This window comes from Oryzias latipes, chromosome 5 (assembly GCF_002234675.1).
Source record: "Oryzias latipes chromosome 5, ASM223467v1".
Taxonomy (NCBI): Eukaryota; Metazoa; Chordata; class Actinopteri; order Beloniformes; family Adrianichthyidae; genus Oryzias; species Oryzias latipes.
In genome coordinates, this window is record NC_019863.2 from 16443104 (window position 1) to 16652066 (window position 208963).

A 208963-nucleotide genomic window follows, 5' to 3' on the forward strand; every position below is an offset into this window, starting at 1 on the left:
CCCGGACAATGCCTGGGCGGCACGGCTGATGTACGGGACGGGGCTGTGGCTGGACAGGCCCCGCGTTGTGTCATTCCTGGAGCCGACCTGTTGTGTAAAACCTTCTTGAGCTAGAGGAAGTCCTAATAAATCTGAGCAAGCATACAGGAAGGAAACATCAAGACTATCCTGCATAGAACACACATGTAAGTATTTATACACATTGGTCTCATTTTGTAAGGTAAATAAAGACCTGGCCTAGTTAAGCCTTTGGGGGCTGGTCTAGCCTGTAGTCACATGGAAGTGACAGCAGTATGACACAGTTTGTCGTAGGAGAACATGAATACGGACATAAACCAAACCGTTCCGTGGGAACAAGGCAGTGAGCATGCTCCGTGACCTCTTTCAACCAGTTTCTCCTGAAGGGGACTTTACCAGAGAAGACCCCAGAGAACGTCTCTCTGCTTCTGCCTGCTGTGAAGGATAAAAAAATAGAAAATCTCCTTTCACACAGAGTTTCTTCTTGAGGAGACATGTTCATGTCTCGGGTTGGGACTTAGGAGTGGAACTCTCTGTCCAGATTCTTCATTGTGTAATGTTTTTAGTTCTCCAGCACTGTGCGTTAAAGTGTGTTTATATAAATAAAAATGGCGCTGAGAGGCCTCAGATTCTCATGCTGTACAGAGTAATTCCAAACTTGTTTTGTTTCCCCCTCCTCTGATGTCACAGGCCTGGAGAGGCTTTCCAGGCTTTGAGAGCTGTGACGTCTGTTGAATGCAGGACATTTTCGAGTGTTTGGGTTTCTGCTGCTGGCAGAGTCCCAAACTAATCTGTTTTACATCAGTTTGATGCATTCACACAAGGGTGAAACCTCAACATTCTGTTGCGCCCATCGGCTGTGTGAAATTTTAATAACTGCTCTTTGACTTAAATGGTGGATCAGGGTTAAAAGTCAAATTATTCACTAATTATGTTTCTGAAATGAAGTTTTGTACAGTGAATACTCAGAGCTCAGCCTTTACCTGACCTCAGTTTGGCAGCGATACTGTCTCACCCTCGGGTCATCAGGGTTATCGCATCCCTCTATCCCAGCCTATTTGGCCTTGAGTGTTTGAATGTCCTCACCAGACAGACAGCAGTGAGAAACTGCTCTTCCATGCTGAATCAGCACCACGGTTTTGTCAAAGACACATGGAGAAGATGAAGTCACCCTCTGGCACCAACAGACCGCCGCGTTTTAATGTTTCGCGAGCGTCCAAAAGACTTTTCTCTTTTATGACCTTTGATCTTAACGCTGCATTACTAGGAAGAGGGGGCTTTTTGTACACGAGTGAGTTCCCTGTCAGACTGATGAGTGCCATGGAAGGGGGAGGTCAAACATCCATGCAGGACGGTACACTTGTAAAGGGGTTTACGGGGATGATCGTTTAAGCTCTGTCGTTTTTGCTGAGTTGGGTCTTTGAAGTTTCAAATGTCAGCATTTGCAGGAAAGTCTGGATGGAAGAAATGGTTAGTTTATAGTTCAAGAACCCCTTTTCAGCTTGCCAAGCACTGTTGCAAAGAACCTAATCTTTTATGGCTTTTTTAAGCCTTGGAAATTGGGTAGAAATTGTTCACAAAATGTATTATTTTTGTTATATATGTTATATTTATTCCATATTAAACGTCTAAACGTCAAATTAAAGAAACTAAATGCAGTCTTTTTAAAACAAAAGTGTCGTTTTACTTTCTTAGCATTTTTTTGTTTCTGACTCAATATATTGTTACTTATTGCTGAAGTTCTCAACTATCAGCCTATAAGAGGTTTGGGCCGAATCCAGATTCTTCCCCAGCCTTTACAGCTTCTCCATTCCCCTACATTTAGCCCCCCAAACTGAGAGTTATGCAAGAATAGTGTCTTCAAATTCAGACGTTACTCCCACTCGATGATGTCATCAATAGTCCCCGGTCAGCAACGTTAGCGCCGAGCTGTTAGCGCTCGGAAATGCATGACAACATCGGTTTTATAACTTTAAAAAGGTCATGCTAAAACAAAAAAGTCATTACTTACATTTAAATGTAAACTTCTGTGCATCAGAGCGAACCCACGTGAAGAAAAGTGCTTCTCCTCCACGGCACAGTGCAAGGTGGAACGTGGTCAAACAGGGTTGAGGGTTAGCCCTCAAAAAAACTATTTTGGAGAACCCTACCCGCCAAATGCCCCCACAATGGGGGGGTAGGGAGAAGCCGTTGGGGAAGAATTCAGATTACGCCTTGCTTTTTTCATGAACTTTGCCTTCTTATTATTTACCCTAAGGTGGTCGTTCTTGCGCTCTCTAGTGGTTTGGCGGAATTATTGATGTCCTATTCCAAGCCAAATAACCTCAGCATCTGCAGTGGTCGATGAACCACAGTAAAGCTGCAGTGTTGGAAATGGCTACATCTGAATATATTTTGATTTGATTTTGATATACAGAGTGTCAGGCAGGTGGAAGGCAGTGAAATGAGCAGCTGGCAGAAGGAGGAAATGTCAACAAGACTTCCAGACCAGTGGGTGGTGCAGGGAACATTACACACTGGAGACACTGTAGAGTCAGAAGAAACAGAAAAGAAAAAAGTTTAAATTTCACTAACCTTTTGTGTTGCAGGAGCTGTCTGTGGTTTGTTGGACTGCAAAAAGGAGGAGTATTGATGAGTTTTTTTTGACAGGAGTTTGACTATTTTTGGTTGACAGATTTGGTTGGGACTGATACCACTAAAAAAAATATTACTACGCTCCCAACCTTAACACAAATAAAAAGCACAGTCCAACCCTGCTACATGTTAGCTGCATTTGTGTATTTAGAATAACACCTTAAAAACACAATTTGACAAAGCCCATGTACTTGGCTTCAAAAGGGCTTCAACATCAGTAAACACAACCAGAATTAATCCACAAGGATCGAGCTCCAGATTATGAGCCACACTTCAGTTTTATGAAAAAAATTAAAGCTTTTAAGTGCGGCTTATATACGGAAAATAGGGTGTGTTTTTAACCCCAATGCAGTAAAAACTGGAGCTTGACAGCACTACTGAATCAGGGAGTATAATGGGTGACTTTTCCTAATCCCTTTGCCTTCAGCAAACTAGACCGATGGAGAACAACAGAGGGTGGAAGGAGAAGAGGGGGAGAAAGACACTAATGATACTTGCATCTTCCTGCTTTACTTCCAACTACTAGAAGGGAGATTGTTTTCACAAATGTGCATTCTCTGAATGTTCAAACTATCAGAACGGGTCTGGGAACATATTCTGTGGATGGGGTGAGTGGGAGGTTATGTGTGCATTCACGGTGTGTTTGTGCAGAGTGTGTGCATGCAAAGAGTTGTGAAGCACTGAAAGATGGAAGGCAGAAACACAGAGGGAAGCTGGACGTGATGAGAGTGAGAATTTGCTCCAGTGATGCACAAACATTTTTCTCCATTATTTCCCAGCACTTTCTCCTCTGTGCTCCTATAGTTTGTGTTGTGTTTACCATGTTTCAATATTTGCTTATTGCATGTTCAAAGTCAGCCGTTGTGTTAGTGTAGTTGAGCTATTCATCCCAGAAAATGCGCCACATTGTAAGTTGAGACCTTCTCCTGCTTATGCTGGTACTGTTGGTGGTCCAGATCAAACAATTTTCCTATTTGAGAATCTGAAACGTTTGAATCTGAAACAATAAATGTGTCTGATTCTTTGATGACAGCTCATTGTTTCGACGCCATCAACTTCCCCACCATCCAGTGCGCTGTTTTAGGAGTTAGGATCATTCCACATACTATCTGAGGGGGGTCAGGTTGCCAAGAGGCTTTTGCAGATGTTGAAGGATTATTTATCAAATGATACACACATAACTGCTGGAAATTTGTATTATACACCACAGAAAAACTGACTGCAATGTAACCACAGCAGCTTTTTTACTGAAGATTTTGCAGACCTGCATGCATTCTCAAGGTTAGAAAAAGCTTGTGGTCATCAACCGTCACTCAGTAAATTAAGGTGTTTTACTATGTTTGTTTTGCTTTTTGTTTTTATATTTTTTAGTTCTCTTTTATTGGTTTGATGCTGCTAATCCAAGGTTTGTCCTTCTGCTCAGGGAAAAGGTTTAGTTTCTCTTCATTGACCTTCGAAAAAACAAGAAAGATTTGTGTCGGCAGCATCAAGCCACGAACCTCTGTGTGACTGTCAAAGCCTTTCTGTACAATTGACAGATTTTTCATTCATATTCTGGGACTCATGTACTGCATACGAGAACTGGACTGAGTAAGTGTGATTTCATCCAAAGAATATGACTTACTTCCAGCTTTTTTCTCAGTAGAGGTCTATAGGATTTTGACTTCTTGGAGCCAGCAAGTACTTCCTATTTGGAAGATGTTCCTTCACCAGCTAACCAGCTCTACTTTATACATCTCTGACATGTTAGTGCCATGTGAACCACCTCGTACTCTGAGGACCTCAGGGACCGGCCTCCTGTTGATTCCCAGAGTCAGAACTAAACAAGGGGAATCAGCGTTTAAATATTCTGCAGCTAAAATCTGGAACAGCCTCCCTGGAGTTGTAAGACAGGCCTCTTCTGTGTTCATGTTCAAATCTAGACTTAAAACATTTCTGTTTAGCCGTGTATGTGACTGAAAGGTCCTATCTGCACTTTTCTTTCCTTTCGTTCCTTTCTTTTTTAAATCAATTTTCAAATTTTTTCTTTTCTTTTAAAGTAAATTTTACGTTGATTATTTCTATGATGTATTGTGATTTTAATGCTTTTTTCTGTTTTGGAAGCACATTGAAATACGAATTGTGCTATACAAATAAACTTGCCTTGCCTTGCCTTGCCTTACCTCCAACTTCTTGCCATTCTCTTGACAAAAGTTTGAATTGTCTTTCCCAGAAATATTATTGTATAACAAGAAAGAAGGATGTACATTGCCTCTGTTGAACCCAGCCAACCTGGTTGAACTTCTTCCTCCGTTTCTGTTGTTCCGATTCTTGGCACCACAGATGTCAGCTCAGATGCTAAAACTGTTAATCCCCAATCTACCATTAGAGGCCAGCTCTCTGGTTTCTCATCATCTAGTCTGCCTGACTTCCTTATCAGCCTACAGAGCTTTTCATCTGCCTCTCCAGTCCTCTGCCACACCACCAGGTTCTCGTTTGGCCTCCCACTCTTGGAGACAATCTGTTTGGAGAAATGATCTTTCATCTTTGTGGGTGGACATTTGCGTCTACGAAAACTGTGTGGCAGTGCAGTTTACATCGACGAGTCATTTACTCATGTGTTTACTGTAAAAGAAAAAAAGTTTCAAGCTTTTGATTCCGTTTCTGAATTCGGTCTACCAAACAACTCAATAGAAATTTCCAAAATATGTAATGTATTTTTTTAGGGTGCTGACGTTTTTTTTCTGTGTTGTGCCCACTTCAAAGGTTTCAAACATTTTAGCTGAGGCAAATCCATGTTTAGTATAGAAACTATAAAAAGGTTCTACTGAAGGCTTTGGCCCACAGACAAAGCTTTGATTGTGGTGGGAAAACATGACAGAGATCTTTTGGTGGACACACAAGGGACCCAGTTTTTCCACACATCTGCCAGCAGCTGGAGGACCCTGCAGGCACCAGTTCTTCTTCCTGTCAACTCCTGCTCATTACATCGCTCCCTTCACTGTTGGAATATTCACAAGGTCGGAAAAACACGGAACTGCTTTTGGAATATTGAGCACAATGTATCCCCATCCCCAGGTCAGGAATGGTAACAGTGTCGCCACAAAGTTTACTTATGGACTTCCACCTCTACTTTAGCAAAAAGTACTCCCTGATAGTTTTGTCTTCCTGGAATATCCATGTTTGACAGGTCAGTCAGCTCTTCTTCAGGGCAGATGTCTTAAAACCTGACAAGGAACAGAATTATTTAGCACAAGACTGCTGTGTTTGCACATTCATGGCAATTTCTTGCTGCAGATGCAAACTGTGGCGTAAGCATGGAGGTCATTTTTGTGGTTTTTGTTCCCCGCTGTGCCTGCAAGCCTGAGTCGTGGGAATGAGTCACAACGTCAGATTTGACCCTGATTCTCTCCACGATCCTTTTCTCACTCCTGTTCCGACACTCCCCAGGAGGAGCAGCTGTTCTGTGAGCTCATCAACGCTGGAGCAGATTGTAAATAAATACTTTTTCTTTTCCCCTCCACTCTTCTCAGGCCTCTATCTGTCCTTTCTCTACTGCTATCTGCCCAGCTTTTCTTTTAAGGAGCTCATCTTTCTCCACACTGGAACCTTTTTTCTGACAAGAGGTCAGCAGAAGAACAAAGTTTCAGGTACTTTGAAACAGACTTTCTGCTAAATAAACACAATAATGTGATAGAGGGACAAAAAAGTGTCTTAAAAGCATAGAAAACATGCAAAAAGTAACACTGTTAACCCAAAACAGACTAAGCAGGCATGATGGATGGAGACTTTCATCTTTCTAGTTCAAACCCATCAACTGATTTACTTTGAGTGATATCTAAGGACAACATTTTTCAGCTGTGGAACCTTTGCACAGCGGTTTTCACAGCTTCAAATCCATTTTCCTCAAAAGACAAAATTGGTTTTGCAATAGAATGAAGTTAGTCTGCAGTTGCACTTTTTCCCCCAAAAAATCCACAAACCTTGAAAGTCATGGCATCTGGACTTATTGTCTTTTGACCAATCATTCAAGTAACTTCATCACACAAGTATTTATTTGCAGATGCAATATCTTTTTACATGTGGACACCATTTCAACCAAAAACCTTTGTGAAAGGAATGTTACTGTGTAAATTAAGGGCTTTCTTTTTACATTTTTATAGATATCTTTGACTTAACTGTGATACTTCAATTTGTGATCAGTGCCTCACCCTTAGATTGAGAGGTGGAAAACAGATTCAGCGGAAAAATGCAGCAACACAATGCTGCAGCTCTGGCCGTGGTAAGGAAGGAAAGATTGGTAACACATCCTCCAACATAACAACTCTGACCCAGTTCATCACATCGTTCATTCAGTCAAACTTTAGTTATTTCCAGGCTGAAGCGCTATGAACACACTGAGCATGTGACGTGCATTCAAGAACGCGCTAAAGAACACGCTTAAAAAGGGTTCTTGAATGCACATTTACCCCATGGTGTTCACACTGGGCAAGCAGGAGGGGGCTACTTCTTAATTTTCTTTCCGTTTATTTGCTCATGTCCATCCCCTTCAGTTTGGAGAGGCTTGGTGCAAAATGTCAAAGGGGTACAAATCACGTGAATCTTGCTCCAGGCTTTTTCTTTCACAGCTCTATTCTGAAAGACTTGGTGTCATATAATTGCTGCTGGGCACAAACCGCTATTAATAATTTCTCTTTCATGGTCAATTTTCAAATGGTTGGCACTTCTGCGTATGAAGGGGCGCCATCCGTATTTCACAACCACATCCGAACCCCCGGTTGGTCAAAGGTCGAACTGGTTGAACATACAACGCATGTTCAATGGCTACATGTTTTGCTGCTAAAGCTCAGAAACGGTTGTGAAAATGTATGTAGCTACTCATGACCGCAAGAGTTTTGAACATGGAACGCCTGTTGCCAGTGTGAACATAGCTTCAGTGTTTCCTACTCTTAAGATCAGTTAAATTATATTATTACATCGTGTCTATGACATGCTGTCATTGTGCAGAATCCTTTCATCTTACAGACTACAATCCACTTGGTGTTGCAGATGGATGAAATCTATTGTTGGTTTGTGGTTGACCAGTTACAGCTCTGCTGGCCCTGCTTTAAACACAACATCTCCCCTGTGCTTTGAGAGAGACAGAAATGTGGTCAGTCCTCCCTCAACAAGAAACCATAAGTCTGGTTAGAATCTAACAATTACAAAACCAAGAAAACATGAGCTTTTGAATTCAGTACAAGGTCTTTTATTGGTTCCATGGTGGTACGTGTTGGTGCTATTCTGTCTCCTCGAAAAAATGTTGCTGTGTTGTGGTGATGCTTTGAAATCTTTCTATTTCTTTGATTACTGAAACAAGTTTTACTATTTGAAACTGTGAAGGAATTTGTTTTATTATTATCATTGCCTAAATGTATTTGGTTCAATGTATGTTAACTCAGATTGACCTTTTTACCTCTTCTGAAAACAGTTGTGTGTTTGTTCATCTGCTTCTCATCCCAGAAAGGAAGAGAGACACACTGTCCTGAGCTGATAAGGGATACTGTTTGAACTTAGAATCCAACCAAAAGGGTCATTTGACGACACCCCCTGATGAACTTTTTGTCTTTGTCTTGAATTGTTACCTCCCACTTGTGTTCTTAATAAAAGGTGCACAGGGAGAGGCAGACCTTTGAGAAGAGCAGCGTGTTGGTTGTCTTCTGTCACACTGGCTTCTTCTCCCTCGTGCATGAGAAACTTGATTCTTGTTGTGGTTTGTTGTTTATAATTGTGTTTTTCTTTAATGTCTAGATGCATTTATCTGACATTCTTTGGTCCTTCGAGCCGGATGACAACATATCTGCGTCCTTGGGGGAGGACCATGCCGATTGAAGTCTGTGCACAGCCCGTGAGACTAGGTCTCCGGAGGAAAGTCCGTCGTAGTGAATTCTACGCCGGCCAATCGACTGGTCTGATCCCTGGGTCCGGATTGACGTTATTCGTTAACCAGTCAGACCACAACGACAAGGCAAGTAAAGCGCTTTTTCAGGGGTTCAAGTCCCCGAAGTGGCCCAGAATTCTGAGGGACAGGTTCAAGTCCTGTTGCCTAAAACACGTGTGGGTTTGGAGTCCCGGAAAAGTCCAGAATTCTAAATAAAGGTGTAGGTTCGAGTCCTGCAGCCTAAAACGCGTAAGAGGGTTCAAGTCCCTAAAAGGCCTAGAATAACAACAAAAATAAAATAAAAAAGTTTTTTTTGGTGTGAATGTGTGTGCATGTGTGAAAGGAGTGAACTTGTTCGGAGCAGTGAGCAGCTGGAAACCTTGCGGTGTTAACACAAGGCTGCTTGCTGAAGTAGAACAAGATTTCATCTCATTAGGCTTTAGGTGAAAAGAACTCAGAGTCTAAAACGTGTTTTGCTCCTGGGAGGACCCTAAACGTGTGACCGGATCAGACAATAGGTCTGACCTAGAAGCTTGTTGCACGGGGAGTGAAATTCGGTCCTGAGAGAAATTCTCTGTTGGTTCTGATCACACTGTGTGACCAACGTAAATAGAAAAAAATAGGAAAAATTAAAGAATGGGGGAATTCAAATAAAAAAGTTGAATTAACATGAGATTAAAAATATATGGAAAGAGGTTCATCCAGGTTCAACTACATTCTTGATAAAATGGGATAAAACTACGATTTTAAGGGGAATGTACTGAATTAGTTCAAAGGTTACAAATTAAAAACAAAATAAAAAATACAAAAGAAACAAAAAAATAGTGACAAATTAATTTGTGCAAAACTGTGCTTAAATGAAGCAACGAAAAATAAAGAATGGCATTCAGAAAAGTAAAACTAGAGAAGCATGTCTGATTGCTAAAAAAAGGAGGATAAATCAGTTGTGAGACTCAGACCCCTGCAACAGCAGGCTGCAGCAGGCTGCAGACCGAGCAGGGGCAGGATGAAAGGGGGGGAGAGCAGAAACCAGCTGATTTCTCACCTCCTCCCTACCAGGGGACAAATGCTCCTCTGTTGACGGGTTTTTACCCACCAGTGACTGATTTAAATACACCACAAAAAGAAAAAATAATGTTAGGAGGAAAAGGGAAAAAACTTGAATGGAGAAAAAACTATGGGGGTTGGTTTGGAAGAAGCTGGGAGTCATCTAAAGTTGCAGAGACATTTCCGATCATTGAAGTGCCCAATCCTAGAGCTGGAGAAAGGTGGCCAGAGGCCTACACTTCTTTTGTTTAGCACCTGGACATTAGAGGATGTTAGGAAGGCAGTGAGGGGAGTTATCTCTCACAGGGAAAATCCACAGGATTTTCACGGGCAAATGATGGAAGTTCAGAGAGCTTATCATCTGAATGGCATTAAATGTCAGCAAGCATGTATGACTGCTATGAAGACTGGGCAAAAGTAAAGGAATCCTATGAATGATGACGATCCACCCAGACCTCTTCCACATAACAGTTTAAGAGTTAATTCAAAGTCTTACACTTTTAGGACAAAGAATTAGAGAAGCCTTTCCAATGAGACCTGATTATGGAAAGATTGGTCAAACTAAACAAAAAGATGGAGAGTTAGTGTCTGATTTTAGAGTCAGATTTGAAGAAGTTTTAAAGCTAACAGTGGACTCAGAGATGATGATAATGATGATGGTGCCTATAGGCAGCAGCTGAAACAAGCTTTACTGCAAGCTATGAGACCAGAGATTGCAGACTAGATAAGGAAACTTTACGTTGATCTACCAACAGGAGCACTACAACAGTTTAGGAATTTTGCTGTTCATGCAGAAAAAGTGATGGTGAATAGAAAGAAATTTAGGAATCAAAGAGAACATACATTTTGGCAGGAGGAAAGTAGTGATGTGTTTTTTGGAAGGAATGTGAAGAGAGGAAGAAATCGTGGTCATGGAAAAGGAAATTTTTGAAGAAGGTCTAGAGGAAGTAGCAAGAGAGGGTCAGAGCAGGTTGATGAGGGATGTTGGATTTGTGGACAGAGAGATCATTGGGAGAGAGAGATTGTCCTGAAAGGAAGAAATCAGATTGACTAGATGGTAAAAGTAATGACAAGATAAAAGATGAATCTGAACCAGAAATTCAACCAATTAGTGATGAATTTTTAGATCTCACTGAAAGAGAAATAGTTTTTGTTGATGGGTCAGCAAAGAAAGATGAGACAGGCAGAAACAAAGTGGGTTTTGCTGTTGTAACTCAAGATAAGGTTTTGAAGGCAGGACCCCTGTGTGGAAATTCCTCAGCACAATCAGCAGAGTTGACAGCTTTAATTGAAGCATGCAAACTGTTTAAAGATAAGCCAGTTACGATCTATACTGATAGCCAATATGCGTTTGCTACAGTGCATTTTGTTTTGTCAACAGTGGAAGAACAGAGGGTTTAAACGTCAACAGGAAAACCAATAATGCATGTAGACTTACTGAAAGAATTATTGACTGCTGTAATGTTACCATCTAAAGTGGCAATATGTAAATGCAAGGCACACACACGAAAAACAGAACATATTTCTAAAGGGAATGCCTTTGCAGATGCAACAGAAAAGCAAGCTGCAACAAAAGATGTAGAAATATGCACAAATGAGGATGTGACTGCAGATGCACCCGCTGATGTTTTAAAAGAAATGCAACACAGTGCACCGAAACAAGAAAAAAATTTTGGTTGAAAAAGGAGCAAAGTTGAACAAAGTCTTTATATCAGCACAGAAGGTAAACCTATTTTACCAAAATCCATGTACAAATGGGCAGCAATTTTGAGTCATGGGCCTTGCCATGATTCAACAGGGAGGATGATGAACTTATTAGAGAAATATTATACAACTTATGGATTTATTCTCTATTCAAAAAAAAAAAAAAAAAAACTTTTTGTAAACAATGTGTTACATGTATGCGTCATAATCCCCAAGGCAATGTTAGACCTAAGAGAGGAAAATTTCCTGAACCACCTTTTCCTTTCCATACAATCCATATGGATTTTATTGAATTGAATAAAAGCAAGGGATTGAAATATTGTTTAGTGATTATTGATGCATTTTCCAAATGGGTTGAAATTTTTCCATGTGCAACACAAGATGCTATTATAGTAGCTAAAGCTATTTGTAAAATAATAATCCCAACTTTTGGCATACCACAAGTGATAAGGAGTGATAATGGTACACATTTTGTGAATCAAGTGATAGACAAAATGGCTCAACATCTTTGTATTGATTTAAAGAGACATTGTAGTTATCACCCACAAAGTGCAGGATTAGTTGAGAGAACTAATGGCACTATCAAATCAAAATTAAAGAAATGCATGGAAGAGATAAACAGACAGTGGCCTGACTGCATAGACTTAGTTCAACTAAGCATGCGTATCACACGCACAGCAGGTCAACCTTTATCGCCTTTTGAAATGTTGTATGGACGTTCTTATAGGTTACCAGACCTTGATCCTACACAGCAACATTCTCCAGATGATGATGCAAATTTAGTGGATTATTTGAGAAAAATGTTTACCACTAAAGATGTGCAAAGGACAAATCAAGTGCCAGATTCCTTCTTATCTCCACAGGACACTTCACCAGTGCAGGTTGGTGACTGGGTGTTTGTGGAGGCCATAAAAAGGAAGTGTTGGTCCAGCCCACGGGGGGAAGGGACATTCCAAGTCCTGCTGACTACACCAACAGCTGTAAAGATTGCTGAAAGGACGTTTTGGATCCACCTGTCACACTGCAAGAAAAAGCATCTGGGTGAGGCTAATTCCAACTGCTAGGTGGGGAAGTCTGACTACAAAGGGAGGCAGCTGTATAGAAGCTGCTTGTCTCAACGTCAGCGAAGCCGAGACATCCACCTAGTCTTAGGGAAGAAAGCACACCAGATCTCTTTTGCACTACACGGATCCTACACTGTTAGAGGACTTGAGGAGGTGATGTGCTAGTAACCTCTCCCTCCCGAAGATAGGTACATATCCACCATGGCGTGTCCAACTGGGCTAAGAGACAGTTTATTTTGTTTACTGTTCCTGCTATTCCTGACAGGAGCAACCACATGGATTTGGTTCTTTTGGAATCATTATCCACCTGCAAGAAGAACCACCAACGAGGAAAGAAACATTTCTCGACGATGGCTGAGTATTGATGAACATGATGTTTTGAATAGTCCAAAAATGAACATAACTCACCTGTATATGACAAATTCTTGGTATAGGTATGTTATGTTACTGGCTAAGGAAAAGAATAGATCGGATTGCTATGTTTGTTCTGTAATTGAAGCTTCATCCCTACATCCTAATTTGCAGGCAAAGCAATTTTCTGAGTGGAAAAGCGACTGTGTTATTGAATATAGTACCAGAGGGTATATTAGTACTGGAGCCGTCACCACTTCAAATGGTACTCTTGTAAGACCGAGTTGCAAGAGTTTGTATCAGTTTAAAAAACTGAAATTGACAAAATCATTAGCTCCATATGCTTGTGTAGAACCAGGAACTGTTTCCACATTGCGTAACTAACAATGGCACAGAGTTTTTAGGAACTTTGCCGACGAAGATGTGTCATGAACTTCTTGTTCCCTTCACAGTCCAGATAATCAATGACAGAGTTTCCCATGGTTATGCTGTTCCCTGCCCCAGAGGATGTTGTGTTGAATCTAATCCAGATTTAATTCCAGGTAACAATGGTACTTATGTGGTTGATCAAATGTTTTGGTTATGTGGGCAGGCCCTCTACCTCAGTCTGCCTAGAGACTGGAGTGGGATTTGTGTTTCTGTAAAGGTCACAGGTCACACTTTCATAGTTTCTGCAGTCCATGAGCCTCACCTGCGCCAAAGACGTAACCTTATTGATGTCAAGCCACATGATTCCATTTGGGGATCAGATGTTCCTGAAGATCATATAATCCTGGAATACTGGGGAAAAGGTAACTATGGCATTGTTGCTAAAAACGCTCTCAGAATTGAGACCATTGATTATAGATTAGGTTTATTTTTGAACGCTACAATTAAAGCATTTAAAGGCTAAAATGAAGAAATGTAAAGCATGAGACTTATGGTTCTACAGAACAGATTGGTTTTGGACTTATTGGTTGCTCAGGAGGGAGGTGTTTGTATAATGTTAAATTATACCTGTTGTACATTTATTCCTGACAACATCGATGAAGGTCACAGCATCACCGAAGCATTACATCAACTTGAAAAGGTTCAGCAGGCAATTCAGGATGACAGGAAACCCCAATCTTGGGATTTCTTCTCCTGGTTTGCTTTTGGTTCCTGGTAGCAACTTTGTTAAAAATAGTGACACCTATTCTTATGGTACTGATCATATGTTGTGTATTCACTATGTGCATTTTTCCTTGTATTCAATCTATGATTTCCAGAGCAGTGAATGGTTGAGTACAAAGTGTTCTTATGAGTCAAGAATACAACTTGTTATTAAAGGGAGAACAAGATGACTGTAATGATTTTGAAATTGAAATTACTTGAAAAAAAAAAAAAAGAACTTCTCATCTGAGTGTAAATTGAAAGTTTTATAAAAATGAAGATGTCACAGAAAACTGAAAAGAGATGTGATATTGGATGTGAGATTTTGACATTTATCAATGATAAAAAGGAGGGAGTATGTGAAGGAATTTGTTTTATTATTATCATTGCCTAAATGTATTTGGTTCAATGTATGTTAACTCAGATTGACCTTTTTACCTCTTCTGAAAACAGTTGTGTGTTTGTTCATCTGCTTCTCATCCCAGAAAGGAAGAGAGGGGGGTTTACGACACACTGTCCTGAGCTGATAAGGGATACTGTTTGAACTTAGAATCCAACCAAAAGGGTCATTTGACGACACCCCCTGATGAACTTTTTGTCTTTGTCTTGAATTGTTACCTCCCACTTGTGTTCTTAATAAAAGGTGCACAGGGAGAGGCAGACCTTTGAGAAGAGCAGCGTGTTGGTTGTCTTCTGTCACACTGGCTTCTTCTCCCTCGTGCATGAGAAACTTGATTCTTGTTGTGGTTTGTTGTTTATAATTGTGTTTTTCTTTAATGTCTAGATGCATTTATCTGACAGAAACACAACTGATTGAGCGAGTAATAAATAACAAAACAAAAAGAATGTACATAAAAAGAAAAAACTATTCACTGGGATCCTAGCAGCCACTTGAAGTAATATTTGGAGTCGACCATAAAGAAAGACACCAGGCTGCACTATCTTAGTTCTGTGGGGCATTGCTATAAGTTGCGTCTTTTTACACACTAACATTTATGATCCATGCTCTAAAGTGAGTTACAACTGTTGTGACTGAAATGGGTCTTTTCAAACAATCTGTTTTTTTCTTAGTTAAGCCCCCAACACCAAGAAGGTTAAATATTCAGTTCCACTCTCCCAGAACCATTATCTTCTGTGTCTGTAGCCATATCCACACCTCTATAAACAAAAGTTCCTAATTCAATACTTAGTCAATTTGTAGATGTGATCAGAGGTCCTGCAGTGCGTTTTTTGTGTTGGGTGTCGTGCAGTTCTGTAGTTACAGCACGTTTTAGGTGGTGTAGCAAAGTCCAAAACCATCATGGAGGAGAAACTGATCGTTGCCGTTTTTGCCCCTCTAAAACTTTGTTTATCTTATTTGTATTGAGGAAATAACAAAAATAAAGGTCTTCTAATTTTTTTTCCCCCTCCTTGGATGTGGGACAGAAGGTCGTCCAACTAGGTCGCAGAGATGAAAGTACCGCTGAAAGCGGCCGTCAGTCAGACCCACACCTTCTGTAGTTAGTGAACCCCAAAGTACTAAGAGTCTCTGAATGATGTCAGCAACCCAGATCTGGAGACATGATTACAAAACCTTTTTTGTAATCACAAAAGCTTTTCAAAATATATAACCCTGATTTCTCAACATCTTTCATGATGTAGCGAAGAGGCTTTTGACGGGAGCTCCTCCCATACATGGCGGGAGCAGCAGGTTTATGAACACACTTTAGGACAATTGTTGAACAGTAACAGAGACTAACGATGCAAATATGCTGCTAAAATCATGTTTGGTGTGAATGTAGCATAAAAAACCTGTTAACCCTAACCCTGGGTTTCCACTGGTCCATCTGCATTGTCAGAAAAAAATAGAACATTCAATAAATCTCAATCTCAGTCTGGCATCCGTCGCTCTGCACCGCCATGCAAGCTTTACGCAGAAATTCTATTTCCAGTCCATTGATGCATCAATGTTGCAGTAAAAACCAGAAACAGGTCTGGGTTTAAAAATAAAAACTTTGTATTTTCAAAAAAACAAAACAAACTATAAACTTGGCTTTGCTTCTCTCGAGCAACATTTCAACTTTTTTCTCAAAACTTTATTTCGACTTTGATCTCGCCGTTTGAACTTTAATCTTGACATTTTGATTTTTTTCCCCTATAAGTGAGGGGGGAAAAAATTGTCCTCCAGAACTTTTTTCTCATCGTGGCCCTAAAACTCTGATGTATGTATTCGTTGTTTTTTTTATGTGTTTTTATTTATTTATTTTTTACCATATATGCTATTATAATTATTTTTTTAATCTACTATCATCTATTTTATTATGGAAAGCACTTTGAGATGCCTTGTAGCAAGAACAGTGCTATGCAAATTATGCTGAATTTGAATATATGGCCTTAAGTTTGTGCCTTAACATTACAAGGAGCTATGAGCCGGCCCTTCCATGTCACCTTTGAGCTTCCAACCTCTAGCTTCATCGAACTAACCAGTCACTTTATCACGGGATGCTTTTATGCTGCATCTCTTTGCATCGCAAACAAACATATTCCCTGCTTTATTATCTGCTGTGCTGCATTTATTTTTGTGTTTGCCTTCAATAGCTGTGGCTAAGAAATTCAGCACGTAATAGTTCTTCCATGTAAATGTCCCCTGTGACACAACAGGCACAATAAATACGCTGAAGCTAGACCCTCACCTGTCTTTGTATTCAAATTGTGGGGATTTGCAAAATCTTCATACTTTGTCCCCTGACAAAAATGTAATTTGGTCTGTTTCCATCTCCCAGATACTATTTGTTTCTCTGTATTTACCGATCTTAACTACTGTAGCGTTTTAATACCTTTTTAGAAGTCTCAAAGCGCTTTACAGTCACCCATGCACACAGACATTCACACGCTCTGCTGCCTAACACTGGCACCAACCGATAACCACCAGGAGCAATGTGGGGTACAGTGTCTTGCCCAAGGACAATTTGACTCATGGGTAGGTAGACACTGAACCTGTGATCATCTAATCAGAGATCGATCACTCTACCTCTGCACCACAGCTGCCATGTTTTATGTATTATATATTTTAAATATGTTAAACATACACTGTCATGGGGTTTGGATGCATTCTTTACTTATGAACATGTAGCATTGAGTACCGAAACATAATGTGAAATTTACCATTCTGGGTCTTCCCTGGGGTGTTCAGAGAAGCATTTAAACCAGGTGGAAAAAAACTAAGGCTGGGTTTATTAATCAATCTGAATCAATCAAGCCTGATAGACCAATAATCTATGCATAAAAGCAGAGATCGATCTTTGATGCCTTTTTTTCCGGTGACCTAATAAATAATAGCATTAAAGCCAAAGTCTGCTAGCTTGATGCTAACGTATCATTACCCACCTAACAGTTAATGCTAATGCTCGTTCGACCTAAACATACATTGCTGACCAAATGAACAGCTTTTTATAACCAACAGGCATAAAATTTTTCTAAACTCTTTTCAGGATTTTTTTTCAAAGTAACCACTTGTGGTCTTAAAAGCACAGTTTTTAATCAAATCTTCTGAAATAAAGTGTACCGGTAATGCCGTAGCTCAAGATCTACCTAGTGGCCAAACTGAAATGCTTTCCAGGAGAGGCAGTACATGATGATCTGCACATTTTTGTTGAAGCTTCTCCTTTAAAGAAATCAAGTGAGACTGTATGGAGTTAACAAAATCATTGGTTTATTATTTCAGTAATACATTATACAGTATGTGAACTGGAACAGATTAATGTGAACATCTTCAAAATATACAGTATAAATACTATTAATGTATTTCTATACAAATACGTCTAAATGTGTGAATCTAAAGAATCAAAACTCATCAAAATTGAATCAATCCAGGCTCTGGTGAATTTAATCAAATTGATTCTGGAAATTATTGGTGATACCCAGCCCTAAAAAACACAGTTGGTCCCTGATCAATTATCAAATGGTACATTTAGCAGATAAGTATAAATAGCTCAGCTGACAGTGAAGCTGATAAATCACTTGGTGTGTTAGGACAATTAAAAGCTTTGAATTTAATAAATGAATTCATTAAATAGTGAATAAGGACGGTCCTCAATCGTCTATGGATAATTTGCATGCAATGTACTGTGAATCTTAAACAAACCGTTTTAGATTTAGAGTTAAAACCTTCATTTGTTTTTTAAAATTACTATCAGATAATGTAGAGCAGTTATGACTGTCATCAAGCTTCCCTGCCCTTTCACCCTGGTGCTGGTGTCATTCATAGTGTCAGCTCAGCATACTTGTTCACATTTATTTTCCAGATGCAATATCGAATACTGAAAATAATCCTGGTTTTGAGCTCTGGAAGATTGTGTAAATGAGCAAATGAATGAATTAAAAATTATACTGTTTGGCTAAGCATCTAAAGGGCAATGAGGCCATTGAGCAGTCTAATCATATGACAGAGGAACAGAGTATCAAACACAGCTAGACGGTTTGGTCTGTACTATAACTTCTCAAGGACTTAATGATAACTCTATGCACTTTACCCAAAAGAAAAAAAGACAGCAACACTTCAAACACAACGTTTAGAAGCAGAGTGATGTTTTGCCCTAACTTTATATTTTGTTATAGGAACGACAGCAAAAACTGCATGAATTTTACTTTGTTTTGTAACGACCCCAAACACTGCCACTTATCGCATAAGCGTTAGCATTGCTTTATGAGGAACAAAAAGAAAGATGAAACCAGGGTTCGACTCCGGGCTGCTCCCTGTTCCCTTCTCTACTTCTGTGCCGGTCCCAAGCCCGGTTGCTTTGAGAGGGTTGCGTCAGGAAGGGCATCCGGCGTAAAACATTGCCAAGTTTACCATGCGACTCGTTCGCTGTGGCGACCCCTGATGGGAAAAGCCGAAAGGGAAACAACAAAAAGAAAGATGAGTGCATTTATTTGGAGATTTACCCCTGATATCTTGCACTGAATTTCTTAATGCATTTAACAGTTGCCATGGCAATTGCTCCTCCTAGATTATAAACAACAAAAAATGATTTGTTCAAGCACTTAAAAGCTATCCAAGTAACAGTTAACGAGACATAAACTTGTCATTAAACTTGACTTCGTGACTTCCTGCTACACCAGGCTAAGAATTTATGCAGGCAATGTTAATTGACGTAACCAGTTTATTGTTATAAAAAGAACCAAAGGTCCTTTCACAAACATCTGTAACAAAATAGCATTTTTTTTGTACTCACACAGCCCCTAATGTTTCTTTGGGAGCTGTAAATCCTCACATTCTATAGTATTTTATTTTTGTTTTTGCGACACACCATATGGCACAGCTCATCCCCACTTATGAGCTCATCCCAGGTCTTTTTACAACTTTCCTAGAAAAAGGCCTAACATGTACAGCACAAAGACACACTAGACCCTTGAGAACAACAACACAGGAAATGGCACTGTTGGTGCAGAGCATGGCAGGTTTGTTTGAACTGTAAAGCCGGTCATTTTAGTACAAATCTTTGATTTTTATGTTTGTTACTGAAGTTGTTGACATCTTAGAGAACTTTCATAAAACATGCAAAAATTTGACATTAAGGACTAATGAAAAGAACAATTCTTTCACTTCTTTCAGTGATAAAATTCTATAAAAAAATTGTTTGCTTTGCTTGTGTCTAAAGTTGCCCCTCTCCTTCAAAAGAAAGTGATGCTTCATCTCTGACGTTCTGCTCATTAATAAAGGACAGTTAGCCTAGCCCGAGGGCTTTTGTTTGTGTGGCACATCTGGATTTCCTCAGATGAAACATCCCAACGTGACCTGAGATGGAAACGGCTTGTTCACGTGCAGCGTCATCACTCCTCACAGATATGTGAGGTGAAAGTGATACAGTTGGTGAACATTCTAATGCTAGCGCTCTTCTGGCATTTCATTTTGGTTGTAACTTGATTGTTTGAAGATGCAATCTCCTTTTCAACTTCCATTCAGTGAGCAGGATGGGAGGGTGCCGGCTCTGCTCCCCAGGGCTGCTGCATCCAGCCCGGATCAGAGACCAGGAGACTCTTCTATAAACACTGACTGAACACTGAACATCTCAGTCCTAAAAAAAAGAGATTTTAATGATTGTTCTGGGGCTGCATGTTCTGAAAGGTTTGTCTGTTCATCTGCCTCTTTTTCAAATTCTTTAAATTTGCAGAAAGGAAAACATGCCATGTGCTGTCACCTTTATTAAAGCATTCAAAGCCTGACCACAGCAGAGAGCACTAAAAGTTATAATTGTTCTGTTACAGATAGATGGGAAAAAATAAAATTTCAGCATCTGCAGCCCCTCGTGGAAACGTTAGATGTACAGTAAATGTAACAATAAAGAAGCATGCTTGTCCTGCGTGCTTTTTGAGTTCTTTTTGATTTTTTTACTTAAAGTTGCTACATTTCAGAAAACAATCCACAAACTTTTTTACGTGTAGGTGTTTATAGTCTGGCAGTACAACTTACTCCTGCTGCCTTCGTTTTATTCAGCATTTAGTTGATCTTTATATATGAAATTATAAGATTTTCTTAATTTTTGTTGGATAAATAACCACGAACAGGCTTTTTATACTCTATGTAAAGTCAGTTTATCTGTGTTTTTCTCCTTATTGCAGGATAACAGGACTAGAAGATTATAAAAGATTAAAACGTTAAGCCTGGCTTTTCTTTTAAAAACGAGGGAAATTCTGTCTGCATAACTGCAAAAGCACCAACACCTCATGCAGATACCTTTTATTAAAAATTTGAGAAACTGTGAAGCTACGTCAGGCATGTGACGCATAAGCAGGAACGCTCTACTGTAAATGCGGGCTCTTGACTGGTATATATGAGTTAAAAGGGTCGTTATCCATAAATCACTTTCTAGTGTCCCTGATTGGTCGAAGTTTAACCAGCTTTCACTTTCAACACACGTTCAATGGTTGTGCGTTAGAGCCTAAACCAGTGAATGTGAGAGTATTAATGTGTGTTCGTGCATGTTTACATAGACTTTTCAGAGGAAGTGTCTGCTTAAATACGTTTTGCTGAAAGTGGGGGTTGACGTTGCTTGAAAGAAGTAAACAATCCCTCAAAAAATGCAGAAACACAATTTTCATGATGTACAAATACAGCATTTTCTAACTGGCATGACCACACTGTGACAGAAGCTGTTTTATAGAATGTCTACTGGTGTGTTTAAGAAAACGGGTCATCTAAGAGAGAGATGTGGAGGAGGAGCTGTTTACTTTGCACGATTCATGGCTTCCTTATTAGATTTTTTTTCGTCATCGTCATCGTCATCTAACTATATGGAAATAAAGTAATTATGTTAATCAGTTGTTATTTTCATGGACCAGCTGTCATGCAACCACATACTCAGTGAGGATCTTTAGGTGGAGTTTCCAAACATTTCTAGAAGTATTAAAGAGTAAACTGCAGTGCTGTACTTTGTGAAACTCTGTTTTGAATTTCAACCAATTAAAAAAAAGATTGGGATCTTAATCTGCAATAGTCTAAAAAGGAATTAAGCTTGTCAAAAACTGCTGGTCTCTCTGAGTATTTGATTTGTGCAAAATAGGCAAAAAAAAAAACGTGCAGCCTTTTAAAATGTCGTAAAAAATGACTGTTAAAGCTATTTAAAACCAGAAAATTGAATTAAACTATTATTTATTACGTCAACAAATAATCTATTTTTATTGCTAATCTAAAAAAAACGTGTTTATAAAAGCCGGAAAAAGAGGCGTTTAAGTTTCAAGTGATTTTCTTTTCCAAATTCCCCCAAATTCCTGTAGGTAACTCAGCTGGAGATGATCATCAAAAGCGGCCTGTGTGTGAGTAACTCCATGACTGTCCTCTCCCAAGCAACAGATCATCCAGAGGCCTTCAATGCCGGAACACTTGGCACTGAAGAGGAGTTTTCTTTGTTCTTGAAACTATGATGACAGATTTAAAAGTTTTTCGTGTTGATTTTCCGGATTTTTTTTGTGCAGCTTTTTTGGATGGAAAAATTAATTTTCCAAAAATATGTAGGACATACATGCGAAATAATGAAGTAATTTTGGCAGTTGGCAGATGAGGATGCAACGTTTTGATTCACAAAACTGAGTTTTTTTTTCTTCTTTTGAATCATTTCTGTATGCAGAACACTCATAAAACTTCACAAAAAAACTTTTCCCTACATTTGATGACGGGAAAGTCGCAGAACATGTTCTGCTGAAAAGGATTTCCTTTCTTCTCCTTGTCATCTTTAACCTCTTTTCCTTCCGCTTTTAATCTGTCCTGTTCTTATCACTTCCCCTGATGGCATCCAGTTTGTACAGATTAGAAACACACTCACCAGCTATTGCCTAACATCAGAATTCGGACGGACAAGACTGTGATGGGAAAATTCCAGGAAGCAAACAGTAATCGCATTTCCTCATCATATGGAAAGGAAAATAAAAATGTGCATCTGGTTTATATAGAAAGAAAAGCATGAAAGAGGTAAAAAGAAAAAAGGGGAAAGTGCAATGTTAGAGGTGCCCTTGTTTCCTACAGCTTATAAAAAATAAACCTAAATTAAAGGCGAAAGGAGTTTCCCAAACATCAAACACTGATGCTAATGACCATGAGTGAAACTGATAAAAAAGACTTAATGGGTTGAAGTAATTCTGTCCACAGCAGGGCGTCAAAATGAATGAATTCTTAGTTGAGAGCAGTGCAATATAAAGTATGAATCCACTTTATTTGCGCCTGTCCTCGGGCCACGAATAGCGAGGAGCAGATGCAGATGGCTTGTTTCAGGAAACCGCAAGCCCAAAAGGGATCCCTCTCTGCTGTGCACTTAGAATCCAAACTACAAAGGCAGGCTGTGGTAAGCACACCCTTGTGAAAGAGGCAAAAATAGTGTCAGCAGGATGTCTCCCAGACTATAAGCAAGTGAAAGAGAGAACAGAGTGGAGAAATCTGAGGGGTGGCAAATTCAGGAAAGATTTGAAACACAAATAAACGGAAAGCTTATAGTTTATGATGTAAATATGTTAACTTCTCTGGAAAACAGGAACACAGTTGGTGCATTTCCTCCCTCGTGTTAGGTTTCGATGGTGGAGCAGAGTGGTGTTTCTCACACCGGTTCTAAATCTCCCACAAGAGGTCAAGTGAGATCTGGTGAGTGTGAGAGCCAATGCTTGTATTTCACAACATCTTCATACTTTTCTGGACTTTATGTTGTTATGGTGATTCAATCAAATTTCTTAAACTTTTCAAAAAATTCTTTGGGCCTTCTACACAATTTAAGTTCTTCTTGAATGCTGCGTGAAATCCAGCTAAATAGACATTTCTTCATGTGTGCTGAAGCTTCTCCTCTGGTTTGTTTATTCTATAAATACACAATTAGATGCAACATTTGAAAAACAAAAACAAAAGAAAATAAAATGTATTAAAAAATATATGTGGTCTGGTGGAAGAGTGTCCCCTCTGAGACTGGAAGGTTGCGTGTTCAGATCCATGGTAAGTCCTGCCAGTGACTAAACTGCTTGACAGTAAGCATTAAGGTGTTGGATTGGGGAGGTTAAATCACCAAATGATTCCCAAATGCTGCAGCTCACCACTCCCCTAACAGAAGGGTCAAATGCATGGAACAAACTCACATACTGTGTGACAGCTGGTGGGATTTTGACTTGAAAGTTGTTTGAACATTTAGCTGAAATCACTGTAAAGCCTTAGACATCAAAACTGCCTTTACGGGTGAAAAGGGGCTGTCTGCAGGTGAAATATGGGTAAACCTGTACAGGGCATCAGGGGGCTCACACGAAATACTGTATTAAGGTCGTAGACCACTCGGTGAGCCCATAGAACAAAACTGTTTATGCACATATGTTTTAAACGGGCATGCTGCAGGTGACAGGTCACAGCAAACATTTAAACAACTCATAAGGGTAAGTAAGGTCCATTGTACAGAACTCTCCTTTTTTCAATCCCCCCAAACCCTGCACAGGGAGCCTATTTGTGCTATTCAAGTGATAAGTGTGTGCTTCTTGCATGCAGTCTGACTGTTAGAAATGAGGAAATTAAACAATCAGAGCAAAGTTTGTGTAGGCGTCCTACTGGCCCTTATGCATCTCCTGCACACATAATCATTTTTAAAGACATGCTGACTGCTGGAGGTTAACGTAAACCAGTGACTGATCTGTGCGACAATGCAAAGGGAATTTTGGGGATAGAATGGCATTAGCTTTGATCTATTAAAGTAATTTGATCTTTAGAGTGTATAGCCTGCGTTCACTCAGTTTGCAGATGTTGGAACCTTATTGGTCTGAAATAATTCAATCTTCAAGTGGTTTCACAATAACTTGAGTGTAAATTCATTTATGTCAACAGAGTTGCTTTTAAATTCTGTATCAAAGTATGTGGACTCCGATTTCATAATCTCTTTTTTTCTAAAAGGACACAGTGTGCTGTTTTTCCCATGGAAATGTGGTGAAAACCCCAATGTTTAAGTACCATCTCCCCATCTTGCCCTGATCACAGTCCAGCCCACGTTTGATGACCATTGGCTTGGTAAAATACGTCTTTCTATTGTGGTTTAAACTGTTCTCATCTTCTTATGCATTTCAGTTTTGTGGAACATTCACCATAATGAGTGCTTTTGCAATAATCTGAAAAATGGAGATGCCCCATCCCCTGTAGTGGAGACTCCAGTCTGTTCCAAATCCACACAAACACATGATGATTGTAAGCCAATAGTTTACATTTGTGTCACATTAACCTTTCTTCATCTTTCTTTATTGGATAGAGATGATAGAAAATGTGGGACACAACTATGTTTTCAAATGATAAAACCCTCAAACCTTTAAAATACGACATTTTTAATTTAAAAAAAAAAGTATTTTTGTCTTTATATAATTGCACTGTGAGACACTGCTGATCCTGCCTGAAAACTGCGGTTGTTTCAAAGCTGTAAATCGAGTTTAAGTATCATATCAATATCTGAACATGGCAGGTGACAATCTCCAAGGAGACTGGGGTGCATTAAAAACATTGTACAAGAAAGCCTGTAAACATGTGATGTCAGGTATGTAATACTTCAAAAGCTCAAGTGGGACAAAATGCCAAAAATGAAAAAACAAAACAAAACAAAAAAAAGGGTAAAGAATCCAAAGCCAGAAATGCAAATGGATCTGTTCTTGACTGTTTGGGGCAGATTAAACATAGTGATGAGGGAGAGGATGAGGAAGAATAATCCTACCTTCAGCATTACAGTATAGATGTATTTTAATTACACACAACAGTGCAAAATCAATTATCTTTTAGGGTTTAATGACTTTTCTTCCATTTTTAAAACTAATTTTACCTTGAATAAACATAATCAACTGGAAAATGTAAAATGTTGAAATAGTTTTAAGATAATGTACGGCTAAAAAATGATTTTAATTAACACAAGGAATGTTTTTATTCTTCTTTCTGTGATGAAGATGAGGCAGACAAGCTTTGATTTATGCTGAGGTTAAGAATTAGCCAAGCCTGAAGGTTCTGTGAGACAGAGTCACTTTCCCACTCAAGCTATTAAAAAACTCATAATGCGTGAGCATGTTCTTGTGAATTTAATAACATAAAGCAAAAGAATATGAACATTCCTTTAGGCATCTGCCCTATATTTAAAAGAGAAAATTGTTTTTGTCTATTTTCTTAAGCATTTATTTGGGTTTTCTAATTACAGTTTATGCACCATTATAGGCCATTTTGTATTGTTCTGGGGTTTAGTGGTTCTAGCTTTCATGCAGTTCATCTGCTTCTAAGTTTCTTGATTTAGGATCAACACATTAGCTCAACAATTTTTTTGTGTTTCTCTGTTTACTTTTGTACACTAATGCTGCAGTTCATTGGCTTGTGAGGAACAAGTCATGCAAGCTAAATGAATGCTCAGTCTGTACACGGTATATTCCATTACATTTTTATGTTACACTGTAAATTTTAGGGTAAAGCAACTGCTAAACAGACATTCAGTACATGTGTTTTTATTCATTGGGTTGTTTTTGGTGTTTATGAATGTTCAAGTCAGTTTTTTAGAATTACAAATCAGTTTTTTAATGTTCCTAAGTATTTGTTAAATTTTGATTTTTGTGCCATTTTTAAACCTATTACAGAAACATTAAGTTGAATTATTATGGGATGCAGAAGCAACAGTGACAAAAACGTGTAATTCTTAGTAATAAATAATTTATAAGTCATTAATATACTTTAAACTGCCTTGTGTATGAATTGCGGTATCCAAAGATCTGAGTAGGGGTGGGATTATATAAGTCTGCAATTTTTCAGGAAATAAATCAAACTCCGCTTGATTTAAGTTGAAAATCATATTTAAATAATCTAATGTGACCTGTGTGCATACTTTATGCATTATTGCTAAAATCTCTCTTTATGATTATGAATAATTGCAATTGGGATGTCCATTTTTTTTGCAAAAAGGGCCAAATTTAGTGAAATGTAAATGTGAGGGCCAACCATTCGGCCTGTATTCTTTGAACGCTTATTATAGCATTAAATGCTATTAAACTATGTAATTAAAATGTTATTGCAATAGGATACTATATTATTCTTCACATAATACAGAAGTTACATGATTTAGTAAAAAACTTTCTTTGTTTGAAGGCCAGAAATAAAATAATATAATAATAATTATAATAATAGTAACACCTTTTGTCAGCATTAAAACTAGGTTTAATTGAAATGTCACATATTATTCACTATTATTGCTTCCTTTTTAAATCATGAGAAGAGGAAAATAAAACAAATTTAATCTTATTCAGAAGTACAAAACACTGGTCACAGAAACAAATAAATCTGTTCTTCCCATTTGCCCACCTCTTGAGACCCGAGCTCTTGTTTGATATGCGTGTTTCAAATTCGAAGTCACAGGGCCCCAGGTAATCAGAATTAACTACAGTGAAAATAAAACCCACAATGTGATGTCCTTGTATGTGGACGCCAGGTCTCAAGAAGTTAACACTCTGAAGGTCAAGCAGCCACAGGTTATTGCCACAGGTTTACAATGGCTTATAACATAATTTAGCCCATCACTATCAAGAAATCGTAGTTCTTTGAAGGTGCTGTGGGGAGCTTATTATTGATTTTATGACAGGATCCTGCAGGCCAGACGAAATTTGAACATTGGCCACATTTGGCCCATTAGCCGGACTTTGGATATGCCTGAATGTCACTTTTAGGAAGATGGCATCATCTTCTCACAATTTAGCTAATTTTTATTTATCTTTTTTTACCAATGCATTAATTTATTTCTGAAATGAGTTTGAAATTTCTGTATAATTTCTTGTTTTATTGTCTACAATTAATGCTTGAAATAAATCTAATCAAATTATTTGGCCTTGAATGTATTTTATTAATTTTAACTTCATGCTCTTATAAAAGATTTATTGAAAACTGGATAGGGAAAGATTTCATTCTGAGTGGGTTTAAAATAATCAAATATAAAAATGTTGTATATATTTTTTTACTTTTATCCTATTCTATTAGCTGTACTAGTATTTCCATCTGAGTCTTGAAAAGAGAGATTAGATCTTTTTTCCATTTTGCATCTATTTTTTGTTTGTTTTGTTTAGCAGCACTTCTAAGTCAGAATACTGTTAGGATGTCCAGCAGAAAACATCTCTGTAAACTAGTGAGCTTGCTGGTTCCTATTGGTCCCAGATGACCCACTTACACAGTCGCACTGCCAGCAGGGTCTGTAAGGCCTGACAGTCACAAAAGAACACCAGAACACCAAGACAGGAGAGCAGCTGAGACTGAGTAAAACCTGTCTCAGTGTGGAGTAAAGTGAAGAAAAAATTCCTCTTATTACATTCAACTCAAGACTTTCCCATTTTGCTGGAATAGGTTACAGAGGCAAATATTTTGTGTCAAAGTCTGTATTTTATGCCAAGAATTGATTTTTTCATCGTTGCATGATTTCGAAGAACCTGCAGGATGCTCACACGTATGTTTCAATTTTCCTGTCTAAAAGTAAAGAAAAAAAACCTTAAACAAAGTCACATGTGCTTTGAATTAGCATGTGGGTCGATGAGTGTGTAAACCTATACGACCCCTTATTAAACATGTCTGTTTGGTTCTGCGTGAAACAGATGGTGAAAGAGAGCCAGAGGATCGTGCTTGTCGTACTCCATCAGGAATTTTGCACAACTTGATTTTCCGCAGTGGAAACTGAAAATCAGCCCACACCATTTCTCCATTTTCGGCCCCTCTTCCTGCGGACATGCAACCTAATGAACAACAGGTCGACCAAACTGCTGCAACACAATGATCTTCTCACAGCGAGACACAATAGGAGAGGGCTTAAAGTTTTAGCATCGTAACTATAGTGGCCCAGGAGCCCCTATGACTCCTGCTGCAACTATCAAAGTTGTCCTTCGCTCACCATATGGAGACAAATAGTTTCCATCAAGGGCTTAACTAAGGGAGGATGATTCACTTAGTCCAATCCACTGTAAACAAAAGGGTTTGTGGAAGTAATAAGTGCTTGGTGGGACACACAATATGGTTCTCTTTGTGTTTGCCTTGAGAAAGCTGTGCAGCTGTGCAGTCAGTTGTTGCTATTCCATAGAGAGCCAACAAACCTGGAAAGAAAAAGACCTGCTGACTGCTGCTGCATCACTTGGGCAGAGTCCACACCTCTGTTTAAAAGGCCAACTTGCTTTTCAAAGCATTAATTTTGCTAAATTTTATTTTAAAATACTTGTCAAAAAGTTAATTTAGTGTTTCCGCTCCATCATTGTCCCTTCTGGTAAAATCCTCGGTTTGTGCGTTTGCATTAAAAGAGTGAAAACATGTGACATCGACTTATTTTTGTGTTTGGATTCTGTGTCTGTGTTTATATTTCTCCAGATGACTGCTAACAGGAAAAATCAAGAACTGAACTTTGTGGGCTGCTCTGTCTTTGAGAAGACAGTAGGTGAGTCGGAAACACTCAAGATGGTTCCTGTTTAAGCTGAATCTCTCTGTGGTAAACAAGCATCAGCCATGATGAGAGCGACTTAAAGACAGAAGCTTCAGGTGGTGCTACAGGTGTTTCTTAGTACAAAGAAATTACAAAGCATCTGTTATGTAGGAAATAATACAGTATCCCTTGTTACAGTAAGTAAGGACTTTTCAAAATGCTTAGTAATTATTATTATTTATTTATTTATTTATTTATTTATTTCTGTATCCTCCTGGAAGACATTTTTAGAGAGAGGAAAGAAAGTCTCCAATTCTTGAATTCTAATTCCCCCAACCAGAACTCAGAGAAAATATTTAAAGGATAGATAATATTAATTTGATTAAAAAAAAGATTAGCCAAGAAATCAAAACTACATTTAAGGCATTGCCTCAGAACAACATCATGAGGCTAGTGAGGAGCATATGGAGAGAAATTAGACTCAGTCGGATTTGTGCGTGCGTAATACTTGATTTGTGCGTAAATTGGGATTTGTGTTGGCATATTCTTGCTTTCTGCGTTTGTAAATTAGGATTTGTGCATAAATTTGGATTTGTGCGTGATTTGTTACTCACATTATACGTTTTGTGTATAAGTTAAAAAAACATAAAATGAAAAAAATACAAAATGCAATTTACGTATGCACAAATTAAGATTAAAACAGTTTGAAACTACTTACACACACACATCTTTGAAAAACACGCACGAATCCCTTGTTACGCACACACGAAGCCAAAGCTATGCACGGATCTACCGTGAGACTGTTTTCACGTCTCACAAATTCGTCTGTAAGTGCTGCGTTTAAACACCAGTGGAATGCTCGGTCATTAGAATTTTCCTATCAGCCCTCCATTCCAAACGTATTTCCTTCAGTGGGTGTAGAAGGGCTTATAAAAACTTTAAAGGAAAATAAAAATTATTATCTGAGAATGTGACGTTCACTTTTAAACGCTAATATATATATTAAAAGTATATTATTCTTCGAGACACCGAATTGATACAAAATGCGTGATAGGACCGACCAGTAGGGGGCACTGTTTTTTTTCTTCCGGAAAAATCAAAGGCAGTCAGACTGAGAGAGTCACGGGAAGAATGGCGGCCCATCTCGGTGGTCAGCGCCCCGAAGTAAGTAGCCTCTATGTTCAACACTAACATCTACTGTCTTCATGTATTGAGTCATTGAGTTGAATCATTGTCTGGATACGTTTAGAAGGGAAGGCTGATAGGAAAATTCTAATGACCGAGCATTCCACTGGTATTTAAACGCAGCACTTACAGACGAATTTGTGAGACGGTAGATCCGTGCGTAACTTTGGCTTCGTGTGTGCGTAACAAAGGATTCGTGCGTGTTTTTTAAAGATGTGTGTGTGTAAGTAGTTTCAAACTGTTGTAATCTTAATTTGTGCATACGTAAATTGCATTTTATATTTTTTTCATTTTATATTTTTTTAACTTATACACAAAACGTATTATGTGAGTAACAAATCACGCACAAATCCAAATTTATGCACAAATCCTAATTTACACCTAAAGTAAGGATATTTTTATTTAATTAAATGAGTGCTTTTCCTATTCTATCTGTATTTTAATGAAATGTGTAAAAGAGGAAACACCATTTTCATTTGTTAGATATTTATTACCCCTAAAATTAAGATAATAATAAAGATAATCCCAAATACCAAAAAAGGACCATGTCAGCAGTAGGAATTTTCACCATTTAAGGAAATTAAAATTGACGCCCCCCGTTAAATTTGCGCCCCGGACAATTGCCCGTATTGCCTTTGCCTAAGGCCGCCACTACTGCGCCTCCCCCCCCGCATCGCATCGCCCCACTATTTGAGAAGCACTGAGTTAATTAATGACAAATGTGGCAATCAACAGAACCAGGAGAAAACATGAGACGATAGGTGGAGCTGTAAATACAAAATGAGAAGTCTGCAAAAACACCTAGTCTGACAAATCAGACTAGGAAAATCAGACCAAGACAGTCTGAGAAGATTCAAAATCTAACCTCCAAAAACTCTGACGACGAAATATTAATGGATCAGATCTTCTATATGTGATAAAGATAAATCAGTTTTTTTTAGTGTTGCTCACCTTCAAGACTGAGGTTAAAGATTTAGGATGGCTACAGCAGTACCTATGAGTACTTGATATCTAATTTGAAGACGTAAGGTATCATGGTCGACCTCATACACTGAGAATTGGGTCCTGTGCATCTGTTCAGCATCTAATCAGACAAACCTTTTATCTGTACATCCAACTATCGTCGGTTGGACAGCTCAACCAATGCAGCATTATCTCCACGTACACTACTCACCTAGAGTAAGGATATTGTTTTTTAATTAGAGTGCTTTTCCTATTCTATCTGCTCCTCTATGGTTGAGTACACCAACATCTGCTGTAGTCTTGTTGAAGTCAAGCTAACCCAAGTCAAGTCACACCAAGCTAAGCTAAACTATCAATCTATCAATCTAAACTATCTTAAAATAACTGGACCATTAATTAGTCATTACGCCAAAAAAAGTATTTGGGAGGTTTTAAAGCCTACAGTTTTCTTTGATGGCACATAATGTGCTATCTCATTTGTAATAGCATCATCTATAATAACACCATGACATTGCATTTATGTTAATATTCCATGATTTCAAATGTATCTGTGTTAATATTTTGCTCTAAATATCTCGCAGTTTCTTTGAGACATCCTTAGTCTGGGAAGTAAACTGAAAAGTCAATCAAGTTGCTTTAAAGAGAAAAAGAAATTTTTCTTTTCTGCAATTTTACCTACCTTTATACATAAAAACTTTTTATTACTTCATGCAAAAAAGGTTTTTATATTTTGCACTGCTCAATAAAATTACATTTATGGATGCATCACATGATTGAATAATTAAACATTCATCAACTTAAGTCATTTGTCCTATTGGTTAATTACATAAACAACCAGCGGGTCGTTAAAGATATGTCTCTCTCAGTTTGTCATTTTTAGCTGAACATTTACTAAGCTTTTATGTTCTTTTATTTGTTGGCCGTGAGTGCAGCTTCTTGAAAATACCACTTTGTAACAGTGCTGGAAACAGTATTATCTGTAGTTAGCGGAGTGTTTCCATGTGTTGAGAAACAGCAGAGCCACCTTGATGTGCTTGCTCTTTGTGAGGCTGGAATCCTACTTCAAAATGGGCTACTTTTCTCACCTGCAAATAACAAATCCTGGCAGGTTGAATGCAGCACACCTGAAATTATGTGTTCAAAAATAGGGGGAAAATGGCATCATATTTGTAAGTTATTGGAATGCAGTGAGTAAGGCTTTCTAAGACTTAAGATTTGACAGAACATTTTTAAGTACATTTAGAACTGCTGTAAAGATGTTTTTTTTTTACAACATCATGTTCCAAGATTGAGCTCAACAAAATAAAGGAATAACAAATTATAAGAATAATTATATTTCCCCTCAGCAATTTAGATTATACGGAGAATTAGTTTACCTTCAGCGGGGTGAACCAGGAACAGACATCTAGTAGCCCCAAGTGATATAAATTTGATTTTCCACTTGAAGGGCCTGTGTCATGCATTTCTTACGCCTTTCAGAGTAAACTATGATAATTATCTTTGACACACTAAAAAACACATTGTTTAGTAATTTTTTGCTGTTTATTTTGTTACCTGGAAGTAAGACGACTCGATCTCTGAGGCGGCGCCTTTCGCTCCTTGTGGGTACCGCCCATTTCATGACGTCAACCTAGAGCAGGGCTCGGCAGTGTGTCTGCATTTCACCAACAAAAACAAACAAAATCTGAACTTTTGCAAAGACGGATGTGCATATTGTGCATAAAGGAAAGTGTTTTGCTGACCTCTGCTAGCTCCACAGAGAAAGTGGGTGTGTGTTAGCCTGGGGGAGATGCTGGTAGCGAAGACTCTTGCTGAAAAGGGGCTGTTCCTCAGTTAACTATGTCACAATGTGAGGACACACTCGTTTTTGTGGATTGGGAGGGGCTGGTGCTCAGAGCCCAGGTTTTTAGAGGAATACTGAGAAATGCGTGAATGGATCAAAATATGGATTTTGGGGTTGTTTTTTGTGAGGAATGAACGTTATGATACCTTTAAAAGCGCAAAAAGTAAATGTTTCATTATATAAGCCCTTAAAAGCATCTTTTTAAATCATAGCCTGAACACATCAAATCTTTACCTAGCTAAATACAACACAATGCAAAACAATGACTGCATCCAGTTTTTGTATAAATGTCGTCTAAAGAAGACAAGATCACCAGGCTGTGAGAGTGGAGGCCAGGGGTGAGACATGGTAAACAAACAGAGTTTAAATCTTTGACATCTTAGCCTCTTCATTCAAGCTTTCTGCTAACTATCAGTCTTTTCCATCGGAAGGGGAAGTGAAGTTTACATTGCTGATAGAGGCTCTGAATGACACCGCCTGTGCAAACTCAGGAAAGGTGAGGCCGATGACCTCAGCGAGAAGTGTCCAATGAAAAGTCAGCGTCGCACAAATGCATGCATATAACTGTGGCTTTTCCTCCTCTGAGAAGTGTGGACATGTCACTGCTTGAATAAACGAGTTAATACAGTTTTCACTAAAGCACAAAGCTTAACAGCAAGCAGGAAAGTGTCGACTTTTTATCTTTGGAAAAGAAAAATATCTAGATAAATCTTGTAGAATTTCAGACCTGAGCTGCTCCTAGAGCTTCATGGGGAAAAAAGAAAATAAGCTTTAGAAGTCCTATAAGTGCTTTAAATCGGGATTCAAAAGAAAAAAAAAGACAGCACATTCTTTTAGGACAAAGTAAAAAGTGAACAAAGCTAAAGAGAAGGTGCTTTTCCAAGTGTTCTACTTAAAGATGTAGTTGTTCCATGTAAAACATTGCCAAAGCACATTTCTTCTAAACTATTTCTACTCACCTGTGACCCTTTTGCTGTAAAAAAAGAAAAAAAAGAGTAATTGTTTGGTAAAAAGTTGTTTTTAAAAGTGGATTACAATGTTGTTCTAATGTTTGTGTTTGGTTTAATCCCCGAGGAGATTTAAACACACTAAAAAAGAAAAAAATAATCAAGGTCAACATGAGACTGAGAAGAATGGTCCAACATTTCAGTGACCCCTAAGATCATACTTAATTAGTTTAATTATGCTGGAAAATAAGCAGTTACTGCTGCAAATAAAGCCCACAGCTGTTGAGTGCACAATGTTGGTTTTGAGAAAGTCTACGGCTGTAATTACAAAAGCTGGTGTGAAACTTTTGAATTTATGTTGTCGCCATCATTATGACTATTTAAAATGCCATAAGCCTGCAACAGTATAATTATAGAAACAGCAGATCTTTTCTGGCTTGATTTTATTTTCTCTCAAGCAAGACTCTGCAAAGAGACATCACTCTCTTTCTGTGTGACTCTGTGCCTCAGGCCTTTCCTAGAGGGGCCTGATCTAAGCTGTGCACACGAAAATCATGTAATCGCCTTGATGTTCACAGTACAATGGAAACTCAGGCCCCAACTGTTGGCATTTATCAGCACATAAAATGTAGAGAAAAATTAAAAAGGAGCAAGAACATGGAGAGCTCCTGAGGACATAGCAGGACATGAACTATGTAAAGTATATAAATACTGGGGGCCAAGATGTGAGAACCCACCTGTTTTCCCTTGTCCTAATCATCTACCACTGCCTGCAACACCTAAGAAAACACGCTCTTTAGACGTAAATCAGCTGGTTCTGATGCAGAGAATGGCGACTTTTCATATCGACTTTGCACTGATATACAACACATTAAAATAAAAAGTGGTGAACTAAACCTGCACAATAAATCGCAAATGTATTGTTATTGCATTATCAAACTAGGCAATATGCATATCGCAGAAGTCACCGGAAATTGCGATAAATGGTAACCTTAAATGTGCTAAAATAATCTTATGGCAGCTTGAAGTATTTAATAAATAAAAAAAAATCCCTTTATGCATTTGAACAATCAGATGGAACCCTTTTATTTTATATGTTCACCCACCGTGTAGATGAGGGCCGTTTGGAGTGTCATTTAAATTACGTCGACTCTATTTAAAAAATTGCGAGTTTTCCTCATATCGTACAGCCCTATGTTGCACAATGGTATAAAATTGCTTTTCTCCGCAACAGAACCAGCTGATTTACCTTGATTATGTAAGCACTTCACTACTATACAGTGTTGCATGTTAGAACAAAGCTACTTTTCTCCACTGGAATGACGTTATTTGCATCAGTGGTTGAAGAGTTACGGTAGTCGAAAAAATGCCAACACTGAAGCTAAAGCTCTGGTGGTAAAGGGTAAATCCTCTTCTGTTGGGTCTGCAGCGTCTTCACTAAGCACGCTAAAATGTTCCCCAAAGTCCAGTGGCTTCTTGCTTGAACTTTTCATTTCTGCATATCAAGAGTTTGTTTTTTGTAGTTGTATTTTTAAGGTGGAGGGTAATCCTCCATTGCTTCTGCCCTTGTTTGCATCTTTCCTGAAAGAGGCTGCACTGAATGATGGGTAATGTTAGTTCTGCACAAAACTACACAACAACATTCCTGCTTCAGGTAGCTCGGGAAAAGTCGGCAAACAATGTACCAGAAAAACTATAACTTTTCAGAAGACAACTTTGAGAGACAAAAAAGAGGAGGCTTAACAGAGACCTACCAGCTGAGTCTGAAGGATTTAACAAATCACTTTCCCGGGCAGAATTCCTGAGCAGTGCTCTTTTGTATCAGCTAAACCATCTTGTGTGTACTGTGTATGTGTGTTAACCTGAACAAACAGCTGTGTTTTCACCAGATATGTCTTGATATGTTTGATCATTAGATACACTTGTTGGTCTGTTGATAAGTGAATGAAGGCAGAGTGGTGAGCTGAATAATTGGACACTATTTGATGAATGGGGTCTGCTCTGACAGACAGTTGTGTGCTGATGAAGCAGCAGCAGCCTCATCACTCCTCTGCTGCAACAAGTTGTCACTTCATCTATAGTCTCATTCACACCTCATTATTCATACTCCTTAATTTGAAAGCTTTGAACTCTTTCTGTTGGTCCAAAGCACTGTGCAGTGAGGGAAAGTTTTCAAAGATAAGGACTAAAATGAAAACACACAATTTTCAGTAACGCAAGCAGTCTGTCTGGTAAATATTTGGTTAAGGGTTCAAATCCCAGGTCAATCAGTCACTGAGTCTTTGGGCAAGATGCCCAAACCCACACTGCTCCCAACTAAGAAGAAATAAACATCTAAGCACTGTCCTGTCATCCAAACTTTGCTTTAACTTCTGCTCTCAGTGGACACGTCTAGTGAAGTTCAGAGGCCATAACTCAAATTTTAGTCAGTTTCAGTGGAGTGCCACTGTACCATTCACAATTTGAAGTTTACCTGTTATATTTATTTAAGTAAAAGCACTGAGGCCTTCAGCTGGTCAAACATTTTAATAATTTGTTTTTAAATGAAAAACTTGATCCTTTTTTACCTTGTTGAGAAGTCAGACATAAGGTTGACCCAACAGTCTGCGTCTGCTGAAATCAACTGATTTGATTATAGATTTTGTTCTTTATGCAGCTCTTACTTATAAAAAGGCAGTTTACTACCTTTTTAGAAGGCCTTGAGCACTGTACAGTCACAGTCCCGTTGCAGAACATTGGTGCCAACCTATAACCACCAGGAGCAATGTAGGCTTCATCCTCACACTTCGACCCATAGGCATGGGCATTATATGAACCTGCGATATTCCAATCAGATGTCGACCACTCTACCTATGCATCATGCCTGTCCAAAATATATAAAAATATTCATATCTGGGCTTTCTACAGCACATTTGGTTTAGCTCTATCTGCTGACAAAGCACAAGTATAGATGTCATTATCTTTTCTCATAGTTAAAGATATTTTATGGAGAGCTAAAGTTCAGCTTGTAGCACAAAATATGACCCTTATGCTTCTATACTTGTGGTAATTTTAGTTTTGCAAAATTCCCCTGTTTCCTCCAAAGATGGAATGCCATGTTACTTTATTTGAAATTAAGGAGAAAATCAAAGATCTCCGTCCCTCTATTGACCTGCAGAATGTTTTACAGTGGGTTAGGCAATGGCTTTTTTATTGCTCTGTACCCTTTAAGGGTCATGTGAGTGCAAATCTCCAGTGACTTTTTGGATGAGGACATTGTCTCACTGGTGTCAATCTGCACCTTTACAGAGCAATTTGTCTGTGGAATCTTTTACTGATATCTTAACATATTTCTTCAGATTTTCCCATGATTCTTAGCTGGGATGCCTTTGTGTTTACATGTATGCTGGAGGCGGGTCAATTTTTGAGTGTAAAAAACGTTAAATATTTAAAACACCAATTATGACATGATGGCTGCATGCAATAAAACCGAAACAATCTTACCTCACACAGCAGATGGGGATTATTACTTTAGTGTATTTATCAAGGTGTGAGCTTAAAGGCAGGCCTCATTTAGCCTTGACTTTGGGCTGATTGTGAATATACAACACGCAGTCTGGATCCCTCATTTATAAATTTAATGTATTACTGTGACAGATAGTCCAAGGGAGAAAACCCAGGAGCAGGAAGAACGATCCAGATCCAATAGTTCACTTGAAAGACTGTAATGCCAAAAACCACAACACCAAAACAGGAGCATAGAAACGAAGACGCTCCAGCACAGAAACAAGAACAGACACCATGTAAATAGACACAAACATAATCAACATAATTTAGAACACCTGTGACTCGCAGGAGGCCTCAGGAAGGGGAGGGCCTCCGGGAGATCACAGTTGAGGTAAAGTCAGGGTTACGTCCGGCTACCAGACGGACTACGCCGAGGTTTATCAGGATGGTCACGATTGAAACGCGATCCGGCGGACCGTAACCCTCCCAGTCGACCAGGTATTGTAAACATCTTGGCACCCTTGTGGAAGCGAGGAGAGCCTTGACGGAGTACACAGGACCATCCACGATATGAGGGGGCTGGTGGGGATGCTGGGGTTGGTTGAAGAGGAGAGTCTCTAGCAGGTCTTAGCTTGCTGACGTGGAACACGGGGTGGATTCGCAGAGAGCGAGGTAGTTCTAATCTCACGGCCACAGGGTTGATTATTTTGGAGATGGAATATGGACCGATGTAGCAGGGAACCAGCTTTTTGGACCCTCCTTTTAAGGGGACATCTGCGGAGGACAGCCATACTTTGTCTCCCACCTTATACCGCGGAGCAGTGGACCTCCCACAATTGGCCACAACTGAGAGTCGTTCTTGGTTCCACAGCAGCTTGAGCCTGTACCTGCTCCAAGTTCGACGACACCATCTCACAAACGCAGCAGAGCTAGAAGAGGAAGCCAATTGTTCCTGGCGGGGAAACAGAGGTGGCTGATAACCATAGGCTGCCTGGAAGGGTGAGTACCCTGAGGAGTTGATAAGTGATTTGTGTAAGTACCCAGCCCGTGGAAGCTCAGATGACCAAGTCGTGGGGTTTTTGCTGCACATAGCTCTTAGTGTCGTCTCCAAGTCTTGGTTGTACCTCTCTACCTGGCCGTTAGTCTGAGGATGGAAACCAGAACTCAGACTAACCTTGATTCCAAGGAGGTTGCAAAACTCCTTCCAGAAGGCTGCAAAACTCCTTCCAGAAGGCAGCAATGAATTGTGGTGATATTTTGAGGAAGTCTGTCATGGCGCCTCTGTCAGCCCCGCCCCTCTGCTCTGCTCCTTAATCCACCAGCTGTGACCAATTCATCCTCATTAACTCTGCCCTTCTTAAGGAGACCCAGCTCCACAACTCATCACCAGATCGTTACCCCTCATGGTGACTAACCTGGTCTCAGTCTTGCTCATGTTTATGCATCCTATGCTGATCTCGCAACTAACGTTATTATTCCTGTCTCAGGATTCCTGCTCTCGAGTGTCACCTGTGTGGAAGTCAGTTCGAACCCCCCCTGCTGTTCTGGAAAGACCACGCTCCACTAGCCGCGCTACTACCTCCAGCCACGCCTCAAGCTTCGCTGCTCTCTGGATCACATTCATGCTATCACCATCTTCCTGGAAGGAAAGAATAAAAATCCTTACTTACCTCTCACCTACCCGTGTCCTCATTCTAGGTTCCAGCATCTGGGTCTGCCGCTCCTCCGAATCATGACAAAGTCCATGCACACGGAACAGATGCAAAGAAACTAACACAGATAGTTCCTTGGCTGAGGGGAGTTTCTGCAGAGGTATAGCATGCACCAGTTTGGAGAAACGGTCAATAATGTGGAGTATGAACGTCTTACCTCTCGAGTTGGGTAGTCCAGTTATGAAATCCTTAGCAACAAGGGAACAAAGTCTAGATGGCACAGGTAGAGGGTGAAGCAGACCAGCAGGTGGGGTCCTGGGGGTCTTAACGCTGGCACACACTGGGCAAGCAGCTACAAAAGCCTTAATGTCGGAGTACATAGAGGGCCACCAAAAACGCTGAGGAATGAGGAAACGGGTCCTAGTTACACCAGGATTACGGGCCAGTCTGGAGGAATGTCCCCACTTCAACACCAAGGAGCGCAAGGAGGAAGGCACAAACAGACACCCATCTGGACAGCTGGCAGGTATAGTGGCCGGATCAGGAACAGAAGCCTTTACCTTGCGCTCCAGAGACCAGCGAGTGCTTCCCAACACCAGGTGAGGAGGAATAATAGGGGAGGCTTCAGCAGGCGTTTCAGACTCCTCCTCCAGCTGGAACTCACGTGAGAGGGCGTCGGGCTTGATGTTCTTGCTCCCCGGACAATAGGAGAAAGAGAAGTTGAACCTATCAAAGAAGAGAGCCCACCTCGCTTAGCGAGGGTTTAGACGCTTGGCAGTCCTGATGTACTTTAGGTTCTTATGTTCTGTCCAAACCAAGAACGGCTGCTCAGCCCCCTCCAACCAGTGACGCCATTCCTCCAAGGCCAATTTGACAGCCAGCAGTTCTCTGTTCCCTATGTCTTCGTTTCTCTCTGCAGGAGTGAGCTTGCAGGAGAAATATGCACAGGGATGGACTTTATTATCAGACGCTCTCTGCGACAAAACAGCCCCCAGCCCAGACTCAGACGCATCCACCTCCACAATGAATTGTTTGGAGGGATCAGGCTAAATCAGAATAGGAGCTGTAGAGAAACGTCTCTCCAGCTCGGTAAACGCCTTGTCAGCCCCCTCATCCCAAACAAAATGTACCTTGGCCGAAGTGAGTGCATGAAGGGGTGCAGCAACGCCACTGAAGCCTCTGATGAAGCACTTATAAAAGTTGGCAAACCCGAGGAAGCGCTGGAGTTGTTTACATCCAGAAGGAACAGGCCACTCTAGAACGGCTTTGACCTTGGTGCCATCCATTTGAATGTTTTCAGGAGAAACCACATGCCCAAGGAACCGAGTTTGCGTGGTGTGGAACCCGCATTTTTTGGCTTTACAGTAGAGCTGGTTCTCGAGTAGGCGCTGGAGTATGGCTCTGACATGCTGCACATGAGTATCAAGATCTGGAGAAAAGATCAAGATGTCATCCAGATAAACAAAAACAAATTTGTTTATCCTGTCATTCAGGACATCATTAATCAGACATTAGAAGACAGCTGGGGCATTGGTGAGGCCAAAAGGCATTACCAGATACTCGAAATTCCCGCTAGGCGTATTGAAAGCAGTCTTCCACTCATCCCCCTCTCTTACACGAACCAGATGGTATGCATTCCTGAGGTCCAGTTTAGAAAAGACTTGGGCCCCGCTTAAAAGGTCAAAAGCGGTTTGCAGCAGAGGAAGGGGATACGTGTTACGAACTGTAATGCTGTTCAGACCCCTGTAGTCTATGCAGGGCCGCAGTCCTCCATCTCGCTTCCCCATAAAAAAGAAACCTGCTCCGGCAGGTGGCAAATGGCGTAAACTTATATAGCGCTTTTCTACCTACAAGGCCCAAAGCGCTTTACAGTCACAGACCCATTCACCCAGTCACACACACATTCACACAATGGTAGCGGCTCCGCTGCCAAACACTGACACCAACCTACCACCAGAGGCAAGGTGTTGTTCAGTGTCTTGCCCAAGGACACATTGACTCATGGGCGTGGGTGGGAATCGAACCTGCAATATAATGATCATGGGGGCGACCGCCCTGCCGCTGCACCACGGCCTCCCAAGATTTGGTGAGGAGGAAGGAAGAAGGATCCCAGCCTGTAGACTCTCCTGCAGGTAATCGTCCATAGCCTTCCATTCAGGTGGTGACTGGGGATAAATGTGACCCTTGGGTGGTTGAGGTCCTGGCAAGAGGTCTATAGCACAGTGGACAAGGGCGAGGAAGTGACTTAGCTCGGACCTTCCAAAATACAGAACATAAATCATGATAAACAGAAGGAACATTGGTGAGGTTAGGAGGATCTGGAGACTGCTGAATACTAACTGTGTTACGAACTGAAGCAGAAGAGTGAGTAGTAGTAAATAAAATGAACTCCATGACAATACCCGGGCCGTAGACCAGTCATTGTTAGGGGTATGCCTGCTAAACCAAGGGAAACCCAAAGTAACCTGTGGACTAAGAGACTCAACAACAAAAAATCTCATAACCTCAGTGTGGTTACCAAATACTGACATTGTAATTTTAACTGTGCAGGAGGACACACTGTGGAGGAGGGTTCCATTAATAGCACGGATAACTAAAACAGGAGACAAGGGTTCCACGGGGATTCTAAGTCTGTCTACCACTTCCTGGGAGATCAGATCACCATCAGAACCAGAATCAATCAGAGTCTCAATCTCCTCTTGTGCTCCTGCATGGGCTACTAAAACCTTGGTTGAAGGACGTGAGGGTGAAGAAAAAGATGATTTGCGGCTCACCAGTCCCCTCATGCCAGATGAACCCTGGTGTTTACCTGGGCAGTTGCGCACAGTGTCCAGACTGTCCACAGTATAAACAAAGTCCAGCTCCCATACGGCGCTGTCGTTCAGCAGGGGAGAGACAACCAGTCCCCAGCTACAAGGACTCCGGGGGAGAAGGGTAATCCCGTCGCGGGGTGCCAAGAAGGAGTGGGGAAACCCCCGGTGGGCGGAGACCTGTGTTGTTGTGCTGTTCACGGCTGCGCTCCCTCATCCTCCGGTCAATTCGCACTGAGAGATTGATCAGCTCTCCGGAATTTCCCTCACTGCTAGCTCGTCCTTGAGAACATTGGAGAGACCTTGAAGAGACACATCCACCAAGACCTCGTTCGACCAGCGGGTACTGGCAGCCAAAGTCTGGAAATCTATGGCAAAATCTGAGATGCTTCACGTCCTTTGCTTGAGACAGAGGAGCTCAGAAGCTGCAGCTCGATGGGTGTGGAGGGTTTAAATACAGTGAGGAATTGGGCGGAAAAACTCGGAAGGACTGGCAGAACTCTGCTACGCGCTCCAACTCAGCCAACCCCCATCACTTAGCTCGCCCAGTCAGGAAGCTCAGAGCAAACGCCACCTTGCTCTGTTCAGAGGGAAACTCCCTGGGATTGAAGTCGAAGTGAGCTGTTCCATCGAATGACTCGGGATGACCAAGTCGAGTTTGTCGGGTCAGAGATGAAGGAACATGCTCCAGCCTGGAGAGACGATCGTGGAGCTGCGGCATTCCGGACATGAAACCACACATCTCCTGAGCCAGGACCGACAGCTCTTCACCGGCGGCTGAAACTCCTTCGGCGAATGATCCCGTTAAGTCCCTAAACTGCAAACTTCCTACTGGGTTGGTCATGGTCGGAGTGTAATGTGACGGATATTCCAAGGGAGAAAACAGGAAGAACGACCCAGATCCAATAGTTCACTCGAAAGGCTTTAATACCAAAAACCACAACACCAAAACAGGAGCATAGAAACGAAGACGCTCCAGCACAGAAACAAGAACAGACACGGTATAAATAGACACAAACATAATCAACATAATTTAGAACACCTGTGACTCGCAGGAGGCCTCAGGAAGGGGAGGGCCTCCAGGAGATCACAGTTGAGGCAAAGTCAGGGTTCTTCATGACAATTACTTGATGTGGATCTGGAATACAGATCTAACACATCTGATGTGGGAAATAATTCCAGTCTGTCTTGGTTTATTTTCAATTGACAGTATTATGACTGACTCAGAGCATTGAAATGTAAACTTTTTGCTTAAAGCAAACAATTGATATAGGAGTGAATGAACATCATTTTGAGCTTACAGTGTGGTTCAAGTTGTTACTGTTATAGATTACAGGTTAGATTTAGGTTTTAAGTTTGAAGATAACCTCTGAAGGGACAATGCAAGTCAAAATACAGTATTTCATATTTACTGTTTGAGTCGTTCGTGATAGTGTAATAAATGACTAGTACAATTGTTTATTTTTAGTAAGCTGAACGAGCTCAAAGCACAATTAAAAAAGAGAATCCTTCCATTTAAGTAATTTTAGTCTATAAAAATGAAAATATAGGCCATTTTCCTTTGAAATAAAGGAAAATAGGGACATAACCTGAGACCTGCTTGCTTCAGAAATACTGAAAGGAAAATTATGCAAAGCAGGTTCAAATAATTGCACCTAGCTGGCAAGACTAACAGCTCTGTTAAAAACACACTTATAAGGAACAAAAATACTCAACTATAAGGTTGTTTCAAATTCCTTCACTACTAACTACTTAGTCCACTATGTAAAGTGGATTTTGGATTCAGACAGTTCTACAAAATGGCGAAAGCACTATATAGTGCACTAAGTAGTGAATAATGAGGGAATTTTGACATAATGTTTAATTCCAAAATCAAGTGCCCTGGGAATTTCCCAGAAACTAGTGTGCATCAATGCTCACCAGATAGGTAAATATAGACCATAATGCATTGCAATTTTTTTCTCTTGTGAAAAACCATCCAATTTTTCATTATCAGAATGCAGTAAACTCATAAATAGTCTTATTATATTCATATTTATAAGCTTTTTACATCTGGAAATCCGTGACGTCATATATTTGGCATTTAGAAAAAAAAGCTATAAGCCTAAAGCCTCAGGCACATTCATTTATTTGAAATTTAGTTCAGTAGCTGAAGTCTATGAAAACAAGCTGATTGATTGGGCTTTACATCTCTTGCAATACAAAAGTTCTTGGACATGTAATGAGTAAAATATGCCTCACAATTTACTGTTCATGTCTTTCACTACTTTGTTACAGCAAAACATAAAGTAGTAGCATACTGTAATACATTACTTTACATTTATTTTACATTATTAATGTGAGGTAACTCTAACCTAAATAACAGATGTGCCAAATTTGAAAATGTTTGCTGATGTTCTCTGATTGTATTTGTTAATAATATTTCTTCTTCTTCTTTTTCTTTTTGCATGGGTGGCATGAATGAGATATGGGCAGACGGCACAGACAACTCTTTGATCCTCTGCACCACAAGATCACAAAGACTTCCATGCATTGTTCCCTTGGGGACTCAGCCCTTAAAGCCATTATTCTCAGTATCATCACACGGCTCTTCGGCGGGGTTCACCTAAGACCTCACATCACTACTGTATGTGGCGTTATGGCATGCCACATTGAATTTTGCCACCCTGTGATCCCATAAACTTCTAAGCACACAGCCATGCCCACATTTATCTCTGTGGCCCCAGGGCAGGCATTTCCTATATGGGCCCCACCTCACTTCCATGGTCCCTGATCTACTTTACTGTACTTCCAACCACCCCAAGACAACTTCAAGTTGCAAAATCACATTATATGAGCAATCAGGGTGTGAGATTGCGCGTGCGCAGTCACTTTTGCGCTTCATTTTTTTATGTACTTTTTTCTGCCAGGACACCACCTTTGTCACTGTGGTGCGTAACGGAAGTGGGGTTTCTGCAGCAGAGTACCTTACATAGATGATCCCGCCCCTTGCAGGGGAGAGTTCACGGGTTAGCGGAGCTCGCAGTTGAATGCTGCAGCAGCCTGTCCACTCTGTGCACAATGCATGTTTGTCAGGGAATCCGCGAAGCGCTCACGTCCCGGCAGCGTAGCTCACCGGCCAGAGACCATCTACTCAGGAGTCGAGGATAATCCGATTGGATGTGGCAGGCGGGACCGGAGGCGGAAAGCCCTGAGTGACCGCAGGAACACAGCATTACTACAGGAGCACAGGCTGCCTCTCTCCTCCGAACGTGGACAATCATGCATGTGCTCTACTTGGGCTTGGGGTTCCTACTTTTCCCGGATTTATTGAATGTAGTTGCCTTTACAGGGAGACTGTTTTTGAGTTCAAGCACAGGTAAAGCATGTCTTTCTGTCAACTTCTGCGCTTTTTTCACCCCCCTCCCTTTTTAAAGGTTATTTTCTTGCCCTGGAGGCAAAGAATGAATGAGTTGCCAATTCTTCCAAGCACATGACTCGCAGTCTCTCAGTCAGTACACTCTTTTTTTCCCCTTAACTTAAGTAAAGGAGATTTGGAATTAAGATGAAGACATCTAACACTTGACACAGATCTGGGCTTTCTTTTTTTCCTCTTTTCTTTTCCTTTTCTAAACAGTTTGTCATTCTTGTGACTGTTCTGCAGCAAAAGAGGAGCTGGGCGCGTACGAGATTGTGACCCCGGTGCGCCTAAATGAAGCTGGTGACAAGTTTCCAACCATCGTGCACTTCAAAAGGAAAAGACGGAGCTTGGACGAGGGGAGCGCCAATGCCACGGACCACTGGGCCTCGTCAAATGTCCACTACAGGATAACAGCTTTCGGACAAAACTATCACCTCAACCTCACGGTGGATGCGGGATTTATTGCACCTCTATACACTGTGACAATACTTGGAGTTGCCAAAGGGGATAATGCTACAGGTTTTGGAGTGGATACGGGAGCAGAGGAGGTGGTGGAGGAGGAGGACACGGAGTTGAGGCACTGTTTCTATAAAGGGCACGTAAATGCTCATTTACAACACGCCGCAGTCATCAGTTTGTGCTCCGGACTGGTAAGTTTTTACGCGCGGGCCAAACTCGCCTTGCGTAATTTAATTTAATGTGTTTATGGGTACATTTTGCTTCTCAATGGCCTAAACTAATGCAGCAATATTTGCTTTATTTTTTTTGATCCAGACTTTCAGCGCAAACTGCATCCATAATGTGACTGTCATGCGTAATCTTAATGTTTCCCTGTTTATTACACAGAGAATGTGATTAAAAAGAAAAGAAAATAGTAAAGTTTTGATTTTTTTATATTATTGAAATATACTACCAAGAAAAAAAAACATAAAAAGATATCTATCATGAGTTGTCATCACTGAACGAAAAGTCTCCCCCGCACTCCGATTTTTCTCCCGGTTACCGGGTGCACGGTGACGTATTTACGCACGCCAGTACAGCTGCGCGACGAGGGGCACTGACGTCATCACGGAGCTATCCAACCAAGTCCCGGTGGAGCAGCAGTTTTGCAGAGAGCTCAGAGGAGCGCTGAGAAGTTTATTCATAAAACGTCCTGCGCGCTGATTCACACGTCTGAAGAAAAGCTCTGCTTTGCTTCAGATCTTTTCAACATACTTTTATACCAGCCTTAATAAATATCTTAACTTATGATAGATCACCTGCAAAGCTGCAATGCTCATTAGTCATCTTACTTTACTGTGGATTATGTGAAAAATTAATCTTGGCCTGGGCAGCCTTCAAGCTGCTGTCCAAAATGAATGTGCTTTAAATGAAGTGTGCGTGGCTTGGCACGTACCTTATCTGCAATTTACCAGACCTCCACAGTAATGCTCAAATGTTCCTTGTGTAACATACACTTTGGTGTTTTCCTGATAGGCATCTTTGTTCTCCTTTGATTTCCTTTCCTCCTCTTTCTGGGTTACACACAGTCACATCCATTTAGGACACTTTGTCATTGCATTGCATTATCAGCCACAGATTTTTGATAAACTTTCAGTTTCAATGTAAAAAATGCTTTAAGTCAGAGGGGCCTAATCTGATGGAGTACATAACTGCTGTGGATGTGCTCTACTTTCCAGCTTGGCACTTTCAGATCTCCAGATGGGGAGTTTTTTGTGGAGCCCTTACACAGCTATCAAGGGGAACACTATGAAGAGGAACACACAAAACCTCATATCGTATACAAGAAACGTGCGTCCAAGAAACAAACATCTGGGAATACCTCAGCCTGCGATACTTCAGGTTAGTCTCTTTCCTGGATGAGTAAGCATGCCATGCATTTTAAAATATAAATGTTCATTCGGTCAGACAAAAATGGATCTTTAATGTCTTTATGAAAATGCTTGCATAAACGTTTTTTTCAATTAGAGGGGTTTTTGCATTCGCTCAGCTGACCTACATATGACTGCTCCAGTCACCCCTCTGCAGCCTCAGAGCACGGACCTCCCAGTGTGTAGCAGTGTGTGTCTGGATGTGCATGGAAGCATTTTCATGGCATATGTTGGCTTTCAGAGCAGATAGCTTGCCATGTGTCTGTAAGCACATGCAGCCTTTCCCTTAGTTCCCACGGACGTAATCTGGCGTAATCACTGAACCGCTCATACAGTCTCTCCTATCAGTTTGAGCTGATTATGTAACAGCGGCCAAGCTTATCGAGCTGCTACAGTAATGGTCTTCATTAATGGAAAATTAACCTTTTGGTTACATCCGTTTTTTCTTTTTTTTTGCATCGCCTTTTATCAAAGAACACAATACTGTTCCTTGCTAATGTGTAAAATAATAAAATGCTGACTTGGTCTAAAGATTAACCATAGATGGGGCTGCAATCCATTGTCTGAATTACAATAAAAGTGTGGTGCAAACAGTTGAGATCATGTCAGAGTGTGTGCAGCACGTGCAACACAGTAGTGACGAAGCCGTGTGACTCTCACACAGGAAAAATCATTTAGAAGTTCACCCTTGTCTCATCCCATCTTCTTTTACTGACTGAACTTCCTGTTGACTCTTGTACTTCCTCTTGATAAAAGAGTTGGACCAACTGCTATGACCATGTAGAGTAAACTGTGTAATAGCAAAGTTATGCCAACGTAAAGCTTTAGTAGCAAGAAAATAAACGTGGAAATGTTTTCTCTTTTGTCTGTCTGGGATTCCTCTGCAGATGTTTACTCTTGTTAGTGTATGGAGATGTTTGTGTGTTCTCCTTTGATTTTAAAATGAAGCATGTGTGAGGATAAGTGTAAACATCGCTTTGAACAAACATTAATTTAAATGGATTAGAGTGATTCCCTGTTGTGTAAAATTCCATTCTTGCAAATTTAGAAGCATCAAAACATCAAAATAAAAATGTTCTCTTGATATGATACATAAAAAGTTTTATTTTTGTTGTGTAAAAATGTGAGCTTTGGTTTTCATTTGATGAAAAGATTGCAAATCTAAGCTCAAGATTTTTTAAAATAATTTTTTTGGCAACATTTGCATTAAATTGTCTGTAAAACTTATATAAACATTCTAGTGAACAAAAAGTATTTTTGTTCCAGTTGACATTAATTGTTATGAAAAAAAGGGGGGAAAAAAATCTATATTTGCTGCTATACTTGTGGATTCTCAGGCATATCCTGCAGTTTCCTGTTTCTTTTTTAAAACTTCATATTGTGTGCTCTGCGTGCTGAAAGCTAGCCAAGGTTCAGCCAAACTATTTTAGGCTCATGATTCATTTTCTATATCTCAGTCCTCAAAACCTGGCCAGAATTGTGAATAAACCTTAAAAAAAGAGATAAAACTATTCAAACTTAGCAAAAACCTGCAGTAACTGGTTAGTATTCTAAAATGCCAATTTCTTTTTCCAAATATCAACCTAATTATTGTACAACCCATTTTTTTAGTGTGACGAATTTCAAAATACATTACGTTATGCCAAGTGTAGCATACATTTATATCCAAACATTTTTTTACAAACAAATCAAAGCATAAAACAGCATATCTTATAGCAAATTAATCAACCCTGCATAAAACAATGAAAACCCATTTTTCTTTGTTAGGAATATTGTGCCAACTTGTTTAAAAATGTTTCTTTATTTTAATTACTTTTGCTGTATAGCTTGGTTTTCCTTTGGTGAAGGCTTTTCTGTTACCTTGTCTGAACTCTGCCTCCTTCTTACCCCCCCTCCTTTCAAGCTGGGGCAGAAAAAAGGCATTTTTAGTAAATTATCTGGTTCTTAAGCAGCAATAAACATAACAGAAAAAGGCAACTAACATTGCCTTCTTTCATACAGCCAACCCACCACACAGACCTATATCTTTAAGGCCAGAAACCACAATTGAGCTCAGCCGTAGCCACATCATACACAGGGCCAACGTAGGCCTATACTGTTTTGATTGAATATGCTTCTGTCTGTGTATATTTATACATACTCTCTTCCCTCTGGCTCCTCATTCTAGGAGACAAACACAGACAAAAGGTACAGAGGCTGAAGAGGGGCTCGGTGGCTGGAGCCTCCACTGTTCTCCGCGCAGCCCCTGTGGTCAGAGCCAGCATACTCAATGACCTGGAGTCACTGAGCGCCGGCATGGCCGGGAATGCTTTGCTCAGATCAGAGCACGCCAGCACTAGACCGTCAAATGATAGCAGTGGTGACTCAGGACCTCACAGGAGATCAAAGCGCTTCCTCTCCTACCCACGCTTTGTTGAAGTAATGGTGGTGGCCGACAGCAAAATGGTGGAGCATCATGGCAGCAACCTACAGCACTACATTCTCACATTGATGTCTATAGTAAGTATTTGGTTTTGGTTGGGGAACAGAAGCGCGCACGCTAACGTGAGCGCCTCTACACACATAGACGCAGACGAGTGTACCAGCTCTACTCTGCTGTTTGCGCTGCTGGTCAGCAAGGCTTTTGAGCAGGTTTGGGGTAGGGAAAGGGCAGCTCAGGGGAGGGGTAAACAACTCTTTCAAGAGACCATTGGTAAGAGACGGACATTTTTCGGGAGATTCTGTCTGACAGCTTTGATGAATGTTCAGAAATTAGCTCAGGTATGTCACAAAGACCACATACTCCCAGACACTTCAAATACGGGCTTTGAGGGATCTGGGGCCGGCAGTCCTCAGAGGAAGGCTAAGAGGACCTATGTGCTGTTTGTGCAGAAAGTTTACATTTTTTTAAAGGGACTAAAAGTGTTGTCTGCAGAAATGTTCAGTCATCTTCCTTTCAGGGGTTTTTAATTATGATTTAAATATCTTTATTTAGGTTTCTTCCATCTACAAGGACCCCAGCATTGGCAACCTGATCAACATTGTGATTGTTAAGTTAGTGATTATAAACAATGAGCAGGTGAGCCTGCTAATGATTAAAAATGTACACATATTCATTTACTGGATCTGTTCTTGAAATTGTGATTATTCTTTTAGGAGGGTCCGGTCATTTCATTCAATGCACAGACAACTTTGAAGAACTTCTGCATCTGGCAGCAGAGCCAGAACATGCTGGATGATAGCCACCACTCCCATCACGACACTGCCATCCTTATCACCAGGTGCAGGGAAAATATCTGCTTTCGTCCTGCATACGGCACACTTCAAAAAGTCTTTTAAGTCTTTGAAATATCCAAATATCCACTGAAGTAGATAAGTATGGAAAGAAAAAAAGCCAGGCTGATCACAGACTCAGATGTGATCCAGATGAAAACCAAAAGAGGTTGGGGAAGTGTTCTTTCAAGCTGTGCCACTGATCCTCACCTGCTATCTTCATCTTCACCACAGGCAGGACATCTGCAGAGCCAGAGATAAGTGTGACACACTTGGTAAGTGATTACAAGCATTTTTGGTCTATGAAAATAAACTAAATGTGATTTATTTTCAGAAAAACTGAAGTGATTCTCTTTCAAATTAGGCCTTGCAGAGCTGGGGACGGTGTGCGATCCATACAGGAGCTGCAGCATCAGCGAGGACAACGGCCTGAGCACTGCCTTCACCATTGCCCACGAACTCGGCCATGTGTAAGTGTTGTGATGGTTTTGGTTTGGTTAAGTCCTTCAAGCTTTTCATTCTCTTTTCTTTTTGCTGCCTGCTTTCTGCCAGTTAAACACCTTCAACACTTGTTCAAACCACACACTCAGGAAAACAGGCACATTCCCATGTATATGTATGGAAGACAACAACAGGAGCGGGTCTACAGTCAAAGAAATGCTATTTTTGGTCAAAAAGGAAACAAGTGAGGCATTTGAAAACACTGTATTATATTAAAAAATATCCCCAAATAAATAAAATATAAAAATAGAAAAGCCATCATGATAGGCAAAAATAGTATTACCTCATCATTATCATTATTATTATTACTATTATTACATAGTATTATCGTTATTATTACCTCAGTCAAATAGAAAAGGTGGGCAAAAGAAAAGGTGATTTAATGTTTAACCTGAATGGTCCTTTTACATGGTTCTTTTACCACTTTACAAAATTCTAAATTAAATTGCAACATGTATTTGTTTAAAAATGTTTCATCCTATGGATCCAGCCAGTACTATATAGGCAGAAATACACAAACAACAACGTTTTATTGCCAGACAACCAGGCAGAGGCCAGAATAAAATGGCTTAGAACAAAATCAGATCAAGAGATTTGCAAACTAATCTGAAAAATATCTAAAAACAGGCATCAATTTTAAGCTAATTTCAGGTAGATTTTTGCTTTATTGTACAGAGAATAAAAAGAAAGGCCTTAAAGTAATTCAGTGTACATAAAGACATGGAATTGATCAGCTTGAGGATAAAACATTTAAGATTAAAAACAGCTTTTTAGGTTGTTAAAAGTACATTTTCTGAATTTCATTTGGATTGAATGCTAGAAAAATGTAAGTCAGTGCTCAATCTTAGTGTATTTGCTGTGAAGAATATAAAGCAGTTTAGAAAAATCTGCTCTATAGGAAAAATTTTGTTGGACAAACTAACATCATCAGTGCAGCTTGCATTACATGTTCATTTATTTCATCTTTTTGTTTCTTCTTTTCCTTCTTTGCTTTAAAGCTTTATTGTAGAATGCATATTTAGCAACAAAAAATGACGTCAGGATAAAACAAATAGTTTAATTTCTGATGTTTACGCTCACCGGACAGCTTAGCAGCAGGTGGTGTGGTGCTGTACCTGCATGCCATTAATGGGCATCACATGTATTCACCACAGAAACTTCAAAAGGATTCTAACTCCCTCTGTGTTCTTTAAAATTCAGCATTGCAATGTTCTGCCTCCTGCATAGGATCCCACAGGCAAACAATAGAGTTGGGTGGTAGTCCCAAATATTTAAACAATAACTTTGCAAGGATGCTTCATTTTTTAGCATCAATGTCTTGTTAGGGAAATGGTTAGATAACAGTAAGCAGTTGCACATAATAGTAAGATGAAATGCTTTTGCTCGAAGGCTTTTCGTCATAATTTGTTTTTATTTTCTGTATAAGGTTTAACATGCCCCATGATGACAGTAAGAAGTGTAAGGAAGATGGAGTTAAGATACAGCAACATGTGATGGCTCCCACTCTCAATTACAACACCAACCCTTGGATGTGGTCCAAATGTAGCAGGAAGTACATCACGGAGTTCCTTGAGTAAGTTGCACTATTTTTCTTAGGACCTCTGGTAAAATGTTATTTGAAACTTCAAGGCTTTTGTTGCCATCATCATAAATGCCATTGTGAGCTTTCCATTAACAGTGACCAAATTCTGAAATAAGAAAACCTTAATGGTTTTCTAGTCTATTAATTTAAACAGCCCATAACAATTTGAAAATAAATTGAATATTTGGTCCCAAAATCCCATCCTATTCACATAAATTTCCTGAAGCTATGAGGTCTTAAGATTGTCATTTTAAAGAAAATCCAACTTAATAAAAGTCTTTCAAGATTTTTGTACACATAATATCGAGCACTTCTATTGCACTGAGTGTGCTTTCTGTCTGTGTGTTTTTTTTCTTGTCTTTCTCTTTTTTTCATCAAGTAATTTCATTTTTATTTCTTAATAGCACAGGATATGGTGAATGCTTGCTGGACGAGCCCGTCTCTAGGCCGTATACTCTCTCACAGCAGCTGCCTGGACAAATTTACAGTGTCAACAAACAGTGTGAATTGATATTTGGGCCGGGAACGCAGGTGTGCCCATACATGGTAAGTGGAGTCAAGAATGATGGATTGAACTGTTGTGTTTCAAGTGTGGAGGAAGCCTTTCGAGTCACAATGCCAAGTTTCTCCAATAAACGTGAAGCATTTCAACTTAGTCTTTGAGATCTTTTTGAGTAACTAGTTAATAGTTTATGTCTTAAGATATGGTTTATGTTTCATCATAACTTAAAACCTTTAAATCTTTTAGCTTAAAAAGAACATGTGTAGGCACAATTTTTTACACAAAGTAATAAAAGTAAGAGCTATTGTCATGGTTGCAGAGTTTTCAAAGAAGTCTTTATCCATTCTTGGCACCAATGTATGCTTTTTCTGGTGTTTGTCTGCCAGACTCAGTGTCGGAGGCTGTGGTGCACCAGTCCAGAAGGTGCTCAGCGGGGCTGCAGGACGCAGCACATGCCATGGGCAGACGGCACTGACTGTTCACCTGGGAATGTAGGTTACTTAGAGATAAACACGTCTTTTTTTTGTGAAAGTGTAAAAACGGTTGTCAAAAGTTGATTTGCTTATTGTCTTATGCATGACTAACTAGATAATGTTAAGTAAACTCCTTGTGTCCATCAGCAGTATGGTTATGTAAACTGTGTGTTTAAACCCAAATTTGTTTCCTTTTTGTTTAATGCAGTTTCATGCTCTTACATCATCAACTACATTCTCCCAGCTTTAACTGGACTCTGTCCATGGTTCGTAGCAGTAAAAGGAGTCACTGGTGATAAACATGGACGTGAAAACAACCCAATTTAACATGACTTTACTGCCAGCTACAAACCAGCTTATGTCTAATTGAATCTTTTCTTTTAGGACTTAAACTTTTTGGTTTTGTTTAAACTGATTTCTAATACTATGTCACACCAATGATTGGTAAAGAAATGAATGACAGGTGAGGTCAGGTAACCCACTTACTCCCTGGTTAATATATTGATCAGAGATGTCTCCACGTCCTGATCTTTCCAAAATGGACCAAAAAGAAGTCAAACAAGCCTGAAAGCTATCAGAGCAGTTATAATGTTAAGGGAGCCATCATTTGTTAGTCTTTTGTGTTAAATAAAAAACACATTTGTGACCATGTTGGGGTCAAGTGTAAGCCAAAATGATTAGGTTTTAAAAAAATTCACTTTAACTGCCAAGCTATGAAGGCGACCTTTCAATTGTTAATATACTTTAAGGTTTTTTTCTTGTTGTTAATGTAATCTTGGACCACATAAACACTAAAGTAATTTCGAACAAATTTGATTGGCTCCCAAGCACCTTGTGGTTATCTAGTGAACTGCGCTTTGTCATGTTTACCTTTGTTTTGAAACAACCCTCAGCCAAGAAGCAATACGTACTTGCATCACTACAGACTTTGCCATTCACACGTTTAAGAAGAAGGAACTGTTTGTACAGGAACAGAAACCTAGTACAATGAATATGTGTTGTTGCATTGTTGACTCTTGTTTTCTCCCCAGCATCGTTTTTAACAGTTGGGTAAAAAAGTTCTATTCTCCATAGCAGGGACTCTTTCTGATGCTACAGTAAGTAATGTACATGGAGTGTTTTCATTCAATGACTGTCCGTTCTGCAGCACTGCAAGCATGGCTTATGTATCGCCAAAGAGCATGACACCACACCTGTAGAGGGAGCTTGGGGAGTTTGGAGTCCTTTTGGCACCTGTTCACGAACGTGCGGCGGCGGAATAAAGATTGCCGTGCGTGAATGCAACCGACCCGTGTAAGTAGTCCATGTCTTTGTTGTCACGCATGCCTCCAGGATTATGTCTCAATCTTAGCTGCCAATGTAACATGGATCAAACTCCTTAAGGGGAGTCTTTTCATTACAAGCCTTTATCAAATCAGAATCATCCATTGATGGTCTTCTTGCCTTCTGTTTCAGGCCCAGGAATGGAGGAATGTATTGTGTTGGTCGCCGGATGAAGTTTCGATCTTGTAACTCTGAGCCCTGCTCCAAACAAAAGAAAGACTTCAGGGAGGAACAGTGTGCTACATTTGATGGCAGGCATTTCAACATTAACGGTCTACCTCCTAATGTTCGCTGGGTACCCAAATACAGCGGAAGTGAGTTTTTTTCTTCAGTCCTTTGCTGTTAGCTCTCTTTTTTTTCTTGCTAATGAAAAACAGACGTGGTGCAAACCTGCACTGACTTTAGCTGGTATTAAGAATTGTCTTTGTTTTGTCTATGCTGTCAGTCCTGATGAAGGACAGGTGTAAGCTTTTCTGCAGGGCAGCAGGCAGCACGGCCTACTATCAGCTCAGGGACAGGGTCACCGATGGGACGCCATGTGGACCCGATACCAACGACATCTGCGTGCAGGGCCTGTGCAGGGTGAGCTTCCTAACTCCACAATAAAGACTCTCAGGGTAAAAATATAGTATTATTAGGGGAATAAAGCTAAAATTGGCATATTAGGTTGATGACGTTTTTTGTTTTATGACTTTTTCTTAATGATCTGTTTCTATATTTTGAATCAGGATAGTAATGAAAAATTTAATTACTGTTATCATGACATACTATGAGATGCTTTGCAAAGATTTTACCTTAAGAATGATATATATCTTTAACATACACATTCACACTACCATTTTAAATGTGTTTAAATTATTTATTTTAACTAGAGTTTTATTTATTTATTTGAATAAAAAAAAGGATATTGAAGGCACCGAGTAACAATGAAGCAGCAGAGATGAAGGAAAACATGCATACACAAACTACTAACACTGCTTGTAACCACAAAAACATGACGACCGTAAAATCATAACCAATTCATAATTTTAGGCACAAAACTGTTTTAACTTTTAACTGTAACCATATGACAGTTTCTGTACTTTTGGTTGTTTTCTACTTCCTTTTTGTCGGAGCAGCAAGCAGGCTGTGATCATGTACTGAACTCCAAAGCCAGGAGGGACAAGTGTGGCATTTGTGGGGGGGACAACTCCTCCTGCAAAACTGTTGCTGACACCTTTAACATTGTACGCTACGGTCAGTAATTCCTTTTGTAATCCTGTCATCTCCTTTCCTTTGTTGACATGTTATTTTAACACATCTGAACATGATATAGTAAAAAAAGGAGCTAATATAAACAAACTAGGCAGGCAAAGGACCTAAACACTTGTCATCTTGTCATTTACAGGCTATAATGAAGTGGTGCGAATACCCAGTGGTGCTACAAACATAGATGTGCGTCAACACAGCTACTCAGGGAAATCGGATGATGACAACTACCTCGGTAGGAAAACCGCACGGGTGCAGAATTTATGGTTCACGATGCAGATTGCATCACAATGCTCCACTTTGAGGGTTTTATTACAATCCTTATTGTGTTTGAAACCTCAGCAGGTCGAGTCTATTGAACCTTTAAGAACGTTTTACACTTAAGGACAGATAATATTTTCTCAAATTCCTTTCATTATCCTGGTTTGTGTAATTTAAATATTTTTCCCACCTCAAGTGCTTTTTGATTGTTTGTTTGTGCATCCAGAAATTCTCGTTAAAGACCTCAAACTTCTCAGATTAATTGTGGGAAATGGCAAGAATGGGCAGGAAATTAGCTCCATAATCGCATTAGACTGAAAAGGTGCAGAACAGTGGTTTCTGAAAGAGCAGGATGCCTCTTGTTGGGACTTCTTCTGGAATACAGGATTATTTTAGCACACTGAGGCTTTACTTCTGCTGGCTGCATCTGTCTTCCTGTGAAAAAAAAATGTTATGCACTGAGTTTCTGGGCTTAATCTTCCAGGCGATGCTAGGTAATTGCTTTCACAATGCTGATAGCCGCAGCAGAAAACTGAGGAATACTAAGATCTAACATGAATTATTCTTTAAACGACTTTTGTCTCTTCGTAGCTGTTTCAAATAGCCGTGGAGAATTCCTGCTCAATGGGGAATTTGTGGTGAGCATGTTCAAAAGGGAAATCAAAGTGGGCAACACTGTCATTGAATACAGCGGCTCTGACCATGTTATTGAAAGGATCAACTGCACTGACCGCATTGAAGAGGAGGTCATTATCCAGGTAAGGGAAACCTGCTTCGATATGCAATTTTGCAAAGTGTCAGACCCGGAGACCATTTGTCAAAGTACATGGTTTGTGACTTTTTATCTGATATTTTATCCTTTTTCCCAGGTGCTGTCGGTTGGGAACCTTTATAACCCTAATGTCAGGTACTCTTTTAACATCCCCATTGAGGACAAGCCCCAGCAATTCTTCTGGGATGCTTATGGGCCCTGGCAGGAGTGCAGCCATCTCTGCCAAGGTGAGGGGGAGATACATGTGGTTGGCAGGCTTTAGCTCACCAGTGATTTGTGTGGGTATACATTGAAGATGGGTTAAAGAGTATGAGGAAACTTTAGGAAGATATAGCTCAATTGATCAACTTCTTGCTTGGCACTAAAAGCATGCCCAGGCTAATATAGATCAACTGTATAGTTTGCTGTGGCAAATTATACATGTCTGTTATACAACTGGATTTGCTTGGACGATGTGGGTGAGCGGAGGGGGATTGCAGGTACACTCCAAAACTCACTTTTTTCTGTGTGGGAATCTCTTTGTTGGCTTTTTGGCACAGCTTTGTTGGAACAACCTGCAGAAAATTCCAAGGAGAAGCTGAGTCCACAGCAGGAGAAACAGCTGACATGTAGTGTCTTTCATAGCACCCTGATGCAAATTCTGGTAACTTGAGGTGCACATTTATTACCTAGTAAAGGGATTATTATCTTCCTGACAGTGTTTACTGATGCACACATGCCAAAACATTAGTTTTTATTGTGTATGTTGCTGATATTACCACAGCTTCACCTGCAGACTTGCAAAGGAATCATTTTAGGGGTTTTCTAGCTAAAGTTAAGCATAAAACAAATGCAAAAACGGTGTCAGACTGTTTTGAAACTGCAACTTCTTCACATTGAACTAGATGTAAACTTCGGACTTATTGCACTTATTGCAATATTGTTACCTAATCCACCAGTATAAAACTCCATGTTCTTCAGTCTTAGTTTACTGACTGACCACATTAGGCCACGCCCCCTCAGTGGATTCCACACATCCTGTATGGATAAAAAGCAAAAATATACTACATAATAAAAATGTTAGCTTGTTTTGGTTTATCATGATTGAAACATAAATATTTCATGGATTTTACATTTTTAAAAGTAGATTCATCACTTTAGTTGACTCTGAAAAGTTTTAACATTACATCCAGAAATATGCAAACATTTGTTTGTACGTGTTTTTTAAAATGAGAAATTATGAACAAAAATTTGTTAAAATAAAAGAATGTGACTCAATTATATATTTCCAAACCAAACTAAAACCTCTAGAAAGTTATTTTTTTTATGCGCTGATCAAACGTTTCTCTTTAAGGCAAAAAACCAAATAAGTGAAATTTCAACACTGTTATTCCTGCGTGCATTATGGTGTTAAAGGTCACAGAAAGCTGGAGCCTCTCCAAACGGAGCTGACATGAATAATCATAAACATGTCAGCGAGTTTGTAACTAAAGTTTCTGTCACGGCCTCTGGTGTTTAAGCATTATATCACTTTCTTGTTTAAACTTGTTTGTGTCTTCACAGGAGAGCGCAAACGGAAAATTCTGTGCAGCAGAGAGTCGGACAGGGTGGTGGTGTCGGACCAGAGGTGTTATGGCACAGGTCGTCCTGCTGTTGTCACTGAGCCCTGCAACACTGAATGTGAACTCAGGTTTGCATTTAAACAAGCTAATAAAAGCAACAGTGAGAAGGAACCAGTCAGCTTCATGACAGCCTGACAAAACCTCCTGTCCCTCTGCTCATCCAGGTGGTATGTGGCTCGTAAAAGCGAGTGCACGGCCCAGTGTGGCCACGGATATCGCACTTTGGAAATATACTGTGCCAAAATCAGCCATGGTAAGACTCAGAAAATTGATGGGCGCTTCTGCAGTGGCCAGCACAAGCCTGAGGACAAAGAAAGCTGCCATGGAGACTGTAACCCAGGTGGTTGGGAATACTCCCCCTGGTCAGAGGTAAGATTGTGGCACAATGTCACTATGAGTGCCTTTCGTCTCCCCAAATCTATACACCAATTTGGGGTACCTGTAACTCTGTTTGTAATCTGCAGTGCTCCAAGAGCTGTGGTGGAGGCACTCGCCACCGCGGTGCAATTTGTCGAAAGGCAGCTGAGTCTGGCGGTGATGACAGCAAATGCAGCCAAAGGGATAAACTTACCATCCAACCCTGCAATGAGTTCCTCTGTCCACAGTGGAAGACTGGAGAATGGTCCGAGGTCAGCTACATATTTATGAAAATACATATTTGAGCATGCTGTCCTATTTATTACTAAAAAGGAGGCTGATGTGTTTTACATGGTACAGCTTTGTCGTATATAGTGGGCAGAATGTTTGCTTTAAAGAATAATACTTGATGCTGTGTATTATTTACAAGTAAAAAAAGTCCTGGAATTATTTTTTTTTTACTTTTAACAAATGTACTTCTATTTGAACCGGATCAAGTCTAAAATCCAGTGCTGACTGTGCATGTCTCAGTCACTTGGTCTCAGAGAATTACTTCCATCCATCCACTACAAATGAGTGTTGTGAAAGCAGTGATTGCAGGGTAAAGTCGTACTTAACGGCTGCGTGGTTTAAATACTGTAGAGCAAGCTCTTGCAAAACAGTGGGCTGCATTCCAGGGATGTTTTAGATCTCCCATGTGGCGCTGCCCAAACACTTCCATTGTAAAATACAGTACTTCTTCGTAAATAACGCTGCTTTTTTTGTCGTCTGTAACTATCAGGTTCACTTTAAAATCTATAAATCTTTCTTTTTCCTACAAGACTTTCATAAAAACCAGCCTAAAAAACAGAGAGGAGTAAAACAAACAATAGCTGCATGATGTAAAAATGTGAAAAAAACTTATCTTTCAGTGCCTTGTAACGTGCGGAAAAGGCTACAAGCACCGTCAGGCTTGGTGTCAGTTTGGCGAGGACCGTCTGGATGACCGCTTTTGCGGCTCACCTAAACCTGAGTCGGTGCAGATGTGCCAACAGCAAGAGTGTGCATCCTGGCAAGTTGGACCGTGGGGACAGGTGAGTTAGATCTTACCTGAACTTTTCTAATAGTACTATGCAAGTAGTTTCAATCTAGTACATTTACATGCAATACACCCTTAAATGATCCATTTTTTTAATGTTTTACATGAACAAGTGTCAAATTGGATTTGCTCATATCAGATGTATGCAGAAAATTCAGCACTAAATACAATTTTCTTAATCCTACACTTGTTGAATTCAGTAAAATAACTGCATCATGTTAAAGCTTATTCCTCTGTTCTTCAGAGTTAAAGCACACAGTGATCAAAAGACCATATTGATAATAGGCTTTCTTATAAGATAATTAGATAAATCTTGTGATTGGTTTTTGTTGTGTCAAAAGAAAAGAAAAATGTTTTCCTTCCAGCAAGTTCTAGAGGATGCTTTTAACCGTACTGATGAAAAGCAGCACAGCAGATAACAATTGCTGTTATTTCTCTCACGAGTTCTCCCCACATGTTAACTGTGGGGAGTGCACAGATGAGCTAAAGTTGTCAAATAGCTTGGCCCTCCTCCCAGTTCTCCAAGGCATGTTAACAAACGCGGAAAAACAATCCTGGGAGTCCTGTTCCTCCACATGCTGTGCACGGATTTCTATGAAAAAGTTGCATTCTGCACACAGTCTGCATGCGTTCCCCGTCTGTGCATGCACACACATAGCCCCTCACTCTAAAAAATGTGAAATATCTTAGTGCTTCCCATCGGAGGCTTTGCACATATTAAGGTGTGTTTGAAGCAGTTTAATGAAGCGTGGTGAAATAGTAGCTGAAGTTTGCCGCCGCACAAATTTGACCCTGTTCCACTGAAGGCAATGAGCCAGAAGCAAATGTGAGGCTGTACCCTTTGACTTATCTACAGTGGAAAAACAACTATTGCAAACTATATGAGCTTATTTATTTTTAATAAACAAATATCAAGGTAAAAAAGTATTCTTTTACTGGCCTACAATGTTTTTTTATTTTATTTATTATGCTTGGGGGTTTCCTCTGGAGAACCATCTGTTTTCTGCTTACCTTCTGTGTCTTTTTCTCACTGTTTCTCACATGTTTCTCCACCACTCCCCCCTTTTTTCTCTTTGAACTCAGTGCACTACTTCTTGTGGGCCCGGCTACCAGATGCGAGCTGTGAAATGTGTGGTGGGGTCTTACGCTGCTGTTATGGACGACACTGAGTGTAACGCTGCCACCCGACCCACTAATACCCAGGTAAGGGGGCGTTGTATGCAGTGTTTTCTTAACCAGCATCTGATGGTCAGCTGTTCGCAATGTCAAGACCACGTCCTCGTTCTCTAACATCAACACATAAATGCACACTTCCTCACTGTGTTTCTCCTTATGTTTGAGGGATTCTGGGTGAGGATCATTAATGATGAGCAACAGCAGTCTTGAGTGTAGCCTTCAGTGCAAATGGCCCATAAGTACAAAGCAACACCTGAAGTACACCTGAAACCATTGACTGTATTTAAGAACTGGACTGAGTGAACTCTCCCCACTCGTGTTACAAACAGAAAGTACCTGCTGGCTCCAAAAAGTTAAAATCCCATAGACTTCTACATAGGAATAAACAGCTATTACTCAGTCATTCTATTCGTCAGAACAACAATTCTTGCCCTGATACCTTTTCTTTTTTAACATGTTCTTGTTATTCCTAATTTTTTTCACAATATTTTTTTCTTTATTACAAGTTAGTCAAGTTATAAATTGGACAATCAAGGTGCTCGATAAAAGTATGTGGTGCCCACTGGCCGTCAAACAAGCCCACTTTCAGTGAAAGGGGTGTGGTTGCCATAAAAGCAATGACTCAGACTGACTCGGACCAATCATTACTTACTGATGTGGTCTGAGTCCAATATTGTGGCGTCTGTATCACGAAAAAATTGGTAATTGAATTGAATTGATTCGGTTGGAGCCGGAAGGAAGCCATTTTCTATGGGTGACGTCACACTCCAGTTTTCATATACAGTCACTGGCTGAAGCCTTCAATAATACTTTGTAGGACTGGACATGATGTAGTCTAAAAATATGTTAAGAAGTTAGCCACACCACAAATTCATTTTTAAAGTCCCACTCCAATCACTTTTGGATCTATTTAAAATTGGTCTTTTCATTGTGGCTATGCTGTTTTTTGGCTAAATCAAATAACCTGTGTCGTTTTCTAGGACATACAATAGTTTCTGCAGAAATCTAGCCGCAGGGGTTGCAAGCCAGTTGCCTCTGTGCCGGTCCCAAGCCCGGATAAATAGAGAGGGTTGCGTCAGGAAGGGCATCCGGCGTAAAAATTGCCAAAATAACCATGCGAATCATCCACAACACTTTACACATACCGGATCGGTCGAGGCCCGGGTTAACAACGACCGCCACCGATGCTGTTAACCTACAGGGTGTCGGTGGAAATTTGACTACTGTTGGTCGAAGAAAGAGGGGAGGCAGAAGGGTCCGTGGCCAGAGAGAGAAGGGAAAAGGCAGGAACATAGGTTTGAGAATAGGGACTCTTAACGTTGGCACAATGACAGGGAAAGGCAGAGAGCTGGCAGACATGATGGAGAGAAGGAAGGTAGATGTACTGTGTGTGCAGGAGACAAGGTGGAAGGGCAGCAAGGCACGTAGTATTGGAGGAGGATACAAACTGTTCTATCATGGTGTTGACAGGAAGAGAAACGGGGTAGGTGTGATTCTGAAGGGGGAGTTTGTAAACAGTGTTCTAGAGGTGAAAAGAGTCTCAGGCAGGATGATGAGCCTAAAGTTAGAAATTGAAGGGGTGATGGTGAATGTAGTCAGTGGGTATGCGCCACAGGTTGGCTGTGAGTTAGAAGTGAAGGAGAGATTCTGGAGTGAGTTGGATGAGGTCATAGAGAGTATCCCCAGAGGAGAGAGAGTTGTTATTGGAGCAGACTTTAATGGGCATGTTGGTGAGGGCAACAGAGGTGATGAGGAGGTGATGGGCAGGTTTGGTGTGAAGGAAAGGAATCTGGAGGGACAGATGGTGGTGGACTTTGCGAAGAGGATGGAAATGGCTGTAGTCAACACTTACTTCCAGAAGAGAGAGGAACATAGAGTGACATACAGAAGTGGAGGTAGGAGTACTCAGGTGGACTACATCCTATGCAGACGAGGTCATTTGAGAGAGGTTATTGACTGCAAAGTGGTGGTAGGAGAGAGTGTAGCCAGACAGCACTGCATGGTGGTGTGTAAGATGACTCTGGAGGTCAGGAAGAAGAAGAGAGGGAAAACAGAAAAGAAGACCAAGTGGTGGAAGCTACAGAATGAAGAAACTTGTGAGGAATTTAGGCAGAAGTTGAGACGGGTCCTGGGTGGTCAGGATGAGCTTCCAGATGACTGGGAAACTACAGCAGAAATTATCAGGGAAACAGGTAGGAAGGTGCTAGGTGTGTCATCTGGAAAGAGGAAAGACGGTAAAGAGACTTGGTGGTGGAATGAGGAAGTACAGGAATGCGTCCAGAGGAAGAGGTTGGCTAAAAGGAAGTGGGATGTAGAAAGGACTGAGGAAGGTAGACAGGAGTACAAGGAAGCGCAGCGTAGAGTGAAGAGAGAGGTGGCAAAGGCCAAACAGAAAGCTTACGATGAGCTATATGACAGGTTAGACACAAAGGAAGGAGAAAAGGACTTGTACAGGCTAGCCAGACAGAGAGACAGAGATGGGAAGGACGTGCAACAGATAAGGGTGATTAAGGACAGAGATGGAAAGGTGCTAACAACTCAGGAGAGTGTACAGAAAAGATGGAAGGAGTATTTTGAGGAGCTGATGAACGTGGAAAATGACAGGGAAAGAAGGGAGGAAGATGTGGTTGTTGTGGAGCAGGAAGTAGCAGAGATTGGAAAGGATGAGGTTAGAAAGGCTCTGAAAAGGATGAAGAGCGGAAAGGCCGTTGGTCCTGATGACGTACCTGTGGAGGTATGGAAGTGCTTAGGAGAGACAGCAGTGGAATTTCTAACGAGGTTGTTCAATAGGATTTTAGAGAGTGAGAAGATGCCTGAGGAATGGAGGAGAAGCGTTCTGGTCCCGATCTTTAAGAACAAGGGTGACACGCAGAACTGCAGCAACTATAGAGGAATAAAGTTGATGAGCCACACAATGAAGCTGTGGGAAAGAGTAGTGGAAGCCAGGCTTAGGAAGAAGGTGGAGATTTGTGAGCAGCAGTATGGTTTCATGCCCCGTAAGAGCACCACTGATGCCATTTTTGCTTTGAGAATGTTGATGGAAAAGTACAGAGAAGGTCAGAAGGAGCTGCATTGTGTGTTCGTAGATTTAGAGAAGGCGTATGACAGGGTGCCGAGGGAGGAGCTGTGGTACTGTATGAGGTCGTCTGGAGTGGCAGAGAAGTATGTCAGAGTAGTTCAGGACATGTATGAGAGAAGTATGACGGTGGTGAGATGTGCTGTAGGTCAGACAGAGGAGTTCAAGGTGGAGGTGGGACTACACCAAGGATCAGCTTTGAGTCCTTTTTTGTTTGCTATGCTGATGGACAGGCTGACAGACGAGGTAAGACAGGAATCTCCCTGGACAATGATGTTTGCGGATGACATTGTAATTTGCAGTGAGAGTAGAGAGCAGGTGGAGGAACAGCTAGAGAGGTGGAGGTTTGCTCTGGAAAGAAGAGGCATGAAGGTCAGTCGTAGTAAGACAGAATACATGTGTCTGAACGAGAGGGATCAAGGTAGAAGCGTTAGGTTACAGGGGGCTGAGGTGAAGAAGGTGCAGGAGTTTAAGTACTTGGGGTCAACAGTTCAGTGTGATGGGGAGTGTGGAAAAGAGGTGAAGAGGCGAGTGCAGGCAGGTTGGAGCGGGTGGAGGAAAGTGTCAGGAGTGTTGTGTGACAGAAGAGTGTCAGCAAGACTCAAAGGAAAGGTGTACAAGACAGTGGTGAGACCAGCTCTGCTCTATGGGTTAGAGACGGTAGCAGTGAGACAGAGACAAGAGGCTGAGATGGAGGTAGCGGAGATGAAGATGTTGAGGTTCTCCTTAGGAGTGACCAGGTTAGACAGGATAAGGAACGAGTACATCAGAGGGACGGCTCATGTTGCCTGTGTCAGCGACAAAGTCAGAGAAGCCAGACTGAGATGGTTTGGACATGTTCAGAGGAGGGATAGTGGATATATTGGTAGAAGGATGTTGGAGATGGAGCTGCCTGGCAGGAGGGCGAGAGGACGGCCAAAGAGGAGATACATGGATGTCTTAACAGAGGACATGAAGTTGGCTAATGTTAGGGTAGAAGATGTCCATGATAGAGTGAGGTGGAAAAGGATGATTCGCTGTGGCGACCCCTGATGGGAAAAGCCGAAAGAGAAAGAAGACAATAGTTTCTGCAGAGCAGCAGAAGGTCATCAGAAACTTGCTACTGAGTTGTAGGTGGGACTGTTATCCCATCATCCCTTTGTTTACACTCTCTACCCAGCTATCTTACAGCCCCTCACAACTCCAAGCTAACAGTGGTGCAACAAAAATGCTGAGCAATGTTTGAGCAATTCAGCCGTAAAAAATTTGAGCCAGATACCAGCTCAGACGAGGAAGATGAAGACGTTAATGTATTTTTTTTGTTTGCAAAATGCGGGGAAGATAGACTTTGGCCCACCTCTTTTAATTTCCAGGTCCCAACTAAAAGCTTTTTCTAATGGAATTTTTTCTTCCATTTGAATAAAAATTTCTCAAATGCAGTTTTAATCTGAAAACCTTTTATAGTTGTCCTTCATCATGAGAAAAAAAGGTACAAGAATACGGTAAAAACACCAAAAACAATTTTCATTGGAGTGGGTTTTTGAAGTCTTCCGAACTGCATTGGATCCAAAATAAATTTAGTTTTCTTCACTTTACAAGTGTGTATGTTCACAGACTGATAACTATGTAAATGGATGTCCTTTAACTTTATCAATTTCCTAAATTGTATTCAGAATTTGCCTTTTCTGTGATTCACAGCACAGTAACTGAGAAAGAAACTGTCCAGCTCTGGTCTGTTTCTACAGATCAGACCTTCTGACCCCCCCTCTTTTCTCTGTTGGGAAAATCGGTTTCCTGTTCATAAGTTTACTTGACCCATCATGAGGTTAAACCCAAAAATGTTTAACTCCTGATTGATGAACCGGAGTAGCTTGTAACTATTTAAATTTAATATCTTTATTCTTTACCTAACAACAATGTGAAATGTAAGTTTAGCAATAGTTTTGAGTACATTTTTCATGGCGTAAAACAGTAACATTTCAAAATCAAGGTAATCAGCGAAGTTTAAAGTTTGTGTACATGCTTCATCAATCTACTGGTTAAGGTTTTTACTAACAAACTCAGTATAAGGCTGTGGTTAAGGTTGCTACAGAGTATTGCCAGGATTGAAAATCAATCTTTAATAGTGTTTCTAGATTGTCTTTCTAGAAGTATTGTCTTACCTGTATCATTAACTAGAGGAATATTTGTTTCAGAACAAATATAATCAATAATAATCACATGGTGTGAAATAGTTTGATTCCCTAAAATAAATTTTTTAATGTGTCTATGTATAGTCTATGTTTCTCACACATGCAAACTTAGAGGCACAAACCCCCAAAGAAACTTACTGTATTTAGAGCTGAATGAGAGTTTTGTTTGGTCAGCGTGGGGCATTAACCCATTTCAGAGGGCTGAGCATGCAGGCTCAGGATGAGGCCCCCCCTCTAGTTGCAGCAGCTCTTAATTCCGGTGCCTGGGCTGGCAGAGACTGGTGACCAGTGACCCTGAAGCAGGCGCCTCACCTCGCAGTGATTCAGATCAGCCAACCATGAAGTGGGCCACCAAACTGCTAGCCCCTGCACGACTGCTCTCCACCACCCAAGAGGGCTTAGAAAAAGGTCAGATAGGTGGACAGGGGTGTGAGATGACTACAAATATCTATGCATAAATATTCTTGTGTTTGCTTAGAGAAGCTGAGTGTGGAATGTGTAGTTTACCCAAAGTGTGTGCAGTCTGATTAGGGTCCTCAACCCAAGAGACAGGGTTCAGAGGGCACCAAATGGCATGGGGGGTGGGAGGGGGTAAAGGGCGGAAGGTGAAAGACGAAGGGGGTGGAGTTTCTAACCACGCCAGCATGGGCATTGGAGCCGCTGAATACCACTCCACTATGACCTGTTATGACAGGGATCAGGGCTTTATGCTGAGTGGCTTACTGCCACAACCCATAGTCTGAACTGACAGGGCAGACCCAGTTAATGTTGTTTTGATAGCGGGGGGGGGGGGGGGGGGGGGGGGGGCTGATGGGAAACATAACTACTTTCAAATGTAGGACTGAAGGAACATGGTTTAGGTTGTTACCAACTGTTTCTGTCAGAGGAGCTATCCCTGATATTCCTGGTATTTTGCAGTCAGGGACAGATGTTGTTACAGTGTATTCATTGTGTTAATCACTGCATGAATCACTGCATCTTTCACAGGACTGTGAAGTTGCCCAGTGTCCCAACAGCCACCCTGTTCCCCCAGGAACCAAAGTCCCTTCCCACCAGGGTCACAAAACCCAGTGGCGGTTTGGCTCGTGGGCCCCGGTTTGTTCCATTCTCACACTTTCAGACAATTTAATACTGGTTTGTTTACTTTGTGCTTTCTGGCTTCTTAACATTTCCTCTCTTCACGACAGTGTAGTGCCAGCTGTGGCAAAGGAACATGGATGCGCTTTGTGAGTTGCCGTGACGACCAGGGTGGATTGGCAGATGATTCAGCATGCGCTCACCTACCAAAGCCCCCTGCCAGCGGGGTGTGCTCAGTTGTAGCTTGTGGACAGTGGAAAGTGTTGGAATGGACATTGGTAAGAGATCCACTAAATTTAAGCTTAAATCCTCTATTTATTCATTCATTCATAAATACATCCATTAGCTATGTCTTTGGGACTTTGGTTATTAGAGCTTCATTGTGTTTGCTTTGTTCTTGAGACAATGCAGGTTATTGAGGGGGAAAAAAGAAATGCGAAACTTTTCATAACTTATTTTGAAAATGTTGACCCTTACCAATCTGCTTTGACTTTAAGTCAGAATGATAACCTTTCTTCAGACTTTCTAACTGTAATTTCAGAATTCTGGGAAAGGAAAAAGAAAAAAATCTGAATTTCCTATTGACCCTTTTCACGTGGCCCCTCTCTTCTATATTGTTTGCATGTGAGAAAGAAGAGTTGGGAGTAAAGCAAACATTTCTGGAGCTGAGAGATGCAAGAGGCAACAGTGAGGGGGTGCTCTTTATTTACAGATGTTTCTCATCTGAGTGCTTGTGATACAATGCATTTGGATTGCAAGTACACAATACACAGTGCACACAAATGCACCCTGTGTCCTCCCAAATATGCAGTGCAAACAGCAATATGATGCAAACACATAAGAAAATCACTCATTGGCCACAAAATTAGGGACTCTCTTATTATGCCAAACTGAGGCAAACATATGCTGTTATGATGATGTTCATACATTTTTGATGTCCATACCACCTTTGCTGACTCCTCTTTGTGTGGAGGAGTAGCAGTCTTATTGAGTTTTCCTTTACCTTTACCTGAAAATTTACATTATTATTAACTGGTTGACTTTTCTCGTCTCAATTTGTTGTGATACGTATAGGTTTGGTACATTTTATTTTTAATACACTTGAGTAACACAGGCTCATTTTAGCAAAGCGGGCAAAACCCAAATACTTACCGCTGTTTCCTGCTCTTTTCTGGAAACAAAACACAACTCAGGCTACCAGTCCTCCCATCATGTCTGTAAACTGCATCCACCCCAACTTGGAGCTGTTTGAAAAGCAGGCAAAAAGGTGCTAGACAACTGAACAATGCTGAGCTGGTGCTAATGGAAATACACCATAAGAAACCCCAGCCACAAAGCTGGACGGATAAACTGAGGACACAGTCTATCCTTCCCTCAGCAGGAATTCAAGACATTTTATGCTTAGGGGGATGACATATTCATAACCTAGAAAGGACATTCTGCCATTTTCCAACTGCTTTGATAAAGCTAAAAGAACCATGTCGCTCAGGTTTGTTTCAGTTATGTGTGAAAAAAGAGCTTCTATTCCTAAAGCCTTTATTCCAAGTCACTCGCACTACCTTCTTGGTTCGGGGTATGAAGCAGGTCAACTTGACCTGCATCTCAACAATGGAGCTGCTGCACTAACGGTTGGTTGATTAGATGTTTATGTCAAAGGGCAGTAGTGAAAGAAAAGTTTCTGACGTTTTGGCTAGTGAGTGTTGTTCATCTCAAGGGCAAAAATCTAAAGGCTTTCTGATAATTTAACTGCAGACTCTTTAAATAAATAAATGTAATTCATAAAGCTATACAAAAAATATACCTACATGTTTGTCACAATAAAAAAAGACTGTTTTTAGTCACATAAGACCAAAAATTCTCAACATCTCAGCAGCACACAATGTCCCTTCAGTGATTGTGTGTAAAACCATCCTATCATATGTTTAGTCTTGTGAAACATTGTGACAGGGCTGCATAGATGTCTGGTTAGTGTAATCCCTGGCCATGCTTTTTAGTTATGAAGTCCCAAATTGTTAATAATTAAAAAAAATGAATATGACTTTATACAATTACACAATAAACTAATAAATCTCTCATAAATATATAAAAAGATCATGAAATTGTGAAAAACCTGCACACATATCTTAAATAAGCCATTATATTATTAAATATGCTTTATTTTCTTTTAAAAACCTGTTCATAATATTAATATTTTAAATCTAGTCATATTAAATATTATTTTAATTCTATGTATTTTCTTTAGGAACTTGGATTTCAAAAATCTATATTTTCCAAAGTAGCTTTGTTTTTATTTCATGTTGCTGTTTTTCCCAATGACTTATTTATTTCAGAATGAGCTTTTTCAGCAGAATGAGTCTGTCTGTCAATCAAACCAAACAAGGCGGAGACACTTTATGTAAAATGTTGTGATTGCGTACTCCTTTACTCAGACATAAGCATCAGTTTTTGATAGTTTAAGATTAATTGAGCACCGGGTGCCTGTTGACCAAACCACGGAGGAGCTTTCTTTAAAAGCGCCGCTCGTCCACGTCTTGAAGTGCCCGTTGAAATACTCCGGACTGTCGTAATTTCCCAGTTTTCTAGCCCAAAAGTCGTTTGTGTATGCGTGGGTTTTTTTCCCAGGGGAATCCAGCTTCCTCCCACCGTCCAAAGACATGCTTCATAGGTCAATTGGCAACTCTAAATTGTCCATAGGTGTGAGTGTGAGTGTGAATGGGTGTGTGATTGTGGCCCTGCGACAGACTGGTGACCTGGTGACCAGGATGTCCCCTGCCTTCGCCCACAAGTGGCCGGGATAGGCTCCGGTAGCCCCGTGACCCCGAAAGAGATAAAACGGCAGAAGATGAATGAATGAAGTAGAAGATGAAAAAGTCGTCTGAAAGTTATGGGGGCTTTTTCTGTATTTTACACATACAAAAGGCGCACCCGGTTTTAGGGCCTGGGCACGTTAAAACATACTGGTAAAACATGCATGCTATTGTGTGTTTTCAAAAAGCCAGCGGGAGCAAAACTGAGTTGGTTGTGATTTCTTTTTTATTTTTTCAGTCATCAATCAGCATCCAAATATCTGTCAAAGTCCTCATCTTCTGTATCTAAAATAAACAGCAGGGCAAAATTTCTGTCAAAAATGCCAGGTTTTCTTTCGTAATTGTCCGTCTCGTTGCCATGCGGCTCCTCGTGAATGATGCCTGCTTTTGTGAAAGCTTGAAGGACAGTGGAAGCAGACACATTAGCCCAAGAATCTACAATTCATTCACTAGTTGTGGTGTAACCCGCCAGGCGCTGCCTCCCAGTCTTAGTCAAACTGTGTTGGGCATCCGTCATCCACCGCTTCCACGCTGATCGCAAACTTACTTTGGACGCCCTGTTTACAATCATTCTCCTGCAGTCCGAGCAGCTTTTCATTCTAATCCGTTGGAAGTTGCTTCGCCACCATAGTCGTTGCCCGGATGGAAAGATGACGGTGCTTAATAAAACGAAAGCACCATGACGGACCTCCTTAAAAATGTTCAATTTTCATTTCCTCTGAAAGCGTTACCGCCTTCAGTCAAATGGTGACTGTAGAGACGCTTCTTCCAGCTGTTCTCTGATCGTTAATCCATCGCTGGAGTTGGTCTTCAAACTCGCCTTGTTTTCACGGAAACTCAGCTGCGTCTTCTTGACCTGTCGGAGTTTGTTTTCCAGCTTCCTTCACTTGTGAACCATTGATTCATTAATCTTGAATTCTCTCACAGCTGCTCGATTCCAATGTTCCTCCATGTAGCTGATAGCTTGCAGTTTAAACTGTGCTTCATAATCATGTCTCTTTGCAGCATTTTCAGGGTTTCCAAAACTATGTTGTTCTGCATCATGCACTGCACTTCAGTACTATTCAGGGTTGTGTCTTCTTTCACGTCCTCTCTTCCCTCCTTACCGTTCTCATGCTGTCCTCTCCGACATCCTCTATAACGAAGTCACGCAACAACACCTCAGGCGCACCGCCCCACAGGGTCCTCTGTGCATTTTTGAGAAAATTTAAGACTTTCAAGTGTGCCTTATGGTTGTTTAAATATGGTATTTATCGGTATATATATAATAAGGGTATCAGGAGCATCAACAATGCACAGCTGATTTGTTTCTTTTTCCCCTACTGGACTAATTAAGCATCCAGGTCCATTCATTTTTCAAAATAAAAGATAGATCAGACTCAGAATCTCTGAATGATTTCATGAACTCAAAAACTAGAACTCTTCAAAATAAATAAACCTGATCGCTCAACATATTCAGTGTCTTCCATGTATTGTAAGTGAGATTAACTCAGACGCTCCATGTAGAGATCAGCCTAAAACATTAGCTGGTAGCTCCTCCCACACGCTGCTGTGGTGTCAAGCTTGAAAGAACACAATTTTGGAAAGGTGGGTCGGGGCGGCAAAGTCCCAACAACAGGTTAAATGCCCGGGCCATTGAGCGTCTGGTGCGTTAATGGAGCTCCAGTACTTAGAAGATTATCAGAACTCCAACAGCCACCCAGCCTAATTTCGTCCGCTGCTATATTTTCATGAGAAAAACACCCCGCCGAACTGACCCTAAAACTGCCCAAATTATGCTAACCCGCCTGAAGCCATTTTACCCACAAATTTAATTGGGGCGGAAAGCCCAATCTGGCAAAACTGATGACGTGTTGAGGTGCATACTCCCACCTCGTGTTGAAGGGTTCAACCGCACGTTCGCTGAAGCAACTTTGATCGATGTAGTTAGGGTGCTGCTGCTTATGTCTGAGTAAAGGAGTAGCCAATCACAAAAGTGTCTCCGCCTTGTTTGGTTTGATTGACAGACAGACTCATTCTGCTGAAAAAGCTCATTCTGAAATAAATAAGTCATTGGGAAAAACAGCAACATGAAATAAAATAAAAAAGCTACTTTGGAAAATATAGATTTTGAAATCCGATTTCCTAAAAAGGACATAGAATTACAATAATTAATAATAATTAAAACCAAACAATTTTAAATACTGTTTTAAAACAATAAACTGTTTTAAAAGCAAAATGATATATATCTAATAATATTATTGCTCATTTAAAATCTGTGTGCAGGTTTTTCACAATTTCATGATCTTTTTACGAGAGATATATTGGTTGATTATGTGATTGCACAAAGTCATATTTATTTTTAAATTATGAACAATTTGGGAATCCATTTTTAGTAGGCAGCTGTTGCATATGTGTATATGAGAGTTTTATGTAATACAGAAAGTAGAGAAGTTAAGGAGGAGCTAAGAGAGACTTGATTTGCATTGTTTTTTCTTTCTAAGAAATGCTTCATAAAGACAAACAATGACTGTATGATTGGCACTAGAAGAGGCCTGTGCTAAGATGGTCGGGAGCTTTCTACTGTTTATAGTGTGAAAATAACTCTTTGGGAAATGTGAGATCACAGCTACCAGGTAGGAGTTGTGGTTTGCAGTATAGTTTCTGTCTCTATGTAGAGATTCTAAATTCACCGAGTAATTCTAAATTGACAGGCTCTGCAGTCGGACTGCATTTTTCTCTGTAATCATACCGGTAATGTCCAGATCTTATCCTACGTTTGCAATAGTGTTATTCATTCAGAAACAAGCAACTACTACTATTACGAACATGAAACCTAGGCTGATAATAAAGAGCTGTTTTGAAAAGTTTTTTTTTCCATCAGAACCTCATCAGATAATAAATAATGTACTTCTCACCTTTGTGTTTTTAGTGCTCAGTGACCTGTGGACAGGGGTTGACAACGCGACAAGTGCTGTGCGTTGACTTTAATGAGCAAGAAGTGAATGCTAGTGAGTGCGATCCAGATGATCGTCCTACCACCCAGCAGGACTGCGCCATGTCTCAATGCCCGTCCCGTTCCAGTGAGTCCCGACCTTTGCCATCCTCGCCAAATGCCAGAAGCAGCCTTCCACACAGCCAGTCCCACCAGTGGCGGACCGGACCTTGGGGAGCGGTGAGTCCTCTTATGGTTTTGATTAGCAAGCTCTTTTGATAAGGCCTTTGTTTGGCAAGTCCAGACAGGAAACTCAGAAGTCTTGAATTAGATATGAGGTTGTATTGTAACTAAAGTATAGCATGCCGTTTTCGTTAATTAACTTAATTATGTTCATTCCAAGAGTTAAAGTCACTATAGCTGTCCCACATTTTACCCTAACCCACTTGGAAATTAATTAACGATTTAAACAAAACCCCACCTAGATTTGATGCAAACCAGAAAGCAATGAATATTCTAATGCCTTATAAAGTCCACATGAGGCAGATGTCAAACAGAAGAAAATTTCAATTATCTTTGACACTAAAAATAAAAGAATTAAAGTATGGTATCAAAACTATTTCAGTTTTGTTTTTTGTTTTTCTGGCAGTTAAGGGGACAAAGGATTTTTTTTAAAGATTAACTGTTTTAGGTTTAATAAAGTTCAGATTTTCTAAGAACTAGGGGAAACAATCTTTTGATAGGTATAGTATGGGTTGACCAATAGTTGGACTCAACCACTTCAGAATTTACTTTGTTTTACCCAATCACCCAATTTTTTGTTATTTTATTGAGTTAAGTAGAGTTTACTCCAGTTGACATGCTCTATCCGCTCCATTTATTCTGTGCACAATTGTATGGGGGACATCAGAAATGATCTGTTCAGTGTTTATATGTTTATGGCTTTAACCCCTCCAACACAACTGTTAGTTTTGAGTGTTATTCAATTCAAACAACTTTATCTATCCCATAGGGGTATTTTTTAAGCAGGTAAGCAGGTACACAATGGGTCCCACTATTAGAGAGACAATTCCCAGCTAAATTTAAACCTTCAGTCTCCCAGTCCCAGCTGTGATACTCTTTTTTTTTTTTGGCTGAGTACACAGAGGCATTGTTTAAATTTGTGTTTGACAGTTTTTAGCATTGTATCTGGACGAACAATCCAGTTTCTTTATTGTGTCAGGAAGAACATCCAAAAAACAAACTCAAGAATGGGAATTATATACATGATGATTTGCTGTGGTGACCACTAGAGGAAGCTGCCATAACGTTAAGTAAAATATTAGAGTAATGTACTGTGAACTCAAAGTCACACACATATTAGTGTAAGGTGAGTTGCAGATGGATGTTGTGGATAAAAACACAAATCTGGAACAAGATTTCCAGGTTTGAGTCATATCAGCAACAAAATCCTCCAATTAATTCTGAATGGCAAAAATTAAGTCTATATTAGTATGGGCACAATGGCTAAAATTTACTCAGCCTCCTTTAAGAACATTCCCAAAATGGGCAACAAATTACACCGCTTTTTAAGTCAATATGTGGGTCCAGCAAACTGAAAATCAGAGAAAAAAAAGCCCCAACAAATGCATAAATCTAAGGTCTGATATGATCAAAACAGCTAAGAAAGTAACCCCACTTTTCATGAATGAAAAACACAAAAGGAATTAAAATTGAAAGACTGTTTATTACCAGGACATACATAAGTTTAGTTTTAATGTAAAATTTGATATTTTTTAGCAAACACAGGAGGCAGAGGTGGAGGTAGCAGAGCTGAAGATGTTGAACTTCTCATTAGGACTGATGGCTAGAATCAGAAATAAATATATCAGAGGGACAGTTTATGAAAAGCTAGATTAAGATGGTTTGAACGTGTTTAAAAGAGGGACAGTGAGAAGGCAATGACATTTGAAGTTGAGATAAGAGTTGGACGTTCGGATATTTATACAAGAAGTCTAAAAGTGGTGAAGGTTCTTCAGGTCAGATGATAAAAGGATCTAATTGCTACTGGCGGCCCAGACCTGTAGATCCTATTCTTTGTATTGATGGACTTTTTGAAAGAGCAATAAAGTATTAAGTGGTTATCTCTGTCCAAAGATAACTCTGACATTTGAATAATTCTGGGAAGAGAATAAATCTATTTCTGGGTACTCTTCCTTCCTCTGTCCGGGGGAAGCAAACTTTAATATAGCAACAGAATAGTCCAATCATCTGACCTAAAATGTCTCTAAGCCTGCTCTTTTTCTCCTCTGAATAGTCATAAAATGTACTTTAACGCGCCCATTATTAGAACCCAAATTCCAGAGAAAATAATTTTTTTATTACACTTAAATATTGAGAAAAAAAGTTATCAAAATGTTTTATTTGAAACAGATAAGGTGTTACTGGCAAAATACTGAATCAGTTTGACTTCCGTTTACAAATAAATTTGCTTTCTGATCTACCGGTAATCTGATTAAAAATATTGATTTTGTTGTTGTTGTCAAGTTTCATTTATAAAAACAATGTTTATACTTAGAAAATAGTTTGGGATTTATAACAAACACAGGTAGACCTTTAATCCATATTTTAGCATAATGTTTAAATATGAATTTTTATGTTAAAAAACACTTAATAGTTGTTTTCACCTAAAATAACATATTTATTTGAACCAAGCCTTATTGGGTGAGCTCATTTGGAAATCTGTGGCTACTAATGGTTTGGTACAAAGGGTGTGAAAAACAATATATCAAATTACAAATGTTTTGCAACTATCATTACTTGTGTTGCATAACCTCATCAAAAGATCTGGAGAAACTGATGAAATCTCTGCGTTCAAGGGACAGGGCCAAACCTGCAAGCAGTCTTTGATCCTTCAGACGACAATGCATCACTTTTTGGCACGATTGGGACATTTATAAAGGGGACTGAAAATACTTCCAGACACCAACCACTGTTGGTATAAATCCCATTCCCTCAGTTGATGCTAAAGTTTTGTCATACAAGTACTTTCTGTGTACCAGGACTTATTCAATATTGACTGTTCTAAAGTGCCAAAGTGTTCTGGATTCTCTAAATATTGAATTTAAAATTCTTGTTTTCAAACTTATATTGTCTCCTCTAGGCTAGAAATAAATTAGCACACAGCTTTTAATCAGACCTGTAGCATGGATCACAACAAAGTGGACTCATTTTTTGTAAACAAAAGTAAAGTGGTTCATTTGAAATATTTTTGTCATAGCTGTGTTGTGTTTTAAATTAAACATTTTCATTTCTTTTGAGTTTTAAAAATGCCCCAGCTTTACCAGACCAACCCGGAACGGAACGTTTTTCCTCAAGAGTTTCCCGTATATTTTTGTAACAACAGTGCTCCAGCACATGTGCAGGAGGCTTCCAACGACGGGTGGTGGTGTGCCAGGATGAGAATGGTTACCCTGCCAACAGCTGTGAGGACAGCAGCCGACCCAACGAGCAGCGGTCTTGTGAGTCGGGTCCATGTCCTCAGTGGGCTTACGGCAGCTGGGGAGAGGTGAGAGTACTATTTTACATAAAACTCACAGTAGTTTTTCCGATATTTTTAATGCACCTTTAAATGGCCAATAGGGCATGACATTTTAACATGTGAAACACACATATCTGTCCTTCTGTCTGCAGTGCACTAAGCCATGTGGGGGTGGAATAAAGACGAGGCTGGTGGTGTGTCAGCGTCCAAACGGCGAACGTTTCAACGATCTGAGCTGCGAGATCCATGACAAGCCACCAGATCAAGAGCAGTGCAATACTCAGCCTTGCCCTTCTAGCCCTCACTGGAGCACAGACCCATGGAGCTCGGTACGCTCATAAAACAATACTTTGTCTTTTAGTGTACTCATTTTTAAATATGTTACTCCTTACCACGCAGTAGTACCTCTGCAGTTTCTTCAACAGCAGCACTCAGTGGGGCAAGCGACTGTACAAAACTCCTTCATCCAGAAAGTTCATATCAGTTACACTCAAACAGTAAAGATACCCTCTCTAGCAAAATGCCAAAAAAAGAAGTACATAACAATCTAATCCAGTGACAGCTGTGACCATAAGAGTATATAAACGACTGTGTTGGTCCAAGCTACCTAACTGTTTTTTAACTGTTTATTAGCTTTTTTATTCTTCAAGATAATTTTGTATTACCATCAAAGTTAGTGCTGTAAAATACTGTTTTTAAGATAATTTATTAAGATATTTTGTCCTTTTTTATCCCATGTATATAGCATTAACTTTAAACGTGACTTACATTGTGTTTTAGCTCTTTGTATTTGCACATTTAGCCAATCACTGTTTTAATGCAAATGCTGATGAATGTTTTTGTATATCAGGAATATACAGTAGGAAGCCTGTTTATTTTATTTTTTCTTACTATCCAAAGAATGACCTTGTAATCTTTGAGCATAAGGTGATACGTAATGAACTACAAAAGCACCAGCTTACACTGGAGAACATCTGAACTGTGTAGAGCATATACACTCAGTGGCTACTTTATTAGGTACACCTGTCCAACTTCTCATTAACACAAATGTCTAATCTGCCAATCACATGGCAGCAACTTAATGCATTTAGGCACATAGACATAGTCAAGACCATCTGCTGCAGTTCAAACCGAGCATCAGAATAGGAAAGAAAGGAGATATAAGTGACTTTGAACATAGCATGGTTGTTGGTGCCAGATGGGCTGGTCTGAGAATTTCAAAAACTGCTGATCTACTAGGATTTTCACCCTTAACCATCTCTGTGGTTTACAGAGAATGGTCTGAAAAAGAGAAAATATCCAGTGAGTGGCAATCCTTTGGATGGAAATACCTTGTTGATACCAGAGGTCAGAGGAGAATGGACAGACTGTTTCAAGCCAATAGAACGACAACAGCAACTGAAATAACCTTGGTTACAACTGAGGTTTGCAGAGGCGCATCTCTGATCACAGAATATGTCCAACATAACAAAACATAACAATGAGTTCACTGGACTCAAATGGCCTCCACAGTCACCAGATCTCAACCCAATAGATCACCTTTGGGATGTGATGGAACAGGAGATTGGCATCATGGATGTGCAGCCAGGAGATCTGCAGCAACTGTGTGATGCTACCATGTCAATATGGACCACACTATCTGAGGAATGTTTCCAGTATCTTGTTGAATCAATACCATGAAGGATTAAGGCAGTTCTGAACTCTAAAGGGGGTCCAACCCAGTACTGACAAGGTGTACCTAATTAAGTGGCCGGTGAGTGTATGTCCCTGTTGCATCTTTGAAATGGCTATTGTATTAAGAATTTAGTTTGTCTATAGGCACATGTGACTAACCGTATTGAGAGGCTTCATGCTATCGTTTCTGTTGTTTCCCTTACAATAAGATCAACCCTACAACTTGTCTGAGTAGATTAGTGTCAAGCGTCTCTATATTTGTGCTAATGAAAGATGGTAGTCATTGTGTTTCAGCTTGGTTTTGGCCCACATCCCCTCACAGCGACCAAATTAATTCTTTAGAATTCCTCTTCCTCCAAGGTGCTCATATATATATGTCAATTAGTCTTTTTTAATTGTTTAATTTTGTACAGTTTGTTCCAGGAGTTATCGAATGTGATCTTTCGTGTTCCATAATACCTCACCTTGAACAAATACAACTCAGCTATAGCCTTTCAGCAGTGTTACTTACACGTATGTGGTGCTTTGGCCAAATAAGGGAGATCTGAGGTAAAAACATCAAAATTGAATCACCGTTTTAGTTGGTGTAGCCTTTATCTCGTGGCGCATTGTTTTTTTTTTTGTCATTTTGTTTCTTTTCATGAGCAGTTGATTCACCGATCCGATCAATCTGAAAGTTTTCCACACGTTTGATGAACTGCTACCAAACTGTGTTTTGAATTGTTCATCGGATGCCTTGCTTAGTCACACTTGTTACACATGTGATCACAGCTTAAGTTAACAGTGTTTTGCATTCAGTTTTCATTTTGAGCCAACTTCATATGTCTACCTCAGTCTCTATTATTATTGCCCCATGTTTTGTTTTTCTTTCCCGTGCACTGGAGGGATTTAGTCTGGCTAAGATTAAGTGTGAGTTAGTGAGTGCCGTTGATTGCCCTAAGGATAAATCTGGGGTTTTACACCACCTCCCACCTTGTTTAATTGCCTCTGGAGGACAGTTGAAACTAATTTAGAATCTGTGCTTAGGTGCAATTTTGCCTTCAGCCCACCCAGTTGACTCCTCTTGGTCATAAATGTCTGTATTGACATGACACCTTATTTTAAGGGCCTGTTAACACAGCAGTGACCACATTATTCACTACACATTATTTGCTAATGAGAACTATGGCGTGTAATGACTCCCATGTGTTTTTGTGAGGCTTTGTAAAATCCAATTGAGGTTAAATCAGTGAAAGTAGGACAGTCTCAATTTTAGTATCACATTTCAGTGTGAGAACTCCACTTGTGCATAGTAGTAGTGCAAAAACATATATGCCTAAATGTATACAGGCTCCTAAAATAAGTGTATAATGTGTTTATTATCCAATAATGGCAGTATTAGTCTGTGTCAAGCCAATGTTTGTATATTTATGTAAGTACCTGTATTTATTGTGCATTTATCTTTTGTTATGTCAATATTTAATTTTTTTATGAATCTGTTGGATTTTTGTTTCTTTCCAGAAAAAGGTTATGATTAAAGTCAAGTAGAGGTACTATCAAAGTCTTTTATTTTTCATTTTTTCCATCTTACAAAAATAAAACCTTTGAAACACATCAACTTATGCAACCCTGATAACATGTCAAAACATAAATAACATGTTATTTTTTGGAAAAACCACAAGTAAAAAAATAAATTATGCATATTGCAGCTAATGCATGACTTGGTACTTGTAGAAAAAACAAAAGTGAAGCAGGAAAATGCTTTGAAAACTGTCTTTTCTCCAGCCAGTTGACTCAATGGGGCTTTTTTCTGAATGAAAACTCACAAATCACTGAGCAATAATCTTGTTATTGTATGTAATCAGGGTCTCTGCTGTCGTTTTTTTTACAATGTGTCACTGGATTAAAAATGTATCCATCAAAGTGAATCCGTCATGTGTAAGAGGGCCTCAAAATACTTCATTGACCATGCTCAGTCACTCATGATGAACACCCAAACTATTTCTGGGGTGCTCATTGACGCATTCCCACCGCTGAACTTGCGAGCAGCCTTTGGCCCTTCCTCATAGGCCCCCTCATTGTGGCCTAATGGTATTTAATGACGATGTGTCACTGTGAATGTCGGTGATGGTGACTTGAATGAGGGGAGGTGTCAGCAGTACAATGCAGTGGTTTATTGGTGGGTCAAAGGCCACGTTTGATCTTGGAAAGCCCCCCCTACCGTTCCATCCTATCATCACATGTGGACCTCTGGGAAAATGTCTGTGATCCGGGGTTTAGAGAAAAAGAAGCTGTTCAGCAGAATTGCTGGATGCTGGGGCCACAGAGTGCACACAGCAGCTTTGATTTTGTAGCTAAATGTGTGCGTTTTCAGTTGTGTTAAATGTTTTTCTTGCTATAAATATTTCTTAAAATAACAGAAAAGTTTGATTGTAAGAAATGTCAGAACTACATACATCATGTCTTGAGGTGTACTTTTTTTTTTTTTAGTTTTGAAGGTTTGAAGGCTCTTTTGGTTTGTTGTAACTTTGAACACTTTAACACAAAAACTGAGAGCATACCAATGCCTCTAGACTCCAGAAAAAACACACTCTAAGCAACACAATCAGAAGATAGTTTAATCAAATTTGCAAATATTCAAAAACATACACATTGTTCTTTTTTTGTCCTGAACATACATTTTGCAGCCGCCCCCCCCCCCCCCCCCCCCCCTAATTTTATCGACTCTTTGATTTAGAAACCTGTAAATATATTAGCTCTAGCTTCTCTCACATGCTGCTTCACATGTTCTCTGTGAATGAGGTTGAGAGGTCACAGCTCGTTTCAGTGTGGTCCAGGCGGTCCTTTCCCGGTCAGGACAGAGCCACACGGTCTGCCACGCACTCATTCAACTCTGGGCCTGTCACTTCGCATCCATCCCTGCATCCACCCCCTTTTTATAATCCAAGCACCGTCCAGCCCGCCAGCCCTCCCTCCTGTGATGCAGTTCTGTGTGTGTGTGTGTGTGTGTACTACATTAGCCTTTCAGTAACTCAGTGAACCCGGAGATGAGAAAAAAAGTGCTTCCTGCTGAGCAGACACTGTTTGTGCTTAGAGTAGCGTCTTTTCTGCCTTTCTAGCCATAGAAAGATGCACCATGACCCAAATTACGGTTTACTTTTTCCCCCCCCACAAGTTATTCTCAAAGTCGTGACCTCAGCTTTCTATCATCTCCTCCTCTCCAGTGCTCAGCCTCCTGTGGAAGAGGTTTCAAATCCCGTAAAGTGAGCTGCGTGACCGGGTCAGGCCGTGCTGTCCCGGAGGAAAACTGCCAGCACTTGTCCCCCAAACCCAGCAAGCAAAGGCGCTGTCGAGGTGGACGATGCCCCAAGTGGAAGACAGGCAGCTGGGGAGAGGTGGGATTCTTTAACCCTGTAATATAACATTCTCTGTTTGCACACCGCCAGACATGTCAGCATTCTTTTGCTCACAGTCTTCCCTTTTTTTATTACTCACCATCTTATGTTCGTGCATGTGTGTTAGCTTCTCCCTTGAGGAGGTTGCTTCAGTAGAGGTGAAAATTGTGTATGCTGTCAACTTGCAATCCACTGGATGCACTGAAGTCAAATTCAGTCTCTTTTATATTTCCTCTTCCTCTGACCTTCACCTTCCTCCACTCTCCATCTCTTTTATCCTCCTTTTCTCAGTGTGTCTTCTCCAATAGGAACCACATGTCAGCCTTTTTTTCTTTAACCCTACTAGAGGCAATTCACTCACACATGACTGTGCCAGACAAAAACTCACAAAAAAGCACATGGGTGTCTGCCCCGTACTTGTTTCCCTTTTACCTTCCCTTCCTCTGCTCTGCACGTCTCTTTTCCCCTCCGCTTCTTCAGTTCGAGCTGCCCCGAGCGCAGAGTAACAGATGTGCTCCATATGTCAGAGAGGATGTGCTTAAAACCAGCTGTGGAGGAGGCAGTGTGCAAGAAGTAAATGACAATCACCTATACCAGAAGCATTGGCGATGTTACAGATACTGTGGTATTCAGAGAGTTTAAGCTTTTTATTCTGCCCTAAAAAACATTAAAATCAGAGTTTTGCAATAAAATTAAAATCACAATAGCATACAGTAAAGGAACAAGATTAAAATATATTGTTTTTTGGTAATAAACAATGATATGTTCATCAGTGTTTGGCAAGATAAGCTGAAATGTCTTTGAAAAATGCTAAGAAACTTCTGTGCATACTATTATTTTTACTTCTGGATTAATACAACATATGATAAATACCTTTGAATTGATGTGACATTAAACTTTAGCCTTATAAATTTTTTTCTTTAACCCATACAGGGTTTGCAAGAGAGTTTATATAGTGTCAATAAATAAAATCATTGTAATAAAATAATCTTAATTGTTTTTAAAGTTGGTGACAATTGAACCAAATAGATTAAAAAAATAATAAAACTGTGTAATCTTATTATTAATAAACTATTATAAAACAATATTGTTACTAATTTCTGTCACCAAAAACTTTCAGACAGTGCGCTGTTGTTGCTTACACGCGGAGTAATAAAGTAGTACCTGTGCTGTTTTCAGTGTTCAGCTTCTTGCGGTGACGGCGTGCAGCAACGAGAGGTTTCCTGCCACGACGAAGGTCACCGGAGCCCGCTTGAGACCGGCTGCACTCAGCGCTCCCGACCGCCGTCCAGCCAGAGCTGCCGTGTCGCCGACTGTCCCTCTCGGTACCGGTGGAAGGAAGGGGAGTGGCAAACGGTAAGCGGACGTCCACGCCTACATGGGCGAACAAGAGTGATGAGGCGACTGGCCGCTCTTCCGCTCCTTCACTCAGCTGCGGATGAATACGTGAAAGTGCAGCTTTCGTTCTCTTTATTTTGTATTTTATTTTGAGGATTTAAAAAGAAAAGGGTTATGCTAACAGTTTAAGTTTTCTCAGTTTTAAATGCCGACTCAAGGACAATTAACTTAATTTTTAAATATAAAAAATACGTAAAAACAAAGCGAACAGGAATTTGAGCCCCATAACTTTATCGTTTGAGGCTGGGTCACCTTTACAGTATGAATCAAAAAAGTATAACAAAAAATAGGATTTCTCTATTCTCGAATGTGGTCTTTTTCTGTTTGCTGGAAAACGAAAACGTACTCATACCTTTATTTAGTCGGCACTTCAATTTGCAATATGCGTATAGTTACATTTTCATCTGTTGTAAAAGCGTCCCCAGTGCTCTTTTAATGATAAGCAAGCTGTGTTTATTTAAAAAAAAAACTTGTGTCGTTTTCTAAGAGGACAAAGCTTCTGCAGAGCAGCACTAGCCCAAGAAATCCACCTGAGTTGCAGGCGGGAGTGAGCCAGCCTGATTTCCCATCATGCCATTTTTTTTTAACTCTCTCCCACTTGCTTACAGCCCCTATTATGATGTATTCTGTTTGGAAGAGTTGCTGAATTAATATGACAGGATTCAAGTGATACCCGTATTTTTGCCATAGTATTTGTTTTATTTTTGACATGTTGAATTAGAAACAGAAAGTGATCAATTAAGAGTTATTAAATTCAACTGTGCTGTCTTGCAGTCTGTAAAAATGCTATATAGTGGAGGAGCTTATTTGTTTTGCCCACTACTATTGTTTAGTTCTATGTAGGAATGAAAATATCTCTAGTTTTGCTCCAATTATTTGAATAGTTATGAAGAGCATCCCATAACTGTGTGATTTAGTGCGTGCACATCAATGCTACAGTAATGGCTTTGAACTAGAGGTACCATGAAGTTGTCGGAATGGGTTAAATGGACAAACGCAGATATAGACAAACCTCTTTATTTACACAGCAATGATATTTGAGGCTGCCTGAAGGAGGAAAAACAGAATAGTAACTATTATCAAGCAAAGACTGACCAGTTTTGACTAAAAGTTTAATCTTTTCCATTAAAGATCCTCTCCGCTAAAAATCATGTGTTTTTTAACATATTCTTGAAAGATTTTTCTGATAATGGAGCACATATATGGAGAAATACAACTTCAAGATTGTATTTCTGAATATTTCTTTATTTGAACAGTCTTAAATCAGGAGCAAGTGAAAAAGTGCAATTTGAAAAAGCTTGTAGATGTGATGTAGAAGCTACGATCGGCGAGCCACAGGCTTCCTGCTGTGCTCCATTCTGATGCCTCCACTTTTTTTTTTTTTTTTTTAACTTGTCCTGTCCAACAGCTAGGCAAACAGATGAGAGCTGAGGGCCTCTTGTGTTGGACATATTTTATTTTAACAAGAGGGGTTATTCATCTTCAGACAAACCAAAGGTATGTCTGAATAAACCCCTTTTGTAATTGAGGCCAAAATTTATTAATTTCAATCATGTTTGAAAATCTTTGGTGTTGGACCGGACGGAAAAGGAAAGGGGGGAAGAAGAGAGAGGGACGTTAGAGAGAGGGGGGGGTAGGAGGGTGATAATAGGAGGGGAAGGGGGGTAAGACCATGAAGCAGCATAGAGCAGACAGGTTTACTGGTTGTTTATCGTTACGGTACGGTTCAAATGTAGTACAAAAAGGGCGGGGCCTGTTCACACACACTCAAATATTATCAACACACCTGCTAGCCGCAAAAATGTCCACATGTCAACATGCACACAAAACAGATAGTGTTCACGAACGCATACCTATGCCTTTAAACCAACTAGTGTGAAATCTTTCATTCATTCAATCATGCAAACTATTAGTGCAAAGGTGAGCTAACACCTGTGCTCAGGTGAGTGTTTATGTTCTTCTAAAATGGATGGTGGAATGTGAAAAGAAGGAGGAGGAGCGCCCAGCCACCCCCACACCCATACCCCCGCCGCAGCAGCAGCGGCAGCCGGAATTCCCCCAACGCCACACGGGAACAGGCAGGGAACAACCGCCCCCCGGGCGACCAAGACTGCCACCCAGGCCAGGGCCAGCCGGACCGCCGCGAGGCCCCCAGAGCCAGAGAGCAGGGAGGCGCAGAGGGAAAGAGAGCGCCGCCCCAGCCCAGCCAGGAAAGCAGCCCCCCGCCGCGCCGGAAGAGCCCAACGCAGGGCCCCACCGGAGAGGGACGCCCACAGCCCCAGACGAGCACCCCACCACCACCCAGGAGTTCCGGGCATCCCCCCGCCCCGACCCCAGGTACGAGCCAGGACCCCCCAAGGGAGACCCGCTCCGCACTCCAGGCAGCCACCCACCCGGCCCACGGTTGGTCCAGGTAGGAGCAAGGCAGGGGCCCGCCGCCCCCGCCCAGGAGGGGGGAACCCCGGGGAAAAAAGGGCGGCCCACAAGGGATGTTATAAATATGGCCCGACCAGGCTCGGCCATGTTGGAAGTTTGGCGGGGCCCAGCGCCCAGGGGCAAGGACCAGGACCCACCCCCCAGGGACACGAACACCCCCGGCTCAGGTGTAATATGAACCCCCCCACCGTGCGGAGAGAGCACCGCCGGGCCCAGGGAGCCGGCACCCAAGGGACACGGCCGCCATCGCCAAGGGGCCCACACCCCCCACCAGGGAAGGGGTAGGGGACAGATGGACCCAGGTCCCACCTTCCTTGTAAAATGTGTGTGCGTGTATGGGTGTTTGAGAGGGTGTTTGTGTGCATGTGTGTGTGTTTATGTTTGAATGTATATATTGAAGGGGGAGGGGTGTGTGTACTAAGGGGGGTGCAGTTAAAATTGGCGAGTAGGGCACTAAGGGGACATCTCCTGATTACTCACAGTGATGTCCCCTCACCCTCCACACCAAGGGGCCCTAAATGTCTAAGGTGCGGTTAAAATTGGCGGGTAGGGTGCCAGGAGGACATCAGCTGCTTGCTTGCAGTGATGTCCAAGCACCCCCCCTACCAAGGACCCTACATGTCTAAGGTGCAAATAAAACCGAAAGAGGGGGGGCCCACTCCATACGGCAACCATAGGAGGGGGGCCACTCCCAAGTAGCCCCCCCCCAAGGCGCATCGCAGGCTAGACCCCCCACCCCCTCACCCTAATATGAGGTTATATAAGGAAGGGGGTAAGTTGGGGACAGCTGGTAGACTGTCCCCCGGTGGTCAAACAGCCGTCCCCCAGCCCACCCCCAGCAAAGGGGCCAGGGCCACCAAGCCCAGGGGCCCACCCCCGGAGGCGCCGACACCCCAGGCCCGGCACCACCCACCCCACACAGAGAGAGAGGAGCCAGAAAGCGTCGCCCCCCCCCGGAGCAAGCCCAGGCCCCCACCCCCAGACGCCGGCCCTAGAAGAGCTCTGGTCAGGCCTCGACGGGACCGAGGAGGCCAACCGGCCGAGGCAACCACTGATTGCCTCAGCGGAGACCCCGACCCGCTAGCCCCCCCGACCCGTACTAATAATGGGCCCCCCCTCCCCCCCAGAACGCCCCCCCACAGGACAGGGCCGACAAGCCCCCCACCCCACCCCACCCCAGACCCCGCAGCCGAAGCGGGCGACACCCAGAGCGACCGGGGGCCCCGAGAGGGTTGTCCCGTCCCGCCCCAGAGCCAGGGAAGGGCCGATCCCAGCCCCAGGTGCAGATGGGCAGCCCATCCGGCGCCGCTGGGCCCCCCCCACCCGAGCAGGGCCCCCCGCCAACCCCCCCCAGCACAGGCAAAGGGACCACCCCCCCAAGCCAAGCCAGACCACCACCCCACCCCCCCACCACGCACCCCCACACCCAAGCCCAGAGGACCACGCAGCGCCCCAGCCCGCCCCACCCAGGCACCGGACCCGACCCCCCGACCAACGGAGCCCCCCACCGCCCCCGCCAGGCACCGGAAGCCCCGACCCCCACCCCAAACCACGGCAGAAGGGCAAGGAGCAGCGACGACCAAGCCCCCCACCCCCTAAGTCATGGAGTCAACCACAGGAGACCAGAGAGACTGAATTCTTTCAAAGTTACTTGAGCTTTGGGCTGACATTTTTTCCAAGCTGATATGATCAAACAGCAGATTTCTGTGTTGACTTATGTTTATATTTTTCTTGTTTTTCCAATTTATTAAAATAGTTTTTTTGGCAATACAAAGAGTTATGAAAATGATAGAAGCTAATCCTTCTTCTATATCGATGGCACTCATGTCACCAAGCACACAAAGTGACGGTGAAGCTGTGATTGAAACCTTAAGCCAGACTGATAGATCGGCACATACCTGCTGCCAGAGAGCCTGGACAGGCGTGCAGAACCACAGTGCGTGCATGTAGCTGTCGGGTAGATTATTATCACAGTGCTCGCAAATGTCTGAGTTACTGAGACCCATCTTGAACATCCTCTGTCCAGTGTAGTAAATTCTGTGAAGAGTTTTGAGATGGATTAGCTGCAGATTTGGACTTTTTGTCAGTTTAAAGGTGTTTAGACAAAGTTCTGACCAGAAGCTTTCATCTGTGCTGATGCTCAAATCTGCATCCCATTTTTTTGTTGGAAGGGCAATATTGTTATCTAAATTACATAAAAGTTTGTATATTTTGGAGAGAGTTCTATTCATTGAAAAATTAATCAGAGTGGTAACTACATCTGGTAGCTTTAAATCGTCGTCTTTAATTTTATACTTTTTAGTAATACTTGATTTAAGTTGCTGATATTCCAAGAAGTTATTTATTCCATGTTTGTCTTGAAGTTCCTGGGGGGTTATGAATCTTCTATCAATAATTACGTGCTCTAGTTGTTTTATGCCCCCTGCTTGCCAAGCTGAGCTGATGCCTCCACTTTAAGACAAATAGATCCATGGAACTCTTTGTTTTCCTTGTCCAAGCTGGCATCTGGCTCCAAGCTGTACGTCTGGATAGCTCAAAATTGTTCTCACCGTTTTTGTTGCACAGCTAATGTTAGGTTGTGGTTGTGAGGGGCTGTAAGCTAGAGGGAGAACGTGTAACCAGATGGGAAATGGATCGCGAGGGTGGAATGACTCTGCACCAACAGTTCTGCCCACAACTCAGAGGTGAATCACTGATGAACTCCTGCTGCTCTGCAGAAACTGTGTCCTAGAAAAAGACACTTTAAAAAAAAACTGGCTTAAAACTGCATAAACATAAAGAAAAGACCACTGGGACTGCTTTTACAATAGATTAAAAGATGATGGGAGTGGGACTTTCAAGCTGGCTGTACGCAGCTCAGGTCTTTGTTTTCAACAACGCATCACTTTTCTGCCTTTTCTCATCTGCTGTTTTGACATTTGCTTCACTTTTGCATGTAAAACACGTTGCTTGCTGCCTGAAGGACAAAACCGCAGGACCCCTCTGAGTGTGTGTTGTTCATTCACGTCTTGTTTTGTCTCCTCCCTCGTCTGTGAAAACTAACCGTCTCTCGCTTGTTGTCCCAACAGTGCAGTAAGTCGTGCGGGACAGGTCGCCGGCAACGAAGCTTGCAGTGTGTGGACCTTAACCAGCAGGAGGTCCACGAAATATACTGCGTCAATGAGATCAGACCTCCAAACATGGAGAGCTGCAACACGCATGCGTGTGAATTAATCTGGATTACAGGGGAATGGACAGAGGTGAGCAGATCGGAAAGGGTGTTGTCCAACAAAAGACACTGCCGCTCTTTTCTGTTGGGTTCGTTTCACGCCAGTGACTTCTTCTCTTGTCCAGTGCTCGGCCACCTGTGGTCGGGGTTACCGGCAGCGTCTGGTCTACTGCAGCGAGGTACATTTGGAGAACAACAACTATGAATACAGCCATCAGTCTCTGTCTAACTGCCCTGGATCCCCACCAGAGAGCTACATGCCCTGCAAACTGATCCCATGCCCACCGACACAGGAGTGGAGAGTTGGAATCTGGGGAGAGGTGAGAAAAAAATGGCAAATGCACGGTTGGTTTGTTAGCACCATAAGTGTAAATTAAAAAAAAAAATTCTGTCAATTTTACTAACTAAAAGGAAAAACTTTAGTTTTTCAAAAAGCTTATTATTAGCTTTTTCGTAAATTAGTGCAATAAATGATCAGTAAAGGCAATCATTAAGTGATCTGACAGTGTTGTGGTCTCTTCCTTTGTTTCAGTGCTCCGTGAGCTGTGGGGACGGAGTAATGGAGAGGATGGTGCATTGTGTATCTGCAGATGGTCAGGAAAGCAACAGATGTTCTGAGGATGCAATGCCAGAGACCCAGAAATTATGCAGAAAACCGAGCTGTGAGTTCTCTCCGAATGCCCGGCGTCTTTTATCAGCTGGTTAAAGCTTCCAGCATTAGCAACAAGTCCATTAAAAGCCTCCTAGAAGTCATGCATCACACATGACTCGGAAAAAAAAAACAATCCGACCAGCCAAGAGATTTGACTTTGACTGATAAAGGCATTCAAGTTTAATATCTAAGCTTTACTTTTTAGTTTATTTTCATCCTTACCACTGTTGGAAATGTCTGACAGATTTTAACTTTCAGTTCTCAGTATTCTACAGTTTTAATGTTTATGTAAAACTGTTTTTTCCACTCTCCTCAAGGCCATTTGCCTTCCAGCTGTCTTGACATCCAGAGATTGAAAGGGCTCCTCCCAGATGGCGAACACTTTCTCAGCGTTCAAGGAAAAGCTCTCAAGGTAAGACAGTACTTCAAAGAACGGCTTGTGAGGCCATAAGAACGTTTTTCCTTGAAGGATTCGGGTGCTTTAACAAGTCAAACTTGAAAAACAGTTTTGTCCACATAACAGGCTGTTCTGGGCTTGTTCTTATAAACACTCTTTTCAGAAAAGCGGAGAAATTGGTGCTTTCGTTTGTCTTTTTTTCATTATTTTTGATTTCCCCATCTGCTGCAACTTTTTTACGATTACTTTAGCTCTCATTTTCGTCCACTTTTTCTCCGTTTTTACCACCCTGTTTCCCCTCTTCAGGTCTTTTGTGCAGGAATGCAGACAGAGACTCCGCAGGAATATATCACCTTGGCAACCGGCGAAGGGGAGAATTTCTCAGAGATCTTTGCCTTCAGGTAAACATCTTACAAGACAGTTATGAGACCAGTTGGTTTTTATTACTCAACTCAACTTTATTTATAAAGCACTTTAAACAGAATGAGGTTCACCAAAGTGCTGACCAAAACAAAATTTAATAAAAGCACATGACAAGCATAAAACACATGAAATAGGTCAGAATTCCTTCTCAATTGAAAGCCAAAGTGAAAAAATATGTTTTAAGAGCAGATTTAAAAATACCGAGTGAGTCTATCTGTCTGAGGTACAGGGGCAACGAGGTCATCAGCTCTAAGCTGCATTTTTTTTTTAGAATTGAAGACATTTTATGAACTCTATAAACGTGAACTTAGCTTCTTTTCTTTTTCAGGCTCAACGACCCCACGCAGTGCCCAGCCAACGGCTCCAGAAGAGAAGACTGTGACTGTCGGAGAGACTACACCGCCGCGGGCTTCACCAGCTTCTCCAAGGTCCGCCTTGACCTGAGACGGATGAGCATCATCAGTGAGTGTGCAGACCCTCAGAAACACACAGCACCAACATTTTGTTGCCTTTAAGTCATGTAAATGTTCTCAACCACTCAAGGTGTTTCTAAATTACCGTAAGCAACTTAGAATTCTTCAGAGATAAATGAATGGTGGCCTCTCTGGATGACCTTAAATGAAGAATATGATTGTTGATTTACCTTTGTTGTAGTCGATTCAGCTTGTGTCGTTTATAAATGTGTATTTAGTACATTTTTGACTTCCTAACTGATTTGTTGGGGTGTTTAGCTGCAGACTGGCAGTTTGCTTCGTCCCATGAAAGCAAGGATGTGCCTTTTGCAACAGCTGGTGACTGCTACAGCGCTGCTGGGTGTCCGCAGGTGAGAAACACAACAGCAGTGCGTTTCAATTGCATCTTTTCTGCCTTTTCCGCAGTGCAGGCACAAGATTTAATACTACAGTATGTCTAAATGAAATTTAGCAAAAAAAAAGGGAAGCTTATAGACCCACTCCAATCAACTTTTGATGTGATGGCATTCCCAGTGTTTTTTTAATTATGAATATGCCATTTGCGCTGTTCTCTAGGACATAGTTTCTGTAGAGCAGCATTAGATTATTACAAATGCAACTCTGCTGTTAGCGGTACAACAAATAAAACAAGCAATATTGGAGCTGTCCAGCCATACAGTTTAGAGCCAGACGCCAACTTGGACAAGGAAAATGAAAAGATACATGGATCTAGTCGTCTACAAGGGATGCATCGAAATGGAGCAGAGCAGGGAGCTTGTGACCTCCTGATTGTAGTAGCTTCTACGACACGACAAGCTTTTTCAAACATTTTTTCGTCTGCCCCTGATTCACCAGGATATATTCTGAAATACTGAGAAATGCAATTTTGAGGTTAATGTTCTTAATATATGTCCTACATCACAAGAAAAATGCTACAAGAACATGTTAAAAAACACCAAAAACCATTTAGGGATAGGAAATGGTTCACAATAAAGAAAAGTAGCAGAAGTCATATGAAGGCTGATGTCAGCCAGTGACAGGATTCCATTTGGAAAACCTGGACAAGCATTGGAACATAGAAACACTCTGTCAGACTGTGGATGGTTGCATTACACTCAGATGACTTTCATTTCTTGCATTATTTTGTAAAGATTCAACTTCCATTTGGCTTCATTAAAAAGCTGTTTTCACTAAACAAAAACTCTCCCCACAAGTTTTTTTTTTTTTTTTTTTCCAAAAATGTGAAATTTACCCAAAAAATGTGTCAAGGTGGATAAAAACGGAATCTACGAAATCTTTCCAATTTACACATGCACATGTTTAAGTATTGTTACTGTTCTAGTGTTCTAGTTACAGTTATACTGACGTTAATAGTTTCCTGGATAATTGTCCCTTTTGGTCCAATTAGACAACAGAAACAAGAAGAGAAAAAAAAACAAATGATGCTTCTTTCTGACATTTGTTTACGAAACAAATTTGAATGAAAACAGAACAATTTAAAATTTTCTGGTTTTTTTTAATTATCTTTTGGAATTCCCTGTCAGTGTAATTTTCTTTCCTTCAGGGTCGTTTTAGCATCAACCTGTCGGGGACGGGTCTCAAGCTATCTGAGGGGATCTCATGGATTTCTCATGGAAATTATGCAGTGATCAACATACACAAATCACAGGTAAGTCTTTCCTCACATTCATTCAGTAAAGCCTTCAGATAACCTCTCTAACCTGAAACAAAGGGCTGCTGGGTTTATACGTAGGATAGATGGGGACAAAAGAGGAAAACTGTTTCTCAGATTCTGTGACTGATAGTGTGGTCAGATGTCCCATCTTGTTACTTCCTCTGTCAAACTTCTTTATCGCTCTTCGTGTCCTCTGGGTCTCAGAGTACCATGTTGGCTCACTTTCAGGTCCACTTTGTTCTCCTCGCTGTGGTTTCTTGTGAAAATGCTGAAAAAAGGCCCTTTTGTTAAAGGCTGCTCTTTCAGTCATCCTTCTCCCCCACTCCAGCCCTGAACTTTTGAAATGGAAATCAGGCAGGAGAGTCTAGGCACATCCCAAAAAAAAAGGGAGACGATTCCATTACTGCTCAGTCTGACAGTCAGCCAGTTAGCCCACTCTTAGAGGTTGAAACAGATTGTGAGGACTCAGTTTGGACAACACTTCAGTGAGGATCAGACAAATCACTTACTGCAGGCTGTGGCTTTAATGGCATTGGATAAAAATCGGGGTTGTCTAGTCTGATAGTATTTTCTTTTCTCTTCAACAAGTTCGTATGCGTGTGTTGCAATTGATGAACGAGAGACTCGTGAGCACATGGAGTCTCTGTTTAGGCGCTGCAAATGATATTCAGTGCCGCCATCATCCCACTCGATGGGTTTTGTTTAGACTCTTTAAAGAAAACTGATGTCAAAGCCACCGTTAACAATCTGTTTGCTGATTTTCTTTACCGTCAGAATATTGGCAGGATAAGCGACTCTTTGCATATATTATAGTTTTTGTGACTTTACACAAAGGAAAATGAGTGGAAAATCTTTTTTCTACTTTCTCTCTAATTTCACATGAATATTTAAGTAAAAACTTTTGAGGTAAAGCTGTTTTTATTGTGTCTTCTGTTTGCGCTCTGACAATATTTATGTCAAATCAAATCTTTTCGTCTTTTGCCTTTCTCTCACTTTTATTAAAACAATGTTTCCTTAGAATTGAAAATTGATTAAATGGAAGAAAATTTCATAGCTTTAAATATTGTTTATTGTTTTTCTATTACTTTGTTTTAAACTATAATAAACCTTTTTAATTATCCCAAAAAGTAAAATCCAGGTTGGAATGTTTTTTTTCCATCTGTGTCCACAGGATGGCAGCAGAGTATCAGGAACTTGTGGAGGTTACTGTGGTAAATGTACACCCTCCTCTGATGGCACTCTGCCTGTAACCACAGAGTAGACCTGGAACCATCAGAAAGGTATGAAGGACAAATGATTGACAACATTGTTCAAATCTTTGGATTGGATCTACTTCCTAAACATCTTCCTTTTCCTGCTGCCCCTTCAGTTGACTCTTTTTTTGCCGAGTCATCCTCCTCTGAACTGCAGAGTCGTCCTCATCATGTGCCTCCTCCTCTTTGGTGCTACAGTCAAGCCATCCTCTGCGTTTCTCCGTCTGTATAGTGTAAATTAAATGTGTAAATAATGTAAATAGTCGGTCAAAATATAATTTATTGTAATCGCATATATATTTTTGTATTGTAATATAATTGAAAGGTTCTTTTGTTAATTGCCAGTCTCCAGTTTTTACCTAAACATGTCTTCCTTTTATAATGCAATTATCACAGTAAAATCTTTGCGTTTTATATTTTTAAATGAGGCTTTTGTTTTCTTATATCCTGTGGTGTTACCATGCAGTCTTTTTCTGTAGCAGGGAGGTGTCTCCAGAGACTGTTTTTTTTTTTTTTTCTAAAGCTTTATGCAATGATTATAGATTATGGATACCACATTTTTTAACTTGTTGGAACTAGAAGATTTCTCCCTTTTTTTCTACCATTTTGCAGAAGATCAAGAAGCTTTTTAAAATGCACCACAATGACCTGTGAGGACGTCGCTCACACTTTCATATGCAATAAGGAAAAAGGGTTCATGATTGGAGAGAAGTTGTTGGAGACTTGAACCGCTCTGCACATCTTTCCAGTGGCTTAAAGCACCATTAGCCTTTAGTTTTCCCCAAAACAGTCAGGTTAGCTCTTTAACCTCCAGCTGAATAAAGTTTCTCCTCTGTTGGCGAAGTGAAATGAAAAGATCAGACTATGGAGACACCACTCCATCTGCTGAGCTTGCAGCCCTGCAGGTTCTAGTCCAGGGGTGGGCGAACTTTTTGCCCCGTGAACAACAAGTACTTCTAAAATTTGACAGAAGGACCGTACCAGGAGCAGATGTGTGGTGTGTTTTGGTAATCCACGTCATTTCAGAAAGCAGTAACATGAAATCTGGACAGAAACGTGCTTTCATTTCAACCCTTGCGCTATCCTAGACACTTTGACATTGGGAGTAAGGTCATCCAGACCCCACAAATCATTCTTCAATGATTTGTGATCTTCACTGGTGTCCATGGATTACATGAAATGCTCTCCACCTTTGCCCACCTTTGTCATGGTAGGGAGAACACGTCAATGGTCATCTTGACCCCATAGGATAGCACAAGGGTTAAATGAAAATAATGATGTGTATTTTAAAACTGGACATTTTAGAGTTTTTATTTCCAAACTGAGACTGTTTATCTCATTTTAGTGCCAATTGGACTGAGGGGTTGATGTCCTTTAGGGAAAACGCAAACTTAGAGAAATGCTGTGTTCATCTGGTGTTGGAATGACTGGAAAAATCGTTGTCCAACTCAAAAAACAGACATAAAAGTCAGAAAAACAACAAATCTTCCAACATCACATGATTGCAGAATAACTTTCTGCACCCAAACAAAAGCCAATGCATTTGTAGTGTGCCATCTATGGAGAGACACCAGAATTACAGCAAAAATAAAACATTAATAAGGATTAGTATAAATAATCCTAGATTTAATAGTTTAATGGTCCCTGGGCCTTAGATTGAGCACCCCTGTTCTAGTCTGTCCAGATGCTGCTTTGTTCACAACAGTTTGTCCAAACTGTAGTTTAAGTGGTCTCCTGTTTAGACGATATATTGATCTGTGTAAAAATGTCAGGGTTCATTATGTTTGTTGGTTTGTTTTTGCCTTCTATGTTCATCCTCTTAGCCTCCACCTGGTCTTCCTTCCTAAAGCGTCACGTTTCCCTTCAGCTCTAGCAGATAGCTGATTTAGAAGCCATACTTCTTGTTGTGAATTGTGCAGTTCGGTGCTATTTCAGTGCCTCCAGCGATGAGACGCACACGTCCGCATTTTAGTCTGCAACAACACAACGATGGGGGCAAGCACACATTCTGAAGGTCACAACTGACAAATGCACTTCTCATTATGAATGTCAGAATGTAGTTTAACCGTCAGAGTTCTCAGGTTTCACAATAAAGGGATCATGTTATTTATTTAACTCATTTTCTGCACCTGTCACGTGTTTATCATGATACATTTATCGAAGCATTTAACAATTTCAAAAGTCTTTCTATAATTCTATATATTGTATGTGCAAATATTTATTTTACCTTGTGAATGTACAGAAGTCTCGCCCATGAATGACTACCATTCAGTGTTTTTTCTGAAATGAAGCAGCTGGCAGCATGTCTTACGCACACATTTATTTATGTATCCCGTGTATTTGCATCAAATGTATAAGCAGAGTTGAGTGCTGCCACAGCAAAAAGCCTGATTCATGTTTGAGACCAGTCAGGGCCATGACTGCAGCAATAAACTGCCTTTCACGAGCCACACGTGTCTCTTCACTCCAAATAAATCAGCTTTGCAGTATTTCGTCCTTCACTGGAATCCTGTCTGTAAAGAGAAATCATGAAAAGATGATTGTCCAGTTAATGTTTGGACTATAAGAACGGTCTTCAGGGTCCCATTGTGTGATTGTCTATCTACACTTCACAGCGATGCAGAAGTCTGGCCTTTGACCTGCCTAGCTGGGTGTGTTTTATAGAACTAATCTGGACTGACTGGGTAAAGTAATAGGTTATCCACCAGGTGTCAGCAGTTTCTTATGGAATCTAATATGATGTATTTTGTGCTATCTTAGATGACCCCACCCTTACATTGACGTGTTCTCCCTACCATGATAAAGGTGGAAAGATTTCATGTAATCCATGGACACCAGTGAAGATCACAAATCATTGAAGAAAAAAGGTTCAGAGCACTGTCTGGTGGGTCTAGATGACCCAACTCCCAACGTTAAAGTGCCTAGGATAGCACAAGGGTTACGAATAGGAAAATTGAAAAGAAATCTACAGTTGTATTTTATCTCTAACATCAAAAATTTAAATAGCAAACTATTAAATGTATCACAGCCAATCATAAATTTCTTATGCTTTAAATTCTGTTGACTAAATGAGAAATAATTAGTATCACCACTTTTCTGTCCCTGAAAGACAATTTTATAAAAGAAAACAATTATTGCTCTTTATGATGAGATTAAAAAAGAAATGCACAAACCCCATAAATTCAATTAATGAAAATACATTTGTCAGGATTAGACTGGCGTAGTTCTGCTATAACCTTTACACATCCAATTTTTTTACAGTTTTTGGACCTTAAATCTGTCTCTATCAGTTGCATCAAAGGGGACAAATTTCCATAAAATGTAAAAAAAAAAAAAAAAAAAAAAAAAGGAGCATATGTAGGGATTGTTAGAAAACTAACAGTCAAAGCAAAAGCTGGAATGTTTTTGGATGGAATCATGGATATCATCCATCCATCCATCCAGTTGCTGGAGCAAACACAGCCACTGTGGGGTGAAGGTGGGAAACACCCTGAACAGGCTGCCAATCTGTTGAAGGACCCCTCTTTAAAAACTGTAGACAATATTGAATTCTTCTCATTCACACACTTCCAGCCAATCTGTGTTCGCCATTCATCCTATGAAGCGTGATTTTGAACTGTGGAAGGAAACTGAGTGCCCTGAGAAAATCCATGCATCCTTAAGGAGAACATGGAAACCCCAGGATTTGAGCCAGGACCTTCTTGCTGTGCTGTGAGAGTCCTAATCTCCATGCAGCCCTGTTACTGAATTCATAGATTTTCTTTAATTTAGGGTTTAGAAAAAATAACAGAATAAGCATTTATATCCAAGGTTTTACATTTTAGGACCTGCAAGATCCCAGCAACCTCCAGGTTAGAGGTGTCTGCTCTTTGAAAATCTGCTTCTGTCCTACAGCTACAGTCTCAAACTCATTTGTCCCAAAGACTTTCCCACAAGGATTAAACTATCTAAGCTCTGAGGTCTTAACTGGTCCACATATTTACACTTCTGCATGTCATCCTCATCACCACACCAATGACTTCAGATTTAATCTAAATCCACCATGGAGATCTTTTAGGTCTAGAAGTCACAGACAAGAGGTTTGTTTATCTGAAAATTAGCTGCAGATCAGATTCTGAATTTTCACCGGAAAATACAGAATCTCTTTTTATTTAATTTCTCTTTTTAAAACTTAAAGCAATATATATTTTTGCCAAAGGTGTAGATATTATTCATTTGGATTTACAGAAATGTGGAGTGATAAAGTTTCCTGGGTCAGCTCCATCATCATTCCTGGATGGAAATATTCAATGATACCTGAAGTCCAACAGGGGGTCATGTTTTGTTTTGTTTTGTTGATCTTGTTTTGGGACAAAAAGAAAATTAGGAACATTGCTCTGTGCGTATAGATACTGTGGAATGGAGCAAAAGTGGTGCATTCCTGTCAAAAGCAGTATTCTAAAGGAGATATTGTCAGTCTTTTCTTTTTATGGAAGAGCCATCGTTCTATTGGCTGTCAGGATGCAGGGTGGAGCTGCATGCCAGAGCGGCGCAGCTTTAATCATTAATGAAGGAAGTCATTGGGACCGGATCAGAGACTCTACTTGACACTTTTGCATGAAATACATGTATATAAATTAGAAGTTAATATATCCAATAAAAAAAATCGCTGAGAACTTTTTTTTGTCTTTCTTGAAACGAGCGCGCAGCGGCTTCAGCTTTTTCCTCCTTGGAGCCGTTTGTAGGCGCACACAAACTGTGCGCGGCTGCGTGTTTTCAAGCTTCAGTTGGTCATGTTTAGACGAGGCTCCAAGAAGATAGAGTCCAACAGATCGGTAAGCAGGCGTCAAAGCTCTTCATTTCTTTATGTAATATATAGATCATGTTGTCGTTTCCTCTTTTTTTACGCGCGTTTGTACCCAAAATATGCACGCAACGTCTCTCCCTTTATGTGTGATATTTTGCTGGTTGCTAATATATATTGGTTAGCCTATATCTGTATTCATTATTCATATCTATATATATATGTCAGCCTATATCTATCTATCTATCTATCTATCTATCTATCTATCTATCTATCTATCTATCTATCTATCTATCTATCTATCTATCTATCTATCTATCTATCTATCTATCTATCTATCTATCTATCTATCTATCTATCTATCTATCGTTTCTTGGCTATGTCTCTGCTGGAAAGGGGTTTTGGGGATGGAAACTTAGGGAACTAAGGCTTAAGCTTGGAAGTTTTAAGCAACTATGTCTGATTTGCATCTTTTTCTTTATCCAACATCCCTTTTTATGATTCCAAGCTGAACCCTGCACAGGAGTTGGAGAGAGGACAGCGCTGCATCACCTGCAGAGATCAGTGTCCAGGCTTCTCCCTGCACAGATGGAGGTACAGCAGCATTACTAACATTAAACTAACTTTCCACACATACTCATTTGCTGCTCTGGCATCTCACCAGCTGTCCAGCTGTCCAAGCTGGTGGCAAATGGTGCCAAAGTATTTGCTCGCTATAAAGCAACTCTTTGGGTTTCCTCTTCAAGTGAAGGGGCATTCATCAGGAACCCTTTCAGGCGCCTTGCAGGATCTTTGAGTGGAATCATCTGTGCGTGGTACTGAGAGGAGGCATTGTTCTGACCTTCAGTTCTTTCAAGTAACAGCTCTTTGGAGTCGAGTCCTGCAGCATCCAAACCTCCATGCCTGCATCCCGGTGCAGCTTGCTCACAGCTGAGATGTGGATCTGTCAGTACTGTAGATGGCACAGTCTGACATGAGGTCTGGCTGTGAGCTACAGGTGGTTTGGCTTAGAGTGTGAAAGAGTGTGACTAATGTGTGTAACTCTGTAAAGGGAATGCAGTACAGAGAGGCAAACATGTGCTGCAGGACATAGAAGTTTGACTAATAGTTTATCAGAGAGTTATCATGATGTTTACCGACTGTTATTGATGTGAAGACAATAACAGTCTAAATCTTCTAAATCAAATTGTTACAGAATTCCCGTAGCTGCAACACAAAAAAATAGTCTGAGAGAAATTTCGAGTTTTAATTTTAAATAGTTTGAAGAACTCTGTGAGGTGTCACTTTTCTTAGTTTATTCATAAGATAAAGCAAATGTTTGAAATAGCTTGAAAAAAAGAATGATTAACTGGGCTGTAGCTTCCCGTTGAAGGTTTACATGGCAACCTGGGATTAGCAGGGCTTTTTTGTCTCCCTCTGGTATCCTCAATAGAAGGGGGGGGGGGGGGGGGTTGGACCCATAAATGCTCTCAGTTGCCATTGCTCTAAGGTAAACTATTAGCGGGTTAACGGTGAGCCCAGGAATGCAGCCTTAACCATGTTTGTCTACCAAGTCCCGCAATAAAAAAACACTCTGTTGTCTCGGTCAGCCTTAAAGAACACTCCAAAGGTTTTATTAGGCATTTCACTTAAGCATAGCTTTGTTTTCTGAGAATATCAGCTAATCTTAAAGTTTTTTTTGTAATGCAGCAGGCTGCGATCAGAAGATGACAGAGCCACATAACAGAATAACAGATGGTCTCTATCTGTTGTTAACTAATAGCAGCTGCACACTCTCTATGTCTAATCTAAAATATACCTAGAATAAAGGAAACACAATGATCCCATTGATAATTTCCATATATTAAATAGATAAGTAGGGCTTTTTGAAAGAGAGGATTAAAGATGGAGATATAGGCTGATACTTAAAAATAAACTTGCTGTTTGTTTTAAAACAACTGGATTTATTAATTTTTTAAAAAGAGAAGAAATGTGGCTTATTGGTTCCTTCTCCCTTGCAAACATTCTGCTTTGCAGCGTTTCCTCCGATACCTTCTTAGAGTATTTCATTTTCGCCCTTTACTCCTCAACAGCTTTTTACACAATTGTCATATTGCTTTACTCAAATAATTGTTGTTCTTCAAAACTAAAGAGTCAAAAAATGTTTTGGTTTATCTAAAGTACTCTTAGAACAGTGAGGCAAGTGTTTATAGAATTTAATGTTGTGTACAGTCTTTACAGTGGCCCTGTGACAGGCTGGCGGCCTGTCCAGGTGTAACCCGCCTTCTCCTAACAGTAGCTGGGACAGGCTCTGGTGACCCCGTGACCCCAAAAGGATTTCAGAGGGTTAAGGAAAGGATGGATGGTTGGTTTTTAAAGAGTTTTGCTGCATTATTTGTTTAGCCGAATAGCAAAATTGTCATTCAAAAAGACTAAACATGAATGATGGACAACGTGTAAAAATCAACTTTATACAGTAGCTTTCAAAACCCAGACCTCTGCTCAAAAACCAAACCGGTTTTAATATGTGTGTGTCAATGAAATCATTAAAAACATTTACATCCATAAAAAATGTGACAGTTTTGACTTTATGCTAACTACAGTTGTTTAAGTTCAATACGTTAAATACTAACCTAAAATATCTCATCAGGAGCCTGTTTGCTACGTTACAATGGTAGTTATCTCTCGATCCTAGACAACAAGGTTTGTCTGTGTGCTCATCATTGTTGCTCCTGCTGGTGGCTTTGAGGTTGCTATGGCTTCCAGTCCTGGTACTTTTGTCAATATCATCGACAACAACCTTTCTAGTAAAAACAAAACAAGAAAATATGAGTAAAGTTCACATTTTGCTAATGGGATGATTAGTGTTCCCAACAACTAAGAACTGTTGTAATTTGGATAATTTTTGGTTTCTGGTTTTGTTTCCAGTAGACTAATATGGTGTGACAACCACTGCTCTTTGTTTTATAACATACAGGGGACCAAAGCTGGAGAGCACTGCAATGACTACTTTATGGATAATACAACTTGAAAACAGACCTCACTGTTTTCCAGGTAGTTCTATTATTTTGACACACACATTTCTGAGACCTAATTTTAAGAAATTTATGGTTAGAATAATTCACTTATTGTTATTTATTTTTTCAATAACCACTTGCTGTATTAAAATAATGCAAACACTGTTGATAATTATGTTTTTATAATACAGTTACACCATGTTACAAAAAGTGTGGATCAAATTTGAGACAGTGGGTAAATAAGTTACTTTTTTCTTGACACTCATGTCAATATTTTTGCATCTTAAACTAATGTGAGCAAAAACTTACCAAATCACAGTTCAATAACAGATCATAACTGATACTATCTATATCTAATAAAAATGATGATGCAATTTTTTGTGTGGATTTCATCAAAGGGTTTAAAAAAATCTAAATTAAAAAAAATCTGAATTTTCTATTTTTTCTTTAATGTAAAGAGATTTTCAGGGTTGGAACCTACAACATTCAATGATATGAAACATTTTTAAAACAACCAACATTGTTTTATAAACTTCCTGTTAAGTTAAACATGTTGAATAAATGGTGAGGTCATAATGTCACCTTCGTCTGCTAGCAGTTTGAAGGTTTTTCTATCAGGTTTCAGTTTCATATTAGGTTGCATGTGACGAGTCACTGTGCTGTCACAGCCAGTAGTTTACATTGTGCTTTTTTGAGTAAAGACAAAAGTTAGTTAGTTTTTTCTAAGAAATATTTGTTTATTCTGATAGAAAGCAAGCAGACTCTAGCTCTGAAATGTTCATATTCAGGTTTACATAAAATAAGTGAATTTTTGTTGCAGACTTTGTCCGTCTACCTTATCTGCTCCTCTTATATGCTGCATATGTAAGAGCCCTCACGTGTTGAGAACCAGCCTGCACTACAGACCAGTCTTCTCTTGTAAGCTGGCCAAGTGTGTTGAGGCATTTCCCATTCATGGTGTAAAGAGGAGCCAGTGTGTCGTTGTGTATTTAAGATCACCCTGGGCTACCAAAACATAACCCCGAAGAATTTGTTCTTGAGCTTCTCTGTGTGAACACTAAACCAAACAGTCCAAATGTTAAAAGTCCTAGAGAAGATCCAGGACATTGGAGCCTCTGTGGCTCCTTGGAAGGGTGGAGGGAGCTGTTTGTTTCTTTTACTGATCTAAAACGTACAATAATAATAATTAAAAAAAAGGATTATTTTATCCAATTAGTCTGTTGGAGTGCATGCGTAACTCAGTAAGTTAGCTGCTGAATAGCAACACAAAGAGATTCTCTCATTACAACACACTGTTACTGAATTATTAATGTTTGCCTTTAGCTTTATTGATCCCCTGTGTGCTAATGAGCCTCATTACCAGCCTTTTTAACATGCAGGCTAAGTGTAACACAGGGATACCTGATCAGTGAGATCACATGACTTTTCTTGATTGGGCTTCAACTGATGTATGCCCTGACAGTTACATATGATTTCAAGACTACGAGGGCACTCAAATCTTACAGGTTCCAGTTTTTCATCTCAAGATTAAGAAAAAATGGAGTAAGAAAGTTTATTTTTCTTTAAGATGTTGACCAAAGCTATAAAAATGCGTGTCCTTCTGTGCAGCCTTCTGCTACTTCAGCTGGATGGAAACAGAAAAAAGAGCAAAGCAGAGCTGTAGAAAAGATGCTAACAGTGTCTGAACGAGGGTGGAGGTTTAACTTAGTCTTGAATGACTCGCTGACGTCTGTCCCCTCGGTAACCTAGTTTAATCTACATAACACAGGGTGGCCTCACTATTCACTGTGTTAACAAGACCTCCCCACAAATAAAACTGTCAGGATGCCGAGGCGTATGAATGGGTTCACGCTGTTGCAGGAGAAAGGAGGAGAGGAGGTTGGAGAAAAAAAGCTATCACTGGTCAGTGGCAGACAATAGACGTCGACTTGATTTATCGTGATGCTCTGTGTATCGACTTGGTGATGATAAGCCTCCTTTCTTGGTAGTTTTCAGAGATAAAATCACTGTCCAACCCACTTTGCTTTGGTTCTATTTGTCGAAAGCTGAACTTAAGAGGAGCAATTGTTAGAGAAATCATGAAAGTTGTTTGTAAAGTTTGTTCTTGAACTCAAGCTCAGGTTTTATTTTAAAGAGATACATTTTGTCAACACTGCACCTGCTTCCTATAGAAATAAGTAAAAATTTCTTAAAAATTGAAACATTTTCTTTAAATAAGGAAAAAGATTCTGCTAATGGTGTAAAAAAACGTCTTATTTAAAAGATTTTCGTGACTAAGACTAGGTTTCTTAAAAGGAGCCTCATCTCTAACATTTAGGTTCTGTAATACTCCCACATCTCTATAGTTTACTTTTTTTTTTAACCATCCACCCCTCATGCTCCAGCTCCAGTTTTCCCCTCAGTCTGCACTGCCTAGCAGCACATACAACATCCATCCGTCCATCTTCAGAACCGGCTGAATCCCCTTTTTAGGGTCACGGGTTTCTGGATCCAAGATAGCCACTATTGGGTGAATGCTTGGCACGCATTTACAGGCAAGTTACAGATGCCAATTAACCTATGTAGCACTGTTTTTGGAAACCTGACTGCCGGAGAAAACCCACACATGCACGGTTGGGGACATGCAAACTTCACACGTAAAGGTCCCTGCTAGGATTTGAACCATTGTGAGGCGAGAGCGCTAACCACTACACCACCATGCAGCCCGCACTTACAACTGTTAAATTTCAATAAATACCAAGGATTAGATTTGAGTTTAACAAGGCAAAGATTATGGCACAGTGGTCACAAAGACGTCAAGACAAAGTGTTTGCATGTAGAACTGACTAAGATCTTCAGAGGTATGTTGGTCACCTGTTGGATTCCTGCAAAGTCTCAGCATTAAGAGTGAAGGGTCGGACTGATGAGACTCACCGAGGTCACAGATAGGGAGGAGGGCGCAGATGAATTCCTGCAGTCGTTCTTATTTCCTTTCTTCAATTGAAAGTTTCAAAGTGAAAAGGTTAAAGGACATTTTTGCAGACAGCCAGTGCCCCACTCTAACAGGCGGCCTGGCGTGTCTTTTTAAATCCACATATCGTTTCAACGCCTTTGGCAAGAAACTGCATGTTTCTGAGCGGATCATTCTACACTGTTTTATTTGGCACAACCCATTTAGTTGGATGTAATGCTGTCTGAGGCTGCAGCTGCAGAGCAACTGCTCCTCATCTGGTTTACATTCAGCTTTGCATGCTGTGAGTGTGTTTGCTGGGTTCCACAGCAGATCTGCTGCGAGTGTTGGAGGGCTGTTAAGATGCAACAACAGGTGGTGTCATTTCAGCCACCAGGTGGGTCCTGGTGGGCGAAACCGGAGAGGCTGGGAGGTGTTGGGTTTCTGAACCGCTCTGTGTTGGTATTGGTTCCGGTAACTTTGTGTTATGACTGCTGCAGGACTACTGAACACTACAGGATTCAGACTGTGTGTTTATCTGCTGAGGTCATGCCAGTTGTGTCACGCAGGTTCTGCTGGATTTCACAGAAATGCTCTGAGCTCTCTGTCTGCATGTTAGCAACCTTCTTGTTGCTTAGCACTTGCTTTGGGGAGGGGGGATCATTAACCAGCAGGGGGCAAGAGTGTCCTACAAACCATCAAAGTAGCACCGTGAGGGCTTCAGAGACTTCCCTTTGACAAACCCTTCTGCTTTCACCTGATGCACAGTCACACGTTGGGTTTTGTTTAAACGTCTATGGGTAATAGTGGAATTTTTTTTTTATTCCAATCTTACTTAACTATATGATATTATGTTACACCCTAATATGTCTTTGTATTAAGCCCCTAACTACCAGCCACCAGCTACTAGCAGTTTTGTCCTCTGTACAGTAGAGCACGCATCTAACCCTAAACGTCTCCCAATCACTGTATAGCATATTACTGAATTGACTCCTTGTGGGATCTACAGGGGCCACTCGGGGCCTTTCAGTGTTACCAAATGTAAAGGGGTGGGGCTTTGGGAATTGTAGTTTTAGCTGGATTAAAAAACATTTGACTGTAGAAAATTCAGATACAAACAGTCCCTGCAGGCACCCTGTGATTTATTTGTGTGCTTTTGAACAAATTTAAGCAGAAAAAGATAAAACAAAAATAAATTAAACCGGATAAAATTGCTTTGATTTCAACTTTATAGAAAAATAAATGAATCATCATTTCTTGTTAAATTATTGAAAATAAATGATTTTTTGTTCATATTACTTGATATAACAGACTTTAGTTTTAGTTATAGTGTTGATCATAACGTCCATGTTTTATTTAATGTAATTATTTTCCTTTGATTAGCAGCTAAAAGAAAAAACTATGTTTTAAACGATGACTTGCAAAAACTGCAATAATGATAAAACATGAATAGATTGTCTTTCAGACTGGGACTTAAACTGAAAAGAACTCATCTCTGTATGTAAAACATGTATAAGTGCCTTGTTTTCCCCTCAGTATCATTTCTTCAACTCCCTTAGACCGTTGCTTTAGTTTAAACTCCGCCTTTATCAAGGTCATCTGGAACAGGTGCTTCTGCATTTGGATTTAGATTGATGGATATCAAAAAGGCTGTCTGGGACTCTCACATCAACCCCCCCAAAATAAATTTAACTGCCATGACATATGTTCATGAATAAATTAACATGAAATGAAGCAGTTTTTTCACTGTTGTTGTCTTTCAAAAAATATTAGAGATCTGGATGAGTGGGATGAAGTTTTGCTTCAAAACAGGATAAAAATATTTTGGAAACAACAGCTTTCCTGAGAAATTCTTTGTTTCTTTGCACAGCTCTTCACCCTTCTGACCCTTTAAAAATACCTATAATTTTCCCGGACTTGCACACAAGTGAAGATCTTTAGTCCTGCTGCTGATCCATGCCTTAATGATTCCTTGGTGTGATAAAGTGCCTTTGAACTATCAGTGAGGATAAAAGGAGGTCGGCTACAGGCTCAGATGCACAGAGAGTTGATATTTACCATGCTCAGGCCTGCAATCCCAGCCCACACTCTTTGATTCAAAACTTAATTCATGTTATCCCGTCTGTTCCCCTGCTGGGTTACAGTTCACTTGCACTTTGTTCAGGCTGACTGCAGCCACCTGAGATTGTTTTTAAAGCCGGGGATACATTTAAGTCTTCGCTTTGAGGAAAGGCACCCACTAATAATTATTCGGACATGTCCATTGATGTTGATTGAAGCATTGGACTCAAGCATTGGTCTTACATATTATTAATCCACCATCTTTCTTCATTCTCGACCACCCACACACATTTACACAGCTCTGGCCTGTATGGTCGTGACGCGACTTGCCTATTTTTTTCCTCAAATTCCCATTCCAAAGGGATCTTAATTATCTTTTTTTTAATATTATTCATTTTGTTTTGTCGTGCATCTTGTTATGTTTTTATAGGGAAAGTGCTATATAAATAAAGTTTGATTGGATTTGATATTTTACACAGCAACCTTTGATTGTAAAGACGTGCTTCCAGTGATCCCAGCAACACAGAATTATACAGGACTTGGAAAACCAGGGTGTTTTCATTCAGCGGAGATGAACATAATGCCATCCCATATACCACTGTGTTTGGGTTACACCCACCAAGTGGGGAAAAGACATGACTGCATGTCATTCCAGGGTGGAGACAGAGAACCCAGATTTGAAAAATGGTGGAAAGGAGATTCAGCTATGAGTCAAGGTCATCCTCTGACAAACTTACTAAGCTTTACATTAAAAAGTGTTTTGCTTTAGTTATTGGAACATAAAAAAGGTTGTTTCTTGGCAAAAAAAAACAATATTAAAGCACTAGGGGCACTATGTAAGGAGTGTTTAATTCAAGTTAGCACTCAATGTAAAAGTTCCAGCCTGGTGTTCAGTTAAATCTCTGTTTTACACCATTAAAAAAGCAGTGTTTTGAGTCATTCTATTCATTTTTTACTTTTAAAAGTAAGAGTGAAGATTTTTCTGCTCAAAATAAGCCTTCCCTGTGTGGTATATTAAAGAGTCAGTCTGAAATTTGTGTTTTTAGTGTTTTTAATGTGTTCTTGTTGGATTTTTCTCATGATAGAGGACAAATATAAAGAAAATTAATCTTAAAATTGCAGATCAGAGTATTTCTATGTTAAAGTTGTTGTGAATTAGGAGCAGACAAAAATTACAGTTTGAAAAAGTTTGTAGCAGTGACGTAGAAGCTACTGTGACAAGCCACAAGCTCCCTGCTCTGCTTCATTCTGATACATCCACTTGTAGATGACTAGATCAATCGTTTTCCTTGTCTAAGCTGGTATCTGACTCCAAACTGTATGGCTGGTTAGCTCCAATATAAAATTCTGTTCCCACGAAATACTATTTCATTCCTTCGAAATAATTAATTCGAGCAAACGAAATAATTATTCACGCCATATGTCATTCATAAACACGGATATGCTCTCCATCCTGCCGCAAAAGCAGCTTTCAGCGGTAACTTCCGTGTCTCTGTGACCCACATTCGTTCAAGAAAGGGAAAAGAAAAACAAGAATGATCAATTTATTATTGTCTCAGTGAATATAAGAAAAATATAAGATTTAGGATGCTCAAGCTTTGTGCCTCGCCATACAGCAGCGATTCTCCGAACATAGCTTCTAGCTCCGCCGCAGAGCTCTTTTGCTTGTCATGCCGGCATTCAGGCCGGCAAGGCATTCGTCCCTAAAACTGTGTGTTGCAGTGAAATGTTGATGATGCTCTGTTTGGCTATTCGTTTATGTTTAGCAAGTCATATCGTCATCAAAATGTTGATCACTTATATCACACATCACAAGTTTTTCCTATATTGTCCTCATTTACTGGTGCAAACATTTGCACATCTGCAATTTTTAAAATTATTTTCTGTGTCTGTACATTTTATTTTAAATTTATTTCCCACTTGCAGGCAGGCATGTTGTGTTTGTATTCCTGCCTAACTGATAAAAAAAACCCGTCTACATTTAGGTTCTTCTGCTTTTGCAGCATCATGTTAGAAGAGACCATCTTTTATAAAACAGAACCTGCAATTACTATCATTAGGATCAGTCTGTGTTTTTCCTGTGCAGCTGCTCATCAGCAACTATTTCTAAATCCACCTCCTTATCTCCGAGTGCATCACGGTTTACTGTGTGCACTGCTTCAAAGCGCCCTTTGATTCTCCTCACCTCGTGCTTCATCACCACCCCTTCCCCCCTTCACTCTCCGCAGCCACCTGTTCCTTTTTGCACAGAAGAAAAAGAACTAATCAGACATGTGTAGTACGGTGTTCAAGGTTCTGTGACTTTTTTGTAAATGTCTGTGATTTTTAAAATCCAAAACGGGTAAACTTGTTTGTTTTCTTTGTCCAGTAGAGGTCAGGGTTGCATAACCATCCTTACCTGTTTATCAGTTTTCCATACAACAACCGCAGTTGAATGTTTTGATCTACATGATTCCAGTGAGGAGAACTGCTAAACTGGGAGAATGCTGATGGTTCCTCCTTATCGTCCTATTACTTTAATGACTCCAAATACCGGAGGGACCAAAGCTTTATCTGTCTGTGTTAAATGATTGGATTGGTTTATTGACTGAGCAGCCCTAATGATTACTAGCTGGCTTGAGGAGCATATTGGCCTGAGAATCCGGACTGTCTCCTTTTAAAGAGCAGCTGCTCCATCAAACAGCACTGAGAGGAGAACACAAAGCTTATTACTGGTATTGATGGAGTGTTTTCATCTCTCACGCAGTGAAAATGAATAACTTCAGTTTTATGAAATTCTTATGCCTCCTTTCATCATCTACACCATCCATTTCCCTCCATGTGTAATTTGTCGTCATGTGAACAGTGGGCATCCCAGATCTCCAAGAGCGTGCTTGTTTTGAGGATAAGCAGCAGCTCTTAAATGAAGCCATAGATGTGAGAGATTGAGACTCTTAGGGTGAAGCTGCCTAGGTGTCTGTCATATAATTGCAGGGTTCAGACTGAATGGAGATTAGTCTTTATGGTGACCCGTAGATTTAAAGAACAGGACTTTTGTGGTGTAATGCTTCCAGATGTTAATAATAGAGAAGGGACTTCCATGCATTACCTCTGCATCAGAATGTAAATGTGATCCTTGGCATCTAATCTTCTGGGTTATTCAAGGTCAGAGTCTGTGTCTGAGAGAAACTCTCACAGGAGATTAATCACCTGAAACCTGACAAGAGCATCTTCTAGACCATAAGTGTTTTATTAATTAATTTAGTAAAGGTTTTTCTCTTTAGGTCTTAAAAATTGTTTTCCAAGCATCTCCATCTAAATGAAACCTTACACTTTTTTTGTCTGTATAAATATTTAAGACTAAAAGTATTTTGGGGATAAAAAAATGCTTTCAAAAATTATTATAAAGAAATTCATATGGTTTTTACCAGAGAGCCATAAACTGCCATAAATATGCGTTGCTTCTGAGCATTCCACAAATATAATCAGTTTATGCTAAATGATGCAATATTACTATTTAAGAAGATTGTGAAAGTCTTTGTCTTTCACCTGTAGAATGTGTCCAAAATCAAAAAGCATGGAAATGAATCAAGAAATGGAGGTTATTGTAATTCCCTTTTTGATTGTTTGAACAAGAGCCCCTTAAGTCGTCTTTGGCTTGTCCACTCCTGGCCTCGCCGCCTTGCATTGGCTACCTGTTAGATTTTTGATAAAATTAAAAAGTTTTTTAGTCTTTTAGAACTTTACATGAAGATGTCAACTTACATTACCGGTAGTTGTTTTTTTAAACCCTTAGTTCTCTGTTCACTAGTCAAGATTTTTAACAATTCCCAGAACCTGCTTTGAAGAACTAGGGGGGCATACTTTCCATGTGTTGACACTACCTCTGTGCAGCCCCCTCCCTCTGTCTCTGTGTCTGTTGGAGGCTCATTTTGACGTTTGGGTCCTTGGTTTAAAATGTAAATTATGTAAATTGTTATGTTTTCTAGTTCAAAGCACTCTTTAGTTGGAATCTGTGAAGAGTGTAAAATAAAGGTTGTGTCCCAATTCCTTCACTACTCACTAGTGCATTCGCCATTTTGTAGTGCTATCTGAATCTAGAATTCTAAATTTTAAATGCCCTAGAACTTTCCAAGAAGTCTCTGAGAAAAACCATTGGATTGGAATGTATTTTTGTAATAAACCATCACATTTTTCATCTTCAGAACTCAGTCAATTCATAAATGGTCATCGTAAAACGTTCATACATATATGATTTTCACTTTGTGAAATTGATTATGTCATATTCCCCGTTAAAAAAAAAAAAGTATTGAGGATTGTGTCCAAATTTCTCTAAAAAAAACCAGGGCGCTACATTGTCCTGCACTATATATATATAGTTTTTTAGTAGCTTGGAGTTGGGGTAGGAATTCAGACACAGCCGTCACATTCAAACTTGTGGATCAAGACTTTTTCTGTTTAGTTTCTGTGATTTCAAACAGGAATTTTGTTTTGGTTGTATTTTTTTTTGTTCCCGTCATATTCTCTTGGTATATATTACATTTCCTTGAAGGATATAAAATAGTTATTTAAAAAGTATATTTAAAAAAAAAAGAAGAAATTGTACTAAAGCAAATACATGGAACCGCTGATGTTTTAGAACTGATGTATGAAGATGTGAGACATGAGGGAACATGAGGTTATGTGAAGTTCACCTGAGCTGATGAAAACATGGAGATGACTCATCTTTGAGTGGCAACCATGTGTTACCATCAGCTTGCATGCTAAAACCTCCAAATTATCAACCAGGAACCAGTTGATTTGACAATTTATATATTTTTTTATCCTTGCCTTTTTTCTGTTTTAATTCCTAATTACCGTAATCAAAATAAAGGAATAAGATGAAACTTGCCCGATTCTCAACTTAACTTTATTTATTGTACCACACAATTGCTTGCTGTGTTTTTTCTGACATAATAATGCAAACTATTTTAAAATAAAGTCATGTTGCTCAATTCTGTAAATACTCAGTGTAAAAAAAAACCGAGGCACAGAACACTTGAACAAGGAATAAATGAAAAAAGGGTATAAATAAGGCTGGCATGTGACAAACATGACTCTTTGGTTTAAACATGTTTGGCAGAAATTGTCCTTTAGTTCAAACTTAATGAGAATGAAGATGGAACAAAACCAGCTGTTGCTTATTAGAGGTCAGACTTCACATGGCTCTTTTAGAGTTATTTGAGCAGGTATAAAAAAAAGGATAAACCTGTTGCTTTATTGCTGCTTTTCTCAATATTTCAACAGAAAAGCTTTTTAAGCAAAGCTAAGGGCACTTTTCTGGTTGAAATATTGCACGCCTGTTTACATTTTCCTGAAAGTAATTGTGAAGTACAGTCTCAAAGCATCGTCATGAATTAAAACGAGTTTGAAAAAAAAAAAAAAACAACGAGTTTGAACAGCTTTAAAGACCGCAGTATCATCGCATTTAACAGCAAATTACTGTCAGCTAGTGCTCAGTGTGAGTAGAAGTGATCTCACACATGCAAACACACACTCAGAAAGATGCAGAGAGACACAAACTTTCCTATGTCCTTGGTTTTTGTCATGTTGTGAGTCTTCACTTAGACATGCACCAGGTTCACATTAATGATCAACAGCTGTCTTTATTTAAGTTATTATCCTCATTTTATTGAATGATCTGGTTTTCACTTCATTGGCTTTGTCATCCTTTTGTTGCTCCTTACGTTTGGGGTTTTGTGATGTTTAAGTCTATTGATTAAATGTTTAACTTTCTGCTACAAGGCTGGTCTCTTGCAGTTGGGGTATTTCCCCAAAAGTTCCTGACAACAAATCTACCAGCTGATACACTCACAGGTACAAACAGGTACACATGAACTTTGGAGGGATCTGAGCACCAAACTCTAATTATTCTAAAGATCTGCTGAAAAATTACAAAATCTGTACATGCTCCCAGGAAGAAAACTTGCACTTGAGGCTTTTATAGATGAGTATTGGGTTTTAGTGTAATGTTGATGATCCATCACGACTGCTTTCACACTAGGATTGCCCCATGGATCGGTTTGAACAAGCAGTCAATCATTTTCACTTGCTACATTCACACCGGTCATGTGATGCACCTTTTTTTAAATGCGCATTTAATATGGTGTTCACAATGGACAAGCAGGGAGGGGCTTGTTATTCTTTTTCTTTTTCCACCGTTTACTAGTTCATGTCTGTTGCCTACAGTTGGAAGAGAGTGTGAAAAGTCAAAGCAGTGCAAATCTCTTGAATCTTGTGCCCGGCTTTTTCTTTCAGACCTCTGTTCCGATATATGAAAGACTTTCTGTAATAGAATTCTGGCTGGGAATAAACCGCAGTTATTAATTCCTCCTATATGATCAAAAATCAGGTGGCTGGCACTTCAGTGAATTCAAGAATTCTGATTAGTCGGATTTCGACCTGGTTCAACTTTCAAAACATGGACGTTTTGTATGTAGAGCCTGAAAACAGTTGTAGAAACATGTGTAGTGAGGCGTGAATGCGAGAGTTTTGAGTGCAGAATCCCAAAACGCGTGTTGGAAAACTGGTTCGAATCAAAGCTGCATGTGTGAATGCGTCCTTACACACTGTGCTGTTTCTGCAACACTGATCTTCTGTCAGTTAACTAACCTCCAAATAAATCCCGTTATCCTGTTTGGACATGATGATGAATGTGACATCAGCTTTGTGACAGCTTAAAGGCCAAGTCCAGAGGTGGAAAACAGAATGAGCTGATTTGTTGAATCAAAAGACCATTGTACTCATTTCAGGGGTCAGCTTTAAACTAGTAAATCTGTCTTTTTCACATTTAATCCTCTGTTAGGGAGTTTCCCCAGACTAGACCTCATTTCGGACCCTCCAGACCACAGACAGACAGAATGAAGACAGTTTTCCAAAGCACCAAGGGCAAGATCTATTATGATTTTAGCTTACAGTTAAAAAAGAGCCATCTACAATATATTCTCAAGTCAAAACAATTAGTGCAAGATTGTTTTCTTATCTTTTTTAATATAACATAAGATTAAAAACAAATAAGGCTTCCATCTTTCCCAGATAAATCTGTGGTCATAAGCTGCTTCTGAATTATCACCATATTTACTATACAGGACTCTATAAGTGAGTAGGGGGCTATTTAGTACACTGTCTAGATAAGCTATTTAGACAATAAATTGCTTATGTTGTGGATTTTTCTGTCTTCCACAATAATACAGGATCCTTACTATCATGTTGGCAAATGTTCATAACTTGCATTTTGCAAAGGATGAATCGTGGTTTTCATTGTGGAAAGCAATGGCAAATTTACTACATTAGAACAACAGTTTGGTGATATTCATGGTGGCAGTAGGGTTATGGTATGAGAAAGTATGTGTAGGTAACTCTGAATGACGCTGCATTTTATTTATTAATCATTTGCTCTGCTAAACAAGTAGGTAAAAATCTACATCTTGAAAGAGATATTAATGTTTTTGGGAAGAAAAAAAATAGTGGCCAGTGGGGCACAATGGGAAAAAGAAAAGAAAAAAGGTGAAGATAACAGTAAAAATTTGTGGTGACCGGAGCACCCATTCCTGTAACTTTCAAACTGGGGGAGTGACTACAACAAATCCTTGGAAAAACCTGAGATCTCAGTCCAGGAAAGTCCAGAGCTTGGAAAATATTGCTGAAACAAAGACCTTAAGCCTGGTAAGATTTCTTGGGATTTTCAGGGGAACACTATCACACTAACTCTTATTGTCTTATATGTTCATACAAATTATTACTTAGAAATGCCCTGATTTTCTCTAACAGTGTTAACACACCTCATTTGCCCAGAGCACAGTCTATAACATGGAACGCAGCTCTTTTATCCCTCCATTGTGGCTCTTTGGCTTTGAAGTAAAATGCAAGCAGTTTTCAGAAATGGGTTTATGAAAACTCATTACTTAAGATGAAAAATAAAAAATGAAAAAGGATGAAGGCTTACCAAAGTCATGAGAGAAATTGTCACATTTGACTTAGAAGAACATAACACTGTTGTAATGAAATGATTGCAAATGTTGAAAAGCTACATTTTAAAAATAATTGGCCACAAAAATAGAAATAAAGTTTCTTTTTTCTAACTGATGAAGTGAGACTTTGTGGCTCTCGCTGGGTTTTGGTTGGTAAGAAACTGGACCAAATTGATCTTTAAGGGTAAAAGGTTGCAGATCCCTGGTCCAGAGTCAACCAGTTTGTTGATCAGACCAGTGTTTCACAGGCCTCAATAACGGTGTGAGGTTGCTGGATATTAGCAGACAGGTTGCTGATCCAGAGTATTCCCAACATAATCAATGAAAAAAATATTATAAACTGTGTTCTGTTTTTGGAACTGTTAAAACTTTACTGGGTGCAATCAAAGTTAAAGAAATTCATGGTGCATATTTCTAAATCAGTTATTGTTGGATAAAATGTGTCCAAACTGAATGATAAATTAGCTGGTGCTGCAAATCAGAGTTTTTGGTTTGACTGTGCACATCTCCACCTAAAACTTTGTTCTGCAGGGTCTTAGGGGCAACTGTAAAGGCACATCTTTACAAAGCATTGTTTGCTTGTTTCATCATTCTCATTTTACTCTTAATTGGTAGTTTGTCCCTGGAAAACTGACTGGACTGTCAAGAAAGCCAGTAATCTTCAGATTTTGTGGATTCTTTGTCAGTGATCTTAGTGTGGTGTTACCACAGTCTCACACACGCATACACATTCAGGCACACACACTTCCCCACAGTCTGAATCGCTCATTTGGTGTGGAGATCAAAGACTCTCATATTTATAAGCGGTCTTGCTGTGTAATTTACCTCATGTTTGAATCTGATGAGACCATTCCCTTTCTGCCCTATATTTATCTGCATGCTTATTTATTTGTCTGTTGAAACCAAATTTCTTCTTCCTCATCACAGCTGCATTAATGCCCTCGCAGGGCAAGAGCGTAATTGAAATATAATCAACGCCGTGCGAGCGCATCAGGAGTAAAACAGAAATTGTTTCCCTGCAGCTCTGCTGATGAAAAGGAAGGCAGACAGACTGGATTAACCACAGTGAATGGAAAGTCCTGACTACTGTCATGTGGTATCAGGGAGCTCTTAGGCCCTTTTTTGTATATTTTTAGTGGCACATCTTGATTTCCATCTGGTTGGCTTGTGAGACTCCTGGTTTGGTTTGTTTGTTTATCTTCTAATGGGTTTAAAGCCGTTTTCATCCCTGCAGCTCTTTATAAGTCTCTGTTTGATCCACATCTGTCTGGGGTGTGTCTAATGACTTATTCAGTTTTCCTAAAGCTCTTATTTCCTTTTGACGAAGAACAGGAAATATCCGATAATGACATCGTACACATTTGTCAGCCTTTGGAAAGCTTCGCCTCCCTCCTGAGCTTTCATTGAAGGACATTTGATTCGCCCTACAGGTGGAATGCGGAGCGTGCGTGCGAGACACGCGCGCGGTAAGAGGTATGCACCAGCATATGTGCACCACAGCAGGTGCTAAATGCTGGACGCTTTGTTTCATCCTGGTGCCTGAAGCCGGTGTTGCTCATTTGTACACCTGTATTTGTGTGTAGGACACAGCTACGCGTGCCTTCCTGAGCTTAAAGACTCTCAGAGTTGGTTCTTCAGGTTTAATTTGAACAATAATGTAAATATTTAAAAGCTTGATATTTGATCCAGAAAGCGTGCCTCGTGTGCCTTTATGTCAGACAGGTGCACCCAAAAACTCATGTTACTGCAGCTCAGGATGGGCATCATTCCATTGGTTTTTTGTTCGTGTTAGTCATTGCTTGTCCTCATTTTCAGAAAGATGTGTCCCTCATCAAAGTTTATAGACAACATTTTTTGTTTTTCTATAAAAGAGCGCTTTTGCAGATCTTCAAAAGCTCTCTGCCCTTCTCAAACAAAGTTAATTACAAGTTTGTGTGTATGTCTGTTCAACTGATGGGGTGTTATAGATAAAATGATTTAAAAAAATACACCTGTTTTCCTTTTGATTTTTGATTTTTTTTTTTTTTCCTTTCCTAAGAATTTTGATATCAGGGGGGAAACAAATGAGTTCCTGACTCTGAATGAACACAACAACAGCCTGTAACTGGAAGTGCTGCTACTCAGAGTAAGATGAATAGAGAGCATGACAGCAGCTGCCTGTGGCAGATTTGAACTATAAATGTTATTTCCTCCATCACTGTCTCTAGAGTCAACCACAGAATAAACCAGCTTTTCTTTTCCTAATGATGGAGCTTAAGTTTGCTCTTAAGGTGGCACCATTTGTTTCATAAGTTAACTGATATCTGAATGGAGATGTATAGCAGCTGTTGACAGTTATCTTTAAAGGAATGGGATGAATAACATCCTGTAGCATTCAGTGAATTCTACAAGTGACTGTTGCAGTGTTTCTCACTGCAATTTATTCCGCACTGATTGGTATGGTAAATTGGAAAATCCCCAAAACAAATATCTATACGGATCTATTTGTGGGTCTTTAAGGAATTGCGTCTGTATGTGCTACAAAAGTTACATAAAGAAGGAATGACCGTGTTGCATATAGACATGTTTCCTAAAACTGATTTACAGACATAAATGTTAAGGACAAAATGGCTCCATCACAGGAAATGAGTATGCTGAGGGGTGAGTGGGATAAAGAGGAGCAATTTAGGTGCTGACCCGTCTTATTAGCAGAGAGTCTTTCCTTATTCAGGCCTGATTAATGATGTGGAACAGCAGAAGGGAGAGTGGATTGGTCAAACACAATGAATCTACATGGATGAGTCGCTTGGACACACAAACAAGGGGTTTGCCTCGCTGCTTTCCTGCCTGTGAAATTGGATTACGGTTCATTGACACCTGGGGGCTCTGGTGAATCCTACATTAAAAAAGAATTGATAAGAACTAAAATGTGTGCCTCCCATTTGTGAGAAAAACAAATCTGACAAAGATCGAGAGACAGAAAGTCCACATAGGGGCACATAAAGATTAACTTTAAGATGTCTATTCTAACTGAACTGGAAATTCACGCTGCAATCCCGATGATGCCTGACATCAAGTTTCAACAAACCCTCTGCAAGTGACTGTGATGATAAGAAGCTGACAGCTGCAAAGCGTCCACGTAGCACTTGCTGAATTTGTCAGTGCTGCCTGAGCTTGAGCAAGCTTGTACGCTCTCAGCCAGCGTTGCACAACTAGAAACAACCGCTGGTGTCTGCACACGCTCACGTCAGGTATCACTTGTGTTTTAAGGAGCTCCTGAACGCTTGCTTGCTTGGAAGTGTTTGTTTCATAATTGGTGCAATGATGTTTTTGTTGCTGCTGACAGTTTGATTGGGGCTCATTCCATTTCATGCCTCTGCTTCTTCAACGGACCATTTACGGTTTCCTGATTACTTACAATCACTGTAATGTCAGTCATAAGTCCCAGTTCTTTGCTGAACATTCACATCATTTATCCATTTTTCTGCTTCTTATTATCATCTGGAATCATGTAACATTCATTTACTACTCACTTCATGGATTTTAGTGTCATTTTGAAAAAAAAGATGAATCTGTCTAAACTATGATGTTATCGTATTTAATCCTGAGTTGTTTTTCTCTAATGATCTTTATACAGAATGGTGTCCTCAATAGCCCTGTCCAAAGCTTGAATCTTAATTCAACAGCATATTATCATGACTACCATCAATACAAATGTGTCCTCTGTAAAAGACTTTTCTAAACCTGAATATCTCCCAACCACTTTGCACTAATGTACTAATGTAACTAATGTCCTACCTCCTTTTTGGCATCTACAGAGAATATTCTGGGCTTTTCAGTGATACTGTAGCGGGGCTCTGGGAGTTGTAGTTTTTGGTGGTTTAAAAAAAATTTTTTTCTCTTGTAGTCAGGAAGGTAATTGAGTTTCCTCCCAGACTTGGCATATGTGTGTAATTTCTAACATTTGTGATGCTTTGGGGTAAATAAAAGTCATGTAACTCCATTTTAGCCAGAAACTGCACTAAATAATTTATTTTCCAATCTTTGAAACCAGTCTTGGTGAACCTTTAACATTTTTTTAAACGTTTTCATTACAATATTTGTCTTTTCCAGGATCTCAAACTCTTTTTGAACCCTTTTTTGACCCCTCCTTGGGAAGAGGAGCTTGTACTGCGGCAGTGTGCGACAAGTAACAACAGCTTTCACAATGTATTTTTCAAAAGGTTATGAAAACTTAGACAAATGTCATGCGACACATATAAACTTTGGACTTAGTGGTCATTTTGAGGAGCCCAGAAAGGGATAAATAGTGTCGACTGACTTTGGATTTGTAATATGCCTTGCCTCAGTAAAACTGCTAACTACCCTTTGCTTCCTAAATGGTACTAAATGTTACCATTGTTGATCTATTATTTCACCTGTGCAGTCTTGAAGTTTGTCTTTAATTTTTTGCAGTTCTGTCTCATGGAGGTCTGCACTAGGTTTGCTGCTTAATGCGTTTAAACGGGTCTCTGCAGTGTTTAACTAGAGGTTGACTGTGACTGAGAGTTACAGCAATGCCTTTGGCTGCCATCTGTTGCTTAACCCCGTCCTTATCAACACACGACCAGACTCCACGTGTGTGTCTCCATCCCCAGTAATGAGGTGTTTGTTTGTGAGAGCAGAGCATGACTGTCAGTCAGCCATCACGGACCAGATGAAGCTTGGTGGGGGGTGGGGGGTGGGTGGGTTCCATTAGTAAAAGTCATCATGTACCTCGTTTGGAGGTTAACATGCTTTGAGATTCAACCATCGGCATACATGTGGGACTTATTTCACTCCACCGTGTAGTTCAGTACAGCATGAAGTGCACTATAGGGTCTGCTTGCATGGTGGCATCTACCAAGATCATATTTCAGAATGAATTCATTCTCTGAAGCAGGAAGCAGAATAGGACTGAAAACAAAACACTGCATGAAACGTCAAATAAAGCGAACCTCCAGTGGAACAAAAAGCTCTGCATAAAACAACAGCTAGTGTTGAGTCTGAAAAGCTCCGAACACATTATACCTCCTTAGAAAATAATTGGTAAGACAAGCGTTGTAGATTTTTTTAAGGGTTAATGCACATTTTTTTCAGACAGACATGAACATTTTCACACTTCTCCATCTTGTTTAAACTCTCAAAGTTCAAATCTTCATAGCAAAACAAGTCGACTTTTATAGAAGGAAAACAGAGATTTAAAGCGTTATGTAACCCTGCCTAGCTGAAAGCATTCTACAGGAGACCAGGTCTAGAGGAGATTGATTGACAATGTCAACAGCTTATAAAGATGCAGAAAGGTGCAATGTATACGTAAATAAATAAATAAATAGAAGCATGCAAATTTGCATTGAAAAAGGTGAGATTGCAAAAAGGTGAACAGCCATATAACGAGGGATCACTGTACTGAATGTTTGTCTTCAAGTCTGTCTGCATTTCCGTCAACTATCCCTGAATCCCTGAATTATTATTGGTATTTATTTTGCTATTTTAGTATTGGCTCATTTATCACGACGTATTTGAATGAGACAAGGCTTCACAAACCAAGACAGCATGCAAGGAAAAAAAAGAAAGACAGATTGATTTATAGATTTACGTAGATTATGCATATAAATAAATGAAGTTGAATTAGATAAGCTTTTTTTTCTCACTTTTAAACGGATCAATAAGTCTGTGTGCATTAGTATAGTGAAAGTCTCTGCTTTGCAGATTCAAAACATAAATTCCCAGTTATAGCCACAAAATATCAAGCATTATCTAGCAGATCTTTTTGTTATATTGTTGTAATCTCTAAAATTGAGGCAAACACCTAATAGATTCACACCTTGATGTCCTTGCAACACAGAAAATTACAAAAAGCCACATTAAGTTTTATTTTGGAATATTTGAAAGCTTTGGGTAAAGTTTTTAACCATTCGAAGTTCTTATTTAAAATAAAAGGTGCAGCAGACTTGTGAAGTGAACACAGCAGGAAATGTTGGAATTCTTGAAATCATTATGCAATTTTTTTTACCCTGCTGTTGTCTGATTCTTGCATAATTGAGGTTTTAAAGTTACCATTTTATTTTATTCTATGTTTCAGATATTCAGGGCAACAGATTTGTTAGCCTCCCATCTTCCAGAATAAGTGATTACTTCCGTTGGTGTACATAACACCCACTTAGCAGCCTTTGTGAGTGTGTGTGCTTCCCGCGTCATTGCAGCTTGTTCTTTACCTCTACTTAGTGATATTTCTGACAGTCTTTGTGACGTGAGTCATCCCACTTCACAACAATTTTGTCCTGAAATAGTTGTGAATTGCAACAGCATCAGCCTGTTTCTGTTGGATGATAGTGTGCAGCTTTATAATGGAGGAAGGGTTAAAGTGGACTAGCAGTAGTCTTCAGGCATTATTTGAGCTCCTCTTACGAACCTGCGTGGGCCGCTCACTGATTGCTATTGGCACATTTTGCGTGTTTCCTCTGTTTACGTCTTATTTATGAGTCATTTTTAATGACCAGGAAATAAAAGTTGTGAAAATTATGACCCAGTTCTCTTTTCAGAGTTTGTCAAATTTCAAAAAGCAGACTTACTTTATTAATTTTTGAAAACTTTAAGCAGATTTTCCGTCATGACAGACATGGACAGCTCCTCGTTGCATTGTTTAAATCCCTCAGCTGAAGCGGCATCCAAGCCCGGACCAAGTCATTGCATGAGATTCTGCGATGATTTGTGTGATTTGTTCTCCACCTGGTGAATACATACACACACACACTCACACTTATACTACTCTTCCAATCCTGGCTAAAATAGCATGCTGCTGCCATGCAGAAAAGCTTTTTGACTTTTCGTCTGTCCTGCCTCGTTCAGGCTGCGATCATTGACGGGACCACAGGCGCTTCACATCTGCAGGTTTCAGAGCAGCTTTAATAGAAAAGTTTATGTTGATTGCTATGATCTATTTACTGTCTTCTTAAAAAAAAGGCTACTTTGGGTTTTCTCAAATGTTGTTTAAAATAGGGGGGGGGGGGGGGGGGGGGCAGAGCTGTCTTTGTAAAATAAGGCCTGAGTGGACACATACTATAAGGTTAAACAGACCTCAGAAAAGTACAAGGGCCTTTTAGAAATGTTTTAAATCCCAGCTTTTATGCTTGTTTTATAAATTTGTCAGAAATATCCTTTTTTCAAAAGTTAAACGTATACTTAATTATCCCTGTATGACCCAGAGACGAGAAATGAAGTAGTCTGAAAAGGACTTGGACATTTGGTTTATGTAATTTAGGAGATTAATAGCTTTTGTCTTGCTCAGTTGTTTGTAATTTGTCTGTCTTGTATCACTTTTTTTCTTTTCTTTTTAATGAAAAATGTGAGAACAAAAAAACAACAACAAGCAAATCACCATTTAGTTTTCCAAAAACAAAAAAAGGTGTGAGTAGGAAAGGAGGACAAAATGGTTCTAGAGGATCCGTGCATTTTTTAGCAGGTAAGAATTGGCACTGACCTGTTGCTTAAAGACCCACTCTGATCCTCTTTTGATCTAAAGTAAAAGCGTTCCCAATTATCTTTTAATTATGATTATAATGTTTTTATCCAAAATAAAAAAAAACAGTCTTTTTCTAGGACATAGTTTCTGTAGAGCAGCAGTGGTTCTGAGTTGTGGGCGGGTCCATTGTCACGAAATTGAAACACCCCCCTTCCTTCTTCATTGCCGAGGACCATCCAGTGTATTTTCTGAATTACAAATACGCCTTTTGTCAAATGGCATTGTTCCATCTGCACCTGAGTCACAATGATTTAAATAAAGAAATTAAAATGCAATTTTAAGTTTAATTTTTTTCATAAATGTCCCTAATTATCAGTTAAAAATACAAGAACCTGTTAAAAACACCAAAAACACCTTTTTAATCAGAGTGGTCTTTATGTTTTCATGTACTTTGATGCTGCATGCACCTTCTTTTCTCCACACATCCTTTTCTCTCATGCTGATTTGCATTTGTATGCTTTCCGCCTTTTGTAGTGCAAAAAGCAGCTTGACTTTAATTTCATCTAATGAGCGCTGAATATGAAACGAGATAGTTTTAAAAAAGCTTTCCAGGTGTAAATTTGCATTGCATGTACTGTGAATGGATATTTTGTGAAAGTAGGTCAGCAAGATGCATTTAGGTCATATTTTTTCTATTTTCTCTGTTTAAATTAGCTATTTTTTGTAGACGGCACAGAAAAAAACCTGCCAATTATACGTATCACCACTAGACAGTTTTCACAGTCTAATTATGGAGTAAACGACTGTTTTTTGCATTTTCAGAAAAAATGATACATGAGAAAAAGAAGGCTCACCAAAATTGAACAGGAAAATAGTATAAAGCTGGTAATAGATAGATAGATAGATAGATAGATAGATAGATAGATAGATAGATAGATAGATAGATAGATAGATAGATAGATAGATAGATAGATAGATAGATAGATAGATAGATAGAGCGATCATACTAGAACGGTGGGCTTAACACTTCGACAGCATCTTGAATCGACCATCCGCCATCAACGATGAAGCCATCGATCGCTTGCCACTAGTAGAAGTGGATGACTTGCTTCACATGCAACCAACTCTTGAAGAGGTTCAGTCAGCAATCAAACAACTGTCTAGTGGCAAGGTGCGTGGCGCAGATGCCATCCCAGCTGAAGTCTTCAAGGAAGGTGGAGTGGCACTGTCGAGCAAGCTTCTCCAGCTATTCGTGACCATTTGGCAGACAGAGACAGTGCCACAAGACTTCAAAGACGCTTCCATAATACATCTGTATAAGCGCAAAGGCAACCGTCAAGCCTGAGACAACCATAGAGGAATCTCCCTGCTGTCCATCCCAGGAAAAATTCTCGCCAAGCTTCTCCTAAATCGTCTCGCAGCGCATCTTGACCAGGGCCTATTGCCAGAAAGCCAACATGGATCCAAGAAAAAGCGAGGAACAATTGACATGGTCTTTGCCGCCAGACAACTCCAAGAGAAGTGCCAAGAACAAAACATCGACCTATTCTCTACGTATGTCGACCTCACCAAAGCCTTTGACACTGTCAACAGAGAAGGCCTATGGAAGATCATGGCCAAATACGGTTACCCCAGGAAATTCATTACCCTAGTGCGCCAATTCCATGATGGCATGAAAGCCAGAGTCCAGGACAGCGGCGAAGCATCCCGGCCATTCCCCGTCACCAATGGTGTTAAACAAGGATGTGTCTTGGCCCCAACTCTTTTCAGCCTCTTGTTCTCGGCCATGCTGTCTGATGCATTCAGAAATGGCGATACAGGAATTGTTATTCGTTACTGAACGGATGGGAATCTGTTCAACCTGAGGAGGCTCCAAGCTCCTGTGCCCTTAACGAAACTTCAGAAGCTGACATGCAACACTGTGTTGATAGGTTCGCAGAGGCCTGCTCCAACTTTGGTCTCACCATTGGCACCATGAAGACCGAAGTCATGTACCACCCAGCCCCAAGAAAACCTTACGTAGAACCAAATATCCACGTCAACGGCCAGAGACTGAACACAGTGGATAAGTTCACTCACCTTGGCAGCTCACTGTCCCATAACGTTGTGATCGATGACGAAATCAACGCAAGAATTGCGAAAGCCAGAGCAACCTTTGGCAGACTTCACTCCAATGTTTGGAACAGAAGAGGCATCAGCCTAGCCACCAAGCTGAAGGTGTACCATGCCATTGTCCTCCCTTCGCTACTGCGAGACTTGGACAGTGTACCAGCGCTACGCCAGGAAGCTGAACCACTTCCACACCTCATGCCTCAGACGCCTCCAGGGCATCAGGTGGCAAGACAAGGTCCCTGATACCGAAGTCCTTGCCCGTGCCGGCCTGCCCAGCATTCATACCATCCTGATGCAGTATCAAATACATTGGGCAGGCCACGTCGTCCGCATGCCAGACCACCAGCTGCCAAAGAGACTCCTGTATGGTGAACTGTTGCAAAGGAAACGCTCTGTGGGATGTCCCAAGAAACGCTTCAAGGACACTCTTAAATACTCCTTGAAAGCCTTCAACCTGAACCCTGCCTGCTTTGAAAAGGACGCCACGAACAAAAGCAGCTGGCGCTCCCAAGTCCAAAGAGGCGCAGAATGGTGCGAAGCCAACAGGACAACTGCTGCTCAACTGCAGCGCCAAGCCAGGAAGGCCCGTGCGGCTAATCCCCAAACAACAGCCTCCATTCCCTGCCCTCACTGTCCCAGAACCTTTCGTGCGCAGATAGGACTGACTAGCCATCTGCGCACCCACGCTCCCTGACCCAGATGATCTTAGATGGTCCTCATCTATTACGATGGACGGACGACGATGAAATAGATAGATAGATGGATAGATGGATAGATAGATGGATAGATATCTGTTTCAACACAATGTTTTTAACATAGCCAGACTGTAGTGCTAGTTGGTAACCACAGGGATCCATCTGGGTTAGCTCTTTTGACAGCTAAGGCCCACTTTTCCCTTATGTCAGAATACGTTGGAAACCTGCAAGAAAGGGTCAATCACTGAGTCAGAAATTTATAAGTCTTTATTACTATAATAGCCTAGTACTAGTCTACTGTATATAGGTTTAAAAAAAAAAGTTTACATTTATGTCGACAGCCAATTATACATGCATCATGCAGCATGTTGATAATAGCTCTGCAGCATCATGCATGTCAACACGGGTATTATAATTGACTGTAACTTTAAAAAGGAAAGAATTATAGTACATTATAATTCTATAATTATAATTTTATAATTATAGAATTATAGTACAGACCAAAGGTTCGGACACACCTTCTCATTCAACTGAATGGGAAGGTGTGTCCAAACCTTTTGTCTGGACTGTACCTACCTGTAAAATGTTGTGCCTCCTTCCTTCATATACTAATTTCTGCCATTTTGGCTGTTGAAACCCGCACAATGAACTGGCATTTTGCAGAAAATTCGTTAATGTTGATGCACTGCAGCAGTGACTTGATCTCACCAAGATGGTGGTGCTCTCCTCCCACAAGGAATCATGTCATGTCGCCTCTAGCGATATAACTCATTGGTTTCTTTCCCTACCCAGTACATCTTCTGAGGAATTAGTGGATTGTGGGATATCTCTGAAATGCTCCCTGTAGCTTCCTCTACTGGGGTACCAAGCCCTAGTTATCTCCTGTATTGCAGTGGAGTTTACAGAGCTGATACTAAAATACAACTATATTTTATCAAGCTTTGGGTTATAGTGAACCTTTTTGTACTTTTGTACATTTCAATTTTCCTTTCTCTTGTTGTTCAGATGGAGGTTCAGGTTTTCTGTGGTCTTGTCAAGCCTTTTGATCTATTCTTTATATACCTGAATGTAAACCAAGCAAAGAAAAATGTTAGTATAATACACACATGTTGATTTCCTTTGATGAAATAATCTGTATCTGTAATAAATCAAAACAGGAGAAAAGAGTTCCCAACTCTTGCATCTGCCTTTTCCACCTATTGGTAATCTCTGTGTCAGAGCTCTGCTGGGCTGAGTCGCTATAGCGGACAGCAGATGATCCTTTTTTTAATGGGATTTCTTTCCCCTCCCCCCTTGTCTCGCCTTTTGGCGCCACAAGGGAATCATCATTGTTGGATAGAAGCCCTGAAGCATGAACACAAAACGCCTTAGACCCAGCAAGGACAGCAGCATGGAGATGGACAGGGAAGAGGTTAGAGGAGGCTGATAAAGTGGGGAGGAGGAGGGAAACACAGCAGGAACTATTAATATAAAGGAGGTGCAGAAAAAAGGAATTAGTCACTGTCATAAACTGACAGACAGCGACCAGGTCCCTCTACTGTCACGCAAAATCTTGATTTTCATCCTAAATACACGTGTGTGTGTGTGTATGTATATATATATATATATATATATATACATTAACTTCCTCAACTTAAAGTTAATTCGTTTATGCATCGAACCAGATATGATGAATCCAGGCTGACAAAGAAGAACAGCCAAAGGAAAAGCATCCAGATACCAGCAGCTGCTATAAGCATTGAAATGTGCTGCTAAGGTGGATACGATTTCACTCAAAGATCCTTTTTTTTGTGTCCATCACTTTGGTCTGAATGGACATATTTAAACAACCGCTGAATAAATTGCCAAAAGGTTTTGAAGAAACATCCAAATGATGATCTGTTTTAAAAACGTTTTGATCTTGTCTTCCTTTTCATTTTTCATGTAGGTTCTTTGGTGTTTGATCAGGCTGACAGCCCTAAACTGCACTTTGGGTTTGTTGTTGATTAGCACATTTTCTGAAGCTAAACATGATCAGATTTAGACCTGGTAAACATCATGTCTCCATCATCATCATGCTAGAATAAGCTTTTTTTTTTGTTTGTTTTAATATCCAGATGCCTAAATCAGGAGACAAGACCTTACATCATGGCAGAGGTTCCTATGATTTTCCTGGTTTCCGTTTCTAAGGTTGTTCTGATAATTTTATGATCAAAGTTTTTTTCAGTGAATTTGTTTTTTTCCATATGCTAAACAGACTCCAGTCACCAGGGAAGCACGTCTACACCAGATGTATTGGGGCCATTTATCTGTCTATTACCATCCATTTAACCACCATCTAGGCAGTTTGTCAGACAGCCCCCTCTTTTCTTTATGACTGATCACTACTGCAGGGCACCAACAAACCTTAATGAGCCCATCTGAAAACCTTTATTCAGCACTTTAGCCAGAAAGCGGATGCATGTGGGGAACGCTCTCAGAGGAAAATGAAAGTTATTCCGTTTACTGTTTATTGGGGAAAGTGTGGAGAAGGTGGCAGAGATAGACAAAGGAAACGTAGAAGTGTCGGGTGAAAAGACAAAAAGAATCTAGAGTTGCATAATGATATAGAAACTATCCTCGCCATTGTTGCAGTCCCTCCGTGTGTCTACGTTTGTGTGTGCGCTTGCATTGTGACACGTGTGGTCTCAGATGGAACAGCCTGCTCCCTTTAAAAAGCCTTCTTGATCATTCCTTTGTTCTTTTTTTTTTTCCTCCCCTCCTGCGCTTCCTTTCTGTCTTTTGGCTTGGCTTCTTCACAGAGAGGTTGATATATGACATCTGTTCGCCGGGAATTGGATTGTGGACATCCCTTGTGAATCATAGAAACGCTTCTCAACTATTTCTATGTGCATCTTGTTTAAAAATGGGCCAAATCAACAAGAAAAAGCTCTTAGCAAATGTGGAAACGGATCCTATAGCCATTAACCAATTCCAAGGAAAAACAAAAGACACAAGGAAGAGGAGAAGCCAAAAACATAAAAAGCAAAGATCTTTAGGATCCACTCCGACAAAAAATTTTTTGTTGTTGTCCTTAACCTTTTCTTGTGGTATTTTTCTCATGATACAGGGCATATATAAAGAAATTTAAGCCTAAAGTTGTTTTTCTGAGTATTTCTTTATTCCAATTATTGTGAATCGGAAGCAGAGAAAAAAAAAATGCAGTTGGAAAAAGCTTTTAGCTGTGTCGTAGAAACTAATATGGCAAGCCTTAGATTAGACGGCTAGATCCATTTACGTCTTTGTTTTCTTCGCCTGAGCTGGAATCTGTCACAAAACTGTATGGCTGGATAGCTGCAATATTGCTCATCATTGTTGTTGCACCGCTAATGTTAGGTGAGGGGCTGTAAGCTAACAGGAGAGCTGGATGGATGTCTGGAAGTAGGGGCAGAGTTGCTCTGTGCCAACGATGCCACCCACAACTCAGAGGTGAATTCATAATGAACTACCGTCACTCTGCAGACATTTTGCTAGAGAACAACACAGGATTTTTTTTTTTTTTTCATTTTAGCTAAAAACGGCCTAATCAGAAATAAAAGATCAATGGGAATGGTTCAATAGATCAAAAGATGATGGAGTGGAAATTTACATGAATTCTTTAAGAAATACAAAGAAGAGTAACTGGTTCCTGCAAGAAACCTTATGTCTTGTGTCCTCATGGATGAAGGATCTTAAACTTTAGACATCCTTTACTTTGACTCCATTTCCTGTCCAAAAGTATGTCCACTGATAAAGTGCAGGAATGGGGCACTTTAGCAGCTCCCTGTGAAATCCACAGAGAGAAAGGATTTCCTTTGTCACGTTGTAGTTACTGACCCCCTTTTACTCACGGTCTTCTGTTAAGTGTTTCCTCAGAATGCAAAGGAGGTTCAGGCCATGCGTCCTGAAAATCTTCCTGATGGGACAAGTAGCCTGGCTTACTCATGGAGGGACAAACGTGCAACACATGTCACACTGGAATGACTTCAGACAGCTTTAAAGAAAAGCAGTAAATCAGTCATGACTCTGTTAACCATCATGTTTCATCCTCACCTGTTTATCTTTATAGTATATTTTATCTTCCTTTCAGTTCAGCCAACCGGCATGATACAATTTAATGGTTTACATTTTAGACCAGGACAATATGCTGCAAGATTAAGCTAACGGCACATAACACAGGTGGATTAGCCACTAGGAAGAAATTGGACAGACATTTTCATGTTCCATTTTTATTTTATTTGTTTATTTCCTTTTTTTAAATTTGAAAAAAACTTTTCAACTCATAGATGATATTCCCACACTATATCGTTTTTTTAGTAGATAGGGAGTAGGACAGGAATTCCAAAACAGCCATTGTGTCCTTCAATATTGTGCTCCAGTGTTATTTTTGCATTGAAACTGTTCAATATGCCACAGAGCTTGTCACTAGTTCAGCAGTTAACTTTTTTTGCACAAACTGGGATCATTTCAAAAGAACATGTAGATTTTTCTTGTTTAAAGGTTAATTAATGCATTATTTTATTAATCATAGTTAATCTTAATCTGTACATTTATTCCTAAGAGACTTTACTCAAAGTTGTTGATGTTTTTATGGTTTTTGCATTTTCCTTTTTTGAAATGTTGATGTTTACCTGACAATGATTGCCTTGATCAGCATAATGCTCACGAGTTAACAGAAATGATTCACAGTATGATAAATGACTTCATTTGACTGTACACAAAAATATAGGACTTTCTATTTGGTTATCCATCTGTGGGATTGGATGAAGGGGTAGTTACACAAGGGAGGGACATCTCCTGTAGTTATTGGACCTTTTCTTTAAGAGAACAAGGTGAACAAAGTTGACTGAATAGAATAACAGTTTTGGACTTTAGACAGTGTCTAAGTTTATTTTGTTATTTTTGTTATTTTTTTCATTTACTTACCAAAACTGCTGTATATAACCAATACCTGATAAGGATTGTCTGCCAAGAATTACCAAAACACTAAATTGATGCAATCTTGGCAGTTCAAAGTAGTGCAATGTATCATAATCATTGATTAGATACATCATTAGAGCTCTGGACTGAATGAGTGTGACGTCACCCATAGAAAATACCATTACCCTCCGGCTCCAACCAAATGAAGTCATTTCAGTTGCCATTTTTTTCCACTATGTTGGAGCCAGATGATGTTAGTAAGTAGAGTCAATGTTTCTATGGCAATCACTCTCGGCAATTAGGAGTGACCTTGGTGGAGACCACACCCCTACCACTGAAAACGAGCCTGGAAGAATCTGTCAATCAAACGTTTCAAATATTTGACATGGGGACCAGCAGGCATCCTAAACAGCGCCTTGCAAAAGAATTTGGTCCCCTTGAACTTTTCAACCTTTTGCCACATTCCAGGCTTCAAACAAAAAGACCTAAAACTGTAATTTTTGGGAAGAATCAACAACAAGTGGTACACAATCATGAAGTGGAATGAAATGTATTGGATATTTCAAACATGTTTAAAATAGTAAAAACCTGAAATATTGGGCGTGCGAAAGTATTTAGCCCCTTTCCTCTCAGTGCAGCAAACTCTTACCATATGGTTAGTGAGGATCTCTGAATGATCCAATGTTGGCCTAAATGACTAATGAGGATAAACAGAATCCACCTGTATGTAATCAAGTCTCCGTATAAATGCACCTGCTCTGTTATTGTCTCAGAGGTCTGTTTGAAGCGCAGAGAGCATCCTGAAGAACAAGGAACACACCAGGCAGGTCAGAGATACTGTTGTAGAGAAGTTTAAAGCCGGATTTGGATACAAAAAGATTTCCATAGCTTTAAATTTTCCAAGGAGCACTGTGCAAGTGAAATTCTTGAATTGGAAGGAGTATCAGACCACTGCAAATCTACAGACCGGCCGTCCGTCTAAACTTTCAGGTCAAACAAGGAGAAGACTGATCAGAGATGCAGCCAAGAGGCCCATTATCACTCTGGATGAACTGCAGAGATTTACAGCTGAGGTGGGAGATTCTGTCCATAGGATAACAATCAGTCATATACTGCACAAATCTGGCCTTTATGGAAGAGTGGAAAAAAAACATTTCTTAAAGATATCCATAAGAAAGTGTTGTTTAAAGTTTGCCACAAGCCCCCTGAGAGACACACCAAACATGTAGAAGAAGGTGCTCTGGTCAGATGAAACCAAAATCAAACTTTTTGGCTACAAAGCAAAAAAAATTTTTGGTGTAAAAGCAACACAGTTCATCACCCTATACACACCATCCCCACTGTCAAACATGGTGGTGGCAGCATCATGGTTTGGGTCTGCTTTTCTTCAGCAGATACAAGGAGGATGGTTAGAATTGATGGGAAGATGGATAGAGCCAAATACAAGATCGTTCTAGAAGAAAACTTGATTAAGTCTGCAAAAGACCTGAGACTGGGACGGAGATTTGTCTTCCAACAAGACAATGATCCAAAAACATAAACCAAAATCTACAATGGAATGGTTCACAAATAAACATATCCAGGTGTTAGAATGGCCAAGTCAAAGTCCAGACCTGAATCCAATAGAAAATCTGTGGAAAGAACTAAAAACTGCTCTTCACAAACGCTCTGGATCCAACCTCACTGATCTTGAGCTGTTTTGCAAGGAGGACTGGGTAAAAATTTCAGTCTCTCAATGTGCAAAACTGATAGAGACATACCACAAGCGACTTACAACTGTAATCACAGCAAAACATGGCACTACAAAGTGTTAAACTAAGGGGCTGAATAAATTGCACACCCAATTTTTCAGTTTATTTGTTAAACAAGTTTGAAATATCCAATAAATTTCGTTCCACTTCATGATTGTGTCCCACTTGTTGATTCTTCACAGAAAATGACAGTTTTTTTATTTTTATGGTTGCAGCCTGAAATGTGGCAAAAGGTTGAAAATTTCAAGGGGACCGAATACTTTCGCAAGGCACCGTATTTATATTGAGGCATTTGATTGGTCAGTTTATAACTTGAAGACTGTGCAATAAAGAAATTTCATAAGAAAAAAAATTAGATTAGAAAGAACATGTTAAAAAAAGGTGTCTTGAAACCAGCGAGTACTTCCTACAGTATTTGGAACACGAGAGTGGAAGAGTCACTCAGTCCAGTTATCATGTACAATAAATTTTCATAACGAATCCAAATATTTTTTTTCAGTATTTAATTGGGATAAGTCAGAAAAATTATGCTTTGCATTAACATGTTTCCAAAAGGAGTCATTGAAACTGGAACAAACAAATCAATATTTTTATTTGTCATGATTAATTTACAAAAGCTAAACCTGATTTGATCCACAAAGAACCCAGGAGATGGTTTATTCTTCCTGAAATATATGTTGAGCCATTTTATTTTGAAATAATGAGCTAAACTAAACTTTTTCCTTAAAACTCCAGATGCATACTGTGTCTCTGACCCCCGGATGTTTGTTTGCTAATGCTCTGCATTCACATTTAAGATGAGTAATCAGCCATTTGCTGGTTCTGCAGAATCCATTTCATTTCCTCAACTTGAACTTTTGCTCCAATCTCTGAACCATGTCTACATTATGCATAAACCAGAAAGTGTGTCAAACTAGGCATAAAATATGCATGAGCCTTGATGCTATGACTCCCCTCTCCAGCCCTGCATTCCTTCTTCCCCAAAGGAAAGAATCCTCGTGTGTTGTCTGCTTGTGTTTGGGGTTTGGATCAATGAACTGTTTTTCTGAGGTTGCATGTTCCATCTGTTTGGTCCTGGAATTTTTCTTCAAATGGCATAAGGGTCTAAACAGCAAAGAGGACAGTGGTGACCGAGATACCCTAAAAACGAGATGAAAGAGTGGAAAAATGGGATATGGATGTAAAGGTTAGCGTAGGAAATGAATGAGATAGAGGGTCAGAAAAGTGGAATAAGAAGAAGAGAGACACAAAAAGAGCTGACAGATCATCAAATACAAGGAAACGCTTCTTGCAACTGTCTATTGAAGCAATAAATGCTGATTGATTGTGCCACTGTGTCGCACAGAGTCAATCTCTGGGGAGCATGTGTGTATCTTTGTGTGCGATGGGATGGCAAGGAAGGGATTGGGGGGCCTCAGCTGTTGTGGGGGCCACACGCTTCTTTTGGAAACCCTCCAAAAATTCAAAATTGTGAAACCTCGGTCACCACAAAGAGCTCCTTCATTTGGTGGGAATGTTTGCACTCCTCCGCACAGTTCTCAATTTATGATTTTATTTGTTTGTATGCCAGTGGAGATGACTTTTTAATGATACTGGCAGGAAGAATGTGTCTTAAGTGCTTTTGGGTTACAGGGGAACTTTTCTGGCAGATTTTGACTCTAAAGTACAAAGGCTCATTTTGAGAATTTGCATGACAACTTGTAGCTGTAAAGACAAACAAAAGGAACCTATCTTGAGACACAGCTGGGGATACAAACACTCTACAAAACACATATTCCTATAGAGAATTCTGTTTAGAAAGTTGTGATGAGGAATTTAACGCTCAAGGGACAAATATTTACATCATACTGAAAATTAGGGAGTTCTATTGGTGTCAAGTGTGTGTCACTGTGTGCAAGACAAGGCGATTCCTTCTACATCTTACATTCAAATGTGTGTGTAAAGCTTCAATGAAAACCTGCTGCAGATGGGCTGCATGCAGTCACAGCCAGTGGTAGATTACTCATGAGCATGCCTGTGTGTGTGTGTGTGCGTATGTGTGCACCTCCGGACTCCCACTGAGGAATTCTCCTGCTGCGAGTTTGGGATTATATCATGGCCCTGAGTGGTAAGTGATTCACAGAGCAGCTGACTTGTTAAAACTTTTTGCAGACCATGTACTGAATCACTGACACTTCTGTACTTGGCCACTTGGCTTTCTTTTTTTCTCTTTTCCATTCCAGTGTTGGAAAGTGGCATTTAACTAGATATGTCCTCATTGATTTGCTTGGAAAAAAACAGAAGCAATTGATTACATATAATAACTCTTTTTAAGGCCATGACACACAGTCACATCGTACATTTTGTGCATATTGCAGGGATGAAAATTGGTCATATGTGAATATACAAGGAAATGTGAGAAAATGTGTTTAAATGAAAATGTCTTTACTTTAAATTTTCACAAATGTATCACGAATGAACCACGTTAAAAGCATGGAAGGTGTACTAATAAACCTCACAAAGAACATGTAAACCGACACAGAAGGCAAAATTTGCCAAAATGTACTTTTTTAAGATGACTTTTCAGTGTTTGAAAAACACTGTTGTTTAACAGGGACTGACTAATATTTTTAAAAATTGATTGAACCTAGCAAACAATAAAAAAAAAAAAAAACATAAAAAGTGGAAAGGCCTGCAGTGTGGTATTGTACCATCTTTACCTTTTGTGTCTGGCCTTGCTCTATTAAAAGACATCAGGGGGATACGTCTAATAATTATATCCAAAGCAATTCCTCTTCCATATGACCTCGTATCTTATATATTGTTATTGAAACATTGCAGCCATTATGCGTCCATTGAAATGAGGAGGAATGTGTAAAACCTGTCCTCCTCTCTGACTTCATGCTTCTTTTGTGTCTGGCCTTGCACTATGACACTGGGTTGCCAGATGATGAGATCAAGTTATTATTAGATGTAAGCTGGACATTAAACAACTATTACAGATGTGACCGTGAATTCCAGTAGTTTGTAGGATTCACTGAGTGTCAGTTAAGGAAGACCAGCAAGAAGAAACTGGAAGTCTTAAAGTCTTAAAATGTTCTATCTTTTGCTCTAACTATGTGTAGGAAATCTAGGTAGCCTTCAAAGTCACAGGATTGCCCCTGAAAAGCTAATTGAGGACACAGCTAACTGGATAACAGCTACATTGTGACTGGCTGTTGATTTAGTGTCAAAACGGCTGTGCTCCTCTCTTTTCTCTCCTTCTTTTCCACTCCTCTCGCTGTTCTTTTCGGCCCTCGTGAGGCACAAACAGATCTGAAACAGCTGTGAGAATGATTCTGTCTAAACCTGCGGTTACCCTCAGACTCTTCAAAAATATGCTCCCTGCCTCGAAAATCCCCTCAAAGTTTGCAGTTTCTTTTACGTGGCAACCTTAGTTTGTGTGTGTGTGTGTGTGTGTGTGTCTCCACAGGTTTAACCATATGAAAACCAGCGGTTCTGCCAGGAGGCTAACTGCCAAGCCAGAAAAAGGGAGGGGTAGAAAAGATGCAAGTCCCCCCCTCTTCTATCGTCTCAAATAGAGAGGATAGGTTTTTCTTCAAACAACTCAGTTTACTTTTGTCTCTCCTTTTTCATCCACATTGTGATTCCCTCTCTACTGTCTTTTTCTTTGTTCTCTTGTTTTTTTTTTTTTTGTCCCGAGTCTGTATTAACAAATGATCACATTGTGGGCTCTCCTCTCATGTATAAGAGAAGCAGAGACCCAGCCAAGATAATCAGCAGAAAGAGTTGACAGCCAGAAAGAATGAGATGATGAGTTCACTGCTTGGCTGTTTGGACGTCTGGGTCACAAGGCAGATTCCAGACCTTTTTGTGGCAACAGGCGATAACTAGAACACTGCAGTGTTTCCACTGAGCCCAGAGTTGGGATGAGATACTTAGCTCAACTAAAACTGTTGCTCTGCAGTTTTTCTAAATAAACTGTACAATGTTAGATCAGGGAAGGCAGTCAAGATTATAATGAATTTTTTATTTATTCAGCAAACATTAGTTTGTTTCCTTCCTGTAACCTTAGAGAATCTGTTGCAGCCTTAGCGTAATTAAGAACAGAAGAGAGCGTCTGAGCTTTCCATCGGCACTGTAAAAACGACAGCAAAATTAAATAATATGAGTATAATATTTAATAACAATGACACATTTTACATGCAAGAAGTATAACATAAAACAATATAACACACCTCGCTTCGCTTGCCCAGGGCAGTAACTCCCGGGTTTCCCTCTGTATTGCTCCCACTTGCTAACCTTGGGGGACAGTTGAACTACAAACAGCACAGATGCTCACTGGCCACTTTATTAGGCACACCTGTCCAACTACTTGTTGCAAATTTCTAATTAGCCAATCACATGGCAGCATCTCAATGCATTGGACTGCATTGAGATTGCAGAAACTGTTGTATTTCAGAAACTGCTGAATTACTTGGATTTTTACCCACAACCATCTTTAGGGTTTACAGAGAATGGTCCAAAAAAAAGAAAACAGTCCAGTGAGCGTTCTGTGGATGTTGACGCCAGCAGTCAGAGGAGAATGGCCAGACTGGTTCCAGCTGAAAAAAAGGCAACACTAATTTAAATAACAACTGGATATAACCGAGGTCTGCAGAAGAGCATCTCTGAATGCACAACACATCCAACCTTGAGGCAGATGGGCTACAGCAGTAGAAGAACACACCGGGTGCCACTCCTGTCAGCTAAGAACAGGAAACTGAGGCTACAATTCACACAGACTCACCAAAATTGGACAATAGAAGATTTGAAAAACGTTCCCTGGTCTGATGGATGTCTGTTTCTGTTATTCGAATGGTACAGAGCGACTTAATATTCCAGCAGAAGTGGCTGTATCAACAGCTCTTTAAAGTGCTGTGGTGACCTGAGAGGGACACCTTTTACAAAAAAAACCCCAGCAGTTAAAACGGCTCATCAATGTTTTCGGCCAGCAGGGTGGACACAGATGAAATCAATACCGATAAGGAACATGGGCGACAACTCGGGCACAAATCAGTTCAGAGAAAGTGCGAATTCCACCTTTATTTTGGTAGTCCACTTCCACTTGTCTGCAAGTTCATTTGCATATTAGCTAGATATTTATTCTGAAGCAAAATATTTTGCTCCAAACTAAATGTTAAAAAACTAAACATATAACCCTAATACTAAATATTTAATTTGGACTTAAATATTGATTTAACATATAAATATGTAGTTATTAAACTTAAATGTTTAGTTTGGGTAATAAATATGTAGGTCAGATGTAAATATTTAATTTGCAAACTAAGTGTTAAATTGAAAAAACGTAATATTTAGTTTACAAAATAAAACATTTAGTTTTTAAACTAAATGTATAATTATAACAAAAAGACCTTCAAATAAAATATTTAGCTTGCCAACTAAATATTTTGTGAATGTAACATGTATAAATACATGAATTAAAAGGCAAAACTTTGCATTTGAAAAATGAAACCTGCCAGTTTTTCCAAAAACTGGCTAAATAACCAAAAAATATTGCTGTTAATATTTGACTGTTAACTTTACAAACAGTTCTCCATACATACATTTACATTTTAACTATTACCTATTTGTATTAACTTCGAAAAAGCAGCCTTTATTTTTTGTGATTAAGGCAACCCTCAGCTGTGCTTTGTGTGTGTGTACCTCTGGCCCTCTGGCCCCGACTTGTCTCTCTCTGAGGGACACAGAAAATGATTGATAGTTTCATTTCTTCCTGTAGGAAAGGAAAGCGAGGTTTAAGTACATGACCTGCTTCCAGTGTGTGCAGCCACTTGAAGGGGACCGTCTCTCACGATTACTCTGGTCCTTTTTGAAACCTTTGTAAGGGGTGTCGTGTTTTCAGAAGTGACAAAATATACCTCTTTTTGTTTTTTTTAAGTGGACATGTTGGATGTTAGGAATGTGAGGACATATTTAAGCAGGCTTTTGATGCAGCAGGAAACACCCTTTTCCCCTGCTGCTGTTTTTGTCTAAGCATAATCGTTGCTGACACAGCTGGGTGACTTTCTTTAGTATCTATGATGGTGGCCTTTGTACTGCAGCAGGTTAGCTTTCAGAGGCAGAAAACAAGTGCTTTTGGGGCCTAGCGTCTAAAGTTTAGTATTTTATAAATATTATTCAAAGATGTGGGCTTTTGTGTAGTTTATGCAGAATACTCCAGCCCTCACTTGCTCATCATTGTCCTCCTCCGTTTGCGGCTCCCCTGTTCGTTGATGGATGTTTTAATGTTAGCTAAAAGCCGGTCTCAGCAGACACAGCATAACAAGTCTTTGTTTTGCTGTGTAGGGCTCCCATTTTCCAGAAATCCCTCAAGATTTCCATCTGAGACTCTGACTACCTCACACTACAGAGAACAGTAGGGGTACAGTGTTAACACCACATAGCGGAGCTGCTGATCGGTGCGCCTTACACTTGCTGTTAGTGCCAGAAACCTCAGCCTCCAAAGGTTAGAGAGACTAGCCTTTCCTGTGGTCACTCATTTATCTTTATTTGACACATGGCTGGCAGGAAAGGTGGGCGGCACCTTCTTTTCAAGGGCTTAGTTTGTGTAGAAGTCAGTACACTGAGACCCATTACAAGGAAAGACTTCTGATTTAAGTTATCGCCTACTCACTGAATTCACATTTCTTGTGGTTCAACGTATACAGAGCAGTCGATTTGGAAAGTGTTCTGGCAGATGTTTCCATTGAGCGCTACCGCCATGGATTAATAGGAAGTGCAGCAGACTGATTAACTGCTGAACAGAGAATACTATTCCAACATTGCAATGGGAAGTTTCAAAAGAATAATTTCAGCTGAAGACTTGAATTTACATTAGAAATACAATAAAAATCACATTTTTACAGTATCGTTTGACTGTGGGACAAACTGTCTCATCTCTACTCCATCAGACCTTTTAAGGTCCAAGGCTTGACAGTTGAACATTTTTATAGCACAGAGTGAAGACAGGTTAAGCAAAGGGTGACTATGAAGCATCTTCCCAATATTTTTTCTTCTTGAGTCTGTGTTTGTTTTTTTCCAACATTTGTCTTTTGGGTTGGGATTTTCCTTTACTACAGTAGACTATAAGGTTTTTACAAAATATTGTACTGCAAAAAAAACAAAGTGTGGACTTATCAATCTTTTAAACTTGGACCCTGAAATTCATATGTTCAGATATTCTTCATGCCTCTTGCAGAAGTCAAGTGACAGTCATGAATATTTCTCAGATTTTTGTGAATTTTGGAAAAAGCTGAGCATAAGGTTTCATATGAAACAGCACAATAATAAAGTTGTACTTTCTGTTGTTCTAAGTGAAATTTGTTGTTCCTTATATGAAATTTAAGTTGGAAAGGTATTTCATCTAGAAAATTAAACAGTTACAGCAGGAAACTGTTCATATTTTGTTCAATTTTGTTCAATACTGTTCTTATTATCTTCATAGGTCATTCTAACTCTTCCTGACATTTTTTCTTGCTCCTATAAATCTGTTTCCTGTTTCCATTTATCCCAGTTAGGACAGCTCCCGGAAAAAATCATTAGTGTCTTTATGGTTTCCGTAGTGAATGTTTTGTTCTTTTTGGTCATCTCCACTCACAGTGATCTGATGAAGAGCTCTGTCATTTCCTCTCAGCGCCTCATTCCTTTTCTTTGCCCTCATCCTGCTGACCATCTCTTTGCTGGAGTGTTCGTGTCCTCATCGCCTTCACTGAAGGCTGACAGTTTCTTTTCCGTCTGCTTTCTGTGATCAGAGGGATGAACACAGACTTTTCCAATTAGGAGGTGCCGCTGAGAGTGTCCGCTTCGGGCGGCTGCCCTGCTGCTGCTCCCTTTGGACCCCCATCTTAGTTTAATGCGTTTCTTCCCGTCTTCCAACTCATTCCCAGGTCTGGTGGGGGGAGGTGAGAAAGCAGTGAGTAAACCTTTTGCAGCATTTTCACTCATATTGTTCATGACGAGTTCAAAGGGATGAATTGCTAATAAGGAGTTGTCATTGGAAGGGTGGCCAAATTTTTCCCTGGGGTGGAGTAAATTGAATTTCTTGAGCTCTGTGGACAGCTAACCCCTCCTAAACAGCTGTGATTGTGAGATTTCCTAATGCCGCTCAGAGCTTATCTCGTCATCCATTCTTTAACATTTGAGTAAAGGTAGCAGCACAGGGTTCAGTGGATGCTCTGTGATGTTATTTTTTTTAACTGAATGATGGCAAAGTCGTATCAAAACATCACTTGATTCCTTTTCTCTTTTTTTTCTTCCCTGGGGGGTTGGGGGGGTGCAGTTGCCAGGCGTGGGTGGCTTTATCGTCAGACAAGTGGAGAGGATGGAAGCGAGAAGATGCATGTCGAGGGAGAAAGAACAGCAAAGCCCTCATTGACACTGGAGTGATATATTAAGGAAGGGGAATGAAAATGCAAGCGCGCCACAGAGGGGAGTGCAGAAAAAAGTGGACAGAGTGGAGGCGTCCTGTCATCTCAGCTGTTGAGATTTTAGCGAGCTGAAAACACCCGCCTCCCAACATCTTACAGCTGTGCAAAATGCCTTCTTTATTTTTAAACCAGACTCTTATCTCAAATGCCAAATCCAGTCAGAGTGCAATCTGTTGTCTCCATTACTATAGGGAGCTTTGTCGGAGGGGGTTACATATTAAAAGCCATTTCATAAAAGCTCAATTATTCATTAATTGATTTTAGACTATTTCCACCAGCTAACAAAGAATTTGAAACAGATTTAAATTTTGCTTTGAAAGGTTTTATGCGTTTTCATGTGTAGAGAATATTTACATGAGCCACTTTAGGGATTTAGGTCCCTCAATCTACTGGCTGTCTTCTGTGTTTCATTTCATTTTCTCAGAGTCAGAAGATCAGGATCTGTTCAGCTCATCGCAGCAGAAGGAAGCAGTGAATCAGGGGGTCAGAGGTGAATGGAAAATCAGACCGATGAGTCAAATTCTGAATGTGGGGCTTTACATTCTCCTCAGGCTGCAAGTGTTACCATTGATTTGCTAAGCGACTGTTTGACTTTGGTCACCCACAACCCCTCCCATTTTCCCCCCTGCTGTTTGTCCCACCGCCTGTGTTTGTTTGCTGCGAGCCAATCAATATGGAGGAGTTGGCAGGCAGCGGTGTATCAACTCAGAGATGCATTGATCTGTGCCATTGATTCAAAACCTGATTATGCTTCATCATGTGAATCCCTAAAAGGCTTGTAAATCTGTCGTTCATCCACTTCTTTTTTGTCACTTTCTGATGATGCAACACTACATTTTCTAGATCGCATTCACGCATTTTCACATTTCAGCCAGAAGCTGAAAGTCATCATCAACATTAAGCTACATCCTCATTCAAGTGACCACTACCAATAAAATCTTTGTAAATGCGGGTTTTGGGCTTCCGTGTTCAAAACTCTCGTTGTCACATGTAGTTACATGAGTTTTATCAACCATTTTTGGGCTCTATAAACAAATCGCGTGACCATTAAAAGTTTTACAAGATTGACCTTTGACTAATCTGAGACTTGGATTTGGCAGTGACGTGTGGATTGCGTCCTCTTTAATTCACGGAACTGTTTGAAAATTGATCATGAAGAAAAAATTAATAATTACCGTTTTTGCCAGACTGGAATTACACAAAACCAAGTCTGTCATATATTGGAATAGAGCTGTGAAAGAGAAAAAGCCTGGTGCAAGATTCACAAGAATGTACACCGCTTTGATATTTCGCACAAAGCCTCTTCCAACTCTAAGCGATGGACATCGCCTGATGGCTTCACTTTTACATCCTGTCAGTATTCAGTTTGAACATCTGTTTTGATCATGGGGTAGACTGTCACACCACTGGAAGGTTCATGGTTTTTCTGCTGTGTGATATAAATTTCAATGGTTTGAGAGCCTCTGTGTTTTCTTAACATTATCACCAAATAGCCCTTCAGAGAGTGGCCACTTCTAATACTGCTTTATTAACTCACACAAGCAAAGATGATGACGCTGGTTTAGAAACATTATTTCATCTGACCTAAAGTACAGAATGAGTAGGAGTTAGCTTTAAAGCTCTCAGCTTGAGCTGAAAGAGCAAATCTGAAAAATCCTATTATTCATTGAGAAAGAGGGTGACAGTTGGGTCATTTCAATTTAGAAAATGTTTTTTCTCACACTCAGGAGTGATTCTTTGTGTGCGTAGGCACTGGTGATGTTCTCTGTATGCACGCGTCTGCAAAATGCACACTCAAACATTCACTCACACAACACTCAAGAGACTGAAAGGTTAAAAGTGCAGCCAGGAAAAGCAAGCTGCCAATCAGCTCTGCCAGGCTCGGCGACTGATAAGGTTGACCGCAGGGAGATGTCGCCACTCAGGATCTGTCCGTCAAATGCAAAGGTCCGCTTGCACCTCACCGAAGAGTGACTGCAGTGATTGTGGGAGAGTGTGAAGGATGGAGATGCTTTGGGACGGACACATAGTCACTTAGGAAGGAGAAGACTGAAAAGAATGAAGGAAGAAAATGGGAAGAAGAGAAAGAAAATGGGGAGTGGACAGAACTCATGACATCCTAAAAATGGTGGAAAAATGCAAGGAATGTGTCTCTGATCTGTTTATTTATTTTTTATACATAAATGATTTTAAGGTTGGCAAAACAATGTGACTCGTGTCATGAGACAGTGAAACGGTCCCTTGATTAGGTTACCAAGCTTAAATAAATTACCTTAGAAATCTTGCTGAATCATTCATTGTCAATGCTGAGACTCATATGGAACAATAGCACTATGTTTAAACAAAACAAGAGGCTTCAGTTTTTGAATTGCCGGCTGTGTTGACTCATGTTGATGAAGAATGCAGAGGCCTTTGGATGAACCTTAACTTTTTAAGCATCTCTAATGACCAGGGAAAATGATTTTTTTTCCCTTTTTATGCTTTTATATCTAATGATTTTTTTCACTCATTAAAGTCCCACTCTGATTGTGTACTGGTCTATTGTAAAATGTTCCCAGTGGTCTAATTATGCTTATGCCATTATTAGCAAAAAATGTGTTGTTTTCTAGGACATAGTTTCTGCAGAGCAGCTATAGTTTATTAGAAATGTGCCTCTTAGGTGTGGGTGGGACCATTGGTGTGGAGCAATTCCAACCCCCTTTTTCCTCCCCTTTGCTCATAGCTATTTGTTTATGTGCTCTCCCGCTAGTTTAGAGCCCCTCACAACCCCAACCTACCATTACAGGTGCAACAAAAATGGCGAGCAATACAGGAGCCTCCAGGTGTACAGTTTTGAGGCAGATGTCGGCTCAGACGAGGAAAACAAAGACGTACATGGATCTATTTGTCCACAAGTGGATGCATCAGAGACATCCAGACTGATGCAGAGAGCTTTTAGCCCACCCAGCGTATTTTCTACGTCACAAACACGATCTTTTTCACACAGCACCTTTTCATCTGCTCCTGATTCACACTGATTTGAATGAAGAAATACTCCAAAATGCAATTTTAAGCTCATTTTTTTTTATACGTGTCCTCCATGATCAGAAAAATGTGACAAGAACATGTTAGAAACACCAAAAACACAATTTTCTTCACAGAGTCTTTAATGTTTTAAACCCTAGCACTCAAAGTCTAAAAAAGATAAATGTGTTCACACTAGCTCCATTTCCTTTGGTCTCCCACAACGGGTCTTCAAAGAGACCCCAGATGTTGTTCTTCAACTATCTTCTTTCACCATCTCTCAGCATGATTGTGGAAGTGACCCAAGTAGCATTCATTTAGCGGAGGACCACCTCCCGTCCTGCTTCGACTTCATTACACACCAAAAGACGGATTGGAGTTTCATGGGATGCAGAGCGGCTTTCCATCTCCGCCAAGAACTAATAAGAAGAAGAGATGAACAGCTGAGCTGCAGCGTTTGAGACAAAGTAATCTGATTTTTCTCTCACCCCTCTCTTGTTTTTTTTTTTATCATGTTTGGTTTGGGAACACATGAGCCCCATAACACAACAACACACCACCTCTAATCTGTCTGTGGAAAAAAGTTTTCACAGTGGAAAAGCCTATTTTTGATTCGTGTCAAACTAAATGGAGGAAAGCTTGTGCTAGATCTCACTTAATCTGGCTTCTGATCAACGACACTGATCAGCACAAGTGAAATAAAAGATTCAGTCACAGTCTTTCACATTACCGAGATCCTATTTATGGTCACAATGTGGGCACGTAAGATGCTGTTTTTGGTTACTTACTGCGTTGCCTGGAAACTTTTGCTCCGTCTCTATAGCAACATGCAGAGAATCAGACTTTGTTCTCCTTTCATCCTTGTTTATAATGCCAAGTTGACATAAATACAGGACTTTGAGGGGCTCTTATGGTAATACACCCAGTTTGTGGGGCAACAAAAAGCTTTAATTAGGTTGAATGCCAACCATATGGGACAGCAGGTAGGCTCCATACGCATGTGGTCCAAATACACAGCTGCACACAAACATGGACACATTTAAGGGGGATTAGGAAAAGCAACATGAAGGGCCAAATACGCTCATTTATGTCTTTGGAAAAAAGCTAAAGCTGCTTTATGTGAGACTGATATCTGATCTTAATGATCCTAAGTCTCACGTATACAAGCTTTGGTTGAACATCATAAAGCTTTGAGGTAAAGAGCTTCAAAGACAAAAAAGTTTAAATCTCTTTAAAAATTCACTTTACTGTGCATTTTGAGCAAAAAAAAGTATGATCTAACCTGAGAAACGCATATTTCTCTTTGACATGTGGAAACTTTATCTTGTAAAACTGAAGCTGTTCCAATTGCTATTCCTGTTGACATAAATGCAGGACTTTGTAATCTGTGAAGCCAAAATGCACATTGCTGCCCTAATCATATGCAACTAGTCACTTCCTTTTTTTAAAAGATTGTTTTTGTTTAAAAACAAACACATTTTTTTGCTTGTTTAGAATATATATTAGACCATTGGGTTTTTTGCCCTATTTTAGTCAAAGAACCATGTAAATAAACAAAAAAGCAACACACTTAAACATGTCTTTTCATGAAGTAATGATAGGAACTATGCATAAACGCTAAAATATTTTTAGACAAACTGCACTAACAACCATTTCTGATTCTGCTGCAGTGTGGGCTGCCCTACCCTGTTCCTATGGATATTTCACCCTGCCTGTTTTCCAGCTCTGCCTGCACTTCCTGCTGTTTGTTACATGGATCAGGTGTGCTCTGTCAGTCAGAGCGTTGAAACACCTGATTCAGCTAATCACTGGAAAACAAACAGGGCGCTAAATCTCAAGGACCAGGATTGGGCGGCCCTACTTTAGACAGCAAAAGATAGAAAATATATATATATTATTTATTTATTTTTTATTTATTTCCATGTCAGACCTCATAGAAATTGTCCAAAAGTTCATTCGTTTGCAGGGACAATTCCTTTCTTTGGGACTTTTAGACATGATGCTGTCTCTCTTCCCACTGAGTTCCAGGAAAGAAATCACATTTCATATTTTATAAAAGGTACAGACTTGATTCCTTGAACACAAATCTGGTTTTATTTTGTGTCCTCTGATGCTTCTAGTGTAACACCAGTGAGAATTGGGAATGATGCTGTGCTAGAAACTGACAATTTCAGTAGACAAAGCTGCAGAGTGATGTTAACAGGACAGACTGGAAGAGTAATACGTATGAAAAATGAGTGGAGTCTGGGGGAGGGGGGGTTGCAAAGAGCTAATGAGAGTGTGGGAGGATGGGTCAGATGCAGGGACAAAGAGGTCTAGAGTTAATTAAAAGGGGGGGGGGTATGGAGTGAGGGTTGGAGAAAGGTAGACATGAGAAAAAAGCAGCAAAGCTAGAGGAAAGTGTCTGATATGGTAAAAGGGAAGTAACAAGGTAAAGAGAAAACGGTAGAGGACACTAAGAGACTTTTGCATCTGTAACCTGAACAGTAAAGTTAGACACATTTACATGGAAAGAAATAGAGTCTGAGAGTGGGGCCAAGCTGTCCCAGAGGTGATGAAAGAGGCCATAATGAAGTATCTGTGCTCTGCTGCCTCTGCCGCTGGCTGCAGAGTAACCGCAGCCTTGGCGTGGCTGCAAGACCTGCTCAATCATGCCAGGAGAACGCACACACACTGAGCTCTGGACACACGCACACAAATTTGTGACCAGCTCCTGCCTTGCAAAAAAACCCACTTTTTTACAGTCTGCAACTCATGACAGATGATCTCTGTCTTCCTGCCACCCACTGTGCCCTGCCTCTCTGTCTTACACAAACCAAACTGTTTTCACCTTTATTTGGTCTTTACATACAGGCTAGTGGTGATGGGATTGTGTGGTTTTGTAAAACAGCCTATTGTTCTGCATGACAGTCTTGTAATGCACAAGAAATTGTGGTTATCCAGAGACATGCTGCGAGAGACATGGAAGTCAAGGCAAAAAGCACATTCCGGCTCTGCAATAAACAGGCCAGGCTGTCCTGCGGTTTCCGCCGCTGCACACCGCTGTGATAACCTGCCAGTTTGTAGCATTGCATGAACAATGCATCCTCAGAGTGCAGGGAAAGCGATGCGGGGGAGCAGTCCTTGTTGCCCTTTTCCTACATCTGCACCTTTTTTTATGATGAAAAGCTTTTGCACGGATATAGAAACCAGAGGATCCAATAATTCAAACATTCAAAAAAGGGGAAATGACTGTGATTGAAGCCAGTATGTGAAGATCAAACAGAAGAATATTAATCACCGTTTTGTATATTATAGAAGAGTGTGTATTACTTTATGATCACACACAAGCTTGTGATGTTCCAGATCTTAAATGCCCGACATCCTGACAGAGCAACGCCACAGTTTATGATCAACCCAGCTGATGTTTCTCTTCCAGGAGCATCTGCTGTGCCGAAATATTTGCCCTTTTCCAGAAAATGTCAAAATATACACTTTTCATGCATTTTGGTGCAGAACAGTTTCTGAATCCAGACACTACCTAATCCCATTCTATAAATCCTGTTAATATTAATCTGCAGTGTGAAATTGATTCCTGCTCCCTTTCCCTGAAAGTAGGGAAGGGACCCTTATGGGGGAAATGACTCTGGATGGGCTATGTTGCTTTAGTTTTACTGACAAGTTCTTCTTCTTTGAAGAGAAGAGAGAAGAGGCAGTGTGCATAGCAGGACAGTGATGGTGAATATTTCTTTTCATCATCTTTGTCTCTGATCTTTTGTTAAAGCATTTCCCAGAGTTTTTTTTTTTTTTTTGATTATGCCGTTTTTGGCCAAAATTAGAAAATCTGTGTTGTTTTTATAGGACATAGTTTCTGCAGAGCGGAAGGAGTTTATTAGGAGTTGTGGGCGGGACTGTTGGTGCGGAGTAAGCCTGCCCTCATTTAACCACAATCCCTCTGTTTTTACATGCTCCCCTACTAGTTTACAGCCCCCAACCTAACATTACTGGTGCGACACAAATGGTGACCAATATTGGAGCAATCCAGCCGTACAGTTTTGAGCCAGGTGCCAGCTCAGAGGACAACTACAAAGATGTACATGGATCTGGTCGTCCACAAGTGGATGCATTAGAATGGAACGGGGCAGGGAGCTTGTGGTCTCTGACTGTAGCCCCTAGGTCACTGCTACAAGCTTTTTCTAACCACATTTTATCATCTGCTCCTGAATCACAACAAGTTTAACAAAGAAATACTCTGAAATTGCAATGTAAGCTTAATTTTCTATGTCATCTGTAAGATAAAAATGCCACAAGAATATGTTAAAAACAACAAAAACATGATTGTCTTGGGAGTGGGTCTTTAAAGATAGCCAAGGGAAATGGCAGGGTAAAAGGGTAAAACTGGTACTCTGCACCCATACCCCCCCCCCCCCCAATACTCAAGCACAGGTTTGATGTGAAGAACCTTTAGGCTTGTATTGATGTTTGGCAGGAACATAAACATCTTTCCAAGCTGTTGTCATGGTGTTGAATGTGAGGTATATGCTGATGACATAATTCCTTAACTTTTCTGCTAAAAAATCTTACAGGATAACGGACACAGGCATTCCCCAAAACCAACAACTGGTGCAAGCGCCCAGTTTCAACATATTCTTTCAAAGAACAAAAATGTATTTGAGTATTAATTATAATTAATAGGGGCTATTTAAAAAGTTAATTGACAATGTAACTATGGGGGGGGGGGGGGGGGCATCATCTTGATCTTCTGCTATGATACTTGGAGATAAAATAAACAAAAAATGTTCTGAGTATTTTTGGAGAATCTTTCCTTTGTGTCAGTGCAGTTGACATATTTGGAAAGAAAATAGCCCATTTTAAAAATATCATATTATTAACATTGCGGTAAATTTTAATTTAAAAAAAATAACTTCTATGTTTCTGTGTTTACCTTTATTCCTGCCCAGTGTAATGTACACAGAGGGCAAAGTGAAAGCTTACTTGGATGGTTCTAGTTTAATCCTTAGTGTAGTGACAGTGACAGACAGTAGTGTACTGTAGTGTTTTTGTGTGAGCTTGCATACTCGTTTTTCTGTCACACGCACACAAACAAGTTTTCAACAGTTAGGAGGACTGTAGTGTTTTCTGACTTATTGTGTCATTAGAGACGGTTTGCATTTGTGTACCTTGGCTTCTGCTTCACACGGACAAATCATCTAGATTGGTTTGATTCCAAGAAAGTCATCCTCCGGCAAAGCAGCTCCCACTGTCCTCTGATTCTTTACAGCTAGGTCTTAGTCTGTTCCTGGCATTATCGGGACTGTTTAGTCCGCCTGTTCCGCTGTTTTTTTTTACCTGTAGTTTATGCAGCTTCAGATAGCTGCTCAATGCTTTCTGAGATCTGCAAATTTTTCTGCCATGATCTGCCAAACGAGGGCTTAACAAACACAGTCAGTATCGCCTGTTGTCCTGAAGAACGGTTGATGTTTTGTGGTGTCTGTTGCAAGGATGGTTTGCATGTGGATTTGTGTTAGATTTAAGAAAAAGAAGGAGGGAGGGGGAGATAAACATCCCCAGTAATTGAATACCAAGGAATGTGGAGTGTCCAAAACAAAAGATTGAGCAATTAAATTCCTGACTACAAGTTTTGGCGAAACAGACAAATCATAACTGTACCTAGTTGCATGTATCTCATTATATTCATGAATTTAATTCATTGTTTTTCTACATGCCAAAGATCTGAAAATCTTAACAGATTTTGAAGGAATGAAAGAAATTAATCAAAGTTAAAGTCTGTTTGTTAAGTACATTTGCTCCTTCCGCTTTGGTCCTGCAGAACAAAGCTTTTCTGTGAGTGTGTGTGAGCAAACCAGAGACTTGCCACATTGTTAGCATCCTTCTAATTCTGTCCTAAAACTATCATAATGTTTGGATTAGAAGTCCCTTTCTTTTTGCATCGTTTGTTGTCGGAAGAGCGACTTTTACTCAGTTGTAACCTCTGTTTGTTTTTTTATAAATATGCTCATGTACCCTTTACTTTCCCTCTAACAACTGCTAGACTGCACTGTAGGTGTGTGTCACTATTAGCTACTGACAGCAAGGCAGAAGGAGAGACGGCCAGGTGGATTTTTATCAGTGTCACAGAGGATGAAGAATTGAATGGATTTAGTGAGTTGAACTGATATATAGTTTAGTTGACTTGTTAGTATGTTCTTTATGTCAATGTTATCTGAATAATTGTTCATACTGTATGTTGTGTTCATAAATTATTATACTCCCATGTTTCATGAGTTAAATAAGCATCAATGTGTTATTGTAGTGAACCAAGCATATATTCAGTATTATTATTATCTATTCCATTATTATCATTTGCCTTTTATGATAAAACATCTGTTCTTGTTCCTGTATTTTGTTAAATGAATTCCTCCCCAAAATTTGACGTATGCTGTGACATACCAGGCATATGTGCACATGGCATATGCATATGTACTCATATGCCTGGCGTATGGTGTTCACAATAGACTGTCGATATCTCATGAATCTTGGTTCAGGCTTTTTCTTTCACGGCTCTAGTCCGATATATGAAGGACTTAATGTCATAGAATTCTGGTCGAGCACGAACCAATATCATTAACTTCTCTTTCATTAACAATTTTTTAAAGGCTTGGCATTGTAAAGGACGCCACCAATTCGTCACTATCAAATCAGAGTCCTTGATTGGACAAAATTAATCTGGTTTAACTTTCAGTGCACGTTCAGTGGTTGTCCGTTTTGTATGTAGAGTCTAAAAACGTTATCAAAAACATTCATAGCGCTAAGTGAACACAAGAGTTTTAAATATGGAACACACATTTCAGAGCCTGGTGTAAACGTCGGATTATACTCCAGCCCCTCTCACCCTTCAGCGGGTGGTTTCTCTGCTCGGATCCTCTACCAGATGCTTGGGAGCTTGAGAGTCCTGCGCAGTATCTCAGCTGTTCCTAGCACTGCACTTTTCTGGACTGAGAGGTCTGAGGGCTTTCCAGGGATCTATTGTAGCCACTCCTCCAGCTTGGAGGTTACTGCCCCGAGTGCTCCAATTACCACAGGCACCACTGTCACCTTCACTTTCCAGACTTTCTCCAGTTCTTCTCTGAGTCCCTGGTATTTCTCCAGTTTCTCATGGTCCTTCTTCCTGATGTTCCCATCACTTGGCACTGCCACATCCACCACAACGGCTTTCCTCTGTTCTTTATCCACCATTACAATGTCTGGTTGGTTCGCCATTACCATCCTAACAGTCATGATCTGGAAGTCCCACAGGATCTTTGCCCTTTCATTCTCTACCACCTTCGGAGGTTTTTTCCCATTTTGACCTTGGGGTTTCCAGTCCATATTCTGCACATATGTTCCTCTATATTATTCCAGCCACTTGATTGTGGCGCTCCATGTATGCTTTCCCTGCCAGCATCTTACACCCTGCAGTTATGTGCTGGATTGTTTCAGGCACCTCTTTGCACAGCCTACACCTTGGGTCCTGTCTGGTGTGGTAGATCTCTATCTATAGAGCCTCTATCACTCTGCTGCTCAGGGTTTGTTCCTGAGCTGCCAGGATGAGTGCTTCAGTGCTGTCCTGTAGGCCAGCCCTTTCTAGCCATTGGTAGGACTTCTTGATATCAGCCACTTCAGTTATGGTCCGGTGGTACATCCCATGCAGGGGTTTGTCCGCCCATGAGGATCTGTCCTCCAGCACTGTATCCTCTGCTCTCCATTGCCTGAGACATGCACTGAGCACATTTTCAGTTGGGGCGTTGAGCCTGATGTATTCATGGATCTTGGATGTTTCATCCTGGATAGTGGCTTCTACGCTCACTAGTCCTCGGCCTCCTTCCTTGCGGCTAGCATACAGTCTCAGGGTGCTGGATTTGGGATGGAACCCTCCATGCATGGTGAGGAGCTTTCGTGTTTTAACATCCGTGGTCTGTATCTCTTCCTTTGGCTATCTTATTATTCCTGCAGGGTGTCTGATAACTAGCAGTGCGTAGCTGTTTATTGCCCGGGTCTTATTTTTGCCATTGAGCTGGCTTCTCAGGACTTGCCTTACTTGTTGGAGGTATCTAGCTGTTGCAGCTTTCCTTGTTGCCTGCTCCAGGTTGCCATTTGCCTAAAGTACTTGTAACTGTCCTCAATGTCTGCTATTGTTCCTTCTGGGAGTGAGACCCTTCCTGTGTGGATTACCTTGCCTCTCTTTGTCACCATCTGGCTGCATTTCTCGAGCCCGAATGAAATCCCAATGTCAGTACTGTAGATCCTGTAGGTGTGGATCAGGGAGTCAATGTCACGCTGGCTCTTAGCATATAGCTTGATGTTATCCATGTAGAGGAGGTGACTGATGTTGGCCCCATTTCTGAGTCGGTATTCATAGCCAGTCTTGTTGATGATTTGGCTGAGGGGGTTCAGACCTATGCAGAACAGCAGTGGGGACAGAGCATCACCATGGTATATCCCACATTTGATGGACACTTGTGCAAGTGGCTTCTCATTGGCTTCAAGTGTGGTTTTCCACAGCTTCATTGAGTTTCCTATGAAGGCTCTTAGAGTCCTGTTGATGTTGTACAGCTCCAAGCATTCAGTGATCCTCACCTGCCACTGAGCATGCACTTTCGCAGGTTGAGGTTTATCCGTCTGGCTTCATTGTCTCTTGTGTACCTCTTTAGGCGGCTGCTCAAGGCTAAGAGCATTTGTTTGGCAGTTTCAAGTGCTTCAGGTATGGGCATCTGTATCTCTTAGGTACTTGCTTTCTCATTGTACCTCTTTGAGCCTCTGTCAGCTTACTCACATCCTTCGGAGTTGCCTTGATTTTGACCTCTAACCATTGCTTCCATGGTGGGTATTGTTTTCTCCCATGGTTGCTTTTATACCCACGCATCTCAAGGATCACTGCTGCTGAAGTGTAAACCAGTTCATTGGTTTCTGTGATTGTTGTGGTTGGAATTACCCTCAATGCTTCATTCACAGTTTCCAGAAGATTTTCAGGCGGTACATCACTTAACCATTGTAGCTAGTGTCAGGGTTGCCTATTGTTCATTCTAGACATGATCTTGTCTTTCAGGTCAGTTGCTGCCTTGGTCAGCACATCTGTGGTTGTTGAGGCTGTGCACCCAAGCTCAGGGTGGGAGTGTGGTATAGCCTCCTCTCTGACTTGCTGTTCTGGCTCTCCCATGGTATTGCAATTGTATTGTAACACTTCAATCTCAAGTTGTGATAGGAGTTGCCGTTTGTGGATGTACAAGCACTGGCCTACCAGTGTTTGGCAGTTAGCCTTGATTGTGGGTTTCGGAGCATCCATTCATTCCACAATCTCTGCATGTAACCCCCCTGGGTGGGATTACTTGAGTGGTAGCATTCTAACAGAACCTTGCTCTCACATCTGGTCCATTTCCGTCTTGTTCTAGTAGCCCATATTCCATCAGGTTGCTCTGGTCCCCTGGCACCTGACGCAGACCTTGTTTTGCCGGGCGACGTCTTAGCGGCATGACGTGTGGTTCATTGTCTCTCATGTTTTGAGGTAGGCAGTTGCGTTAAGGGTCTTGCCCGATGACCCTCACTGGGTGATGTTAATTGCTCACCATTGTTATGGTAATTGCCCAATTTCCATTGCCATTAATTGTAGGGCTGTGACAATAACCGCATCACCGCACTTTGTTTCTTTTTTTTAGTTTTTTTTTTTAAGTACAGCATATGGTGGTCACATAGTCGCAGTCAATCTACAACACCTACATAGGCTATATAGTTAGTTCATTAGTTAGATAGGTAGTAGTTAATTGTTACTGTCATTTGTTAATGAAGAATACTACGTTGTAATTGTATTTATTTCTGATGCGGCCGCCAGGGGATTTTGTGTTTTTTTTTTTCGAGGGGGGTGATGAAAAATCTGACATCATCACAGCTCTAATTAATTGTTTATTCCACCCCTGGGAATCCTGCTCCTTACCAACTGCTACCCAGCCGCTCCTTGTATATATATATATATATATATATATATATATATACATATACTGGATGTTTAATCTTTCTTTTTTTTCTGCTTTTTTTGGCGTCTGTTAATTATACTCCAGAGTGACTTACAGTCTTAAAAATATGGTAATCGCTATCTTAATCTCCAATGCACTGTTGTTTGTCTTAGTGTATAAGAGAAGTCCTCTTCAGACCATTAACCTTTGACTTACAGTTTAGATACTCAAACCGGAGATGTTGTTGTTCAATTTTTTGGCATTTTCCTTCGGGGTCGCCACAGCAAATCAGCTTCCACTGAATCACTCAGGTGGTTTGACAGAATATTTTTTTGCGCCTGATGCCCCTCCTGATACAACCCTGTATTTTTCCGGGCTGGGGACTGGCACAGGGAGACCCAGACTTGGACCTCCTTGTGGCTACCTAGTTAGGCAGTAGCGTGAAGGGTCTTGCCTAAAGACCCACACTAGATTAAGCTCATTGCAAACCCTAGGAAACAAACCCTGGTTTCCTCTGGACCACTAAGTTTTTTTTACATGAATGTGTATTAATATCTGTCAATATAATTAAGATATTGTGTTTTCAATCTTCATGTCTTAAACTTTAAATTCCCTACTTTGAGGTTCCAACTTTCACTGAATTTTTCCGTAGTCTCCTACAAAAAGTCACTCCAGATAAGATGTCCTCTGTCTGCTTTCTGGCCGTCTCTTATCTCAGCACGCCCACCTCTGTATAAAAAAAAACCTTAAAATGAAGCTCAACATTCTCTCTAATTCTAGTTGTGCTCTTTATTCAATCGATGCCTTTTAGTTTGCAGTTTCACCGTTCTTTTATAGACGTGGCTGGCCCGTACACACATGCGTTTATATCCTGCTGACATCAAGGTGTCAACCCCCACCCTCCCAGGCAGAAGTCAAAAAAAGGCCCTGCTGTTTGGTTTGGGTCACAGCTAGTTAGTGGAGAAAGTCTCTCCTCCCACAAGCACATCCCCTCACTCTTTCATCAGTCTGTGCGTCCATCCATCCACCTCTGCTGCAGCTTTCTCCCAACCTAACACCATCGCTATAAAACACACACACTACCAGAGGCCTCGTGGTGTTTGTCTGCCACTGCATCATAAAGCAGCATCTAAAAATCAAGGGGAGGGGGTTGCTCCTTTGAAGTTGGACAATGAACTCCAACTTGCCGCTTTCTTTGATATCGACGCACATCCTGCTCCAGCCAAATGAGGAGCTTCCTGGAAATGGTGTCTGCTCTGTCTGTGCAGGCCTTGAACCCTTTTTTTGTTGTTCTCTGTTTGGTTTGTCTTGTTTGTTTGTTGCAGCTTGTTGTTCTCTGGTGGGTTTTATGCCGGTGGCTACAACAGCGTCGTGGACGGGGAAAATGATCCTTCGTGGCCTTGGCTGGCTGATGTAATCAGAGCAGACCACAGGCCCCCACACAGTGCTGAATGTGGCTGGGGACCCCCGTCAACAAGCATTCAGAGATAATGGGAAACAGATTTAGGCTATTAATTAACCTACATAATACACTTAGATGCTGCTCTGGCTATCTGGAAAACCAAGCTCCCCCCATCATCTCTAAATGCAGCAGCATGTACGCAGAGCGTCTGCGCTGCAAGAGTCCCTCTAATCTTTGAAAGAAAACTGCAGTAACGAAAAATTCCAGTGGACATGCTGGATTTTTCTAAACCTCTTGAAAGGCTTCTATGTTTGGCCACAAGTTGATACGTCGGATATAAATTAGCCACGTTTGTCAGTGTTTGGCCTTTTTCCTCCACAACATCTTTTTGTGTGTGTTGCTTGTGTGACATCCTCCCACATGTAGGTGGTCTCAGATAATAAAACATGTTGAGCTGAGGCCACCTCCATGCAACTGTCTATTTCTCAGGTTGGGCCTGTTGTTAATCTTGTCTCACTTTGGCTCTTTTCTCCATGACAAGTGTTGTCACAACCTATAGCTAGCGTTAATGCCAAACACAAAAAGTAGACATGGCCTCTTTGCAAGTCCCCAAATCACATTTTACTGCAACTTTCTGAAGAATTAACTTAAAAATGGCACCTTTATTAACTGCGTTCACAGTAACAGCAGTCCATGTTGTGTCTCTGTACATATTGGTCACCATCTGATATTGCCTGTTGGACTCTGAAATTTTGGCTTATGAATCGTAGTCTTTATTGGTAAACATGACCTTTCCCTTGTCTACGTCACCTCAGATAAAATACTACAGCCGTGCACAAACATAAATCTGTGCAAAATATTGGGCAGAGATTTGCATTTTAGTGACATATAGCAGTGAATTGTGAAATATTTCAGCCTTGACCAATATTATTCAGCAGAAGGGAGGGCGGGTTCCAGTTCCATGCTGATCCTGAATGCAAAGTATGCCCATATTTTCCCACAGCGGTATAGGATGCATGTGTTGGCACAAAAACCAAGTTTAGGAACACGAGACTGCACAGCCACAAGCTTTTCCACTGCATGCTGCACTTTGAAGCCACTCTCCAGAATCTTCTCAGACATTTTTGAGGATTATTTTAGATGTTTTTTGTATTAGATGTTCCTCTTTCAGCTGACAAAATTACTTTAAACATTGAGCCCGACAGTTTGATTGTTGAGCTCCATTATGTGAAATTCTATTCCAGTGAATAAAAACCCCTTCCTTACGGCCATGAGCTGTGTGTTACAAATGAACAGTTAAGACCACGGACCCAGGTGGCAAAAATAAAGTTCTTCTCATGGGTGTCTCTTGGAGAGAAGCAGCGAGGAACTTAAATTATAATTCTACTCCTCCACCTCCAGAAAAACCAGGTGAGGCATTTGGCATGTCAAACAGGAAGGAGGGTTAATATCTCTTGACTGGCCTAGGAACACCCACAAAGATTTAATTAAAAAAAGTGGTCAAAGTGTTGCCACAAGTCTTTTAATTGTGATTTTGACATTGCCTGGTCCCTGTACCCAAGAAGACATCTTCCTCTCATCCCAGGAATTTCCTTCCAGGTGCACACTCTTCGTATGTGATGAAGGTGCTAGAGAGGCTGGTGTTGGCTCATGTGAAAGGGTTAGTGAGCTCCTCTCTAGACCCCCTGCAGTTTGCCCACCGGCCGCACCTAGGAGTGGATGATGCCGTCATCCATCTGCTGTAGTGAGTTCATTCACATCTGGATGGTGGTGGAGGCATGGTGAGAATCACCTTCTTTAATTTCTCCAGTGCCTTTAACACCATCTATCCTTCTTTACTGGGTAATAAGCTGCGGCGGATGGGTGCTGGTGCATCCACTGTCTCCTGGATCCCTGACTACCTGACAGACAGGCCACAGTTTGTCCGACTGGACGGCGTCCTGTCTGATGTGGTGCTGACAGTGGTGTGGGAGCACCACAGGGCACTGTGCTCTCTCCGTTCCTGTTCACTTTGTACACCTCAGATTTTCAGCATAACTGAGAGTCATGCCACTTACAGAAATTTTCTGATGATCCTGTGGTTGGTGGGTGTATAAGCGGTGGACAGGAGGAAGAATACAGGAGGCTGGTGGATGGATTCGTGGAGTGGGCTGGAGAGAATCACCTGGGGCCTCATTTATAAAACTTTGCGTAGGATTTGCGTCAGAAGTGGCGTACGGATGAAACATAGGACGTGCGTACGCACAGAAATATTCGGATTTATAAAACCGTGCGCACGCACATCCTACGCATCTTTCCCTTTATAAATCACAACCGATTCTAAATGCAGCGCAGCTTTTGCGGCTTCATGACACGCCCATAGTTGCCCATAAATAGTCCGTGAAACGCCCACAAATTAATATTCATGGCTTGCTAAATCATGGCAAACACAGAGGGGAAATCAAAAAAACATAACTTCACTCAATGTGAAGTAGAAGTTATCGTTGGCGAGGTGGAAAAGAGGAGAAAAGTGTTGTTTGGAGGGCACAGTGTGGGCATTACTGATGCCAAAAAGGCACGTGAGCGGCAAACGGTGGCAGACGCCGTAAATGCTGTAGCCTCACAACCTCGGACCGTGGCCGAAATAAAAAAGAAATGAAAGAAATCATCGGACATCAAAGTCGAGGCAAAAAAACGTCTAGCGCTGCATCGGCAGAGTGTGTCCGCCACGTGGGGGGGGGGGGGGGGGGGGGACCGGAGCTGACCCCTCCTGATGAGAAACTGGCCGCTATTATTGGGGAATCCCTATTAAGTCCCCTTATCGGCGTCCTCCTCCGCCTCAGTCACCTGACTGAGACGGAGGGGACGCCGACGCGCCAGGGTCAGGGTGACACAGGTAAGAGAAATAATTAAAATGAATGCAGTCAAGTCACATGTATGCAGGCTACACAATTACAGATTATTAATATAGAACAATTTTATTTTAGTTGCTGGGTGTTCCAGCGGGGCCAATGGTTACAATGCTGCAGCTGAGCAGCCGTCTGGACCCAGCGTCTCCACGGCACGAGGCTCTCAACCCTCCAGCAGTGGACGCGTCCTCACCGATGCAGTCCTTGAAATGCAGAGGGAAGTCAGTAGTTCAATCAGAGAGGTGGCCAAGGAGTTGGGCGAAATCAAGATCGCCCTGACTGAAATAAACTGCAAAATGAGGGAATTCTTAAATAAATAATATTTTCCACACCTCTTTTTCTTTACAAGCGACGCATCACTTCCAAACGCTGGCGCACAGCAGCAGCAAATGGCTCAAATGCGTGGGGATGGGGTTCAGGGTCGGGGCCAACACAGCAATCAGCGCCAGGGGGTAGAGGCACGTTTTTAAGCTGTGCCACATTGTGTAGCACAGCACATGCCAGCACGATGTGGCACACACTGTCACTTTCACGTGTTTCTTCCATCTGCCGACGGTGTCGCCATTTCTCATTTCACCCGTTTTTGTGCGTACGCCTGGGTCAGAGCTTGCGTGGAGGACCGCACATTTTCCCGTCAAGTTTGCTTTTTATAAATCTCAACTATTGCGTACAGAGTGGCGTACGCCTTCTTTTGTGCGTACGCAACGTTTATAAATGAGGCCCCTGGTGCTCAATGTGGACAAGACTAGGGAGATGGTGATTGACTTCTGAAGGAAGGAGACAGTCTTGCAGCCTCTCATGATCCTGGGCAGTGGTGGAGGAGTACAAATACCGGGGAGTGACTATCGACAACAGACTGAGCTGAAGGAGCAACAGTACTGCTGTGTACAAGAAGGCCTGCAGCAGACTCTACTTCCTAAGGAAGCTGAGGTCCTTTAATGTGTGCAGCAAAATGGTGGAGATCTTCTACCAGTCTGTGGTGGCCAGCACCTTATTCTCCTCTGTGGCTGCAAAATTAGGCCTGCCCCTACTTCCCATTATCCCTTTGTTTACACGCTCTCCCACTAGCTTACAGCCCCTCAAACCCCAACCTTACATTACAGTACAGCAAAAATTGTGAGCAATATTGAAGCCGTCCAGCTGTACTGTTTTGAGCCAGACAGGAAAAATGATGACATACATGGATTTATTTGTCTACAAGTGGATGCATCAGGATTGGGGGGAGCAGGGAGCTTGTGGCTTTTTCAAAGGAGCATTTTCAAAGGACCTTCTTTAATTTGCTCCTGATTCAAAATGATTTAAGTAAACAAATATTCATGCAGGTTAAATGTTAATTTTCTTTAAACATAGTATGTCCTCCACCATGAGAAAAATGCCATAAGAACATGTGGAAAACACCAAAAACATTTTTTTTTAATCTAAGTTGGTCTTTAACCAAAAAATCAATTATTGACACACTGTTTAGTTAATACAGTGAATTTTACAGTATATATAGATAACTGGAAAACTCTGTGTATATTAAGGCTGCTCAGCAGTCAAAACAAATCCTTCAACCTTCAACTGTATGTGTGATTTGTGTCATCTGTCTGATCTTGTTTGGGTTATTGAAACCAATTTCAATATTGGGTGTGAGGTTAATAAAGTTGTTTTCAAAAGCCTAATTTATGTATAGTTTCCACACATCTGCAACATGTCTGCATTTTTGCTGCCCTGCTATAAAAGTCCATCTTTTTGTAACTTGCTTTAGTTCATTTACTTTGTTCGCTACAGGCTGTAGAATCCGTGCTTGTAAGGTGCTTGTGTAACTAAACAAAATACTCTTACAATGACAATCATATTCAGAACCAAGTTTTTAAAATAAAGTCAGTGTTTACTGCAGAGACCCCACAAACTCCATGGTAACACTTTGATGTGAAAATAACAAAGTGAGACCTGTTGCCTTTGACATCATCCTGCTATAATTATCTGAAATTCACCAATGCTTTGCAGGCTGAATGCCTCGGGCTAGTCACTATAAACTATGGTACGGAGAGTAACATTTCTTCAAAGAACACATTTCCAAGCCACAAAACCCAATCTGTGAACTAACTTTAGATTTCAACTTGACAACAAATCAAAAACTGAAACAGTTTTTAGATGATTTATGAATGCGTAGAGAAAAACTCGTTTAATGTTTCATCATTCATGATATCTAAGAAATTATTCTGTCGTTCATTGGAGAGTGGTTGCATTGCTTCTGCAGATCCAATTTTCACCTACGTTTCACCAACTACGTTTTCTCTTTTTGCTACGTGGCTCCAAAATATCTGGAGAAAGTGGGGCAGGGGTTGCACCGATTCTTTTTGGGTACATAACTATAATTGTTATGGAATTTGGCTGGAAATAACCAACTAAGTCTTTCTGAGACTTGTCTTTTAAAAGGCTGTGAAATGTAAAGCTAGCCTTATCCGGGTGAGATTTATACCAATGACCTTTTGTAGAAGGAAGGAGACAACTATTTGAGAAAACTTATATTTATGAATTTGGTGATTTTATATTGTGGCGACCCGGGGGTTAGCCCCACCTTTGGCCACTAAGACTCATGGGAAATATGAAATCCTCTACCATGAATGAGAAAGCTGTTGAAGGAAGTTACTGTCATGTTGCTCGCTGTTTGCTTGTTGTACTTTAATAAATAGGCTTTAATGACAGAAAGGACATTGTTTAATCTGCTTATCTGTCACACCCTCCCTTAGACTGTTTGGGGTTGTGCGGTGTATGGGGACAGCTCTCCAACTCAGCCAGATAATTGGTAGCTCGATTTTTGCTCCCCTCGTTACAAGTGACGTACCAGCTGGGTTGTTACTACATATTCATATTGCACGTAGAAGTTTTTTAAACGTACCCCAATGAAGCTAGCAAATATTGGCTGCAGTTTAATTTTCTTAAAAGTTTCTAATGTCTTTATAAATATTACAAATGTTTTAACGTTATCTGATACCTTCATACATATTCTGCTCCACACAGTGTTGTAAAAATGCTTCATGCAGCGAGATAACAAGAAGCAAATGAAACTTGCAAGGACCTCTCTTGAGTTTTAAAACACTGAATGCTGTAGGCATTTGTAAATATAGACTGGGGATATTGGGACCAGCTTGGGACCTCAGTGCATAAATACTGTGGTCTCCTGCAGAATGTTTGATGTACACTTTTTTGGAAGAGACATTTGGCATTAGAAAATGACAAACTGCTGTGAAGAAACAAATTGGTTATTTAAAGTAGCTCCAAACTGGCCACACGGATGATGTACTGATGGCATTATTACTGTGACTAAACAGAAAACTTTCTGTAATCAGTATTATTATTTACGTTTAATCATTTTAAATAAGCCTGTTAGTACAAGGATTGTTGGAGCCAACACCCTGTGGCCATCAGTGGCATTGCATGTTTGCATTGTCATTCCACACTGGTTATATGTTCCAGACCTAGTTGCTACGTTCATGTTTAGATACAATTTACGGTAAAATATAACCTTGAAAAGCTCCTCTAAGTTTATACTTTGGCTCGGCAGGACAGCTGGCATGCATGCAAAGCCAACATAAACCCTAGTTTATTCAGAGAACAGAACAACTGCTTCAGATTTACATGCAGTTCTTATGTATTTGGGATGCATGTGAGAGCAGGGAATTTTCTTGCGTACACAGAGTAAGAAATACACAGAACATGGTTGAGTCCCCGACCTCTGAGGTTTGGCTGCACAGCAGACCATGATGAAGCTAAGTGGGTGCAGGCAGACCAGATGTGGCTGTCAAAGCCCACAGGCCTGACAAGTGGCTGCTTGGCTGGAAGCCTAGCTGCCTTTGAGCTGCTTGGTATTCTGCCTGGAAGGCCAAGCTGGTCACGGCACTGCTGACCCTTGACAAGGGAGGGGTGTAAAAATGCTGAAGGGCTGGGCGAGGCCTTTGGAAGCTTCTGGTTGTCAAAAATGATTGAAACCACATATTTATGTCTTTTGTCTGTTTGCATGACGCTTAATAGGATTTAAAGTGTCTTTAGATTGGTGGTTGGGTTTTTTTAGTCATCATCATCATCATCATCAGGAAAGAGTCATCCTTTTTAATCCATGTCCTAAAGTGAAAAAGTTTTTTTCTACTGTGATATTTTCTTTGGCTACATTCTGATTCCTGTAAAACAGACGGAATCAAAAAGACTAACCTCCTAAGAGTAAATATCTAAACATCTTTATCAACACGTGACATTTGCTGATCTCTATTAAGGATCTAAATAACGAAAGAAATTAAATCATAACTTTATATTCCTATTTGGGTTACTAAAAAAATACTGTTAATTTAGATTGCTCTTGTAGTGGACTAAATGAAAATTCCAGATGTTGGGGGGTTGGATCAATATAAAATACAATGCAGTTAAGTTAAAGTCCTAATTTATTTACCATTTGTTAAATTTTTTCGGCAACTTGACAGCAGTTCTTCAAAATCAGAATATCTAAAAAAATATCAATTTAACTTTTTAAGAATTCTGTCTTGAAAGAATAATAATAATAATGATAGTAATAATAAACTTATTTTGCATATCACCTTTAGAGATAAAAATCACAAAGTACTTCACAGTAAAACACAGAATATAAAAAAGAATTAAGAAAAAGCCATTTTAAAAAGATAGGTTTTAGCTGCTTTTTAAAGCCAATTAGCCAACGTCCACACATACGCATTTTACTGTCATTTTATTTTAAATTCAGATTCGTTTAGTATTTAAATTCTGAGAAGTTATTTTAATTTTTCTAATGCTATGATAGAGTTGTAGTGTAAAATTACTAAAACTATCAATAGCTGCCCTTTTTCTATACACATATCCTTTATTGATTTTTCAAACCTCCAAAGTGACAAAGCAGCTTTGATGGCTGTAAGTATTTTTATTCTTTTTCTTTATTTTATGCAATCAAACTTTGCATTTTATGATTTTGTAGCTTTAGAAATGTACACACCAGTTGTTAATAAAGTCTCACTCTGAATATATCAGTTTAGTTTTTTTTAGATTGTGTCTGAAAGACCCACTCCAGCGAAAACTGTCTTTGGTCTTTTTAACATGTTCTTGTAGCATGCAGGTTTTTTCTTATGATGGAGGACACATATGAAGAAAATAAAGCTTAAAATTGCATTTCTGAGCATTTTTTTATTTAAATTGTTGTGAATCAAAAGAAAGAAGGAGGAGCAGGCTGCATGGTGGGGCAGTGGTTAGCGCTCTTGCCTCACAGCAAGAAGGCCCCCGGTTCAAGTCCCGGCTGGGGGACATGAAAAACAGAACATCAATGGGGGACCTTTCTGTGTGGAGTTTGCACGTTCTCCCCGTGCATGCGTGGGTTCTCTCCAGGATCTCTGGCTTCCTCCCACTATCAAAAAACATGCTTCATAGGTTAATTGGCAACTTTAAATTGACCGTAGGTGTGAGTGTGAGAGTGAATGGCTGTGTGATTGTGGACATTCTAGCCTGCAACAGACTGGCAACCTGTCTAGGGCATCCCCTGCATTCGCCCACAAGTGGCCAGGATAGGCTCCAGCAGCCCCATGACCCCGAAAGGGACAAAACAGAATAGAAAATGAATGAATGAACAAAAGAAAGAAAAGAAAAAAACGCTTTTGAAAAAGAGCGTATTTGTGACTTAGAAAATATGAGCGGGCCAACTGTTTCAAACTCTCAGCAAAGGGGACATAAAGTGAGAGCAGGGTTGCCCCGCACAAATGGTCCTGCCCACAACTACAGCTGTTCTGCTGAAACTATGTTCTAGAAAACAACACATTTTTTGATTTTGGCTAAAAATGGCATAGTCATTATTAAAAGACCACTCGGAAAGCTTTGAAAAGGGCTCTTCCCTTTTATTTTAGGATATCCTCTCCACATTGGTGCCCTAGAGAGCATATGATGCTCAGTTTGCTTCCATACTAATGGATGGAACACACTGAAGTGGAAATGTAGCATTCATTTATTTCTGAAACTGGTCTGAGTGAAAACGCACCGCTTTCTTCACTGAAATGAGCTGCTCTTCCTGACAATCAGAGCTTCAGGGCGACACAGGAAACCAAACATTTGCTGAGCCTGCCAATCACAAGGGTGACACATTTTACCGTTCGGCTCTAGAACACTCATTAGCAGCTGAAGATCGGTGAAGTGACAAAAACTTTGTGTAGGGGTGGGGTTTCTAGACTGTTGCTGAGGTGGTTTGTAACATTTTAGCTGACAGTCATTTCTTGCCTTTCCCTCTGTTCAATCATGCTTCATCAGCTTAAAGGGGATAAAGAAGTTTGCTTACCAGCCCCAAGTCACGACAGACCAAACCATGAACAGTGAGAATGAAATCTCATCAACAGATTACAGCCTTGAGCATGTCTTCGTTTCCAAAAATATGTAATGCATTGCACATGGGCACTAAATGTTTTCCATATGCGGGAGTCTTGTGTGTTGTTAAGGCTCTGCTGTCTGTACCCCAAAACTAGTGCTGTGTCATCAAAAAATGGAGCTCTCGCTCCTGTCGACTTCCCAAGTGAGAAGAGATTTTTAAACGTGTGATTTGTGTTGAGGCATCTGTCTGTTCATTGTTCATTCTCAATTCCAAGAAAAATTGTGACTGTTCTCAGCAAATCCTACTGAATCAGCGTGAACCAGTTGCCAGTTGAGAACCATTTCTTATACATGACTGTTGTCAGTGTGTTGGAGACTTGCACCACTAAACATCAGCCAACAGAACAGAGACTAGAGCTGACAGAACAGAGCTGTTCTGGGTTTGATAACTCAGACTGTACTTTGGGGTCAAATGTACTTGGTTTTCTATTTGGTGGTTTGTCATTGTCTTTGCACTACAATGAATGCATTTTTAGCAGAATTAACAGTTCCATTATTGTCACTCGGGCAGAAGTGAATCAAATCTGTCTGTTGACTCTCTAAAAAACACAGACATATATTGGCTGCCTGGTGATGCCACGTGGTGCCCTTCCGCTGTGGTTTTCTTTCTCCTTGTGGTACTCTCCAACCTTGTCTCACATGGCATCCTCCTTCACCACCTTTTCATGTTTCTCTGTGGCCCACTCAACCGTGGATGTTGCTTTTATGATCTCTTGTTATGATCTTTATTCCCTCGCAGCCTTCTCCTTGTTTGGAAACCTCTTGGTGTGCTGCCTCGGGGTGGAAAGGCAGAACAAATGTGATTCACTCCGACGCCAGCATCCAATCCTGTGGCTGCGATAGTCTTGGCAATGCAGAGGCACAAATCCTGACGCACTCATGCTCTTGTAGCGCTCCCTGTCCTGTATGGGGTGCCTTCTGCTGGATGGCGTGTTCCACATACCAGACGGAGGCCAGAACAGGCACCAAACACCCTTGAGCTGCGGTGCTGAGATGTGATTAGGAGTAGTGGATATCAACTCTGTCTTTTCACAGATTGTTGCTGTTGTAGCTTTTGGCATAGCCTAAATTTTTGCAGACTCCAGCCACTTATTAGGACTCTAATGTTGATTATTTGCATGTTATTTCCCTAGTATTGCCGACAGTGCCCACTGTGTGCCCATGCAACATTGTGTGTTTGTCCTGGAATCTAATATTTTCGTTTGCGTTCACTTAGTATTGATGAGCTGCTCCAATATTCAAAGATTAGCTGCAACTTTTTTGTCATAAAGTACAACACGGGAAACAAAAGGATGCTGTTTAAACCATTAACTATCTTTGTTTAATTTCCTTTTCCATAAAAACCAACATGGCTTCCTGAGCAGGATGCAGCCTCCATGATTCACTGTTTACATTAAAATCCTTTTCTTTACTTGTGCCCAAACTGTTTAGATTTACATTTTCATGAAACCAGAGACAAAAGGCAGAAGAAAACTCCCTTTAGTGTTTCAAATGTTCTCCTCCAGATTGGTGGGCTGCTCAACTTTTTCTTGGTTGTTGACTTTGAGGCTCACCATGATGAAGAGCCTTCATAACAATTTTTCGTGAAACAAGTCCAAAGGAAACCAGTTCAGCAACAATGGTTCTTGCATGCATCCAAGGATTCTTGTTGACATTTTGGACGTTTTGATCTCTAAAGTTGTACAAATGACATACTTTGATGTGCTCACACCCAGATTTGCTTTTCCTTCTACATCACAAATCATGTTGGTGTTCTGAAGACTTCTTCTGAATGTTATTGAAATCTTCCTATGTGTGACGAATTCCAGCCTGACTTCTTTACTGTTTTACAGGAAATAATCAATGATTCTAAAACAGTTTCTAATATAAAAAGTTCACCGCCAGACTTTTACTTTAGGACAGTCCTAAGGCCTCTGTACAAAGAAATGGAGAAGGGTAATCCTTTCCCCACCTTCATGTGGTTTGGTTGATTTCCCTCACCACTGGAAGCAAACCAAAGACTAAAGTGGACAAAACTTAAAGACCCAATTGTTTTTAACATGTACTTTTAGCTTTTTTCTGATGATGGAGGAAAGAAAATTGCTTTATTCATATCGTTGTAAATCAGAAGTAAATGAAAAAGTTCCATCTGAAAAAGTTTGTAGCAGTGACGTAAAAGCTAGAACTGGTGGGCCACAAGCTCCCTGCTCCGCTCTATTCTGATCCGTCCGGCTGTAGACGACTAGATCCATGTAGGTCTTCATTTTCCTCATCTGAGCTGACATCTGGCTCAAAACTTTATGACTGGACAGCTCCAATATTGCTGGCCAATTTTGTTGCACTGCTAATGTTAGGTTAGGGGTGTGAGGGCTGTAAGCTAGTGGAGAGGCGTATAAACAGATGGGTGACCTCAGAGGAAAAGTTCTGATGAACTCCTGCTGACGTTGGGTCTGACAGTGTAAATATGCTCTTACATCATAGGGAAAATTCTAACTCTTTTAACTCTTGGGTTAAAAAATGGTGAAAAACTTCCAGGTAAAAAAAACTTTTCAATTTTTACCAATAGGCAACTGTTGCCAAAATAAGAGATCAGTTTTGAATAAATTCAGATATCGATATTGAAAAGAAGGCATTTCTGATTTTAAATAAATGTACGAGTAAATTTAGTACGTCCTCATTTTTTTATTCACTCATCTTTGTTCTAGTGTCTAAACATGTGACACCTCAGTCATTCTTCTTTCATCTGATCCTCTAAAGCAGTGACACCTTTGACTCTGATGTGGGCTATGCAGTCCTGGTCGATTTTAAGCATGCCCATGCTGACATCATGTTCCCCCCGTTTGTGTCTGTGTAACGTCACTGTGAAGCCTGCTTCAAACGGAAATCTCCTTTCACAGTTGCATGCATTCTTTTACTGAATTGCTCCACAGCAGGACTGTCTGCATGCTCTCTGGGCGACTGTGTGGGAAGCAGGTTGTGATGTCATGTGCGGGTCAGCAGAAGGACATTGTTGTTCCTATGTCTGTGGCTCTAAAGGGGGTGTAAGCAGGCTGTGTCCACGAGGAGAGCCAACTCAGACGGGCCGCACAGAGGCCCGACTGTGGCCTGGAAAGGCACGAGGAGCGCCAGGAGCCTGGGGGGCAAATAAATACACCGCCAAAAGCCTGTTGGGAGAAGTGTGAATAAAGTCAGAAGGTGAAACACAGGATTTTGTGTGGGACCCCTCCCTCCACTTTGCCCCTGTCGCAGCTCCTTCTGTCTCCCTCACACTTTTCCTTTTACACACCCCTCGTATGGAGGTTCACAGTTCAAATAAACAGGAGCAGGAGCTGCAGTCCATGACGGGTTTCTCTCAGGGTACTGCTTTCTTTTGCGTCTTCTTAATGGGCCGTGCTTTAAATAGCAAACTCAAGGGAGCAGCTGTAAGAAGAGAATGAAGTGGGTGACGAAAAAGCTGCAGACAGATGGAGACTCAAATGTGACTGCCGTGTCAGACAGAAATGCGTGCAGACCTGCTATTCAAAACAGTACTTTGCTTTAAAAGGGTAGTGGAAGTGAAGGATTGAAGGTCTGTCTTTCCTCTGAGTTGCCTTCACCCTGAATGTTTGACCTCTGTTTGATAAAAGGTCTTTAATGAGGCTTGGTGGGACTCATCCCTCCCTGCTTTAGCTTACTACTACTGCTGCTGCTGCTGCTGCTGAGTCTGTCCTTGTGTTTGCTGGTTGCAGTCTTATAATCAGAGCTTTTATTTGCCTGTGGTCAAAAATATTATGAGAATTTCAGATCCTGGAATTGGCAAATTCCTTTTGTGATTCTTGCGGTCCACAGACCAGGAGGACACCGTGGTGGGAGGAGTGTGCTATTGATGACAGAACGTGTAATGCCAGGTTCACACCTGGCTTGGAAACGTGTGTTCAAGCGACCGCTTCCAATAAAAGGTCTATGTAAACACTATATATGCCGATTTTGGGATTCCGCATTCTAAACTCTTGCGTTCACAAAATGCTCGGTCACTGAACCCAGCAGTAAATGTTACACCAATAGAACTTTAACCAATCAGGGACTCTGGTTTGGTAGTAACAAATGGATGGCGTCCCTTTTAACTCACAAACATGCCAACTGTTTAAAATGTGATCATTTAAGAGAAATTAATGACAGTTTGTGCTCAGTCGGAATTCTATGACACCAAGTATTTCATATATCTGTATAGAGCTGTAAAAGAAAAAGCCCGGAGCAAAATTCCCAAGATTTGCACTGCTTAGACATTTCACACCAAGCCTCTTCTAACTGTAGGTGGCGGACATATAGGCTACTAAACAGTAGATAAAGAAAAAGAGTCCTTTCTCAGCTTGTTTGGCGTGAACATCCAAATATTAAACACGTGTTCAAGAAACAGGCGTCTCACTCCCGGTGTGACCTTTGCTTTAGATTGTGCTGTTCAGCCATCGCTCCTGTCCTAAGAAAAATTGTAAAAACTTTAGTAGGTGAGGATTAACAGTTAAATTTGGACATTTGTGCAGAAACTTTTTCCAACTCAAAGAGCACTGTAAAAATCCAAACAGGATAAAAATGCAAGTTTTATTTTAATTATCACTTTAGATAAACATTTCAAATTAAAAAAGAACAATTTGCATCATGGTTTCATGTTAATGCTTTGAACACTTTGCTTTAAAGGGTTTTGAATAATGTCAGCACTGCGCCTCCCACCACAAATAGGTTGCAATTTGTAGTTAATGAGCGGATACAACATCATAGAGAAAAACCTCAAGCTATATCCCCTCTTAGCCAACATGACTCATGGGGTAGAACTTTCTTCACTGCACACATGCTTATTTTCCTAATGGGAAATACCATTCAGTTTGTTGAAACAACTGCCTTCTGCACATCCAGCTGGAATGTACAGATAACAAATATGTTGTACAATTATGCACTCGGCTTTCTAAACAATTTTTTGAGTGTTTTTAGTGAATAGAAAGAACTAAGATGAGGTTGAAAAATGTGACCCCCGTCTGCTATAGCCCCCATTTCCTCTGGTAAATATTCAAACACATGCATTTTAATTGAGAGGGAGTATTTATTTTTTTAAGTTTAATTTAAAGCATCATAATTCTCTGTTGATGCCTAACATGTGTTGAGAAAATTTAACCTCATAAGCAACACTTCATTGGTTTCCTTCTTTAATAATGGCTTTCGCACTGCAGCTTTCTAAACCGATGCAATAGAATTGATCCTACATGTGACGAATGTAAAATCATCAGAGGCTGCTCCAGTTCACGTTTTGGGTTTTTGACTAAAATACGATGTTTTGAGATAATTTTGTTAAAAATTCAGTAAGTTCAGTAAGTTTCTCTACATTATTAGCACAACGCTGGATCCTTTCAAACGGAAGTGGGGCTCCACTATTGACTGTATAAGAGAACTGGACTGAGTGACCCCTCCCCCTCACGTTCGTGAGGGGGGGAAGAGACTCCAATTTTAATTGGAGTCTCTTCTCTCTCTCTCTCTCTCATGCACACTGTTCTGAATTTCCCCTCAGCTGAATCCGAGCTGGCTGTCTGGAGGTTCTGGGGGGAAGGGGGGGGGGGACTGGGTCTAATGATGTTTTGGGGTAGGGTTTGTGTCCAAAAATTCAGTTAATGATTTCGTTCAAATTTGGGCGTTTAAAAATGTTTTGTAATGTTCTGCCATGTTCTGGTGCTGAATTTCTGATAGTTTGATTAGTGTTTTTCTCTGGCTTTCTAAACTCCTTTCCTCTTTCTATGTAAATTTTAATTTTTAAAGTGCCACTTGATTATTAAAGGTGTTTTAAAACTCATCTCTGTCGATCGTTCGTTCGTAACTCTATGCTGTGATTATAATTTGTGTAAATGTTGACAGCAGGAGGGAGGTAAATGACTTTTGTATTATTCACTGTTAATGTTTGAACATCTGGTCGGCTTCTTTGTCTGAGATCTCTGCTGAGGCTTAGTGAGCACCAGGGTTTTATCAGCCAAGGTGAGTTCTTTTTTTTCCTTTAGAAATCTGAGAGAACAGGATGTGAAGGGTCAGCATCAGTCTGCAGCAAAGTCCTCTCTTCCTATTTCTATCTTGAAGAGAAGCAGCAGGAACATCGGTGGAGAATGAATGAGAGAGCTGAGTCAGAGAAGTGGCTGCAGGGTGGTGGATGTGGGAGGCGAGTGGTTCATTCATGAAGCCACAAATGCATTCTGGATGAGAGATGTGGCTTTATGCATTACAGCCATAAAAATCTGAGACTTTGGTGGAACCCTTTCAGAGCAGGCTGTTATTCAGATGGAAAAGTCTATCGTGTTTATCAAACTCTGGGTTCTTCAAAGCTTAGATGCATTTTCTGTCCATTTCCATTGCTTCCAACAGATGTTAAGCTAGCATTTCTTTGTTTTTCCCAAATAGAAATGTGTGTTCTTGAACAGGAAAACAATCGGAAATCCACATGTATTTGAGAGGAGCTCTTTGGGAGCTGAGTGGCATCACTTTAAAGGCTCCTGTCTACAGCTGGAATGGACAGTCTGATGGATAGAAAGCAGTCTGAGCTTGTTGCTTTCCATGCCGAAGAGCCCTTATGTGAATGGACCTGCAGGGGCGCAAAATAGTTTTCTGTCCCCACAAGAAGTCATTCGGCAAGGTCACCTCATTCCCCCAGGCCGTAATGTAAGAAACTAAGTGTCCATGTCCTTCCTGTCTGCCCCTCCCTCTTCCCTGTCCTTTCCTTTCTGTCTGTCTCCGTCGTATTTCCCCTCTTTGGCTTAATGACTTGCACAGAGCTCTGTATCAGTGAGGCTTGTGCTGCAGGAGTTTGTGCGCTAACGAACCCCCTAGCTAATTAGAATTACAGCCAAGCTGGCCCGTCTCCTCGTTTCCTCTGCCATTTCCCTCTTTCTGGACAAATACAATTTCACCCCTCGACTGGTGTGGAATTAATCTGGTTAATGTTCAGCACAGGGTAATGAATGGCTGCTTATCTGTAGGGAACACAGGAACAGAGGGGGCCCCAGGATGGAATGACCACAGCAAGCCCCCAGTCGATTAAGAATAAAATAATTTGATGTAGGCAGGGTAGTTCCCAAACTTTGTCAGGTCACTCTGAAAGAGAATATAACGAAGCTCTAACTTTACTTTAATGATGCTTCTGGACTTAAGGATCTTACAATATTAGCCTGAATTGCTCCTACAATTTAATGTGAAAGTGTAAGCTTGGCTGTGGTAGTTGTACCTCTCTTGGTGAGTGAAGTGCTACTACCCCAGGTGGAGGAGTTTAAATATCTTAGGGTCTTGATCACGAGTGAGGGAAGAACGACACCGGTCCGTTGTGGTGAAGAGAGAGCTGAGCGAGAAGGCAAAGCTCTCAATTTACCGGTCAACCTTCGTTCCAGTACTCTCCTATGGTCATGAGCTCTGGGTCATGACCGAAAGAATGAGATCCTGAACACAAGCGGCTGAGATGAGCTTCCTCCGTAGGGTGGCTGGGCGCTCCCTTAGAAATAGGGTGAGAAGCTCGGTCACTTGTAGAAAGCTCGGAGTAGAACCGCTGTTTCCCCACATCGAGAGGAGCCCATTGAGTAAGCTCAGGCATCTGGTCCAGATGCTTCCTGCACATCTCCCTTGAGATGGTGTTCTGGGCATGTCCATCCCACTGGGCGGAGGCCCCTGGGAAGACGCAGGACACACTGGAGAGACAATGTCTCTCAGCTGGCCTGGGAACACCTCGGGGGTCCCCCAAGAGGAGATGGAGGAAGTGGCCCAGAGAAGGAAGTCTGGGCATCTTTGCTTAGACTGCTGCCAGACCTGGAGGAGCAGAAGGAGATGGATGAATGGATGGATGGATGGAATGTTAAAGATTTTGGATATTTTTCTTTTTTGGCTATTATTCAATGTTTCAACAGCGATGAATTTAGAAGAACAAACTGCAACAGAGGAAATTTCCTTCTTTTAGTAATGATGACTCCAAATAGTTACTCTCACCAGACAGGAAGTCCTTCAAACCTGTCCCGCATAGCAGCAAAAACATGCATGACATTACATTTAACAATGATTAACAAATCACCTTTTTCAACTTCAGAGCCTTAGATTAATTTTACCCTCAAAATTGTATATTTTTTAAACAAATTAAAGACAATGTAATTTATTTATTTGAAATGTTTTTAGGATTTAAGTTAAATATATATTTCCCATCACATTTAAAAAAAAGATTTAAAGCAAAACAAAAACAGCAAATAAAAAACAAAATGCTATCAATATAAGTAGCAGAAACTTGTGATGACTTTTTACAAAAATTCAGCCTAAAACTGCAAAAGACATTAGCTGCAAAAGAAAATTATGTATTTTACCAGAAACACATCAATGGATGAATATGGCAGATGGTGAAGTTTGTCTGAAATGTACTAATTTTTATTAGTTTAGCCACATTGATCTCAAAACTTGTTTTGGATTTCTGGTGTTATTATTTTTTTTCACAAATTTAATCAAGACCCTAACCCAGAAAATTAAGACAACATTTGTGACTGTTTGAGTAGGAATTATTTTTTGTCCATTTTTGGACTCATGTCAGAGAAGAAACGCTTTTAGAATCAGATGAAAAAACAGAGACCCACTTCAAACATTGTGAGGTGTGCTAAAAACTCATTTGTTAATGCTGCTGATATTTAGTAAATTTGGTTTCATTTATAGATAATTTCTATTTCTGAATCTGTGAGGTGCCGTTTCCAGCATATAGGCTGCATTGTTGGAGCCATTTAATCAATTGTATGTGCAAAATGGTGCAACAAGTCATGACACCTTTTGGTAAAGCTAGAAAGTTATCTAGAAGATGATTTTGTTCTATTGTTGACTTTTGCATCAAATGATTTAAGAAAATAAAATATGGCTAAAAACTGTATTCTAGTTTTTCCATAACAAGAAAGTAAAGTTTGTTCTTAAAGAAGAACCTACTATTGCACTTTTCGTGAAATTAAAAAACTAAACTGAAAGCTTGGGCCTCACCATGGAGTCCAAACAAACCTTTGAGCTGACAGAGAAACAGAAAACCACATTCTAGGTAGGAATTCACTTTAGGAGCAGGAGCAGAAAGAAAGGAAGAAAAGCTTTATGGGAAGTGAGTTTCTTCACTCACATGTCTGAGCTTTCAGCTGTTGGAGTTAGTCCCAGCTGCCTTGTGTGTTGACTCTGGAGTGATAGCCATCAACATTTGCCACATGAAAAGAGGAGAGATCAGTGTTGCTGGAAAAGACAGATGAGGAAACTTTGTTAGGAAGTCTGCCACAATTTAATTCCAGATAAAACCATTTTTCTTTTTTCTTTTAAGTGGAAATGTATTTTTAACCATACCAGGAGATACATAAATCACTTCCTGTTCTAATAAGACAGGATTATTGTTTATGCAGGATAAAACCATTTGAGCCTGAAATGCTTTACATGCACCCCAGCTAGACTTCTGGCCTCAGGGAACTTGTATTTATGAGACTACTCATCCTGTGCTTTGATAAAGACAAAAGAAAAAAAAGGTTTGTGATTGCTTAGAAAAGGGATTAAAACTTGTTTAACTAGCAGTCTAAAATAACCAAACATTGGCTCTCTGTGAATGCTGGAATAAATGTAAAACCCGTATCCTAAGCTGGCCTCCAAACATTAAATCAGCTCTCTCGTGGCATTAAAAGCAGCTCATGGCAGGTCTGTGAGCGGTTAAATTGGGAAAGGGAATGACTTACTGAAAGAAGAGGCGGTACCCTGACCAACTGTTCTGTGGTCGTTCTGCATGATGGACGCTGTCACTTTAGGCCTCTTTTAAAATATTGTGGACAGACCATAAGTACAGCTCGGTTCTGATTGATACTTCTATGTTTGTAAAGAGATTATAAATTATCATGGATTTAACATGAAGAGAGTTGCTCTGCCGTGTGCAGAAGAGACATGCAAACTGAAAGATGGTTTGTAGGACAAAATGGAGCTTCCATCACAAGCTGGAGCAACTGCAATGAAGCAAGGGGAAAGAACATTAGATTTGCAAAAGCAACTTAAAGGAAGTTTTTTTTTAAACAGGTAGAAATTATTTTGCCTCAAACTACCATTCAAGAACTCTACACCATGCTTTCCATAGGCCAGTATTTGCCTGTTTTTCCTCCTTTTAAACCAATTTTTTTTCAGTCTAGGAGGACATGAGCATACACATTGACCCTGGTGTCTTTGGTCCACACTGGTGTTAGTTTCTTTGGATCTTCTTTTGGTAATCATCAAGCAAACTCTGCCTGGGAAAAACGAACGCTTCAGTTTTCTTGCAAATGAACCCTGCTGTGATTCACTGCAGTGTAGATGCCAACAAGCCCTCCAGTGGGGGCAAAGAGTGGAAGTGAGTCAAACAGACAAATAAATATTGTGAGGCACAGTGCATTTTGAGTAGGAAGAAACATTTCCTAATCAGATTGTGTCATAAACCTTCTGTTATCTGTAACACTGGTGCTTTGCAAACCCATATTATTGTGTTACAGTGTTTTGCCATCACTTTAGAGGATTTTAGAAAATAAAAACAAAACATCTGATCCATGAACTTCCTGTGGTGGTAATGGCGGTGGTGTGTTCATGCTGGTCAAAAGAAAAAAGAAAAATAACATACTTTTTTTGTCCCTGGAAAAATAGATACTGTGCAGGAAGTAAACTTTTATCAGTTTATCGGGTTCTTTTTTTGCCAGGTTATTATCAAATACGCAGGTCTTCAACAGCCATATTAGGCAAGTTTTAATATCCATCAGGATATTAAGTGGTTCCATTTATGATCATTTTCAAAAAAAGGATTTGCCTATTATTAATGATGTCAAATTCTGCCATTGTAAACAAAGGGTTTCAATGCCTTTTTCAGTCAAAGTACGTTTTAAATAAAAAATGACCCCTTGTTTTCCCCAAAATTGACTTGAAATTGATTAACGTTTTTGACAGCAAAACGAAACGCAAACAAACCATTTTTGTCCCTTTTTTGTTTTGTCCTTGTTGAATGACCAATTAACTTGGTAAAAGGTATTCACTGTTTTATTTTATCTAGTTGATTTTCATTGGTCTATAACTCTTTTGTGCCTCTTCGGCTAATGCTCTTGTTCTCATGTTAAACAACCCTCTTGTGTTTACAGTGACTAACTGACTGCTGCCTGTCTGAGTCGAAGCCAGCCTCCTGCTGCTCTTCTGCTCCCTCTCTGCCTGTGCTGTGCTGAGCTGAGCCATTTGATTCAAGGGAATGTCTCAATTCACATGCAAAGTCTGCAAGAGCACCACTTAGGAAGGCTGCTAATTACACCAATGTTGAGATGCTGACTTACTGACATCACACCAGGGTACTGGCTCCAGGGAAAAGCAGAGAAGAAAGCTTCGATGAAGTCTGCAGAAAGAAGCCAGGGTCTGACAGGAAGCATACAGACTTGCTTTCAAATTAAAAGGAAGACATGATAGCTGTTTATTTTTTTATACTTCAAAATGAATTATTACTAAATGCGAACAATATGTGTGTGTTTCTAAGTACATAAAACATGTCGTTTTTTTTAATGAATTTAAAAAGAGTTACTTACAAAAATAAAACACTTTACTATTTTCCTTGTAGTTAACAAACCAGCATTTTCTTAATGTGACATTCTAGAAACCAGATTGCATGTTTCATTTATTAGTACCGGTACATTTTTACAAGTGTTGAAAGATTGTTCATTTTTTTGACAAGCAATGCAAAGCTGGTGCTAGAAAAGAGGCCACAAAAACCTCAAAGTCATAGATGAAGTAGCGCTGGTTAAAGGATCTTCCAGCATTGAGTCTGGCAGAGGTCTATCCATCTTCCAAACTAGATGTCCCTTCTTCTTTTTCCTAAGTATTTTAGTTAAAAAAACAAATTGCACCTGGGTGGCTCAGTTGACTGTGTGTAGGACTGGCACATGGGAAACCAGGGTTTGTTTCCCAGGGGGCACAATGAGCTGAATCCAGTATGGGTCTTTGGGCAATACCCTTCACACTACTGCCCACCTGTAGCCACAAGGGAACTCAAGCCTCGGTCCCCCATGTGCCCGTCCACGGCCTGGATAAAATACAGGGTTGGATCAGGAAGGGCATCCAGCGTAAAATTCTCTGCCAAGCCAAATATGTGGATCAGTCGAAGCTGATTCGCTGTGGTGACCCTTGAGGGGATGTGCTGAAAGGTGAACAACAAAATTTTATCTTCAAAAATACAGTTCCAATCAATTTTATTGTGATTTCATACTCATTGTTTAGCATCCTGCCAATTGCAGTGGTGTCGCACCACTACGCCCAACTGCCACATTTTGTTTCCGCTGTTAGTGATGTGGAAGCAAGTAAAACTCATTAGAAAGAGCAAATAAATGAATAAATACATACAAAATATTTAGGAAATTACACCCTAACCTCTAACTATGAGCCATGCTGTGGTTATTACACAGAACTGATCAGTTGATGCTACTAATGCGATTGGTGAGGTAGTAAACACATAACATTTCATCAAAAGTGCAGTTAAAATCAATGACCTTACTCTTTGTAGTCAGACTATTTTTTTCTTTATGCACTAATCATTTTTCATCTACAATCAATAGCGCAAAGATTTATTTAGGATGTGGACATATTTGCTTTGTTTGACCTTCAATTCTTCCTTTAATTTATGTGATTTAGCCTTTTCATATTTTAATTTTAAAATATAAATTTTAAATAAATTTCTCGTTTTAAAGCCAGTAAAGTATATGGAAATCAGTTTAATCAACTTGAGCGTTTTTTTCCAGGCTGTTAACGTGTTGTGCGCCTTATTTTGAAAGGGTAACCGGAAGTGACACTTTTCTCACCCCTTGCTTGGCATCTCCTCCCGATTAAAGCGCTGCAGCTGAAGACCGTGTTATTCAGCTGCAGGATCTGCTCCTGCTGCACGCCTTAGTTGGAGCTTTGCAGTGAAAGGAGTTACCTCTCTTTTTGGGGGACTGCCGGTTTTTCTGCTGAAATCTTTCCAGTTTGGATCCGTCAATGAATGCTGACGCGCTCTAAGTTGGCTGCACGTTTTTGTTTTTCCTAAACTCCTGTGCGTCTTTGGAGCGCATGGGGATTTGGACGGACGGGGTTAGATGTAGCGGAGAGGTGTGGATCATCATGCAGACTGGTGTGTTTTCGTGGCAACGGCGTGGATGTGGAGTTTTGTGGCTGATTCTGCAATGAGGAGCGTGTTCTTTCAAAGCAGCAGCAGCAGCTCAAGCGCAGAAGTCGGAGCTGTACTTTCGCTCCGTTTGTAAGAAGGTAAACAGCAGTGTGTGTCCCCCTCCTCACTTTTATTTAAGGCATTTACCTTTATTCCAATTTTAGGACTAAGTGTTCAATTGTGTGCTTAAAACTATTTTGGAGACGGTTTAAAGGCTCATTGTTTGCAGCAATGTTTTTCTGATTTTGTCTTAAGATTACCTTCAGTTTTATTTGGGAAGCGCCCCCCACTCCCACCCCCACAGCACAGTGATCAGGCTCCTGTGTGCTGTGGACCGTGTGTCAAATGCATTGGACCTCACAATAAACAAACAGGCAAATAAGAGGGCTAAACTGTCTTAATTAATTCGTGTTTTCGAGTCTTGTTATGATGTTGTTGCAAACTGCACAAAAATGACACCCCAAAATACTAGATTGATGTTTAATTTGTATACTTTTAACAGAAATGTTAGCAGTGAAAAGGCACAGGATTGGGCTACAATAGGGGCTACTGTGGGGGGTGTCAGCTGTAATCAGGGGGAGCTCAAAAACTAACCCAATCTGACAGGAATCTATATGACAACCTAATAATATTTCCAACATTTATAATAATCTACAACTTGCTGGAAAAGTAACAGATTAAAGGGCAATACAATGTTCAAATGCACTGTAAAAAAACGTACAGTGCACACCCTTCCTCCTTTCTATTCAGACTGTTCGATATATGGCTTGCTGGTTCACAAATGTCCTAATGATCTCTCACCAAACTGCTGATTTCTGATTGTGGTTGGGTAAGTATTGGGTGCCTGGCCCTTCCACGACCCCAATGTCAAAAAATAAATAAATACACGTCAGCCACCTCAATATCTTCAGCAAATATGCATAGAATTCAAAGGCAGGTAGGAAAAAAATGTCTTTTGTTTAGTTTGGTTACCAAGTTTCATTTATTTGCCCTGAATTTTGTTGTTTTAATGTCCATGTATGTTCATGTGATACTAATCTTTGTTTCTTAGAAATGTAAAATTTCAAATATGCCACAGATTTTTGGTATCCTGTTAAAGACCCAGTTTGTTAAAAAATAATGTTTTGGTGTTTTTAACATGTTCTTGTAGCATTTTTCTCATGATAGCAGACATATATAAGGAAAAATAAGATTAAAATTGCATTTTTGAGTATTTCTTTATTCAAATCAATTTGAAACAGGAACAGACAAAAAATTATCTTGGAAAAAGCTTGTCCTTATTTGTGTAAAATCTACAATCTAGACTCAAGCTCTCTGCTCCGCTCCACTCTGATGCATCCACTTGCAGACAAATAGATCCATTTACGGCTTTGTTTTCCTCGTCTGAGCTGGCACCTGACTCAAAACTGTGCGACTCGATGGTTTCAATATTGCATGCCATTTTTGTTCCGTGGCTAACATTAGGTTGGGGTTGTGAGATGCTGTAAGCCAGCGGGAGAGTATGTAAACAGATAGATGATGGAAAGTGGAGGCGGGCTTGCTCCCCGCCAGCAGTCCCGCCTGCAACTTTTGGCTAAAAATCCCATAAATATAATTAAAAGACCACTGCGAACACTTTTAAAATGGACCAAAAGGAGCGGGTCTTCAATCTTCTTTTATTATCCCTTAAAAAATGATAACTTGCTTTGTTGGATCAGATGTTCATACAATCTAAAGATGGGGGGGGGCTCGGGTTGTCCATATTTCTGTTCGTCAGGGTGAATACACTTTTCAAATCAAAGTCCTTGGCTTTGACGAATTCCTCCTTTTTTTAGGTGCCTTTTTTGTCAAAAGATCTCGACTTTGTCCAATAATAAATAATTGTGGGAAAATTACTCCAAAGCAACAAAACTACATGTTTTTCTTGAGGTTCTCTCAAGTTAAATTGGGTATTATCCTGATCGTTTGTCTGTTGTGACCAGGACTTTGTAAACCCATAGTCTAAATGGTTTTGACAGGTGGATGCAGGCCTAATCCTTCCTTTGCAATACACGGCTTCAGGTTCCTGCTAATTGTATTTTATTCAAGATATCTGTTTGAAGCCTGCTTCTTGTCAGGAACGCCTTAGTCTTGTTTGTTACTGATTTCCTTTTAAGTGCTCAGTATTTATTTCCCCGTTGTGCCTCAATGGTTTTCTCTGCTTTAATATTGCTCAGCTGTGAAACGCAAAGCCAATTACGGAGTACATTGGAGCAGTCTTTGGGAGATGTGATTCTGATCTGACTGTCCAGATTGATGAAGTGGAAGAGCTGCATTGGATTAAGGAAAGAAAGCCCCTTAGAAGAGGCACTTGTGCGACCAGCTCCAGAGAATGTATACTTGTGCATTTTAGACCAAATCTGTAACAATAAAGATACCTTTTTTTCCGCTGTACAGAACATCTCCCCTTGTAAGGGGACGAAGACCCCATAGATAAAAACAAAATAACACCCAAACTTCAAATTTTGAAGCTCTTCGGTCTGTTGAAAAAAGAAATCCTGGTTATTCTCATTAAATGCTGAACGGGTTTAAGATCTTTGACCATTTGAAGCAGCAGTGGGCTTTGGTCTGTGAGGACAATCAAACCCAGGTTTTGTATTAAAGCCATCTATTACCCGGGCAACATGTTGGAGATCAGGACGATAATGATTAACTGAAAATGGGGAATCATTGTTCACTGACATTGCAGTTACAGCAACTGCTACCTAAAAAAAGTATCACCTCCATGTTTCAGGCCGACCACTCGCTCTAGCCGACCAATAACACATCGGCCCTTTACGCCCCCCCTCAGAGATAAAACGGTCTGATTATACTTAAAAGAGGAAACATGACTCTTTGCTTCCTTCTTTTGACATCAAGCATTTTAGGGCGACTCTGATGTACTTGAGCTGTAAAACCAGAGCTATTAAATCTGATCTTATTCAAATCATGCAGCTTACATGTGGAAGCCCCGAGATTAAGTTTCAGCGGAGGGGAAATCCCACGAATGTCCGTGAAGTGTGTTAATAAAATAGGCTCCCAAAGTGTCCTCTGTCAGAAGATATCAAGATGTTTGTAGTCACTGGAGTAAAATTCTCATCGCACATCTGGACTGAGTGAGCCGAAAACCTGGTCTTCTCCCAAAGTTGCTAGATTCCTTGTGTCCACTAGGAATCCCTGAGAGATTGAAGTGTGTGAGGGTGGAGTTTCCTTTTGTTAAAGGCTTTTCTTTACATCAGTTTGTCTTAACCTTTAACAAGCTAGCAGCAGTCGGGAACAATGACGGATGGGTACATATATATATATATATATATATATATATATATATATATATATATATATATATATATATATATATATATATATATATATATATATATATATATATATATATATATATATATATATATATATATATATATATATTGGGGGGGTTCCTGATCCCCTGATGTCCTGTCCTGCTCTCAGCCAAAGATTGAGTGCCCTTGTAGATGTGTGAGATTTAAACGTGTATCCCATCCTGAAAATTAACCCTGATTTATTAATAAGGGCAAGTAAGCCGGGCTGTAACGAGGCAGGCTGAGTCCCCCAGGCTATGACAGGGTACTGCAGTGAAAGTACCAGCTCCAGAGTGTCTGAATGACAGTTTTCTGATCACTTCTTCAGCCTGTGCTGCATGCTTGCTCTTTCGATCAGTATTCAGGATGCTGTAGCTACTCGGCAAGTTTAATTCAATATTTTTCTTCTCCATACACGGCAGGAGCTAAAGTCTGTTAGCTGTCTGGCAGATGGCTAAGAAGTGACGACTGACAGTTTGTCCAACTTGACCCATTCGGTTAGCGCTTGACTCTTCAGGATTACGTGCTCATGACTACTTGTGGAATGTCAGACGGACAGTTTCGTCAGAGCCTCTTTAGAGTTTTCTGCTCTTTTAGCCGAATCTATCAGCAATTTGTCAAACTAATTGAGGAGCTCTGTTAACTTGAGCTTAACCTTTGGACAAGAACTGTCCCTCCAACGAAAAAAACATGATGAGACTTGGCTTGCTCCGCAGATTGTACTTTTATGCCCTGTGAGCATTTTGCAACAACAGGTATTTAACACAAACAACTTATAGGAAAAGTTGTGGAAAGAAGAAGGAAAGCAGTCTTTCGCAGCTGTGCCATAAAAATCGAGTGCAGGATTTAGATTGAGACGGGATCATGAAAATATCTGGGTTTTGTACTTTGTGTGTGAGCACACTGTAACAGATCCTAATCTGCTCAAGACTTGTCTGTCAAACATCGTCCTGAGTGTCCTTAAGCTGCTCCGTACGGCTGACTGTCAGACAGACAGGCATCCATCTGAGAAGATAATAAGATTGTCTCCCCGGTTTAGCCGCCTGCGGAGGTTAGGGGTTAGTGGAGTTTGACCTTTTGGCCACCCGGTTTCCATTTTAAGGGCTTAGGACTGTCAAGAACAGAAGAATCTGTACGCTTGCTGTGTTTCTACCGTTAGCATCAGAATACAGAGCTGGGCTTCCCAGTGTTTGTAGGGTAACTGCAGAGTGATGCACAAATAGCTTCAGCTCTGCCAAGTGGCGCTCTGATATTTAAAGGGTGAAATCACCCATTCAGGTATGCAACCATCTTGTAGCTGTCACAGCAAAGCGTCTGCTCATGTTTCAGATGAAAATGTTCCACAGACCGTGTGGGTTGTTGTTTGCATAGTCTTGCTTTCAGTGGTTGTGTTGTGGTAATTTACATATCCTGTTTGGGATTTTGTCCACATACTTGGTTCCCAAGAGGACTGTTGAGCATTCCCTTTGTGGCGCCTGAATTTTACTGCAACAAGAAGCCTTGACCCGTCGGTTCGGTTTATTTTTGTTGCTTTCTGTGCCTAATTAGAGTCCCCAAGCAGCAACGGTAGCACAGCCTTGTTTTCTTAGGACGCTACACAGTTTCGTTCTTTCCACCCTAAATAGAAAGTGGGCATTGTACTATTTTGCACCAATTCCAGTTTATGTATCTTTAAAGTAAAATTCTCCAGTTTGATGATTGCCTACTTGATGTTCACCATTCAAACCATTTGCTTGAACCTGTGGTATGTGTTTGTCCATTTTTGCAGAAAGATTTGTGTGCACTGTAAGTGTCGCCGCGAGGAGCATGCAGTGACAGCCATGCCTGTAGAGATGGAGAAGATGGTCACCAAGCTGATGTATGACTTCCAGAGGAACTCCACCTCAGATGACGACTCTGGCTGCGCCCTGGAGGAGTACGCTTGGGTTCCACCAGGACTTAAACCAGAACAGGTACTCTGGACCACTGCATTCATGCTGGAAAATTCAAAAAATGCAGCTTGACTTGTTGCGTCTTTTTATGGTTTGTGGTTGTGTACTGTATTTTTTCGCACTATAAGGCATGCTTGAAAGCCTTAATTTTATTATTATTAAAAAAATAATCTGGAGCACCTTATACAGTGTTCCCCCGCTTATTCGTGTTTCAATATTCGCAGCTTCACGTATTCGCAGATTTTTTTTTCCAGTCACGTGACTCCTCCGGTTCATCACAAAAAACTCAGCTCAAGACGCTTGTATGAGACTTTTGAGTCCGAAAGGAGGTGCTGCCCGAGTTTCGGGGGGGGGGGGGGGGGGGGCAGCTTCCTTGTCGGCAGCTAAATAATATTTTATAGCGAGCAGTCCCCTGCAAGGGGAAATGGCATCAGCTCACTCAGAAGCAGTTGGAAGATATCCTGATGCGCTGAGGAAGATAATCGCGGAAAATAGTTATCATTATGGATGAAACTGGCCACTTCTAAAAGAAGATGCCCTCTTGCACTTAACTACTGAAGGAAGAAGCACAGGCTCCTGGGTTATGGCACAGAGTGACACTCCTAATGTGCGTTATAAAGTATGCTACGTTACAGACTATTGCTCTTCACAAAGCATCAGAGATGTTTCAAAAGTGTTTTTGATTTGATTTTGAGTAAGAATCTGTGACGGACATTCTTCACCTGCTTGAGGGGGGGGGGGGGGGACTCCATTTTCATGGATTCTGCATATTTACGGATATGGGGGGAGAACTGTGCATAGATTAATTCTAATGTTTGTTTGAGTGTTACACTAAGATGGCTAACGTAGCGGTTTCTAACTGTTTTACAGTAGATTTAATGGCCCTTAAGAACACTGAGCCAACCTTGGATAGTGCATTAAATGGCTTCATAGGTGTTGGGGCAAATCCTCCAACAATGCTATTGTCGCTGTAGGAGAGTACATGTGGGAGGGTCTCCTGGTTTATTGGACTACACAAGAGTTTATAGATGCTGTTTTCATTTTGTTGATGAGCTGGTCAATACATTGTTTGCACAGGTTTCACCTCGGAGAGCTGAGAGCAGCTATTTTTTTAGCGCCCTTCAGGGTCACACTTATAACTCTAAGCCCAATTAGGTTCTGCGGGTATAGGACCTCTACCAGTAAGGTAATAGGTCTTACAGTGTAGGTAAAGGACCAATTTCTCATCTCCTCCCCCCATATGAAGAGAAATACTCATCTTTATGGAAATTTGTCTGATTTGAAATTCTGAACTGATTTGGTAGAACAGTCTTAATAGCCAGGGTTTATTCTAGGCAGGTTCTATTACCATCATAAAAAGCCAATTTAGGCTGTGGAAACTAGTTGTGCAACATTTTGCAGAGGAGTGGGAGTAAACAAAAACTAAAGCTGAGGATTTAAATGGGGGGTTTTAGATTTCCCCACTGGAAGCCTGAGCTCTCTTTCAGTCCACTTTCAGCCAACATTCTGTAATGAGAGATTCCCGCACTGTGTTCCGTCATTCATGGATTTCTTAGGGATTAGGAGGGATAACGCTGAACTTTACATGGACTCTCTGTAAAAAGTAAAAAAAAAAAAAAAAGTTAAGGGAAAGTCTTTATCACCAAATGGAGCCATTGTGGAGTCTGTTGGACTTGTTAATGAGCTCAATGTGTCGAAAGCCTCCACTCCTCCTGCTGTCTCCATACTCTAAAATGAATTACATGGATGGTGCCAAGGCACAGTTCATCAGGGCCAGGAATCTGGGAGAAGGTCCAGCGATCATAGTGATCCCATTGAGAGGGAAGCAGGTACAGATAATGGATGAGCGGATGACATTATGGAGCAGAAGCTTCAGTCCCATGCAGAGTTTGTCCTCCAGTCCCATCAGTAGGATTTTATATTTCAGTAAATCATCAGGGTTTTTTCTGTGTGCAACAAATACTTGGATAGCAATTTCATTTCACTTTCAAAAGCATTTGTTTCGTTTAAAAAGGAACGATCGCCCTCAAGTGAACCAGTTTCCTTTCAAACAGCAGCAGGTCAACCTGAATAATAATAGAGGGAGGGACGTTTGACCTGGTACAAAATAACAGTTTCATTCCAAAAATGGAGAGAACCATGGTCATGTGTTTTTTGAAAAGGCACCGTCCCCTTTTACATAAACCATTGTCATTATCAATATTATTATTATCATACACCCACACATCTGCAAATGATTACTACTTGCCTCTCCTGCCATTAAATGTTTTTTGTGCTTTTAAGAATCTCTAGAAGCATCTTCAAAGTGTTTGGTAGACATTTATATTCCCACTTTGATGGATTGTTTGGATAGGGACCGTCTCATCCAGTATCGTCCTGAGGTCAAATTTTTGTTTGGTTTATGACCAAATTCCTTTGAAGTTTATGACATTCCCACAAGTCTGGGCACCTAAGACTCAGTGACTGGTGGTCAGGTCAGTTTATGATTGTGCATTTAAAGACGAGCTTAAAAACGTAAAAGGAATTTGTTCATTTGTCCTGTTGGGTTGGATGTTGACTTGTATTAAAGCAAATACTTTATATTTTTTCCTGCAAATTTTAATAGTATTTAAAAAATACTCGTTTAGAGAAACACATCCAGGGTTTTCCCAATCCCAAAGCCAGAAAGACGAGGCTTTTTGAAAAGAAACACGATCCAAACAAAACTTGCTGTTTAGAAAACAAGAAGAGCGCATGAGAATGTTTTGCTCTTTATTTGAGTACTTCAATAAAGCTGTTAAATCTTAATTAATCATTCTTTAAACTATTTTTCGGTATGGTGGCAAATAGTAAATTGTAAATCCATTTTTATATATCAAATTATACTGTATCTAAGGCTTTGCAATGGACTGGCGACCTATCATGAGTCTACCCTGCCTTCGCCCAATATTAGCTGGGGTAGACTTTAGCAAACTCATGACCATGAGAGGGATTCAGTAGGTGTAGAACATAGATGGGTGGATGGATATTCATTGTGAAGATGTAGGGTTTCAGTTACCTGCCAGTCTTTAGAAGACATTGCTGAGACAGAAGTATCCACACTTGCCCTTGTTGTTCCTGACTGCCAGCATGAGCTGTACGGAAACACCTGCAAGACTTTCTACAGGCCGGTGTAATTAGAAAGTCAGAGTCTCTGTTCTCATCCCCAAATGTAGTTGTGAGAAAGAAAAACTGGGATGTCCGCAAATGTATCGATTACAGGAAGTTGAACATTAAGACTATCAAGGACGCTTATGCTCTTCCCAAATTGGAATAATCTTTTTCTGCGTTAACAGACTCAAGGTGGTTGCACTTATTCACGGGTTGTTATTACCCACCCCTTTTAGTATTATATACAGGATATAAGCTACATTGTCTTGGCAGGACTTGTTCACCGCCAGACCTCAAAACTGCAGCTTTTTGGAACATGTTTTGTAATTTATCATCTGCAGTACGTGCATGTGTGTGTCTGTGTGCACCTCGTGACTCATGGCTGTCTACACTTCAGTCAGTCTTTTGAGGACTATCAGTAAGATCTCGTCCCGCCCTTCATCTCATCCTCCGCTACAGTTGTGAGCTGTGCTCCTGGACGAGGAGTCTTTGTCAGGGAGCCAAAGCAAAGAATAAGGAATTAGGTTACACCTCAAACAAGAGCAGTAAATTAACCCCAACCGCAAGCATGTTAAATATAAAACTGCTTACAATCGAAGAGACAGCTTTGAAGCAGTTCAGTTTAAATATAACTTGCTGCTGGGTTTTCAGGGCTTATCCTGGATGATGCAAACCTCTATTATTCCAGTTCATCTGTTCTTGTCTAACAGACTTGGTGCATTTGCGAAGGACAAAGCTGACGGCTTCTTGTCAGTAAATCCATTCAGCACATCGCCATGTCTTCAAGTTTGACACGACCTTGTCTGGAATTATCGATCGTAAATGTTGTCTCCATGAAAGTCACCACTGTGTTTTTTTGTGTTTATGTGTGTTTCCCTCCTTCTTTAATCTTTATTAAGCAACCCCAACTCACCATTTCTCTTTGAAACCCCGTGGCCTTTCCTGCTTGTTCTAAATCCTCCCTCCTACCAACTCATCTTTAACTGCCTGACCTTTGTTATACCCCAGCCCCCTGTAACAGCGCAATAACAAAAGAGCAATAAATAACTGAAGGTTGACACTTGTTGTCTTCTATAGAAATGCAAAGAATGTAAAGAGTCATTTGGAAAAAACAGGTTGGCGTGAATCTGCAGCAGCATGCAACTCTTGTGCATGTCTGCTGTTTAGGAACTCAGGGTTGCATGTGTTTGTGTGTGAGCACGTCTGACAGGTCAGTGACAGATTTCCTTGTCATTGTGCTGAGATGGAAAAGTGAGGTTCCATTAGGTGCTGGGCTGTAAATCAAAGTGATTGTAAGTGTTTGGTGCATCTCAGCTGTAGGTCACAGTGGTCTGTCTCTGGAAACCAAATATCATTTAAAAGATGGCCTGGAATTTTTACAAATATAACAATAGTAATAATTTAAAAATATTTGGACACTAACATTTAATGGCAAAGAAATAAGACGGAATATAGAAAAAGTGAGATGTTAATGAAAATGCCAGTAAACCTTAGACAAACCAGTCAGAACCAAATGTTGCAGTACCTCCAAACACCACTAGAGGCAGGTTTCAAAATGAACCACATGTTACAAAAAATAAAAATAAAACTTTTGTTGTTTTCTAGGACTTGGCTTCTGCAGAACGACAGTACTTTATCAGTTGTGGGCAGGACAGTTGGCAGGGAGTCAGGCTCTAGTCATAACCCATCGTGCATCTGTTTACACTCGCTCCTGCTAGCTTACAGCCTCTCACAACCCCATGCTAACATTTCCAGTACAAGACAAATGGTGAGCAATATTGGAGCTTCCCAGCTGTACAGTTTTGAGCCAGATGCCAGCTGAGACAATGAAAATGAAGGCATTAATGGATCTGTTTTTCTACAAGTGGATTGTAGTTTGTACATAATGACTACAAGCTTTTTATATCTGCCATTTCGTTGTCTGCTCCCGATTCACCACGATTTGAAGAAAAATTCAGGAGTGCAATTTTATCTTAAGTGTCTTAATATAGGTCCTCCATCATGAGAAAAATGCTACAAGAACAATTTTTATTGGAGCGGGTTAGGGCTGCACGATATGAGAAAAACTTGCGATATGCAATATTAGAGATTAATATAACGATTTAATTTGCGGTATATAAACTAATAACAAAATAACCAAAAACATCATTCCCATTTCATTGTAAAAGTTTAAAAATTATACTCCAAATGACCCTCGTCAACATAGGTGACAAACATCTGACATAATAGGCCTCCATCTGATTGATCAACAACATCAAGGCGTCCATCCGATTGGTCAAACGCATAAAGTTATTTATGTGATTCCTCAAGCTGCCATAAGATTGTTTTAACACATTTAAGGTTTACAATTTATTGCGATTTTCGCCGTCTTTTGCGATATGCATATTGCAGAGCTTGATATTGTGATAACGATAAATTTGCGGTATGTTGTGCAGGCCTAGAGTGGGTCTTTAATTTATCATTCATAAATGGTACATATTTAAAAATCAGCCCCTCCCTTAACTTCAAATGTGTTTTTTTTTTCCCCCATAAGCAGCATGGGGTTTCCTATAGATTTATCCACCAGAAGGTTAAGACTTTACCTTGTTTTGTCTATTTTCTGTTTTCTTTAAGTCATAGAGTTAGTTGGGGTACCGGTATATACCATCTCAATTTCTGCTCCAGTTCAGGCTTCATTTTCACATCATGACATCAGAGATGATCCGTCCAGAGATCCATGTCTACATGGTTACATGTTGTGGTACTCCGTCTCTGATCTTTGCCTTGTCGTCCTCAGGTTCATCAGTATTATAACAGCCTTCCTGAGGATAAGGTGCCCTATGTGAACAGTGCAGGAGAGAAATATCGCATCAAACAGCTGCTCCATCAGCTCCCACCCCACGACAATGAGGTGAGTTTACGCCACAACCCACCTTCCACGATTGCTCCCCTTCACTCTTCTGGGTAAAACATAGATAACGCACTACTAAGTTGGGTTTCTATTTTCTTGATGGGCATGAATGAGAGAGCTAAGCGTTTGTAGCTCCTAAAGTATATTTGTCACAGGAACGAATCGTTTATCTAACTAGTTTAGTACATTTCTGTCACCCTGCACTGGATAAAGAAATAGAAGATGGACAGATGGATAAAAGTACACTTTAGAATTTTTGGAAAAAAATCAGATACATACTGTATTTGAAGCAATTAGATTAGCCAAGATGGCTGACAGTCGTTTTTTTTCTTTAAATTCAGTCAAATTGGGGTACAGTCTTCTAGATTTATAGGATCAAAACAACTAAAAACACCTGGTGAATAATGATACACAAATATTTAATGCCAAAAAGAAAATAATTTCTTTTGCTGTTTTTGATATACATGTACATAAGAAGTATGGCTTCCATATATGTTGTGCTTATTATGAGACATGTTTGTGTGTATAGGTGCGATACTGTAATGGCCTGGATGACGAGGAGAAGCGAGAACTTAAGCTCTTTAGCAACCAGAGGAAACAAGAGAACCTAGGACGCGGCAACGTCCGCCTCTTCCCGGTGACGATGACAGGAGCCATCTGTGAGCAGGTAGCAGACAGAAACATTTTTTCTTTTTAAAAGCAAGAACAACTTCTTCCTTTTTTGTTACTTTTTGGTGGAGTGTCTCTCATTTTGGAGAATGAGAAGGAAATTTAATGGCAAGCTAAGCTTACTGCCTCTCAGAATGAAAAATAACGAGGAATTCATGCAAACTTTGATAAGAGAACGTGATCAAACTTTGTTAAGCAAACATTGTCCTTTAATTTTGTGATTCAAAGGAATCCTCTTTTCTTTTTTTTTCTTTTTTTTTTTAGAAATTGCAAAAACTCATTCTCCGCTCTTATTTGTTCTTGGCCTCACTGTTCTACCAGAAACCCTTCAGGCTAGAAGTTTGCAGACTACTGTCAATTCCAGACAAGAGTCTAATCACTCTTAAGCTTCCACAGCAGTACTTCAAGAACATAAAACGTCCCAGTAAAGATGTTTTCTGCCTGGTGTGTCTACTTACAGTTTTGTTTTCCCTGTTTTGCGCCAGCTGTCACACTCCAGGAATCCGACTATTTATTTTATTTAAACTGTAGCATTACATAATACAGCTGAGAGTAAAAACAGCAGCAGCATCCAATCAAATATTTAATATACTGCTTACACATACTCCTTTGGAAACCACACGGGACCTCTGAGTTTAATGGAGTGTCCTTTTAACAACAAACTTGCTCGCTTCAGCATCCGCCAGCCATTTGTTACTGGGTGTAAAACAGGCTGAGTCTAAGTGTGATGAGCCTCGGGTGTATGTCTACCTTGCAGCGCTTGTCTTACTCCTGCACTTAGGCGAAACACACACAAAAAATAGTACATGCAGCACATAAGAGAGCCGGGAAGAACTAAGGGAATGTAATGATTAAATTCCCCCCGCCCCTCTTTGGCTTCCTTAACAGCAGCATTGCTTTTTTTGTAATCTGATTGGAACTCTAACTTTGCCTCCATCCCTCTTGTACCCCTCTTTTGTAAATCTTTTGTTTTTTTAGCAGTCATACCTATTGTCCTCCACTGAGTTCCATTTTTTTTTTCCAAAATGTAATTGTCTAAAATCAGAAATGCTATTACCCAAGGAGAAAATTTTAGCTGTGCGTTCAACTCCAAAACCTGTCATCTGCCATCACGGGAACTAAAAAAAGCCGCATATCAAAGAGGAGAGGAGCTCTTGAAGAAAAGAAATACGGGCCTGTATCCAACTACATCAAAACCCATTTAAAATAGGGAATAAATCATATTCAAAGTGTTTTGAAAGTCTGTGAACTCGTGTTTGAGCCCAGTGACAACAAAGGTTTCTAAAGAAGCTTGATGTCTCTAAAGGGGCCAATCTCGGTCAAGAACCAAAGGAATGCTCTGAATGCACATGACCCATTTTTATTATTGTGTCTACTATTTTAGTTTTGTCAAATATGATCAAATGATAAAAATATATCGAACTTTAAATGAGTAAGTCAGGAAAGCAAACTGAACTACACGTCAGGAAACATATCAACAGTTATGATTCTGGTTTCTGGAACTGTGGAATCTGTTCTGGTGTTCCACAAGGATTATTCAGAATCTTTAATCTGAGATGTTCGAAAGATGTTGATAGAGATGTTCCATGTATAAATGGGAAAATTGTTGTTTAATGGGAGCTAAATGATGAATGTGGGAGAATAAAACTTTCTTTCTTTCCTTTCTTAGTGCGCAGGTCACATCAACGGCGGCGACATTGCTGTGTTTGCATCTCGAGCTGGTCTTGGGGTGTGTTGGCACCCGGCCTGTTTCGTGTGCAGCATGTGCAAGGAGCTTCTGGTGGATCTCATCTACTTTCACCAGGATGGGAAAATCTACTGTGGTCGCCATCATGCCGAGAGGTTGAAGCCACGATGCACAGCCTGTGATGAGGTAGACTTCAACACGCCTGCACTCTGACAGTTTATTATTAGGTACACATGTAACTGTGTCAGTAGAGCTATTAATATTGCCTTTAGTCAGTCGCTCTTGCAGGCAGCTGTCACATGGTTCTTAAGGGATGTTGTGTTAATGGGGTTTTCAGTTTTCTGGTCTCTAAACCAGAAACACTGTACTCTTCCTGGTTCAATGTGTGATAGAGAACTAGCGCAACCATAAAAATAAAATAAATGAATACATTTACGAGAATAAAGTTGTAGTGAGGAAAAAAGTCAAAATCTTGCAGGAATAAAGTCCCAAATTTATAAGAAAAAAGTTGTTATTTATGAGAATAAAGTCGTAAAATTCTCAGGAAATAGTTGTGATTTTACTAGAATAAAGTCGTACATTTATGAGAAAATAATTTTAATTTTATGAGAATAATATTGTGAATTTTTAAGAAAAAAGCTGTAATTTATTTAAAATGAATTCAAAAAAGTAAAAGAAAAAAGTTGTAATGTTAACTAGGAAAAAGCCATTCTTTTCTTCAAATAAAGTTGGTTATGGTATGAATGGCGCGCCCCAGAAATCCAGGTGAGGGTCATGGTTACGAATCTCACCAGGACACTTCCTCCAAGAATCCTCCCCAGTTTCCTGCAAATTCTTTTCAATTTCCCTATACTTATTATAAATCAATGTAGACTCACTAAAAAACTTAGTAAACTGACTTTTGCCTCATAGATATATGACTTGTAAATTCTCAACTTCTTATTTGTGAATTTATAACTTTATTATCGTGAAATGTAATTTTTTTTTACTCATTGTTTTTTCAAATTTTATTCCTGTAAAATGACGACTTTTTAAAAATAATTTTACAACTTTAATCTTGCAAATTTTTGATTTTTTTTTACATAATATTATAACTTTATTCTGTAAAATTACCACTTTTTTCTCATGATTTTATTACTTTAATCTTGTATGTTTATTTATTTATTTTGAATTTTTATGGTGCCCCTAATACTCCATCATTTAAATGTGTGTTAATATGAAAAAACAGTTTAACAGCAACACTTTTAAAAGTCCCCGCTCGCATGAAGCTCGTTCACGCGTTGGAGACAAAGAGGCTCAGGGCTGCAGAGAGCTGGAGGAGGGAGGCGGGCGGTCTTTGTGCTGTCACTCAGCGCTGAGTAATAACCCCTTGATAAACGATCCTCTCTGTTATCTCGCCTTCCTCAGATCATCTTTGCAGACGAGTGCACCGAGGCAGAGGGCCGGCACTGGCACATGAAGCACTTCTGCTGTTTCGAGTGTGAGACAATGCTGGGGGGCCAGCGCTACATCATGAAGGAGGGCCGACCCTACTGCTGCTCCTGCTTTGAGTCCCTGTATGCGGAGTACTGTGACTCCTGCGGGGAGCATATTGGTATGCCATTCCTCAACAGTTTGTCATGGAGTAGTAGGGACTAAAGTGCCCATGGACCCGTGGAGATCCTCTCGCAAAGAGGACACGTCATTCAGCTTCAAGTAAAAGTGAAACAAACCAAGGCTTTTCAGCTACAGAAACACACACAGGATGATACATTTAAACATCTTCCAACCTGTATTTATAGAGGAAATCCTGCTGGGAGAGGAGGATGTGGTGTTGTTCTAACAACGTTGTGTGTGATTCCGTGACATCATGCTTAAGTGCTTTTTTCCCCCCATATTTCCAAACAATTATGATCTGCAGTTCTATCCAACAGGATACCAAAAGTAAGTTGCTAAAAGGAAGGGCTGGTTTAAAACTGAAACCATCAGAAACGCTCCTGATTCAGATGGCAGCTATTAGTGAATGGCTGGTTTTCTCTCCCCTGCAAGGGGAAACATTCCCAAAAGACGGCATGCTTATGCAGCTCAATAATTAGTTTTCCCAAAAGCACTTCATTTTCTGCTCCTAGCACCATTTTTTAATCGGACATCATTGAATCTCCAACTGTTCTCACATAAGATTATGAAGTAATTAACTAAGGTAATGTTTGTGTTTCCAGTTTGCCATTTTACCAAACACTTGTGCCTTTCACTCCTTCAGGCATTGATCAAGGCCAGATGACCTACGATGGGCAACATTGGCACGCCACGGAGGGCTGCTTCTGCTGCGCCCGCTGTAAACGCTCTTTGCTAGGACGACCCTTCCTGCCCAAGCAGGGTCAAATCTTCTGCTCACGCTCCTGCAGCCTCGGGGAGGAACCCAACGGCTCGGACTCCTCGGACTCGGCCTTCCAGAGTGCACGCTCCACCAGGGAGTCCAGGCGCAGCTCCAAGACAGCAAAGGGCGGAGGCGGCGCTGGTGGGGTGCAAGCCGAGAGGTTTTCAGGGGAGGTTGACCCTCTGTCTTTACAAATGGACCTCCTGAGCCTGTCCAGTCTGACTCGTGAACCGCCAGCTTGGCAGAACAAGGAGCAAGCAAGTGAGGGTCATGGTTACGAATCTCACCGGGACACCTCCTCCAGTCCCACTCCTCTCCAGCTCCTCAGTCAGTGCAATGTTCGGAGCGCCTTTAACTCCTCCTGCTCTGGACAAAATGGCCAAGATCACAGGATCAAGGAGAATGGAGGTTTCAAACGGCCTCATATCTCTGCCACTAAGGGTCACTCTTTAAACGACATGTGGTTTCAACAAGGAGCTCCAGAGGAGTACTATCCTCCCAAACTAAGGACCCAGAAGAGCTATACTGAGGTCTCCCATTGCTCTCAGCAGCAGAACGGCTTCACCTCAGACAAGCGCTCAATCAGCTTTCATGGCTTTCAGAGGGGCAGAGATGCTGGGCCTCCAACAGCTGTCCAAGTACCAAGAAGCAGGAACCCCATTAATGCACTTAGTTTCACCGAGCAGCTGACTCCGCTGGTGCAGACCCCGAAAGGATCTACTGAGTCGCTGGCTCTGTTAAATGCCACAGGTGGGTCAACCTGTGATTGACCTTATTTCTTTTTTTAAATGTTTTTTTTATGATTAAACTGCAGAGTTCATGATAAGCTTTCTCTTTTTAAACAGGAACCTCAGCAGATCGTGGGGGAAAACACGAGGAGCACCTCTCTCATTTCTCCATGCCAGACCTGAGCAAAGACTCTGGAATGAAAAGCAATGTGGAGACTCTCAACTCCTCAGAGCAGCTTCGCAGCTCTGAATCCATCCACAGCCTCACTGCCAGTCAGTCCTACATGGAAATGAACCCCTCACGGTCCTCCCAGTACCAGATGCAGTTCTGTGACCCCGACAGCATGGGTGTGGGCAAAGCTGTGACTCATCTTCCACCTAACTTCACCTACCAGGAAGAGGACCGGATCAGCCTGGTGAACGCCAACGCAGCACGTCTGCCGCCCATTAGCGAGTTCAAGGTGAGTGGCGCCGCAGGAAGGGGAGCGAGTGTTCGAATTGACGCTCCAGAGACTCCACAGCGCCGCCGCCATCACCATCACCGCCCGCGAAGATCCCGACGTTCTCGGTCAGAAAACGCTCTCAACTTGGTGGCCGAGCGGCGGGTCAGACCTCAGGAGAGATCCCAGTTTCGTGTCCGTGAGGATTATGATCGCTTCCCCCCGCCAAGAACCACCCGGGATCAGTTTGGCATCGGCGGAGGTGGGAGATACCAGCCTCAGCTCTTCAGGCAGTGCCCCAGAACCACTTCAGATTTGACTCTGCAAAACCCCGGGGCCAGCAGAGCCACTGGCTTGAGCCAATACTCTTGGGACGATTACTACGACGACGACTGGTGCTCCACTTGCTCCTCGTCCTCTGAATCAGAGGACGAAGGTTACTTCTTGGGCGAGCCCATTCCCAGACCTGTCCAGCTGCGCTACCTCAGCAATCAAGAGCTGGTGCAGAAGTACAGCAGCAGCGGGGTGGGAGGAGCCAACCGCAGCGGGCAGAAAAGCAGTCGCAAACGCAGGAAAAGCAAAAACTGCATAATTTCTTAACCTCTTGGAGTACCCCAACATCGAAAACTAAAACAAATCAAGAAAAACATTTCAGTGTCGTTGATTGATCACCTAAAATTTAAATCCTCTTTGAACTGCAGTCAGCAAACACTAAAACTGTGTTTGTCAGTTTGTTCACGTTGTCTTTTCTCCAGTGTGTTACGTTTCAGGCATCATTTTTTAGGCTTCTTTTAAAGGCTGTTTTCTTTATTTTTATGCAGCACATAAGTGTACAACACATTTGGTTGTTTTTTTGCTGTCTTACATTTTCAGTGTGATTTAGAGTGTAATGTTCTATTGAAATCAGTTGACAACATGTACATAGATGAATGAAGTAATGATTTTACTTAAGTTAAGGAAGAAGGTGTAAATAAAGTTGTAAATGAGCCTCACATATTTTTATATTTTGTATGGATAGAACCGTTTATGTAATAAATATCTATAATGTAGAGATAGAGGTTAAATACACGAATGGAAGCGTATGTTATCTGACCGACCTGGAACTGCATTTGGAATAAAGGGGTGATGTAGTGATTTTGACCGCTGTTTATTTTGTCCAGAGAGTGATGGTGTACGGTTAAAGTCCCACTCCAGTCATCTTTCGATCTACTGTCAAAGCGTTCCCAGAGGTCTTTTAATTATGATTATGCCAAAATAAAGCCCAGTGTCATTTTCTAGGCCATTGTTTCTGCAGAGCAGCAGTAGTTCATTAGAAATTTGCCTCCAAGTTGTGGGTGGGACCATTGGTACAGAGCACCCCCTTTCCCTCCCCATTATGGAGCGGTGCAAGGAGTTTGTGGCCAACCCACAAAAATTATTCTATTCATGTCAGATTTTGAGTGAAATTGTTTTATCCCTTGTGCTATCTTAGATGACCCCACCCTTACTTTGACGTGTTCTCCCTACCATGACAAAGGTGGATAAAGGTGGAAAGATGTCATGTAATCCATGGACACCAGTGAGGTTCACAAATCATTGAAGAAAAAATGTTCAGCACACTGTCTAGTGGGTTTAGATGACCCAACTCCCAACGTTAAAGTGCCTAGGATAGCACAAGGGTTATTGCAAAAAAATTTTGTCCATGCGTATTTAGGGCTGTTTGAAAAAGTGCCTGTTTGTCTGAGGCCCAATCATTGACACACAGTGTGCAGCAGGTTGTATCACTGAGTATCATACAGTAAATTGGATTGATTTTGATGCCCATGTGGTAAGGGGATTACTGCAGCTCGCCCCCATAATCCACAAACACACACACACACACACACTTGTAGTATGTGGAACATGCTGTGACTGCCAGTCTGTGGATGAGGCTCTCCTGCTGTTGACATAAAAGGCACATTAGAGTGTTAGCCTCACCTCAGTGTTGAACTTGTGTGATTTCCAGTTTTTGGGTCACACTGACACTCCACAGAGTGGAATGAAAAGGGACCAAATTTAGTCCTCGGTAATACGACACAACCAGCTGTGCAAACATGTGAGCTGCGTTCCAGACCGCCGATGGCCTGACTTGTTACTTTGGACTTTTCCCTGCTTTCAGTCAGTGTTGATGAGTTCCCCTTGCATTATTAGCTCCTATTTATCCTTTAACAGTGCCTCAGCAGAGTGAGGGCAGGAGGGGAGTTTCCATGCGTCTAATTAAAAGCTAATCGAGGCAGCACAGCAAGGGGCGCCACAGATTGCTGCCATGTGCTTCTCTGGCGGTGGATGGTGGGAAGATAAAAGGTCCTCATGTACACTGTTCATTCAGCTGTCTCCTTTAGTGCATATTGTTTGATTAAAAGATAAACCTGCTTTTTGAAAGACAAAAAAGGATTTTTGTTGCACTAAGAGGCCATTTTATATCAAATTAGAGAAACGCTTTTTTATTGAGGTAGAATGCTGCAAAAGTTTTTAAATCTAAAGGATATGTTGAAAGTGGCAAAAAAAAAAAAAAAGGGAAATGTTAATATTTTTACTAATCTATTAGAAATGAATTGAAATGAGTTATACATACAGAACAACTTAATGCATTTTTGTTTAACTGCAGTGAAAAAGGCGACAAAATTGATCAAACTATTGGTTTAAAGTCTAAGCTGTAGAAACAACAGCAGAACATTTACACTTAAGACTGCTTGAAGTAAAAAAGAAAACATGCTCGAGTATGAATTTCCATTTCAAATAAACATCCTAGTAGTTAACAAAGCTCCATCTCGCAAATCAAAACAGCTGCAGAAGAGAGTTGGATGAGGAAGGTTGTTTAGTAAAGTCAACGTCTCAAAAGAATTTGAGGAGAATCGAAAAAAACTGTGCAGCACAACACTTTACTTGACTTTTTTGGCCAATTTTCTTTTTATATTTCCCAAAATTACATCTTTGACACAGCATCAGTGGACTCTAGTTTCTCTAGCCAGACAGAACAGCAGGACATGCCTCAATTGAGCCTGTGCCAGACAACCAAGTCAAAAATGGTGCAAAATGTAAATAGAGATTCACTTAGCTTATTAAAAAAGTCTATTATTTACAGATTTGGACATCATTGTCCTCTGTTTTCATTTTTATTTTTTACTTTGCATTTGTCATGTTCCTGTTATTTGCAATTGGAAGTGGTTCTACTTTAATTAACAGTTAGCGTGTGTGAAGGCTCACATGAGTTCATGCTGCTGGAGTTGTTTTAGGAGACTCTAAAAGCCATAATTACCGGTTCTTGCCAACTGAGCGTCTGCAAATCACAGCTGCACTTAAAGGAAACTAAAATAGAACGATTCAATTATTCACAAATGAAGAATGTAAATGGTGTGTTATCGCGCAGGCCTACAGTCAGCCTCCCTCTGCCAGGCACGCAAATGTGTTGCCTCAAACGCTGAATAGGAGACATGTGAGGAGGTTGACAGCAAAGTCCCCTCCAGATCATGTGTGTTCAGTTAAGGTGGTAAGAACACAAAGACACCTTTTTCTAAATGTCTTTTTTTTGTTTCCAGTATTTGCAAAACTTCTGTAATTTTTTTTTTTTTCTAAAGGAGGAAAGCTCATATATATTCAACACTGCCACTCTCTGAAATCTGTTTTTCAAGAAAGGTCAGCAGGGGGCCAGGGAATCTTCTTCCCCTCAGAGTCCCCTCTGTTTCACCTTGATTTCCCCCCACTATTTAAGCCTGCTGCCCTCTGTCTCCTGAGGTGGATGTGTTAATGTTCTGTGACAGGCGCCTTGCTGTCCATCTGTCTCTCCTTTCTTCTCCCTCCTTACCCAGCAGTTCTAAATTACCTCAATAGTCAACGATACCTGTGGTCAAGCCCATAGACGTTCTTCTACCTGTCATAATCAGGCAGATCCAATAAGCCTTCTCATTCATCAACAAGCTTAAACTGCACTATGGGTTAGGAAAATAATATAAGTGTAAGAAATGGTTTGTTTTCCACAAACACTAAACAGCATTACGTTGTTTTTATTTAGCTTTTAATCTATTTTAGATAGAATTCTGGTCACAAGTTAACTTCTCCATTTAAAAAAGATTATAAAAATTATGCTTTATTTATTTACCCAGCTAAGAGCAATCAAGGCAACTTCTCTTTTTAATACCTACCTTTCTTGAAGGCCCAAAGTGCTTTCTAGTCAACATCCTATTCACACACACATTTACACAGTGGCTCTGCTACCGAACACTGGTGCCAACCTATAATCACCAGTACCAGTGTGGGTACTCAGTGTTTTGCCCAAGAAAACTTTGTCATATCGCTCTACCTTTACCAAAAAGGGAGTAAAAAAGCTTAACAGAAAAAAAAACTGTTATTAAAGAAAAAAAAACAATTTCTGACAGTTTATGTTGAAAAAAATGTTAGCCTGGTTTAATTGTTCCAGCTTTATAAGCGGAAAACAGAGCAAAAACCAGAAAACACTTTTTTTTTCTTAATACGACTGACACTAAAAATACTTTTCACACCAAAGCCACATGCAAGTCCTGATGACCTGCAAACTCCCATGATATCTGCTCCTCATTCTCTTCTAGTTAGTCAAAGCAGATAATCCTCAGACACAATGCTGAATTCAGTCAGCAGGAATGTTTGTGCATCGGTTGCTCACATTGTGTCATCCCAAAATCAAATTCTCATGCTCGGTCAGAGGAGCGTCTGCGGAGAAAGCTGCATTCAGGCTCCTCATCCAGCAGGCTTGAGTCTTAAGGTTCAAATAAATCATGCATTTACTATTCAGCTTAGTTTATTACCTTCAGTTTAACAGAAAATAAAACTACACGCAGCTTTAAGCTCAATGGGTATAACGCTTTCACTGAAATCAACTGTGCATGTCAGTAAGTTTTTAGAGGATTTTATTTTCCAAAAAGGCAGTAAAAATGCTTCAAATCGTCCTGATTCTTCTCTCTCCTCTTTAGAACAGATTAAATCAATTTATAAACCCTAGATGTTTAGACAAAAATTGATTAAGCTGGGATATTAGCAAATTTACCGTTTAGCCATGTTTAATCTTTACAAGATGAAGCTTAACTGCGCCATCTTCTGGTGATGCTGATCCATCACTACAACAGAAAAAACAACATGAACTCTTTCTGTGCGTAAACATCATTGAAGCAAATAAAAAGGAGAGAGGTAAGCAGTCTTTAACAGTTTTTATAATATTTGGTGAAACTGGATTTAAATTTTGGATTTTTGGGGATCTCATGCCTCAAAAACAAATTTCATGACCGGAGTTTGAGTTGCCAAGGCACCCACCTTAAAATGCCACCAAAACCACATTGCAACAGTCCTTTCTGAACTCTCCTTGGTCTTGTTCATGGGTGAGGGAAGATCAGACCTTGAGATTGACAGATATTTTGGAGCGGCGGATGCTGTGCCGTTGTGAGGAGAGAGAAGTCTGGGTATCTTTGCCTAGACTGCGCCCATGACCTATGGGCATTCATTCTGCAGATGATGATGTATTGTTGGAAAACAGAGGGAGGCGAACTGCTGACCTTTCAGTGTGACAGCACAGCTACACAACTGTTTTCTACAAGGTCTAACAAGAAATGTCCAAACTTCATTTCATATTTGAGTAAAATTACCACCACTGTGTTCAGATTTTTTTCCACACTTTCAGAAATTTCATTTTTTTTAAACTATTGAACCTGAGCAGCCACTTGAATGGCACCTCACAGCTGAGTCTCTTTTGTTTCCTCTTTTGACCAGAACTTCCCACAGACACTGATGGTTTTAAACTCTGCTGAGATCTCCAGCAGCGTTTTACCTTTAGTTTCAGGTAAAATGAAGAAGGCGTAAAGGCTACCCAGCAGGGATGTGAGGGCAAACAGTGTGAAGCAGTATGAACCGAAGGTTTTCTGTGGGGGGAAAGTGGAAAGTTGAAAGTCAGATCTAGATTTCTGATGACAGCATGGCTCAGAAATCTGTATAAGCATGCAGCATTTTGGGGGTTTAAAGATACCTACAATAATAAATGGAAATATGAGGCCTTGCATTGCAAACATGAACCAGCGCAGAAATCCCACAAGGGCAAAAGCTGCCAATCGGTTGGACTGTGTGAAGAGCTCATTGTTGAGAGTACCTGTGGCCGCTCCTGCAAAGGGACAGGAATGGAGAGAAGGAATAATTCATATGTAAGCTACTGAATTCCCTCTGTTTGAGGCTGCATGTGGGAGCTGCACTGCACATACCAGGTCCTCCACAGAAGAAGACGAAGAACAGGAAGATGAGAGCGGCAGAAAGGTAAGAAATCCAGTAGTATGTGTCCTGTGTTAAAATAAAACCATGTTTTCACTGACATTTTGTTATTTTACAGCTTTGCGCAATTCGTCTACAAGCAGATGAATAATTTGCTATGTTTGCATCAAGCTGTTTTTGCATTGGTGCTATAACGTCTTCCTGAAGCAGATAGGGAGCAATAAAGAGTAGAAATACCATTTTCACAGCTGCACGTGCATAGAAATTTGCACTTGTTTCAAGAGGCAGAAAACCTTTTGCCTTTTCAGTTACTGCTCTAAAAGCTTTTGTGTTCTGCCTGCCTTCAGGTTGAGTGTGATGGTGACCAACACCCAGATTAGAGACATGAAGCCATAGCCACCCCAGAGCAACGGCCTCCTGCCCGAGTACTCAATCAGAAGGCCCTGAAAAAATTAAAAATACACAACAGATACAATTTGAAAGGAAGACGCTGCTGAAAGCTACCCATAAAAATTGTCAGGGGGATTTACTCACAGAGACAAGCGAGGTGACAATTTCAGACAGACCAAGACCAAGAGTGACGTAGCGGACATTTTCCTTTGGTATTCCTGCCTTTACGAAGACATCAAAAGCAAAAATGCTGATCTGGAAAAGAGAGGAAATGTTAATACTGTCATTCTTAATCCATGTTTATCACGCAGTTGCTGCAGATTTGTCAGCTGCACATCCATGATGCCGATCTCCCGTTCCCAAAAGTTCTCTGTTGGAGATCTAGTGACTATGGAGGCCATTTGAGTCTAGTTACCTAAAACATTTTGTTTTACATCACTAAATCCTTGTTTAGATCAATGTCATGCTCAAGAAACTAGTCTAACATGATTTCAACTTTATGACATGGTGTGTTGTCCTGCTGGAAGTAGCCATCAGAAGCTGGGTACACTGTGATCATAAAGGGATGGACATGGTCAGAAACAATGCTCAGGTGGGCTGTGGTGTTGTAATCATGCTCAACTGGCACTAAGGAGCCCAAAGTGTGCCAAGAAAATATCTCCCATACCCTGTACACCACCACCACCAACCTAAACTGTTGATAAAAGGCAGAATGAATTCATGCTGTTATGTTGTTGACGCCAAATTCTGACCCTACCATCCAAATGTCACAGCAGAAATCCAGACACATCAAACCAGGAAACGTTTTTCATATCTTCTATTCTCCAATTTTGTTGAGCCTGTGTGAATTGTAGCTTCGGTCTCCTATTCTGAGCTGACAGAAGTGGCACATGGAGTGGTCTTGCTGCTGTAGCCCATCTGCCTCAAGGTTGGACGTGTTGTGCAGTCAGAAATGCTCTTCTGCAAACTTTGGTTGTAACCAGTGGTGAGTTTCTGGTGTCTTTCTATCAGCTGGAACCAGTCTGGCCATTCTCTTTTGACCTCTGGCTTCAACAAGGCATTTCCTCAAACAGAACTGCTGCTCACTTGATGGTATCTCTTTACGGCCCATTCTCTGTAAACCCTAGAGATGGTTGTGGGTAAAAAAATACCAGTAGTTCAGCCGTTTCTGAAATACTCGGACCAGCCGTGCCACGCTGAATGCCACTTCAATGATCTTTCTTAACCATTCTGATGCTGGATTTGAACTGCAGCAGATGGCCTAGACTCTAGATCATGTCTACATGCCTAAACGCATTTGCTTGCTGCCATGCGATTGGCTAATTAGAACTTTGCTTAAAGCAGTTGCGGAGGTGTATCTAACAAAGCGGCCACTGAGTGTAATTGTGCAGTTAAATATAAGTATTGTACTGTTGCAGAATGTTTCATGTGAATGGAAACCTTTGAGCAAGCTTTAAAATAAGTAATAAATTTGGTGATGGCAGACAAAAGGCATGACTTTGTATGATAAATGACAAATGGGACACACACAAATGCTATTGCTCTGCTTTGCTCACACACTTATTCACACATTGACAGAGGAGTGGTACCTAAACTAACCTAATGGAGGCAATGTCAATGCCCACAAAAAGTGGACATAAGATTGGCTGATGATTGAACCACCAACCCCTCAGCTCCTAAATGTAATATTTGAGGGAACATTTGTGGTTTCTTTTTTTTTTGGGTGGGGTGGGGCAAATTCTTCATAATGTAACATTCCCATTTGTCTACATCCATATCACAGCATGGTTTGGGCATAGGATGGTACAGTACATGTGGCATGGTGTGATACAGAACGGAACAATAAATCTGTGTCCTCACTGCAGACATGTCTGACAGCTGGTTGCATATATGGATGGCAAACTGTATAGTTGTATGGTATGGTCTGTTGCAGTGGAAAGAAACTCAAGTCGTCCTCACCGCCGACATGCCTGACAGCTGGTTGCAACAGAAGATGGTGGACATGGTGATCAACTGCCATCGGACAGTCCTGTCCCTTATCAGCTGGAGGAAACTCTTTGGTGGGGCGGCTTCACTGGCCAGCTGTTCCATCAACATCTCATCCATTTCCTGTTTGTATTCCCCAGGACCCCAAAGATGTTGCAGGGCTGTAAGGGAACCGGAAAAAAAAGGCAGTATAACCACAAATAATGCAGTTTCTCTTTTGTATGGACTTTGATGATACCTTTTTTGCATGCTTTATCATCTCTTTTCTCTATGAATAAATATCTGGGGGGTTCAGGAAGAAAAGGCAACGCTAAAACTTGAACCAGTGACAAACATGCAGGGACAGAGAGGACAATGTTCCACATGTCCTGCCCTCCAAGGATCTCACTGATGAAACAAAACAGTGGAGTTTTTGACATTTTAGCTATTGCATGTGAGTTTGGGCATTTATTAGATTTACAAAAGTACATACGTTAGACCAAAAAACTGTCCAGAGAGTTTCCCGAGTGACAGAAATGTGGCTGAGGTCAAAGTCACTGAGCCTCTTATCTGCCTGGGGGAAATCTCCCCGAGGTACATCAGGTGGAGGCTGGTCCCCAGAGCTGCAGCACAACACAAAGACATCAACAACAACAGGGACTCTAAAAGGGTTCCTAAAATAGCAAATGAGTCATAATTGTCCACAAACAACTGACAGAACTGAGAGTAGGCAGGCTGAATGTGTGGATGTCGCGACCTACCTGCTGAGAAGCCAAACAGGGTCCTCGCAACAATAATCATCTCAAAAGATTGGGCCCATTTACTTGTCAGCATAACTCCTGCTCCAAGGATGGAAATAAGGTTGTTGCCGATCATTGCCCTTTTGCTGATGAGGGAACACAAAGTCCAAACTCATTTTCAGTTCTGTTGATGGCTTCACATGCAAAATGTTTGACGATTCATTGGATATTTCTATTCTAACTGTAAAAGCAATCACATTTTAACTCCCAGGAGACACGAGAAACCCTTTTAGAGCATGTACAAATGTTTAATGGTTAACATGACTGTTTTCTATTGTTAGCCCACACCAAAGCACAGTTTAAGCTGTTACCACAACACTGGCTGGTACTCAGGAGTGGAAAATATATTACATTTACTAAGTTAGATCTACTTAAGTAATGTAAAAATGATACTCCTAAGGTTGGGTTTACTGCATCACACTTGATGGTTGTTGATCATAATTATTTGTTTTCAGTTTGTATTTATTTCTTGTAATTTTGTACAAGTACTGTTTGTATAAATTGAAGTTTAGACTGAAATGAAAAAAAATTTCATCCAAAGCCCTTTTTGAACTTTATATACTGTCAATTATCCTTATGCTTCTGTTAATTATTTTTTATTTTTGTTTTATTTTATCGGTTCTAAATAAATAAATAAATAAGCAAATTCTTTCACTTTTGTAGATTTGTGAAGAGTTTGTTTTTTCTGTTACCTTGCACTGTATTTATTGAATTACTTTTTGCTTCTGCGTCTAACACTTACATATTTATGTAAGGATGCAGGATAATATCAGCATCATATCAGTATAAGCAGTAAAGCCTTACAAGTATAGTTTAACCCTTGTGCTATCTTAGATGACCCCACCCTTACATTGACGTGTTCTCCCTACCATGACAAAGGTGGATAAAGGTGGAAAAATTTCATGTAATCCATGGACACCAGTGAAGATCACAAATCAGTCAAGAAAAAAGGTTCAGCGCACTGTCTAGTAGTGGGTCTAGATGACCCTACTCCCAATGTTAAAGTGTCAAGGATAGCACAAGGGTTAATCACCCTTGTTCCACCTCTGGTGTTCCCAGTCAAAAGGGACCACGTTAAGATAAAAATGACGATCCAGACGATATTCATCCATCACATTCTAAAGAATTCAAGTCCAGTTTCCAGCTCTTTTTCCCCAGAATCCATTGAGGGGATTATTTTGGAGATGACACGCCTCCATTTTTACTTTACCATGATCATTTTGTAATACAGATTCAGTGCCACATTTATTTTTTATGTCTTTAATAATTCTATAACTTTAAGACTTTACAGCCAATAACGTAAGAGAATGTTGAGTAAAAATGTAGTGATAGAAATCGCTTTTTGCACTTATTTCAGAGCAGTTACAACAGAGCGGTCCATTTTGACCAGGAATACTAAAGTAAGGGGAGGGAAATGAACCCAACCAGAGGGCGAAATGTTGTCATGTGGAAACAACAGTAATTTAGAAAGATGTAAGGTTCCAGTGGTGTCACAGTGTGTGGCACCACTGTGTGTTGTGTGGAAACCAAAGCATCCATGATACTCTACGACTGCTATACACAAAGCTACCAGATAAAGGTACAAAAATTGTCATAAACCATTTAAATCTAGCTGTCACACAATGTAGGGTCCACCAATGAGGTTTATTGATGTCTTCAAGCTTTATAAAGGTTAATAAAGAGTGATATGTTTGGATTTCCATGCACACATATCTGGTGTTTACCTCTTTCTGTAGATGCAAATCTAGAAGAATGAGGTCAAGAAACTACAACAGAATGTTCACAGATTCTGCAAAAAATATACCCACCTTCCTAATTTTCCTGTGAAGAATTTGACGCTGAAGACACCAAAAAGTCCCCCGACAGCAAACATGGAGACAACCAGAGACCATACCATGGTGGCTGATTCTGGAGAAGGAGGCTCGCCGTATCTGTCGAACCAGCTGCTGTTGATGAAGTGCTGGATGTACTGCAGGTGGTTTTTAAGGACAAATGAAGTGTTTGATGGATTTTTTTCCTTTTATTTAAATAAAAATGTGGAGGGGATGAGAGATGTCTCACCGGAGAGGGAGAACTCAATCCAGTTATGTGGTAACCGCAATGAAAGCTGCCGCCAATACCCAAAATGATTATAAGGAGCAAAGCATTGCCATGAATCTGGAAAAGAAGAGTAACTGCATAGCTTCAGAACAAAACCTACAAAAAACTGGGACTACTTCCTAAAAAAAAGAAAAATCCTATCAAAGTCGTCCAATTCCTTAGAAAAGGCCTTTCGTGCCACTGCCCAACTAGGTAGCCACCGGGGGGCGGAGTTTGGGTCCCCCCCAGCCCGTATAAAATAAAGGGCTGTGTCAGGACGGGCATCTGGCATGAAAATCTGTGCCATCTGCTCTACTCTCTGATGAGATACGCAATTAGGTATACAACATTAGAGTCGCCCAAAAACTCATAAAACAAACTGTTTTTCACCGAGCTGGAGTACATCATGAAATTTCTGTGGGTATGGTTCACTGGGGGACGTTTTTCATATAACCCTTGTGCTATCTTAGATGACCCCACCCTTACATTGACGTGTTCTCCCTACCATGACAAAGGTGGATAAAGGTGGAAAGATTTCATGTAATCCATGGACACCAGTGAAGATCACAAATCATTGAAGAAAAAAGGTTCAGCGCACTGTCTAGTGGGTCTAGATGACTCAATAGATACTCTAGATAACTCCCAATGTTAAAGTGCCTAGGATAGAACAAAGGTGTTTGTCACATTGTAAAAAAAGAGGAGAACCACATCTATCAGTAATTCTTAGTTCAGTGGCCTTGTGGAAGAGTGTCCACCTTGAGACTGGAAGGTCGCAGGTCAAATTTAAGACTGGCTCATGTCAAAGACTATAAAAATGGGACCCAGTGACTCTCAGCATTGGGGGTTGGATTGGGGGGTTTAACCACCAAATGATTTGCATGCACGGCTGTGTCTGCAGCTCCCTGTTCCCCCCAGGAAAGGGGTCAAATCCGGAGAACAAATTTCGCGTACCTAGGTGCATGGCAACTAATGGGACTTTAACCTTAATTCAAAAAAGGATTTGGACTTTATGTGCAAAATAGGATTCAAAAGAATGTAAGAGAAAAAAAGTGCTTAATAACTGGCAAAGTGCAATGACTCAGCTGAAACTGAGAGCTGATGTAACACAGCCAAACTAAAAGATAACTGGGCTGTGGGTAACAACAGCCTAAGTAATCCTCACACATTTTTCCAGGTATAAAACTCTTGTTGAAACATAAAGAGGAAAATGTAAAACAAAGCCACGAAAAAAAATTATTCCAACATTTCAGTTTTTAAAAAAAATACCTTTTCTTTCAAAGTTTTTTACATTAATTATCTACATTTTTAAATGACGCATTTTTTAAGCTTTGAATATATCAGTAAAAGCTTACCAGCTGCCTGTAAAAAGTCCCCATATCCTTATTACATGTAGGGTCCGGGCCAAGCTTTTGCCCCGACTGAATGGACTCTGTCAAGAGTTTCTTGCTGCTTATTATTAACTTTTCAGACTGAAAAGGAAGTAACTTGCAGACCCTTACACCCTTCTGAGAAGACATTTGTTACTGTACAAATATATAATTCCAGCATAAACATTTCTAAACCTGAGTGGGGTTTTTTCAGAGATTGCAATTTTGAAATTAGAACATACATTTGGCTTTTATCAAAAGAACACTGTCTTAAGCATAAAGGTTGCAATTAATATTCCTATTTTATTTGATACATTTCAGAAATCAAACTTTTCTTTAAATCAAATCAAACTTTTTTGCTACAGAAATTTTTCAACTCATGCTACCCAAAGTGCTTTACAACACTTGTATAACACATTCAAATTTTAAAAACAAAAAGACAAGACACTAATCAAATATTTATTTAAAACCTATACAATGCCAACAACCTCCACCACAACCAACTCCACGCACACACACACACGCACGCACGCATGCACCCGCACACACACACACACACACACACACATGCACACACCCACCCACACACACACACACACACCCACAACACACACACACACACCACAGTTAGAAAAATGATTAAATGAGGCAGTATAGAAATCTGGCTTTGTACTGAAGTGTAGAAACAATATTTTGGGGACATGTCCACATCAGTAACCCCCCACTCAAGACTAAAGTCCAAAGAATACACTACCAAAGGACCCCAGATCAAAGTTTAACCCTTGTGCTATCCTAGGCACTTTAACATGGGAAGTTGGGTCATCTATAAATGTGAATAAAATTTGAAGAAAAAAATATATATATATGCCCCTCTCACCCTTCCGCGGGTGGTTTCTCACCCAAGCTCGGGTCCTCTACCAGAGGACTGAGAGCTTGAGGGTCCTGCAGCATCAGGGATCTATTGTAGCCACTCCTCCAGCTTGGGGGTTACTGCCCCGTATGCTCCATTTACCACAGGCACCACTGTCACCTTCACTTTCCATGCTTTCTCCAGTTCTTCTCTGAGTCCCTTGGTATTTCTCCAGTTTCTCATGTTCCTTCTTCCTGATATTCCCATCACTTGGCACTGCCACATCCACCACAACGGCTTTCCTCTGTTCTTTATCCACCACTACAATGTCTGGTTGGTTCACCATTACCATCCTATCAGTCTGGATCTGGAAGTCCCACAGGATCTTTGCCCTTTCATTCTCTACCACCTTCGGAGGTGTTTCCCATTTTGACCTTGGGGTTTCCAGTTCATATTCTGCACACATGTTCCTGTATTTTATTCCAGCCACTTGATTGTGGCGCTCCATGTATGCTTTCCCTGCCAGCATCTTACACCCTGCAGTTATGTGCTGGATTGTTTCAGGCGCCTCTTTGCACAGCCTACACCTTGGGTCCTGTCTGGTGTGGTAGATCTCTATCTATAGAGCCTCTATCACTCTGCTGCTCAGGGTTTGTTCCTGAGCTGCCAGGATGAGTGCTTCAGTGCTGTCCTGTAGGCCAGCCCTTTCTAGCCATTGGTAGGACTTCTTGATTTCAGCCACTTCAGTTATGGTCCGGTGGTACGTCCCATGCAGGGGTTTGTCCTCCCATGAGGATCTGTCCTCCAGCACTGTATCCTCTGCTCTCCATTGCCTGAGACATTCACTGAGCACACTGTCATTTGGGGCCTTGAGCTTCATGTATTCATGCATCATGAATGTTTCATCATGGATAGTGGCTTCCACGCTCACTAGTCCTCGGCCTCCTTCCTTGCGGCTAGCATACAGTCTCAGGGTGCAGGATTTGGGATAGAACCCTCCATGCATGGTGAGAATCTTTCGTGTTTTAACATCCGTGGTCTGTATCTCTTCCTTTGGCCATCTTATTATTCTTGCAGGGTATCTGATAACTGGCAGTGCGTAGCTGTTTATTGCCCGGGTCTTATTTTTGCCATTGAGCTGGCTTCTTAGGACTTGCCTTACTCGTTGGAGGTATTTAACTCTTGCAGCTTTCCTTGTTGCCTGCTTGCCATTTGCCATTTCCAAGGTACTTGTAACTGTCCTCAATGTCTGCTATTGTTCCTTCTGGGAGTGAGACCCCTCCTGTGTGGACTACCTTGCCTCCCTTTGTCACCATCCGGCTGCATTTCTTGAGCCCGAATGACATCCCAAAATCCGTACTGTAGATCCTGGTGGTGTGGATCAGGGTGTCAATGTCACGCTCGCTCTTAGCATATAGCTTGATGTCATCCATGTAGAGGAGGTGACTGATGTTGACTGATGTTCCCATTTCTGAGTTGATATCTATAGCTAGTCTTGTTGATCATTTAAGTTGATTATGTAAGTACGTACATAAACCTTAAGAGACAGATTATATATATGCACCTCTGTCCTGACAAGAGGTGCTGATGCATGCTTCTTCACCACAACCTATTCCCTGTAATTTTTAAG

The 208963-nt window shown here is 40.6% G+C and overlaps 3 protein-coding genes and 1 long non-coding RNA gene across 6 annotated transcripts; 2 read left to right on the forward strand and 2 right to left on the reverse strand.

The window, feature by feature from the left end:
• Positions 1-44600: 44600 nt before the first annotated feature.
• adamts9 (ADAM metallopeptidase with thrombospondin type 1 motif 9) lies at positions 44601-93953 on the forward strand. Of its 2 annotated transcripts, XM_011475080.3 has the most exons (40): positions 44607-44983; positions 45269-45675; positions 46705-46867; positions 49064-49395; positions 49871-49954; positions 50032-50156; positions 50383-50423; positions 50513-50618; positions 52076-52222; positions 52636-52777; positions 53120-53224; positions 54354-54499; positions 54662-54843; positions 54975-55111; positions 55648-55765; positions 55917-56012; positions 56630-56796; positions 56908-57037; positions 58353-58479; positions 58576-58780; positions 58876-59040; positions 59680-59841; positions 60930-61049; positions 67257-67364; positions 67457-67624; positions 73065-73307; positions 76453-76614; positions 76740-76916; positions 81465-81635; positions 82815-82991; positions 88538-88708; positions 88803-88997; positions 89210-89339; positions 89647-89741; positions 90033-90127; positions 90478-90611; positions 90881-90972; positions 92166-92270; positions 93448-93556; positions 93646-93953. In XM_011475080.3, exons 1-39 carry the CDS (start codon positions 44887-44889, stop codon positions 93535-93537), a joined length of 5817 nt encoding a protein of 1938 aa, XP_011473382.1. In that variant the 5' UTR covers positions 44607-44886; the 3' UTR covers positions 93538-93556; positions 93646-93953. The 2 variants fall into 2 exon arrangements, with proteins under 2 accessions (XP_011473383.1, XP_011473382.1); XM_011475081.3 differs by lacking the exons at positions 89647-89741; positions 90033-90127; positions 90478-90611; ... (2 more) ...; positions 93448-93556; positions 93646-93953 and having other exon boundaries at positions 44601-44983; positions 88803-88856; positions 88927-88997; positions 89210-89325.
• LOC105354100 lies at positions 80973-82961 on the reverse strand. Its single transcript, XR_908805.3, has 3 exons — positions 82800-82961; positions 81736-82183; positions 80973-81651 (listed from the first exon to the last, which is right to left on the reverse strand). It is a non-coding gene; the product is annotated as an uncharacterized LOC105354100 (long non-coding RNA).
• A 4150-nt stretch (positions 93954-98103) lies between the features above and the next one.
• Positions 98104-194779, forward strand: prickle2 (prickle planar cell polarity protein 2). Of its 2 annotated transcripts, XM_011475082.3 has the most exons (9): positions 98104-98343; positions 98821-98906; positions 181578-181761; positions 187646-187759; positions 188289-188426; positions 190098-190301; positions 191523-191709; positions 192355-193221; positions 193317-194779. In XM_011475082.3, exons 1-9 carry the CDS (start codon positions 98302-98304, stop codon positions 194237-194239), a joined length of 2745 nt encoding a protein of 914 aa, XP_011473384.1. In that variant the 5' UTR covers positions 98104-98301; the 3' UTR covers positions 194240-194779. The 2 variants fall into 2 exon arrangements, with proteins under 2 accessions (XP_011473384.1, XP_011473385.1); XM_011475083.3 differs by lacking the exons at positions 98104-98343; positions 98821-98906 and adding an exon at positions 176167-176572.
• Positions 194780-198060: 3281 nt separating this feature from the next.
• LOC101171823 (solute carrier family 2, facilitated glucose transporter member 9) lies at positions 198061-206546 on the reverse strand. The gene is made up of 12 exons (XM_011475084.2): positions 206469-206546; positions 205099-205194; positions 204846-205006; positions 202999-203123; positions 202731-202860; positions 202497-202645; positions 202232-202419; positions 200417-200527; positions 200224-200325; positions 199876-199951; positions 199651-199778; positions 198061-199542 (listed from the first exon to the last, which is right to left on the reverse strand). The coding sequence occupies exons 1-12, from the start codon at positions 206490-206492 to the stop codon at positions 199357-199359; spliced, it is 1476 nt and encodes a 491-aa protein (XP_011473386.2). The 5' UTR covers positions 206493-206546; the 3' UTR covers positions 198061-199356.
• Between the last annotated feature and the right edge of the window lie 2417 nt (positions 206547-208963).

What these genes read in the sequence shown, in the direction of transcription:
- adamts9 (XM_011475080.3), top strand. Translation starts at nt 44,887, where the DNA reads ATGCATGTGCTCTACTTGGGCTTGGGGTTCCTACTTTTCCCGGATTTA. An exon ending in TGATTATAAACAATGAGCAG is followed by an intron (nt 49,955 to 50,031) that starts GTGAGCCTGCTA and finishes TTATTCTTTTAG; the next exon opens with GAGGGTCCGGTCATTTCATT. An exon ending in AGACAGGCAGCTGGGGAGAG is followed by an intron (nt 81,636 to 82,814) that starts GTGGGATTCTTT and finishes TGCTGTTTTCAG; the next exon opens with TGTTCAGCTTCTTGCGGTGA.
- prickle2 (XM_011475082.3), top strand. Translation starts at nt 98,302, where the DNA reads ATGTTTAGACGAGGCTCCAAGAAGATAGAGTCCAACAGATCG. An exon ending in TTCTCCCTGCACAGATGGAG is followed by an intron (nt 98,907 to 181,577) that starts GTACAGCAGCAT and finishes CCATTTTTGCAG; the next exon opens with AAAGATTTGTGTGCACTGTA. An exon ending in GATGCACAGCCTGTGATGAG is followed by an intron (nt 190,302 to 191,522) that starts GTAGACTTCAAC and finishes CGCCTTCCTCAG; the next exon opens with ATCATCTTTGCAGACGAGTG.
- LOC101171823 (XM_011475084.2), bottom strand. Translation starts at nt 206,492, where the DNA reads ATGGGGACTTTTTACAGGCAGCTG. An exon ending in CCTGTTTGGCTTCTCAGCAG is followed by an intron (nt 202,861 to 202,998) that starts GTAGGTCGCGAC and finishes GTTGTGCTGCAG; the next exon opens with CTCTGGGGACCAGCCTCCAC. An exon ending in CTTCTTCTGTGGAGGACCTG is followed by an intron (nt 199,779 to 199,875) that starts GTATGTGCAGTG and finishes GTCCCTTTGCAG; the next exon opens with GAGCGGCCACAGGTACTCTC.